The sequence below is a fragment of the Microtus pennsylvanicus genome, chromosome 17, assembly GCF_037038515.1.
Source record: "Microtus pennsylvanicus isolate mMicPen1 chromosome 17, mMicPen1.hap1, whole genome shotgun sequence".
Lineage (NCBI taxonomy): Eukaryota > Metazoa > Chordata > Mammalia > Rodentia > Cricetidae > Microtus > Microtus pennsylvanicus.
The window spans coordinates 20,362,476-20,650,833 of NC_134595.1; the positions used below are offsets into that span (position 1 = coordinate 20,362,476).

The 288,358-nt window shown below is 35.1% G+C and overlaps 1 pseudogene; it reads left to right on the plus strand.

Annotated features, from left to right (window-relative positions):
• Window positions 1-76,391: 76,391 nt before the first annotated feature.
• LOC142837191 (peptidyl-prolyl cis-trans isomerase D pseudogene) lies at window positions 76,392-220,954 on the plus strand (annotated as a pseudogene).
• Window positions 220,955-288,358: the final 67,404 nt, after the last annotated feature.

Below are 288,358 nucleotides of genomic sequence, written 5' to 3' on the forward strand. Positions count from 1 at the left end.
GAAGAACTTATATATAGTTACCTTATAAACTGCATATCACTCAGTAGAAGAAAATGCTTCCCTACAATGCATTACAAAGAAACAAAATTCTGAAATTTGCACAGAAGGATAGAGTCATTTTGGTTTAATTTAAATTATTTATTTTAAATGGTAACTGGTATTTGCTTTTATGGCTTATTAAACTTTTATATTTATAATAATTACCACATGCTATCTTCAAATTAGTTTTTTAAAGACAAGTGACATGCACGTTATATATGTGTATGTGTTCTTCATGTTAAGCTCTAGTACAAAATCAGAATACATTTTATTTCACTCCTAAGTTGTTAAAGAAGCAATGAATTCTACCTCTTAATTTGTAGACTCTTTCTTAGCTATAATACTTTCAATTCAAGTATTAAAATTGTTGTCTTCAGTTGGCAGCATGTAGGTGTCAGAATCAAGAAGACAGAACTGACAAATATATATATATATATATATATATATATATATATATATATATATATATATGAGATAGAGATTAGTAGAGGTAATGGCTTCGTTACAAAGACATTAGAAAAATACAGCCAGCATTAAGGAAACACAAACTTAGCATCATGAAGCAGTTCCCATGCTGTTGGGAATAGGCTAAAAGTGACCAACATTGAGAGAGGGTTGTCAGTCATTGGAAGTTGTGCCTAGCTACTGCTGGACTCTTTCTAATTCTTGGATGAGCCTGGTTGTTAAGTGGAGAAAACAGTATGGGGAAGTGGAACTAATGGCTACTCATGGAACTAAGAGTCACCAGTGTTTGAGACCACAGGACCACTGGGTGAATAAAAAGAAAGTATCAAATTACATACATTATTTTTTTTTTCCTGAATGTGTTTCTGGTGGAAGTCTATGGTTGGCTCTAGTAGGTCCAGAGGAATGTAATTCCGTGCTTCAATTGCGGCATTATAGATTTGAGGAAATTTTGGAGCTAAGAAAATAAAACCTAGTAGTCAATACCTGTAGTAGGAGGCCGTTTGTTTCTGGCTGCCTAGAATAGAATTAATCACACAGAAACTGGCTTGGCCGATTAGCTTATGCATATTTCTAGCTTACTCTTACATCTTAAATTAACCAATTTTTATTATTTTATATTTTACCACGAGCCTCATGGCCTACTGGAAAGGTTCTATCTGGAAGATGCGTCTTTCCCCTCTGGCAGCTCCACAGCATCTCCCTGACTCCGCCTACTCACTCCATCTGTCTTTTCCTGCCTGGCTCTGTTCTGCCAAGCCATTGGCCAAAAGCAACTTCTTTATTCTTTAACCAATAAAAGCAACACATATGCAGAAGGCCTTCCCACACCATTTTTGACGTTTCTTTCTCTCTGTATCTTTTCCAGCCTGGCTATACTCTTTAAGCCATTGGCCAAAAGCAACTTCTATATTATTTAAACAATAAAAGCAACACATATACAGAAGGATGTCCCATGCCAAATACCCTCTGTAAATTAATAATGCCATGACACTTAGGATATATTTTATTTTAGGTTAAAGTATAATGTTTTTACTCCTACAGAAAACTAGAGAAGGTTTGTATAAGTATGACCACCTTGTCGTCCTCTTTTACCAGTGGGACTTGATCATTTTAAACGTAAAAAAAAATACTTCATTTATTTTTTTTTGTTCATTTATTTTTAGTGCGTGTATGCATGGGTGAATGCATGTGTGCAAGCAAGCAGCTGTGTATATGTGTTATGTGTGTCTCTGGGTGTCTTATTTATTTATTTATTTATTTATTTATTTATTTATTTATTTATTTAAGATTTCTGTCTCCTCCCCGCCACCGCCTCCCATTTCCCTCCCCCTCCCTCAATCAACTCCCCCTCTCTCATCAGCCCAAAGAGCAATCAGGGTTCCCTGCTCTGTGGGAAGTCCAAGGACCGCCCACCTCCATCCAGGTCTAGTAAGGTGAACATCCAAACAGCCTAGGCTCCCACAAAGCCAGTACGTGCAGTCGGATCAAAAACTCGGTGCCATTGTTCTTGACTTCTCAGCAGTCCTTATCGCTATATTCAGTGAGTCCGGTTTTATCCCATGCTTTTTCAGACCCAGGCCAGCTGGTCTTGGTGAGTTCCCGATAGAACATCCCCATTGTCTCAGTGTGTGGGTGCACCCCTCGCCGTCCTGAGTTTTTTGCTCGTGCTCTCTCTTCTTCTGCTCCTGATTTGGACCTTGGGGTTTCAGTCCAGTGCTCCAATGTGGGTCTCTGTCTCTGTCTCCTTTCATCGCCTGATGAAGGTTAATATCCAGGAGGATGACTATATATTTTTCTTTGGGTTCACCTTCTTATTTAGCTTCTCTAGGATCACGAATTATAGGCTCAATGTCCTTTGTTTGTGGCTAGAAACCAATTATGAGTGAGTACATCCCATGTTCCTCTTTCTGTCTGTCTTTTGTATGTTTGTATTTTTGTACAGTTGAGTACATATGCCCAATTATGGACATGTGGAGTCATAGAACAACCTTCAGTAATCGATTCTCTCCTTCTATCATGTTTGTCTTTGAGATGGAATTTGGCTTCAGGCTTGTTAGCAAGTACCTTAATCATTTCACTGCCCTGGAATAACTTTTGGTAATTTGACCTTTACTGGTTCCTGGGCTAATACCTTCTGTGTTATTTGTTAGATTAGTTATAAACACCTCTATCTAGATAACTGCTTTTATAATTTAATTGATATATTTTAGCATCTATTACATTCTAAATGGTGCATGCAAATGCAGTTAAATTTTTAGAAGTCCTAAAATATATGAAAATACCCCTCTCTCATGATAAGTAATAAACATCAGTAAATAAGGTATTGCCTTTACTAATGTTTCTAAATCTAGAACAGGGCTTTATAAAGTCCATAAATAACCCTGACCATTTGTAAAACATTGGGTGTCCTTGTGAACTATAAATCTGTAGACAACCCAACACTATAGGTTATGGTAAGCTTAGTTTAGGAAAATTGTCTGTGTAAATGTTTCAGCATTTTATGAAGCATTTCCTTATGCCAGAGGAAAGATGATTCAAGACACATTTCCTCAGATTTCTAATGAATGATATTGGTTTCCATAACAGACTGCATTGTCTCATTTTGTTATGCTTTATTTTTTCTAAGAATCATGCTGATCAGATTCTATTGTAATTGTCTTAGAAGTAATCACTCATACATCCTGAAGGAGATTTATGATATGCACTACAAAGGTTCTGGAGTCTTCCTACATGCAAGTTGGAAGAACTGCTTAAGTAGATGATTCTCTGAGTTGCTAACACAGCCAATCTCCATAGGCGATAGCAGCTGAAGTAGGTTGAAGGCAAGGGTACTGTGTCAAGCTTCATAAGAAAACAGCCTAACCTGAACTTGAAGCTTGATGCAGCTTGTTTAAAAGAAAAGTCTCACTTCTTTTGATTCCTCATGTTTTGTTTTAAGACAAGGTCTAACTATCTAGTCCTGGCTGGCCTAAAACACACTGCATAACTAGGCAGACCTTAACCTCCCAAACATTTACTTGCTTCTTCTACCTCCCAGAATGGGGGATTAAAATTGTACTCACACATGGATTGTATGTTAAATATTGCTAACAGTCAAATCTGTTCTGATGTAGATGGTGTTGCTTCTTCGTAGCTCAGTGGCTACTACAACAGATAAAGATAAAGTTATAGTAACCTTTTCAGTGAATTTTTTTTTCATAGAAATAAGATCAACTTTCCTGGGTTAAAAAGGCAAATGAAGGAACAGTTAAATTCTGTTTTCAGTTTTACTATTTAGTTCCTAGTAAAAACAAATGGTTTTCTTTATTATAGAGTGAACAGGAGAACTCCTCTGGAAAAATGAATAAGCCAGTCATTGCCTAACAAAGAGTGGGTGGTGCTGTCTTCTCCAATGGCTCACCATTCCTCCTGATATACTGCAGAAGCACTGCAGGGAATTTGAGTCAGAAGAGCCCATGGTTTTCTTCCTGCTTTTCTTGTCTGAGAAATAATGTTCTCACAAGCTCATTGAAGATGAATCTAGTATTGGCTAATAAGTGGAATCCCAGAACTAAAGTTAGGGGTGGGGAAGACACAGGACTCCAGGTATTTCTATGAAACACTCAAAATAAATATCTTCCCTAGAAAATCTCATTCAGAACTCCCAGGAACTTCTAGGAACTCTTAGATTTTTATCTAATATTTTCAGAATGTTCTCATGTTATGGCTTTTGAGTTAAAAACTTTGAGATCCAGAGTAGTATATGAATGAATTGCAAGACCCCATAAGCTGAAAGGAAACTAAAAAGAATAAGAACCAGACATTCACTGAAAACCGTATTTTTTTTCATACCACCTCTCTCTCTCTCTCTCTCTCTCTCTCTCTCTCTCTCTCTCTCTCTCTCTCTCTCTCTTTCTCTCTCTCTCTCTCCCTTTCATTTTAATTCAGGTTCAGATTCATGAAGCAATGGCATATGTTTTTGTCTCTTATGGGGTTCAGTTTCCACCTCATAAGAGCAATTCAATTCAAAGCAGAAATTGTTTTTACTCCACGTAGTGATGAAAAGTAGGACAAGCTGCCCAAAACATTTTGGGCAATTTTCCTTGTGAGGTGAACTAAGATTTAAAACCAAAACTTGACAAGTTTACAAGGAGTGGCTATAAAGCTATAATAAGTTATGGACTATGACTACAGGGATAGCTTTCTTTCTGTTCTTTCTCTTTATTTCTTTTATTTCTTCCTTTATGTTTTCATGATAAGAGCCACCAGGCAAATGGAAAAGACATGTAACTCATATCTAGACATGAACTTCATCTGTATTCAGCAACTAGCTAACACTTAAGTTTTAGATTCTAGCTTTCTCTCATTCATAAGAAAAGTTTAATAACAGCATTTGTAAATGAGATATCTACATGAGAGGAATGAGATTGGACAAATGTTATTTTTATTATTGTTTTATGAAACATAAACTATTATGGAAGTAACATACTACCTTGTGCTTCTTTTCTAGTAATGAATAGTTATGCTATTTTAAATTACAAAATATCAAGAAAACAATAAGATAATGAGTAGCAGATATAAACAGATAATTAACAAGAAAAAAACATAATTAGAAGTTGACTAAGAACTTTAATTCAGGATTATGACTAATGATAATTTTTATCTGATGGTGTTTCATTTATTAACAATGACTAATAATTCTGGAGTTGTTAATTTCTATATAAGAAAGAATATTTCCAAAATTTCCTTAAAGAATAGTACATCTGGTAAGTATTGTAATTATCTCAAAAGATACAATATAATAATTCTAGTTTTTGTAATTCATTTTTAAGGAAAATTGAAAATAAGAAAGAATGTAAACATTTTTATTTAATCATTCAGGACATATTGGGCATCTTATATGTATCAGGCATTTTATTAGATATACGCATATTTCTAATCTATATTTAATATACAGTTGTGTGCATATGAAAATTCAAGCAAAGCCCTCGTAATGTGTTTACAAATAGGGAAAATGAGAAGTAACCCTACACGCAATTGCAAATGAAGCTCTAGTAGCAACAAGGAAATGCGGCACTTATGATATATCACTTCTTTACAAGACTAGTTTGACAGAAGTATTAACATTTAACCTGATGTTTGAAAGATAAATTAGAAATTTGGTTATCTGTGTAACAATAATAACTAAAATGATTATTATAAATATGGGAGGGGCCTGGGGAACAGGTGAGGAGTTGGAAGAAGGGAAGGATGGAGGGAGGAGAAATGGGAGTAGTATGGATGCAAGTGCTCATATATAAAGTCCTCAATAAAATTTAAAATAACAATGGATTAGGTAGAAAAAACTGAGAAAAGGAATATTGTGAGGGTGGTACAAGAATTTTAAAGACGTACCTTGAAGCATAAGTAATAGTTAACAAAGTCAGTTTTGTGCAGGCCCATTATGAGTAAGAGCAATTGCTGTAAGTATATGAAATTGTTTTGATGAACCTAGAGGGTGAATTTTATCCTGTAAGTTAGAAAAGTTAGATCGATGTACATAGGGAATATAGTGAAAATAGACAAAAATACCCTTTCAAGTTACATATGAATACATTATCTTGTGGCTGTACTGTAGGTCTGGTGAGAATAAGGAAGGAAGATTCATTAACTACAGCAATGTTTTGAAAGAAATAAAGGGTGAACAGTACTGACCAGTGTGTAAAAAGCATTCTATTTGAGAACAAGGGTTTTGCCTCATGTAGCAGAAGAGATCAAAACTGCTTCAAGGAGTTGATTCTGAAGCATCCAAGTGAACATGAATAATCATGAGCATTCGGGGTAAAGACCAGATGGGGTATTATTTAATTTCTTTGATATATTTGATATTTTATAAATATTGGAGTACTGAGATTAACAAAATTCTCAGAGTTTGGTGAAGAAGGAAGTAAGCATAAATTCTTAATTTCTTGTATTCTGTATTAGCAGTGAGAAGCAGTTCTATAGCAGAAGAATTTTTTCTTCAGTATCATGGCTTAAGGGAAATTTACACAATTGTGCTGAAAGATAAACTGAAGATCAAAGAGGAACATTCAAAGACAAGGAAGTAATCAATATTAATAATTGACCTTAAGCCAGATGAAGCCCAAGACTGCCTATAATCCACCACACACAACAATGGTGGTTTCTAACAGCAAGCATGTAAGAAAGGGAATCCATGTTGGGGAAACTGATGAATGAGCAAAGATATAAAAATGAAGTGAAAGTTCTCTAGGATTGTGGTTTGTAGGCTGATTTTGTTTGCTTTATGTTTAAAAACCACCTATGAGTGAGTACATGTGATAATTGTCTTCCTGTGTCTGAGTTACCTCACTCAAAATAATGTTTTCTAGCTCCATCCATTTTCCTGCAAAATTCAAAATGTCATTATTTTTTTCTGCTGTGTAGTACTCCATTGTGTAAATGTACCACATTTTTCTTATCCATTCTTCTAAGAGAGACATACATAGATCTAATCTATATGGGAAGTAGAAAAAAGACAAGATCTCTTGAGTAAATTGGGAGCATGGGAACCATGGGAGATGTTTGAAGAAGGGAGGAGAGAAGCACAGAGGGGAACAGAGAAAAATGTAGAGCTCAATAAGAATCATTAAAAAATTATCTACAAAAAATGAAGTCAATTATAATGCAAGCAGTAATGAAAGAGAAAAGAATGCTAGGAATATAACTCAGCATGTACAGTTCTATTTTAGTATACATGATATTCTGAGTTTTCTTTGTACAAATAGGATATTGAACCCTCAAGTGTAATCCTAGCATTTGAAACAGTTAGATCAGACAATCAAGTTCATTCTTACCTATATAGATTGTTTCAGGGCCACAAAGACTATATGAGATCCTCTATTAAAGAAAAAATGATAAAATGATTTTATAATCACTATGGTTTCTAGAGTATATGCTGAAAATAATATTTAGATCTAAAGAAAAGTTTAAAATCACCAGAAAGGTATAAGAAACACATAAACCATTCTAGAATATTGAACAAAGGGGGACTAATATGACACTCAAAAGTAACAAAGAGCCATGAAATTATTATGTTTCAATAATAATTCTTAGTATCAAGCCTCTCAACTCACCACTAAAGAGATATAGAATAACTGATTTGGATCAGAAATCAAAATCCAACATATTGCTGCCTCCAAGAAACACACCTGGTAACCAACACTAGAATCCACATAAAGGTAAAATGATGCAAAAAGGTACGCCAAGCAAATGGAACTTTGAGACTATCAGATGTTACCTTTTTAATATCTGGCAAAAAGCTTCAAACAAAAAACTATATAGATAAATATAAAGGCATATTTTATAACCATTAAAGAAAAATTCCAGCAATAAGATTTTACAATCCTAAACATATTTGAACAAAACACAGGAGACACACTTTATTAAAAGAAACATTGTTAAATATAAAACCATAGATAGATGCAAACACAGTGATGAAGGATAATTTCAATACCAACCACTCATCTATAGACAGGTAAACTGGAAAATAAAAGGAGAAATTCTGGCACTATATGATATCCTAAATCAGATGAGCTTGACAGAGTACTCACCAAACATTCAAAGCAGACTTTCTTCTCAGTGGCCCATGGATGTTTCTCCAAAATAGACCATATATTAGGACACAGCACACAAGAAATATAGGATTTACTTAAAAAAATCTGCATTCTTTCTGATCACCATAGATTAAGAGATATCGACAATACAAGAAAGCACAAAGTATGGAACTTAGACTGGGAGCAATAGTATACTCCTGAGGCAAAAGTGAGTCAAGAATGGGGTCAAGAAGAGATGAAAAATTCCTGAAACCTACCACAATTTTAGGACACCATAGAGTCATCCATTTGAGATAGTTCAAATGAATAACTCAATGATGAATTTAATATACTGGAGAAACAGTACAAGCCATCACCCAAAAACATATTAGTGTATGGTATGAAATTAACAAAATGGAAACAAAAACTATACAAAGAATCAGTGAAACAAAGAATTGGTTCTTTGAAAAGATTAACAAATTAGTGGTCTGAATAATGATGTGGGATGCCCCACTTTGTGCTGTGAATATGTTTTATCACCGTTGGTTAATAATGAAGTTCTTTTGACCTATGGCAAGGCTGAATATAGTTAGGTGGGAAATTCAAACAGAGATATGGGGAGAAAGAAGACAACGTCAGTGAGAAACTAGTAGCTGTAGGAAAGAAAAATGTGAGGTAACAAACCACAAGACTCATGCTAAAACATAGAATAATAAAATGGGTTAATTTAAGTTATAAGAGCTCATTAATAATAATCCTGAAGTAATAGATCAAATATTTTCTAATTAATATTAAGTCTCAGAGGGTTATTTAGAAACTGGCAGGTGGGAGAGAAACCTCCACTTAAATTATAATTCAAAGCAGATATGAGGTTTAAGAAAGAGATTGGACTGAGTGCCATTTTTAAGATGGAGAATAGTTGATATATAAACATGAAAAAATATGATCTAGTAAAACTTGTGGAATATGGTGGTTCTTATATCACCTGAGAAACATAAGAATTATAGATTCCCATATGTAATAGTATTGATTATAATTGACTCTTACAATTTTTTTTTTTTTTACCTAAGATACATTGAATTGAACCTTTTATATCTTGGAATAGCTAGTGGTTGGCCAAATACTGAATCAACATGAAATTGTTTAGATGGATTACTGTATAAATGTAAAATAACAATTGCCTATTACATTTTCTATAAAACACTGAAAATTTATTCACAGTAGGAGAATTGTCATTGTTTTTCTGAGTTTGTCTTATGTTACAACAGAATTTGTGCATATAATCAGTGTTGGATAGTAAACAAATAAAAATGTGTAGAAACACACTGAAAACAGGTGTTAAAGGAAATTTGATTGATGGACAAACTTAGCCTTTTTCTCTAATCAGCCTAATTTTTGCTATAAAATCCTATCACAAGGATTCTTGTCAAAAATTCTTTTTTGGGCGCGTGGCATTGGGAGCTGGGTCCCAGTCCTTGGGGCGGCCGGGCGGGCTGCACTTCCTTTGTTTCTGTGGCCTGCCTGCACCAAGGAGGGTAGGCGCTTTGTTTGCGAGCTGCCCAACCAGCACGGAGGCCTGATCTCTCGGCCCCAGGAGAACCAGCTTTGGGGTGAGTTTCTGGCCCGCGGCGCCAGCCAGGGACAGGGATCTCGGGGGTCCCTTGGCCTCCTGTCTTTCTTGGGCTTTCCGCAGGACCTCTATTCCCTGGTTACTGCCTCTTTCTTCCTGGCCCACCCAGCTTCCGTCCAGAGCCCTCCCCACTTGCCCCCCCCCCCCCCCCCCCCCCCCGCCCTCTTTTGGCGCGTGGCATTGGGAGCTGGGTCCCAGTCCTTGGGGCGGCCGGGCGGGCTGCACTTCCTTTGTTTCGGTGGCCTGCCTGCACCAAGGAGGGTAGGCGCTTTGTTTGCGAGCTGCCCAACCAGCACGGAGGCCTGATCTCTCGGCCCCAGGAGAACCAGCTTTGGGGTGAGTTTCTGGCCTGCGGCGCCAGCCAGGGACAGGGATCTCGGGGGTCCCTTGGCCTCCTGTCTTTCTTGGGCTCTCTGCAGGACCTCTATTCCCTGGGTACTGCCTCTTTCTTCCTGGCCCACCCAGCTTCCGTCCAGAGCCCCCCCCTTCACCCCCCCCCACCCCCGCCCTCTTTTGCGTCCAGGCGGGCTGCAGTTCCTTTGCTTCTGTGGCCTGCCTGCACCAAGGAGGGTAGGCGCTTTGTTTGCTAGCTGCCCAACCAGCACCGAGGCCTGATCTCTCGGCCCCAGGAGAACCAGCAGTGGGGAGAATCAGCATTGGGACGAGCCAGGGTTGGGCACGGAGACCTGATCCCTTGGTGCCAGGAGAGCCAACATTGGGGAGGCTGCGTTGGGTAGGCAAGGAGACCTGATCTGGTAAAAGAAGATCCATAAGGGAGTATTTGGAAGAAGAGATGGGCAGACACCAAGGCAAGAATTCGCCCAACAAACTGAAAAGCAACATGAAGCCACCAGAAACCAGCGACCTCACAACGGAAGCACATGAACACCTTAATCAAGAAGGAGAAAAGATTGACTTCATGAAAGTGATTGACGCCCTTAAACAGCATGTAAAAAACGCCCTTATAGAAATGGATGAGAAATATAACAGAAAGTTTGAAGAATTGAATAAATCAGTGAATGATACCCTAGAAAACCAAGGAAAAACAATCAAACAGATAATGGAAACAGTTCAAGACTTGAAAACTGAAATAGAGGCAAAGAAGAAAACACAAACAGAGGGCCGGCTGGACATGGAAAATCTAGGTAAACGAATAGAGAATACAGAAACAAGCATAACCAGCAGAATACAAGAGATAGAAGAAAGACTCTCAGATTCTGAAGATACCATAGAGAAAATAAACACACTGATCAAAGAAAACAGCAAGTCCAACAAACTCTCATCACAAAACATTCAGGAAATATGGGACACAATAAAAAGACCAAACCTAAGAATAATAGGAGTAGAAGAAGGAGAAGAAGTGCAGCTCAATGGTCCAGAAAATATATTTAATAAAATTATAGAAGAAAACTTTCCCAACCTAAAGAAAGATATACCTATGAAGGTGCAAGAAGCATACAGAACACCAAATAGGCTGGATCAAAAAAAAACATCCCCTCGCCATATAATTATCAAAACACAAAGCATTCAGAATAAGGAAAAAATATTAAGAGCGGCAAAGGAAAAAGGCCAAATTACTTACAAAGGTAAACCTATCAGACTTACACCTGACTTTTCCATGGAAACCATGAAAGCCAGAAGGTCCTGGATAGATGTACTGCAGAAACTGAGAGACCATGGATGCAAGCCCAGATTACTATACCCAGCCAAGCTTTCGTTCACTATAAATGGAGAAAATAAAATTTTCCAGGATAAAAACAAATTCAAACAATATGCAGCCACAAATCCAGCCTTACAGAAAGTAATAGAAGGAAAATCACTAACCAAGGAGTCCAATAATGACCACAATAACTCAGGCATCTAGAGACCCTTCATCAACACAAACCAAAGAAGGGATACACACAAACTCTACGACTAAAAAAAAAATGACCGGAGTTAACAACCACTGGTCATTAATATCACTTAATGTCAATGGTCTCAACTCACCTATAAAAAGGCACAGGCTAAGAGATTGGATAAGAAAACAGGATCCAACATTCTGCTGTTTACAAGAAACACACCTCAACAACAAAGACAGGCACCTACTCAGAGTAAAGGGTTGGGAAAAGGCCTATCAAGCAAATGGACCTAAGAAACAAGCAGGTGTGGCCATACTAATCTCTAACAAAGTTGACTTCAAACTTAAATCAATCAGAAGAGATGGAGAGGGGCATTTTATATTCATAACAGGAACAGTTCATCAGGATGAAGTCTCAATCCTGAACATCTATGCCCCTAATATAAAAGCACCCACGTACATAAAAGAAACATTGCTAAAATTCAAGGCAGCCATCAAACCGCACACACTAATAGTAGGAGACTTCAACACTCCTCTCTCACCAATGGACAGGTCAATCAGACAGAAACCTAGCAGAGAAATAAGACAATTAATGGAGGTAATGAAACAAATGGACTTAACAGACATCTATAGAACATTCCACCCAAATAGGAAAGAATACACCTTCTTCTCTGCAGCTCATGGAACCTTCTCGAAAATCGACCACATAGTCGGTAACAAAGCAAACATCCACAGTTACAAAAAAGTATTACTAACCACCTGTGTCTTATCAGATCACCATGGATTAAAGTTAGAATTCAACAACAAGGCTACCCCCGGAAAGCCCACAAAGTCATGGAAACTGAACAGCCAACTACTGAACCATACCTGGATTAAGGAAGAAATAAGGAAAGAAATTAAAGTCTTCCTGGAATTCAATGAAAATAAAGAAACAACATACTCAAATTTATGGGACACTATGAAATCAGTCCTAAGAGGAAAGTTCATAGCACTTAGTGCCCACTTAAAGAAAACAGAGAAAGCTCACATTGGAGACTTAACAGCCCACCTGAAAGCTCTAGAAAAAAAAGAAGCAGACTCACCAAGGAGGAGTAGGAGACTGGAAATAATCAAACTGAGGGCTGAAATCAATAAAATAGAAACACAGAGAACAATCCAAAGAATCAATGAAACAAAAAGCTGGTTCCTGGAGAAAATCAATAAGATTGACAAACCCCTATCCAAACTAATCAAACGGCAGAGAGAGAATTTGCAAATTAATAAGATCAGAAATGAAAAGGGGGACATAACCACAGACACAGAGGAAATTCAGAGAATCATTAGATCTTACTACAAAAGCCTATATGCCAGAAAACTGGAAAATGTAAAGGAAATGGATACTTTCTTAGATAAATATCATTTACCAAAGTTAAATCAGGACCAGGTGAACAATCTAAATAGACCTGTTAGTCGCGAAGAATTAGAAGAGGTTATCAAAAACCTCCCTACCAAAAAAAGCCCAGGACCAGATGGTTTCAACGCGGAATTCTACCAGAACTTCCAAGAAGACCTAATACCTATACTCCTTAATGTATTTCACAATATAGAAACAGAAGGGTCATTACCAAATTCCTTTTATGAAGCTACAGTTACTCTGATACCAAAACCACACAAAGACTCAACCAGGAAAGAGAATTACAGGCCGATCTCACTCATGAATATCGATGCAAAAATCCTCAACAAAATACTGGCAAACCGAATCCAAGAACACATCCGAAAAATTATCCATTATGATCAAGTAGGCTTCATTCCTGAGATGCAGGGCTGGTTCAACATACGAAAATCTATCAATGTAGTCCAGCATATAAATAAACTGAAAGAAAAAAACCATATGATCATTTCATTAGATGCTGAAAAAGCATTCGACAAAATTCAACATCCATTTATGTTAAAAGTCTTGGAGAGATTAGGGATACAAGGGTCAAACCTAAATATAATAAAAGCTATATACAGCAAGCCGACAGCTAACATCAAATTAAACGGAGAGAAACTCAAAGCCATCCCGCTTAACTCAGGAACACAACAAGGCTGTCCACTTTCGCCATACCTCTTCAATATAGTGCTGGAAGTTCTAGCAATAGCAATAAGACAACATAATGGGATCGAATTGGAAAGGAAGAAGTTAAACTTTCGTTATTCGCAGATGATATGGTAGTGTACATAAGCGACCCCCAAAACTCCACCAAAGAACTTTTACAGCTGATAAACAGCTTTAGTAATGTGGCAGGATACAAGATCAACTCCAAAAAATCAGTCGCCCTCTTATACACAAAGGATATGGAAGCAGAGAGGGAAATCAGAGAAGCTTCTCCATTCACGATAGCCACAAACAGCATAAAATATCTTGGGGTAAACCTAACCAAGGAAGTGAAAGATCTATTTGACAAGAACTTTAAGGCATTGAAGAAAGAAATTGATGAGGACACCAAAAAATGGATGGACATCCCTTGCTCTTGGATTGGGAGGATCAACATAGTAAAAATGGCAATTCTACCTAAGGCAATTTATAGATTCAATGCAATCCCCATCAAGATCCCATCAAAATTCTTTACAGATCTGGAGAGGACAATAATCAACTTTATATGGAAAAACAAAAAACCCAGGATAGCCAAAACAATCCTATACAATAAAGGATCTTCTGGAGGCATTACTATCCCTGACTTCCAACTCTATTACAGAGCTACAGTAATGAAAACAGGGTGGTACTGGCATAAAAACAGAGAAGTCGACCAATGGAATCGTATAGAAGACCCGGATTTTACCACACAAACCTATGAACACCTCATTTTCGATAAAGGAGCTAAAAGTATACAATGGAAGAAAGAAAGCATCTTCAACAAATGGTGCTGGCACAACTGGATGTCAACCTGTAGAAGAATGAAAATAGACCCATATCTATCACCGTGCACAAAACTCAAGTCCAAATGGATTAAAGACCTCAATATCAGCCCGAAAACACTGAACCTGATAGAAGAGAAAGTGGGAAATACCCTACAACAGATGGGCACAGGTGATCGCTTCTTAGGTATAACCCCAGAAGCACAGGCATTAAGGGCAACATTGAATAAATGGGACCTACTAAAACTGAGAAGCTTCTGTAAAGCAAAGGACACTGTCACTAAGACACAAAGGGAACCTACTGACTGGGAGAAGATCTTCACCAACCCCGCAACAGACAAAGGTCTGATCTCCAAAATATATAGAGAACTCAAGAAACTAGACTTTAAAATGCTAATTAACCCAATTAAAAAATGGGGCACTGAAATGAACAGAGAATTCTCAACAGAAGAACTTCAAATGGCCAAAAGATACTTAAGGTCGTGCTCAATTTCCTTAGCAATCAGGGAAATGCAAATCAAAACAACTTTGAGATACCATCTTACACCTGTCAGAATGGCTAAAGTCAAAAACAACAAGGATAGCCTTTGCTGGAGAGGCTGTGGAGGAAGGGGTACCCTCATCCATTGCTGGTGGGAATGCAATCTTGTGCAACCACTGTGGAAGTCAGTGTTTCGATTTCTCAGGAAATTCGGGATCAACCTACCCCTGGACCCAGCAATACCACTCTTGGGAATTTACCCAAGAGATGCTCTATCACATGTCAAAAGCATTTGTTCAACTATGTTCATAGCAGTATTATTTGTAATAGCCAGAACCTGGAAACAACCTAGATGCCCTTCAATGGAAGAATGGATGAAGAAAGTATGGAATATATACACACTAGAGTACTACGCTGCGGTAAAAAAAAAATGACTTCTCGAATTTTGCATGCAAATGGATGGAAATAGAAAACACTATCCTGAGTGAGGTATCCCAGACCCAAAAAGAAGAACATGGGATGTACTCACTCATAATTGGTTTCTAGCCATAAATAGGGGTCACAGAATCTACAATTGGTGATCCTAAAGAAGCTAAGTAAGAAGGTGAACACAAGGAAAAACATATCGTTATCCTCTTGGATAAGGGAAGTAGACAAAATTGCCGGGGAGAAAAGTGGGATCTTGGGGGTGGGGTGGGAAGGGGGTAAGGGGAGATGGGGAGAGAAAAGGTAGAAGGGAAGGAGGGGGGACTTGGGGAAATAGGAGGATCGGGATAAAGGAAGGTTGGATAGGGAAGCACGGAACCACAATCCTTAGTTAAGGGACCCACTTTAGGGTGGGCAGGAGAATTGACCCTAGAGGGGCTCCCAGGAGCCCAAGCTGAGGTCCCCAGTTAGTTCCTTGGGCAGCTGAGGATAGGGAACCTGAAATGACCCCATCCTAGCGCAATACTGACGAATATCTTGCATATCATCTTAGAACTTTCATCTGGCGAGGGATGGAGATAGAGACAGAGACCCACACTGGAGCACTGGACTGAGCTCCCAAGGTCCCAAGGAGGAGCAGAAGGAGGGAAAACATGAGCAAAGAAGTCGGGACCACGAGGGGTGCACCCACCCACTGAGACAGTGGAGCTGATCTACTGGGAGCTCACCAAGGCCAGCTGGACTATTACCAAAAAAAGCATGGGATAAAACTGAACTCTCTGAACATGACGAACAATGAGGGCTGATGAGACGCCAAGGACAATGGCACGCAGTTTTGATCCTAAGCAATCTGCTAGCTTGGTGGGAGCCTAGCCAGTCTGGATGTTCACCTTCCTAGATATGGACGGAGGGGGGAGGACCTAGGACGTACCACAGGGCAGGGAACCCTGACAGCCCTTTGGACTGGAGAGAGAGGGGGAGAGGAGTGGGGGGAAGGGGAGAGGGGTGGGAGGAGGGGGAGAAGAGTGGGAGGAGAGGGAGAAGAGTGGGAGGAGGGGGAGGGAAAGGGGAGGCTGGGAGGAGGTGGAAATTTGTTTTTTTTCTTTATTCTTCTTTTATCAATAAAAAAAATGTTAAAAAAAAATTCTTTTTTAAGTTCTTAGGTTGTTGTTTTGTTTCCCAAGGTTTGTAGTGGACTTTAGAATGTCTCTCTGCTCAGAGACAGTCCCTACTTAGAAATTGCGATGATAAATCCCCTGTGATACGTCACAGCTTGTATCTTTGACTTATTTGTACTACACTACTCTTGATCTAATGTACTAAGTATCATGTCAGACTTACTAGAGCATGAGGCATCCCTGCCTCCAGAGGATATCTTTATTCCATCAACATGTAGACACAAACTAGCCCAGATCCCTCTTGGCTTGTATGATTTAGGCTGCTATTTTTCTTTTTCTTTCTTTCTTTTTTTTTTTTGTGTGTGTTAGCAGTAATGTGCCATATTCACTGCAATCCTTCTTTGCAGATTAAACTTCACTGAATAAAGCCAGCTCTTCAGCAAAACTATTCGGAAACAAGGACATGTTACATGTGTTGCTTATGTTTTGTCATTGTTGTGATGAAATGACTCACAAGGAGCTTCCTAAAGGAGGGAGATATTTATTTTCACTCAGATCAGTGAACAGCGTCTGGCAATTACAAATCCATTATGATGCAGGTCAGTGTAGCACCTTTAAAATGTGCTAAGTTTCACTTGGCTCATTTTCTTTACTATAAAATGTTAAAAATTTCACATTAAGTATTTTATTTAATGAATGGTCACAGGAGTATTTTGTACCTATGTAAATTGGATTCTGGCGACAATGGGAGGAATGGAATATAGAGAGGTGAAGGCTGGTGTTCTGTGCTCATTTGGCATGAAATTTGTCATATAAGTCACGGCTCTTAGAAGCTAGGGCTTCAGTATTTAGCTTCATAGTCCAATGCCTGATTATCACACAGAAGAATTAGAGGTTGACTCCAAATAATACATGCATAAACCTCTTTCTGGCTATGACATTGGATAGTGTGGAACCTTTTAAAATACTTGGGGCTTTGCTTGAATCATTTTCTTTCCTGTAGTGTTTTTATAGCTTCTCATTTGGCATACTTTTAATGAAGTAAAATACTAGAGAAAGAAATTATAACTCCATACTTTGGAAATATAGTGTTTTTCCTATTCAAAAAGAGTGTTGCCCAGAGTTAGCACTTGGCATAGCTCACTGATACAATCAGCCTCTGAATAGCAGGGGACCCTGGGATGAGAAATTCAATGTTCCAGGCTAGCTTTGTAACCTTTTTGTAACTGTTGCCTTGGTGCCATACCATATTAATTATATGTTCTACTTTTTATATTTTCTCTTTGCTAAATTACTGTGTATATGTTACATGCGGAATATTTTCTTTCTTCAGTGGACCTTACCGTGCTTAACGTTTCTGTAGTTTTTGGATATATTATGAAAAGGTTTTCAATTACAGTTGGAGAACTGGGTCTAATAAATCACAGAGTTGGGAAATTTTATATGGGAAAAGTCATGCCCCATGTATTTGCCATTTCAAAAATATATCATTCACCCATAAAAATATTTGGGTTATAAAAAGGGGTTGGACATACTATATGATTATATTCTTGAACTGGCTGAGCCTTAGAAAATTGTGGCCTTATTCATATTCTGATTCCATCCATGTTACCTGATCTTCAAGGGTTTTCTTCCTTTTACTTTACTCTTTTAGCCATTTGAGATTGTAATGAGAATGCTGTGTTCTTCTTTTCCCCTTAAGTAATAATTCACTATGACTAAATTCCTCTCAGTTTTGCTGGCAAGCATGTCACCGACAAAAGAACATTCAATGCTTATTGCGTCTGACCCTGCTCTGCTGGACTTAGGGGCACACACCGGAGGAACATGGTCCTATCCTCTCCACAGAGAAACTCAAAGGGAAACATGAAATAATAGCATTCTAATGATATTCTGTTTCGATTCCAAGAATTTTACATGACCCCTTTTTAATCTTCACTTTGTAAGAAATTCCCCTTTCTCCTAAGGACAATGGGTTATGAGAACAGAAGCAAAGCAAAATCATAAAATATTCCAGGCTGAAAAGCCAGTCAAAACAAAATCTCTCCGTAATGAGTATTATATACTCATTTGAGAAGCATATCATTTTTTCCCCTGCTCCCTTTATAATTTCAGTTCTGCAAAGTAATGGTTACATTTAAAGCCAAACTGAACTTTTGTGGTTCTTTCAGGTCTGTGGGCATCACCTCTGGGACACAGCAGCAGAAATCTAGGACTGTATGTACCAACAAGTCACAGAAGCTGAGCAAGCGGGTTAAGATGTGAAAGTTCTGAAGGTATAAAAGTAGACTTTCAGAGACAAACTTGGAGATAGCAAAAGGAAGTGTTGCTGGGCAGGAAATGGGACAGTGTTCACAGTTCTTGGGAGATTGTTAGAGCAGAGCACCCCGAAATGTGGAGGCAAAATCAGTGAAAGGAAGAGAGACCATCTTAGACTTTTTATTTTTCCTCAAAGCCCCAATTCAATAAGAGAGAATTAACATGTGGTTATTTTATTCTCTATTTCAAGTCATCTCAAGTTAACCATCTCAATTAAAATTATTTAATTTATTTAATAATGCCACAGTACTTCATTATGGATCAGTAGATTTGGCCTTTGTCTCTAGGTATTAATAATGTATTTATTTAATTTTGTTTTGTAACATTTCCTATGAATGACAAGTGCTATTTTCAGTTAGTAGTATATACAGTTTCTTCTTAATACTTTATGAAATATATTTAAAGTAACCTTTTTAAGCAGCTATTTTAGGCAAAATAATTTTAATGGGAAAATATAGCAATAGAGAGAAAATCCTGAGGATGAAACTTATAACTGACATTGGGGAATGTTGTTTTGAGCACTAGAAGATATATATATATATATATATATATATATATATATATATATATACTTTTAATCATGTACACACATACTATCTTCCTTATCAATTTTAAGCTACGTTTATTTTCATATACATTTTCATATAGATTAATATTGTACATAAACACACAAACATGTTATTGCGAAAATGAGGAAGATGGTATCTACCTTAAACTTTACTATTTTTTTCCTGTCTGGTGACATACTTTTGCTTTAACATGATTGAATTTGGAGTTAGTAGTCACAAAGAGCAACAACAAGTTCATTTATATTCCCTTGGGACTCATAATTTGTCTGAATTCACTGAATTAACTTGTTTCCAGAAATGACTGATGTTGAGATGGCTATTCATGTTCATTCTGATGTTTGCCAATAGTATTGGTTAATTTCCATCTTTTGAGTGACAGAGGTAAAGAGAGAGAAAGAGTTTTCCATTCTTTCCATAAGGCAAAATGACAATATTATTTTAGAATACTGAAGCAAAAATTAACAAATTGCAATGATAGTCAAATCATGTAAATCAATCCATTTTCTAATAAATTTATCTCTTTTTCTCATTGAACAATATACTCAACTCTGTGCCTAGTTAGGATTACATTACTTAGACTACTTTTTAAAAATTTAAATAGATACATCAAATGCACATTATATTGATGGAGCTCAAGAAAGTTTTTCAGTTTACACATATTTATATTTATGTAACAATCAACTCAAGCTAGTAGTTCTTAGCATCTCAGAAACTGCCTTACTGTTGTAGCAATGTGACAAAGATAGCTTTCATCCTTATTGAGGTAAAGTCAATTTGTTGCAATACTTTTGGAAATTATTTAAGTAGAATAAATGCAAGATATACTGTTTTCAGCTAGATATATTATAATCAGAAGTACATTTTTGAGATTCATTCATAATAAAATTGTAGATCATTTTATGCTGCATGCTATTTGTGAAAAGACACCCAACCTCAATGGGAAAGGAAAATAAAAAGTTAAAACAGGTATTATTTCGATTTATAACACTGGTAAGATTACGACATAAACAATTCAGTATGTTCATAAGAATTCCTGGAAATTGGACCTTGGGAATAGTTGACAAAATTACAAACATTAAACGTTCATAAGTATGAATTTACATTGCAGCTACTACTAAACAGTTAAAGCTACAAAACACTATATTTTTAATGCTGTATATTTGTAACTAAAAGATATTAGATTTATGAAAAGTTCTCCAAAAATTTTTCAAACCTTATAACAGAGGAACATTCACATCCATGGCAATTGCTACTCTTTTCGTAACAGCTAGGAACTGGAATAAGCCTTGATGACCATCAACTGATGACTTGTTATATCCAACAGAATTCTACAGAACACTTAAGAAAAGAGAAATTATTAAATTCACAGGAAAACTGATAAAACTGAATGAGATAATCCAGTTCCACAAAGACAAACACTGAATGTTCTCTTTTATATGTAATAGTAGGATTGAAGTTTTAGGTGATTATTCATAACTTAGACATCTGTAGATGACAGAAAACAATACAAGAAACAATAAAAATTGAGTTTGGATGCAAAGGTTTGGGAAAAGAACAATACAATGAAGGTTGTACAAAAGTAGACTATTGAGATTAGTAAGACTGAAAACAATAAATAGAAATAGGTAAAGGTATAGAAGAATAAAGAGTCAACCAAAATCAGGATATATGGAAAAATCAAATAGAGTCCTTCAAATTTATGAGGTTGCTGTGGAATCCTCTATGTTGTCAATATGGGTTGTTCTCATTGTTTGATAAAGCTGCTTTGGCCAATGACAAAGCAAGATAGAGTCAGCAAGGAAATCTATGCAGAGATACAGGTGAAGAAGGGCAGAGTTTTAGAGGCATCAGTTAGCTGCCAAGGAAATAAGACATGTAGAAAATGAAGTAACTCCATGGTCACGTGACAGTGCATTGATTAATAGAAATGGGTTAAATTAAATGAAAGAGCTAGTAATATGTCTAGCTATCAGTCACACATTTATAATTAATATTAAGCCTCTGAATGATTATTTCATAAGCGTCTGTGAGGACCTGTGGGCAGAAGAGAAGCTGGTTCAGTAGGACAGACAGCACAGAGAAAAAAGCTTCTGGCTACATGTGGTAACTAAAGATTTAATTATTTAAAAAAAAATATTTTAATGAGGTAACTTTCATGAATAAGCGGTAACTTTCCAAATATCCATGATTTAAACCGAAGTCTCACACATATACATGTAATAGCAATTAAAGGAAAAGGGGCCATGTGTTTGTAAGATAGGGAGAGCAGGTTATATAAGAAAGTTTGGAAGTATGAAAAGTAGGGGAATACATAGAATATATATATATATATATATTTACATGCCACTATTCTTGATCAACCAATAAATTTACATGAAAATATTCATACCCAAAGCCACAAAAGAGGTCTCAACTGGCCAGATGTTGAGAAAAAGAACTGGAGATAAGAAATAAAAAAGACACATTGCTAGAACTGGGAGGTCTTGCATAAGCTGATGAAATAGGCCATGCGGGCTTATCAATCAGCACATTTCTTACATAGTATTAATAAGACAAAATTGCCAGCATCAACAGAGAGCTAAATCACACTATGTTTGCAACAAGACCACAAGCTATGTCAAACATAGCTGCCTTATAACTCATAACCATACAGCAGGGTGAAGGATGCATCCAGAAAAGAGGCAATGGCTTCAGTCCCAGGCTGAACCTTGCCAGGACCTCTCATGGAGAAGGACACAGAACTAAAATTCCCTTTGTCCCTTCTTCAGGACCTCTGAGAGAGTCTTGAGTCAATCTGACTCTCAACATCCCTTATTGCTGAACACACCACACAATAGGATGCTGCACATAAATAATTCTATCTGGAATTAAGTTAGAAACTTCAATCCTTGTGGCTAATGTTCATAGTGTCCTCACATTATGTGTTGTGTAAACTGTTGAAAGAGGAAATGTATTGATGGTTTATATAGCTGTAGATTCTGAATATTACAATAATGTTCTGCCTGGTAAGATATTGTAATTGGTACAATAGGAACACCGTTGTTTAGGATGGCAACCAACTACATGCTGATTGGAACTGAGACTTCATCCACAAGAAGGAATACATGCCTAGTATTACAAACCTGGTCAAATATTTATGAATAGAGATATAGCTCAGGCTCTAGGAAAATAACTGTTATTGGTACTAATCTAAAAGTATAGTATTTAGCTGCCTTCTAAATTTCTTTGTTTATATCTTTAAATAGCACTGTTATCTGCATTTTCTCAGAGAAACTTCACAGTAAGTGATAGTTAATATGGAGATTCATAACTGATGAAAGAATAGACAACTATTGAGTGGTTACTCCTAAACAAAACTCTCTCCAAAACTCCAGAGGTGTTTAAGAAAGAGGCTAGAAAGAATTAAAAAAAACTGCAATATGGGAAAAATGATGAAAATAACTCTTTTACATATAACATAATTCGTGCAATTGTAAATACATAAAAGCTATGGCTGCCTTCAAACTAGTTGCAAAAAACAAAACACCATGTGAACCAAGAGGGACTTGTTGGGAGGAAAAGGGGTATTGTAGAATTCACAGGAAGATAAGAGATTGTAATATATTCGCTCTTGGTAGAGCGCACAGATTATAACACAGCTTTGTAGTTGAAAAGTGAAGTGACTGTCAAAACCAAACTAAAAGTTTGACCAGCAAATATAATGCAAATGAGTTTTCTTAAATCAAAATAGAACAGGAATCACTAACGATGCTATTCAATGTTACTTTTGATCAGCCACTAAATAATAAATAAATAACCAACAAATGTATTTTAAGAGGTAAGATAGAGGCACTCTTCCCTGTAGTAGAAGGACAAATAATAAAAGCATAAAACCATCACATTATTTTGGCCACACTTTATACTTCACTCACAAGGTAGTAGCAATAGCAGTCCAAGTACATGAATAAACGCTTCACAATTAAGACTGTTGTAGGTCCTAGGTCCTCCCCCCTCCGTCCATATCTAGGAAGGTGAACATCCAAACTGGCTAGGCTCCCACCAAGCCAGCACATTAAGTAGGATCAAAACCGCGTGCCATTGTCCTTGGCGTCTCATCAGCCCTCATTGTTCGTCATGTTCAGAGAGTCCAGTTTTATCCCATTCTTTTTCGGTAACAGTCCAGCTGGCCTTGGTGAGCTCCCAGTAGATCAGCTCCACTGTCTCAGTGGGTGGGTGCACCCCTCGTGGTCCCGACTTACCACAGGGCAGGGAACCCTGACTGCTCTTTGGACTGGAGAGGGAGGGGGAGAAAAGTGGGGAGAAGGGGAGAGGGGTGGGAGGAGGGGGAGAAGAGTGGGAGGAGGGGAGGAGGGGGAGGGAAATGGGAGGCTGGGAGGAGGTGGAAATTTGTTTTTTTTTCTTTATTATTCTCCTTTTATCAATAAAAAAAGAAAAGGAAAAAAAAGACTGTTGTAGGTATTTCTAAAGCTATACGAAACATGGTATTAATTATAAATATAGAAATAATAAGTGTGTAATTTAGGAGTTATGAAATAAAATGTCCTTAGGTATGATGTGGGATTCTCCTCTGTATGCTGTGAATACAATGGCTAATAAAAGAACCGATTTGTGCCTACAGCAGAGCTATAGGGGAACAGAGGTAGGCAGGGAAAACTAAAGTGAATGCTGGGAGAAAGAAGGGCAGAGTCAAGGAGAATCCATGGAGCCTCCAGTAAAGACAAAAATGCTGAAACTTTGCTGGTAGACCACTACCTCTTGGTTATGAACAGATTAATGGAGATGGATTAAATTAAGATGTAAGAGTAAGCCAGAAATATGTTTAAGGTATTGGCCAAACAGTATTGCAAATAATATGGTTTCTATGTGATTATTTTCAGGTCTAAGCTGCCAGGCAGCTGGGAAACAAGTGGTCTCTTCCTAACCACATAAGAATATTCATGAACATTAATGTACCCTTTTTTCATTTTTTTCATTAATGTGCCCTTTTAAATAACATAATATATGCTGATAAAAAATAACAAATCCTAAACTATATTATTTTATAAAATGCATGACTTTCACTTGTCAGAGATACCTACACACACTACAGCAGTGGTATATGTTTGTTTCTCATTCAGAAAGTCTAAAGCAACTCGATGTTTGCATATGGCACAGCATGTATGACATTATTTTTGTACTAGAAACCTTGTAAGGAAGTAGGTGAGATTGAAATGAAGACTACCACTTGTATCAAATCAATTTAAACACTGAATGTTTAGACTAGCTTTGTTTGTATGTATTTAAAAAAAGCAACAGGGTACTGAAGAGATGGTTCAACCATTAAAAGCACTGGATGCTCTTCCAGAGGATGCTGGTTTAATTCCCAATAGCCACTTGGTGATTCACAAATATTTATAACTCAAGTTCTAGGACCCAGCAACATCCTATGAATTCTATGAGTACCAAGCATTTAAGTGGAGCACAGACATATATACAAGCAGAACACACATGTAGTAAATTAAAGTAGAATAATAGAACAGAGTTTGAAGAATGTAATTAGATGGAATAATGCAAATTATTGGCTAATCATTATGAGAAAGATAAATATCAAATATATAGAACATGCATTCTAAAACATCAACTTTGAATGAATGGCAAACAAAAAGTACACCCAAACATATATTTGAGTAACATACACTTATGCACATAAAAATTTAAGGCTTATTGGTAATAAACAATGATATCAGGATTATATATATATATATGTTTCTTATAAAGATCAGGTCCAGGACACTGTCTAATAACAGTGTCAGCCAATCAGGTGCCCCTGTTCAAAGAAAAAAGAATGAGAGACGGCAAGGTTGGGCATGTTGGAGGGAGAAAGAAGGGCATTTGTGGAAATGCTAGCACAATCAGGTTTTTTCCCCATGTAACAGTCTTACAAAAACTTTGAAGCCAATCCTGCACACCCGTGTTGAACTTCAATGTTTTGTGTTTTAAATTTGTGACTGGAAAGGGAAAATGAAGTCATTTTCTTTGAAAATGCTGGTGTCTGTGAAGCCTTACTTTTTTATTCTTCCCATTGCTTCTTGTGACTGCAATCTTGCATGTTGCTGGATATCATCCTTTACTTCCCATCCATATAATACTTATTGAGTCTTTCGATTTAAGACTCAATATAATAATGCAAGTGAATTTGGAAGGTTTGTATGATTACATATTATATTTCAAAAAGATAGACATATCTTCAATTTGTTTACATAACTAGTTGTTATTAGAATTTATATAATATATATGTTTAATAATTCAAAACACACATGATTTAATAAACAGGCATTTTAATTCTCCCTTTTTAGAAATTAAGCTCAATTGTGTCTTCTTTAAAAGTTATGCATGAGCTGATTATAGTAAGTCTGAATGAACTGGAATTTCTTTGAAATGTAACTTTTGATTTTATCATTTCATTGTTACCAATTGGAACTTATGCCTTATAAATGTATCTGAGCTTCTGCAAAGTTTAATTGTGCCATTTGGTATTATTCCATCTTACTATTTTTTGCGTGTGTGCAAAATAAACAGAAAGACAGCCTTAAACAGCCAAGATGACATTTAAATAAAAAAAAGAAATAAAATAAACAATATATGTGATTTTTATTCAACAGGTTTCAAAGAACCTTAAATTTACTAACAGGTACAAGAACAAAGTATGATTATAAATTTCTCATATACGGGTTTCCTCTCAGTCAACACAACACACATGGGTTCCACTTCCACATCCACTTATTAGTGCTGAGGTCAGTGGAAAGTGTTGGATCCTCTGAAGCTGGAGTTATAGGTGGTTAAGACCTACCTGCTGTGGGTGCAGGGAACTGAACTCATGTCCTCTGAAGGAGTAGCATGTGCTTTTATACACTGACCGGTCTCTCTAAGCCTGCTTCAGTTTTTCTTTCTTTTCTTTTTTTTTCTGTTTTCTTTTTCTTCACTTTGCTTCATCCAACTCTTTTTCAATTTTCTTTTTTTTAATCCAAGTTCCTACTACCCCCCCCATCTCCCATTCCCTCCACTTACCCCTCCACCAATCCCCATCCACTCCTCAGAGAGTGCACATTGCTTTGAGGAAGGTCCAAGGCCCTCCCTACTATATCTGGCTAAACAAGGTATCCATCCAAAAAGAATAGGTTCCCAAAATGTCCGTACAAGCAGTAAGGATAAATCTTGGTGTCACTGCCAGTGGCCCCTCAGTCGGCTCCAGCCATGCCACCATCAACCACAGTCAGATGGACCAGTTATGACCTATGTTTGTTCCTTCTAGGTGCACCTGTAGTTGGTAAGCTCCCATTAGCTCAAGTAGACTGTTTCATTGGGTTGACCCATCATGGTCTTGACCTCTTTGCATGTATTCTCACTTTTCCCACTCTTCAATGGCACTGTGGGTGCATAGCCTTGTGGCCTGTTGGGGGTCTCTGCCTCTGTCTTCATCAGTTGCTGTTCATCCCACTCTTGATTAGTATTTTATTTCATTTTGTTTTATTTATTTATTTTTTTTTGGAGAGAATATCACTCTGTATCTTGGCTGACCTGTACTCACTATATATATCAGATTGGGCTTGAACTCAAAAGAATACACCTGCTTTGGGGTCCCAGATGTTGGTACCAAAGGTTTCTTCATCACAAACACTCCTCTTCCAAATGTAATTCATTCAGTTTAATAAGCAGAGAGATGTCGAGGTTTAAATTACACTTATTCAATGGAATTGAAATGAAGATGTTATTTTTTCTGTATTTAATGATTTGAACGTGCAATTTTATTGTCTGGATATTAGCCTTACAATTTGACTTGTGTGTGTACTGGAATTGTTTTCTTCCTTAATTTTAACTAAAATAAAAGTCAGAAATTTAAAAATAATTTCATGAACATTTCCATAAAAGAAATGGATATAAAAATTGTGTGTAAGAACGATAAAATTTTGAATTTGTCTTTTCTGCATTAATAATGAATTGATATTTCATTTAACAGAAATTTCTGTGTAGGGGAAACTCCGTCCAATGGGGGGCGTGTTCGCCTCGGGCTAATGTTTACATATAAATCTGGCAGCATGAGCCCCGGTCTCTCTCTTTTGTATCTCCTGCTCATCTGTGGATCCCTGGTGTTGTAAGCTATACCTTCATTAAAATTTGCTGTTTCATATTAAGCTAGCCTGGTTTTTACGCCACCTACATTTCTGATTCACTTTAAAGCAACAATTTAAAAAATAAAATTATTTTATGACATTATTTGATAATATACTGGTATTTTATTTTATACTGCTTCAGTTCCACTTTTATGTAATATTATGTAATATTTTTGAAAAATAATAGTTGTGATATAATAAAATTAAAAATTTTAGAGCAAAATAGAAGGTAAAGATAACACTGAGTAAGAGCATGGTTTATGCTAATTTTGATGAGTAAGCAGGAAAGCTAAATGAATCGTTTTCTTTAAAGCCATTCTTTCAGAGCCCTAAGTGAAAGATCATTTTCTTTAATCCCCATGGTGAGCAGAGGATGCAGAAAGAAACAGAACCTCCCGTGGAAGGATGAAGGGGACTCCAACCTCTCTGACGCGGTCGAAGCACACTTTATATTGGTCTCTTCGCACAAATGTCATGTTCACTTCATTTTGCCTTTGGTTTCTCTTCATTTGAGACCATAGGAAACCTGAAACTTTAAAATAAAATAAAAGTTTCCACCCTTTGCTTAGCTCTGTGGGTTTGGAAACGTCTCTAGGAGCTAGTTCATTTCTTCATTCTTACCAACTGCCATTAGAGTTGGACAATGAACCCAAATGAAACCACAAAATTTGGTCTCAAAACAGCCGTCTATGAACAAAGCAAAATTTTAGGGTTATAGGTTCACTGAACAGCTGAGGGCTTGGAAGCTATTTGCTTTATATTTGATTCTTTCTTTCTTTTTCTTTCTTTCTTTCTTTTTTCTTTTGTTTTCTTTTTTTTTTTCTAAATCTCTATTTTCATTCCCAAAGTAACGAATCCCTAAGGATTCAACTTTAAGATAGAAGCTTGGATGGATAACTACTGAAAACTGTATGTCAATACTGACAAAAAGAGAAGTGGATGCATTTGAACCATGAGAAGATAACCTTTAAATATTCTAATATTATATTAAGAAGTCACAACTAAACTAGTACAAACTAATCACTGCGTGACCAAGTAACAGCCAATCACTGATTCACTAGATTATTTTCACCAGGACAGGTTGCCTACCATTTAGATATTTAAGTTTTAAATAGAGTGAAAGTTGTTATCTAATATCGGCCAAGTCAAATTGATTTATGGATTTTGGAATAATTGATACAAAAGTATAACTTCAAAATAAATAATAATTCTTCTGCACTTAGAATTGAAGCATAATAGTAAAAGGTGCAATCATATTTCATAGTATGAACTTGGCAAAGAGTCAACAAAGGTAACCAAGTCACATCTATTTTCTTTTTTATTACTTTGAAAACAATCTTGTATTTGTACTGGTTACAGAGTATGTAACTCAGGACCAACGTCTCTAGCCAAAGCAATGCTAGCCTCACTCATTGTGTAACACTGATGGACTAGTTTCTTCTAATTCAATCTGTGCTTTTATTTGTTGCAAAACTAATAAGCTTTCCTTTATCCATGTTTCTTTTACATATTAAATCTGGATTGGATTTATCAGTTAAAATCCTGAACACATGTTTGTAGACATTTTTGCAGGTTAAATAAAATGAGATTTACTTATTTTTCCAAAAGTAGATCATAAGAATTAGGAAATTAAGGATTAGATTTGTTAAAACACAAGTTATTTCATGTTTTAATTCCCTATTTTTCACTATATAACACTTACCATTTTCTCAGAAGAGATGGTTATGAGTCAAAACGAAAGCAAAGTTTTATTTTCTAAAATATTTTATATTATGTCAAGAAACAAAAAATACGAGTCAATCCATTTAATATTTTTAAGTTATATAGCCCAGAATGTTTGTTCTGGGTTAGCAGTTATATCTTTAAATGAGCTTCTTGGGTTTTCCCACATAAGTAATAGCCACTAATGTCATGCTTTCTGTAGAGAGCCCCTGATAACCAATATGTTTAAATAATTAGTTATGATTTACTATGGTAGAGTGGGGAATGAATTCTTTATGGGATAAAAGAAATAAGATTTCCTCTTTGCTTCTCTATGTCCAGGAATCAAGAAATGGACCTGGGAGGATGGATCACTCAGGAAATTTCGCAAGCAAATGGAAGGGCCTGGGGTCTGAAGCTCAGTGCTGGTGGAAAAGGCAAGCTCAGCAATTCACTCCTGTAACTTCCATGCTAGTGGGCCAAAGACACAACTATCTTTGGATTCTATTACCAAATCAAAATGCTCCAGGTCCAGTGAAAAATGTGACTCATAACATATGTTGGACAACAAGTACCAATCTCTCACCTTCATATACATGCACATGAATATGTGTTCACATTTTCACACAAACACATAGAAGTGTGTGTGCGTGCGTGCACACATGTGTGTGTATGTGTAAAACACAGAATATTCTGGAGATGAGCTATGTTATTAGTCATCTGGTAGTAGAAAATTACAGCATAATAAGTAATGATTAGCCCAAATTTAAAGTCTGTTCTGAATATTTTTTTAAATGGGAGGAAATGTGATATGGTAACCACGGAAACAGTACAGAATTCACAGAATATCTGTCCATGAGCATTAACTTTATTGAGATCACCATTTTCTATAACTCGAGTCCAAACAAGAATGAAATATCATTTATTTATGCTTGAACAAAGTGAATTTCAACCTGAAATCCTATTGTTCACTCATAAAGAAAAAATAGAGATAGATTTAAGAGAAATATTTTTTCTGCTGTATTGATTGGCAGTCTATATCAACCTTAGACAGACAACTAGTCTAACAAAGCATGCTGTTTCCTTCTACAGTGTATAAATGATTCTCAAACATGTTGGCAGAATATAGCCAAGCTCACATTGTAAAATCATAATCTTTCTAGTTGTATTCTATGGATTAGTGTGTATATATTATTAGGACATTTTTATATGTATTCACATGCTTTGAAGGTGTTTACACATCTATAACATCTACTGTCAAATCCCATTACCATTCCGTAATATACTTCTACTTTCATATTTTTTTGAAGCTTGCAGAGAAGTGAATGCAACTGGAGATCATGAGTCAAAATGAAATAAGCTGGACCAGGCAATACAGGATCCGTGTGTTCTCTCATATGTGAACTAAACAACGCCACTGGAGGTATTTTAAATTCTTTAAATAATAACCAATTAACAGAGTATGTGATGAGCTGTCAACAAAGTGGTTGGTCAATCTCTCTATCAGCTTTAGGTCCCACAGAGAGGGTTGGTTTTTTTGTTGTTGTTGTTTTGTTTTGAGTTTTTTTTGTTTGTTTTGTTTTTTTAGCTGTTCTGAGCCTTATTTTATGTTTTTTCCTTTTCTTTCTCCCTTTTAAGTTTAAATTTAAACTTATGATTTTGATTACAACTTTTTCCCTTCTCTTTACCCCCTCCAAACCTTTCTAGATGCCCTTTCCTGGGTCTGGGAGGATATTTCTGTTTGTTTATTTGTCAACAGGAAAAACTTCACCATATGCAAATGCAGATGAATTTTTTTCCTTTCTCTTTTCAAATTCAACTTAAAAGAAAACATACCCATTGTACTAATGACTACTAATCACTATAGTGTCACAACAAAAATATAAATATATAACCAAGCCCTTGGTAAAATAATTGACCCCTCTGAACAAAAGATTAAAACCTGCATTATCTTATATCATTCCCAATAGCATTGGCATGCCTTATACAGTATGATTTAAATATCTATATTTTCCTTTGCACTTGAAAATGTACATACTCATTTATTTTCAAGTAATAGAAGCCTCAGGAATAATAATTGCAAAGAAATATGATATTTCTGAGAACTTGAAGCTAAAATTACATGAACAAATTAGTACAGTTTAATTTTAAATTTTTAAAGGACTTATTCTACCGGAGAGTGAGAGTACTGGTCAGCCTTAGAGATGGCAGGGTATTTGCATGGTAAATAAACATAGACATAATCTTAAGAAAAGAAAAAGACAAATGTTGAAGATTTGGCTTTATGGGGGTATGTTTGAGTGAGATCTTGAATTTGACACCTAAAATAGTAATTATTATGATGATGGCAATGATGATGATGATAACAATGTCAAAAAGGGAAAAAAAAACAAATACAAAATCTCCCACACTAGACTATAAAGGACAATATTGATGTGATCAGTAGAATTAAAACAAGGAGACAAAAGTAGCAGAACAAATATGCATCAGAAGTAAGGAACCATCCAATTAAAATTATTTATTTTAAAATATTTAAATAATACAATATAGAAATTTTTAAGATGACAAAATATAAACCCAAAAAAATATTTGAAGTATAGAGAAATAAAAATATTCAACAAAAACATAAATATCAATGATAACAATTATATTTCTTTTCAGAATTCATACAAAAGTAACAAAAACACTGTATTTATATGATTTTTACCCCTCTTTTTCCAACTATTCTCCTGTCCTCTATACTCATAAAGTTTTCTTTATGAGTATAAGTTTTCTTTAACTCATAAAGTTTCTTCTTTAATTATTATTGTTATATACAAATACAAGCAACTTAGTCAATTTAGTGTTGCTCATATGTTTATTTGCTTAAGGCTGAGCATGGAAGATTTGTGCTATGAAAGAGAAAATAGGAAGAATGTGCAGAGGTATTTTTACTGGAGAAGGGCGAGTGAGAACCATACAGAAGGTAGAAGGAAATAATAATACTAAGCATTTTGAAAAGCTCTAAGTATTTATATTATCTTGTGTTTTCTTAGAAAGTCCCTGTGTGTTCTTAAATGAAATTATTATTCTCTGGGTCATAATGCTTCCATCAAAATCTGTAGTGTATCTAACACAGTCCCCAGTGCCAGGATGGGAGTCACTCTTCACTGTGTTAAGGACGTGCTGAAGTTATTACTGAAGAAGACATGTCTTTTCATGCAGGACTTGGAAGAATTGAGGTAGAATTATGTAGAACCACGCTCACTGAGTGCTAGCTCTCAAACATTGGAACGTATCAATCAAACTTTTAAGAGAGAAAACCAAATAACGTTCCTTCCAAATTGTAATACCCATGAACAAGGACCAGCATGGGAAAATACCAGCAAAGGCATAATGACTTATTTATATACTGACGGTAACTACCAATTACCTAACTGACTCAAGGCCCATGCTGTAAGAAAGAAGTACTTGGTTCATACCAAGTACTTTAATTCTACTCAAGGACCTGTGGCTGGTAAGGTCATGAAACCTACAGTAGAACGCGCAAATGCCACCTTCCTAAACAAGTACAGCTTGATCAACACAATGATAAAAACAGGTGACATGCCAAAGCCGATGGGGCAAATGTCACTAGGCCCCACTCCTGTAGAAACAAGGACTACGGAGAGAAGGAAAACTTCAGACTTCTCCAGGCAGAACCTTCCCGGTAGGTTCTAATATTTATATATTTTGAAGACTATTTACAGATATAGAAAGTCTTACTTTCCTCCATGCTTGTGTTATGTTAGTACTTCATGTAAATTGATAACTCTGTGTTAAATAGAATTATTTATTAATGATGCCAACAATTCAAATGTATCATTAAAAAATCTTATAAGAATACACATAAACTTTTGAGTATACATGGTATTGTGTTCCAATTTGTGTTATCTTATTTTGGGGGAAGGTAGACCTAGTGAACAGTAGAACTAGATTATTAACTGAGAAAAGCTCCAGTGTTGAAGAATTGCCTCAATTCTTTCAGGATACTTGTACTAAAGCAAGAACAAAAGAAACAAATTTAAAAATTTGTTAGACTTTGAGGGATAAGAATTTGAGAATGTGAAACATCCTCTTGACTGTATAAAATCTTATTATTAAGGGGCCGTTAAGACTCTTGAAATTAGTAAAACGAAACAAAAACAAAAAAAGGCAGGACAATCATACAGGCAGTAACATTTTCCATTTGAAATAAATGGGAAAAGGACTTGGTCACTAAAGAAATAAGAAATCCAGGCAGTCACTTAGAAGTGCCAGGTTTACATTTCAGGGCTTTATGTCTGCTCACATGGACTTTGAAGAAGGGAAATTTTCTTTAGGATCATCAGGTCCTTCTGTGCTCAACAGGTTTGGGTCCTTGTACCCCCTCATTCATAGTTTGAAATCTTAAGCTTCATGTGACATATTAGGAGCTGAGGGTTTTAGGAGGTGATTAAGTTATGAGACTGTTTTATGAGCTCTCAGAGAGTGAACTAGCTGCATTCATTATGTAGAGACTCAGAAGGCAGATAAACTTTGACAGGACACAGAGCCAACTGCAGCCTTCATGTTAGACTTCCTGACTTGTGCTATGGTAAGTAAACTCTGATTATCCAGAAGCCACCTTGTTTAACTTAGCATAGGATGGTAACCGTAATTAAATAAAATATTTCAGCTATGTCACAAAGCAAAATGGCCTTCACCCAAAATTTTTGAGGTTGAGCACTTCCAGGAGTCTTGCCAATCATTCCAACAACCCTCGATGGAAGAGTGTTGATGCAATTCATACCATTTTTGAGCTTTTCAACCTAAGAACATCCATCCTGCTGGGTTTTAAACTTGTTTTGGAATGTTAAACTGTCATTTTTGATGTATTTTGTATCTTTTAGAGTGGAAATACGCTATTCTTTTTGTAGTTTGTAAATATTTGCATGTCATAACCATATTATAGCCTGGAGAGAAATTTTGCCTACAATGAGTAGTACCTAGACTGCTGCTAACTGGTACATAATTAAAATGATATTCACTTGAAACTTGATTTTAGAATTTATAAACAATGTGTGAATGAGTTTAAACTTGAGGAGATAAGTACCTGCAAGAAATAAAGAACTTGAGGAAAACAAAGGTAGACATTTTTGGAATAGTATTTATAATTACACGAAAGTCATAAGTTAAATGCCAAACATCAATGGGTATTGAAACTAAAGTCCTCACCATGGGATTTCTGAATTCATCAGGAAGTACAGAAGTGGATTTCTCTCTCTATCTCACCACACCCTAATGATAGAAGACCACAAGAAGACATAGAAAGTAAATAATAGTGAACCAGTGGAAATCTTTCAGTAGATACTTAAACAATGGTTCATCATCTTGACATTATAATTGACAGTAAAAACATTATCATTAAAAATATCTACAGATTATTGTATGATCTTATTTATGTTCTGAAGTATATCACAGACAATAAAAACCCAGAGTCAGATATTGGGGTTCAACTTGAATCCCAGAGCAGTAAAGCATTCAAACCACTAGAGAAGTCTCACCTCTACCAAGCCTGAGCAACCACAAACTAAGCAAACTAAGCAGACTAAGCTGACTAAGCCAATGAAGCAGACTAAGCTTCTTGCTCCTCCCATTTTATATTTCCTTTATTGCTGGGATTAAAGGTGTGTGACTCCCTAGTACTGGGGTGAAAGCTGTGAGGTACCACCACCTGGATTTGTTTCTGCATTGATCTTGTGTAGCCCGTGGTAGCCTTGAACTCACAGAGATTCCTCTGCCTCTGTCTTCCAAATCCTGGGATTAAAGGTGTGTGCCACCACTGCCTGAATTCTAGCAACTTAGATTTGCTCTTCTGATCTTTAGGCAATTTTTATTTATTAAAGCATAGATAAAATATTACTACTCGGAAGCCTATCTGGTATTTAACAATAAAAAAATCCATGCTCTAACTTTACAGTGGAAAGTGTCACATTTTAGAATGGACAAATACAACCGCAGGTGAGAATGCATTCTATGCCAGCTGCTGAGCAGACTAAATGTACTGGTCATGACAATTCTCTTCCAAGCTTATCTTTTAGACTATTTTAGCTTAATTCAAATTTCTGATAGATTTTTATTTCATTAGAAAATCCAGGAATTGAGATGTGTGAATACAAACCCCAATATAGACTAGTAATTTTGAAGTAGAAAATTGGGTTTTTATGGACGAGAAAGGACTCATGAGGCCTGCCAGATATTGAGAGTTACTGTAGAGATTTCCTATCAGCAATCAAATGCTATTTGTAGAGGGATTCAAAAACTGAATAGATAGAGGGCTCAGGTGGCTGTCCAGATCAGATGGCAGCTTGCTGTATGAGAAAACTAACACTGATATAGTGAGAAATGGATAATATGGTCAGGACAGTAAATATTATTGGGGCCTTCGGCAGCCTGTACAAATACATTGCCTTCAATTCCCATACTATGCTATCACAAATGCAAATTAATTAAAGAAATGAATTTGAACAAGAAGGTAAATGTATAAACTCAACAAAGTAACCAGGCAAAAGTGATTATCCTGTAAAATAATTGCTCTACAATATGGAAAAACAGAAACAATATAATTAAGAGTCAGAAGTAATTAGTAACAAGTAGGAATCCAGGATGATTAGCAAGTACATGTATGTAGAACACTTTAGTTATTTACACAACTCCTTTGTGTTTAATTTTTTTTCCTATGTTATGTAGTCGCTGTTAAAACGAAGACAGCATTCTTACTAATATGAGTTGAAATATCTCAGCATACATATATAAGAACAATGGCCATTCTTGGTGATAGAGAAATAACTGTTCCATAAAACTAAGATTTGAGTAATAAAATTCTTCCATAACCACTTACTAAAATACTCTTCAACTATTTAAGCGAATAAATCAAACGAGAATACCAATAGGAATATCTTTTGAAAAGTTAACATTTATTTAAAAATAGATCAAGGAAATGTTTACAAATTGGCAGCCATGTACAAATGATAGCATGAAACTGGCTCAGTAAATTCTTGTGCATGATAATTTGCATATTATAAAATGCAAATGGAGAAAATGTACAGACCAAAATGTTACAGCTTCATCTAGAAAAACATTAAGCAAGGCAGATTAAGGGGGATATACTTTTTGTCTATTTCTTTCAATGTTAATTCTAAATACTCTATTTTTATAAAATAATAATATCTGATGATGAAAATTCAATATTAACTCTATGAAAATATTAGCATTTTAACTTTATATCGGAACTACATAGACATCCAGCACATTACCTTTATACAACATGTGATGTAATCCATAATTTAAAGTTTGAAAATGTAGCCAAATTAAGCACGATTAATAAAAACTTAGAGGGAGAAATTGAAGTTCAACTTAAAAGTAAGAAAAGCAAAACAGCCAGCCATTGGCTCTTACCTCTACCTCAGTCTAAAATGGCAATTCTGCCTCTAAGCATCTAAGAATGAGATTGAGAAGACAGTTGTCTCCTCCCATTTTATATTCCTCTCTAGAGCTGGGGTTAAAGACATGCACCACTTGGATTAAAGACATGCACTGCCCAGTTTCTATGGTAACTGGTGTGGCTCCTTGGATTAAAAGTGTATGTTACCTCTGCCTACTCTGTAAGGCTGACCAGTGGGGCTGTTTTACTCTCAAATATTCAGGCAAGCTTTATTTATTAAAACAAACAAACAAACAAATGAAATGCCATTGCAGCCAAATTGTCGGCTGCTATTTGTAGTATACGATCACAACAATTTCATGTATTTAATGGCATTTCCTTATATTTTTGTTTTTTCTGAGACAAGAATTGTCTCTGGCTTTGTAGCTTGTCCTCGAATTCGCTCTTTAGACCACCTGACCTTGGACTCACCTGTCTGCACCTCTTGAGGGCTGGGATTAAAGGCATGCACCACCACTGCCTGACTGGCACTCTCATCAAGTGAAAAGGAACTGAACACCCTTCCTGAATTAGAGCTGCAATGGTCCATTTTATTTACCAATTCAGCTACCATGCCACCCATTTATTCAAGCACATGTATTGCTTCACATGCTTTGGTGAGCAGTGTTGACATCTACCCTGGCTGGAAGTTGAGTAACATTGATGACGTGAGCTCTACCCATTTATTTTCAATGAACTTTTCCAAAACCTGGCAGCATTAGCTCCCGCATGAGATTTTTATGCTATCAAATTTCTACTGATTCTTTGAAATATTTTTTCATTGGTATTTGTGCATGTGCTGGGGGCTGCATGTGTATGTGCATGTGTGCATACGTGTGTGTGTGTGTGTGTGTGTGTGTGTGTGTGTTTGTCCTTGTCTTCTTTGTGTTGCTGTGATAAAACATTGCTGACAAAAACCAACCAAGGGAGTCACAAGGTAGACGTGACTTGCAAATTGCTGTCATCTTCAAAGAAAGTCATGGGAAGAAGGAACTCAGGGCAGAAATAAGAAACCCAGACCTGAAACAACTCCCATGGAGGAATGTTGCTTACTTGCTTGTTTTCAGGTATAACTACTTACTTAGATAGCCCATGGGTAGTACTTTCTATAATGAAATGGTACCACTTATCAATTAACATACAAGGAAGCCCTCCACAGACATGTATGTCAGGGTTTATTTCAATTTCACAATTCTAACTAGCACAGTTTGTTTCCTGTTTGTTCTGTGTTCCTGAGATTCATGACTGATGCCACCATAGATATACATAATATATATTTATCATATATATTTAATGGTTATTTATAATGCACGCATGTATGTAGCAGGTGTGTACGTCTGTGTCTCTCTGTGTGTATGGATGGATGGATTGGTTAGTTCCTACACAGATTTGTATTACGACATGACTGTTTTAACTTAGGATAATCATTAACTATTCTGTGTGAAGGAACACACACTTTCTTATGTGTCTGTGTGTGTGTTCACAATTCTGGGTTTACGTGCATTTTTTTATGTGGGATCTGGGGACTTTTGTTGATGCTTTTGGATGGCATCTTACTACTTCTACGTAAGAGGAAAATAGCAAGCTACTAAAGCAGCATCCCATGATCAATCCCCAACTTCTTTGAAGATAGAGCTACACTTTAGCCAAGGAAACACTTTTCAAGTCAAATGACACAGGGACCAAGTGAAAATGTATAAATCAGAGGTAATTGTGGTAATTTTGTTTCTCTTCAGTGATCAATTAACCACAGAGCAATAGCACAAAGGGAGAAATTTACTGAACAGTGTGCAGAGAAATGCCTGTTTATTTTAAGGCTGTGGCTGGGGAGTAGGAATATGTTCCTGTAACCATAGCACTTGAGAAGCTAAAGCAGAAAGGAAATATGCACAAGTAAGTTCGATCTCAGAAGTTATTTAAAAAATTAAAATAAAGAACAACAATGTGAATTTGGTGGATGGCTTGGACCCTTTCTCTCTGAATATTTTGCTGTGTAGATAAACTATCTGGCTCTACTAAAAATATTATGCTTTTTAAGAGGTAGCACAGACCAAGAACACTTATGTATGTATTTTGTGTCACTGTAGTGTAAAGTAATCTAGAAAAGACTGACCTATTACACACACACACACACACACACACACGCACGCACGCACGCACGCACGCATGCACGCACGCACGCACACCCACCCCCCCACACACACATACACATATATGCTATGGGACAATGGTCTTTTATCCTGTCACTTGTATTATTTTTAATAAAATCCTGATTGGCCAGTAGCCAGGCAGGAAGTATGGGTGGAGCCACCAGGAAGGAAGTAGAGGTGGAACAACAAGAAGGCTGGGAAAAGGGAAGCACAGTCTGCAGTTGTGATCCAGTCACAGAGAGCAAGTAAGATTTTACAGCTTCACTGAAAAAGGTAGAAAGCCAATTGGCTAAATTGACAAGAATAATGGGTTAATATAAGTTATAAGAGTTAATAAGTCTGAGCTAATAGACCAATCAGTTTATAGCTAATGTAGACCTCTGTGTGATTTCTTTGGGACTTATCATCATCATCATTTCTGCCCCAGCAATGCTTCAGCATGTTTGGGTAGCCCATTTATGGTGGTTCTCCAGTTGTTCCTACTCTGAGCAGTTCTAGATGCATTTGTTTATTGTCATACCAAGGTTCTACTGTCTTCCTTTATGCTCTCTATCCAGTGTTTTGGGGGCTTTCCTCTTTGTCTTATCCCATGCACTCCTCCAAGCAATGCTATCTTTGGGTATCTGCCATCATTCTCATAACATGGCCAAAGTATCTCAAGTGCCATTGCCATATCCTGTACTTCATATTTACACATAAATATAACGATTTATTTGTCACCTGCTAAATCCTACTAATTCCCTCTGTCACTCACCTGACTAATTTCAGACTTGACCATTGAATGGAGGAATATTTTAATTTACCTGCTGAAATCTATTATAACAGTGGATTTTAGAATATCACATATGAGGCAATTCAACTCATAACAATTAATTAAACTATTTTTATGGTACCAGTCAACTGAAAGTGCCGTTAATGTGGAGTGAAAATGAATATGGATTCAAAACGCATTTATCCTAATTTTATTTCTCATAGTGCTGTGAAAGTATAGACCAGTCTTATTCAAATACTTAAAATATTTCTCACCCATGTCTTAATTAATTGGGCAGAGTGATTTCAGTCTCTATTTATAGGCTATAATATCATCTCACTTTTGATTCTTTTGAAATACGAAGTATTTAAGAAAAATTACCTGAAAGGCTAAGCTACTAAATGGCCATTCATTACATAAGAAATAATGCCTGAAACAGCAGAATCAAATGTTGTTTGTATTTCTGAAAGAAAATCAGAGAGTCTGCATGTTTTCCTGCTGTGACTCTGACCTGAATTGTAAAGAAAAAATGCTGTAATAGCATTCTAACATCAGTGTATCTCAATGTTTTTTAAAGGCGTTGGATATAATACGAATCATATCAAATTTGCTCATAGTAGTTTATAGAATTTATGTACCTTTTGATCTATTATATTTTTAATGCTTATTGTGAAATCACAAAATTCATTTAATATATTCCATTCGTAGTTAGTGAGATACGTTTCTCAACTATATAATATAAAATTTTATGTAATCAACATTATAATTAAGTTATAATTAGTTAGTAAGCAAATACTTTCAAGTTCACTAATGCAGAACAAAAGGCATTTCTAACTTGTCACTACAACATCCTACTCTGGTAAAATATTTATGGCCAAAAATGCCTAAGAGTACATCAATATTTGAATTTTGTAATATTTTGCATTCTTTTGAGGTTCCCTTTTGTTATTGAACCCCGAGCAACTATATATATATATAATGCTTCTGTAAAATGTTGACATTATGTAATATTTGGTTCCAGTGTGTTTAAATTATTAAAACAGAACAGATGAGTAAAAAGTGCCACATGCACTTCCCTGCCATCTGCTTCTCATTTCCTAAATGATGAGGTCACTATTATTTTAAATTTCTTCTTCCTCAGTCTCATGAATCACATGAGTCAGGTTAGGGTAAGTTATGCAGTGATAACAAATGGCCGGTGTAAGTGGCTTATAACTCAAAAGGTTATTTCTCACACTGCAGATTAATCATGCGTGTGCTGGAGCCCTGTTGTATATTGTCGCTAAGTGTCAGCGTGCCATAGCCGCTGCTAGTTAAAAGCTGCCCTAGCTTATTCGGGAGAAGCAAAAGAAATCTACAAAGGGAAAAGAACTATTTCAGTTCCAGTGTTAATGAATCACGATGGAGACACTAGTTTTTCATTAGCTAAAAATAAATCACAGGGTAATTCCTAACACAAGATGGGAAGCGATACATTTTTCTCTTTTAGGGAAGCATTTGAGACAAAACTTTCAACATGACGGAAACAGACTAGGAATTGAATTTTAAATATGGCGATTCAAATGTCAGCAAGTAAATAAACACACAAATTACATAAAAAACTAACTCATTAATATTTTACTTGCATTCAAAATTTATCTAGCTATACCTATATTTGCATAATTTGTTCTTTTGCCGATGTATTTTTAACTATTTGCAATTTTATTGAAATAGAATATTGATGTGTTAATACTTTGCATTTGAGATTCTGAAAATAATTCCTTTTATTGTTGATGCCTATTTAATAAAATGATTGCAGTTTTACAAAAATGTCATTAAATTTTTATAGCTGGATATTTTGTATAAAAGTTGATTGGAGATAAACACATAGAAACGAAATCACTGAGCAGAATTAGAAGATTAAATGTTGCTATATATTTTTCTAAAGATTATAAGAACATTTCTTTTTCCTGCCAGTCATACATGAATAATTTCTTAGAGTTTATCACACATTATTCATGGTAATCTTGTATATGATGGATACTAATAATTTGATTTTTTGTTATGAGGTTGAATATTTTGCCTGTCTATTATACATACAAATGTAAAACAGATTTTGTTTTGTGAGTATTGCTTTCAAGCAAAATAGTGAACATCTTTATAGTTTTGATCTATAAAATTACATTATAAATTTGGTGTTTTAGTTTAGATAGCATGTAGCATATCATTTTTATTTGTTGTATCATTATTGTGTAAAGATATTTTTACTGCAGTACACTGTTATTGTAACAAAAATCTAAAATATGTGTGATTAGCTTTTGACTGGACAAATAAATTTATAGCAATATAAAAGGTTAGAAAACAAAAAAACTCCATGACATATATATTTAAAACATTGGTAAACTGTTACATATGGTAAATTAGAAAATAAAAATGTGCCTGAGAAGGAAATTATGATGTGAATTAAGAGATCAGCATGCATAATGATGAAGAGTTAGGGAGTCTTGTTTGCTGCAAATGATGCAATACAATGAATAAATAAACTCAGAGAGGAACCAGGAAATTAGATTTTAGACAAAATATAAAAAAAAATGGGGAAGTTCTGGCTTAGACACTAAAGCTCGTTCTGATTGCCAGATGGGTGACAAAGAAATGGGAACACAAGTGAAAAGGTCCTGGGAAGAACAGATATAAGTTATTATTTCTCATTATTAATAAAAATACCAACAAATAAAGTTTTGTTGAACAACTAGTATTCTTTAAATTAAGAGCTCATCGTCCTAGAAAACACACACAAATTGTAGAGCAAAACATGTTTTAATGGATGAGAAGTTGCTATCTAATAATGAGTGTTACAAAATCAAACTCATAGCAAAGGACAGGGAATAAAAAATACTCTATGAGTAAAGCAGTTTCTTACTCTTTTGTTCTGATAGCTGTGTATACTTGTCCACTGAGAAAGACAAGGCTGTTCTCAGAGGAGTTACTGGCAGTTGATGGATGCTAACAATGAGAGAAACACTTTTCTTTGGTGATATAGCCACTGGTAAGTTGTCCTTGCCCCAGTAAATTGGAAACAGTAATAACTGGACTCATTAGATTATTTCTCTAAAAAGAAAAAAAAATAAAAGTTAGGAAGTAGAGAGATAGACACCATGGAGTTCAAAAAAAAAAAAGGCAGCTTGTGGGAGCTGGTTTGCAGGGAGATAGTGATAGGTGAATATTAATAAAATTAATTGTTTATATTAATTAAATTATCAAAGAATTAAAAAATAAACAGACCTGAGTCTTAAGACAAAACAGAAAGACAGAAACGTGTGAAACAGGATGTTGGAACCTGGGGAGTTAGGTGTTTATAAGAGATTAGGGAGTTTGTAGAGTGAGTGAAGTCAGCATATATTGCATACCTGCAGGAAATTGTCAACTAACAGATTGATTATTAATTAATTGTGTTCCCTAAAAACAAAACAAAACAAAAAACAAGCAGAACAACAACAAACGGAAGGTGGATATAGAGTGAAGAGTCAATTCAGTTGCACAATAAATCTACCAAACCTTCCCACCCCTCTGACATACCAACTATTGGAAACACCTTTAAGACAACCATGCAGTATTATTTAGATTATAAAGCGTGGGTACTGAAATCTGTGATCTCACGATACCTCCCATTTGGACAAAGAAACTAAAAAGGCAAGTTATCTGCCAAACACACATTGCTCACCCCAAAATTCATAAGTGCACAACAAAGCCTGAATAATTATAATGAACTCTGCAATTGAAAAGGAGAATAAGTGGAACATGTAACTCAATGCTCGTTTGCATTTCTGCTCTCCTGCTGTGCAAATGTCAAATCCCTGCCTTGTGCAGATGTGCTATGTTCTTGATTAAGTCTTATTTATTTTCTCTGAGAGTGGTTTCCAGTTCATTATTTTCTTTGGACTCTCACTATCTGCAAACTTCTCAAGAAACAACTTTAATATACTGTTTTTTGAGAAATGTTCACAGCTCATTTTCACCTATGAAATTTTGGAGTTTTGAACCCATTTCAAACTTGAATTATGGCAAGAGTGTTTTAGCAATCAATCTTCATTAAAAGCTTTGCGGTGAATGCATCTGATCACATTACATAGATTATGTAGGCATATGCATATATTACATACACATGTATATTACATATTGCACTATATAGATGACAGATTACACCATATATAATGTATGCAAATGAATATACTACATGCATATGTAGTATGTACATATGCTTTTGATTATATTCCACCAACACTATTACTACCCCTCCACATGCAAGATCAAATCCACAATCATTTTTGAGATATCTGATTTCCACATCACTGTTAAACTTTGGAGCATTCACCTTTTGGATCATTCTAGAAGACTTTGGTCCAGCTATGTAAATGTATATACCTCCTTAACTCTACCAGAGGTCTAACAAACTTGTGATCAAGAGTCAGTAGCTCTTAAAGGTGGGAAAGACGAGATACAAGAGAGAAATAAACTCAGATCTGGGCCAGAAATTTAGTAGACTATAAAACATATAAAAGTTAGAATTTCCTGGCTAAGACAATAAAACACTTAGAATTTACAGTTAGGAGTGGAGCAACAGACTTTGAGAGATTTACCAATAATGCATATTTTTACAGTTTTACTCTTATTCTTTAATCTTGTTCATTCTAATTTTGCCTAAAATTGTTTTGGTTTCATTAGTTTTTCAAATTCATTGGCTTGAGGACATTCACAATAATCTTATAATAAAATGAAACAGTTACCTCTCTCTCTGTGTGTGTGTGTGTTTAAATAAGAATGGCCCCATAGGCATATGTTTGAATACTTGGTTCCCAGTTACATTGCTTAGGAAGAACTAGAATGTACAGCCATTTTGTAGAAAATGTATCACTGAGGGCAAGCTTTGAGGTTTCAAAGTCCATGTTATTTCAAGTGTCCTTTTGCTACTTCATGCTTTCATAATCTCTCAGCTGCTCCCCTACCGCCATGCTTGCTGGCTCCTGCCATGGTCCCCAACATTACGTTCACAGAGTGTAATCTCCACAACACTGAACTTCAAATTAAATATCTTCTTTCATAAGTCGTCTTGGTCATGGTATTTTGTCATGGCAATAGAAAAGTATATAAGAGAGTCTCTTCTACTTTTAGTCAGAAATGCTGACTTACGCAATTTATATTTACTTCAGATTATATTACATTTTGCTGTCCATCTTTGTGTTTTTCTATAATTAATTTTGACAACATATATTATAATATCTCAGTCTCCAACATCTTTGCTATATTTTCATATTCTCCTAATATCTTTTAATAAACAGTTTTTTTCTCCTGTTCTCTCTGGGTGTCCAAATAGAATATAAAACACGCCTGGTTTCTGTTGTTAATCAGGGTTTCTAGATTTTCAATTTTCATGCATTCTCTCATGAATTCACATATGCTACTACTATACATCCATTAAAAGATGTTATTACATTATAATAATTAATCATAGTAGCCCCACATTTTCTTTGGCTTTATCCACTACAATTTTAGTTATCTTTAGTAAACCAGATTCAAAAATTACAAATAATTATCTTGGATGTTTCAAATATCGGGATTCCCAATCACATAAATTGTATCCTGTTATCAATCTCATTTTATTATTGTTATCATTAAACTTTACTTTGCTGAGTTTATAAACTGATCTTCATTATAGCTATGCAAATATTTATCAGAAGTTTGTACCATGAATAGGGTTTGATAGTACCTCTGACCTTTCGTGGGTATGTAATAATGGAACTCCTGGGAAAAATGACAAACTACAGTTTAGATCTGGTTTTTGTTTGTGTCAATTAGTAATGATTATTTAGGGAAATTTTTCAACTTTGATTCATTTTCACCTATCAGATTTTTTCCTATTAAAAAAAGAATTAGTTTATTTATCTTTTTCTATTTCACTACTACGAGATTTAAGAGTTTTTGGAAATGGAAGGAGGAAAGGTATATGATTGAATAACGGAGGGTTGTTGATCTGTATCTTTCTTTCTATCTCTATCGAGATAGCTATCGATCGTTCATGTGTCTTGGTATCTATCATCTATCTATATCATCTATTATATATGTGTGTATATGTAGTAAACAAATAAATAAACGGAAATGAGAGAATTTTACAAGTCAGTGAAATTATTGTGATTTAACTTATTATATTATGTGCTTTAGAATTGAGGTTCATGATAATTAACTGAATTTTTATGGTATGTACTTTCTTGTTTTTGTTGTTGTTGTTTTTGTTGTTGTGGATTTGTTTTACTATTATGCCCTAGGTGCTGAGTTCATGACCTTATTTATTCATGCTCTCTCCACCAGGCCCCTTTCCCAGCTTCTTTGAACCCTTTCGAATGAGTGATTTTCCTGTCTGTTGACTAACAGATAGTCTTTTTTATCCTTCATAATAATTCTTACATTGCTACTGGGTCTGCTAAACAGACCTTATGAATAATGTTTGCATAAAACATTACTTAAATTTGAATATTAAGTGTGTTCTATTAAAATGGATATCTGCTTATTGGATTATACTTTATAAAATTGTATTTTATAATTTTGTTATCAATTTTTACTTCTTGGGTTTGCATCAGAATTTTTTTTCTACTGTCAGAAACCACTGAACTGTGAGTAGTCCATGAACACAATCCCTGAAGTTGGAAACTGCATACCTGTCATCATCAAAGTAGCCCATATTTTTTCCAACAGTGTTCTCTGTGTCTTGGCTTTTTGTTTGTTTGTTTGTTGTTGTTGGTTTTTTTTTTTTGAGACAAGGTTTCTTTTTTTTGTTTTGTTTTGTTTTTTCTTTTTTTTTATTGAGAAAAGGAAAAAAAAACAAGTTTCCACCTCCTCCCAGCCTCCCATTTCCCTCCCCCTCCTCCCACCCTTCTCCCCCTCCTCCCACACTTCTCCCCCTCCCCCCACTCCTCCTCCCCCTCCCCCCACTCCTCTCCCCCTCCCTCTCCAGTCCAAAGAGCTGTCAGGGTTCCCTGCCCTGTGGTAAGTCCTAGGTCCTCCCCCCTCTGTCCATATCTAGGAAGGTGAACATCCAAACTGGCTAGGCTCCCACAAAGCCAGCACATTACGTAGGATCAAAACCCCGTGCCATTGTCCTTGGCTTCTCATCAGCCCTCATTGTTCGCCATGTTCAGAGAGTCCAGTTTTATCCCATGCTTTTTCAGTCACAGTCCAGCTGGCCTTGGTGAGCTCCCAATAGATCAGCTCCACTGTCTCAGTGGGTGGGTGCACTCCTCGTGGTCCCGACTTCTTTGCTCATGTTCTCCCTCCTTCTGCTCCTCATTGGGACCTTGGGAGCTCAGTCCAGTGCTCCAGTGTGGGTGTCTGTCTCTATCTCCATCCATCACCAGATGAAGGTTCTATGATGATATGCAAGATATTCGTCAGTATTGCTCTAGGATAGGGTCATTTCAGGTTCCCTATCCTCAGCTGCCCAAGGAACTAACTGGGGACCTTGGCTTGGGCTCCTGGGAGCCACTCTAGGTTCAAGTCTCTTGCCAACCCTAAGGTGGCTCCCTTAACTAAGAATTGTGCTTCCGTGCTCCCCTATCCAACCTTCCTTGCGGCGGTAAAAAGCAATGACTTCTCGAATTTTGCATGCAAATGGATGGAAATAGAAAACACTATTCTGAGTGAGGTAACCCAGACCCAAAAAGATGAATATGGGATGTACTCACTCATAATTGCTTTCTAGCCATAAATAAGGGTCACGGAGTCTACAATTGGTGATCCTAAAGAAGCTAAGTAAGAAGGTGAACCCAAGGAAAAACATATAGTTATCCTCTTGGCTATGGGAAGTAGACAAAATTGCCGGGGAGAAAATTGGGATCTTGGGGGTGGGGTGGGATGGGGGTAAGGGGTGATGGGGAGAGAAAAGGGAGAAGGGGAGGATGGGGGGAACTTGGGGAACAAGGTTTCTTTATGTAGCTTTGGGGCCTGTCCTGGAACTTGCTCAGTAGAGCAGGCTGGTCTTGAATTCAGAGATATGTCTGCCTCTGCTTCCTGAGTCTTGGGATTAAGGTTGTTTGCCACCACTGTCAGGCTTCTCTCCACGTCTTTAAGATACATACCTGGATAATGGTTTGTTGTCTTTATTGTTCAAAATCTGCAGCTGTTAATAAGATACAGTTATTATCATATTTCTAGAAAGTTATGTTCAATTGAGTATACATTTTAATACTTGCCACATTTTAAGTCCATTCCTACCATCATTTGCAAATTGTAAAGACTGTTTAGTTATAAATCTCATTAATTTTAAGTACTAGATTCAGAATTATATTATAAGCAGACTTCAAATGTTGCCTTCAGATATTGCCTGTTGAATATCTGCTATAAAAAGCATTTTACAGGGACTAGTGACATGACTCGATAGGTAAACTAGATTTTATCCTGACCAGATGATGTGAATACAATCCCAGGCCCCACATAAAGGTATAAAGAGAAATATTTGCACAGAGCTGTCTTCTGATATCCGCAAGTGCAGCATGGCATGTACATACCATTTACACAAAGAGTCATAACAGATAAAAACCTTTTCATAGAAAGGACTTGGGGCAACTTATTCCATTATCTTCCAAATTATACACACTCACATTCTCTGTCTCTGTGTCTGTACCTGTTTCTCTCATGCACACACACAAATCACTTGGCTGCACACAACCCTGATGGTTAGAATATTGTTATTGTTTAAGTGTTAATGTTCCTTTACAGACTTCCAGTAGTGCTTTTTATTATGATTATTATTATTCTTTTAATTGAGCTCTACATTTTTTTCTCTGCTCCCCTCCTTACCCCTCCCCTCCCATTCAACCCTCTCCCAAGGTCCCCATGCTCCCAATTTACTCAGGAGATCTTGTCTTTTTTCTACTTCCCATGTAGATTAGATCTATGTATGTGTTAGGGTTCTCATTGTTGTCCAGGTTCTCTGGAATTTTGATTTGTGAGCTAGTTTTCTTTGCTTTATGTTGAAAAATGACTAATGAGTGAGTATATGTAATAATTGTCTTTCTGTATTTTTTACCTCACTCAAAATAATGTTTTCTAGCTCTATCCATTTGCCTGCAAAATTCAAGATGTCCTTATTTTTTATGCTGTGTAGTACTCCATTGCATAAATGTACCACATTTTTCTTATCCATTCTTTGGTTGAAGGGCATTTAGGTTGTTTCCAGTTTCTGGCTATGACGAACAATGCTGCTATGAACATTGTTGAGCATATGTATTTGTGGCACAATTGAGCATCCTTTGGATATATAACCCAAAGTGCTATTTCTGGGTCTTGAGGAAGGTTGTGAACACATTGGCACAGGAGATCACTTCCTAAATATAACCCCAGCAGCACTGACACTGAGAGAAACAATTAGTAAATGGTACCTCCTGAAACTGAAATCTTCTGTAAAGCAAAGGACATGGTCAAAAAGACAAAACCACAGCCTACAAATGGGAAAAGATCTTCACTAAACCCAAATCAGACAGAGGTCTGATCTCCAAAATATACAAAGAACTCAAGAAACTGGTCATCAAAAGAACACATAATCCAATTTAAAAAATGGAATACAGACCTAAACAGAACTCTCAACAGAGGAATCTAAAATGGCTGAAAGAGACTTAAGGAAATGTTCAACATCCTTAGTCATCAGAGAATTGCAAATCAAAACAACTCTGAGATTCCATCTTACATCTGTGAGAATGGCCAAGATCAAAAACACTGATGACAACTTTATGATGGAGAGGTTGTTGTGTAAAGGGAACACTCCTGCATTTGCTGGTGGGAATCCTAGCTGTTAAGGCCCTTTGAATGTCAGTGTGGCAATTTCTCAGAAAATTAGGAAACAACCTTCCAGGAGTACTTCTTAATGATGCTGGTAAGTTCTGGGTCTTATTAATCCTGTTCCACTAGCAATCTTTATTTATATTTTCTTTCTTTTGATTGTGTTTCATTTTCTGTTTTGATAGCAATTTTTGATTCTTTCAATATTTCTATTATTTTTGATTATATTTACAAGGTTTGCCCACTCATTTTTTCCATCAGTGGTTCTCACAACTCAGTGTATATTTTTATAAAATGTTCTAGAATTTTTTCCAGCTTCTACATTTGGGCATGCCCACTTTGATGAAATGAGAGAAGCAATTTTAATAAGTGCATAGACTTCGGAGAATGAACTTCTAATGTTAACTATCAACTTCTACATGTAACCTCTTCCAGAAAGTGTATACCCTCACCTTGCCTAAAACCAGAAGCTTCTAATTCTTAAGGATTTATGAAGTTCATGTTATAAAATATTTTATTTTGTATCAGAAATTCCTTGTCTTAATTTACCCTGCTTCTTCCAGGTGGGCTTAAAGGTTTTTGGGTTATTTTTCCCATTTCTGTGTCTAACTTGTAGTCAAAAGTGATCAAATATTTTGCTTTCATTATATTTGTTATTTTATAGCTTTTTTTTTTTGCTTAACCTCCTTTCAATGGGGTTTAATGGAGAAATAAACACAAACAGAGTATGTCCATGTCCCATGTTTATATCTTGATAAAGACAATGTGAGATCATCATATTCCCCACAACTGTTGCATTTAGAATGTAAATTCATGTTTCTGTTTTTAAAAATGATTTTTGAAAGGAGATGTAGGTAAGCTAAAAGTTTAAAAAATCAACAGAATTCGATTTGATGAAATTCTGATCGTATGTACATTTTACTACCTTGTTGTAAGGTTTATTTGTTCATGTGTTTTTAAAATGTGTGTTGGTATGTATTCACATTAAGATAATAATGTAACTGCAAACAGAAATTGGTACACGCAGTGGGCAGCATAATTAGAGGGTTTGCCACTATGTAATAAATCAGTTTAACAATTTTTTAAACACATTCAGGCCATGCATTTTGTTTTACCAGTTCTGTTTTGAAACTAAAATAACTACATTGAAAATAGTCTAGTCTTGTCTTCTCTGACATACTGAAGCTATTATGCTATTATGAGACATTGTAAATGCCAAAAACTCAAATATCCTGAAGTTAAAAAATATTCATAAATAAAAACTGTAATGAATCAGATAACAACATCAACAAAACCAACTTTGACCTATAATGCACCATAAAAATTGAGTTCCTTATGTTTTCTTTCATCTTCGCTTACAATAAAATGAACCAGTTAGAACAATTCAAATCATGCTTCTTTATTTCAAGATTCAAATTCTCAGCAATCTTTTCATTAAAATATCATTTTAATCTTCATGGCCTAAGTATGTCATAATAGGCTTTTTAGCTTCAACCTGTCTTAATAATTGAAGAGTATTTTCAGAGCTTTTTAGCAGGGGTAATTTTAGGATTATAATGTACAACATGAGGAGATGCGAGTAATATTGTGTGTGCTTATAATAGAACTTTTGACAGCTTAGCCAGTGGAAAATTGTGACTCAGGACTCTAAGTTTTTCATGACACACATACTTTGGAACCTTTTTAAATTTTATCATTCCGTGTTAATCAAGATTTCTTATTTAATTAATAACTGTCCTTAGGTACTTTTTATTCATATATCAAAATGTCTCATATTTAGTGTTACTCATCAGAGAGCATAGAAAATAATGTCCCTAATGTGTTTCACTGTGCTTTGGTATTGACATCAAAAACATTGACTTTGCAGAGGCGTATATGGATATATAACTGATTCTAAGTTAGAAAATCACATTGGTAGCTTTATTGGTGCTTATGGGCTACTATTTGTCACATAAGATGGAAATTGTCTAGTTCACAGATGCCAGATCAGATAATAAGAATTGAAGAAAAGAGTTTACTCTGTGTAAAGATCAGTTCATATTTTTGGTATGATAAAAAGAAGAAGTAGTCAATTGTTAGGCAGGAATTAATGGGCAGGACTTCCAGAAAGAGGGAATTCTGGGAAGAAGAGAGATCTGCAAATGCCCAAGAGACATGAAACAAGTAAGACAAACAGTGCAGAGAAGAAGTAACTGAACTATTTGATAAAAGGTAGATTAAACAAAGCAGTGAGTCTGAGTTATAAGCACTGCTTGGGTAAAAGCCTAAGCTAAGGCCAAGCTTTCTTAACTAATAATCAGTCTGTATTGTTATTTGGGAGCTGGTGATCCAAAGATAGTCTGACAAGAAAGTTTTTTATGTAAGTGTTCTGAACCATTTCACTTACAACATGCATACACCAACGAAGGATGACTTAAGCAGATCTTTCATGAATCTAGGTACAGACAGCTAAGCAGACTTATGTGTAATGTGTGTGTATGTGTATGTGGAGTACAACTGGAGAAATGTGGATCATTTTCTTGCAACTGCCTTTCAGGGGGACAACTCTCTTTTCCTTTAAAGGTCACTATATAAAGGGGTTATGCTTTTTATTTCTTGTATCTTTCTCTGACGAATATGGGATGAAGGATTTTCTCAATCTTGGAAGTAGGATCTCTCTGGAACATTCTGTAAGCTTTAAAGATTGTATAAATCAGCAATAACCTTAGAACCCAGAGGTCTTTTTACCTGCTTTATAAACATTTCACAGGTATATGTAAACATCAATCATCTAATTAAGTCGCCAATGATACACCCCCCTCAAAAAAAACCCATAAAACATATTGAAGTCCATGTTAATGAAAATAAGGGGGTTAAATTGGGTGACAGGATCATTGGCGATTGCTTACTTCCATGGGGTTGGACAATAATGGACAGAAACACTGAAAAAAAACCCACAGAGACTGAAAAAAATTCTCAAACATAATCATTAACTATTTACATATCTCTGGGGAAAGATGTAGCCTTGTGACCCTGAGCTTCTAGAAATAGCTAACTGCTTATAAATCCTGAGGAGACATGAGGCTATCTCCCCTAGTAACCTTTAACTGCCTATAAATCCTAGGAATACTCGTGACCCTGTGGAGCCTCTCTCTTAACAACTAACTGTCTATAAATCTTAGGCGAGATATGGGACTTCTTCACTTCCTCCCTTTCTCCATGGAGAAAAGTTAGTAACCCAACTGATATGGGCATCTCGAGGTTGGTCACGACTTTTGAGATTTTAAGAGGGCAATAATCATACTGCTCCACATCAGTCTTTGAAGAAAAAGGAAATTTTGATCACAGGCTTAGCAAATGACATACTCTCCATATCTAGTACCCTCTCATAGCTCTGTTGACTGCCTATCAGCCTAGGAGATGCCGAAAGAGCATCTGGTCACTTTTTCATTTCCTAGAGGAGTTTAAATTTTCAGATATCCAGAGAAGAAATGTTGATAAACTGATCAATATTATTTCTAGGCATGCAAATGTCTTCTTTATCCTGCCCCGGGTGTCTCATATCTTCTCCCACTGTTCATTTAAATTTACATAGATTAAATTGTTCAGTTCCACGATGGGTAAAATCTTAGAGCCAGTACACTACTACAGGATGAAGTATTTTCTTCAAACATAAATGCCACGTGACTGCCATCAAACTAATACACCTATCTTATCTTTGCTCTCAACTCACGCCTCTCAATTTCTTGTAAAACCATGGCATGCAGCTTGTCTATTCATGTTACATTCCCATTGTGGAAATATTGGAAATTTTCTTTTTTAATTATTATCATTTATTTTCCGGAGCTAGCATAATTACAAATGAAAAGAGAGTGTATATATTCACAAAATAGTATTGTATGAGTTGCATTTTTGTTGCTGTGACAAAATATCTAGATCCATATCAACTGAAGCAAAGGAAGATTATTATGACTTACAGTTATAGAGGGTTAGGGTCTATAATAGTAGGAATAATAGGCAGGCAAGGAGGCAGGAGCCGGAAGTTGAGAGATCACACCACTCTCCGTATGCACAGACTAAAAAAGGTGAACTAAAAGTGGTGTAAGACCATAAACTCCCATGTCCACCTCTTGGGCCACACTTTCTCTAGCAAGACTCCTTAAGTCCCATAAACTTTCTAACAAGACCAACAAAAACTGTGAAGTATTGTCCAAATACATATACCTAAGGCAAGGATTTCTAATTCAAATCACCACATTTGACAAAAATGTGAAAACTCAGAATTCATTTTTACAACATATTTGTTTTACTTTAAAACCCCTTACAGGAAAAATGTTTTTCTATCCATGTTGGCTCAGCAGAAAGTATTTGAATATGATGAACTACAGGCCAACCCCATTCCACTGTGATTTGTGTCAGTGCTGAAGTGTGCCAGCTGAAGTGTGCCATATCACAAGAATTCCATTCTGTTTTACATATCCTGATGGGGCGTCACACCAGCATGAAACCATCCTTTTTTTAATTGTTTTTATTGACCTATATATATATTTTTTCCTCTCCCTTCCTTTCCTGCCCCTCTCCTTCTACTCTTCTCCCATGATTCCCAAGCTTCCAATTTCCTCAGGAGATCCTCTCTGCCTGGTATTAAATCAGACAGGAAAATCAATGGAGTCAAATGGAAAACCTGGATATCTGTCCACACACCTATGAACAACTGCTTTTTACAAATAAGCGACAAATATCAAATGGAAAAAGAAAGTTTATCCAACAAATGGTGCTTACATAACTGGATATCAACATATGTAAGAATTGAAAATAAATCCATATCTATCACCATGCCCAAAAACGAAGGTCCAAATGGATCAAAGATTTCAACGTAGAAACCCATAGAGGAGAAAGCAGACAGTACACTTGAACACATTGATAAAGGAGATCACTTCCTAAATATAATCCCAGTATCATAGAGCAACAATTAACAAATGGGATCTACTGAAACTGAGAAGCTTCTGTAAAGCAAAGGATGTAGGCAACAAAACAAAATGCAGCCAAGAGAATGAGAAAAAGATCTTCAACCAACTGCCTTGGACAGAAGGCTGATCTCCAAAAATATATAAAGAACTCAAGATATTAATCATCAAAAGAACAAATGATCCAATAAAAAATGGAGTACAGACCTAAAAGAGAACTCTCAACAGAGAAATCAAAAAAAAATGACTAAAAGACACTTATGAAAATGCTCAACATCCTTAGCCATCAGAGAAGTGCTAATCAAAACAACTCTGCAATTCCATCTAACACCTGTCAGAATGACCAAGATCAAAAACACTGATGACAACATCTGCTAGAAGGATGTGGAGTAAGGGGAATATACCTCTGATGCTGGTAGGTGTGCAAACTGATAATAGTCCCTTTGCATATCAGTCTGGTGATTTCTCAGAAAATTAGGAAACAACCTTCCTCAAGACTCAGCAACATACTCAAAGGATACTCAATCATACCAATCTTTTTAAAGGTTCTAACAAATTCCAATGCATTTAAAAATCTGCTATTATATAACATGGCCCTAATTTGTTTACTAGCTCAAATATGAGGTTTAGGTCATATCCATAATTACTATTTCTATTTAGAAGGCAGAAAGGCTGGAAAATTCAAAACAAATCACTAACATCTCTTGGGGGTTAGAACATGGAACTGATATCCAACTCCAGATACTGAGAGACAGCAAACAAACTCATTTACATTCTAGTGTGAATTATTTTGGCATATGTGAAATGTTTTCTCAATCTGCATTTTAGAGGATAACACCATTCCTTTAAGATCTGCAGGCAAATCACATAAGGGAAACTAAATATGGTCACTTAGGAAGAATGAATTTAATGTCTTGCAGTATAGTTGGGTAGCATTGATGCTTTTATTTTTATAAAGAATTAAAAGAATTTAAAGTTCATCTATTTAAAAGTATAGTTTAGAGGTTTAGAAGACAAATAAAACTTATTGCTTATGACTTGGCCATTCAGTGTGTACCTGTACCAAGTAATTACATTGCCATATGACTATGTATAATTATGTGTCAGCAATGAAACAAATATTTTATTCATCTGTAATTTCATATAGAAAATTAGTGTGATAATTTTATATATACATATATATATATATGGTTTTTATAATAACAAAATTATGCATAGAATGAGTGTTAGCTTACTGATTAGTGGGAAAATGTTAGATTGTACTTCTGAAATTTTCAAATCATCTGAATTTCAGGGGATACATTGTGTGCTAAAGGAAGCTCAAGTATAGGAAAAGTTGCTTTCTTAGTTTACAATGATATATAACAGACCCAATACAACAATTTGTATTCACATTACTATATGAAAGGCATCATGGTTACCAGAGAAGAGGTATGTGTTTGTGTGTGTTGTGTGTATGTCCATATATAAAATATAAGTAACATGTAAATACACATAGTTGTACATCTCAAATTTCATTGTAATGCCATAGACATTCTATATTTACAAGCATATAATCAGTGTCAGAAAACTACACTTAGCCTGCTTAGTGGCTCTGATTCATGGTTAGATTTGAAATCACCCTTTCTGGTACCATGATCCTTCAAGTAGCATAATATTCACAGTTCACCCAGATGACAAGAAAAGATAAAATGATCCGAAAAAAGACTTGACACATTGACCAAGCCACAAGAAGTATGTGAGTAAGCATGTCCTCTGCTTATAGAAGACTCTGAACTACCCGATGACACAGTGAAACTTGTCTAGAAACTTACACACTTAAGCTGTAATTCTTTCTTATTAATTAATTAATTAATAATTATTAAATATTTCTTCCTCCTCCCTGCCACCGCCTCCCATTTCCCTCCCCCTCCCTCCGGTAAAGCCCCCCTCCCTCGTCAGCCCAAAGAGCAATCAGGGTTCCCTGCCCTGTGGGAAGTCCAAGGACCACCCACCTCCACCCAGGTCTAGTAAGGTGAGCATCCAAACTGCCTAGGCTCCCACAGAGCCAGTACGTGCAGTAGGATCAAAAACCCTGTTTGACTTTTTTCATTCCTTTTTCCCTTGAGATAGAATTTTTTGTGTAAACCTGGGTCTCATGGAACTGATGCTACCAGCAGACCTTCCTCAAACTCATAGAACTACCAATCCCTGCCACCTGAGTGCTGGAATTCAAGGCATGTGCTACTATAAACAGCTCTATTCCACAGCTTTTGATAATATGATGTCTTCTAGGCACAAATAAGCTGACATATAAAATTAGCTAGTAACTAATGAAAGATGAACCGAGACAATTTTGTTGCAATGGCCAGGTTCTTGCCTTTATCTGTGAAAAAAAAGAAAAAGAAAAGAAAAGAACCTGTAGTGGAGATCTGGTGGTGATGGTGTTATTCATAATGACAGCATAAGAGTAGATGTTAATGAGTGGCTGAATAATCACTTCTGCATTTGGCATCTACTAAAGAAGATGCTCTGGTATATATATTTATAAGGAAGTAACATATTTTTACCAATAAATATTTAACCGGACTCGCTGAACATAGCGATGAGGACTGCTGAGAAGTCAAGAACAATGGCAATAGGTTTTTGATCCTACTGCACGTACTGGCTTTGTGGGAGTCTAGGCTGTTTAGATGCTCACCTTACTAGACCTGGAAGGAGGTGGGAGGTCCTTGGACTTCCCACAGGGCAGGGAACCCTGATTGCTCTTTGGCCTGATGAGAGAGGGGGAGTTGTTTGGGGGAGGGGGAGGGAAATGGGAGGTGGTGGCGGGAGGAGACAGAAATCTTTAATAAATAAATAAATAAATAAATTTCATGAAAACCAGATTAGTGATAAGAAGCTATTGCCATTATGACTAAGATCCAGGCATTGAAAGTAAGCTGTAAAAGAAAGGAAGGGAAATAAACAGTTTCAAAACTTTCTTATGAAAAAAAATACTATTATGGAGACATTTAAAAAATTAACAATAATTTTCTAATTTGTTAATAATAAATAATTAACTGACAACAAACTAATAATTAATATTGGAATAGCGGATAGGTTGAAAAGAGGTCAAGCTAATAAATTCCTAAAGAAAAATCATGAAAACACATCAGAGAAATGAATAAACCGATGAGGACCTATTTGTTTACTCGGTATTTGCTAAGTTCTTGTGCACAGAATAATTTTCTCAACAACTTCAGTCACGCAATAAATCAAAATGCTCAATTATGTAACTCATAATAACAAATTCGCTTGAAATGAATCTTAAAATGTTTAGAAAAAAGCATTTTAGTTTAGAATTGATAATTTAATAAACTGTTAGGATTCATTCAAAAAATAAGCTGTAGGAATTATAAAATGAGCACTCAGTTCTCAAACTGTAAAGTTCTTTTATATTTAAGACACCTTAATCCTGAATCTAACATCTTTCTCAAACTCCTGAGTTAAACTTCATAGTAAAGTATCATTAGAAGTCATTTTACTATAGTGTTCCTTAGCAGAACAACAGTATTTAGTTTTCTCCAGGCCCATCCAGTCTCATTTTCTTACCCACTCAAGAATCATCATACATGAGTTCCATCAAGGAATGGGCCTCAACTCTAATCAGAAAGTCATTGGTTGCCTTCATAACATTTGAGCTACTGATGTTCCAGCCTATCTCATGGCAGGTTATCATTGTAGGCCACAGGATTTGTAGGGAACCTGATGATTATCTTTCTCTCTTGGTAGCATACACAGTACCTTCCAGAACCCGGAACACGAATCACTAGGGTAAAGCCTCTAGCTATGTACCAGCTTGACTTCTCTGTGTTCAATGAGCTATGCAAGTGGTTTTTTGTTTTTTGTTTTGTTGAGCAATACAGGTTTCCTATTTGTTTGTTTAAAGCAACCAATAGCCTTGACAATATTCTGAGATGTTTGGGAATGTTTATGGTGTACCTTTGGCCAAGGACTCAATTAAATGTAACCCATTTCTAGCACTGGATATTTCATCTAGGATTATAAAATGACTAGTTAGGAATTGTCACCCAATGATTTAGTGATTCCATTAAGATTCCTTTCATATAGACATATATTTTAGGAAGTTTCTTCAGAGACAGGTTTCCATATATCCTCATTGGCCCTTAGTGTTAGTTGTCCTTCCTCCTATGTTCACTTTTATTCCTCTCTTCCATTCCCTTCTCCATTTAATACTCCCAGGAAGTCTCCCCTGTCTGTAACAATCCATTCCATTTTAGTTTCGTAGGAAGATCCTTTCCTCCCTTATAGTCCCTAACTAGGTACCTAACCCCTGTGATTTTACAGATTGTAGCATACATATTGAAGACTGCAAAGTTAATGTATAGATATAAATCAGCCTATATTTGGTTTTGTAGGTCTGAGTTACTTCAATCAGGATGATGTTTTTCAAGTTATATACATTTATTTGAAAATTTCACAATTTTTCTTTTTTAGATAAGGACTCCCTTCAGTCATCAGTAAGAAGCCTCTTGGAGGAGATTGGAAATAACACATAGATCCTTAACCAGGCAATGAGCAGAGAGTAGGAGGTTGGAGGACTCAGTCCAAACTGGGATGTCTTCTTCAAACCTCTGCCTTTGGGGGTCAGGGATCTACGCAAAAGAGATGTCCAAGGGATTGTAAGAGTCAGAAGAAATGAATGACTCCAATAAAAGAGTGTTTTCCACACTCAACAGGATTGGTACATACATGAATTCAAAGCGACTATGGAATCACTCCTAGGGTCTACGTAGGATCAGTCCAGACAGGTGTAAGGGGTTAATGGACAACGGTCCCTAGAACCAATTAAGGAGATATCTGCAATTGATAAACACTTGCACAGGAAAAAACTAGCTTTCTCAAATGGACTTTCACTGGGTACATTAACCACATTTCAGGGCAGGAGTAGATGGTGTGGGAGGTCCTTCTATCTATGTGTTGCTTTTATTGGTTAATGAGTAAAGAACTGTCTTGGCCTATTGCATGGGAGGAGGAAGGCAGAATGAGAGAGACACCATAGACCACCACTGGAGATAGATGTGCTGAAATTTTGCTGGTAGGCCACGATCTCATGGTGATGTACAAATTAATGGAGATGGGTTTAATTAAGATGTAAAAGCTAGCCAATAAAAAGCTAGAGCTAATGGGTCAAGCAATGATTTAAAAATATAGTTTATGTGTGAATATTTCAGGTCTAAGCTTCTGGGAACAAACAAGTGACGTCCTTGCAACAGGTCAACACAAAAGTAACTCAGTCTTACATTTTTAGACCTTTGTTTCATGATATTTTTAATAATGTTGGTTTTTTTCTTATATGTGTTATATATTGGTTAACCATTTTATGTTTTCATATTTTTGTGTGTATGCAAATGTGCGCATACACATGGTCCCACACATGAATAGGGTTTCTTATTTTTCTGTTTTGTTTTGTGTTTTTTATTTGTTTTATTATTTTTTTAAGGAGAAAGAGAAAGAAATAAGTTGGTTGAAGTTGAATAGGTGAAGAGCTTGAAATAGAGGATCTGGGAGGAAATGAAAGATAGGAAATGTGTGATCTGAATATATTACAAGAAAACACCTTTTATGAGTGAAAGGAAGTATAATTTTACAAAAGTGCCTTCCCCCAAGAAAACACTACAGCCCAGATAGAATGATCAGATTAGATAAGTAAAATAAAGAACTGGAGCTGAGAACACAGGTTTTCTCTCGGATTTAAATTCCAGAGTGTTAATGGTGATACTGTTGAGTTACTGGTTCTTATTTCCCTTTCATTCAGCAGACTATGCCTATCAATTTTCCAATCAGTCACTTCACGTCATCCTGTACATGCAAGCCCAGATGACCATTTAGCTGGATAATTATACTAAAGCTTTTCAATGACTTCAAACCTTACAAATACCGTAGACAAAGGGAAGAAGAAAAATATTTTTTTCCTGATTTCCTAAGCCTTTCAAACTGTTAAGATGATTATCAGATAGTCAAAATTTTGACTGAGAATAAACATTAAATGATATACTCTGTTTGGGCTTTTGTCTTCCACCCTTTCTTACTATGTACATATGTACAGTGAGATTTTCACATGTTGATCAAATACTCAAAACATTCCCCTGGCTCAATTTCTAAAGTTAAGATTTTGTATTTGATAACAAGTATCAATGAAATTTAATTTTGAGTATTACATTGACTCTGACTTCACAGTATATTTCTCTATAAAAATGGATCAGAAAATTACTCGACTTGCAATTTTAGTCCTAATCTTGTTTCTGTGTCTGCATAAGTAACATGCTTTCTGAAACATGACTGATAATGTTTGACATTTTACTGTGACAATGCCCTCGTGATCTTCCATCCTAATAAAAAAATTCAAGCTGATATTCATATTAACACTGGTTATCGAAGAGACATGACACATCAGAACAATCTAATTCTGGAGTGAGACACTTTGACCTCATGTAGCTGGCAGGTTTCTCCATATCCCTTCTGAGAACAGATTTTAGACTTTCAGGTTTTGTTCTTTGCATTACTGGGGGAAAGTCCTGCAGTTACTGCAACTCAGTCAAGTTCTCTCCTACATCACCAGCACTCAAGTTTTCTTGCTAGAAATTGTGAGCAAGCTTCACCTGCTCCATTTCAAATTCAATTTCTTCTTGCTGGTTTATAATTTACATTTCAGTTAATAACTTGACAGTTTTGTTTTTGCTGTAAGACATTGAAAATATAAAGCGATTAGGTACTTTTAATCATATTGATCCAGTATTCTTCCCTATTTGTGTGGAATATATTCTGCTTAAATAAATTAAATATACTTTCTAACCGGCTGAATTGTTTTTGAGTGTTAAACCAATGTGCTCAATGATTTCCACCGCAGTAAACAAACACTGACCTGACTGAATGCAAAGATCCATATGTATCATTAAATGGCCATAGATTCATCACTGCAAAAGTGGTTTGAATCCTGCAGTCTGATTAAAAGGCATAGACTGACGTCTGCTTTCATCCACTCATTTGGAGTTCCTGTTTTGGCCTTGTCATTGACAGTGCTCTCATGCCTCCCTGCTGTTCATATGCTGGCCAGCGTTTATTGTCTTATTTTTCTGCTCAGTGTGGTCCTACAACCCAACCGTGGGATATACTTTCTTTTGCAATCCTAATGCACATATGTACCCTCAATTGAACATCTAGATGTGGTTTCTGTATTGTCTGATTAATAGGAAAGAAAGCTACAACCGAAAATCTCAAGACTGTCCAGGTGGGAGTGGAATGCTAATAAAATATACTTTATGTTTCTACTATGGTTTATTCTTCAAATTTACTCAAAATATAAAAACTTTGTTTGAAGATGATAACTATATATATTATCCTGTGAGCATGGGATGAAATTCTCACAGGGTATTCAAATCTATATTTGAATATTTCATTCTTATTCCCGAATCTTTATTTTATGTATATGCATTCTAAGAATCAGGGTGAATTGATTCCTTTCATAAATAGAGAATACATTCTTGCTATGCTAATGGGATAGGGCCTATCATTATATAATAAATAATAATGTATCATACTGAGTTAGTTATATATGTTTTTTAAAAGGAGAGGAAGTAGTACAGAAGTATATCTAAATAACTGTTAAATTGTTGCTTTCTAAACACACCAAAAAGTGATAAGGATACTCAGTGTAATGCATTTTTGTCATCTATATAACTCCTCTATTTCTTTTATATTAAGTGTTCATTCACTATGCGTTTGATCAGCATCAATAGTCAAAATGTAAAACTATGAACAACTCAGACTTTGCTTTTTTGACTTAATTATTTTAATATATTGCAAAAAATTGTATCATAAATCCAAACTATGAAAATGGGAAATGTAACAATTTAGAAATATTTTTAATTTTGAAAAATCAATTTTGGAATTTACAGCTGAGAAGTTAACATGAAAAAATGGTCAAACAAATTAGCAAAATCAATAATGGCTTTGAAAGTGTGAATGAAATAGTGAATGAAATATGAAATAGTGGTAAACTGCAATAGAAAGTATAAGATATTTGTTTTATTCTACACAAATATTTGCATATTTATTCCATTTTACATACATGTGTTACTAACTAGAATACTTGTACGACATACAATGCAAGAATACACTCTTCCTTTGAGTACATTGAGTTTTATTTTTACTTTCACTGTTTCTAGAGTCTAAACAAAAGCAACCCAGTAGTTTCAATACAATATAATAAAATGAACAATTTTCTTGATATTTCTGGATATTTTAGACACAACCAAACAGTACTAATTGTAAATTACATTTACATTGTAAAAGAAATAAAGTATTAAATTGGTACAGGTGCAAAAAAACATTGAATTGAGTATTATTACTTTACAAACACACTCAATGCACACAAGTAATTTACAGATTCTTATTTGCACACTCACATATACATGCACTCACATACTCACATAAACACAGACACACTCATTTTTCCCACGAGCTGTCCTTCATAGATCTGCTTGTAGGTTGATAATTTGTAATTGGATACAAGATAGAAAATAGTTGAACTCAGAAAAATACTTGCAGCATATTCCATGCACATAAAGACCGATAAATAAATTCATGCATTCTCGATACATTTTAATTGAAGCATTTCTTATCTTAGGAAAGATGCGTAGGTTAATTGCACTGCAGTGAATGGTCCCCATCAGAGAGCATATAGGTACAACAAACAGGACCTATAGTGTTAGAAGTAAGAATATGAAGTTTGTTACTAAAGAGGATATGAGAGGTGTTAAAAGGAAGCATGGGATGAATAAGATCAAAATAAAATACATGAAACTCTAAAAGAATTAATAATTATACTGTATTTTTAAAAGACTGACTCATGTTTCCTTAAGTTATAATTTGGAGAACAATGCTTTCAAGAAATAGCCAACAGGGAAGACATTACGGTCAGCCAGGTTTTAATGATTCTCTTCTTACTATGGTATTTTCTGATAATATCATATATTGATTTTACACTGGGGGCACTTCATTCATTCCAGTTGTGAATGTGAGCATTATGTCTAGAACCTCAAATAAAAATAGGGAACCCTGACTGCTCTTTGGACTGGAGAGGGAGGGGAAGGGGAGTGGGGAGAGGGGGAAGGAAATGGGAGGTGGGGAAGAGGCAGAAATTTTTAATAATAAAAAAAATTAAAAATAAATAAATTGTTAAATGTCCATCTGTAGTGTTGTTTTATAACTGATTCCAGCATGACTTGTTTTTTCTTATTATAATTTTCAATTGATTCTTTGGGAATTTTACACCATGCACCATTAGTTACCCAGTACATCTTTGTCTGCTCTCTACCCTGTGTCCTTCCCCCGCAAAAAGAAAATAAAAATAAAATAGAATAAGAATAATTAGCTCTCCCACTGAAGCAGCTAGCAAGGAGAGAGATCAGCTCTCTGGTGCCTAGCATGGACCATGGACACCAACACAAACCACCAGCAGAGGTAGGACCACAGACCCAGACCCAGTACTCAGCAGCAGCACAGCACCAGGCATCACATGGCCCAAGATGGCAGCCAGTCCGCTTACATCAGCCTCTTCCTCACCACCCGTGTGTCTTCAATTTAGCATTTCTCCACAGCACACGGTCTGTTCCACGGCTCCTCATTCTCTACCAGTTCTCCAACACGTGTCTGTTCATTGCAGTGGTACATGTCTGCCTGTCTGTGGGATGCCATATGAGCTAAAACTTTTATAATTATTTAAATATCATATAACACTCTATTTTATACTTTTTAATTTACTAAGATACCGTGTTTTTCTCCTTATGTTTGACTGTGATGAACACTAAGAATATGAGCATAGATTTATGATAGAAAAAATATAGATAATCAGAATAGAGAAAGCTGGAGGTATAAATAGTCAGTTTGTAAAATTTAGCTGCCCTGAATTGTAAAATAATTATCATACACTTACCAGTAAAAATGCTGAAAAAAATCTTTACATCAAAATATGTATTTTTAGGTCAAGATAAGTTTTCTGTCTGTTTTAGGTAACAGCTCTTTCCATAATATGTATGTGGTTATCATTTTTTCTTTCCATTTTTGCATTAGCAACAAAACTGTGCAGATGTTTTCATCTGTTTGGGTAGCATGCTATATGGTCAGACTTGAAGGAAATGCTTCAAGTTTAAACACTATACCTAAAGTTTTCTTGCAGATTACTTTTTCCCACTTTTTGATAAGTCTTTGGGAAGGATGGAAATGACTTCATCTCATTTCAGAAGAACATCTGGTAAAAATTACATAAGAAAGTATGTTTAAAGTTTGAGAAATTTATTTTATTTTCAGTACATGTATATGAGTGTGTATGTGTATATATGAGAACAGGTGCCTAAAGAAGCAAGACACTTCATATAACTTTGGACCAAAGTTGTAGGTGGTTGTGAACTTGGCCAATATGGTTGTCTGGAAATGAACTTGAGTCTTCTGAAAATTATATGGATCTTAACTGCTTTCTGTACCATCTCTCCAGCTCAGAAAAGTTCAATATTAATGTCATGTGTAGTCCTAAATAACACATATTCATATAACTGTGCTAACATTGAAGTATTGAAAAATTATTACTCTCTTGATATTTTTTCTGAGTCCAGTAGAATATTAAGATTTGCAATGAGAATACACTGAAAATAAAATAATAGCATAAAACAAAAGGTTATACCATTTTAAGCTGTTACCATAAATGATCAAAAACATTCTGAGCAATTTAAAGTTTGCAAAGGTGCATAAATCATTTATACCTACACTGTTTATTATCTGCTTCCTTATACATCTCATGCTATTTAGTTCTGTGCAGTATGGATGTATGTGTATGTGCCTGTGTGTACAACTACTTTGTGTGTATGTGGTATTCGTAAGAGCCAGAGGAGAGCATCACATCCCTAGAGCAAAGAGTGACAAGTGATTGTTAAGCTGCTAGACATATGCTCTTAGAACTAAACTCAAAGCCTCTGGAAGAATAGCAAATGGTCTTCATTACTTAAGCAATGTCTTCAAGCCCCACTTGATCTTCTTCTGTCTTTTCAGAATATCTGAGGTATGTTTAGAATGTTGTGGCCTACTAATTTTATTGTTACTAAGGAAACATATATCTGCATTTTTATACTTGCAAAACATCTTGACTTTTCTCATTAACTAGAAGATATCCCCCCCAAAAGAATAATGTATCAAACTTTTAATAAATGGTACCAAATAAAATATTGTGAAGTTATTGTTTTTATGTTTACTTAGCTAAAATCCTGGGATATGCTATCATGAAAGTAAATTTTAGAGGAAGAAAGTTATCTCATCTGCATTTCCAGCTAAAATTAAATGATAATACAATGTTAACTTTTAAATTTACAGACAACTAGAATTTACTGCATGAAAATAAAATAACACTCTCAATGTTGACTTGAATAATATTAGCACTACATAAGTTGTAACGTTAAAATGTCTGTATCCAAGATTAGCAATGAACGTCTAGCCTGAAAAGTGATCTTAAGCTTCCTTGTGATATCCATTTTTTTTAACGTCCAGCATCATTATTAGTGGGTAGTAAAGGTTATAAACGTGCACATAAAATTGTCTTCAGCTGTAAAGTTGAATCAGATGTAATATGAACCTACAAGAAATTTCATATTCTGCTAAAGGAACACCATCTCTTTTCTCTCTGGACTGCCACAAATGATTTCACCAAAGATGAGTCACAGCCTTAAGAAGAACTAGGTATTGAACTTTGTAAAGTGGAAGTGTGGACCTCGCTGACAGGCAGTTCATCATGCTTATACATTAAAGTATTAATTTCAATTTCAATCTCCCTGTAAAACAAAAAGGAAGAATTTGGGATTATGAAATAATGACTTTGCTGAAGTGACATAAATTATAGTTGAAGACATTACTGTAACACATGAAAGGTTGCTTCCTAGCCTTCTACAGAGTACTTTTAGATCCAGAAAAGTCTAGATAACTCCCAAAAAGAACATAGAATTTCACAAGCCAGGTGTTTTGTACATAGAGAACTCAATACTACTTTCTTATTAACCACATGTCATATGAAATTATTCTATGTGATCAATAATATTTCTAGCTAATTAATATGACATATTGCCTTATTTTGTGGTATGGTTGTTTCTTTTGTCATGTTTTTAAGACCTCTCATGCTGATGGTGATATTATTTTTATAGGAGCTAAAGCTTTCCATTAATATTCAACTACAAAATCAAAGTCATAGCATATACTATTTTACAGTCCTCTGTCTTTTCTAATCTAATTTATAATTAAAGTTCTTTAATGCACCTACATACTGCTCAGAAATACAACTGCACACATTATTGGTGAAATGAATCACTAAAATATATTTTCACAACTAGAGATACAGTTCTAAACGTAGCAATGCAGTATTTTAATGATGGTGGTAATTTTCTGGTATACACGAATTCAACAAGTACCCAATACTTTATTTATGGTCACCTGAGCTAGATATGGAAGACATTAATTGTGCCTAGGGTAAGTTTTCCAAAAGTCTACGCTTGGAAGATGAATTAGGGAATGGGAATTTCCTGGAAGTTATAATCTCAGAGTTAAAAGTGCAAAATATTCAAAAGCTTGTAATTGATAATAATATTGATATTCTAGGTATGGCATATATTTCATTTTTTCATAAATTGTACATTTAAATATAAAACTGAAAAATTATATTTCAGATTTTCAATATGCATAAATATAAATTCCATAGTACAAAATAGGAGGTCTGGAAAGTGTGCCTAACTGAATATATGTCATTAGTTTTTTGTATCACTGATAGGATTTATTAACCAACTAGAAATCCTCTCTAGGCAAGTACACATGAACATGTCTTACAAATAATTCTGAATTATAATTTTGTGAGAATATTGTGATTTCTTCTTCACATATGTTCACTTATCACAGTTCTAAAGATAAGATTTCTATAAAAGTATTTATTTGCATTTCAATATTACCATAAAATTGTGATAATCATTATCAATGCATAAATGTAGAAAAGAATTCACCAATATGCACAGATTTCATTGATGGTTATAGAATGTGAAAATATTTAAATTTTGATATATAATTTTACAGTTTTATTTATGATCTCCAAAATATTGTTTTTAATTTTGATGTTTCTATTTTTATGCTGTTTTATCATTAGGTATATTTAAGTTTAATTCTATCAAGCTGCAAATTAATAGATTATACACGATTACTGCCTATTTTATAATTTTAAATTAGTACTATGTTATTTTTAACTAAAATTCCAAGTGATGTATTGTGGAATTTTATAGTCAAATTAATTCTCTTTCAAGGCACTTGTACACTGAATATTTTTATAGAAGTTGCCGATTTTCTTAAAATTACATTCCCCATTTTAAATTTAGCTGTTGTTTTATAAAACATTGTGGTCAAATGTGTTACGTCTCCCCCTTTGCTTCATGGTGTTTTTTTTTTTTTTGAAGTGAAATTTTAATTTGTTCAACATATTTTGGACAAGACTGTTTTTTGAATTTTATTTCAAGTTTAGAAAAAAGTTTCTGCTCTAAATTTGTATATGAATTAATTATAGTCTTATAGTAGTTTACTTTTTCCTTCCTTAAAGTTAGAATGATAACACGTTTGAACCTGATTAATAGTATAATCTCTTTAATTTAGCACAGGGTAGAAAGTTATCACATCACCACTTAATTAGAAACAGAATTTTCTTAGCAATGCTGTCAATTGAAAGTTAAATATGTACATGTTTGCTTTTTTATTTTGTCATAGATTCACTTTGTAGCAGCCTTCACTGTCCTGGGATTGCTCTGTAAGCCAGGCTGACTCCGAACACACAATAATCACTTGACTTCCTCTGTCTTCTAGCACTTGGACAAAAGTGTGTGACTCCACAGCCTGGCTCATACTTGCAAATTTTATTCTACCTGGTGTTAAATTTACTTAACTGCTGTTCTATCTTGTGTTCCTCTAAATTATTTCAATAACTCTATATTTAATAATGATTTTTTAATTTTTGTATTAAATGATTCCTTTACAATATATCCTGGCAATATTTACATTACTTTTTTCTAATTTAATTCATTATTTATGCTATACATATTATTTTACCAAAAATATTCTTGGCTGAAAAATAAAAGTCATACTTTTTAATTTATGAAATTTTTGGTAGGTCTTTCATAAAATATTAAATATAACTCCACATCATATTACAAGTTCATTAAATTGTATATGTATATATGTGATAGATACAGACATATATACTATATTTGTGGTTGTGCATTTGTTAAAAACAAAAAACAATTATGATCACAGCAGCCACTGGTTTTAAAAAAGCCGCACTTACCTTTTAACATATTTTGAAGTTCCATTGTCAAAAACAGTTTGATCCTTTCTTCTTTTATAATAAAATCTCAATGTCTCCATTAATACACTTTACAGGTTTTTTTCCAGATATGAAAGTTAGCAAAAAGCAATGTTACTACTTTTCTTTCAGACAATTTCTTTATATACCAGAAAAGTATAGAATTTACCATCTTCTTGCTTCAACCTCCTGTGTTACAAGATTATACATGTGTGTCACCTTGTGTAGATTTCCTACATTGTTTAGTTTTACCTGGCTCACTTATATTGATATCCACTCAGTAAACTTGTACCATTTAATGGAAGAAATAGAGCTTCATTGATGAAGATATCAATACTTACTCATCTATGGCCTTTATATCCATTATTTATTTATGATATCTATAAAATATAATTTGATCATGGTCTCCCCTTGTCCAACTCAGCACAAATATACTGCACATCCTTCCTCATCCAAGTTGATATTCTCTCTTTAAATACAAAAACAAAAGCAAAAAACTGAAAAACAAAATCAACACCCCAAAAAATAAGACAAAAAAAGAAAAGAAAAGAAAATTCCATAAAACAACAGAAAACAAAACATGGAATATATTCTGTGTTGCTCAACTACTCCTAGGCATAGGGACTGCCCTGGAATGTGGTTGATGGTCCCAGTGAGACTCTATTGGACCACAGCGATTCTCCTTTTGAAGAAGGCATTAATTGTAAATAAAATTTTAGGATGGAATTTCCAATTCCTTTTCTCAGTGCTGGGATATTTGCTGTTTTGAACCTGTGTGGACTTGTTCATACTGCCACAGTCTCTGAGTTTATATGTGTGTTAATCCTATTGTGTCTTTTTTCCCCACAACTTTCTCTAAAAATCTTTCTTTCACATTCTTTGGCTTTACATTCTCTGCAGGTCTCTCAACTCTTTGATATGCTCTACCTTTATCCGGACCGGATTCATTCCGACAGGTCCTAAAAGGCAATTGTAATTCTTTCCATTTGAAGAATATGTATAATTACATAACAGAGAGGAAAGGCTGGAACTGGAAGCGTGGCTCTCCTTGCTGTTGCAGAGGACCCAGATTTCATTCCCCTGCCCTCCAAAATATGCATCTAGTGACTCGCAATAATTCATTACCACAGTTCCAGGGAATGCCAACAAGTAGGCATGTGGTACACATACTTGAATGCAAGCAAAAGATTCATACACATAATGTAGAACTAATCTTTAAAATCACTCACTTAAGAGGCTTTGATTAAGGGTAAAGACACATAAAATGATGCAAATATTCTTAAGTAAACTTTAGAAAAATAAGTTATATTTGCTTATGTTTATGAAATATTTCTAAAAGTCATGAAAGATATTCAGTGAAATGAAATGTGTTAATAGTTTCTTTTAAAGCTAACCCTATCTATTCTCTGTGGTTTTAGGATATACAGTAATATTCTTATTTAAACAGTACTAAATAGAAATGCCCTATAATTTGAAGACCAAAATTAGTTACTTTTAAAACAAATTGCCATTATAAGCTACATAACTATATTTAACTAAATTAAAGTAATAACTTTAAATAAAAAATTTAATAACTTCAAATTTTTAATTTCAGTTTATGGAGTTATAGTGATAAACAATAAATAATTAATTTATTGTAAATACATATTTGAGACATGACAGCAGTTGACATGTTTTCTGAAATGTGAATACATATTGTCCCATCACACAATGTGCTGAAGTACAATGTCATCACCTCAAAATGTTTCTCATAGCCCAGGTGTCACCTCTTTCTCTTGCCTCCAGACACCCTTGTCTCAAAATATGTAATACAAATTAGAGTGGTAAATTGCTCAGTGTTGTTTGTCTTGTTGAGAGCTGATTCTCAGAACAAATGACAGGTACCATTGTCTCAGATTCAACTGAGTTCATCTTAATATTCCTCCTAGACGTCTTGTCCTGGGGCAGGCCGACTCCTTGATCCTGTAACAGCAAACAAATTGAAATATCTGCCTTAAGGGTTTCACCACACTGCACCCCTGTGAGTAGCTGGAAAGTCAATCATTTCCAGCAGAGATTACTGTTGTTTACCACAAAGTATACAAATGCCTCAGTGGGAAACAGAGATAGAAGATTATTTTTGTGTAAGATATTCTCCATCCTGTCTGGAAATCTCTCAATTTGGAATATTCACTCTACTGTTCCAGCAGGGCTTCCCCAGGCATTTCTGATAGATGTTGTAGGCACCTAATTTAGTATTTCCTTCTTGCCTTCCTTCCTTCCTTCCTTCCTTCCTTCCTTCCTTCCTTCCTTCCTTCCTTCCTTCCTTCCTTCCTTCCTCCCTCCCTCCCTCCCTCCCTCCCTCCTTTCCTCCCTCCCTCCCTCCCTCCCTCCCTCCCTCCCTCCCTCCCTCCCTCCCTCCCTCCCTTCCTTCCTTCCTCTGCCTCCTGAGTGCTGGGATTAAAGGCATGTGCCACTAACTGCCCAGCTGATACTTTTCTTTCATATTGAAGCAATACTTTTACTTGAATGGAAACAATGCTCTGTTCAGATCTCTAACTCAGGAGCTCCAGCTGCTTATCCGGCTTCCACAGTTGATTTCTGCTGCATGATTGTTGTGATTTGAATATGTAACGTACACACAGGCTCAGGAAGGTAGAGAAGTCTGTCCCTGGTGTAAGCTTTGAGGTTTTATACTCAAGGTCCCACTTGCTAATTATCTGAGAAGGGTGTTTCCTATAAATGATGAGCAGGGCACAAATGAGGACAGCTGAATGTCAGTAACGTTTGCTCTCCAGATCTCTCGTAAGAATATGAAATTCCTTCAGTCACTCACTATGAGCTTTTTGCTTGGTAGAATCTGGTGTGTATGTGGACTGGGAGAAGTGAGTGTGTGTGTGCGCACGGGGTGGGGGGTGTTAAAATATCTTATAGATAGTCTTTCAAGGTTACCCTCCTTTCTTTGTAAGTTTATACATATACTTGATATCCTTTTAAATGGTTGTTGCTAGAATGATCTATGGTGGCAACTCTAGCAGTAACATCTTCTTGGTCTGCAACACAGTTTTATTAATTTCAGTGAACCTGTTCAGATGTTTTCATTTGTTTCTTTCCCGAGAAATATACTAAAGTGTTCTGTCTATGGTTTATCTTCTTTTATTGTAAAATTCACAGGCTTATTGCCCTCAATACTACTTTCAAATTTCAGCTTGGTTAGGAAAATATTATAGTTCATTAATATATAATTATAAAATACAATAGAAATGTTTTGTAAGTCTTTGCAAATTTTTCCTATATACAATTTTAAAGTAGAAATTTTTGTTCACTATGACAATTTTACTAAAAAATAACATCATCATTGCAAATATAATATATTTTCTTTGTTTTACTTAATTATGTTTCAAAAGGTTGTATGATACTTTTTGATGCTTATTTTGGGCAGAGTGAATTTCTTAAAGTTTCAGATTCTATTGACTATATTAAAACAATCAAACAGTAGTTTGTAGCCATCTTACTATGAATAAGAACATTTTTCTATTAATGTAGTCAATACATTAATGCCTATCAATTCACTTTAAATTCTGAACAAAAATTTGTAAGATCAAAATAAGTGAAATTAAGTTATAGAACTATTATTTGAATGCAATGATTTCTAGAATAAATGCATAAATAACAGAGTTTGGGAAAAAATGTGTCTCAAACCTACTCTTTTCAAAATAATTTTGAAGTTTTAACGTCAAACACAAAATACTTCCATACTTCCATGACAGTTTTGACATTCAGTGACGTCACTTTGGTCTCCCTTGCAGATAATAAATATTTACAGTTGTTTTATATGAGTAATCTAATCATTTCCAACTACTGTATGAAGTTGAAATTTATCTATTTTTCAAAAAATGCACACTCATTAACATTATTTTGTAGCTTATTGTTGCTGAAAGAAATTATCTGAGCAGCTAAAATGCAGTTTGCAGTGATCCAATGAGCACCTAGCTGCAAGGTTGTCGCACATTGACATTCATAAGACAAGACCATTGTTAGAATAATATTTAGGAAAAATCAGCAGTTTTGTTGAGGTACTATGATTCACATTATAAGAAATTTACTCCATTTTATTTTGTTCAGTTTCATCCAATTTACAAATTTTTGAAACCATCACAAAAGTTTATTTTCATAGTTTGATGATAGTTTGGCTGGCTTTATTCTTAAATTTGTATATTTTTTTCAACTAAAGAGTTGTGGATATTTCAGATATTATATGATCTAGAGAATTTTTGTTATAATGTATTTTCCCATTTCTCAAACTTCTGAGATTCCCCACCCCCATCTTCCCTTCTGTTTGAATTTACACATTTTTGTCTCTTGCTAGACAGAAACAGGCATCTTAAGATTACACAATAGTCTACTTTTGAAGCATTTCTACCACATTCTAAAAATAAACACCTCTCCCATTGGTGGTCATTTTCTATTCCTATGTCCAACCCCACTGCCCCCCACAAAACCAATTATTTATACTATGTGTTTTCAGATTTATTTTTTTCTGATTATTTCCTGTAAATGAGTACATTTAATATGCTTCCCACCAGCCCTGGCTTATTCTGCTAACAATGGGGTTTCTAGCTCTATCATTGGAATGTGCAGAAGTACTTTCTTCCTTTTTATTTTCCTCTCTGTTCATCGTTGGAAATTTTAAGTTGTTTTCCCACACATCTCTCACAAAATAAACTCTTTACTGTTATGGTTGGCCCGTATCTCTCAGAAGCAACTGACTAGATGCTCTGTGTATCTTTCCCTTTCCCACATCTCTAAAGCAACATATTTCAGTATCTGGCAAAGGCTCTCGTGTGTCATCTCCCTGATCTCTCCACATGAGCTGAAACGATGTCCAACAAAGCAAGGGACATTATCTTTGCTCTTCTTACAGATTCTACTGCATGCTAAAGGTAAATTGTTTTCACTAGGAAAATGCTACACGCATTCCTCCCTCAAATATATATGCTCTTCCACCTCTATTTCTCTCTATTCTCCTGGTATCCTAAGCAAGACATGTTTAAGAGTTAAAAAATGAAAATTTCCCACACAAACTGACACATGTGAACACAAGACACAGTTTGATATCTTAAGAGAATAACACATGTGCTTCATATAGTCATTAGTGTCATTAATAATATTTTTAATATTTGAGAATTGCATGCATGTATGCAATATAATTTTGGTATATCTGCCAATATTGCTTCTCCTCTAACTTCTACCAACACAATACAACCCATGTATTAAAATCCACTTAATGTTGCTCATATGTGTATATGTAAAGGATGATATTATCAGAATATATATCAGAAATATCAGAAATCTATCAGTAGCCACAACCACAAAGCAGAATAATTCTCTCTTCTCCAATAACATACAACTGCCAATCACTCCTTAGTAAGGAGTAGAGGCAAGAAACAGACTCCTTTATGTGTTATGATTTTTTTTTATTGAAAAAAAATTCCACCTCCTCCCAGCCTCCCGTTTCCCTCCCTCTCCTCTCCCCCTCCCCCAACTCCTCTTCCCCTCCCTCTCCAGTCTGAAGAGCAGTCAGGGTTCCCTGCCCTGTGGAAAGTCCAAAGTCCCCCCCCCCATCCTGGTCTAGGAAGGAGAACATCCAAACTGGCTAGGCTCCCACAAAGCCAGAACATGAAGTAGGATCAAAACCCAGTGCCATTGTCCTTGGCTTCTCAGCAGCCCTCATTCTCTGCCCTATTCAGAGAGTCTGGTTTTATCCCATGCTTTTTCAGTCACAGTCCAGCTGGCCTTGGTGAGCCTCACTGTCTCCGTGGGTGGGTGCACCCCTCGTGGTCCTGACTTCTTTGCTCATGTTCTCCCTCCTTCTGCTCCTCACTGGGACATTGGGAGCTCAGTCTGGTGTTCATTGTGAGTCTCTGTCTCTAACTCCATCCTTCGCCAGATGAAGGTTCTATGGTGATATACAAGATATTCATCAGTACGGCTATAGGATAGGGTCATTTCAGGTTCCCTAGTCTCAGCTGCCCCAGGAACTAACTGGGGACATCGCCCTGGGCACCTGGGAGCCCCTCTAGGTCCAAGTCACTTGCCAACCCTAAGATGGCTCTTTTACTTAAGATATGTACTTCCCTGCTCCCCTATCCAACCTTCCTTTATCCCAATCATCCCGTTTCCCCAAGTTCCCCCCCAAATGCTGCAAGTTCCCCAGCAGTAGTAGGCAGCAGAAATGCTATAGGTCCCCAAATGGTGGTAGCAGGCCATGTGGTGGCAGGCAGTGGGCCCTGGGAGCAGCCAGTCCCAGGCAGAGACGGCTGCCAGTCCCTGAGCATGGGCTGGTCCCAGCCAGGGAGACACATGGCTAGTGGGCAGGAGACAGAGACATGGATAAACACAACATGCAGAGTGAGGTTGAATATTTATTCAGTGGCTTATGGAGGGGGAAGAGAGAAGGGGGAGAGAGAGAGAGAGAGAGAGAGAGAGAGAGAGAGAGAGAGAGAGAGGAGAAGGAGAAGAGGACAAAGAAAGAAAGGGAACAGAGAGAAAAGCTAAGGTGGTGAGAGAGGGAGGGGCTGCATGGAGTGGGTGTGGCTTATCTCTTAAAGTGATGAACAATCATAACATTCCCAGATCTTTTTTATAATAAAATGCGTGAGATTAGACACCACAGGTTGTCAGAATTGGGGTGGTGGATTCTCAAGACTGCTTCCTGCTTATTTGTCGGTGTCATCTTCGGGGGTGGGGGAACCTGAGAAGGCTGGGTGCTGGCCACATTCTGGCATAGCTGGTCTCTTTGCTCCTGTCTGGTGTTTGTGGCATGGAAATGTCTGGTTTCTCTTATACCTGTTTAAGTATTGGCAGAACAAAGAACAAAGTTAAATTAAGGGGAAAAAAAAATTGGACCAGGGAATCGAGGGGGATGTATCTGACCTGTTTAAGGTGGATCCTTTAATTCGGCTCCCTGGAACTCACAAGAATTCTTTGGGTTTGTGAAAACAGAAGTTTTTGACACATATATTGTATAATGACTGTGACATATTTTTGTACAAGGAAAAGTATTTTTAAGACTATGGAAGGCAGTATAAGAGAGAAATTTGATTTAAAATTTGTTTGGTGAGGTTGTTTGTTTTTAACCTGGCAAAACTTCTCATCTATCAAACTGTATCAAAGATCTTTGAGAAGGATAAGATTTTACTTGAGTTACTGATTAAAAAATGACAGAGAACATACTTGGTCGGCACCCCAGAGCTACTCTTTTAGGGTCCTCCATTGTCACTGAAGGTCGCATTTGCCTTTTGCTGTTTAGCGTAGGGCGTTCCAGGCTCCAGAAGATCCTGTGGGCTAAGAAATCTGTAGGAAGACAGGCCTACCTTGACCTGAGCAGCTAGGCTGTCGATTCCAGCAATTCTGTCCATGTCAGGAGATCTTTAGCTTAGATGAAAGGCAGTTTTGGCCAGTGTAGATGGATGTTGTTGTGTGTCCATTTGTCTTCTATCTTCTTTGGAGGAAGTAGAGTACTGCTGCTAGGAGCCAACCTGTCTCTTTTTGTTATCTGGTGCCGACGACACCAGATAAAAATGTCCGGCGGAAATGAGAAGAAGAAACAAGACACAAACGAACCCACTTAAGAGTTTATTAAAAGAGATTATGCTCACAGGGCCCAAGGAAACAGTTCAGGGAGAGAGAGAGAGAGAGAGAGAGAGAGAGTAAAGATGGCGAGTTCAGCTTTTAAAGACTTCCTAGCTCATGCACACGAGGGGAAAGACGTGCCTACATCAGACGGTGATGATGGGAAATGCTATGACTTGCACCAGTGTACAGGGGCTTTGCGTGAGCATGTCAGACACTGATGACGCAGATGGCGGGCGACCCACGAATGTGCACATGGGGGTTTAGTTGAGTTGTGGGTGGAGGTAACCATGCATGCACGCACATGGGTCACGCAGGCCCTGTTCCCAAAGATCCACCTACATGCTCCTGCTTTAAAATGCAGAAGTGCAGCCTTAGGGTGGCTAAAAAAATTACATTATATACGCTGGAATAATTTCTGGCTTATTTTAGGTAGGCTATGTGAAGGTAACAATAGCAAATAAATTCGTGAGGCAAGAAAGACAATTTCAGAGTGCTCTTTCCAACCCTGCATTTCTTCTACTGTTCCTGACTATTTTATGATTTTTCCTGAATATACTGGGGATGAAGTATAATATGAAAATCACATTTATGCCTGAACCTTCACAGACTCTTATTCACAGAACCTTGATCACTAGAACACCACTGAGTTGACTGCAACATACTGCAAATAGGTGGCTTCTAGACCAAATATGAATATGAGGGCGGCCTGGGTCTACAAATAGAATTATAAATATTCAGAAGACAATTTGACAAAATGATGTGTGACATACTCAGTCATGGGCTTTTGCACAGACTTGTAGTAGAAGGCATGAAATTTTTTCCTGTAGAATTGCCTTCAGATCCAATCAGAAGATTGTGTTTACCCTATAACTGCCATGCTACTCTTTTAATAATGGGCAAATCTTAGTTGGCAGGTAGATATTGTAGCAGGAAGGATACAGTACTGGGAAATAGCATTAAAGCCCTTTTCTTTCCCCAGAAGTCTGAATGACAACTTCTGACACTATGATAGCAAGATAGTAGGATTTTTTTTTAGCCAGTTTCAAATATTTTAGGTTATACCCACAAAATATGTGATGTTTACATATATTGGCTTTTACCTTGCAGTTATGAAGGGTAGCCAAGGCCAATGAGAAAAGATTAAAAAAAATGTATACATGTCCTCAAATACTACTCAACAGCAAAGAAAAATGAAATTGAAGGTAAATTATTGAAACTTTAACAAACAATATTGAAAAAGGTAACTAATGCCCAGAAAGACAAGTATCATGTGTTCTCTCTCATATTCAGATCCCAGCTTCAAATCTCTGGTTTTATTTGCATAACTTTGAGCATATACCGATGCTAAGAAATTAGAAAGAAACCTTTGTGGGTATGTTAATGGAGGGACACAGTGAAGTATGGATATGAGGAAAGCCGAAAGAATACTTGGAATGGAAAGGGATAATCACAAAGAGGTGTTGGAGTATGAGAAAAATCAATGGTTTGGAGAAGGAGAAGGACTAACCTAAATGAAAGATATGAAAACTCTAGGAAATTATTTTGTGCTTAATCTTGGTTGTCAATTTGGACATTTGTAGTCAACTAGATCTCAAACAGCTGAACAAGCCCAAGGGGATTTTGTTGATTGGATCTTTTGAGTTGGGAACACCTACTCGAAATCTGGGTCACACCTAATAATGGCAACCTTCATAATGCAGAGATTCATAGCTAAGCACTGGGCTGATTGTCCAGAGACCAGTTTAAGAGAGGGAGAAAAGGAGCAAAGGGGTCATGAACTTAATGGGAATACCCACAGAAATAGCTGACCAGAGCTTATGGGAGTTCACGGACTCCAGATTAACAGTGGGGGTAGTTGTGTGGCTTAGGCAGTCTGTGGGGCTATTTGCAATGGGACCAGGATCAATAGATGTTGTAATAACTGGCTTTTTGGAGCCCTTCATTTTGGAGCAATACCTTGCTTAGCCTAGATATAGGGAAGGAGGGCGTCAGCCAGCCTCAAAAACTGACTTGCCAGAATTTGCTAAATACTCATGTGAAACCTTAACCTCTCAGAAAAGTGGATAGAGGTGGGAATGAAGGAAGGTAGAGGGAAAAGGAGGAGGGGAGAGTGTAAGATTTGGGATAGACTTGTAAAATGAGAAAAGACTGTTTAAAATAATTAAAAATAAAATGGAAAAATGAACATTGAAGAGGAAAGCTGCTTTTTATCTCTGTGTTCTCACACTTGGCTTGTGTAAGCATTCCTTAGCTAATATTAGAAACTATGTCAGGATTCCAACACAGACTTAATACCAGAAGCTCTTTTTATAATTTCCGGGGACTCCAGCACCAGGTTGGACCTGCCGGGATCCCCAATCTGGTGGACTAAAAACTACTGGATTTTTCTTCCTTCGGTAAGAAGGTGGCCTTAGTGGAACTATTTGGGTTACAGCTTGTAAGCCACTCTAGTCAATCATCATTTAACACATATATTTAGTCCATCAGTATATTCCTTGTGAGACCCACTATCTCACAATCTAATCAAGAGACTTTGAGGGATAGTAGGACACATGTGATATAAAGAATCTACAGGCTATAGCTGTTTCCTTTGCTAATGACATTTTATATTATTATAAGTTGTTCTATATTAACAGAAATTAATTTTTATTGTAATGCCACTATTTAACATGTTCTAATATAATACAATTTTAATACAATTAAATATTTGTTAGACTGTTTGTATTTTTCATACGAACAATTATAAGATAATTGTTTGGTTTTTTTGTTTTGTTTTGTTCTTTGTTTTTGTTTTTCGAGACAGGGTTTCTCTGTGGCTTTGGAGCCTGTCCTGGAACTAGCTCTGTAGACCAGGCTGGTCTCGAACTCACAGAGATCCGCCTGCCTCTTATATCTTATAATTATAAGATATAATAATACAGATAGCAATTCATGCATTCATCAGTTTAGGGTAGGTGGTGAAAGATCACATATATAACACTCTATTATTTTATGTAACACATTAGAAAATGAATTAGTGTGAAAATAAAAGAGGACATATGAGAAATATATGACAATTATGTTGACAAAAGCTTCTATTTTATTTCTCTGTAGTGAGATAGCAACATTTATACATTTCAACACTGTTCAGATTGGTTTATAGTGACGTGTGTGTGTGTGTGTTTGTATTGGATTTATAAACCAGCATATATACACATATATGTGTATTATGTATATGTATGTGTATATATGTATAAGTACCTACATATGAATATGCATACACAAATATAATTAAATAGCAATACAACAGTCCATATTACTGTATCTTTTTCTAGCTCATTCTCCAGAAAAAAGATGGGCATTGTTTTTGTGCCATACTTGACAACAGAAAGAAATTCAAGTAAGTTTATTGTGTGTAGAAAGCTTTCACCCAATAAGACAGGTTTAGCACAGCATTACATTCGAGGCCATGCAAATTATTTCTTACAATGCGCAAAGGGATGTTAACGAGTGTCATGCTGAGAATCTTCTACTGCTCACTGTGTGGCTTCAGAGTTAACATTAATCCAGAGGCTATGTGAATTTTGTTTCCTAAACACAAAAGCCTTTCTTTGCTTTCATTTTTGTCATTTGTTATTATATATTTAGAACAAAGAAACATTATATGCAGCTCTGCTGCCATACTCAGGGACAACCACAATCAAATATTGGACTGAGAGACAAGTAGAACTGTAAAAAGAGTTCAAAGATCGCCTGAACCAATTCAGATGTAGCTTGCCAACATGCAGCATAGTCTTCTGATTCTCAGTCTTCTAAGTTGTCAGAAGTCCAGTGAACTAGCAAAGACATGTCTCCATCCTTTTCGGAATATTAAAACATGAAGCAAAATAACAAAGGTTAGCCACTTGTTGGATTCCAATTCTGTTGTGCTAACATCTTTTCATATTCTCAGAATACTTGATCGAGTCCAATTTATAAAAGTTTAAGTTCCAGAAAAAAAAATAGTTTAAAAGAAGAGATTGAATTAAGGTCTCATAACAAGAAATTTAATTGCTTAGAATCACAAGACATTCCATGAACAAAAGAATAAATAAAATACAAAACAGAGAAATATCCTTGCTATCTGTGCCATTTCAATATACATTTGCAGGAGAATTTGACAGTCATGAGTGCTAATCTAACTCATTCATATGATTTAGACATGGCTTCAGATTATTCCTTGTGAGGACTTGATTTACAGGGCTCATTCTGAGGATTCATTCATCTGAGTTCAGGTCTTTAACAATCTACCATCATTGTGGCAGTTTTGAGGAAAAAATATGTATTTATATTTTTATATAAAATATATAATCAGGAATTATACATATACACACATACACCCATATATATATATACACATACATATACAAACATATATATACAAAGATAAATGGAATAAGGAGTAAGAAGCTAATATTAAGATAACATATATATAGAGAAAAATAGAATGCTAACCTCAACAACTGGACATCACTATGTTGTTTCTACTTCTAATTTTCAAAGTTGTTCCTTATACCTGAAATATTCTTAGCTTTTGTTAAGTGTTTTTTCAATCTTGCGTCAATAGCTGTCCTGTCCTCAGATAGTGAGTTATGTCATGATGCTGTAGGAGCAAGTTTGGTGGTTGGCACAAGTTGATGCTGTGACTATAGTAAAAGCATCTTGCCCCATCTCATCTTTCCACATTGTTTCTTAACCTAGAATTATAATGGCATGCTTTTCTTGCTGTTATCATTTGGTTAAAACAGACATGTTCCAAAGATGTAAATATTCCCAATCATTTCTCAGGAATTGGGGAAAAAACTACGTAAAATCTCAACAACAACAAGTATTTTTTTTTTTTACAAAGGCAGAAATCAACTGAAATGATTAAAAATACTTACTTAAATTATTTTGTATTTTCATTTACTTTTATTATGTGCTTTGAAAAAAATGACAGACTACAGATCAGCATTTAAATTTAAGATGAGGTATAGAGAAAGCCTTAAGAATTGGTTAAGGAAATTGCAAGGGGCTTAGTTGCTTAAGATAAGGAAGTGTATATTAATCTTTTACTTTCTGAAATCACAATTTTCTGTGTTAGATTATAACCATGGTGTTATGCCATACATTCTTCTGTGGCTTTATATTGGGACCACTGAATTATGGTGATCGCTATAGAATAATAACTTCTACCTGAAAAGAGATTGAACATACTAATTGTTGACAATAATGGCTTCCATCTTCATTATGACAATTTCTCCTCGGAAAAAATACTATATGAAATATTCAAGTAGTTTGGTCAAACTTTTAAAGTGACAAAGACTGGCTCTAATGAATACTTCCTCCCGTGAAACACTGCATCTTAACTAATTTACAGACCCTCCATTTGCTCACATTTTCACTTAGGAAAGGATAATGGTTGTATCCCCACAGAGAATTAGCTCATCTACTAACCACAAAATTGCCTTAGCATTAACTAAAATTGTGAACACCACACCCATTTCCACACTGATCTAGCTTTCTGAAACTTTGGGGTTGTCTAAAAGTTCTATTTTTATGTAAATAGAACAAACACAAATTTGTTCACCAATTATTATCCTTCTAAGTCTGAGTCTGGAGTTTTTCATTATGGTTGGAATCAACTTTTCTCATGCATTAATATTCAGGGTACTTAGGTCACAGTAAATGCTATTCTACCAGTGGCGTTAGGCAGACAGGGTTAAAACATAACAACAAATGGAGAAAAGCTAGAGTGGGAATTTCTCCTTTTTACAGACCTCTTGGTCTATGAGTTCACATTGTATTATACATTAACAGGCCTCCCCCCCCCATGCAGGGAAAGGTTTAACTGTTTAACACTATATAGTATAACAGTTCAGGTATCAGACACATGCACAGATTTATGTTACTAGCCTAAAATGATTTTATATATTGCAACATTTTTTTCCAAGACGGAAATGAAGCAGGCTTCTGCCTCAAAATTACAATCTCTTTTTCCTGAAGCTTTTATTTAAACAAGTATCTTCTATTGGAGAAAATGGAATATATGAAAATATTGATGAACACAATATTACAAGATGTTAAGGATGTACATATCCATAGACTGTATGGATCTGAAAAAATGTAAATGATTTGCAGTTGTATCTTTGTTGTAACATAGGAAATGTGCAATCTTTGATCAGTCTGATTACTGAGTTATATATGTTTATCAGTCTGCCTGTATGTCAGTTCCTGAGAGGTAGAAATGGCAACTCACTTGTCTTGCTACACTTCTTAATTGTTAGACTAACCACAAACCCATAATTTTCTGATAAATAAAGTTTTCTGAAAATTTTATCTAGTTCTTAATAAGTAATACCATTCTCAGTTCAATACCCCATAATTTATTTTTCTAAGATTTTGCTTGGGACAAATGCCAATGACAACCTTCAACACAGCTTCACTCTTCAAAGATGCCATGCTATATAATGACAGATGATCTAGGAATGCATCATATAATCATGCTAGTAACTTACCGTTCCCTAATAATCTTTACCTCTGGACATATCAGAAACACCCCAGAGCATTTAATGAACTGGGATTGCCTACAAAGATCAATCAATAATACTGATTCTTGGCACTAATCATTTATATTTGAATTGGATAATTTTTTGTCATTCGCAGCCACCAAGACACAAGTAGCATCCTGATCCATTTGGAATATATGAATGTCGTGACCTCCTGGACCAGCAAGGATGACGCGACATGGGAGCTCTTCTTGCAAGCAGTTTTATTCAGGACCTTTTTTACAATTGTATCTCTCTCTCTTCTCTCCCTGGGCAAGCCTCTCCCAGCCCTTAAGTAAGCCTGGGCTACCAACCCTGGATAGCCACGTGGGCACCGTCCATTGATCCACGCATAAGCAAACCGCTTGAGATCATGGGGTGATGATCACAAAAGTCCGGCCTTAGCCAAATAAGGAGTTGTTCGTCAGAGAGCACTCACTTTCGGGATCGTGGAGGGCAGAAGCCAGCGCCATCTTTAAGATACAGCTCCACGCAGCTCTCTACATATAAACTATTTCCTGACTTTCTCTAATTTACCTAAGGAAAAAATCACTGCTTTTGGTACAATCAACAGTATGAATGAAGTATTGCAGCTTTTATATTACATTTATGCGTGTGTGTGTATATATACTATTATACCAGAATATTATCACATCATTGCTCCATTCCCTTCCCTTCTGTAAAATCCTTTTATATATTCACCCTCTCTTTCAAATTCTATTTTTCTTTCATTCACTAAGCTTTATTATATGTCTAATATATATATGTGTATATATTCTTCAACACATTCCTACATCAAACTCATGGAAAATGTGTAGGAGAAGAGATGGAAAGATTGGTAACACTAAAGGAGCATGCTGTTTGTTTTGAAACTGAGTTTTCTAATAATGTCAGAAGTTACCTCCATAAATCTCACCAATGTGACAGAGTAGTCATGGAATAAAGAATGGCACCAACAATACATATGCTGAAGTAGATGGGAAAAAGAACAGGAAGCTTCAAGCCTATGCAAAGAATAAAGACAATAAAAGAAACCAGAGAGTAGGAGAAATAGTATTCTCCATGTAAGTGCACATGAGCTCATTACCCAATACATACATATATATATATATATATATATATATATATATATATATATATATATATATGAGTAGAATTATACAGAATGACTAGGTTATATATAGAAACATATATGCTTATGTAAATAATGCATTTTAATAAGAACTTAATTTATTTTTAATATAAAAATTGTGTAAAAGAAATGGCTCTTCATTATTGGAACCCTTATAGGAAGAGATTTGGGGTCAAGTACAGTTAAGTTTTTCAGCTACCAAAATTGACACCATGATAATTGGGACTATATTGAAATATTCCATGTTTTTTCCAAAGCCATTTATTTCTAGTTTGATGTGTATTTTAAATTCTCAAATGGTTATTTCTTTTTTTTGTCTTTTTTTTTAATTAAAAATTTCCGCCTCCTCCTAGCCTCCCTTTTCCCTCCCCCTCCCTCCACTCCCCGTCCCACTCCCCTCCTCCTCCCTTTCCAGTCCAAAGAGCAGTTAGGGTTCCCTGCCCTGTGGGCAGTCCAAGGTCCTCCCCCCTCCATCCAGGTCTAAGAAAGTGAACATTCAAACAGGCTAGGCTCCCACAAAGCTAGTACATGCAGTAGGATCAAAATTCAGTGCCATTGTCCTTGGCTTCTCAGCAGCCCTCATTGTTCACCATATTCAGAGAGTCCAGTTTTATCCCATGCTTTTTCAGTCCCAGTCCAGCTGGCCTTGGTGATCTCCTAATAGATCAGCCCCACTGTCTCAGTGGGTGGGTGCCCCCCTCGCAGTCTTGACTTCCTTGCTCATGTTCTCCCTCCTTCTGTTTCTCATTTGGACCTTGGGAGGTTAGTCCATTGATCCAATGTGGGTCTCTGTCTCTATCTCCATTTATCGCCAGATGAAGGTTCTATGGTGATATGCAAGATATTCATTAGTATGGCTATAGGATTGAGCCATTTCAGGCTCTCTCTCCTCAGTTGCCCAAGGACCTAGTTGGGGACATCTCCCCAGGACCCAGCAATACAACTCTTGGGAATATACCCAAAAGATGCCCTATCATACTACAAAAGTATTTGTTCAACTATGTTCATAGCAGCATTATTTGTAATAGCCAGAACCTGGAAACAACCTAGATGCCCTTCCATGGAAGAATGGATGAAGAAAGTGTGGAATATATACATATTAGAGTACTACTCAGCGGTAAAAAACAAGGACTTCTTGAATTTTGCATGCAAATGGATGGAAATAGAAAACACTATCCTGAGTGAGGTAACCCAGACCCAAAAAGATGTGCATGGGATGTACTCACTCATACTTGGGTTTTAGCCATAAATATAGGACATTGAGCCTATAATTTGCGATTCTAGAGAGTCTAAATAAGAAGGTGAACCCAAAGAAAAACATAGAGTTATCCTCCTGGATATTGAAAGTAGACAAGATTGCTGGGCAAAACTTGGGAATTGGGAGGTGGGGTGGGATGGGGAAAGGGGAGATAGGTAGAGACAAATGAGAAGGGGAGAATGGGGAGAGCTTGGGGTAATGGGATGGTTGGGATAATGGAAGGATGGATATGGGAGCAGGGAAGTATATATCTTAATTAAGGGAGCCATTTTAGGGTTGGCAAGAGCCTTGACTCTAGAGGGGTTTTCAATTGGTTATTTCTACACATATGATGCTGCTTACAAGAAAGAAAAAAAGGAAAGCAGGAAGGAAGAAAAAAAGAGGAAAGAAGGGAAAAAGAAAGAAGAAATTAAGAAAAAAAGAAAAAGGAGAAAGAAGGGAGGGAGGGAGAAAAGAAGAAAGGAATGTAAGTAAGTATTCTAGTACGTAATGTAAGTTTTTAAACTTTTGAGACAGAAAATTGATCTAAGAAGAACAAGTAAGGCTTGAGGCTTATTTTTTGCTTATTTCTTCTTTTCAGTTTATGGATATATTGCAATGCTTGCAGATTAACAGCTAAAAACTTGCATGTTGCCAAGACCATGCAATTTTCTATTACTTAAAATTATTTAAGAGAAAGGAAATATGTTGTTTCTTATAGAAACTGTTTTTTCACAAGGTTGGCTTTGTTTGTTTGTTTTCTATGCTTTCTCCTTAAATAGTACATACCTACTACAAATTCTAAAATGCTTCTATATTTTAAAATAAACTAGAAATGATTTGTGAGTGAAAAGAAACAGAGAGAGAGAGTAGGCAAATTCATAAACAGGATATTTTAGAATTTTTAAATTTGGAAACAGAAGCTGAAAGAAAAATACTATGTTTACTTCAACTATTTATTGGCAATAACTAGAACCAAAAAGCAGTTGCTGCTTTCCATACTCCATAAATTACACCACTGAAAATAAATTAGTACTTTCTTCTTTATTTTTGACTTTTAGTTTTGGGTTTTTCAAGACAAAGTTTTTGTGTAACTTCGGAGTCTGCACTGGAACTCACTTTGTAGACAAGCTTGGTCTTGAACTCACAAGATTCGCTCGCCTCTGCCTCCTTAGTTACTGGGATTAATCATGCACCACCTCTGCCTGGCTAGTCCTTTGCTCTTAATAATGCCCCAACACAGTCTTTCCTTTCCATCCAACTCAACTGAATAGATAGAGGAAAAGTTAGAAGTAATGAATCTGGATAGTTTGTAGCACCGCCAGATGGGGCAAGCACAGGTGACTACAGACAGCTGAAAGCATCGGCAGGTGCAACCGCAACTTATTCTGTATGAATCGTGTAGGTCTCTATTTACTTTGTGTGGAGGGATTGTGTGCTTTTCTACAGACTGGTGACTAAAGACCTTTCAACACCTCATAGCTGACATGTGACAGAAATGAAGTGCAGAAAAAGCCATGTCACCTCCTAGGTGACCAGCACAGTCTGCTATATTAGGCTCCATAAGACAAAGAAACTGAACAAATCACGTGAGCAACAGTTGAACACATACTTGTGTGAAAAGGAGCATGGATGAATATTTCTCTTCAGTCCTAGGACATCTCGGCATAACTGAGGTTTTTTTTTTTGTTTGTTTGTTTGTTTGGTTGGTTGGTTTTTGTATCTCATTTGGTGGAAATAGGGTACAATCAAGAGGAGCTTAAAATGTTACCTCAGAAGATACATCCCTGCAATCTGCCAGAAATTCTACTTGGCTCATATAAGGCACATGCAGTACAAACGAGGAAATGAGATTGTGTATGTAATATAGAAATCACTATAGAGATCCTGTTACACATTGTTCTTTTCTTCAATTGTTTTCTTTCTTCAATAAGAAGTTATTTTTTAAGAATCTAATATTTGGAGGGACTTCTAATACTAACATTTCAATACTGTTAAATTATTCTGCTTGTCTGATCCAATGCTAGTTTAGGGGTCAAAATGATTTGAAATTAAAGATGGACATTCTGAAATATGTTTGTCATTTGTATAACATCACTGATACTGATTGACTTCATTTCAATAGACCAAGGCAGATTCTTCTCTGCTGAAATTAAAGCAAGGTACTGTTTTCATTAGGCTTTTAGCTTAATGACACTCCTGCATGTCTAACGTCTGCAACTTTAACCTTTTAAATTATTCTCATCATAACGGCATGTCCTATGGAACTACTAAATACAAATTTGTTCCCTTTCATTTTTAAAGTGCTGCTCTATAAAATAAAGGCACAATAAGTCCATCGGATCTATGCGTTCATAATGCATTAGTTAAACTTTTCAATTTATTGTTTATATACATGAATGGAACATGTTCATTTTCAATTTGGAAGTGTGTGATATTGTAAAATTTATCTGGTATAAATTAATATGTTTAGAAAATTCATGCCCAGGAGTGTGGCACACGCCAATACTCTCAGAAGTCAAGAGACTGAAGGGCAACGACAGGAAGTTTTTGGGGAACTTAGGCATAATGAGTTTTGCTTCAAAAATGCATAAATAAACTGATTAAAAGCAATGTCTAGTCCTCCAGAGGACCTGAGCTCAATTTCCAGCATTCACCTTGAAGTTGGTAATTTTATATAGCTCTAGTTCCAGGGAATCTTATGCCATCTTCCGGCTTCCATTGGGTGCCAGACATGCACTTGGTGCACCATTGTAGATGCAGGCAAAAACCAGTTCATGTATAATTTCTAAAAAAATCAAAATAATAAAACTCTTTAGTAATGGCAAGACATACAAATAATTTTTTCTTTTATATATGTCTATATTTAAATACTTAGAAAAATATCTGCTTTTGTATAGAAAGCATATCCTTTGTAGAAAGTATTGCAACAAATCATTTGATTAGTGTAAATATATAATGTATCATCATGTTACAAAATGAGAAATCCTGGCACAGAAAAATATGAATATCTTTTTTTAACATCATACATTTAGTAAATTGGATAGGCTTGGTTACATGCAGATACCTTAATTCTCAGCTTGCTGTGCTTCTATTCCAGGTACATAGCCAATAGCTTTGGGGTTCTGGTTTCCTAATGAAAATGCGCCTCTGTAACACTCATAAGTTAATGTGTCATCTTTACTTGGGAGAAAACAACAGAAATATTCTGAATTATTAATCAGAAAAATCAGTAAAAGTGACTATGTAAAATTTCTCTGTTTTGTTAAAATATTGGGAAAATATCAGTCTGATACTTAAATACGAGGTTGGTTTTACATGCGTAGCCTCTTGTTACCTGGGAAGTCTAGCAATACAATATGTTCTTCTTGTCCCTTCTCTTACATTTCTCAGTCCTTCTCACAGTCATCCTTCAAAATGACGTGGACCCACTGCATCACTGTGCTGCAGTGTGTGTGTGTGTGTGTGTGTGTGTGTGTGTGTGTGTGTATACATTGAATATTCCTGAAAGCCAAAAATCTACATTTTCACTTGCTCCCATTTCTTCAGTCCTCTCCAACTACCATCATCCCCAAAAATTTGTTCCAAAAACCTTTTTGCTAAAATCACCAGAAGACACCTATGTTTAAAAAAAGAAATGTTCCTCAGCTCTTGCAGTTTCTTCAGCATCTCTCTACAACCATGAATTTCTCCTAGACTACTCTATTCAGAGGTTCCATGTGACAGTCTGGATTCATTCCTTTCTTTCTGCAGACCCTTTTCTTCTTTTTTTATAGATTTCTATTTTTTTCTTCTTTAATATGTTCAAAATGTGGAGCTGAGCACTGTTATTCTCTCGATCGATTTTTAGCAATTTAGATGATGGCAAGCATATATAAAGCTTCAATTAAGGTCTATCTACTGGTGAATTCAAAAGTTTTAATCAAAAGCATGACCTTTTCATTATGAGCTTCAGATCCATATTTTATGAGCTGCATGGGCCTATTTGATACGCTGTCTTAGAATTCTCAAAACAACCTAATTTCAGCATGCATCTACAACACAAACTTCTATTGTTTCTAGCAAATTGAGTTGAACAATTGTGTGAAGTTTTGAAAAAATGGGCTCTTTACTCAGCTGTTGCTCAGACTCCCTCTATTGAACCCATTAGGATGTTCTATCTGGTTTTCTCTCTCTCTTTTTTTTTTTCCTGCGAGCTCCTGGTTACCACCCCCCCCCCCCTGGTTTTCTCTTAAAGAAATTTCAAGTACAGAAGAGGTTTTCTCTGATACAGTCATCTTACTGAACAGAGCTCTCACTGCACACCTTAGCTACAATAACCTCCTAACATTGAGAGCAGGAGACAGAAGCTTGCCAGGCAGGATGAAGACCACACATCAGCAGGTCAAATAATATTCCTGCCAGGAATAAGGCTTGGAGAGAATCATGCTTCCTGGTTCCTTGCTATGTCTTCTAAATGAGCATCCCCAGCTCTAAGCTACACATGAAGATGTGACCTAAGCTGACAGGAAGCCCTTACAAACCTCATGAGTTGGCTGGCTGGACTAGCTATCTCTCCATGGATCATTCATCATCAGTTATATTAAATACTCCCGACTGCCAGCTCAGTCTCACACCCTTTCCGGGGAACTATCCTCTTGCTATAGGCTCTCTGTCTCCTATTCTTCTCTTAAGCTCATAGATAAGTATCTATAATAAAATTTCTTTCTAAAATGCACCCTCTGTGGTTAACATATTTCATAATTGATTTATTAAGATGAAATTTGTGGTTACTGACTCAATGGAAGTTCTGTATTTTCATGAGTATTTCGAAACATAACTCATGATTTGAAGCCCATCTGAGGGAAAAAGAAAAACCTCCATCAAACTCAGACGCAACACTTTCCACTTATCTGCATGGTCAAAAGTGTTTAAAACAGTTATCAATTCAATTTTTCCTGTTTCCCATTATAATTCTTGGTATACTCTGATTTTATTTGGCCCTTTAGATATCATCAAACATCACACAAGGTAAGACAAAAACCTATCTTATCTTTCACATGCAGTTTGAGATCCCGGCTGCACATGAATCAGTATCAGCTTGCCTTATTGATGAGACACTTGTAGCTGTGGATTTTCTTTGTATATGTTGAGGCAAGTAACTGACTGTATTCTGACAAGACATAAGTGAGACATCTTAGCTGAGTCCAGAATGTATTTCTGATTCACAGTATGATGAGAAATTTAAATGGTTTCTTTAAGTCATTATGAAGATGTTTTGATCAACAAATCCTGGTAAGTTCTTGTTTGCTATTCCTTGCCTACACATTAAGCTATATTTTTTGAAGAGCAGCCAGCATATGTCTACTTAATCTTCTGATGGCTGTCACTTGCCTTTGGAACAACATCACCAGTCAAGTACATAAAAATAAAAGACAGCATTTTATGCCATCTAAGAACATCTCAAATTTAATCTTTTGCTAGATATTCCCTTATCCCTACACAGTAATAGATACTGTTTATACATGTTTCTCTCTGTACAACCTAATGTTCCCCAAACTTATATGTTCACCTGTATTTTCTCTAAGTATTATTGATCCTTCCATTTTGTAGTCACGTCATCACTTTCATGGGAGAAATTAGATTGATCACTTGCAAAATCATACCACACTGTTATAGTATCTTCTAATACAATGTACCTGTCTTTACAGAAGCCATTTAAATTTTGGTTTTGCATGCATGTGTTTACTACTCTGATTTTTTTTTTGTGGACTCTTAACTTTAGCTCTTGTGTTTCCACTTTCTTGCTTGCAATGACTGGCACAGTGTCTGGAACACAGAAAATCCTTAATAAGTACTTGTACAAGGAATGAACGATCAGAAACTAAATTCACTGAGACATGTTCATAACATTTCAGAATCTATCATTTCTTAATTATTACACCAACTGACACATTTTAGTTGAGAAATTGATTCTGTATAATGGAGATGCACAGGTTATTGAAGTTTATTATGTTTAAGAATCCATTGAGATGCTGAGTTAATGTGCAAATCATCCAGCCCTTCTAACAGAGTGACGTCAGCAAAATCTCAGGTGCAAGCCACAGGTTTGCACTTGCGGGAAGCACTCAGCGTGATATAAACGTATACTGAAAAGGCTTCATAGAATTTACTTTGAGAAATATTTTCTGCTGAATTTTGCACTCTCATTTTAAATAAAACTGTGTTTTTTTCTACCCCATTTAGAATATTTCTAGTTACCTATAGAAAAATCACCTAGAAAATCAAAATGCTATCAGTACATATTTTTTAATTTCTCCCATCTACTTATGTCACTTTTATGCCTTTCATTCTGTGATGATTTTACATGATATGGCATAGAGTAGGAGATGAAAAAAGAAATGCATTGATAGTGGTTTGATAATAAATTGAGAGCTAGATTTTGATAATGCCCCTAAGTTCCTAAGGAGACATACATCACAAGCCAAGCACAGGCAGACAAAGAGTATACTTACCCAGTCTTTTAAAACCCAGACCTCAGAATACTCATTTCCTGAGAAGAACTTGGAATACATTGAAAGTCTTTCCATACCTCGGAGTTTACTTAAACAATTTGTCTTCTAATTGGCCAGATTTAGATCTTTATGCTGTAAGTGATTTCCTCCCTCCAGTCACTCAGGTTAACTTTCCTCTTCCAGTTTGGCTAAATGTAAAGGCAAAAATCCACAAACAATCACCACTTAATATGAACAAAAACTGATTATTTTAAAAAGTGCTGTTTTAAATTTTTCTATGAAAAATAGGACCAAGAATATGATTATAAGAGTAGACATCCTGTTTTGCAGTCTTAATTTTCTCCCTAAAAGCTCAACTTTGCTGAGTTAACTTGTCTTTAACAGAGTGAAATGTTAGAATAGACAGATCTTCTGGATGTTTAAATAAGGTTACAAGGTAATCTACTTCAACTGCATAACACATGATAATTTTCTATTATTATGCAATAATTTCTGTACAACTAGGATATTGTCATCTATACTGAGCACACCTTGTAACATTTTTCCACAATAGGTTGAAAACAACAGAGATTAGATAAAACTAGGAGATACACTTATCTTTTGAGGTAAACAACATTATTAGTTTAATTCAATGCTAAAAATAACCAGAAGCAGAAATAGAAGGAGACAAGATAAAACTAAAATTAATAGCATTAGGAATGTACAGGAAAGTGCATTTATTGGCTAACTTCGCTTAACTGAAATTTTAAGTTCCTTTTGAACATCAGACACATAGGCTGCTTAAAAGTTAGTAGTTCCTCTGTGTTTGAATGTGTATGCATGTCTTTCAGTGGACACACACGTTCTTGTGTGTGTGGGGGCAAAAATTTAGTTTTTGCACAGAATTTGTGAAATTATATGAATAATGTATTCCTTCTGTGTTCTTCCTCTTGAGTTTGTACCAGCACCAAGGCAGTAATAAGACATTAGAGATAGCTATTATTTCTATGATTACACAGAAGATATGTAAGATTGTAAAAGGAAAATGGCAGTGTTTCCCTTTTCTGTACTTTTCATTGAGTAAATGAGAGTTTTCCATCGTAATGCTTCAGTTATTTAGATTTTTTTAGTTCTTCAATGGTATAGCTTGCTCAGCAAATGTCGTAATCTGATATGGAACAATCAACACTCTTAAAATTATAAAACCACAAAACTCATACCTTTTAGACTCTTACAATATCCTTAAACAGGCTTGTCTACTAATCATTATATTCAATTTTAATCATATTTCATTAGGTAAAATTTACAAAGTAATTGCCTGGTATATTGTAAGCATTCCTTATGTGTTGAATTTGATTTTACATGCTGTCAAGATAGATAACATATCTTCATAAGGTTATCATGCATGTTGGTAGGAGATAGGACAATGACGGTGCAGTTATGATTGGACAGGAAAGCTTAACTGAGGTTGATGATTCCCCAGATAATTGGTTGAGTTATTGTGGTAAGGCATTGTTCCTTGAAAGGCTAGTTTTTGCTAATTGATAGTGAAAATGATAGCCCTTGGCTTTGAAGAGAGCTGTGTCCACAACTTTTCAATGCTGTTAGCTGTTGAAAGATAAATACAATGTAAATGATTCCTTTTCTCAGAAGACATGTGAGAAACACAAGATCCAAAAGAATAACTTCCTCACATTTATATTCTGTATTTGCTATAAGAGTCAGTGGATTTGTTATTTGGAAATTCTTAAATAGAACCTAACCCAGAAATCCCTGAATCCAAGTGTTGAAAAGTCTCTTGTTAAGTATGGTATGTTTGTGTTTGGGAAAATAAGACAAACAGCTGTATTGGAACAATTTTCAGGTTGTTAACATATGGAAGGCATAACAATAAAAATGCATCAGAACAAACCATTCTTAGAAGATTATAAATGTAAGCTCTTTGAAACAAGATACTGTTTATAAAAACAATTGCATCATGCTCCTCTTTTCAGAAAGTACACCAACTTCTGAGACGTGTTAAATACTCCTATGGGAAGAAGGAATAGTTTTTTAAGAGTTGCTAGTTAGCAGACAATCTAAAATTATTTTCCTGGGATATTGACTTGCAAACTTCTGTGTTCACTTAACAAATTTTCTCTACCAAGTTTTTAAAGCTAGCATATGCATAGTAATTAAATTCAGGCTTTGTTGTTGGATTTAGTGAACTTCGTTGGTAAGGTCTTGATGTGAAGATAATGTTTGAAATAAGACACTAGGACCTATCAGTGGGTCTAGATCTAGTCATTAACTGGATGAGTATCCTTTGAATATAAGATTCAGGACCTAGAGCCTATTATGGGATGGGCTAAGGAGATGTGTAGTCCTTTGCACACTAGAGAACAGCAAAAGAGGCAATCGTGTAAAAAATATTTAAAGCCAAATTATTTGTTCTTTAGTTATTGTGTTTTGCATTTGTGTTGCTTTTGGTGTAGAATGATACTACATACAATGAGGAAACTAATACTTCAATAGTTGTTACCTTTTAATTAGTACTTTGCTAAAAATACTGATATAATGTCAACTGTGGTATCTCATGTTTGTAATTCCAGTAATTCTTGGAAGCTTGACCCAGAACGATAATGAGTTTAACACAATACTGGTCTACACAACAATGTCCATGGCAGCTTGAGTTACATAGACAGGGTTCGTCTCAAGAAAACAGAACAAAGGCAGACCTACACAAAGCAACAATTCAACAAATCTAAACTCCATTTTCTTTGTTTCCTATAAAATACTGAAACAATTTACCAGAAAACATGAAGTCCCCATTGAAGGTTAATGATATAATTCTACACGTATATTTTACCAAATGCATGTTGAAGGAGACAGGTAAGAAGACAGCATTGTCCACTCTGCCCCAAGCCCTCCTAATACTACAACCTCAGAGGAGCTCTGAAATACAGGGTGCAAATTTACAGAGAGGACAATGAGGTAAGAGAGCTCACACCAGGCAGGACACCCCACTGTCTAGGCCCTCCATACTGGGGCAAAACCCCATGCCCCTCTCCCACCCTCCTCAGCTTCTCTAGCCAGCCAGCAGGCAAGCTTCCTACAGGTAGGCCATTCCAATATCCCCACCCCATCAATGGGAGAAGTTCCACTCCTCCCCCAAACCCTCCTATCCCCCCACAACCTCAGAGGAACTCTAAAACACAAGCTGTAACTGCACTTAGAGGACCAAGAGATGAACTCTGAAGCACAAGCTGTGACTGAATAGAGTGACCCAAAAGCGCAAACCAAGAGAGCAGGAAAAGAGAGACTTTAGTGACTCCCGGAGACAAAGAGAGCAATAGTGGAGAGCAGAGCGCAAACAGTTTCAAAGACACTGACAGCCACTGCAAGGATTGAAACAAGAAGCAAAGAAATTGCCACTACCAAGTGGAGAAAAAAATGGGTAGGCGCCAATACAAGAATTCATTCAATACCCTACAAAGCAACTCTACATGGTAACTCTTCTGGTAACACCAGATGGCAGTGGTCATACAACAGGAAGATTTGATCATCCTAACCCAAAAGAAGCAAAATAAATGATTTTAAATGTAACTTTATGATAATGATGGAGACATTTAAAGAGTAAGTGAAAAATCCCCTTCAAGAAATGGAGGAAATGACAACCAAAAAATTGGAAGAAATCTATAAATCTTTCAAAGAAATTCAAGAAAAAATCAACAGGTGACGCAAACAGTTCATGACTCGAAGATTAAATAGAAGTAATAAAGAAAACACAAACCAAGAGAATTCTGGATGTGGAAAATCTGGGTAAATGAATGGGAACTACAGAGGCAAAGATAACAAACAGTATATAAGAGATGGAAGAGAGAATCTCAGGTGTTGAAGATACTATAGAGAAAATAGGTTCATTGGTCAAAGGAAACATGAAATCCAACAAATCCTTAATATAAAACATTCAGGAAATCTGGGACACCATGGAAAGACCAAACCTAAGAATAATAGGGGTAGAAGAAGTAGAAGAACTCCATCTCAAAGGTACACCAAATATATTCTACAAAATTATAGAAGAAAACATTCCCAACCTAAAGAAGGATATCCCTATGAAGGTACAAGAAACTTACAGAACACCAAATAGACTGCACCAAAAGTCATATAATAATCACAATGTAAAACATTCAGAATAAAGAAAGAATATTAAAGGTTACAAAGGAAAAATATCAGGAAACATAAAAAGGTAGACCTAACAGAATTACACCCGACTTCTCAATAGAAAGCCTGAAAGCTAGAAGGACCTGGGCATATGTGCTACAGACACTAGAGACCACAGATGCAATCCGAGACTATAATATCTAGCAAAGCTTTCAATCACCATTGATGGAGAAAACACGATATTCTATGACAAAACTATATTTAAACACCATTTATTTACAAATCCAGCCCTATAAAAAGTACTAGAAGGAAAAGCCTAACCCAAGGAAACTAACTGCACAAATAAAAACACAGGCAACAGATAAACCCATACCAGCAAATCCTAAGAAGGGAAACACAAACTCTACCACCAAAAAATAATAGGTGTTAACACTCTCTGGTCATTAATATCTCTAAATATCAAAGCATTCAATCCACCTTTAAAAAGGCACAGGCTAAGAGAATGGATATAAAATCAGGATCCATCCTTCTGTTATATACAAGAAACACACCTTAACTTCAAAGACAGACATTACCTAAGAGTAAAAAGTTTGGAAAAGATTTTCCCATCAAATGGACCTAAGAATCAACCAGGGCTAGCTATCCTAACATATAACAAAATAGATTTTAAACTAAAATCAGTCAGAAGAGATGGAGAAAGATACTTTATACTCATAACAGTAACAATCCATCAAGACAAAGTCTCAATCGTGAACATTTATGCTCCAATACAAGAGCACCCACATATGTAAAAGAAACATTACTAAAGCTTAAATCACACATAAAACCACATACACTAATAGTAGGAGATTTAAGCACCCCACTCTGCTCAATGGACAGGTCAACCAGACAAAAACATAACAAAGAAAAAAGAGAACTAACAGATGTCACGACTCAAATGGACTTACCAGACATCTACAGAACATTCCACCCAAACACAAAAGAATATACCTTCTTCTCAGCAACTCATGATCCCTTCTCTAAAATTTACCACATGCTTGGTAACAAAACAAACCTCAACAGATACAAAAAAAAAATCGAAATAAACCCCTGTATCTTATCGGATCACCATGGTTCAAAGTTAGAATTTAGCAACAACAATACTTGCAGAAAGCCTACAAACTCATGGATATTTAAAGTACTCAACTGAACCAATCCCCGAGTCAAAGAATAAAGAAAAAAATTAAAGATTTTCTAGAATTCAATGAAGATGGAGGCAAAACATACCCAACCTATAAACACTATGAAAGTAGTGCTCAGAGAAAAGTTCATAGCACTAAATAACTACATAAAGAAAGTGAAGAAATCTTACACTAGTGAATTAATAGCACACCAAAAAGATCTATAAAAAAAGAAACAGACTCATACAGGAGAAGTTGACAACAGGAAATAATCAAATTGAGGCTGAAATCAATAAAATAGAAGCAAAGAAAACAATACAAAGAATCAATGAAACAAATAGCTGGTTCTTTGAGAAATCCAACAAGATAGACAAACCTTTATCCAAACTAATTAAAAGGCAGAAAGAGAACATCCAAAATAACAAATTCAGAAATGGAAGGAGGCAGATAACATCACACACTGAAAAAATCTAGAGAATCATTATGTCATACAACAAAAACCTGTACTCGACAAAATTGGAAAATGTAAAAGAAATGGGCAATTTTCTGGATTGGTACTGCATACTGAAATTAAATCAAGACCAGGTGAACAACTTAAATAGTCCTACAACCTGCAAGGAAATAGAAGAGTCATCATAAGACTGTCAACGCCCCCCCCCCCAAACAAAAGCCAAGTGCCAGATGGTTTCAGTGCAGAATTCTACCAAAACTTCAAAGCAAAGTTAATACCTATACTTCTCAAAGTGTTCCATATAATAGAACCCAAAGGAATGTTGCCAAACTCTATTTTTTTTCATTTTTATTGAACTCTATGTGTCTCTCTGCTCCCCTCCCTGCCTCTCCTCTTCCTTTCAACTCTCCCCCAAGGTCCCCATGCTCCCAATTTACTCAGGAGATCTCAGCTTTTTCTATTTGCTATATATGTCTATCTTCGTGTCCTCATTGTTGTCTAAGTTCTCTGGGACTGTGATTTGTGGGCTGGTTTTCCTTGCTCTATGTTTAAAACCACTTATGAGTGAGTGTATGTGAAGAAAGCCAAACACTTTTTGTGAGGCTACAGTTACCCTGATACTAAAACCACACAAAGACTCAACCAAGGAAGAGAATTACAGACCAATCTCACTCATGAACACAGACACAAAAAAATTCAATAAAACACTGACAAAATGAATCCAAGAACATATTAAAGATCCATCTACCATGATCAAGTTGGATTCGTCCCAGACATGCAAGGATGGTTCAACATATGAAAATCTATCAGTGTAATACACCATATAAATAAACTGAAAGAAAAAGAAATTATATGATCATCTCATTAGATGATTAAAAAGCATTCAGCAAAACACAACACCCCTTGGAGAATCAGGGATACAAGGAACATATCAGAACATAATAAAAGTTATTACAACAAGTCGACAGCTAAATGGTGTGAAATTCAAAGTGACTCCACTAAAATTGGGAACAAGAAAAGTCTGTCCATTCTCCACATCTATTCAACATAGTTCTTGAAGTTCTGGTGATAACAATAAGACAACAAAAGGAGATCAAGGGGATCAAATTGGAAAAAAAGATGTCAAACTTTTGTGATTTGCAAATGATATGATAGTATATATAAGTGACCCGAAAAACTCTACCAGGGAACTCCTACAGCTAATAAATACCTTTAGTAGTATGGCAGGATACAAGATCAACTCAAAAAAAATTCATAGCCCTCCTAAATACAAATGATAAAGAAGTTGAGAAAGAAATCAGGGAAACATCACTGTACCCAATAGCCACAATTAACACAAACTATCTTGGGGTAACACTAACCAAAGAAGTGAAAGACTCATTAAACAAAAACTTTAAGACTTTGAAGAAAGAAATTGAAGAAGATACCAGAAAATGGAAAGATCCCCTATGCTTTTGGATAGGAAGGATCAGCATAGTAAAAATGGCAATCCTACCAAAAGCAATTTATAGATTCAATGCAATCCCCAACAAAATCCCAACGCAATTCTTTACAGAACTTGAAAGAACAATTTAATGACATCTCAAATTTATTTTAATAGATAAATGCTTCCTCAATACCTCAGAATAAAACAGTCCCACTGCAGTTTTACAGACCAGATTATGGTAACACACACTTTTAATCCCAGTAACCACCCTAGTTGTCATAGAAATCAAGTGGTGCATGAATTTAATCCCAGTGGTGCAAGCATTTGATCTCAACCCTAGAGAGGAATATAAAATGGGGTGAGACAGCTATCAGACACAGTCTCATTCTGAGATTCTGGAGGCAAGGTGGCCAGTTCAGGCTGAGTTCGAGGTAAGAGCCATGTTTTGCTCATCAGATTGAGCCCCAATTTCTGACCCTGAGTTCTTATTAATCATGCTTCAGAACAATAATCAACTTTATATCAAAATCGGCAAGATAGCCCAAACAATATTGTACATCATTATCATCCCTGGAATCAAACTCTATTATAAAGGTACAGTAATGAAAACAGCTTGGTATTGGCAAAAAAAAAAAAAACAGATAGATTGAACAATGGAACTGAATCAAAGCCCCAGATATTAATCTACACACTATGAACACCTGATTTTTGACAAAGAAGCTAAAATTATAGAATAAAAAAAGAAAACATCTTCAAAATGGTGCTGGCATAACTGGATGTCAACACGAAGAAGAATGCAAATAGATCCATATCTATCCCCATGCACAAAACTCTAGTCCAAATTGATTAAAGACCTCAATAAAAATATGACCACACTAAATACAATACCAGTAGCACCGACACTGAGAGCAACAATAAATAAATGGGACCTCCTAAAACTGAGAAGCTTCTATAAAGCAAAGAACACAGTCAATAAGACAAATGGCAGCCTACTGAATGGGAAAAAGATCTTCACTAACCCCAAATCAGAAAGAGGACTGATCTCCAAAATATATAAAGAACTGAAGAAATAAGACATCAAAATTAAAAATAATCCAATTGAAAAATGGGGTACAGAACTAACAAGGAATTCTCAAAGGAATTGCAAATAGTCAAAAAATACTTACGGAAATGTACAATATTCTTAGCCATGAAGGAATTGTAAATAAAAATGAATTCTGAGATACCATCTTACACCATTATTCAGAATGTCTAAGATAAAAAATACCTATGACAGATAATGCTGGAGAAGATGTAGAATAAATGAAATACTCCTCCATTGCTGGTGAGAATGCAAACTAGTGCAACCACTCAAAATCAGTAGAGAGGTTGCTCAGAAAATTACAAATCAACCTAACTCAGGACCCAGCAATACCATTTTGGGGTATAATCTCAAATGATGCTCAATTGTTCTACAAGAACATCTGTTCAACTATGTTTATAGCAGCATTATTTGTAATAGCAAGAAACTGTAAACAACCTAGATGCCCCTCAATGAAAAAAATAGATAAAGAAAATTAGGTACATTTACACAATGGAATGTTACTCAGCAGGAAAAACAATGCCATCTTGGAATTTACATGCAAATGGATGGAACTAGAAAAAAAAACATCCTGAGTGAGGTAACCCAAACACAGAAAGATGAACATGGTATGTACTCACTCATAAGTGGATACTAGCTGTAAAGCAAAGAATAAGGAGCCTATGTAGTCAATGATCCAAGAGAAGCTAAGTGATAAGATGAACCCTAAGGGAAGCATATATAGATCCACCATAAAAGAGAAAATAGATAAGACCACCTGACACAATTTGGAGCATGGGGTGGGGGGGGGAGAAGAAGAGGAGGGATGAGAACTTGATGGAACTGGATAGTTGAGTGGAGGAAGGACAGAGATGATAGCAAAGATAAAGATATTTTGATTGAGGGATCCCTTATGGGGTTAGCAGGAAATTTGACACTAGAGAAATTCCTAGGAATCCACAAGGATGACTCCAGCTAAGACCCTAAGCAATAGAGGAGAGGGTACCCTGTTACAAGAAGAGAGGGCCGCTTGTTTATCCCTGCAGCCCAGCTAGATAACACCCAAAATGATCACATAGAAATTGTATTAATTAAAACACTGCTTGGCCATTAGCTCTAACTTCTTTTTGGCTAACTCTTATATATTAGTTTAACCATTTCCATTAATCTGTGTATTGCCACATGCCAGTGGTTTACCGGAGATTCTAGTTGGAGTCTTATGCAGAGGATCCATGATTTCTCCCACTCTTCCCTTCTTCCCAGCATTCAGTTCTGTCTTCTCTGCCTACCTAAGTTCTGCCCTATCAGGCCCAAAGCAATTTTTTTATTCTTTAACCAATGACAGCAATATATGAAAAGAAGAACCTCTTATACCAGTACCCAAACTGACCTTGCCCTCTCGTCAGATTGATGAATATCTTAAATGTCACCATAGAACCTTCATGACAGACAGACAGCAACTGACAGAAACAGAGGCAGAGACCCACAGTGGAGCACTGGGCTGAACTCCCAAAGTGCAGGTGAATAGTGGGAGGAATGAGAATATGAGCAAAAAGGTCAAAACCATGGTAGGAACACTCACTGAAAAAGTTTACCTGAGCTAATGGGAGCTCCCCAACTCCAGCCAGACAGGGAAGGAACCAGCATAGGACCAAGCTAGATTCTCTGAATGTGGGTAACAGTTGTATGGCTGGAGCTAACTGCAGTGACACTGGCAGTGGTACCAGGATTAAACCCTACTGCTTGTAGTGGCTTTTTTGGGAACACATTCTCTTTGAATGGACATCTTGCTCAGCCTAGATATAGTAGGAAGGGCCTTGGACCTTTCCCAAAGCCATGTGCCTTAACCTTTCTGAGGAATGGATGGGAGTTAGGTGAGGGGGAAGGTGGAGGGAATTGGAGAAGGGGAGGGAATGGGAACTGGGATTGGCATATAAAATGAAAAACATAGTTTGTTGTATTTTTGAAAAAATAAAAAAAAAGAAAGCCTTATCAGTAGATTTTTTTTAGCACATCCTATTAAGAACTTATTGTGTAGACCTGCTATGAGATGTACATGAGAAATATAAACACTGGGATTTTAAAACAAACAAACAAGCAAACAAACAAAACTTCAGTTTCTAAATCTGCAAACTAACTGAGGTCATTGTCTTGTCCTGGATCTCAAGGTCATCTTTCCTGAAGTGACTCACTTGGTTTCACTTTATTAGTCCAATTTTTAGATGCTTTTTATATACATTTATATTTCATTGAAATTTAAAGACTTGTAGATTTTTCTGTGTAATCAAAAACATAGTCATATTTTCTGTTCTTGTCTATCTTACTTTTGATGAAGTGACCAGAAATATTTTGGGGTCTAGTTGTCACATGATGAAGTGATTCGCTTTCTCACTTATATATTGAGTCACTTTGCCACAACCTATGCACATATAGAAACAGATTTTTGGAATATTTCACACAAAATATATAAACTACATAAAAGGAAGATTACTGTGATACCATGGGGCTTGTGGGTATACCTTAACGGTATATCATATGATTTGTATATGCTTAGACATGGCCACAATCAATAGAGTAATAGTAATAATAGAGTGAGAGTTATTCACTTAATATGAACATATTTTAAGGTATTGTTTTCATGTGATCAGTGATAGGTAAGCCTGTTTTGAAGTATATGGTTTCATTACGCATTCTATATAATTTTCAAATTTGTGATATTCTATTTGTCACTTTTTGCAAAATTTAAAGATCTTAAAATAACTTTACTAATATATTAATTATAGATCAACCTACATATGATATCACTAGGGTATTAATGGAGTTTTAAAGAGCAGCATGTCATGGTTTGCAACTCTGGATCTAAGAATTTAATAAACTGTAGAAATCAATAACATATTTACTTTTTATACATGAATCTAAGAGAGGCCATTGTAACAGTTGTTAGGTCTATAGTTACTGGTCGCATGCATTGAGATATGTTTCTTAAAAAGTTCATATGTCTTTTATGTATCATTTGGCTGAATGAGAAATCATTATTAAATACCCATACAAATTAACAGAACAAAATCATTTAAGATAATTGTTTGAGATAATCAAATAAATGCATAAAAAAACCTTTGTAGGGATACTTTTCTGTTGTAACTTGAATATTATTGAAGAATACAGTTGTTAATATTTTTTTTACTGTTTACTAGCTATAATGTAGCATTCAAGTGCTACCAAGATATGAAGGCTAACCACTTTCTGTGGAAGAAAAAAGAAGGAAAAACAATTGCTCCATTTCTTTCCTCTTTCCCCATAGGTTCTTCCCTTTGGCTTTATTATTTTTTTTTTTCAGTTTGCCTCTCCCCTGTTAGGATACAGTTAAGATAGAGGATTGTGCTTACTTTAAAAAAATTAATAAAATTATTTTATTTCAATATGTTCAACTTCCTGTATATATATATATATATACAGTCAAACACTAAATGTCTGCTATTTTGGCTGGCCCATGAATTTGTATTTTATACCATTGGTCACCCATGGTATTTTGTTGCTGCTGTTTTTATCTCTTTAAATTGTTGACACAATTTTGCACAAATTTAGATATCCTCACTTTTGCAGGATAAATTTTGTGTGAAATACATAACTTATTTTGTTTTATTCTGCTTTTTTGGTTTTGGGAAACAGTGTCACGGATGTCTTACTGTAGCTTAGGTGCCCTGAAAGTCACTATGTAGCTTACATTGACCTCAAACTCCCTAGAGTTTCTTGCCTCAGCCTTTCAAGAGCCTGGATTATAGGTATGTACTATCACTCCCGTGCCTGCTGCTGTTATTCTTATCTATTCTGAGTTCTCTGCCTAATAATTTTAATCATAGACAGTTTTAAATAACATAGGTCATTTACATATTAACTAATGGACTAGTTAGTAGCAGCTTACCTAGCGTTAAATGTGAGCTACTGTGGCTAATAGGTTACTTAGATAAAGCCTGCATTTTAGCAATGATGTGCAGTGCTGCGAGAATACCAAAAATAAAGTATTAAAAAATAAAAATGTTGTACTGATATGTGCTATAAATTCTACTACACAATTATGGTGGTGCTATGTAATATGGCACAATGGCTCTATAGAGCACCAAAGATGATCTAAGAAATCCTCCTTGGAAACCGGGAGCATAATGGATTAAGGAAACATTCAAGAAGAAGTCAATTCAGTCCTGGTAAATAGGCATGATATTGCTTAAGAAAAAAAAAAAGACCAGCAAAAGTGAATTACAGTGTTCCCATGGGACAGAAAAGTAAAAGCAGTAGAGAAGTGTCAGCCAGGAAGACTGGGAAGAGCACCATGGACAGTGGCCACGATCATACTTTGTTTTGATTTGCAATGGGAAATCACTAGAGAATTACCAGAAGCGGGGTGTGGAGTTCTCTGTTAGAATATCAGGAACCCTATGGGATTCCCCTTATTGAAGTCTCATCTGTCAAATTCTATTTATAACATTAATAAGCACTAATATTTTGAAGGCATTATGCATTCAGCAGTTACCTTGTAAATCATTGGGTTTTTATACCACTGTGAACATTTAGACTCGGAGGTACAGGTTTAGGGAATAAAGCTTTAGTGGAAGGATCAGCCTGCACATCTCTAATCAGGCCCTGCTTATAATGAGCTAGCATGGGTACCTTCATGTTGCATCTCTCTCTAGGTCTGCAGGCCTCAGAGGAAGCTTGTTGCATTTATTGAGTAATAAATTAACAGCCAAGTGTTTCCAGCTACAACATGCTCTTTAATTTCCTTACCATTGCTGCTAGGCCTGCCCTACTGCAGCTCTCAGACAATGGAAGAAATTTACAAACTGAATGCGCAAAGCATTTTGTCAGCTTAGTAAATCACGGGATGTTTTTACTCTTGCTTGCTAGACATGGAAAGCCCCCTTAAGCATAAAATACAATTAGAAGCACCACCAACAACAACAGATCAAAACCTTAATCCTAGAACATGTTATGTGGACAATCCTGGATCATGGCCTTTCATAACAAAATTGCTTTAAACATTCAAATTTCTTATAAGTTCTATTCAACAAACTTTCTGAGAAACATCAGTTGCAGTAGAAAGCGGTCTTTAAAAGGTAACGATGAGCTTTCAACAGATATCATTGCTCACTCCCTTGGATTCTAAATGAAGAAATTACTATTATAAAAGACAATACTGTACCTATCCCAACTAACTTGCCCTGAGACAGTTGCAGGATAAGCCCTGAAAGACAAAACAAGTGGCTACTCTGACTTAATTAAGGAAGGGAAACTGGCCAAAGAACACCTCTTGATAGGGCATAAAATGTATCAAAAATAAATTAATTAAAGTAGGGAACAAAGATGCTAAGTGGCTATTCAACTTTAAAAGCAAATGATGAGATCTATCATATTTTTTACTTTTTTATAATTTATTTTTTTAAAGAAAATAGACTTTTTTTTTCATTTTACATGCCAATCACAATTCCCACTTCCTTCCCTCTTCCCATTCCCTCCACCTTCCTTCTCATTCTACCTCCCATTCATTTCTCAGAGAGGGTAAAGCACATTTCTATGGGAAAGGCCCAAGGCCCTCCCTACTATATGTAGGCTGAGCATGGAGTCCAGCCAAAGAGAATAGATTCCACCATTCTGACAGATGAAAGACAGTATCGCAGAGTCATTTTTATTTACATTTTCCTGATGGCTAAGGATGTTGAACATAACCTTAAATCATCTATCTATCTATCTATCTATCTATCTATCTATCTATCTATCTATCTATCTATCTTACAGTATTCTGTCTGCTTGTATGCCTGCAGGCCAGAAGAGGACACCAGACCTCATTACAGATGGTTGTGAGCCACCATGTGGTTGCTGGGAATTGAACTCAGGACCTTTGGAACAGCAGGCAGTGCTCTTAACTGCTGAGCCATCTCTCCAGCCCCCATTTCCTTAAATCTTTCAGCCATTTTATATACTTCTGTTGAGAATTCTCTGTTACTTTTGTATTCCCTTTTTAAATTTGATTATTTGGAATTTTGATGTCTAATTTCTTGAGTTCTTTATCTATTCTGGAGATCAATCCTCTCTCTAATGTGGACTTAGATTGGGGAAATTTGGGAAAATGCATAAATTGTTCCTGATTATAAAACTTGGCAAAAGATGTATACTGAAACAGATAAGAACTTGGCTATTATGAATAATGTTTCTGAAGAATCTAGGACTTTAAGACTGAGTGCCTAATGCCTTATCAATCAAAGTTGGAATTGTGAGGAACAATGGGAAATGTACAATAGAGTGAAACCCACTGAGCTATGCTTCTGTAAACTGCAAGTAGTTAAGTCTGTGAGGAAAAAGCCTCAGAATTTGTTTTATGATTAACTAAACTAAGAATTAAGAATGTAGTGCCTGACACGGGGCTTGGGAACTAGGAAAATGTCATGATGAATGATAATGTTCTGATTTCAAAGATTCTTTATACTTCTTGTGAACTGCATTGCTCCTGTAATGATTAACCTATGACAAGACAAAAGAATCATTTTACTTGTGTAAAATTTACAATAAAAGACTGAGGTTTGAAGCTCAGAGAAGAAGAACCTGCCCCGCAGTTGATAGGCTGTCAGTTTGCATCAGAATCCTGTGTTCCTGTACTCACTTTGCCTGCCAGACACCCCAGATTCGTGACCCACTTCTCTGCTGAGGCTGGCCCCTGGCACTTGGTGAAGATATTTTCCCATTCAATAGGCTCCCTTTTTGTCTTATTGACCGTGTCTTTTGCTTTACAGAAGCTTCTCAGTTTCAGGAGGTCCCATGTATTTATTATTGTTCTCAGTGTCTGTGCTCCTGGGGTTACATTTAGGAAGTGGTCTCCTCTGCACATTCATGGAAGGTTACTTCCCATTTTCTCTTCTGTCAGGTTCAGTGTCGTTGGATTTATATTGAGATCTTTCGTCCACTTGGACTTGTATTTTGTTCATGAGGATAGATAGGAATCTATTTGGATTTTTTCTACATGTTGAAATCCAGTTATGTCAGCACCATTTGTTGAAGATATTTTCTTATTTCCATTGTATAATTTTTGATTCTTTGTCAAAAATCAGATGTTCATGGGTCTTTGATTAAATTCCATTGGTCAACCTGTCTGTTTTTATGCCAATACCAAGCTGTTTTCATTACTGTAGCTCTATGATAGAGCTTTATGTCAGGGGTGGTGATGCCTCCAGAAGTTCCTTTATTGTTCAGGATTGTTTTGGCTATCTCAGGTTTTTGTTTCTCCATAGGAATTGAATATTTTCTTTCAAGGTCTGTGATAAATTGTGTTGGGATTTTGATGTGGATTGCATTGAATCTATAGATTGCTTTTGGTAGGATTGCCGTTTTTATTATGTTGATCCTATCTATCTAAGAGCATGGGAGATCTTTCCATTTCCTGGTATCTTCAATTTCTTTCTTCAAAGACTTAAAGTTCTTGTTGAACAACTCTTTCACTTCTTGGCTTAGTGTTAGCCCAAAATATTTTATGTTATTTGTACCTATTGTGAAGGGTGATGTATCATTTTTTTTTTTAAACTAGCCAGTACTAACTCAATCTGAAAGGAAGTCAGGTAGTTTAGAAAGTAACAGTGGGGAAGATAATTGCCTTTGTTGCTTTTATATTGATTAGCAAATATTATGTCTTTTGGTGGGGAGGGGCAGGGGCAGGGTTGTACTTTGAAGCCTTTGCTGTCCTGGAACTGGCTTTGCACACAATGCAAAGATGGCTTTTACATCACAAAAAATTTGCCTATCTCTGCCTCCTTACCAAGTGCTGAGAGTAAAGATAAGGTCCACCACTGCCAGGCTCACATGTTATGTCTTTGATTTGCCTATGTGTGTATCATTGATGTTAAATTGATATGGAACTCTTGTATCTTCAGGAATATGTTTATTTTATCATCTGTAGGAATGTATTACATGTTGTCTTGGCTTTAATGGCATCTCTCTTATGAGGTCTGGATACAGGAACAATGACCTCATTTTCCTTAGTCCGTGTTTCTGCAAGGAAATCTCATTGAATAAGGTACCTTGAGAAGCTTTGGTTGAAGATGAATTATTGTGATTGTGACTTACAAAAGAATAATAAGATTGTGGCATAATGTTTACTAAAGTAAAATTTTATCAGACCTGAAGTATTTTTCTACAAGCCTAATTATTACTTTGTATTTATAATAGACATATAGAGAACAAATGCTCTTCCCAAAATTGATTAGCTCATAGTACAAATACGATGTATTCTTGGCCTGTATCTTTAAATTGTATTTTTTTCTGTAATTATGAAGAGACATTTTCCAGTTTTACTCATTCAGTGTTGTGATAGAAGAAATAAACATTAGTGGTGGCATTTATTTCTTTGATGGTGAGAATAAGACTTTGCAAAAATGAAAGAGTAATTATGTGTAGTGTTATTTAATTTATTATGTTTATTAATTATATCATATGACCGTGACATGCCTAATGAGCTAAACTTAGTTTTTAATTTTCTGCATAAAGCTTACTTAACACTGGTTTTATCAAGTATGTAATTTTTAAAATAATTAATTCATTTTGATTCTATTATGAGATATATTTATCTCAAATTAGCTTTATTATGCCTTAAAAATAATTTTCACAGTTAAAGACAGTGCTCCATGCTTCATGAGATGAGAAAGCTCACTAAAAATATTAGATGTATTTAAATCTTGATCTCTAATGTCCTCATTTTTTCTAGTCTAAAAAATTCAAAAGTGGTTGTACATTTCTTCTATAATTTTATGATGTTTAGGTATGACAGTGAGCACCTGCATGTACCTTTGTTGTTTGTATCTCACTATATATATGTATATGTGTATATATATATATATATATATATATATACTATTAACTAATTAAGTTACCTATTTTATTAATAATAGTATATCAATGAACTCTGAGAAACATTAAGATCTCTATGAGATGGGCAGTGCCACTCTAAGAACAAAATATATTGTTTGCAAGTCACAAGTCATAGTTTTGAAAAGTCAGTGTCTACCTGGTCACATATTACATACAAAACAAGAAAAACAAGAATTTTATAATGGTTCAGAGTATACAAACAGTGCAATGAACTATGCAGAGATATCTCCAGAGGTGACTATATGTACCAGAAATTAGATGAAAACATAAATATTTTTAATCAACATAAAAATGGCCTGAGAGCTGTTGAGAAAAGTGTAGAGCATTAAGATTCAGATTCTCTCTCTTTCCTCTCTCTTAACTATTTCCTCCCCCTTTTGTTGTTCTCTCTCTCTCTCTCTTTCTCTCTCTCTCTCTCTCCCTCCTTCTCTCCCTCTCTCTGTCTCTGTCTTTCTCTCTTTCTCTGTGTATGTGTCTGTGTGCTTGCATGTGTGTTTATGTGTTTGTCTGAAGTATAAGAATCAAAGCAAAATTTGGAATTAGAAATAAAAAAAGGGTTCAAATTATGGAAAAAAGATTTTGAAATATTTTTTAAAGACATGAAGAGATCAAAAATAAACATAAAAAGAAATCAAGGTTTGGCAACCTGTTTTGATGTATAAAGGAATTTAACTGATCCTATTTTCATTTGATTATGAATTCAATGCACTCAGAAATGATTAACAGACACACTTAGCTACTGGTTAGCTCAGGGATAAAAAGGAGATGTTCCAGAGATTATAAAAAATATTAATACTTTAATGATAATAAAAATCACATGGTATTAAAAAACTCAAACTTGATATAGAAAAAAAGTACATAAAATGGCTTCTGTGTCGATATTTATGTGGTGGCTATGCTAAAGCTTATTTGCTGGACATTTAAAGTCAACTTATTGTCTTGTTTATCATTAGCTCATGTTACTCCCATTAAGTTAATAAATCTAAAGCACATTTGTAATGTTGTATCCTGTTAAATTAAATAATGTTTTAATATAAGTCAGTTAATACAATTAATGTTTTCTCATATAAAATTTCATTTTCATGAAGTAGGGCTCTGTGTTAATTTTAAATTTTCATTTCTATTTGTAATCTCAGTACGAAAAACAAGAAACTCATGTGTAATTCCACACAGATTAATGTCTGTGATGGTTAACTAAGTTGATTCAATGTCCTTATTTAAAAAGCTCACATTAACTTGAAAGGAATTGTGAGTTGGAAGGGAATTGACATGGGAAGAGAGTGTAGAGGAGGGGAAAGGCGTGTAATTGATTAAATTACAGTATATGCATGTATGAAATCATTAAATAATGATAAGTGAAATGAATGTGATAAACTCAAAACACAAAATAATCATCTTCTGATGTGCAATTTCCCTCCGTATGGTGTGATTACCATTGATTAATAAACTGCTTTGAGCCTATGGTAGGGAAGAACAGAACCAGTCAGGGAAAGCCAGGCTGAATGCTGTGAGAAAGAGGATGGAGTCAGAGAGAAATCGTGTAGCTCTGCTCAAGACAGACACCAGAACTTTACCCGGTAAGCCACAGCCTCATGGCAATATACAGATTAATGGAGATGAGTTAATTTAAGATATGAGTTAGCCAGAAATACTCTTAAGTTTTTGACCAAACAGTATTGCAAATAGTATGGTATCTGTGTGATTATTTTGGGTCTGAGCTGCTGGGCAACTGGGAAGCAAATAAGCGGCCTCCTACAACAATCTAAATAAAATATTACAATGTTGTACTTTAGTTTGAGAATTTTTTGTTCTAATGTTATTGCATTTGTGTCAATATTCCATGTAAGTTTGGTTGTATATGTCTAAGAAGGATGATGGGTTTGTGGGAACAATTGGTCCCTGCATTTAGCTGGGTATACACTTCACTTATTCTAAAATCTGCAGAAAATGATTCAGATAATGCATAACCTCAAAAGAAAAAGTTCACCTGTTCACTAAACAGACAACATGATCTCAAGGCTATAGAAATATGGAAAATATGACTTTAATTTCAAAAGTGCAACAAAGGAGATAAAAAGATGAAAAGATAAAGTAGATTTTATTATTTTTTGTGTTTTTTATTATACACATTAAAAAATAGAAGAAAGATTAAATTATAGAACTAAATGAGTAAATTTGCATTTTTGCCAATAACAAATATTTAGGAGGCTGAAGACCTCCAAAATAAAATTTGAAAACACTTGGTTGAAATAGTAGAAGACTAGAAGATTGAATGATTGTCTTTGCTCTTATATTGAAAGACTAAATCTTGTAAAAAAAAAAGACTTTCTAGCTAAACATAATCAACAGGAAATTGTTTGAGTACTATGCTATTATTCATAGAATAAAATTATATTTATATATATATATGCATATATACATATATACACACATGTGTGTATGCAAACTTGGTATACATGTGTGATGCATATGATATATATATATATATATATATATATATATATATATATACTGCATATAATTAAATTCATTTGGAAGTATGCACAAATATATACATGAAACATAATCAAATAGTATATTTAACCTAATAAGTCCTGAATAAAACTAATAAGGTTGGATAAATCACCATATGAGATTTCAAGATGTGTTTTAAAAACAAGCCACTATAACAAAAACAACGCATTACTGACTGTATTGAAGGACTCTATCCTACTAGAGATGTACTTAAAATTCATCTTCCTTGTTACTCTTTTCATAATAGTAAGGAAATATTGTCAGACTATGTGCCTATCAACTGATAAATTGTCTCTTTTTATCTTTTGATAGATTTTTTTCATACAATATATTCTGACTATGGTTTCCCTTCCCCAACTCCTCCCAGATCCTCCCCACCTCCCCTTTCATGCAAATCCACACCCATTCGTTTTCTCTCTTATTATAACACAAACAACTATAAAAGATAATAAAAAGACAAAAATAAAGGAGGCAAAACAAACAACTGGATGGAAGAAAAAGAACCAAAGAAAAAACATAAGGAACACAAATGTAAGCAGACACTCATACAAACAGAAATCTCATAAAAACACAAAACCAGAAACTTTAAGGTATATGTAAAAAACATGACAAAGCATTGTGAGACAAAGAGCCTTCAAAAATTCCATTGAGCTCATTTTATGTTGGTCATCTACTGCTGGGCATGGATCTGTCCTTAAATGTGGTTTGTATACACATTGAAACTCTGTTGCACAAAGTTAATTTTATTCCTTTAAAATGTCATCTATTAGAGATGACTTCTGAGTACGTATGGAGACATATAAATTGAAAAAAAATTGTTGAAAATATAGCTCACATGTCACAATGGATTTTTGCTGCACTGTAGCGAATAGTTAAATCGGTAATTTTTCAGAATTTACAATAAATGGAATTGTAAAATATTAAGTGACATCAAAGTAGGTTAGAAACACAAAGAACACATGTGCCTCCTACACAAATCTGAGCTTCTCATTTTTACATAAGTACATTTTTCTGGAAATGGGTATATACAAAAAAAAAACAGGAAAATAGAGGCCCATGTGACAAGAAAAGGTACTTCAAGGAAGTCAGGGGCAAGCATAAAAGAACACAATGATGTAAAATGGATTCAAGGGTCAAAGAAGGGAGATAACTCAGGGAACCAGGAGTAATAAGAGTCAATGAGGCAAGTATGAAAGTACCGTAAGGAATCTGCCACTTTGTAAGATATTGTGTTGACTCTTTGGCAATATGTAGCTTTTAAATAAAATTATATCTCAGTCCTTTTTCAAATGTGTGAAACTAAAGGGATCTTCTAATTTTTAATATTTTCCCAATACAAAGAGTCTATCCATAAAGAGAGAGTATTTAACTATGCATATATATCTACCATATAGAATATAAGCTTTATATAATGCAGACACATTACTGTAATACTAATTAATATAATAATTTGAAGTGAAATTTTTGGTGTTTGTGATCCCAAATTATCTTGAAAATTATTTTAACCATTAAAAAGTGGCAAGACTGAGAAGTGTAACAAATTCAGATTTCTAAGATGAATTAACACAATATTTCTTTACACAAGAAATATTTTAAGGGCTGTTCTACTTGACTCAAGAACTATTAAAACCATATTTGATCAAAACATATATATATATATATATATATATATAGAGAGAGAGAGAGAGAGTATGTATAGATATGTGTTTATAACAATAATCATTGAAAACAGAGGCTGTGTCTTTAAAATAGAGAAAGGTGGAGTATACTGGTGTCATTTGGAGGTTAGGCAGAAATGGAAGAATTTTGTAAGTATAATATAAAATTTTAAAAAGCATTTAAAATTTCCCAATCTATTATCTTAAAGTATCAAGAGAATTTCTAATATTGATGTTTCTTTTGGAAGCTTTAGTGTCATTTTGTCAATCATGTATTGGACAGATATGATCATTCTGGTAACCAAATTTTCTCTAGAATATTTTCCCATAAAATTCTTCAGGAGCTGAAGCTTCTAAAGTTTCTTGTCTGTGTATGTCAGTTGTCACTTCAGACCTCAGGAGTTGTCCTGATTGAGTGCTGACAGGATTGGAGGCAGATCACCCCTATTTCTGTAAATATGTTTTGAACAGGATTGTTTTTCTTGAAAATGTGAGCCTGCCTATGTCAATAACCTTTTAGTTTTGTAAGACAAAATTTTACTTGGCTAGGTATATGGCAAACTAGCAATATGATAAGAGTCATGGATTTAAAAATGTTTCGATGTATAAGTAGAAAAAGACATATTTGAAATATTTGTTTTGGCCAGAGATTTTATTAGAGGGTGAGAAAAAATTGTTTGCTATTATGGAAAACCATGTTTGTCTTCGATAAGGATGATTGGAGCTATTCACGGCCAGCTACTTGTGTGAATCTCATTTGGTTGTCAGACAACTCATCTTCACTTTGATGCCTGGTGTGGAAAGTCCTTCTATATATGTGTTGCATTTATTGGTTAAAGAATAAAAAAATAATTGCCTGGCCTGTGATAGGGTAGAGTAGAGCTAAGCAAAGGAAACTAAGCTGAATGCTGGGAGAAAGAAGTTGGAGTCAGGGAGACACAATGGAATCTCCAGGGGAGAAAGACACAAGCTGCCATTTGGAACCTTGATGGTAGGCCATGAGTCTCGTGGTAAAATAAAAGATAATAGAAATGGGTTAATTTAGTATGTAAGAACTTGCTAGGAATATGCTTTAATGATTGGCCAATCAGTAATTTAATTAATACAGTTTCTCTGTGGTATTTCAGGAATCTGGGTGGCCTGGAAACCAAACTATATCCATGATGAGGTCTGACCTTGACACCATTCCTAACCCAGAAACTATCTCTAATTCATAATTACTTTCAAATGAAAACTGAGCTTTCTCCAAGAAAATCTGAATCTCAGTGAAGAAACAAACAACTCTTAACGGTAGACTCAGGGCCCATCAATAGATGGCTAGCAAAAAAAATTAACTTAATGCCAGCTTTGGAGATTCATTGCCTCATAATAACATGTCCAGGTGGTTCCTTGTTTTACTTTTTTAGAATTTTGTCCTTATGGATTTTTTATATTTTTCTCCTTTTTACCAATAATATATATTACCTGCATATGTAATATGGCTTTTGGTTTTGTGCTTTTAGCTGATCCTGGAGTATGAGAACAATTGGGTTATTGGTCCATATTTGTTTCTTGAGCATCTTCTTGAACTCTTTGCCTTCTGTTTGCTTGCTTAGTCCTATTCAGATGAATTTCTTATTGTTTGATTTTGTTATATTTTATTTTATTCTTATTGCTTAGATGCCTTTTTTAAAATGAGAGACAGTAAAAAGGAACTGGAAGGAGTAGAAGGTGGGAAATAGGATCTATTATGAGAGAAAACAATCTGTTTTCAATAAAAGAAAAGAAAGAATCAAAATATAAGATATCGAAAGTATTTCAAGTAAGTATGTCATTTTGGATCCCTGTATTATCAAAAAAATAAACCAAGGACATTGAGCCTATAATTAGTGATCCTAGAGAAGCTAAATAAGGAGAACCCAAAGAAAAACATATAGGCATCCTCCTGAATATTAACCTTCAGCAAGCGATGAAAGGAGACAGAGACAGAGACCCACATTGGAGCACAGGACTGAAATATCAAGGTCCAAATCAGAAGCAGAAGGAGAGAGAGCACGAGCAAGGAACTCAGAACCGCGAGGGGTGCACCCATACACTGAGACAATGGGAATGTTCTATCGGGAACTCACCAAGGCCAGCTGGACTGGGTCTGGAAAAGCCTGGGATAAAACCGGACTCTCTGAACATAGCGGACAATGAGGACTACTGAAAACTCAAGAACAATGGCAATGGGTTTCTGATCCTACTGCACGCACTGGCTTTGTGGGAGCCTAGGCAGTTTGGATGCTCAACTTACTAGACCTTGATGGAGGTGGGGGTTCCTTGGACTTCCCACAGGACAGGGAACCCTGATTGCTTTTAGGGCTGAGGGGGGGGAACTTAACTGGGGGAGGGGGAGGGAAATGGGAGGCGGTGGCGGGGAAGAGACAGAAATCTTTAATCAATAAATAAATTTAAAAAAAAGGAAAAAAGTAAATTGATAAAAGTAGAAATAATCTTTGATGTCTAAGACAGAATCAAATCAGTTTGAATTGTGTTATTTAAACCTCAAAAAAAAAAAAGAAATAGTAAACCCCCAAACATTCCTTGTCAAGGCAGTGGGAAGAGATAACATTATAGGTGATATATTGACGAGGTGACCTATTGATGAACGGATGCTTAAAAGAAATCCCACACTAGTTCAGAATTGAGAAATAGGTAGTTATTTATTTGGGGTAAACTCATAAATCAGATTTTTTTTTTTTTGCCTAAATGGTGGACAGAGGTTGATTCCAACAATCCAACTAAAAGGAGAAAGCAGGCTCTATATCCGTGTATAAGAGGCCATGCCCCAGTAGGCAGGTAATCACAAGCTGTAAGTCTTCCTACAGCACCTCCCCCTTTTGTTTAAATAAGAGAGTTCTAAGCCTAACAAAAAATTATATACAATAAGAACAAATATCCTATCCTAACTAGCTTAAGTCTTATATAATAAATAACTTGGCCAACTCATGAGAGGAAAATAACTACAATTATCTAGTCTTTAATCACATTGAAGATCCGAGAAGGGAAATAATATTACTTGAGTAAGCAGGAAGTGCAATCATGTAACTTCCAAAATGTGCAACAAATGACAGAGTCAACTGGCTACCTGGGCAATCACCCAAAATCTCATTTGCAACGTTGAAACAACCAATTTTGGCTAAGGCCTAGAATAACTGACAGACTATTTTTAAAAGCAAGAAGTTTTTCAAAATTGCCTTATCCTGTCTTGGCAAGACAGTCCTGCTTATCCATTTCCAGATACTATGTATTTTGTCAGTGGTTGAAGCATGGGCATTTATTTGCCCAAAGGTTAGTTTTTGGCAAGAAGACATATGCAGCAAACTCCCGTGTGACAGGGATTCTACAAAAAAACCACTTAGGCAAAAGCAAGCCTGTCTGGGCCCTAGAAGAACCAGGTCATGCACCCGGTGGGCAGGGAGTTTAAATCAATGTGGGCACCAAATGAAGAGCTGACCTAGTGATGAATGGATGCCTAAAAGAAATCCCACAGAATGCAAACTTGTGTAACCACTTTGGAAATCAGTGTGGCGGTTTCTCAGGAAACTGAGCGTCAACCTACCTCAGGACCCAGCTCTTCCACTCTTGGGAATATACCCAAGAGAGGGCCAATCATACTACAAAAGCATTTGTTCAACAATGTTCATAGCAACATTATTTGTAATAGCCAGAAACTGGAAACAACCTAGGTGCCTCTCAATAGAAGAATGGATAAAGAAGGTGTGGCACATATACACTTTAGAGTTCTACTCAGTGGTAAAAAATAATGACATTTTAAATTTTGCATGCAAATGGATGGAAATAGGAAACACTCTCCTGAGTGAGGTAACCCAGACCCAAAATAATGAATATGGTATGTACTCACTCATAAGTTGCTTCTAGCCATAAATAGAGGACACTGAGCCTACAATTCGTGATCCTAGATAAGCTAAATAAGAAGGTGAACCCAAAGAATGACATATAGTTATCTTCCTGGATATTGGAAGTGAACAAGATTGCCAGAAAGGAATTGGGAGCACGGGGGTAAGGGTGGGTTGGGGATAAGGGGAGATGGGGAGAGAGAAGGGAGAAGGGGAGGATGGGGAGAGTTTGAGGGAATGGGATGTTTGGGATGGAGGAGGGGTGGATGTGGGAGCAGAGAAGTAGATATCTTAATTAAGGGTTGGTAAGAGACTTGACTCTGGAGCTGTTCCCAGGTGTCCAAGGAGATGGCCCCAGCTTGTTCCTTGGGCAGCAGAGGTACCTGAACTGGCCTTATCCCATAGCCACACTGATGAATATCTTGCATATAACCATTGAACCTTCATCTGGCGATGGATGGAAATAGAGACAGAGACCCACATTGGAGAAGTGGACTGAGCTCCCAAAGTCCAAATGAAGAGCAGAAGGAGGGAGAACATGAGCAAGGAAGTCAGGACCGTGAGAGGTGCATCCACCCACGGAGACGGTGGGAATGATCTAATGGGAGCTCACCAAGGCCAGCTGGACTGGGATTGATGGAGCATGTGATCAAACAGGACTCTCTGAATGTGGCGGACAATGAGGGCTGATGAGAAGCCAAGGACAATGGCACTGGGTTCTGATCCTACTGCGTGGACTGGCTTTGTGGGAGCCTAGTCTGTTTGGATGCTCTCCTTCCTAGACCTGGATGGAGGGTGCAGGACCTTGGGCTTCCCACAGGGCAGGGAACCTGACTGCTCTTAGGACTGGAGAGGGAGGGGAGGGGGAGTGGCAGGAAAATGGGAGGAGTGGAGGAGGTGGAAATTTTTAATAAATAACAAAAATTAATCCCACACTAGCTCAGAATTGAGAAGTAGATATTGATTTGGGGGGTAAGCTCACAAATCAGATTTTTTTTTGCTTTTACGGTAGACAGAGGTTGAATTCAACAATCCGAACGAGCAGCCAACAAAAATGAGAAAGAAAAGGGGGGCAGATGCAGGTTCTGCATCCACATATGTGGTATAAGAGGCCACGCCCCAATAAGCGGGTAATCACAAGCTATACGTCTTCCTACAGCAATATATAAAAACTGTTTATCTTTATTCAAATTACAATTAATGCATTGCTTTGTTTCAAAATATGATATTCAACAAAATTAATGGTAATTATAAACCTTTCTGGAGTTAAATAAAAATGCTAATTTAAGGCAAGAATGTAAAATATATATCTGAATAAAAACAACAAAAATAGTATTATTAATAAGAGGATCGCTCCACAGGAGTGTGAAGTTCTAGGTTTCTAAGGCCAGCAGACTGTATCCCTCCCTTCTGCTTTGTCTTGATTGTTAAGGGTGGGTATCCTTTCTGTCTTCATACTTCCTCTAATCAGTCTTCTCCACACTCCCAGAATAGACACTTGGAAAACAGTAGTTTATTTCCCTTGATTATATGTATTTTAAAAGATTTTAAATTCTTTCCAGACATTTTATATATTTTGAAAATATCTAATTTTATTGGTTTTAAGGGGGCAATTTTATGTAATTTATGGTCTAAATGGAATGTTGCAAGGTTGCAGAGATTTTTGTGCATCTATCAACCAACTGAAAATGTGTCCCCAGAGCAATCAATTAAATTTTCAGACACAAAGCAGAAACAATACCGTGAGTTCTTAAAGCCCCTAATGGTAAATATTGGAAGATAATTTTACAAAATAGAATAATTAAATTATAATTTGGAAAGTATTTGTGAATTCAGAACTGAAAGAGATAAAAAATTTGGGGAAAATATATTAAACTTTACATTGTCTTAAAATTATGGCTGTCATGTGGAATAATAGTAGCAGGGCTCAGGGTTATGCATCTGTTGCATTCTATGCCCTCAGCTTTAAGTAAATTATTTATAACTGAGATTATATTCTTCAGCACTTTGCTTAGGGCTCTGCTTAGCCTTTAATTGCCTGCAAACTTTCATGTAATGAAATGGATGTTGATGCTGTTGGCCTGAGTTCAGCATCCCCAGAAAAAAAATATTAAGAAACCTCAACAAGAAACTGACGGTCCATGGATTCACAAGGACCAGTTAAAATCAGCACAGTTGTGGTGTGACCCTCATCATGGTCGTTACTGATATTGATACGGGTTCTTCTCTCTGAAAATGGCTATTCCTAAGCATGCTTCCTTCTTTAGAATGCCAGAGACAGCATTCTTCCCTGAGGCAATCACCATGTGTCCTGACTTAGCCCTTGCACATCTTGCCTTATTGTCTCACAAAATTCACACTTCTGTTATTAAAGACAGAGTATTCTCCTGTATACACATGACTGCCTTTATAAACGAACCATTTCAAACTAGCAAATTATTGATACCATTAAATTTCCTGAAGACTTTAAAAGATGGGTTTATTAAATTATATTTATAGGAGTTTCTCCATTTTAATCAGTTATTTATTTTTATGGAAAATCAATTTTTTTTCTGGGATAGTTTAAGTATTTTGGTATCTTCATTCCAGGTCCTAAATACTAGAAGATGACTGAATATACAAGTTTTTATTCTCTCGCACAAGAGCTTCTGTGTGTGTGTGTGTGTATATATATATATATATATATATATATATATATATAATATAGTCGATATATATACATATAGTCAATAGATATGTATATGATATATATACTATATGTATAATATAATGTGCTTTGGTGGGAGTGATTTGGAAGTGTCAATAAAAATAAAGGCAAAACTGCAAAAAGATACGAGTGTTTGCAACAGAGAATAATATGAGAAATTTATTAGAATTTCTCAAAAATGCAAAACTAAAAGAGTAAGAAAGACATACACAGTATCTAGTTAATCAGTTTATCTCTTCTTGGGGCTCTCCACATTAATGCCTGTCACTGGGCTCAGCACAAGTATGAGGAATGAAGGAGTTCAATTTCCAGAGGGTTCTGGAAAAAAAGAACCCTCTAATGTCACAGGAAAAACTTAGTGTTTCTCTAAAAGAAAACCTTCATCTGGGTTGATAAAGCATTGTGGGAGTTCACCTGTGTAAATATACAGAGATTAATTGTAACTTATAAATATGCTTACAATAACATATAGGCTTTTTTTACCAAATATTTGGTTACTATTTTATCATTTAGTAGCCATAAAATTGATAAAAATTATCCATTAAAATATGGCTACAAGAATCATAAAAAGGATGTCTGAGGTATGAATATAAAAAATATAAACATAATATCTCCTAAAATGAAAACTGGTACTATGACAAGGAAAATTTTTTTTACTTCAATATTATGCAGAAAATAAACTAACAAAAAACAAACAGGCAAAAAACATATATTTAAGCCATTATTTTTAAAAGCAATGTAAATTTAATAGTAAATTATGATTACTAATATCTGGTTTTTATTTCATGACTACAAACTCTAATCGATGAGTTTTATAGAATTTGGCCTTTTGTTCTTTTTCTCTCTCCCTGTACCACCCTCTACTTACACACACACACACACACACACACACACACACACACACACACACACGCATATAGACACATTTTTATACACCGGATATACACATATAAAAACACTGATAGGTATCCAGTGGTGGTCCCTGCTTGTAATCTCCGCATGAAGGAGATGGATGCAAGGCCATCTTGAAGTTTGAGGCAATTCAACCTGGGCTGCATTGCAAGTTGAGAATTAGACTTTTTTTTTTTATATATACTTTGTCTCTAAAGATATAGTGGATGAGACTGGAGACAGCTCCACAGGTTAGTTGTTTAAACATTTCTTCAGAGTCTACTTAAAAAGAGATGATATAGTGAGGAGGGGAAGACAGGAGAATCCCTAGGACTTAAAAAAGTGGGGCCAAGAGTAAACAGAATTGAGCACAAAGAGACCTCGCATCAAAGAAAGCAGAAGGCAGAGACTGACCTCCAAGATTATCATCGTACTGTCAAATCATGCATGCACACACACATTTTTTTGAAGTCTAAGCCATCATGACTCAAAAATTAATAATTTAACAACCCAAAGGTTCAATTGCTTAGTGATATTATATTGCATATTACATAATACTTCAACAAATAGTAGCATTCTATGCTTAATGAAATTACTTCCTTTGACATATTATATTAGGATTCTGATTTTTAAGTGAAATGCTTATATCTCTGTATCCGTGGCAATATAAGTCACTCCTTTATGGTTATTACAATGCTGAGCAATGAAAAAGTCTCATATACACAGAGTGAGTAGGAATGAAAGATAACACTTAGCTAAATAATGTGTGCCACATAGCTGTACGAAGCACTAATTTAGAAATTTGGAGCAACCAAAGGGAATATCAATGAGGAATAACCTAAAGCAAGAAGGACTCAGTTTGATGAATTGGGCTATATTAAAGAAGTTCTGAGACTTTTTTTCTATTTTCAACTATAGTAATAAAATAGACAAAACTTTCCTGTGCGAAAGTAATATTTTACTCTCGGAAAAATGAAAACTTCGAACCTTTTCCTTAAGGGAAGAATTTTGCATTTAAACCATTGGCTCTTTAGAGACTTTTCAGGATGAAAAAATATCAAAAGATTCATTTTACTTGGAGCATTAAAAAAGATGAAACACAAGGGGCTCTTGGTATTTCTCTCATTTGAGTTCAGTGTCACGATGGTTGATAGGTCTTGAACATTCATTTAAAAAGATATGCCAAGTAATTAAAAATATTGCAGGTAAGTTGAACATTTGACCTATTTGCTTATTTTAAGCTCTGCCTCGGGATCACTCCTATTCCATATTGTAGGCTATTCTGCAGAACTTATAGGCCACGCATATATTTAGCATGATGGATGCTGGTGCTCAAAGGCTACAGTGTGTCCCATCTGAGGCAGCATTTTATATAAGTGTGGAAACTTAGTGTGGGATTGAGGGTTTCCTGCAGCACACCAAGGAATTAAGAAAAGTTATATTCTAATATATGAATATTCAGGAGGAACAGCCCATAAATGTAAAGAGTTTCCATCACATCCCTGAAGCCAGATGATAAAATACAGCATTACATGAAAGGATTTTATTTTCATTGCTACATTGGCTCAACATTATGTCTTCATGTTCTCATTAATGTATTCATTTGTATTTTCATCTATGTATATTGAACATTGATTATGCTTCCAGAAGTTGTTCCTCAGTCATAGTACATAGTGTCGATTGAAAAAGTGAAAATAATTTCCAGTCTTTATTTTAGTATTGAAAAGAATAAGTGAAAAAAATTATCTATCTATCTATCATCTATCTATCTATCTATCTATCTATCTATCTATCTATCTATCTATCTATCTATCTATCTATCTATCTATCTATTATCTATATATCTACTAAATAAAAATCTTGAAAAACTACCGAGTGAAGATCAAATATTTATTTGGACCTTGGAGATGTTTTTTGTTTATTTGTTTTGTTTTGTTTGGGTGATGGAGAGCCTCCTTGTGTTGGTATTTGTGGTGAGTAAGCACAATGGAGTTGGTCCAGAAGTCAAACTAAAACCCCTCATAAAGAGGTCAGCAGATAAAAAAATAAAAAATAAATAAATAAAATGCAAGGGTGTTGGAATCTCTTTACAATCACCATTTCAATGACCTAATGGCCTTTTCTAAAGTCCCTACTCTGAAAGGCTCTCCCACACACAATGACAGCATCCTAGGGATGAAGCTCTTAACAATGGCAGCCTCTGAAGAACACTTGTTATCTATACCTTGGCAGGATTTTGTGTTTAATGGGCTAATGTTTGGTGTGTGATGTGTTTTCAGTGCGGTGAATAGGAAGGATGAGGTGCTGGATGTAGCCTATGCCCCAAGGCCTGTCTGAGCTGGTGCTATCAAGAAAGTCGCAAAGGATGGGGGAGAGAGCTATGTGTAGTTAGCTGGGAGACAGTCTTTAAGAAATAAATAGAGAAACAAAAGACAATAACCCTTAAAAGGAGATTGTCATTGACAGCTTTGGAAAAAAACAGAAATCTGTTTCTCTGGTAGAAACTAATTCAGAGAAAGAAACTTGAGGGGGTTTTAGAATTTTATTTTATTTTTTTGCTTGTACCTGAATGATATGGGATCTAATGGAAGATACCAATTGGGATAAGATGACATCATGTAGATTCAGTAGTAAAATCTGGCTTTGGGGCTGAGAATTGTTGGTATATGTCCTAGAGAGAAAGCAGTTGCCCCATTCATAATCTTTACTAATAACCCAGATAATAAATGATAGTGATGGATAAGGTACTGGACGCTGTCCCTCTGAGAGGTGTACTCTGATCCTACAGCAAATACAATAGTCACTGCTGCCCCTACATTTTGTAGAACAGATGTCTTTTGCTTTTTACTAGGGTTTCCAGTTACAAGACTCAGTTAAATTTGAATTTATGATATTCTTAGAATATATTTTAGCATGCTACAGGGAATTTAATTTTCTTGTGAATTAAATTATATTGCTATATAATATAACAAAAGAGCTATTTTTAAAAAGAAGTTTGTATTTGAAATACAAAGCTAACTGGGCTTTCTGTAATTTGATTTGACAAACATGGACATTTTAGTTTAACACTTTACATAACTACAATGAATATCTACTTCATTCTTTTGTTGGGAGTGGTCTTATCACTCTATGTATGCAGATGTCTTGATCTACATACTCTTACCTTCTGAAGCAATGAGTTTACCTATGAGGTCTCAGAATCTGGTGACTCTTTTTTCTTTCTCACCAGGAGCTACTGGTGTGGTTCTATACCAGTTTAAAAAATATTCTAAGGGACATGAGTATGAATATTTTATTCATTAATCTCTGCCACAGTGGCCAGTCATATTCAGTGTCCTGCATCCTGTGTCTTGCATCCTGCACCCTAACTCAGTAGAATAGGTAGGGACAATCTATGAGAAGTTGGGGTAAGGAAACTGTAATGAGAATATACTGTTTGAAAATAATCTGTTGCCAACTTAAAAAAAACCTATAAAATTAAAAAATAAAATGGAACATAAAAAATCAAAAATAGAAAGTTGTTAAAGACATGGCTACCAATTTTCTCTTGCTTTCTGATCTCTCTTTGGGAAGCCTCTGACAGGCATCCATGGAATGTCAACTCTCCTAGCTCTCACATCAACCCATCAATCTCTTACTTTAGCAAAGATTAATCCTCAATTTGAGATATGTTATAGTCCTCTGTGTCTTTTTTGGCACTCTTTAGTGTGTCTGTTCATCAACAATGAAATTGCCTTTTTATTCTATGGAAAGATGTCTTGTCCAGTTATTAAAGATGAAGCCTAATTGGAAAAGACTTCCCCAGGTTCATAAGCTCACAGAAATAATTTACATTTGTATTTTTATACACGACCTCCTATTTTCTGTTCTCTGCTGTTAATTCTTAAAAAAAAAAGACCCACATATTTTAGTTTTGAGAATACAAGTACAAATTTCTCTCCTTCCATTCCCATACTCCTACCCATTCCAAATATTCTTTTTTATTCTTTTCAAATTCAATGCCAAAATTATTATTGAGTTTTACAAAACTAGTATATTTATATGCTATTTCTCTACATATATTTGTGTGTGTATGTATTCCTAAAAATATTTCATATATATGTATATACATATGGAATAAGAATTAGGGATATATGTACATAAAAGAGTTAAAGATATATAAATATATATATATCCCTATTAATTATGCATTTAAATACAACTTGCACTGCTAAATCTTTATAACATGTTACTTGTATATGTTTTCAGGGCTGACCATTTGATACTGGTTAAGCAATTGGTCTACTTTCCCATGGAAATACTATATCTCCCAATGTGAGCATATCTTAATTGATTGTAGTTTTTGTGTATGATTGAGGCTTCCTGGGCTTTCACCCATCTGTTTTAATTAGAACTTCAATTGGTTCTTACAGCTCGTGCTTAAACAGTCACGTTGGTGAGACTTTATGGTGTAACTTCTTTTTTTTTGATTTTTTTAAATTTATTTATTTATTAAGGATTTCTGCCTCCTCCCCGCCACCGCCTCCCATTTCCCTCCCCCTCCCCCGATCAAGTCACCCTCCCTCATCTGCTCAAAGAGCAATCAGGGTTCCCTGACTTGTGGGAAGCCCAAGGACCACCCACCTCTATCCAGGCCTAGTAAGTTGAGCATCCAAACTGCCTAGGCTCCCCCAAAGCCAGTACGTGCAGTAGGATCAAAAACCCACTGCGATTGTTCTTGAGTTCCCATTCTTCCTCATTGTCCGCTATGTTCAGAGAGTCCAAATTTATCCCATGCTTTTTCAGACCCAGGCCATCTGGCCTTGGTGAGCTCCCAATAGATCAGTTCCACTGTCACAGTGGGTGGGTGCACCCCTCATAGTCCTGACTTCCTTGCTCATGTTCTCCCTCCTTCCATTAATTTATCAGCAAATTTCATGATTTTATTTTTCTTTAAAACCAGATATTATCCTCTAGTGTATATGTTCAAACTTTCATTTTTCATTGATCAGTTGAAGAACACTATGTAGCTATTATGAACAGATCAACTGTGAATATTGTAGGGAAAATATGCATGTAATAGGATGTAGAGGCCTTTAGACCTATGCAAAGAAGTGGTATAGTTCGGTCATGTGGTAGATTTACTTTCAACATTTTGATTATTGTCTGAGCTAATTTCCAGAATTGTTGTCCCAGTTAGTATCCAAATCAAGAATGAGCGAGACTTCCCTTTCCCTCAAATTCTTCAGTATTTCTTGTTCCTTGTTTGAATAATCGCTGACATTCAGACTAGGAGAAGATTATATCTCCAAGTTGTTTTATTTTTTATATTAATTACTAGGAATGAGTAAAGAAAAATAAAGTATTTCTTGCCATTTTTCTCCTTTTGAGACCTTTCTCTTCAAACCCCAGGATCATTTTTCAAATGATTTGATTGTTTTTTCACCACTTTGTTTTTGTGTTCTTTCCTTACTCTGTATATTAATCCATAGTCAGATGAGTAGCTGGTAAAGATCTTCCATTTTGTAAACTTTCTATTTTTTATCAATTAACTATTTAGCTGTGCAGAAGCTCTTTTGTTTCACGATGTTCCCCTTGTCAATTGCTAGTCTTACTTCTTGGGAAAAATAACTTCCTATTCAGAATGTCCTTTCCTACACCTATACCATGTAGAGTACTGCTTATATATATTTTCTGGTTGTTTCAGTGCATCGAATTTAGGTTTAGATTTTTGCTTTATTTTGAGTAATTTTTTGTGAAAGATGTTTGTATTTGTATGTTTATATGTTGATGTGTAAAAAAGCTATTTATTTATGCAAGTAAATTTGTTTATCATATCTAGAATTTTCTGACAAATATTTGGAGGACTCATGCCATCTGCAAGGAGTAACAATTTGACTGGTTGTCTTATTTATATCAATTTAATTTTCTTCCCTTGTCTTTTTGTTCCTTCAGTGCTTTGAGGAAAATATTAAAACTGGATATGGATAGTGGACACCCTTGTTGAGTTCTTTATTTCAGTGAAATGGCTTCATAATTTTTTTTTCACTTAGAAAGATTCAGGCAATGAGTTTTGGGATTCACATGTCTTCAATTTTCTAATCTTGCTTATTGGAAGAAAAATTGCTTCTCTGTTGCATTTTTCCTGCTTTACCACAGTTCTTTGAGCTTTTTAAAAAATATTCTCCATCTTAAATGTTTGTTTTCAATTTGTTAAATATTTAAGTTATTCTTCATTTATTTTATTTAAAACAAGTTATATATTGTTCATGCACACTTTTCCCTTTTCCAGAAAAATTTTAAATGTTTTACACTTATTATTCTCAATTGTGTCAGAGGTTTTCCTCAGCTTATTGGTGACCAATACCTCTGATACATCTTTGTTCTATTCTCTCTTTTAGTCTTAAAGCCTCTCCCCAACGTCTCTCTCTGGTTCTCCTATCCGTGCAAATGTTTTGTGTTTAGTTTAATGAAACAGCTACTTATTAGGTACATACTTTCTCATATTCATATTAAATAAAATATAACATTGTCAGATCTTAAAATTCATATCAAATTAAATATAACATTGTCAGATCTTACCAGATACATATCTCTAAATACCACTAATACCAAAGCTGAATCTATTTTTTTTAATAACACCTTATTTTATCCTTGTATATTTTGATAGGGAATATTTTGCCAGGTATGGAGCTCTAAATGTCCATATCAATTTTCAAACTTCATTTTATTATTTTCTCACAATTTTCAATGCTCATCTTTTTTTCTTTTAGTAGTGAATGCTTTATCAATTGATGTGATTTTATTTACTGGGCAGAGAATCTGTTGGAAAGTCATCTGCTAGCAAACACATTAAACTACTTCAGCTTAAATAAATCTGGTGCAACTGATAAATCTGATGGGAGCATAGGAGATGATCTTACAATGCTGCAAACACCATCATCATGATAAAGAACAACTATGTGCATAACACTGATTCAACAATGGAAAAATACTAAACAGGTCATTCAAAATTTTATTCTACTATCCGTTCTCAGAACTCTAGGAAGAAAAAGGTCACTTTTTAAAAACTCAATTACTGTTTACACCGATCCCTGATTTTATCTTTCTTTTATTTGCTTGACTATTTTTTCTCTTTCCCAAATCCTATTATCACATATTGGAATACTCCTGTAATTCCAAATTAAAGATCTAAACTTTAATTAGAACAGAAAAGGGATTGTTCATCCAATTATCTATTATGTTTTCTCAGTTTAGAAAGCTATTTTTATTTGCATCCATGAACTTTAGCATATTGAAGTTTTGATTACAACACTTCTCAACTGAAATGTTTTCTTATTCTCTTCCTTGCTTTGGACGTTTTATATCTTTTGAGAGACTTATTTTGAGCTCTTTCCTATCTGATCTCTCCGTAGATATTACTTTATTATACATTTGTAATTTTTAAAGCTTAGTGATTAAATGATCATTGAATATTGTATTGTCCACTTTTTAGTATATAAACTGGCTGATTTGCATATTTGTATTATAGTTGTATATATTCACAGTTAGGTTTTCTGCTTATAATTAACTATTCAATTTCTGTGTTGTCCGGCACAACTAATGTCAATCACTTTTAAGATCTTACCCAAATTCAGGGCTTTGACGTGATTATCTTTAATAATTTTGTATAAACCATCACAAATAAAAATGTGAGTTTTTAAGATGACCACTTTTTGCAACATAGCTCTATTAATATCAAATTTCTTTCATTTTTATTCATCTGAAAACACCTTATCTTTCACTTTGGAGTGTTATTTATCTAGGGGTAGAATACTTGATAATTATTATTACATGACTTTTTATCTAGAATTTTCACTTATTTTTTATTGCCATCATAGTCATGAAGTGAAAGATTAGTGTTTCTTAATCTTATTTCTCAATAGGTAAAGTAGTATTTTTCCTAACAAGTTACTGGAATACTAAATATTTGTCTTTGATTTTCTGTTCCTAAATATTAACTTTTAGCATTCATCTTGTATTGTATCCTCTGAGATTCTTAGATTTGATGTAGGCTTTGTTGCTAATTTTGAAACATTATTCCCTATTATCAGTTAAAGTATTTCTCCAGATCTCCAAGTATTTTGATATTGTTTTTTCTTTATCTTTTTTCTTTTCTTTTCTATCTTTCTTTTTATGCTCCGAGGATTTGGTTTTCAGGGCTTTGAGATTGTAGGCATATATTTGACTTCATTGGCTCTTTCATTAATTATGTTCATTCCAATAATAAAATTATTCCCATAAAGATGCTTTAATTCCTTTTATATTGTTTTTGATTTATTGTGTTTCCTTTGAGTTCTTCCTCATAGATTCTAAATATCTTCTTATGCTACTCATTACTGCTTGCATGTTTTTACTTTCGCTAACATCCTTGGCATCTTAACTGTAGTCACGTTCATTTTCTTGTTTGTTGATTACATAATCTTCATGTCTGATTCTAAATGTTGCTTTTAAAAAAAAATCTGACTGTACTTTTCATTACTTGTGAACATAGTTTGGAATTTTATTGTAGAAACTAAATATGATCTTCCAGCTAATGCTATGGTGTAAATATATCTGTTGTGTCCAAAACAACAGTTTAAATTTGACTGTCAATTAAACACCGTCAGTTGTGTAGGGCATTTAAGAAGTGTTTCCATCATAAATGTTCCATCTTCACAAGGGACTATCTGTCTCAGGAGACTGGGTCAATTCTTTATGGCTAATTTATGGAATTTGCATGGAAGAAAATAATTGCTCTTTTGAGGCAGGATTAGTTGCTCTAAAATAGGGGTTTTTGTCCTATTAAGCATATGCTCTCCTTGGTTTTTGTATTTGCATATATCTGATTTACATCATTGTTTTATCATATTATATCACAAAACTCTCAAGAACCCAAGCAGTGAATAATATCACATTCCTGGAATTCCAGGTTTATGAAGAATCAACATAAACTTCTTTTTCTTTTTGATATTCTATATTTGGCATTCAGTTATAGCAACAGAAAGTTGACCATGAGAATTATAATTCCAGGCCATTGCCTATCTATATTAGGTTTTACTTATCTGTACGGAAATATTTATTTTTACTTTTTCTAACTTTTTAAAAAGCATTTTAAAAATATTTTATTTGAATATAATAATTTCACATGATACTAGATTATATAAAGACATACACACAAATAAGATACTATGATCCTATTCCCTGCCATACATCTTTATATTTCTCTATTTTAACAATCTTGCTTTCCTTAGACTTCAACAATTTTGTTTATATTTTCATACCACATACTCACACATGATTTTATACATTTATAGAAAATCTTAGAACTGCAAATAAGAGAACACACATACACAAATGTCTTTCTGCAATTGACCTATTTCACTTAAACGGTTATCTTTAGTTACAGGTATTTTTCTGCAAATAATGCATTATCCACTATTGTAATCAAATGAACTATTTTAATGTGGTTACACCACCTCTAAATGTTCTTATCTGCTGGAAAAATATATAACATTTTCCAATCTTGCTATGGAGGAATTAGTGGGGCTCTTGGTGGCAAGACTGAGGAAAGTGTGAACGTCTACATTTGATTACTCAGAATTTTTAAACTCTCAAAGAATCCACTATTAGTCTTCAAAATATATCAATTACTGTTAAAATCTCTTACCTATTCATGCTGCTCCTAACTTCTGCAGTCCATCATGTGGATACTTTACCAGATTAGCCTGAGTTTTCCATTTCATTGTGGTGGTTTGCCTTATGTGGTTCAACATTTTGTCTCTCATAAACCTCTCTTTGTCCGTTTTTCCAGCTGTTTTAATTGTGAGAATGGGAAGGACGATTCCTAAGAATATAGACATCAAAATAGAAGACCCAAAATATCTTAGAATTGTTTTCTTTTTAAAGTTAAAATGGCCTTTCTGGATTCATTTTTAAATTGCTATTACCTAGAAAAATAAGTGTTTTGTTTGTATGTATGTATGTATGTATGTTTGTGTGTATATACCTATACCACACTTAGAATCACTTATGGTACTACATATATAGATTATTTATAATATATATGACAAAATCTTATTTCTTTTATGGACAGGTTCGAATGTTGACAACATAGAAACATGCACTTCTCTGTGAGTGCAACAGGAAATCTTCATATGAGACTATATCCAATCTTACATAAATATACAATGTTCAAGTAAGCACTTATTTGCAGTCTTAAATTTGATATTTTTCTGCATAATATAGTTCAATAAATGTATTTTGGGATATGTTTTTAAGCTAAAATGTTTCAAGTTATTATTTTTATGAAGATCATATTGATAAGCAATGTCTATTATGTGAAAATTTTTCTTTTGCTTAGCTTTATGTAAGGTTACCAGTGTTTTAATCCTTCACTACTTCCTCTGAGTTGATATTTGCTTCTTGAGTCAAATCTATCTTAACAGAGAGCATTTTACAACATTTCCTCTGGAGAGCTACTTCAGACTATTTAAGCCACCATCAGCTCCTGATTTAGCAATTTTAATAAACTTCCTAGGGCAAAGGATTAATTTCCCTGGGCCCTCTTTATTCTTGATGTAGAAGTAAAATATGCAATTGAGGATGGATCATTGTCTACCTGCTGCCCTTCCTGCATGTTATGAATAAGGTCAAGTTCAGGGAAGAAGTAAAGCCAGGACAGACAAACCTATTCACTCTCCTTAAAATTTATTGCTAAATAAAAATAGTAACTAACATTTATAAGTGTAAATACTCTTAAAACTTTTAAGTGAGATTAGTTTTTTTTTTTTTTAAAAAAAATGTCTACTGAGTAAGTTTATAGCCAAATATTTTAGGCTAAAATGTCCAGAGGCTTATTGATTTTTACCTAAAACTCAACCAGTAAAAGTGGTTGTACTGCTATAGCAAATAATAGTGGCCTGGAATATGTGAGCTTTGGCATTGTCAGGTCAACATGGGTTAGAAAACTAGCTCACAATAATTTCTGAATAATTTGAAAATAATACCAAAAAACATCCACTCTTCCATCATGCTTATATATGTGAATATTAAGAATATATATTTTTATCAAATATATGCATGTGGATCTCTATGTGTGAATGTGTGTGCATATAAAATTTTATGTGACTTCTTACTCTCAGGTTTAAGCTCACTTGGAAGTCTTTCAAAGAATAAAGACCTGTGGGGAGCTATATGACGAATAGTAGGTAGAAGACATAGTTGATTGACATTAGACATCTCATGTTGTCTGACATTTTCTGTTATTCTTTTATGACAAACATAGGCTGTGATCTATGTTCATACACAAAGCATCCTGCCAGAGAAGTACAAGTCAGAGCCATCACCAATCTCTTCATAGTGGTAATTAATATTAACTTTTGTTATTGTGACTGTATTTTCTTTACTGAGTAATATTTCTATAAGTACATAAGTGAATTTATTTAATTTCTCATAATGTGTCCACAGTGAGATGTGGAACTAAATATCAACATAAAACAAACATATTTATACACTTATTTAAACTCTATTTTTTCTGCTGCCTGTGTGACAACAACACTCTTCTTTTGCAGAAGACCCAGGTTTGGTTGCTAGTACCTACAAAGTGGCCCACGCCTTACTATGACCCTGTGGGATGACTCAACACTCTGATCTTGCAGAAGACCCAGGTTTGGTTCCTACTACCCACAAATTGGCCCACATCTTTCTATGACCATTTGGGATGACTCAACACTCTTCTCTTGCAGAAGACCCAGATTTTGTTGCTATACCCACAAAGCAGCGCACGCCTTACTATGACCCTGTAAGATGACTCAACACTCTGCTCTGGCAGAAGACCCAGGTTTGGTTGCAGTACTCACAAAGTGGCCCACGTCTTTCTATGACTATGTGGGATGACTCAACATTCTGCTGTTACAGAAGATCTAGGTTTGGTTGTTGTACCCACAACGCGGCCCACATCTTACTTATGACCCTGGCAAGAACATTTGTTTTCCAGAGTCTGGCTTATGTGATTGACAAGAAAATTTCAACTTCATCTATTCTCTTCATTGCCAGGATTTCATGTTTTAAAATTTATGATTGAATAAAAATACACTGTATGTGCACCTCATATTCCTTCTTAATTTGTTTGGACACACCTCATCTGACTCCATTTTTTAGCAAATAAAAATTATGAAGTAGTAAACATACGTGGCAATATTTCTGTAGCATTACTTATAGCTTTTGAATACAGCCAACAAAGCACAGAAATGGTTTAACCAGATCACATGATAGTTCTCTTCTAAGTATTTTGGGGTTTTTTTTGTTTGTTTTTTATATTTTAGCAGTCTCCATATTGATTTTTATAGTGGCTCCAGCTCTTTATATTTTCACCAACAGATAAAAGAAGATACATTCCTTTTACTAGTCCTCATGAGCACCTGTTTTTTATTGTTGACAATCAGTTGGAAGTTTCAGTTCCCTGATGGTGAAGGATTGACACACTTTTGAACATGTATTGGCCATATTTATATGTTCTTTTGTGAACTGTCTGTTAAATTTAGTAGCTCATTTATTGTTTGGGTGATCTGCACGATTTTATTATTTTTTTGGTAATTAATTTTACATTCATTATATATTCTAGATGTTATTCACCTGTTCAGCATATAAATGACATATGTAGTGTCCTTTTCATACTAGCAATTATTTGTTTTGATGTACAGAATCATTTTTGAATTTCATCTTCTGTTATTTTTTCTTTTGTTTTAACTTTTTGCAGATGTTTTCCTCTAATATTTATTTATTTTATATGTTATTAAACATCTTCAATGAATTTCAAATTTACTTTTTGCAGTGTCAGAAATATGGACCTAATTTCATTGTTCTGTGTATTGGTTTCAGGGCTCCTAGAACTTTTTTAAATAAGCTGTTTTTTTTTTCTCCCTAATTTATGTGTCTCATTATTTAGCCAATTTTTCTACTTCGGAGAAATTTTCGTTTAGCTTGCAGTCCAAATTTAATTTGGATTTCTTGTTTCCTTGTTTTTCAGTTATTTTCATTTTTTGAATTATCTACACTCTAATCTGTTGGATGGATAACTAGTAAAGAATCTCTGAGAATTACCTCTTCATAAAACTATTCTGTACTTTGAAGTTTTGAAGTCCACAAGGTTCATTTGTCAAGCATTGATCTTATTTTTTTTGTTACTACCCAGAAATGTATTATTAAAAATGCTGCAAGATCCCTGGCTGTGGCAGGCAGCAGAAACACTACAGATCCCCAAGCGGTGGTAGTGGGCCATGGGGTAGCAGGCAGCAGGCTCTGAGAACAGCTAGTCCCAGGCAGGGAGGGCTGCAGGCCCCCTAGTGGAGGCTGGTCCAGGGCAGGGAGACATGGGTGGCTGCATGTTAGAGACAGAGACATGGATAGGCACGCCATGCAGGGTAAGGATAGATATTTATTTAATGAGTTATGGAGGGGGAATGGAGAAGAGGAGAAGAGGAGAAGTGGGGGGGAGGGATGGAAGATGCCTCTCAGAGAGGGAGATGGAAAAGAGAAAGAGTAAGGCTGCAACCTGAAGATCAACCTGTCTCAGCAGATGAGGGGGAGGGTGGTGGGGACGTGGCTTGTCTCTTAAAGAGACAGAACAGATCAATACACTTCCTATATCTATGCATTAAAGAACAGCCCTGCTACTTTGCCTCTAGTGTTTCAGACTCTAGCTGAGGTTTGATCTTTTTACAGTTAAGATTATTTTAAATTATGACGTAAGTAAAACATTTCTCCCTTCCTTTCCTTCCTTCTAAATCTTCCCATATACTGTTCTCGGCTCTCATTCAAGTTTATGCCCTCTTCTTTCATTATCATTACATGTACATAATTTATATTCCTAAATATAGTGTGTAGAGTCCATATGTTTGCATATATGTTTACATGTTTTCCATATGTAAAAGCAAAGAGCCTTTATTTAAGCTCAAGCTTGGACTCTTTGTCCGAAGCAGTGGTTGAGAGCAGAGAGTACCCAGCCCAGTCGCGGTAGGGATTTTACTATTGTCGAGGTTGTGGGGGTGAGGGAATTTCCAGGGTTCATGATCTTGATTGGCTGGCATTTGTCTAGAGGTATTTTGGCAAAAGGGGAATAGATGAGTCCTGGGTTTAGGGACAGCTGATGATTTTATCTAATCTTAATCTACTGGCTGGAATGTCAGGCACTTCCTTTAGGTGCTGGCACTTGGGTGGTGTCTGCTTATGCTATTTCTGGAACTCTGAGCTGCCTACCAATAAACCCAGAAACTCAGGCCTACATTTTAGCTCTTCTCTATCAAGCCTATCATGGCAGCTGTGCGGACTGGAGCCATATTTGTAGTAAGGCTGCCCTCAGTCATGCATTCTTCCCTTTCACAAGTACTGATGATAGGACGCAACATGGGTCCTGACTGCCTAGGGGTTCATGAGGGTATTGGGACTCCAGTAATTACCATTAGCATACAGATTTTTGTTTTTAGGGCAGAGATATTTGCATCTATTGCTATTCTTAAGACTCTGTAGCTCTGATCTTTGGGTACAGCCAGATTTTAATCATGTTTGAATTATATTGAAATAATAACTTTTGCAGCAATATAATACCTCTTTGGTTCTGCATACAAAAGATCAGGTGTCTTATTTTACTGAAGAATCATTTCAGTTAATAAGTACATTAATTGACAACTCTGGGCCTATTTTCCTGGTAAAGGGCATTAGGACTACCTATGGGTAGACATTTTGTCACCAATGCCAGGGAGTCCCTCCTTGTCTCAGCCTTTCAACATATTTTGGGCAGGGATCACAGGAAAAAAATGTAACTACTTTGAGTTGATATTGGGGCACTTTTATCAGTTCCAAGAAAGCTAAATGACTAACCAAAGATAAAGAGGGAATTCAGGCAGTGGGGTATCCATGAGAAGCCTCTGCCACACTGACCTGCTGAAGAGATAAGGAGCATTCACATAGACGGTACTGGTACACATCAGCCTTCAGCAAGTTCAGAGCTCACAGTCATTTGGAGCAGGTTTTAGTCTGTAGTTGATGCTTGGGTGTTTCTGTCAGCCAAGTGGAAACCTGCTAAAACAAGTTTAAACTAGGAACTGAAGTTAAAATATATGAACTTAAAGGAAAATGTTATGTTTGAAACTTTAGAAAAAGCAGGTAATAGGTATAGAGAGACATACATGGACCTACATAGGAAGGAGAAAAATACAAGCTCTCCTGAATAAATTGGGAGCTGGTGGGTCATGGAGAAGGGTAGAAGGGGAGGGGGAGGGAAAAGGGGAAGAGGAGAGAGTATGTAACTCAATAAAAACATTATAAAACAAACAGAAACCTGAACATATATTTTCATCACTGACCATTTACCAGTGAAAAACTCATTGATGCATTCTTCTCTGAAGAAGACTACTTCTCCCATTCTCATTATTTCTCAGTTGCCTATGGTTGAGGCACCATGGGGTTTTTTTAAATTTATTTATTTATTAAAGATTTCTGTCTCTTCCCCGCCACTGCCTCTGATTTCCCTCCCCCTCCCCCAGTTATGCCCCCCCCCCCAGCCCGAAAAGCAATCAGGGTTCCCTGTCCTGGGTCTGGAAAAGCCTGGGATAAAACTGGACTCTCTGAACATAGCAGACAATGAGGACTACCGAGAACTCAAGAACAATGGCAATGGGTTTCTGATCCTACTGCACGCACTGGCTTTGTGGGAGCCTAGGCAGTTTGGATGCTCAACTTACTAGACCTGGATGGAGATGGGGGTTCCTTGGACCACCATGGGTTTCTAATGTCCACTTCGGCATGCACATTGTTGTTCTTGTTTATATTGTGCTCTCATGCTAGTGAGACTGTACAGGGTGTATCTTCTCACATTACCAGGAGACACACTTTTACAACAAACTACATGATCCTCTCCCTGGTTCTTAAAATCTTTCTGCCTCTTCTTTCTCAATGTTCCTTAAACCTTAGGTGAGGAGTTGTGTTGTACCTGTATCCTTTTGGACTGGGTTCCACCACTAACATTTTGATTGGTTATGGTTTTCTGCTGTGGTTGCTACCTATTGTAAAGAGAAATTTCTTTAATGAGGGATAGAGACTATACTCATCTGTGGTTATAAGGACACATATTTATAGGACATGGTTAGGTATTATACTGCTTTAATAAGTTAGTAGTTGTAGGTTCTCCTCCAATAACCAAGAAACTACTGGTACTAGTACTAAATTTTCTTCTTGTTGAGTTTTATAAAAGATGCACTATAATCTAGTTTTCTTCTTCTGCATGTTGATATCCAAGTTTGACAGCACTAAATATTTAAAAATGCTGTCTTTTCTTCAGTGTATTGTTCTTCCAACTTTCTCAAAAATGATTTATGTATAGTTGTATTAATATATCTGGTTCCTCTATACTATTTCATTTCTTTTTCTATTTTTGTGCTAGTAACATGTTGTTTTGTTAGTATGGCTTAATATAGAACCTGAAATTAAGTATGAATATAACTCCTGTCATATTACTTTTGTTCAGGATTACTTTTGCTACTTTGATCCTTTTTGATTTCATATAAATTTTAATCATTTTGTATTGTTTATGTATATGTGAATGACCCTAGCATTTTGATTGGTATAGCAATGCATCTGCAGACTCCTTTGGTTTCACATCTAAGGTTGTTGTCTTGACCTATAATGTTAAAATGGCATCTTATGCTTGATTTAGTTTGGTGTACAATTTTTTTGCTGTGATTTTATTTCACTAATTAATTGCTTATTTCCTTAACTTCTTCTTCTTCAAAGAGAAAACCCCAACAAGCTCTATTTCAATTTATTCAGTTCTTTATTTAATAAAAATGAGGTTTATTTACTTTTTCATCCTAATATTAATCTTATACTATGATTATACTATGATACTTATGAAACTTTTTGCATTCTATTATTTCCTTCAGAAGTTGTCATATTTTGTTTTAAAATCTTTATTTTATTTTTTTCATACAACGTATTTTGAAGCAATTTCCCCTCCCACAAATCCTTGCTTATTATCATATCTTAATGCAACCCAACTAATTTCATGTTTTATTCCTTCCCCTGTCTCTGTCTTTCTCTTTGTGTCTTTCTCTGACATAAGCACACACATGAATTGATAATTTCTAATTTGTTCTTTATTTTCTTTATTTTGAAGTACTTGTTTTTTTTATTTGAAGTTATTTTATTGAAGAAGCATGACATGTTATAGGCCAAAATGTCTAGGAATTTGTGTAAAACTTCATACTTAAACATAAATGATTGCATGCTTTGAACATGTTTTAGGAAAATCAAACTTCAATAAATTTGATCCCAGGGGAATCAAATGTTTTACAATGATTACATAGCATGTGAAACACATGTAATAACCTCTACTAACATACAAACCTTCCAAAATATTAATACTTTTTGTAGAAAATAATGAGAACATATCCATGAAATATTTAGAGATCAACATAAAATACATCTTTGTCAGTGGTCACGTGAGAGGAGCAGTAGGTGGCAATTTAAATTCAAGGTGTCATCACAGCAGTAGGCAAATTGATGAGTAATTCTCTGATATAGAAGACCCTGAGACCACAGATTCCAGAATATCTTTTGCTGCCATCTTTCTCTGGTATAAGACATGGTATGAATGGATGTTGGCAAATCCCCACTTTCTATAATGTGTTTATTTCATGGAAATATCCTGCTCTATTGGACATTTTTACCTGTGGATTATTATGAACATGATTTTTTTCCTAAACTGTGCTGTCTAAATGATAATAATGCTAGTTTAAAGACGATAAAATAATAAAATAAGGAAGTGTCATACATATAGAACATATGAGTTTGTATTAACAATCCACATAGACTGAGGCTTAGGTTAATAATTAAGAAAAACAATTGAGTTTCATTGTTTGGCTTAATCTTAAAAAAAGCTGCTCCGCCGACACAAATAACTCCAATTAAACCAGATTAGACCAAATTAAAATGCCTATGTGTATTAAATGCAGCATGCTTGGGTGGACCAAGACAGCATGGCAGGGCTCCCCAGTAGGAGCCTAAATAGCCTGTGGGAGTGGGGGTGGGATGGGGTCAGTGCTTGGCAAGCTGGGAGTTAGAGTCCATTCCAAGGCAACTCCCAGGCCAGGGGCTAGGGTGAGGCTTCTAAGCATTCATCCAGTAGCCAAACCAGCTTAAATTCTTTTAATCCTAATGTTGTGTGATGTATTCACTAGTTTCAGAGTAAATCACAGCAGAAACAAAGCTTTGAAAATGACTTAAATGTAAACGAAGATATTTTCGGTAAAGAACTTTGAGGTGAAAAACTCAAGGAGACTGTCTAAAGTTTTAGAAAGGCACACAATTGAGTGAGAAACTAGTTAAGGTCAGATAACAAGAAGAAAGCAGCCCAATTATCATTAGCGGATGTGCCTTGCTTGCTAGGACTGGTTGATGACCAAAGGAGATGATTAATTCCTTATACCGATTTTTGTCCTTCATTTTCTGATATGAAAAACTATTGATGAGTGAGCATGCACACTATAGATTTAAAGTGGGGTTGACTATTTTTCGTGTATAAAAGTTTAGGTTAGTGATTCCTTTAAGACTCCTTATAAGATTACTTTCCAAGATTAGTAATAATGTGATTGGTCCCATCTTTGTATCCAAAAAATGCAGCCTGTCAGTAAATGAACTGACTGAGAAAAAAATCTTGCTTGTACCCTCTCTGTTAATTTATAACAAGTAGCTTGGATATGAAAAAACATGATTTCTTAGAGATAATGTGCTTTTCGATTGTAATATATAAAATGTTTAATCATGTAGGGTATGGATAACATGCTGTTTTTTACTTGTATTAATTGTAATCATTCACTTGAAAAACACAGAATAACCACACTGTAATTTCTATATTGCCTAAAGAGTTTGCTGGGTACATAAATTATAGAGGGAAACAATGACAGAGAGTGAGAAAGAATGCCAATAGAATGAGAAGGAAAACATCAAGAATGAGAAAAGAAAATCACCAGGAAAATAACGACTAGGGAATACATAAGGAGAATAAAGAAGGAAACTATCAAAAGAGTTTGGGGGTGTCTTTTTCCTCATGCTGCTGGAGATTGGTCTTCCAGGCAGCCAGCATCTTCTAAATTGAAAGTGTTTGAAAAATAACACAAACTTATTTCTAATAAGTGTACTAAGTTAAAGCAAATAAAATGTATGGAAAATAATGAAGGATTAATTTTTTTGCATGCCACAGACCCTCATCAAGTCTTTTAAAAATTTGAAGCTTCTTTCTTGATTCTTTAAGAAGTTTCCAAAAAAGTACAGTCAACAAGTTGTAAAATTCAATATTTCTAAGTTTTTAAATGACTATAGTGCCAATGTTTGCCATACAGCAAAACCCATATTTTAATATCTTGACACTAAAGGCATCATGGAATTTAAATAAATAAAAATGATTGAAACATTTGATTGTTTTTAACCACAGCTGGTATTTCAGTAACATTTATAGTTCCCTTTTAACAGTAATTTTTACTAGTGGATTCTGGACTTAATGATTCAGCCCATGAAGTTTAGCTTTATAATGGTATGGTTACCATGCACACTCACCCACTAGATGTTAAAAAAATTAATTTTTCCCCTATAGGATAGAGAATAAGCAGCCAGCTACAATTTCCATCGGCTATCTGATTACAAGAGCAATCATTCTACACTGTAGAGCACATGTTACTCAGCAATGGTCTTGCGTAGATCATGTGTTATACACATGTGGGCTCATTTCCACTTGTCCCACTGTCAGAGAGTTTGGAGGTACTCAAATGATTGACAAGCATAGTTGCAGGTCCCCACCCAGGATGTGATTGCTTGGTTCTTTCAACATTAAAAGACACTTGACAGGTGGTCAGGATATGCAAATATTCTCCTCTGTCTCGTTCTTTTGTAACTATGAGGTCACCTGGGAAAGGCCATCTTCAGGATGCCCGCCTTAGAGCATCTTCACTACCTAGGCAACAGAATGTTAACGATTTGATGTATCAGAGTGCTAAAGCAACTGACTGTGTGAGTTATCCAGTCTATCATGTTAATAAAGTCTTTTGTTACCTTCTTCCTCCCCTCCCCCATTTTCATTGGGTATAAAAGCTGTGAAACAATAAAGTCAAGTGATTTGATTCAGTCACTGGAATGCCCTCCCAATACTTTTTATGATTTCTGTCCTGTTATTTTTTATGCATCTTCAATATATATATATATATATATATATATATATATATATATATATATATATATATATATATATTGGTTTTTCGAGACAGGGTTTCTCTGTGGCTTTGGAGCCTGTCCTGGAACTAGCTCTTGTAGACCATGCTGGTCTTGAACTCACAGAGATCCACCTGCCTCTGCCTCCCGAGTGCTGGGATTAAAGGCGTGCGCCACCATCGCCCGGCTTTACTTATATTTTTAAAATTCCAGTAACTCTACCCTGGTAAGAGGAAATTTTATTGACGCCAGTCATCGACACAAATGCAGTTTCAACTCACCATAATGTTGACTTACTCTGGGCTCATGGTATGGTTCAATGTAATTTCAGCATTTCTTTGCTGAATTGAATGATTAGTTTTAACAAAGTATTTTAAATATCCAACTTCATATAGCATCATTCCTTGATATTTTTCTCATGCTTTATTCATATAATGTTTGGAAAGTTTAGATTAATATGTTATTTTTTCCTCATAAAGTAAAACTTTAATAATAATGATGGTTTTTGAAACTTTTTGAGACTTATTTGAACTTCTGCTAGTCGCTTAACAGCTGCTGACTTATCATGCTTTAGAAATTAAATAGAAATATTGAGGATGGTAAATATATTTGGAACTACAGTGTTTCATTGATGGTTGAAGAAGGAGTCATATGAGGAACATGCATGAGAAAAGAGTATTGCTAACTCACCACAGTTCCTTCAAGAGCGTTGCAAAGCTGTCAGTAGCCGTTATTATCAATTATCAACCGTTTTTATAGGTTATTATGTCTAAAAACTGCAACAAAGCCTAAACTGAAGGACTGTTCTGACAGCAGGAAGTTAGAACGGATCCTGCTATCTTTTAGACTTGATGCTTCCAATGAGAATTCCCTGTTCCCAAGTCTATAATTCATACTCAGAACATATCTACCTCCTATCTACATGCACCACAGGCAGAATTTCAATATTTCCCTCCAACCAGTCTGCTTGCATGTGTGTCAAACAGGATGAGAGCTGAATAGTGTTGTCCAGAAAAACACCAAGCTTCCTAACAGAAGAAAATTCACATTGCTATTACCCATGAATGTTGTTTGTTTGTTATCTTGTTTCAAAATATTGAAGACTTCCATAAAGCTCTTTTTTCTTTCAAATGTATTATCAATAGAGATTTCATCAAAAAAATACTGAGATAGAAGTAAGACATCACAGCAAGATTTTTTTTTCTTAACTTTAACCATACTCTCACACCTGAAACTGACATTTTTTTTTTAATGAAAATAACCTTTTGTACTATTTTGTTAAAATTGCCCTCGCAATGGCATGCCAGCTTCCTGCAGCAATGTGTTTAAAGTATTCTGGTGCTTTGAAGAATATTTAATTATGTGATTATCTTTCATGAGGTGTGCAGTTAATTGTCTTTACATCAAATTTAAATGATTTTGAACAATAAATGTGAATGAATAATGTTCTGGCTGTGAGTAACAGATGTCATGTGGATTTGGATTTCTCAGTCATTTTAAAACATTTCTTTTCAAGTCTAGAAAAGCAATTAGTTAAGATTACAAACTAATAACCGTGAAAATCTGGGCTTAGCACTAAAAAGGGAATATTAAGGGTGGAATTTAAAAATGCTATCTTTGAAAAATTCAGTACATTTGTATTCTTCAGATACCAAAATATGATTTTAAGAAAATGTGCTTAGCTGGTTATGATTCTCTGAATGTAGCTTCTTATTGTAAATCTTTTAAAGATTTATGGCATCATTATATATGAAGCACAGCCTTCCTCTGACTCTGAGTATACCTCCTACTTTCTCCTTTATATAAAGGAGAAAGGGCATAAAAGTGTGAAAAGAGGTTCGATGTTAGTGGTATAGCAATGAGTGAAATAGACTTCAGACAGTGCGAGAACCATGCTTATTTAAATTTCACTTTTTGTTTTATCTACCTCTAAGGAATTATTCCCATTCCATCTGTCAACAAAAAAAAATGTTCATAATAATAGGTGCTTGAGCACCAGTGATGGTGACAAAGGTACAAAGAAATTATTAGTGTAGAGTTCTCATTGTATTAATCCTACTCTAACGAATACACTGTACAATAACATCAACTATTGCAACTGACTATGTTGGTCTAATTTGTGTTCAACCCTTCTGGTGGGTCATCCCTTTCTCAGAAATATTTTTATAACACATAAATTATTTCTGAAATAAGTCTGGTGGCCTATCTTCTGGCGATCATCAAGAGAAAATCAAGGAAAACTTCTCATTCGCTTTAATATTTAGTGTCCTGCGACCCTTTCTATTGGATGCCCTACAGAAGTGAGAAAAGCTTGCAATTCAGTTAAGCTCAGGGGACATCACGGCAAGTAACTTTGCTTAGGAGATAAAAATAAATGCAGATGGAAAGGGCTGGTGGACACAACCTTAGTTGATTACTTTTTAAAATTAATTTCTCTTTCTTAAGACAAAGGCTTACTCTGGATCATTTAACCAGACACACCTGAGCCCATTTAGATAGACCATGAATGCATTTTGTAAAAAGTGTTAGCCTCAAGGCTGCGTTAGAAGAATGATCATGGTTTCCTTCAAAATACACCCCTGAAGAACAATTTAAGATTGATAAAATACACTTACGTTCTATTTCTGTCAAACATGAAGGTGGGTCAATATCTGCTTGGCTATTGGAAGTGTAGGTTTTCACTTTTACATACACAATAGGTGAATTTTCCCTAACGTACAGAGCCCCTCAGGATGCCACTATCTAGACTTTAATTGTCTTTTTAAAGTTTCTGGTCATCTAAATAAAATTTTGCAATTCAGTTAAGCTCACTTGGGTTCCTTTCCTTATTCCAATAGTATGCTTCAGAGTAAATCTTGAATTTTTATTTATCATTTGTCACTGATTGATTAAATCCTTTCGTTGAGAATTGTATACATATATTGTTACTCTCTCCTCCAATCTCTTTTATCCCCTGCCTAGCCCTGTAGTATTTCCTTTGTGTAGGGTCAAGACCTTGTGGACTTGCCCCACACATTTGACATATCCACTGGTGTCATGTTTGTTCAGCTCATAGTAGAGCAGTCAGAATGGTGAGATTTTATTTGTATAAATTCTACCTTAAAGAGATCCTGTATTCTTTAAAAAAAAATCTATTTAAAACACTTAATAATTTTCATATTGACAAAAAACTATAAAGCCATGACCTTTTCAAATAAAGTTTTAAGGTTGCTTTAATAAATATTTATTTTCTAACATCAGGTGTCAAAAAGTTAATGTGAATACAGGTTTAATTTGCATGGTGAGTTGTAAGAAAAACCCAAATTATCCATAAGAAAGACCATGCTGTTTACTTCATAGACCTTAGTTATTAATATAATTAATAGAAATAAAGTTGTTGAGCCAGAAATTATATATTCTTTTACTTTGAATAACAACTTCAAGTTGTGTTACATAACTTAAACTAATTGACAGCTTTTCAACAAAAAATATGAGAATAATCCAGATGAAAATTTTGTGAGCATAAACATTGATATGAAGTAATTAATTTCACTTGCATTTTGGGTGTTTTAATAAGAGACTAATTTATAATGTTTTCAAAGTTTTCTAAATTATTAGTCTTTTGCCAATTTGTTGATTATGTTACAAATCTTTTTCAGGGTGTGTTCTTATCATATTTATTGGAGGCATAAGGCTTAAGTATTAGTAGTACTTGTGTGAGAGCAATCGTGCATGCTATGAACAAGTTTACCTCATTATTTGATTTTGGACTTCTTAGTGTTATTGGAAAGGTAAAATGCTTAAAATTCAAAATTAAAGACTTTTAATCATGTAAACTGCCTCATTCTTTTCTTATTTTGTTTAAAAGGCTTTCTTCTAAGAATATTTAAAAAAATTCCAGACTTTCAATTAATATTTTTTTGCAGTTTTTTTTAAAATTATTTTAGCTCTTTTTCATGGAACTAGTACATTGCACACACATTCCTAAAATAAAGAGTTGTATAATTGCAATTGAACTATGAGGAATGGGACCAGAATAGGTGTTGAGAATTAATAGTCCAGAAAAACATTAGCATAGTAACCAAGAATGATTTTAGTTTACCACATTTCAGGTCCAAATTACTAAATCTTCATTAAGGTGCATCCTTTATAAGTCTCTCACTCCAATGGAAATGCTTCAGTACTTTTCCATGTAGGATGTGTGTTTCTTGTGTAGAGATTTTATTGTGTTGACATAAGTTCTCTACAGTCCTACAGGTTCTAGGACTCACCATGAAATGGTGCTAGATTTTGCCAAAATCTTTTTCTACATTTATTGAGATGTAGATCATTATCTTCTTTTTTTAAAAAACTGATTTTTATTGAGCTCTACATTTTTCTCTGTTTCCCTCCCTGCCTTTCCCCTCCTCTTAAACCCTCCCCCAAGGTCCCCATGCTCCCAATTTACTCAGGAGATCTTGCCTTTTTCTACTTCCCATGTAGATTAGATCTATATATGTCTCTCTTAGTGTCTTCATTGTTGTCAAAGATCCCTGGGATTGTGATTTGTAGGCTGGTTTTCTTTGCTTTATTATTAAAAACCACTTATGAGTGAGTGCATGTGAGAATTGTCTTTCGGGGTTATCTCACTCAAAATGATGTTTTCTGGCTCCATCCATTTTCCTGCAAAATTCAAGATGTTATTTTTGACTCCTTTGTAGTATTCCATTGTGTAAATGTACCACATTTTTCTTATCCATTCTTCAGTTGAGGGGCATTTAGGTTGTTTCCAGGTTCTGAGTATGACAAACAATGCTGCTATGAACATAGTTGAGCACATGTTCTTGTGGCATGATTGAGTATCCTTTGGCTATATATCCAAAAGTGGTATTACTGGGTCTTGAGGAAGGTTGTTTTGTAATTTTCTGAGAAATCCACTGACATTAAAGGGGCTGTACCAGCTTGCATTCCCACCAGCAATGCAGTGAGGTTCCCTTTTCCCCACAACCTCTCCAGTAAAAGTTGCCATCAGTGTTTTTGATCTTGGCCATTCTTATAGGTGTAAGATGGAATCTCAGAGTTGTTTTAATTTGCGTTTCTCTAATGACTAAGGATGTTGAACATTTCCTTAAGTGTCTTTCAGCCATTTTAGATTCCTCTGTTGAGATCTGTACTCCATTTTTTTTATTGGATTATTTGTTCTTTCAATGACTTTTTCAAACTTTTCAATGATTTTTTTGAGTTCTTTGTATATTTTGGAGATCAGACCTCTGTCTGATGTGGGCTTTTAAACACTTTCATTTGTGAATTAAGACTATTAATATTGAAAGTTAGTAATGAACAATGTTTAATAATTGCTGTTATGTGTTGCTGCATTGTTTTCTTATACCTCAGTTAATTATAGGGCATTGCCTATTTATTCTGTATGCCATTCTGGGTGTATTTACTTTTCTGCTAAAGCTAAAGTATTTCTTCTAGTATTCTCCTCTGTAAAGCCAACATAATGGATATACCTTTCTTAAATTTGTTTGTATCAAGAAAAGTTTTCTTCTTTATTGATGCTATTGGTTTTGCTAGTATAATAGTTTGCGTAGTCATCTGTGGTTCTTTGAAATTTATAGAACATTACATCTGGATATTGTTACTTTTAGAGAAGCCAATGAGAGGTACAGGGTTGTTTTAATGTGGCATTGTTCTCCTTAGAGTTTTCAATAAATGTTCTTTGATCTTTAAATTTGGTGTTTTAATTATAATTTGACATGGGGAGTTTCTTTTATGGTTCTTTCTATTTGATATTCTGTATGTCTCTTGCACCTAGACCAGCATCTTTTCGTTTTTATTTGAGAAATTTTCTCCTGTAATTTCTTTGAATATATTTTCTGTCTTCTGATGACTTCAATGTCTTAATTCATGACTTAAAGTCTTTATTATACAAGTCTTTACCTTGCTTGGTTGTTTAAAAATATCTCAAGCTTTTTTTTTGACTGTAGTGAAGTATATTTTCCAAGATAGGAAAGACTATTGATTTTTGTATTTTTTGAATCCTGCTACTTTGCTGAAAGTATTTCTCAGTTTCTTTAGAGATTTATTATTGTATAAAATTATATCATCTTCAAATAATGATGCATTGACTTTTTCCTTTCCTATCTGTATCATCTTGATCTTTTACAGTTGCCTTATTTTTCTAACTAAGAATTAGAGTATGATATTTTAAGTAGACATGGAGAAAGTGGAGAGAGGACATCCTTGTCCATGGTTTTAAGGAAAAGCACTGAGATTTTCTTCAATTTGGCTTAATCTTGACTATAGTCTTCCTATGAACTGATTTTATTATGTTAAAATGTGCTCTTTGTAGTTCTAGTCTCCTCCAGACTTTTACAATAAAGAGATTTTGACTTTGGTGAAGGCCTTTTCCTCATCTAATGAGATGATCATGTTTCTTTTGTCTTTCAGTTTGCTTATGTGGCAGAATGCCTTTATTGATTTATGTATGATAAAATAGCTATGCATCTTTGGAACTGAGCCCACTTGATCATGTGAGAAATCATTTTTACGTGTTCTTGAATTCTGTTGGCAAATATTTTATTGAGAATTTTTACATGTATGTTCATTAGGAAAACTGATCTGTAATTTTATTTTAGGCCTGTCTTTAAATAGTTTAGTTATCAGAGAATAATTGTGGCACCATTAAAAATGGGAAAGCTTCCTTCTGTTTATATTTTGTGGACTAATTTGAAGGATATTGGTATTAATTCTTCCTTGAAGGTATGGTAGTTTTGTATGCTGAATTTACTGGCCCTGGAATTTTTGTTGGGGGGATTTAATTACTACTTCTAGTTCATGGTTCTTTATTTTATAATTATGGATCATATCTTCTGTTTCTTATACTGTTTTGGAGTGTGGTAGCCACTCTGAAGGACAAGGGATATTTGTTATGTAGTTCCACAGCTTCTTGGTAAGTAAGGTGAAAAAATGGCTCTGATAATCTCTACCTGATGCTTCAAGGCATAGGATGTCAAGTGTTCCAACCATAATTGGTTGGGTGATTGAGAGGGAGGCAGGGATTTTGTTTTCTCTGGATTGTCTGCCTGCATTATGCAGTGATGTGATTACTGAAAGTTGTGAACACTTTGGTGTTGTTGTCTTGTTTGTATATCTCTGAGTTGAATTCTTTGTTGCCACAAATTTCAAAGCTTGCTCCTTTTTCACTATTTTCCCACTATCTTTCATGGGAATATTTCTTTTGGTCCCATTCTGTGCAGTATGGTTCATTTCTTAATGAGGACTGGCATCACTGAGATTATAGTTTTGTTTTTTCTCCTCCAGAGTGTGAACTTCTGCTGGAATGATGGATGTTTACCTGGTATGCACGGATATATCTAGTCTGTATCCTAAGCACAAAGACAACTCGCTTTCCACTACTTCCCTCTTTTTGCTTTATCTTGTGCTTTGGCAGGCCCTGTTGTGCTCAGCAACTCACTAAATTGCAATTATTGTCTTCTGTTGTGTTGATATTCCCTTTCAGACATTTTCTGTTTGCGCTGCTTGCATGATTTCTTAAAATTTTGTATGTTTTGCATTCATAAATATGTTAAACATATTATAAAATCAGAAATATATTTGTGTACCCTTATCTATTATATGTTCCTTGGAAAAATGTAATTTTTAAATTTTCATCTGAATATTCATTAGACTTCTTAGATGATCCTTTCTTATTTTTCTTATTTCCCCTAAAGTTTAATCTTGCTTGAGAAATCTTTCCTGACAATATCACTAATATAGTCATTCCTAATCCCTTATCACTACGTATTATTAGACATTTTCACATTGTAACTTGTTGCAAATAAAATATCATGGTTAAATTACTAATTTTCTCTATTTTGTTTAATGCTGCACTTAAGGTATATTTTAATATGCACAATTAAATATACTTAGAAAGCAGCATAGATATCTAATGGATGAAAAGATGAAGGAATGGGAATGAGACATTTTGCATATTAAGGATTTTGACAACTGAAAATAAGTAAAGGAAGCACAGGTCATCATCATGAGCTGTGTTTGTTTGGTGTACCTATCACATATGCACAAAGTGGAACATAATAAAATATTAACTGTTTAAAAATAAAGTTCAATTCTCACTCCAAGTAGAATGTAAATATTACTAAACTATTTACTAAGAAATCTCATGTGCACCCAAGATGGTAGCTTATGTTTAGTTCATTTGCTCAGCGTTCCTAATTCTGCAATTACTTTTCAAGACATTACTGACATTCAATTAGTAAATATCATGCACCTTGGAAAGGTGTTCTCACCATCAGTATAATTTTTGTTATTGTTTTTAAGCAGCTAAGGGCAACACTGAAGCTCTGCTGTGTGGTCAGAAGCATAGTTATTTCTTAGATGACCTTTCTTCTTCTCTGTGGAAAAATCAATGCCTCCTCTTTTACTATTTGTGAAGCTTTATACATTATTGCATGTTTATGATTTAAAAAATGAAGGTCCCTCTAAGGACTAAAAGGAAAAATTGAAAGCTTTAAAATATCAAAGTGAAATGCATATTTCATGTCATGGTGGTAAGTGCTGCATTATATTAGCGATTTAGCTATAGGATCAGTGACTTTTCTGTCCGTTATTGAATCTCTAATATCATAAGAAAGTTACTAATGTGATAAAAGTCTTAAAGTATTACTGGCTTTCTATCATGCTCTTGAAGTGAATTTTTATAGTATTAGCAAAAACAGAGTTTCAGAATACCATATAAACTGACCAAAATGATAATAGAAGGAGCTTGAAAAATCAATACTACAGTTTATTCAGCTGCTCTGTTTGAAGCTTCTCATAGCTCATCTTCTGATCTTTCTGTTTTAGTGGTGTCTGCTCCTTGATGAGTGGAAAATCCCTGCTTCCTTTGAAACAGCAGCTAGCCTACTGTCGATTGTCTTGCTTAGAAGAGTCTTTAATTTTCCTCAATTAGAATTATTCACAAGAACGACTACTAACAAAGTATCTGTAATTCCATAACTGTTCCTGTCAGTTGTGATGAAAATAATGAACAAGCTCAGTAGATGCGTCAGCCTCTCAATGTCATCAGTTGTTTCTAAGGGATTTTTTTTCCTGCATTTATTTTTTTTTATATACACACAGAATATTGTACCTATCACAAGTATATCTGTTGGGCTTTAGGGGTGTTGCTCTCATTTTTAATTATACTTAAAATTAAATGGAGGCAAGAATCATTTTTCTACTTGAAATGTATACTTTTACAATTGTTTTTCATTATAATTGACCCATATCTGCAATGTGATAAAAGTTGAATACAAAAACGAGTTTTAAAAACATTCAAATACCAGTCAGCTTTCATGAGATGGCTTAAGTATCTCAGGATTTATATGCTACCTTTTGGAACAAATACTTTGGGTAACTTATAGTTCATCACATTATGTCTAAAATGATTTCCTTGTGTATTTGATGAGAAATTACAATTGGAAAACTAAATAAAAATGAATCCTCCTTACAAGATGTGATTACATATTTGAAACTTTCATAGTGTTTTCTTGAACCATGGAAGGTAGAACACATGCAGGAATCTATCAGAGTTGATTCAGGCAGAATACACTGAGTCATATACTTCCGCAATAGAGGTTGCCTTCAATCTCTGATAGGTGGTTAAAGGCACAAGTCATAGTCTATATGATTTTGAGAGTCAATTAAACTACCATAAGCAACCACTGAAATGGATATTTCTAGTGCCTGGTATTGGGTTTTAATTTATTTATGATTATCGTGGGCAGCATTGGTTCCCAGTGAATAACTTATTTTAATCATCTCTCTCTGTTCATGTGTGTGTGTTTATTTGTGTATTTATTTTATTTTATGATTTTAGATAAACGTAAAATACTAAGATTTTTTTGAAGTTTTCTGTCAAGCTCAATATGCCACAGAAAATTTATAGAACATTAAAAATACTACATAAAAGCAAATTGAATTAATCCAATAACATATTTACTAACATCTCAATTTTCCATGATGAAATATGTTTATTATTCCATGTTATTCTTAGTTTTAAAAATTTGATAAAAAAATATAGTTTACCAGGCATCTGGTTAAAATATGTAGTTTCAACTATATTATATCACTGGCTTTTAGTCAACAAAAATATCCTTATATTTTAATAAAGTTGAAGGGATGAACACAACAGGATCAAATGTAAGAATCTTTGCAATAGGCTACTTCATAATTTAAGAATTCTAAAAGGGAATAGCGTATTTCGCCTATGGATTTGTATATAACTAAAAATGAAATACATGTATAACTTTAAAAATTGTCTATTACTACTCACAATTAACTAGAAGTAAAAGAGACATGTTTAAAAAAAACAGTGACCATACATTAGTAAGAGAGTCACTTATTCTGTTGGTTGGCAGTGTTCATGTTTTCTACAGTTGATGTGACTGTGTAGTGCTCTATTTATTGCATTGATTCATCATGTTCAGGATGACTCTGTCAGATGATGATGAAAGGGTTAATGTTCAAGAAAAGAACTGTAAGTTGATAGTGTGAATTCTAGGTTAGTTCTCAGTAACAGCCACTCCTGTCTAATAGAACAGACATTACTAGTTGTCAGAGATGAGATTTCTCTTTCTCCATCTCTGACACATAATTTTAATCTATTTACTAGTAATCAAGAAATTCAATGATTTATTTTGAATTCGTATTATCTAACTGTTCCAAAAATCTTTTTTGGGAAAGTTCTTTTTTTTCATTTAAATTTAGATAGATAATACATCATACCAGATACAGAGATAGATATGTACCATTATGAATTTTTCATAGTATCATACTTGATCATGAGCCAATAGATTAATAGAGAGATTAAAGCGCACATGCACGCGCGCGCGCACACACACACACACACAGAGAGAGAGAGAGATTACTTAGTGCCACATGTGTAAAACTGATAACTTACTTAGAACTCTATTTTACTAATAATTCCTGTTTGTAACCATATTTGTAAAATAAATAAAACTCCTTTCCACATTCCATAATAACTGACTTTCAACTTTAATGTTGTTCAGCAAGTTGGTGCTATGTTCTTAGAACAACCTGGTATTTGGGATATTCCGATAACTGCCTGAGGAGAACCAGATTGGAAGGTCTTCAAAGTTTGGGTCACTGCTACCTCTCTCAGATGAAGTACATATCGTAGGCAGAGAAAACTCACTGTGAGCTTTATCTGCCTATTTTAATCTTATAGGCTGTGTTAACTATAAGTGATTGTGTGATAAACAGATTTAGACCAATATGAGTCTATATAAGTGTTCTTCTCCCAAGCCGTGCTTTGGAAAATAGATTAAAGTTTCACGAATGTAAAATTGAAAACCATACTGGTAGAACTCAGTCTACTCCTCCAGTTTATTTTGACTAGCATCTCTTCACTAATTTAATAAATTTGCTTCATTTGCAGGCAAAAAGAAATAAAATCTCAGAAACTGATAAGAGATTACCTAATAGCCCAAGCAAAGTCTAAACCATACTGAGACTGTCATTTTCACAAGTTTGCCTCACAACTGTATTGGATAGCCAATAGGAATTTTGTATGCTTTTTTAAATCTGTAAAAATAGCTGAACTATTATGCAGCATGGCAGAAATCTATTACTGTCCAGCCTGTCTGACTCCAACTCAGTCACAATTGGAGCTTCTCCGTCACTTTTGTTTTTCAACCTTCCTGCACTAGCCATTCCTGCAAAATACTGCCAAACTACTAGAGCAAAATGTTCAAAGAGAAAATACGATCTGTAGCTGATATCGAATAATCAAATATTAATTTACATTAGTGTTAATAATCTCCTCATTATTGATGACTTGATGTGCCTCTGAACATGATGATTTACCCTTATTATTGGTCACTCAGAAATAACAAAAATGTGGCAACAATTTGCCTCTCCATCTGCAGCAATCTGTTAAAATTTCCAATCTCTACTTTCCCTAATAAGACAGCAGTCAAATTACTAGAGGCGTAAGACTAGATTGTGAATAGCAAGGAAGATCATCAACAGTTGCCCAAAACAAAGCAACAAAACAAAGTTGTCTTATGAGTTTTGTTTATTTTTAAATGCCCTCAGTATCATTTTAGTGAAAAGATCCATGGAAAATATTTCTGAGACAAATGTAAAGTAATAAGAAAATTGTCCAACAATAGAATATTTTAAATAACTTGACATTTTAGACTCCTAATAAAAGTTTCAAAATAGAAGATAACATATGCATTCGAATTCCCTAGTCTTTGTTTATGTAACAACAAACAAATAAGAACAGAATCATGAGCCCTCATTGACGTTCAGACATGTTATTTAATTATAGTGCTCCAGGTCATTATTAGGAAAAAATAATTGAATGCTATTTTCTCAATTAATTAAGTGAATGTCTTATCAAATGACAAAGGAAGCAACCAATTTATATGATGAACATAACAATTAATGGAAAGCACCATCAATAATTCCATTTTATAGGAGAAACTGAGAATATGCTGTTCAACTACTTTTCATCAATTACTCAACTATTATTATTAAAATCCATGCTGATAATTTATTTTGCACCAATAAGAGTAGAATAAACTCCTTTCTCCTCCTCTTCTGCAGGATTTTTCAGAGTGCCATCTTGTGTTTGGTCATGAGTCTCTGTTTCTACTTCCATTAGTTGCAGGGTGAAGCCTCTCTGATGAAGCCAATCAATGAGTATAGCAAAATATCATTAGGAAGTTCTATCATAGTCAAAGGGGTCAAGGACTCCACAATAAAACCCATAGACCCAACTAACCTGGACCCATAGATGCTCACAGATACTGAATTGACAACCATGGAGACTGCATAAAACTGAACTAGGCCTTCTTCATGTGTGTTATAATTGTGTAGGTTTTTCCCTTGTAAGACTCCTACCAAGAGCAGAGACTGTGTCTGACCCTGATGCCTACTCCTGGGACCCATTCTTCCTACTAGATTATCTCATGCAGACCTAATAGAAGTGGAGGTGCCTAGTCTTACTCCAGCTTGATATAATTTGGCTGGCTGATATCCATGGGATAGCTGCCAGAGCTGAAGAGGAACAGAGGAAACGGAGCAAATGGAGCAGGTTGGAAAAGGGAAGAGAGGAGATCGGAGAGAGGAATTGAAGGGATTGAAATTAGGGAAATTTTGATCAGTATCCATACAAAAAGAAAGGAGAGAAGGAAGAAAAAAGTGAAGAAAGAAAAAAAGAAAGGAAGAAAGAAAATAACCCAAACCAAAAATTCCTATATCTAGGGAAAAAAAAAGAAATAACAAGTGTAGTCACTCAAATAACAAAGGATAACTGTATAACTAGTTTTCTCAATGAATCTATTTACTAATTATAAATGCTCAGCTGACAATAAGTAGTTACGTAGTTAGTATGAAGTGATATTTCATTTGTATTTTAACATACAAAGCTTGCCTGAAGACCTGAAGGCAAAACAGCCACACTAGTCAACCATGCAGGCCAGGCAGTAGTGATACACACTTTCAACGCCAGTAGTCACACTAGTTAGCCACAGAGGTCCTGCAGTCGTGGTGCACACCTTTAATCCCAGCACTTGAGAGGAATATGAACTGGAATGAGACAGGAACTCGCTCTCTTTCAGTCTGAAGATTCAAAGACAAAGCAAGAGTTCTCTAGTGGCTTGGCTGCTTTGCTTTCTGATCTTCAGGTTGAACCCCATTATCTGTCTATATTTTCATGCTACATTTGTATTACTAGGAAATGTTTAGGTGAAGCATGAATATCACAGTGATCACCATCATCATTGTATAATTTTATGTGTTTTCCAGAGAGTTTGAAGGGATGGTGATTAAAATTAATAGGTTGTTGTTGGATGGAGGTGTGAACTAAGAATAACATGAAAATAGTTTCCTGCCGGGCGGTGGTGGCGCACGCCTTTAATCCCAGCACTCGGGAGGCAGAGGCAGGTGGATCTCTGTGAGTTTGAGACCAGCCTGGGCTACAGAGCTAGTTCCAGGACAGGCTCCAAAGCCACAGAGAAACCCTGTCTCGAAAAACCAAAAAAAAAAAAAAAATAGTTTCCTATTCCTCTAGACTGTGAGGCAAGCTAAACAAAAGCTAATAGCTTAAGGATGTGTTTTAATATAATATTGTTGTTTTCTGGGTGTGAAAAACAAGTATAAGTAGTTAAATCAATTAAAATACCTACCTCGTATCCTTCCCGAAATCCTACAAAAATGAGCGTGTTTCTTCTAAAACCAAAATTGTCTGTATTGACCCTTTATTTTACAATAGAAATGACTGCTGAGGATGCTTGAACTTCACAATGTAAATAGTCTCATATGTTAGTGCACACGTGAGCATATTCATGCTGACATATGTATTATGAAATCACTTCTTTAAAATGCCTTAAGATTTTTAAGAGAAAATTCTTTAAGACTTATAAAAAGCAGTCATATTTATTCTCAATGAGAAAATTACATTCATTTGAAGCTTAAAAGTAAACATTATGTTACTTAGAAATTTTCTTGAAAATTTGATAGCTATACAAACAACTCTTGGAATACAAAGAACAATTAATAACAAGATTATCTACTTTCTCCTCTCAAAATCCTCAGTGATATTGCATGCACTTTCTATTTATTGTCAGATTTGTACATTTTTTTTAAAGAAAACTATTGCTTCAATGGTTAGCAAATGCTCGGTGAAGTCTTCTGTAAATTTGGGCTCAGTAATTTACAGTTGACATTTAAAGCTATCATTATAGTGTTCATCACTGATTTGTATCACAAATTCCACTGTTTTGCTTTCAGTAGTTTTATTCATATGAAAACATAGGATTAAGTCTGAAATATCAAGTTCACAGTTTACATCTCACTGGGTAAAGCAAATTCCTTGTCAGTAATGTGCATTAATAAATTTGATGAGATTATTTTCCTGTTAGGGTACTGAATAATTGAGTTTCAATTTAACACTTGAAAATATTTGCATTCTTTTCTAATATTCCAAATTTATTTAAGTGAAAATTGCAGCTTTACTTTGAACAAAGAGGCTTTTTAATTATTTGAAAATATGGAGGTGTGTTTTAAATGAAACAATGTTCTTCTAAGGTTAAAAGTATCTTATGTACATGATTATAGAAAAACAACAACTTTCTTGAGAATTACATATATGCTTTTGTACTACATAATTTCCACCACTCTCCTCCCCTGAACTGTTCATGTATCACTAGTATTCCTGCTCAAATCCATGACCTCTCATTCTTCAATAATGTCAATATACAATTGTAGATAATCTGTAGAGTCTTTAGTATTTCTCAAACATATTTGTGCTCTGTCTCATCACATAGTATTAGATGATTCTCCCTCTCTCAGTAATCATTAATTTCCTCTAGTTTTTCATCAAGGGATGATTTGATCATCCCTTGATCCACATTGGTATACCAACAGCTGTTGTCATTATCAAATTGTATTTAGCTACATATTGCATTACTTTTAGGATTTTATTGAATGGCTGATGTTTCCTGGGTGGGACATTCCAGCCAAATATCTATATCTAAGACACAACCTCTCTGCAGACATCCAGCTTCTCAGCTTCTATCCTCATCCTCCTTTGTGTTCCTTGAGCCTGAAGTGTAGGGTTTGTGAAAAAAGAAAAGGAAAGAAAAACAACTTTAATGACAGCTAAAAAAATAACAATAGTGTTCATTGTAAACACCTATGTGCCCTTTCTGATCTTCATATATATGGAAAAGCAAAAGTATTAAGTATATGATACATTATCTCTCACAGACCAATAGTTATATTTTAGATAGTTTATAGTAAATACTGAATAGTAACTATTTTAATATTACTTGAAGGTAAATCCTCTCTAAAAATGATGTGACTGAACTGAAGTTTGCAAAGAGGCAGGGCTTTGTAGCATATGCCTGTGATCCTCCTTACTCAGAAGGCTTATTCTAAAGGAGTAAACATCTAAAGCAAGTATGGGCAACTAAGTGAGACTCTGTCCATAATCAAATGATACCTATATAACTGTACCCTACAGTTACACTGTGATAAAAAACAGAATGGCAATGAACTAAAACCAGATATATAGATCTGTGGAACAGAAAAGAACATTAAATTGTAAACATATACCTCTGAATTTTTACAAAAATGCGAATAATTTTCATTGGAGAAAGATACCCTCTTAACAAATGGTGCTGAGAAAACATGTAGAAAAATGGAGGTATTTCCATGTCTGTTGCCCTGTACAATTCTCAACTCCAAATAGAGTTAATATAATATGTGAGATAGGAGCCCTGTGACTTTAAAGAAGATAATAGGTAAAATGTTTCAAGATATAATTGTATGCCAGTGCTTTCTTAATAAGGGTTACACAGGAAACAAATCAACTATGGTCAAAGGGAAACAAGTGAATACTATGGGGAGATACTTTCATATTGTACATCTAAGAAAGAAATAGTATCAAGAACATACAAACAGCTAAAACTCCAGAGAAATGGGGAAAAATACAATCATAAAATGAGCTAAGGAATTTACCATAGCACTTTTTAAAAGAAAAACACAAATAGCACTTTTTTCCTTGAGTGTTCAGTATTAGCATTCATGGAACTAATTGCACAGAGATTCTAGTTCACCTGAGTCATAAAATGATTAATTTCATGCAAGCAAATGTCAGGAAATACTACTTTATAACAGAGAAAGAACCAAAACTTATTGTTGATAGAGTGTAACTCTTGAAGGTATTGTAGAAATTAGTGTGGGTGTTTCTTAAAAAGCTAAAAATACAATTTCGATATGACCAAGGTATACCACTGATAAGTATATGTTAAAGGGAATTTATTTATTAACATGGAGATATGTGAACAGCCATGGTTATTGCTGCTTTCCTAACAGTAATAATGAAATAGAATCAGCTTAGAAACTCATCAGCTGATGAATGTATAATGAAAATATAGTATGTACGCAGACCTAATTATATTTATCCTTATAAAGTAAAAAAAAAAAATCTGCAATTTTGAGAAAATTTGATGGGAATGGGGAATGTTATATTAAGTGTAGTTTACAGCAACAGCTTTAACTCATTAATTTATCCATATTTTAATGCTATGAGTCAAAACCAGGATCTAGTGCATACTCTATTAATTCATACTCTATTAATGTTCTATATCCTCAAACATGTCATTTAAAAACTATAGATAAACAAAAGTAGAAACAATTAATTTAAATTTTTATGAAATATTTATTACCTAATCAAGAAAGTATAATGAAATTCATAGGTTTATTAATGAAACTAGTAAAGCATCATTTTGAGTGAAGAAACTGAGACCAAAAGAGATAGACATTGTATGTTTTCTCTTACAAGTGAATGTTAGATTTTAAGCCTTCAATATAAATGTTATGATCTATATAAGCACAAAGGTTATGTACCTAGTGAGGGTTTAGATGAAGATGAAGAGGGATTTATAGAAATAGAATATATTGTTATGAAGACACAGGTGGGGGACTGGAGTGGGAAGAATAAGTGCAGAGTGTAGTGAGCAGGACAGGATCGCCATTACAAGATGGCGCCGACATCCTGTCTTGTTGGAAATAAACAACTCCATATTTGGCTATGGCTTTGAGAGCTGCGTCCCCGCTTCCCGCATGCACGGTGGATGAGGATCCTTGAGCCTATCCCGATGCGGTCTGGTGTCAGCTGTTGGTGGCAGCCAATCACAGGGCGACCCGTGTGCCAATTCCCTATTTAAGCAGCTGCCCAAGTGCCCTTCACCCCTTCCCTTTATGCTCTCTCTCGCCCTGTCCCTTCGCTTCCTGCTGTCTCTCCCCTTCGCTCCCTGCCTCTCCGCTTCCTATCCCTCGTTTTCCTGCCCTCTCGTTCCCTGCTCCCCATCAATCAAGGGCACTCCAGTAAAGCGTGATCTGAGTGAAATCCTGGTGTGGTGGTCATTCTTCCTTTGCCGGTGGAGAAGTCCGCCACAGCAGAAAGGAAAAGAAGAGGGGGGAAGGGAGGGAATATGAGAAGGAAGAGTTATCACTAAAAGCCATTTGAAGGGTCATATAAAAACTTTCACTGTAGAATCTTTCTATAGTATGCAAGAAAACCCAAATGCAGTCACCAACCAATGGGAGAGTCCACACCCAAACTAGATATATAATGCCACCAAATGCCAGGAATGTGCTGCATCTAATTGCCATCCAAAAGTGCTCCAAGGAACCGCTAATCATCTCAGACTATTTTCAAGGTTATTAATTGCTCTCCACAAATCGATGGTAAGGCCCTTTTGCTGCAAACAATGCTTTTATTTCACTGAATGTGGAGAAGTCGATCTAATGGCTATCTCGAGTCTTCAGCACTACTGATTAGTACTTACATTCCTGGAAGGTACCCTGCGTGCTACCAGAGGAGAAAGGTAAACACTAACCTAGCTGCAAACCATTCAGTCTATAATGATGACCTGCCTCTAATACACACTGGTTCTATGGTGGTACAAAAGGTTGTTGCAGTAAACAACCACAATCTTATAGAACTTAAGTTCCTATCCATGAGATAGAAACAAATCCAACACTGCTAATGTGGCTCTGAACCTGAGACTCAATAGGCCAAAAAGTTCTAAATTCAGTTTCACTGCAAAATTTAGGACGAAGGACTTAATATCCTACCACGAAAAATATTCACTATGGTACTAATTGACAATATTTGTATCAGTTGAATTTGGGTAAATATATATGAAAATCGTTTGTCAGAACATATTAATATTTTTCACCTTAGAAACAAACCTTGTGGACATGAAGCTTTGACTGAAATTCAAGATTCAAATAAGAAATTAGAAGTTATGGAAATACCTGTTCATAATATGTTTGATATATCACCAGAGTCCGTAGAAAACATTCAAAGTACCTTGTGTCTGAAATTCCAGGGTGTGTTATATGAAGACAAGAGGTACCATGGATCTTTATAAGTGGCTAATTCTGTACAAGTCAGAGAGACTCCATTTCAGAAAACAATAATGGAAACTTGATGTTATCTTCTGGCCTCCACATGAATACTCACATATTTGTCCACATGTATACATATGCTTGTAAGCATATTGTGTGCTTGACTGCACACACACACACACACACACACACACACACAAGTCTAAATATTTTAAAAAGGAGTTTGCTTACTGTCAATAAACATATATTTACTACATGAAAAGTCTTTTTAATAACATCAATGAAAATTATATGCATTCACTAGGGGGTGGTAGCACATGCCTTTAATCCCAGCAATCAGGAGGTAGCGGCGGTCGCATCTCTGTGAGTTTGAGGCCAGTCTGGTTTACAAGAGCTAGTTCCAGGACAGGCACCAAAACTACAGAGAAAACGTGTCTCAAAAAAAAAAACAAAAAATTATATGCATTCAAGTTATAGATAATGGCACAAAATTAGTATTATTTAAGTTGGTATATGTTCAACTTATATGTATGCTATGTATACATGTGAACGTCAATGAAGGAATATGTTATGATTTTGCTTAGGAGCTGGTTGTAAAATATCAGTGTTTCCTCTTGAACAGAAAGTGTTTACTAATCATAAAAAAAAAGGCTTTAAAGGCCCAGAATTTCTTTGGCTTTAATGCCAGGATTTATGAATATAGGTACATTGAAAATTAATATTGCATTCAACTCCATTTCCAGAAAATATCCCATAAGAGATTGCTAAGGCATTTTTCTTCTATTTCATTTCATGTTAGAGAGGGTTATTTTTCTTTTTTTGTTATGTTTTGTGTTAAAGGATGCATTTCTTTTCTGTGTGGGGCCTTTTAAGTATTTTGTTATGTATTATTCATGGGTATGTGTTTATGCACATTCCATAGCACATACGTAGCTGTCAGAGGACTTCTGTTAGGAGTTGGTTCTTCCATCCACATTGCTGAGGCACATTCTGAGTTGTCTCTGACACATTCCATACTCCCTACTCGCTAGTCCACATGCCTGCATGCAATTCTCATGTGTCTACCGCCCCCTCACCTTAAGAATACTGGGGTTGCAGATGTGTGACACAGTGCACAGCTCATTTATGTGAGTTCAGGGGATCAAACTCAAGTTGTCAGGCTAGAGCAACTAGCCTGTCTGAGCCATCATATTGAGCAGCACACTTTTGATTTTAAGATTAATGATCTTGGTTCTTTGTCTATTATTTAACACCTTGGTGGCTTTGATAGTTTCATATATCAAATACATTGTATCATTCAAGTAAAGTATTTCAGTTTTTTATATAAGGTAATTTACTTTTCAAAAGAATTCTTCTCTCAGATATTATATCCTGGCTGCAATTTCTCTTCACTGCTCTTCCAGTTCCTCTAACCCAGATCTGTAGCAATATGGGTGGCGGGGCTGCGTTCCCAACACCCCAGCCGCCTGCCCGGCTAGCTTTACCCGAAATAATTACACAGACACTGTATTCATTTAAACACTGCTTTAGCCCATTCCTATCTAGCCTCTTCTAGGCTAACTCTCGCACCTGGACTATCCCATTTCTTATCATCTGTATAGCACCGGTCTTACCGGGAAGATTCTAGCCTAAGTCCATCCTGGGTCAGAGTGTCATAGCGTGTATCTTCCCTGGAGCGGGGAGCATGACGTCTCTCTGAAGTGTCTGCTCCGGAGAGCAGAGCTGTCGAGTCTGCCCTCACTTCCTCTTCCTCCCAGCGTTCTGTTCTGTTTACTCCACCCACCTAAGGGTGGGCCTATCCAATGGGCCTAGCAGTTTCTTTATTGCTTAGCCAATGAAATCAACAGATTGATATATGACACTCCCACATCACAGATCAACTCTACTTCTTTTTCCCTTAAGAATAGTGCAGGACTTCTTGGGATATTAACCAAATATGGAATACAAGTTACCAAAATACTAGGCACATACTGTCATATTCATGCTGGACAAGACAATTTAATAGAAGATAAAAGGTCCCCCAAAGCAGCAAAGGAGTCAGACAGCCACTACTCCCATAGTTAAGAGTCCCAGAAGAAGACCAGGCTAAAAAACTATAGTATGCCTGTAGAGAACCTAGGTCAGACCCATACAGGCTCACTGGCTTTTGGTCAGTCTCTATAAGTTCCAATGAAGAAGCCAGAGGAGTCAAGGGCACACACACACACACACACACACACACACACACACACACACACACCAAAAGCCCAGAGAATAAAATTATTTATTAATTAGGATAAACCTAACAAAAATTTCTTACATAAAAATGAAAACTAGCCTCCAACATTAAGTGATCAGAGAATTCCATAATTACTTTAAGACTGTAACAGATACGAAACTATAAACACATGAAAGACTTTTGTACAATGCATTACTATGTGTCAGTGACATATATATTAAAATAATGTGGTGGAAGGAATGAGACAGAAGGCATCTACCTATCAGTGATAGGTAGAGTCTGGGTTGAGGTGCTGTGAATGTTTTGTTGCAATTTACTTTCTACTTTACACTTTCAACAATAACTATCAGTCTCCTACAGGACCAACTCTACATTTCAATTTCTGATAAATATGCTATTCATTTAGATATGTATGCATAAAAGGACATAATAGTTATTTTGGCTCATTTTTGAATTGGGGAACATTCTTGTTCAAGGTCAACCTGATCTACAGAGTGATTTCGTGGACAGCCAGGGTTGCACTGAGAAACCCTGTCTCATAAAACCAAGAAAAAAAATTCACAATCCATTTTCTACTGTCTTCACATGGCCTTCATTATAATTTAAATATACTGATATTAGTGTAAAGTAATAGCTATACATCACTCATAAAACACTTATGAAAAAACCTCTAAATAAAACTTTTAAATTATCTAATTTTATTCTGTGTCACTTACATCTAAGAAAGACAATATAGTTTCAGGCTTCAGTATTTGTCTTAGTATTTTTTCATAAAGACATTCAATTTCTAGCAAGCAAGTGCGTGCCCTAGTTGTATCTGAACAAGTTCAGCATTAAAATACTAACTTCTGACAAGAAATATAGAACATGTCTCAAGTAGATCAAATGCATATTTTAATATACACTAATTACACTTAATTCATCATGCTTTCAAATAAAACACCATCAATTTCTACTTTCATTGTCATAAAAGTCACTCAGATTGCATATGCAATGAATACACGCTAGATAAACACTATTAAATACTTTATATACTCATTGTGTTAATATATTGCCTAGCCTACCTTATCAGGAAATGAACTGAGCTGAGAAATATTTTATATATTATCTTGAAATTTTTTTAGCTTAGTTAATTAAATGTGGCTATGGAACTCTTTTCCTAGAAGAAAATTTCAATGATTATAATGGAAATTAATGCCAAATTGGCTGTGTATTTTGTAGAAGCAAGGGGAAAGATGATGCATTGATTAAACTGACCAAGGTGGGCACAGACATGCCACGGTCACCACTTCTCACCACACTTCAAATCCAAACAGAGAAAGAGGAAACAATTACAGATTCCATCTCTTGGACAATTCTTCATTTATATCTTGTTCTTCAGCTAAAATATTATTTTCTTTCCCAATGATTTCTTTTTCTTCTCCTAGGTTTGAAGATCTTATACATTTTTACAAAATTCTCTAAATTTAGTAGTAAAGAAAGTGCACATTTCAGTCAGTATTTTGCATATTCCAGAACCACATGATGAACAGTAAAATAAGTAAATAATAAAAGTTGGCTATATAGAGTAGAGTTCTTTTCTAGAAAAGAAGGAACGTGGGCTACAGGTAGAAAGTTGGAGAAAAGGGCTCTCTACGCATTTTGGAAACAGAATGTTTCCATTTCAAGCCTCCTGTGCTAGCTCTGGATTTTCAGGCTTTGACACTTGCTTCCTAGATTTTTGATGCTGCTTTTCTATGCTCCATTCCTGTCTTTTGAGTCCGACCTTCGTTTATTCTGTGCCATTGTTATTGGTAATATGTAATTGATTTTATTAATCAGTCAGAGGTTCAGGATACAGACATTGCCTAAGTCTCAGAAAACATTCCCCTAGAAGTTTTGAGCAATGTTGAAGCTACTAATGACAAGGAAGTCTTTTGAAGGAAAACTGAATGCAATTTGATCTATGAGATGGAGATGTCTCGTCCATATAAACACGGGGTCTATTACTGTATCTGCTTGTCAACCTTCAAGATTACCTAGAACAAGAACATTCTGCTTTAAAAAGACCCAAGGTCTTTGGTAAACTGTTTCTACTGGGATTTTGTGTAGTACTTTCTTGAGCTGTTTTTTCTAACTATAGGGACTTAAATCTTTAGTGTTTCCTTCCTTAGGAAAAAATATATGCAATTTATCAGGCTCACTGTTTCAAAGAGATCTTCTTTCTCGTTATTTCACACTCATGAGCTAGGCTAAAAGTACTTGGAAAGATCATAAAATAATTAAGAAGTTGAAGTTTTTGGAGCTATCACATAGAAGGATTGTACATAGAAATGCAGAGGTCCACAAGACTCAGCAGAAATATTTAGATGACAAGAAAACATTTATTAATGTTCTTGCTGGTATTTAAGTATTGATGTATATAAACGTCTGTGATTAACTATTCTGTTAGTGGTTTGTAGGGACAAGTAAGGTTGTGGAATTCCTGTTAAACCATACAAATTAAATTACAGAGTTTCCTTAGCAGATCCAAGTGAGTCTCTCAGGATAGGCATGATGACGGGGTCAAGTGGCCAGATATTAATTATATTCAATTAAAATCACTCTTTCTGCCCAACATATTATTGATCCTTCTTCCCTTTTCTGAACTGTGAGAGCGGTGATGATTTTGACTGGGGAATGTCTTGAACTTATTGAAGGGGATGTTGATTTGGACACATATTTAACTTGAGTTTAAAGGGACAGATTTATGTGGTGCAAAACTTTTTTATATGTGACAAATTTACCATTAGGCTTCCAGTCTAGGGATGAGTTTTAGAAATTATTTGGCTTACAGTCTTGACATAGAGCATTTGTGCTGAACTGTGGTAAGAATGTCTCTTACGGTGCTTGCAGAGGCTGGGAGAAGAGGAAAGAAGAAATGAGTGGAACCAAAAACCAGTTGGATAAAAAGTCTTCCCAACTTCAAATATATAAAATACTTTCCTTATCCACACCTAGTCAAAACAGAAGTTCTTCCTGCAGTGCAAAGTATTACAGTTGCTCTGTGTGGTTTTGATGGAAATGGTTCACAAATACTCCCTATAGGACTTGTTCATGTGGCACAGATTTGAATCTGCCTGAAGACAGAAAGTAATGTTTGCATGTGGTTTAATGTATTTTAAAGATTCCAGCTATTGATAATTTTGTTTTATTAAAAAGTCTTGATTAAGTGCAAGAGGAAAGATTGAACTATCTGTTTAGTCCCGAAATAGATAAAAATTACTATCAAATTGTTATGTATTGATTCATATGAAGATTCATATGCAGTCCCCAAGTAGAAGAAATTATTAAAAAGGAACAAAAGGGGGTTCATGAAAACCTTATGGTTTATTTTTGAAAATTTTGTGTTCACTTTAATTCATTTCATTTATGTATTTGCTTGTTTGTTTAGGGAAGGGGTGCTATGACATAGACTAAATGTCAGATAACAATCAGAGGGAGTCTGTTCTCTCTTTGAAACTTATGTGTCCCAGAGACGGAATTCAGGTTATCAGGCTCAGCACCAAGCTTTTTCATGATTTGACTCATCTGGCCAGACATATGTATTTTCTTTTGAGAAACTGAAAAATGCCTGCCCCAAAACATATCTGAATTTCCATCAATGGACTGTGACTTTATTTGTTGAAAAGAAAGTTGCAATGTGATTACCCAAGGTTTTTGAGTAGATGAGAACATCCTACTGGATTGTCTAGCATTGTTTTATCTAAATCTACTTTATCAAGAGAGACTCAGAAGCCAGATGCTGGAGGGAAAGCCTGTTAGCTCAGAAAGGCAGAGAAAGCACCCAGCTGACCCCTTCTCTCCTGACTATGTCTCTGAAAATAATACTCTCTCTTCCAGAACCTCAAACAAACAAACAGACATACCAAAAAACAAACAAAAAAAAAAGACAAAAAAAAAACTTCTCAAATAAGATGTCTGTCCCTTCTACTTCCTGTGTGTCTATTTATCCTCCTGACTCCCTCCTACTCTCTATGGCTATTTTTCTTCACATCTTGTCAAATAGTTGCTTCTCTGCCACTTGACCTTTGATTGACTTTGTTTAATCCTGATTACATTATTGAAAAAGAAAACTTTTAGATTAAAGGTATGGACTAGGGCTGAGCCATACCAAAACTAGACCAGGTTTTTCCAGTAAAAAGCACAATCTTGGAGTTTACAGTGTGACTGATTATACTGCAACAATTTTCCTTGTTTGTTTAAATAATAAGGAAAGTTGTTAACTCTAACACAGTAAAACTATTTTGAATAATGAGGCTATTTCTACTAAGCTTTCAACAACGCCCAGCTTGTATTTGCAGTTTATAATTAAGTACTTTTGAGTTCAGAGTTTTGTAAAATATTCATAACAGTTTCACACAAACTCATCAATTTGAATGTACTGAGCAGTTTGTAGTCTGATCTTTGGGTAGTGTTTGTCAGCTTAGAGGTGATTCTAGCCAGGTCACACACAGCAGACAAACCAAACATGTCACTGTTTGCATAAAACCTATCAAGAGAAAAGACATGGGTGCCTATTCTAGTCTAGGACTTCAGGCTAAGATTTCTGGCTGGTCAACTGGAGCTGGGTGATACACATTGGTCAAATTATTCTTTTTCTTGGGACATTTCCTCTGATGATCTGTTCTTTTTCTTCAGATATTTCACTTTTTCTGTGGTATCCAGATTCCAAAGTTTGATTCTTTTATTCTACTGAAAAGATAAAAGCAAAATCCTGCCCCAACCCTAATTCAAGGAGTTCCCTTTTTAGGTATACTGTATTTTTCATACAATATAAAGGTGTTTTGGAAACAGAAAAGGTACAAGTTTTCAACTGAAAAAGATTCTTTGAAATTTTGAAGTTAAATATACCTTAGTCTGTGTGAATAAATATACCTTTATTCCCTCTTTATATATAAATATAAAACTCTAGTTTTGAATATATTTATTTTTAGATCATAAGGGACATTCATTTAAGTTTCAGTTTCCTTTTACTTGCAAATTTTAAATTTAAATTATTATAAGTCTAATGTGCTTGCCTCTGCCTCCCAAGAGGTGGGATTAAAGGTGTGTGCCTCCCAAGTGCTAGAGTTAAAGGTGTGAACCACTGGCTGGCTATGGATTTCTTATACTAGTTATTATCATAGGGTTTTGATGACTTAATTTAGTTCTCCATTTCACCTTATTTTTTAGTGTTAGATATAAACTTCCAAGTTTTTTTTAGTGCATAATCTATCGGGGTTTTTTTGATTCATTCTGGATTTGTTTGCTGGCAAATTTTAATATTCTAGTTTTAATTAAGCATGATGCCAATGTGTCCACTATTTCATTATTTTCAGATGCTTTGTCTGTCTTGCCTGTGTGAGCTACATAAAATTTGATGACTTTGCAAAGTTTTGCTACATTTTGCCATTTCTGTGCATGCTTCTCACGACTGGAGATCTGTGCCATTTATTGTCAGTTAGCAGTTTTCCATATTGACGACCATATTGCTATACCACTGAACACGCACCATGAATTAGAGAAGACAGAGATATTCCTTTTGCTTTTCTAGTTGTTTGTCTTACATCTAATTGTGCTGTGTTGAGTTTGTGGTTTCTTCCTCAGCATTGGCCATTCCATCTTCTGGTCTATAGGCTACCACATTCATTTTTGGTTAGTTCTTGTTCCACCAGTAACTGGTGAGCCATCAGTAAACCATACATTGATCAAATGTTGTGACCATCCTGACAGTCCCCACATTCCAATAAGTGCCTCTTTTGTGGGAGGGTTGAACAATTTAAGGATAGGGATTATGGGAAACTGAACTGTTTCATCAGTGCAAGGCAGCACAGATCTCTTTGGTACAATACCTAGTCACAAATGAATTCAGATAGGTACCAGTTCCACTATAATACCTTTCCTTTCATGGCCAAGTCTGTGAAAATCTTTGCCTTTGAATTCATCATTGTAAGGGGTGCCTTTATGACCATAGGTTGGTTGGCAATGACTGAGTTTAAGGTTCTCATGCTCTTAAAAGTTTGGATTAGTTTTTCAAAGAGAGAATATTTATTTTCTGTATGAAGAATGTGCTTGCAATAAAAGCTGACAAACAAATATTGGTGGACTTCTTTTTGATTTATAGAGTTGCCAGTGACCAATCCATGAATAAATATGACATCCATAATTAGGGATTCATCTGGTTCAATATTGGTAGGGTTGCATGCACAGAGAAGAGCTTATTGGAAGTTGCAAAAGTTGTTTTATTGTTTCTGTCCAAATTGCAAATTAGCTGTTTTTCTAATGACCCTTTAGAGGGTTTTTCTAACAATGTGTGAATGTGGGATGTGACTTCTCTCTTATGCAAGCATACCAATTAGGGGTTATATCTGAATTTTGTCCCTGGGGAGTGGAATGAGAGACATGTGCCACTATCACCTTGTTCACAGTAACTCAAAAATAACAACTAACTAACAGAAATCCACCTGTCTCTGCTAGAATTAAAGGCAAGGGTTTCTGTCACCCTGTTAAAATATTTTTTCTCAGCTCTAAATCACTCTGCCTCTTAGAGTTTTGGAAAACAATTTTGATCTCTAGCAACCCTTTGAATTTGATTAAAACATTTTAAATTTCTCAACTGTGTTTTTAATACCAAACAATCAAAGTGTCCATTTTATTTAAGAAGAAAATTCAAAAGCTGCTGTGCAAATGGCTTGGGCCATGGGACAATTTATAGTCTAATACTCTAACACAGAATTCAGACACATGGTTAAGGAAACCCATCTTTAATTTCAAGCTACAAGGACAACTGTGACTTCAGAAAATTATCATTCAAAAATATTATTATGTTTTCATGTCTCTTAGCCCTTAAAAGTCAGTTTGGAATGAATGACTAAACTCTCCGATGAACTATCCCTTCCCTTTATTCAGAAGGTCTCTCCTGTTCAAATTTAATACTGATGGCACCCACAGCTTTTCGACTTCAGTGAAAATAAAGGCAAACCTCTTCCCAAACATAACACATATCCCTGTTTCCATTCTGAGGTCAAAACATCTTTAAATTATACAAGCTGATTTAATTCAGCAGCTATTTATATGATACAATGTGTCTCCATAGCTGTTGTTCCTTTGTCATTAACATTTAAATGTTTTAAAATTAATAAAGCACCATGTAATCTATCTCTGGGAGTCTTCATAACCCATTTCAGTTTATTAAGCATATTTTAAAGTATGATTAGATTTTCATATAACTTCTCTTCCTATAGGATTGTGTGGTATTCCCTGTAATATGTTTTTTGTTGTAATATGCAAAAAGCTGTTTGATTTTACTAGAGACATTATCAGTTTTAATTTGTTAAGGTATTTCCATAATAGCTCTAACTTCTACTAAATGTGTAATTAGAGAACTTTTCAGAACTTAAAGCAGTTTCTCATTTAAATTCTGAATATATATTTATAGTACAGTACACATATTTTAAATTTCCAAATCCTCAAAAAGAAAAATATGTGTAAAATTTCCTTTCTTTGTATACTGTGTGTGTTACTTCCTCCAGATAATGTAGTCTGGTTATACAAACAACAAGTGGGCCATTTCCTTATAATTTTCTTGGCTTGTTGCTAAATGAAAGAAAAAAATCTTTCCTCAATCTTTTGCTATTAACATGTGTTTCTTGTGAAATTCCCAAGCTTCTAGCACATTTCCTATTAATAGTTGATCAATTTCATCATTACCCTGTGTCAGAGGGCCTGGTAGACCCATATGAAATCTGATATGTGTTATGTACAATAGATGGTTTCTTGTTGTAGTTGAATAAATAGCAAAGTTAATTCTGAATCATCCAGAATGTGTTCAGCAGTTTCAATATGTAAAATAACTCTTTCTGCATATTAAAGGTCTGTAGCTATATTAGGAGATTCAGGAAAATATAATAATAACATTAGAGTGCATACAGCTCTGATTTTAGAACTGAACCATAAGGACTTTGAAGCATTTACTTATTTTTTCCTGACTTATAACCCATCTTTCCTAATTTATTTGCATCAATATAGAATGTAGGGGCCCCAGGTATAGGTGTCCCTTTTACTATATGAGGAAGAATCTAATTAGTTCTTTTCATTAACTGAATTCTCTTTCTTTTGGAATATTTGTTGTTAATCTCTCCAAAAATATTACTGAAAATTTTTTGCCAAATGTTTATTTTATTCCAACAATTGGGCAATTTCAGCATTAGCAAAGTATATCACAATTTCTTCTGGGTCTATTTCTAATAACTGATGAAGTCTCATTTTTTTTCTTTCAGAATCAATTCAGAATTCTTTTCAATACATGTTTTTATTTTTTCTGTGTTTGTGTGCTAAAAGGATCCATTCTAAGATACAATATATTTTAAAATAGGAATTCCTGTGAGAAAATGAATCGAAGACAAAATAACTAAACTAAAATCAAGCTGTGGATCCAAGTAATGCACGTGTGCATCCTGCCATTTCTTTCCTAGCCCAGCCATTCTATCTCAGGCTCAACTGATGTTTTTCTTATACAATTTAAGTCTTATTACCTTCTAAGCTTTGAAATAAATTGTGTAGCTTCTAAGTAGTTAATCCAAGGGTGGACCATACATAAGCAGTTAATATTTCCCAGCAATTTTTGAAAATCATTAATAGTTTGTGATTGATCTCTCCTGAATGTACTTCCTAGGGTCAAATTTTCTGTAAACCTATCTTATATCCTAAATCCTTTATTGAATCTCCTCTTTGTATTTTTCCAGAAGTAATCTGTAATGCCCGGCAGTTTCCCTTTACTTCATCAATTTTTTTCGAAGTTATCCATATCTGAACCAGCCACTAAAATATCATCTATATAATGATAAGTTTTAGATTGAAAAAACTGTTTAAAAATTATTTCTTATGGCTGTTGTACAAAATATTGATATAGGTGGTGCCTTTTATGTTTCCATTGGATGTACTTTCCACGGACACCTTTTAACAATTTGAACACTGCTTTAAGTATGCACTATTTTCTTTATCATGTTTTTATAAAGGTACAGTAATAAAGCAGTGTTTTAATTCAATCACTCAAATATACCATCCTTCAGGTAATAAAGAAGGCAAGGGGATCCCAGACTGTAAAGAGCCCATTGACTGAATATCTTAATTATGGCCCTAAAATCTGTTAACATTCTCCATTTTCCAAATTTCTTTTTAATGACAAATATAGGAGAATTCCAAGGACTAGTTGATTATTCCTTATAGTGAGCATTTAGCTGCTCCTGAACCAGTTCTTCTAGTGCCTGTAATTTTTCTGATGTCAAGGGCCATTGTTCCACCTACACAGATTTGTCAGTTAATTATTTGAATGGTAGGGCAGAAAGATAAACAACTGCTGTGTCTTGCTTATGAACAACCCGAAAGTCTGTGACTGTTCTTGATAATATCTTTTAATATTTTTATCAGAAACATTCATTATTTTATGAGTTGTTCCTGAGATTGGAATAATATTAATCTGTGTTTTCCATTGCAGAAAGAAATCGCATCCCCATAAATGTGTGTTTATATTAGACATATATGGCTGTTTTTCCCTATCTGCCCTTTTGGTCCCATATGCTTGACCCACTTTGTACTTTGTTTTACTTGGGATAAAGTTCCATTACCTGGAATATGGATATTTATCCCCTGAAGAGGCCAACCTAGATGCCAAGATTTTGGTGAAATTATTTTTACAACTCATCCCGTGTCTACTAAACTTTTGATTTCAATACCATTTATCTATATTTTTAGCTTTGGTCTCTGATCATTTATAGCAGTTAGTCAAAATACTTGTTTCATGGTCTCTCATGAATTTTTACTATATCTACTGAAGTTGTTCTGTCCTTGATACATCTAAGCACTATTGCTTTTAACAACAGGCATTAAATCTTTGTTCTTAATTTTTTTCTTTTACTTTTCATACCAACCACTATTTCCCCTCTCTCCTTTCTTTCATTTCCCTCCCCCTATCTCCCATCTATGCCCCCATACACTCTTCCTTCATCTCTGTTCAGGTCTCCCATGGGAGTTAACAAAGCATGGTAGATCAAATTGAGGCAGGACCAAGCTCCTCCACCTAAATCAACTGGGCTAGTTAAGCCAGCATGAGGAATAGATTCCTAAAATCTAGCTCAAGTGCTAAGGACATGTCCTGATTTACCTGTTAGGAGACACACAAATGGACCAAGCTACATAACTGTCATACACATGTATAGGGCCTTTGTTGGTCCCATACAGGCTCCTTATTTATTGGTCCAGAGCCCATGTGCTCCCATGAGCTCAGTTAGCTGTGTCTGTGGAATTCCAATCACAACCTTGAACCTGGCTCTACAGTATCTCCTCCCTCTCTTTTGCCACATTCTTGGAGTTCAGCTCAATGCTAAATTAATACTCTCTGATGACAATCAAAGTAGTAATCACAATCTGATTACAGAAGCAGGCCAGTTAAGACACCCTCTCCACTATTCCTAGAAATCTTAGCTGTAATAATCTTTGTGTATTCCTGTAAGGTTCGCTAGAGTTTTCTTCCTATCATTAAAATGCCCCCCATCATGATATCTCTTTAATTATTCCTGCCCTCCATCCTGCTCTCCCTCAACTTGATCTCCCATGTTCCCATCCAGCTACTCATGCTTCCCTCAATTTTTCTGGGAGATCTCTAGTTCCCTTTCCCACGAAAATGCATGCATTCCTCTTTGGTTTCTCCTTGCTCCGTAATTTCTCTGGGGCTGTGAACTGCAGCCTGGTTATCCTTCATTTACAGCTAATATCACTTAGGAGTGAATATATATCATGCTTGTCTTTCTGGGTCTCCGTTACCTCATTCAGAAAGATTTTTTTTCTATTTCTGTCCATTTACCTGCAATTTTCATGCTGTCATTGTTTTTTTTTCTTGCTAAGTTATGAATCTTAAAGGTCCAGCCTCTAAGACATCTCTCAGGGTTCAAAAGAGAGAGGAAACAGTAAGTTAAAGAGACTAAAATCTGAGGGCTTAGAAGTATAACCACAACATGTACTTTCTATCCATGTCTTTTTCTGTTCTCTCTGTCCAGTCTATAATTTCTTAGCCCTAATTCTCTATTTCAATCTTAATTTGAATTCCAATTTTCTGCTATAATCTTTCTCTTCATTTTCCCATCTCTTCTAATTTCTGGGATACTTTTGTTTCTGTTCTCAATTCTGTTAACTCTCTATGTTCTTACCCAGCTATATAGACCCACAAAACCTTGCAGGCATAGGTAACCAGGAAACCTGTATGAACAGACAAGGGAGGTTTATGGTCTTTGGTCCATTAGCATTTTTGTCAAATGTTAGCAAGCTTCAACATTAATGAGATCTTATGTTTGATGCTTATCAAAGGCACCAGTGGAGAGGTGTCTTTCTCTGGGCAGTGGATAGATGACTAATTATTTTTCCTAAAATTAAGACACAAGCAGCAAATCTCCTGGACTAAAGTCATCAGTAGCCTGAGGTAAAGGTGAGGTGAGTAGTTAGTAATTTTTTAATGCAAGGTTAGTTTTAGGTCATCACTTCTTTTCATCTATAAGTGTGGTAAAAACTGAGGCTTGCTTATTTTTTTTTATCTAAGTGAGCAGCTATGAATCAACAGTTTTGGGCCTGTAGTAATTCTATGTCCTTGCTTGAATACCTGGAAATGTCTCATGTAGATGGAGCAGGGGGCTGCGTTCCCGGTGCCGGGCTGCCTGCCCGGCTAGCTTTACACCCAAAACAACCCATTTCTAGTAATATATGTAGCACCACGAGGTTGTGGCTTACCAGGAAGGATTCTAGCCTGCTTCCATCTCAGAGAGGAGAGCTATGGCGACTGACCTCAGTGCCTTCTTCCCAGCATCCTGTTCTGGTTACTCCGCCTACCTAATTTTTTGTCCTATTAAAGGGCCAAGGCAGTTTCTTTATGTAACCAATGAAATCAACACAAAACAGAAGACTCTCCCATATCATTTCCCCCTTTTCTGTTTAAACAAAAAAGAAAGCTTTAACTTTAACATAGCAAAATTACATATAACAAAACAGTTATCAAATAAGAATTACAGTTACAATATTTATATCTATTTTATCTTTATCATAACTAAGGAAAACTATAACTATCTATCCATTTTTCAACTCCATCAAAGACTCCAGAAGGATATACTATTACCTAAGCAAACAAGAAATAAGCAACTTCCAAACTCTAGAAATGACAGAGACATCCCACTGCCTGGACAGCCACCCAAAGTTCCTCTGTACTGTTGGGCCATCCATCTTCAGCCTACAGGCCCATAGTATCCAGCAGACTTTTCCATGAAGCAGGAAATTTCAAAGGCAGTTCAGTCATTATCTGCTGTGTCCTGCAGAATATCTTGCAGACACTTTCATGAGTCAGGAACCCCAAAGGATCATCTCACCTTTAGGCAAGTTCAGCAGTCCTCTCTCTGCCAGTTCTTTGTGTCCAGTTTATGCAACAGTCCAGGCAAGTGCAGTTTCTTGCCCAAATGGCTAACCAACTCCATAAGGAGCCTCTTCGATGCCCATTGTCTTCTTGAAGGAGATTGGTGCTGCCAGGAGCAGACATGACTCATTTTCATGAAAAGTCCTAAGTTATTAAAACATTTAAAATGCCATATTCTGTAGTCTTTGAAATATATGAAGAATGTCTATCTGAAATATATCTATGCGCATCTAGAAAATCTAACTATCATGACTACAAGCTTGACTATTACTAATGATTATCCATTAACAACCTATATACATTATATTTTTAAATGAACCACACAATCACAACACCTTAATCAAGAGCAGAAATACATATACATATAACAAAATTGATCTTAAAATAAATATCAATGCAAATTATTCACATACACACACACACACACACACACACACACATATATATATATATATGTATATATATATATATATATATATTATCCCCCTTTAAATGTAAAAGAACATTTATAAATAATATTTGGGAATATGGACGTAGTTATTTCTCCCCAAACTGCTTTGTGCTGAATGGGGGCTCTGATATTTAGGTCTTTCATGGTATAACCTGTCTGCTATGTTCATCTCAGTTGGCAGTTGAGCAAAGTAATTTCTTGAGGGTGTTCACAGCAACCTTTCAGGAGGGCATGGTCTATAATACCATATTGGGATAGAATCAATCCACAGGGTCTCATCCTCTGTGAAAACAAAAGAAGACCCTCTCCAAAGCATCATATCCTTAGACCCAAATTCTGAAATCATGATACCCTTATAATATCCATTCAGGTTTAGCTTGGCAGCCCATATAATGAAATGTCTCTCTGTACTTAGCTCCTTCACAGTCAAAAATTTTAAAGAAAACACAATGTACATAATCCAGACTTTCTGTGAATTTTCCATTTTTGTGTGGCTTATTTTTCTTTATTTTTTAATCTAAAACTATCTGTACTGTCTCTTTAAAGACTTTACCCTTTTTTAAAAGACATTAACGTTATTTCTATTTTTTTCTCCTCTCTCCCATGCCTATGTCTGAATCTGTCCTATTGTAAATCTGTAATTCTTTACTATCCAGGAGCACTTCTTAAGATGCTAAGCACTTCTTAAAAACTTAAGTTGCACCATGTAGAGGCAATACAGTACTGCCTGTTTACTGTCAGTCTAAACCTCAACTGTGCTGTTATTATGGTAATTACAATCGTTCCTGCATGAGGTCAGCACAGTTCAGCATGGAGGAGCCGCTTGTGCCTCTAAGCTGCAGAGAGGCGGGCTGCTCTGGATGTTGGCTCCACCTCTCTCCAATTTCAAAATGGAGGATGTACCATTTTGTGCTAGCTCTGGAGCCGCCAGGTAGGAGCTGCACTTAGCATTTTAACTCTGAGACTGAGCGTGCAGCACAGAAACTCTTTTCATCCATGTTACAGCCAAATCTGACACGCAGAGCACTGCGCAGCCTGGAAACATGTCTCTGTATGGCAGGAGGAATCTGCCATGCTCTTCTGCCTGCCTAAGCCTGATTCTGCCATCTGCCCATCTGCCCAGGTGCAGGCAGGGAGTACTGAGCCATTGGCATGGTCTCAGAGCACTTTTCTCCTGATCCCAAGTAGGAACACAAACATCCAGTCCTATAAAAGCCATTGAAATGCTTTAAGGCTGGAGTTCTCACAGGCAGGAACAATACAGGAAGCTGCGTTATAAAACCACAGCTTTTTTCCTGTTTAGGCTGCTGAGTCAGGAAATTTTCTTTGTGGCATGCCACCCACAAACAGCAAAAAGCTGCTTTAAACTGTTTTTTGTGTGTTTAAAATTAAGCTCTCTCTCAGGTTTTACGAGGAGTTCGTTATCAAGTTGGGCGCCACTCTGTAGATGGAGCAGCAGGCTGCATTCCCGGCGCCCTGCCGCCCACATGGCTAGCATTACACCCCAAATAACAATACGCAAATTGTATTCTTTTAAACACTGCTTGGCCCATTAGCGCTAGCCTCTTACTGGCTAACTCTCACATCTTGATTAACCCATTTCTATTAATTCATGTAGCACCACGAGGTTGTGGCTTTCCAGGAAGGATTCTAGCCTGCTTCCATCTTGGAGAGGAGAGCTATGGTGACTGACCTCACTGCTTTCTTCCTAGCATCCTGTTCTGGTTACTCCACCTCCCTAATTTTCTGTTCTATTAAGGTACCAAGGCAGTTTCTTTATTAACCAATAAAATCAACACAAAACAGAAGACTCCCCTACATCATTTCCCCTTTTCTGTTTAAACAAAAAAGAAAGGCTTTCACTTTATACAGAAGACTCTCCCATATCAGTCTCAAATGGAATGCTTTTGCCTGAACCCTAAATCCTGACCAAATACCTGTCAATAAATATAATTTTAAGAAGGCAGCTCTCTATGTTTACATAGGAGAAAGGAGAAAAGACCTGGCAATAGGAAGCTTTTCAAACATAGCTACAGAAATATAATCAGTAAACTCCAAAAGTATAGGAAAGATATCACTCAATAGATGATCAAATAGCTCTGAACTGTGGGAATTAATTCCTAAATTTTTAACAGTAAGGGAGTCAGCTACAGAGAAAATCTACAGCACAAAAGTCTCTTTCTTAATCAGGAAATAATTACAATATGCCTTGTATCTTGGTTTAAACAGCAAACAATGCTCTTGACTCTCATGAGTTGACCTTATGAAAAGATGGCTGAGTAATTACTGTATAATGCTGTGCCTTATAACACTGAGTAATACCACATTATGTAAATGTGCAATGTTTTCTTTATCCATTCTTCAGTTGAGTGGTGTCTAGGTTGTTTCCAGGTTCTAACTACCAAGAATGATGCTGCTTTGATCCTAGTTAAACAAGTGTCCTTATGGTATGATTGAAAACACATTGGTTACATGCCTAGATTGGTATAGCTGGGTCTTGAAGTAGATTGATTCCCAATTTTCAGAGAAACCACCATACCAATTTCCAAAGTGGTTGTACAAGTTTGCACTCCCACCAGCAGTGAAGAAGTGTTCCCCTTACTCTAAAGGAATATTCCTCTTACACCCATTAAGGCTCTTAATTGCTCTTGTATGAATTTTTCCAGTGATTATGGAAAATCATTAAATAAATTTTATATTGGAGCCTGTGAGAGGGATTTCCCAATGATAAAAGGATATCTTGCCCGCCTTTTTGTTTTGTTTTTTTTTAAATCTACATTTATCAATTTTGTGCTGGTATATACACCTCAATTTCTCCATACTCCAGAAGGCTGGGACCTTCTTTTTGGACTATCTCTACAAAGACATTGTTTATAGGAGTGTATTGCCTCCTATTCCTTTCCAAATGACCTTGTTTGCCACAATTAAAACATCTAAAATTTTAATTTTTTGAAAAACTGTTAGAAATTTCTTCTTATCATAATAACATCATAACCATGAGATCCATTATAGTCATATTTCTAAGCCATTCATCTATTGGTGCTAATCTTGCCTTTAAAAGCCTAATCAGGATTTTGCATTACAAATTAGTAATTCAAAATTTTTTAAAAAATGATTATTCTTTCTCCCAATTCTGAATATGGTACTACTCTATTTACAACTGAAGTCAATCTTAGTGAAAAATCAGTGAAAGTTTCTTTTGGGCCTTGCATAATTTTACTATATAGCTCAAGCCTTTTTCCTAATTTTTCAGTCCTGTCCAAAGCATTAAAGTTTCTAAACTACATAGTTACAAGGTGCAATCATCAAAATCAAGCTACCTTTGGACTGAGGATATTGACATCTGTCTCTGTCTTGGAGTATATTAACACCTCTAGTCCTATTTCATTTTTCTATGACCCTAGCTTTCTCTTGCCACCATTTTTGCCAATGTAACAGGGTACCACCTTCCAATACTACTATTTCCAGACCTTTCCAGTCTTGTGGGATAATTCTGTTCTCAGCTGTCCATGAATTTTAACATCTACTTCATATAGGATAAACACACAGTATATGACATGACTGTATCCTTAAATATCCTCAAATCTAATAATAAAGGATTTAATTTACGTTCTTAAGAACTTTGTAGATGCCTATGATCTCCTGGTAGTTTTTGTATAGTAACCAGATAAACTAATGTTGGTTTTCTAACAATCTTGGACTATTCCTCTTCTCTTTTATCATGCATGGTATATTCTTGTCTAAATTCCTCTGTGTCTGTTTTTCTTATTTTCATTTATAAGTCTTGCTATGTCTCGTATCTTATCAATTCACTTTCATAATTGACACAATTATCAAATCATTTTTCATATTTGGCATAATAACCACTACTGCTATTAAGGATAGATGTGAATTACCTGAATGATGGTAATTTTTATTGGTAGTATGTCAATATCAGTTAAGCCATATATCTTTTAATTTTTTACTTCTACTCATGGGAAAAATTTTAGCTTTTAATACTACTTAACTCTCTCCTTGAGGACTCTCAGGTGTCTTACTAAACCTGTTGGTCCCTCAGCTTGTCTTCAGTTGGAATGATTTATCTCTGTACGTGATTGTGCCCCACATTGAATGCCAAATGCTGTTTTGTCTAAATCTCAATAGTATGATTTTACCAATAAGTGTCTGAAGCCAAATGCAAGACAAAAACCTGGAGGACAATGACTGGGTGGAAGGTGTAGTGATCATTAGCATCTTGAACTCTAATTCCTGAGTTAAAATCATCTAAAGCACAAGGAAAGTTACATCTGTACTCAGAGAAGCCTGTATTAGTCAGGGTTCTCTAGAGTAACAGAACTAAATATCTCTCCATATATATATACATGTATATATATATATATATATATATATATATATATATATATATATATGTATACTTGGAATGACTTACAGACTATAGACCAGCCTATGAATGGTGTCTAAAATTCTAGTAACTGCTCAGTCTATCAGGATGGATGACTCAGCAGGTCTTTAGTATGTGCCAGAATTCCAAATAAGTATCTCTAATGTCAGTGAAGAATGCAGACTTGCCAGCAAAGCAAGAACAAGCAGGCTAAAAGTGTATTCTTCTTCCATGTCCTTCTTCACACAGTCTTCAAACAGAGGGTATGGTACACATAATAGGTAAATCTTCCCACTTCAAAAGAACTGGTTAAAGATATGTCTTCTCAACTTAAAAGATTTCAATCAGAACTCACTCTACCCTCTTCAAATTAAGCAAAATTCATCACAAGTGTGCCCCTCTATTTGGGAATTTATTTAATTCAAATGTAACCAAACTGACAACAAAGTATTGGAACTATTTCAATACAAAATCTTGAATAAGCTCCAATATTACTGTCATCTGTTATTTCCATGCCTTAGCATAGTCATAGTAACAGAATGAGTTTTGAAATTTTTATTCGGAAGATAATTTTTGTATATAGAAGCATTTATATAAGTTTTTTTATTCTCAAATATGTATTAAACATAACTCTTCCTCTTCAATGAAGATCAAATGATATATTTGCTAAATCTTATCCCTTCTGGTTTCCTAATGCTTGAAATAATATGAGATTACTATTATTTCTGAAATGTTATAGTTTCTAGGGCATTTGCAGAGAGATGTAGATGGTTTTCTTTGTAAATAGGAAAATAATTTAAAGAGATAAAGGATCATCTTAGTTAAGCATCTTATGAAGTTGTCAACATGTCATCATAAAATAGTTGAATCTATGTGTGGTGATAGATGCCTCTAATTCCAGGATTTGGAAAAGTGAAGCGGGAGGATGTGAAATCTGAGGCCAGCCTTGTGTTCACAGTGAAACTTTATCTTTAAAAGCTAAATATGTCAAGTATCTGTACATTAAATACAGATATATTAATTTAGTTTAAGTGGACAGTATGCTACACACCTGTAGTTTCCAGTGGTGTGGAAGTGGAGAGTTTAGGTGGGGGCATTACTTGAACTTTGAAGTTAGGAATAGTCTGAAAGACTTGGTAAGACCCCGTTCCCTCCTTCTCCTGTTCTGTGTGTGTGTGTGTGTGTGTGTGTGTGTGTGCACGCATGTGTGCACATGTGTGTAAAATGTTCTCTTAAGTATTGGTATAACTTAAATATTGTTAATGAATTCTAAATCAAATTAAATGGCAACTATAAAATAATGACATCAAAGTACATCCTTTTAAGTTAGGTAATATTTAGTAATAACACTTAGGCATCCATAATGTCCCTGGTATTCATTAACATAGACCTGAGACAGGGTATACTGTTTCTGATTTTCTGTTCTGAACACACACAAAATGCAAACCCAACCAGTAATAGCACATGTACACTAAGTAATAAGGTAAAATGGATAAAATGACAGTTCAATTAGAATATAAACATTATGTTTTAAAATTTGTAAATGTTTGCCTTTTTGTCCATTGTACATATTTCAAGTCTTTAAAATTATAATATCTAAAGATCCTTTTATCAGTATAGTTTAGTGGCATATTAAACTTAATATTGTTTTAAACAGGTCATAAAATGCTCCTAAAGAAGAAAGAAAATATAAATTGGGATATGGTACATATAAGAACTGATTTTTTTCAAAATTCTCTTATGAGAATAAAAAGGCCAATCATGTGTGAAAATAGGTTTTATATAAATTGACCAATTATATCAATCTAGATTAATCACAGAATAAAAACACAAAGGAAAAGAAAACTGTCATTAAACTTATCTTGATCAGATTTTTTTGTAAAAGAAACTTAATCACTCTATCCACTTTTTTTTTTTCACAATGTACCAAAGTGGTAGAAAGCACATCCTGAGTGTCTATTATCTTTCCACTTGTGGATTCTTGGAAAAGTTTGCTATCTCTGCTACGAATTCACCTTCTCTCCACTCCTTGATTGGGTGTTAAATGCTTGTGAAATGATTAATTACCTCCACGACACGTGTGCTTCTATTGCACCATGGACCATGTTTTTTTTTTTTATCAAGTAGTTATTGTATAGCACTAGATTCATTACTGGGTTGGCCTTTTGATAGTTTTTAATCGTCTGTTGTCATGCTTAACACCTTACACACTATGAAGATAACCATCAGGAAAGAGGTTCCCAAGTAAATACTATCTTGATTTCTTCATGTCCTCTTTTCTGAAGCATGTCGTATATTCTAAAGTAGGGACTTATTATCAAGTTCTGACTCAAAGCTAATAACAATAACATATTATCTGGGGAGTCTCAAGATGTCTCTGATCAACAACAAACTTGGAGGTGCCATAAATCTAGCATTGAAGATTTTATTTGCAAGATGAAGGCTCTTGGTGGAGCATTCTCCCTCCACCTAATGTGGTAAAAACACAATTAAACAATTGTAGATGTGTATTTTTATACAAAGAAAACAAATTTTATTTTATGTCCATATGGCTTTCTCTAACACCTATAATGTTATTTTTCTCACTTTTGCTATATGCTTCCATCTTCAGAAGTCTGCTGCTAAATAGTGTCTTCTGCACTTGACATGATTGTCATGTCAGTGATTTTTCAATAGCTATATCTGCACACTATCAAAACGGTCAATATTCTTAATTGAGTGAGCAAAGAATTCACAATACCCCTCTTTTAGCTAGGTTCACAGTAACTGGTGGCAGAAAATTCAATTTTTTACTGAAAAATGTTCATTAATATGTCGTTTATCCTTTAGTGGTCAGCTCTAAATACATGTACCTATAGAAAACAGAAGATAACATACTCTCGTAAAATACAATAAATTATGACCTCTTGCAGAGGAGAAGAGGGTATGTGTATGGGAAACCTGGAAGGAGTTCAAGGGAAGAAGTTAGGGATGAATATGTTCAAAATATATTTTTCTCATGTGTGAAATTATCAATGAACAAAAATTATATTCTATAGTCACCCCCAAAAATTATAACACACACCCCTCACGAATCAAAATCATTAATAAACTTAGAAAACAGTATTCAATTTGCATTTAGTCAGTAAGGAACAGGAATATGAAATCAACGAGGAGCCTGCCATAGTGTCCACATGCGTGTAAACACAGGATTTTAGGGTATCAGGCTGGCAGATCAAGACTTGAACCCCAGCATACATTATTATCTAAAACAAACTAGCAGAGAGGCAAGCACAGATGAAACAAGACAAAACAAAAGTAAATCCCGGTGTATGTATGCTCTAAAGCTTTGCTAATGAAAAATACATTGAAAGTACTTGATCTTTTTAAGAATATGGGAAAAGTTACAATGTGCACATTTCACATAGTGAATAAACTCAGTAATCTAAAAAGGTCTCTTATATGTTTAAACAAATGTACACACAAACATATGTGCACATGCACACATATTATACAACAATAAATCTTATAAGTATTCCAAGATGAACTTTACATAATCAAGAGTAAACTCAACCATAATATTTGTAGCAGCATTAATCACAATAGCAAAAGTCTTGTTCAATGCTGAGAATAATTAAAGAAAGAAAAAAATATGACGTCCTAGCCTTTTATACAAGAAGTTAGACACAAATAACTATCTTTCCATTGGTACAAAATACATAAGCATGGAAAACCAATTTGTGACGTTAACTCTCCTGTCAATTTGCCACAGAAGGAGGAAGGGAGTTAAAAAAAAGGATCCAGATGAGTTCTTAATTCATGTGCTGATTACAACTGGTAGATTTGATTGCAAAATCTCGTTATGATTTCACTTACAGGCCCTTTATGCTATTTCACTTGAAAGGAAGCTCTAACAATGTGTTTACATCACTCACGTAAATTCCTATTTACAAAGCACTGTAAGAAAATAAAAACAACTTAGATCAAACTGCATATTGTTTCTACCATCCCCTCCTATAATTCTTTTCATTATTCCTTGAATTTGGCTATAACTCAATAGAATCTATCCCACTAAATATCATAATGATACATACAGTCTAAAGCATTCAGTTCAAACCTTGGATTTCCATTTGAAGAGAGTAGACTTCTAAAGATATTGTTGAAGACTCTGTGCTTTCAGTTCTCAATTGAACTTTTTACAAGTCACCAAAAGATAAAGATTTCTTACATTTAATATAAGTTAAAAACTAATGATGGAGAATGGCAGGCCTCAAACAGAGTCATAGAATTGTCTGTATCAGATCATCAGTTTAAATATGTTTCCTGTGTTTGCTCTGTAATTTTCCTCTCATGCCAGGAGATATGTATTGTTGTGAAACAAATGCTGAGTGCAGTGCATCCCTTTATCAGCATCTCTCAGAGCTGTGTAAATGGTTTTGACAATGCTTTCTGGTCCAGTTATTCTGAGAAGACATAGCTATGCTTTAAATTGCTTACTATTTAAATTTTCAAAATAAAAAAAAATACATTATTCGGGCAGTGCACAGAGAAGGTCAAAGCATCCTGTTCAAATCCTGTGTTTAATCTTTCTTGTCTACATTCTGAAAGTTTTAAGTTTTTACAAGAGTTATACATCTCTTCTTGAAGAATACGAAGTAGAAAAATGTTTTTACTTGCTTTAGAGGAAGTTTTCATTCCTATTCAATCACAATAAGAATGTGTACTTAGCCATGCTTTAGCCATTTCCCAAGAAGACTAACACGATATATCCTGCACTCCCAGGTAGCTCTGTATCAGCTAGAGTTTGGCAAACAGCTATCTTCTAGTCAAGAACTTACAGTATGGTTTGGCTTTGTTTTTATACCTAAACCTTCATTGGACTCTGAAAAAAAACTAAGTTTTTGGTAGTAGCTTAAAATCTTTACAACAGTGATTCTCAAGCTTGTTAACACTGTGGGCCTTAAATATAGTTCCTCATATTGTAATGAGTCCCAAACATAAAATGATTTCTTCATAACTGCAAGTTTACTATTTTTATTAATTTTTATTAAGTATTTGACATGCAGAATATCTGATATGTGACTCCTGTGAAAAGGTCGATTGACCCCAAGGGATCGGGGCCAAGATTGAGCACCACTATTTCGGCAGCCAGTGCACCTGTATTAGCCAAGACTAGTGATGTACATCAAGCCTTATTACCACTTCTCCACCCTCGTCCGGATGGTCCTCATCTCTGTAGTTGACTGGCTAAATGGAAAATTTTCTAGAACTTTATTAAAGTCTATTTAAAAAATATTTGGACATCGTGGTTGTTTAACTACCTCTAAAGGTTTACTTTTTTAGTGATGCTTCTGGAAATCTCATATTATTCACTGTATTTTTTTTTATTTTACACCACTTTATGATCTAACGCATTCCTCTCTTAGTCAAAGGTATTAGGGTAGTTTGAAGTATGAGAGAGCTGCATTTTGTCTTTTTGCCATGGCTCCTTGCAGCTTCTAGGAGAGCTTTGTCTAAGCTTGTGGTGAACTTCAAATAACAAAGCAAAATAATTTGAAATTTGTACACTCCTTTATTCTAAGGCAATTCACCAGTCAGGCACAGAATGCAGTTTTGAGTCCGATGCTAGGAACATTAAAAAGAACATTACCAGGAAAACCCAACATCCAGAATTTCCTAACCTTAGAAGTGGCCTTTTTTTTTTAATTGAGAAAAGGAGAAAAAAAAACAAACAAGTTTCCACCTCCTCTCAGCCTCCCATTTCCCTCCCCCTCCTCCCACCTTTCTCCCTCGCCTCCCACCATTTCCCCCTTCCCCCCACTCCTTTCCTCCTCCAGCCTTTTTGAATTTATGCAAATTTCATATCTAGAAAATAAATCCCTTGGGAAATTCTTGTTTTTCATACATTTCCTTTAACACTACCTCTCTGGAGGTACTACCTCTCTGGAGGTAGTGTGATGGCTGAATTTGGTTATCAACTTGACACATTTTGGAAGAGAGAAGCTCATATAAGGAGAAATTATCTCCATCAGATTGATCTACTGGCATGAATTCATGGCATTTTTATGATTGCTAATTGATGTAGCAGGTCAAGCAGCTGTGGCCTATGCAATCCCTTAATCAGTGAGTTTGAGCCGTTGAAGAGTTCAGGCTGAAGAGGCAACAGGGGGCAAAGCAATAAGCAGAGTTTCCCATTATGATCTCTGCTTTAAGCTTCTTCCTGACTTCCCTGTGTGATGGACTATAACCCCTAACTCAATAAATCCATTCCTCCTCAAAATGGCTTTTGATCATGGTATTTACCATAGAAACAGAAAAACTGAAACAGTATTATATATTATGCCATTTTCTTTGTTCAGTCAAGTTTTTCTTCCTAATAACAGATTTATGTTTGCTTCACTAAAAACATTAAAACTTACAATTGCTTATAGCTACAACTGTCACCCCTTATCAAAGAGATGTGTCTTTGAAATAGACAGGGACCATTACACACAATGAATCAAAATGCAGAGAACAAGTGAATGTGTGCTATCTAGACCCAACTGATAGCTGCGCAAAGTAACTCCTGTACTCACAGTATCCGAAGAGGAGGATCGAAGCTTGTGAGACAGATTAACAGGAAGTCTGCTGTGAGATCACCTCTCCTGGAAGTGTTCGAGAAGCTTCCACCACGAAGTCTCTATAATGAGGATTTAAAAAAACCCTGTCTCGAAAAACCAATAAAAAAAAAAAGGAAAAAAATAAAACCCTGAATAAGTATGGTAGCAAAAAACATCCTAAAATGGAAGAGAGACATCTCACTTATAAGACCTCATCACTGCCTACAGGCAACTAAACAGCTGTGAGGGGAGGAGAAATAATCTTTTCCAGGGAATAACTTGCCAAATACCAGTGTCATTGCAAAATCATATACATGGAAATAATATTATACAAGTTTAGCAGGTCTGGTTCATTTATGTATTTAGAAATTTTCCCCAAAAGTGGTATTGCTGGGTCTTGAGGAAGGTTGTTTCCTAATTTTCTGAGAAATTGCCATACTGATATATAAAGGGGCTGAACCAGTTTGCACTCCCACCAGCAATGCAGGACTGTTTCTTTTACCCTACATCCTCTCCAGCTAAGTTGCCATCAGTGTTTTTTTGATCTTGGCCATTCTTACTGGTGTAAGATTGATTCTTAGAGTTGTTTTGATTTGCATTTCTCTGATGGCTAAGGATGTTGAGCATTTCCCTGAGTGTCTTTCAGCTATTTTAGGTTCCTCTGTCTTTGTTTATCATATACAATTGATTTAAAAATTTGTGGAGAAATCTGTGGGAATTTTGATTAGGATTGCAATGACTCTGTAGATTGTTTATGATGGAGGGCCGTTTTTCCAATGTTATTCCTAAAGGCCTGTGACCGCATGAGATCTTTCAATCACTGGTGTCTCCTCAACTTCTTTCTTTGAATATTTTTTTATACAAGTCTTTCCCTTGCTTGATTACAGTTTCTCAAAATATTTTATTATTTTTTAGGCTATTTCAAAAGGAATTGTCTTCTTATGTTTTCCTTCAATCTCTGTTATTTGCTTATAGGAAGGCTATCATTCTTATTTTGTGTGTTATTTTTTTTCCCGCTACTTACAAAATTTATCAAATGCAAAAGTTTCCTCACAGAGTCTTGGGTAATTTTTATATAAAATCACATATTCTGCAAATTAAAATAGTATTTTGATTTTTTTATTTTCTACTTGTAGATCTGGATCTCCTCCATTGAACTATATTGAACAAGTATGAAATGAGTGAAGAAGATAGATGATTTGTTTTTAATTTTAGTGTAAATGTTTTCAGTTTTTCTCCATTTAATCTTGTGCTGTGGATTTGATGTAAGAGGTTACTATCATTTTGGTGGATTTATTCATTATTCTTTGGATAGCTGATCTCTTCTAGCCTCTTATCATGGGGAGAAGTTGACTTTTGTACAAGGCCTTTTTGCCTTTATTGAGACGATACCTTCTATTTTGTCATTTAGAGTATTTTAGAGGTGAATCAAATATATTAATTTATTTATGTTGAATCATCCCTGCATCTCTGGCTTGCAGCCAAATTGATCATGGTGAATGATCTTTTTGATGTGTTCTTGGATTCAGTCTCCAAGTATTTTACTGAGGATCTTTCCATCTATGTTCATAAGGAATATTGGTCTATAACTTTCTTTCTGTGTTGAATCTTCTTATGGTTTTAGTATCAGATAAAGCGTCTTCATAAAAAGAAATAGAAAAAATATTCCTTCAGTTTTACTTTGCAAAATATTTTGAAGTACATTTGCATTAACTTTTATGAGAAAAGTCTAGTGGTATTCTGGCCTGAGTTTATGTGGCTCTGAGCTTTTTTCATAGTGGAATTTTTAATTAGGGCTTCTATTTCACTAGGGCTATAGGTCTGTTTAAATTGTTTATTTGATTTAACCTTGGTACATTGTATATATTAAGAATTTTCCCATTTTTTAATATTTTTCAGACTGGTATAATATTTTTTATAATTTTCTGAATTTCTTTACTGTCTTTTGTAATATACAGCTGTGTAACTCTAATTTCTTATTTTAGATGTTCTTGCTCCACCTTTTATTTAATTAGTCAAAATATCCAACCGTGTTAAATTTCTCAAGAACAACTCCTTTAATGGATTGTTCTTTTGCATTGTTTGCTGTTTCAGTTTTATTGATTTAGTACCCAAATTTGATTATTTCTTGCTATCTACTCTTTGGGAATATTATTTGTTTTCATTGTTCCTGAGCTTTCATGTGTGTTGCTAAGTTACAAATATGAAGTTTTTTTTTTTTATGTAGAGACTTATATCTTTGACCCTGCCCCTTAGAACCACCTTCATTGTGTCCCATAGGAGGTCTGGATATACTGTGTTTTCATTTTCATTCATTTCTAAAAACACTTTTGTTTCTTCTTGATTTTTGTTTTTGACTCATTTTTCATTCGATGGTGAGTTTCTACTAGATTGTATACTTTTATTTTTGATGCTTAGTTGTAATCCATAATGGTCAGAGAAGATGCAGGATGTTATTTTAGTTTTCTTACAGCTGCTGGTACTAGCTTTGTGTTATAGTATGTGACCAATTTTGGAGAAAGTTACATGATCTGCTGAGAAGAAACTTTGTTATTATTAGATTTACAGTGAGGTAGATATCTTCTATGTCTGTTAGATTTATTATAATTGTTAATTTCAGTTTTCCTTTGTTTAGTTTAGTCTGTATAATGTGTCTATTGGTGAAAGCTGTGTAATAAAGTCACCACTATCCAATGATCCATACATGATTTAGCTGTCATTTATGGTTTTTTTTGTTGTTGTTTTGTTTTGCTTTGCTTTGTTGAAGTTTTTCTTGCTGTTTTCTTTCCTTTTATTCAGTTGGGAGTCTTTTTGTTTGCTGAATATATGCTTAAAATTATAGTTTCTTCCTGGTAGACTTTTCCTTTAATAAGTATATGGTGTCTTTTTTATTTATTTAGATTTTATTTAAAGTTTATTTTGTCAGTTATCAAATATCTAAATTTACTTGCTTCTTGTATTAATTTGCTTGTTTTAATCTGTGGTGGCATCTATCCTTAGTGGCAAGGTATGTGGCTTTTTTTTTCCATAGCAGCTTTTTATTTTTCCTGTTATTTATTTATTTATTTTGCTTTAGTGTGAGTTTTCTTCCCCCATTTTAATTTACTCTTGTGGCATTATTTATTTCTTGTGTTTCTTTGGGTGTAGTTTATCTCTACAGGTTGACAGTTTTCATCAATCACCTTCTTTAGAGCTGGATTGGTGGATTAAAATTTAATCTGATCATGGAATATTTTTCTTTCTCTGTAGATTACAGATGATAATTCTGCTGGCTATAGTGGTTATAGTAATCTGTACTGGCATCTATAATCTCTCAGTGTAGAACAATTGTTCAGGCACTTTGGGTTTTCAGAATCTCCATTGAAAAGTATTATTGAAAAGAGTTATTGAAAAGTCAAGAGTTATTGTATTGGCCTTCACTTTGCAAGTGACCCGATATTTTTCACTCACAGCTTTTAATATTCTTTCCTTTTTTGTATATTAGTATCTTTATTATTATGTGTTATCGCAATTTCTTTTCTGTTCCTGTCTGTTTCGTGTTCTATAAGCTTCTTGTACTTTGATCAGCACCTGCTTCTTTAGATAGAGGAAATTTTCTTCTTTGATTTTGTTAAAAATATTTTCTGTGTCTTTGATCTGAATTTCTTTGCCTTCCTCTGTTCCTACTATTCTTAGATTTTTGTCTTTATATGATATTTCTGATTTCCTAGATGCTATATGCAATGATTTTAATTTTTTAGATTTAGTATATTGTTTGTCTGAGTTACTCATTTCCACTACCTTGTCTTCAGTAGCTGAGATTCTCTCTTCTCTCTTGTAATGTGTTCATTATGTTCAGTTTTGAAGTTTGTGATTAACACATAACATTTTTCATTTCTACTTTTACTTCAGTTTTGTTTTTCTTTGGAGATTATATTTCTAATTACATGTATTGAAGTGTTTTCATTATTTAATTATAATTATTTTTATTTGTTTTCATAGTTTTTATAAGGCATTTGATCATATCCTCTTTAAGATCCTTGAAGATGTCCATGGTTATTATTTTGAAAACCTTCTTTTATGCTTTATCTAAATTGCATTTCGCAAGTCTTTTAAAATATGGTTTCTGGCTTTTGGTGGAGAACATTTTATTGGCTGTTGGTATTAGTAGTTTTATTATTGTACTAGCTGGGATTTAGGCATGTGGAGGCGTGATGTTCAGGTTGTTAATTGGGGTATATATCTTTAAAATGAGACTGCTCATTCATTTCCTGGCCACATCAGGCTCGAATTATTACACAGAAACTATATTAATTATAACACTGTTTGGCCAATAGCTTAGGCATATACCTATCTAGCTCTTACATTAATAGAAATTAACCATTTCTATTAATCTGTGTATCTCCATGAGGCTGTGGCTTACCAGTTAGTTTCTGGCATCTGCTCCCCCCACCACAACTACATGGTTCCTCCTGACTCTGCCTTCTTTCTCCTTGCATTCAGTTTAGTCTTCCTTGTCTAGCTCTATTTTACCTGTCATAGACCAAAGCAGATTCTTTATTTACCAATGGTAATAATATGTATTCACAGGATACAGAAGGGAATCCCACATCAGATATCTGATGTTGTCTTTCTTGGTTGGGTGTTGCTTTCTTTGGTGACTATTTATCATTTTGAATACAAAGTGAATATCATGGCTGTGGGGTCCTAGACACTAAGCTTTTTATGGATTTGTAAATGAGAGAAAGAAATGGAGTTGGGCTAGAAAGAAAAACTGAGGGGAAGTGGGGAAAAGCTAGGGTATCTAGGGTCCTCATCCAAGTCAGAATACCCAGGGAGTGGAGGTAGGGTAGGAGGAGGTGCTACTTTCATGTAGACTGCTGAAAAACTACAATTAAATCTGGAAAGAGGCATTAGAGGAGAATGTCCTGGATTCTTATCAAGAGTTAAAATCTCCAGAGAAAGGCTATTGGATAGAAGGAGTTCATGTAAGCTGGATGCTGAGCGACTAACTCTAAAACTGAAGTTAACATGATGAAGGACAGAGAAGATAGGGGAAATTACCTTCCTATGCCACAGCCCACAGTGGCCTATGGGTAAGGGGGCGGTTCCCTGGTAGAAAGTTTTTGTGTGGTTGAGATTGGATATGCACCAGAAAGAATGTCTGACAGAATTCACAGGGAAGAGCTCAGTTAAGTTTACATCAAGAGGTGGTCTCCCTAAAGTAACAGCATTTTCTTTATGCTCAACCTATGTGACGAATTTCCTTACTTTTATTGTCTTGTATATTTTCAAAAGTGTGATGTGTCCTTCTTACTTTGATTATTTATGTGTCCTTTTTGTGTGTGATGCATTTTCTAGGGAAATATAAACAAACACCTCAACATCCTATGTAAGGTAACACTTATAGAAAAAACAAACGGTTCTAACTAAAACAGATGAGTGAGAAAACTGTGGTATTTACAAGAATGAGCATGAGAGATTTCTTACAGGAGCATGAAAGACTCAAAGGCAACTACATGCCTGAAAAGCTCACACCATATGAGAGATTACTCATAAATGCTGAATCTCTGGAGTTCTCTGTATAAATTGCATGCAGCTCAGCAATCTTATCAGAGTCTCTTTTTCATAGCAACCATTATGGCTTATTAAACCTTGGAGAGGAAACTTGTTTTGAGAGCTTCCTGAGATTTGTGAATTGTTTACTCTCTGAGCTTTTCAAGTGTTGTGAAATATTTCAACACTTTGCTTTTCCTCCTCCTTTTCTCAAAAACACAATGGTAGTCTCTTATTGTCTTATATGCCAGAAGATTTTCCTGAATGAATGAAGTAATTAATAGATGTAATAATTTACATGCATTAAATTATGCAAAGAATAATATTATGATACTTCAGTGTTTGAAACCATTTATGACAGGCATACCTCAAAAACTCACAGTATCTTTATAGACTCATCATTAATCCCAATAATTGTGAGCAAATATTATTTTGTACTCACTTGTTTCTCTCATTAAACAAAGATTGAAGTAGCTAGCATATTAACTCAACGGTAAAGCTTAGTCAGAGCTTTTTAAATGATTTTTAAATGATAAACTACAGTTTCAAAAAGATATTGTGTGAGATTTGATAATACTCTAAAATATGGGGTTTCATTCAGAAACCATATTATTCCCCCAAATGATTATTTTCTCATAAACAAGCAACTAAACCCTGGGCATCTCTTGAGAGGTAGTTGTGTGGTGAGAGTGTCTTCTAATTTGACAGTGGAAACTAAAAAGGAATTTGTGGACTATAGGTCTCCAATAAATGAATGTGAAAATATTTTATGTTCAATTTCAGGATTTAATACATCAATGCCACACAATTTTCTTTGACATAAAATTTAATGATGAATTGATATTTGATAAAACACTAATATTCACTAATGTATATCTGGGGAAATATCTGAGCAATTTATTAATACATAATATAATGAAAAATAAAATTTTATATCACAGGAAATTAAAGTGACAGATTTTAATAATGGCCCTAGACATAAAAAGGATTAACAATTTTAAAAGAGATATGCTTGCTAATATATTTATATTAGACAAATTATATTCATTGCATATAAATAGTAAACTTAGACAAAATAGTTTGCATATTGTCTAAACAAAAATAAATTCTAAGGTGTGCCCTGGCAAAATATCAAGTAAATGTTGAAAGAATTATTTTCTACCCCTATTTAATATGTCTGCAATGTTTGTTCCTTTGGTACCTTAGTTTGGTTTAACATGGGAATGCATTACATTACGTGACTGATACCCAAACAAGATAAGATATTTGAGAATGTAAGTCCTTGGCAACATATGTTTCATCATTCAGAGGTTATTTGTTCAGTATTAATTGCATGATTATATCTTATATTTCAGGCTTTGAAGATGAAGAAGATAAACTCCAGTTATGGTGAATATATCAGTAAGTAGTAGAGGTGGGTAAGCTCAAATGAATATTTTGAGTCCTAATTACATCTCAACATAAGACATATTTCAGATAATGATAATATAGTTTTGCAGAAATTTAGGTGCTTCAGGGTACATGAGTTAAATTCTCTTGAAACATATGATCATAATATTTTCACACGATCTTTGGGCCCAAATATCTTTGACAAGAAAGAGACTTGTCTAGAACGACCTATAGATAGATAAACTGTTAAATAATGGTAATCATAATCATGATAACCGGTAGTGTTATTTCACTTGTATTTTAATAAATAAAGCTTTCTTGAAGATCAGAGAGTAAAATAGTCCCATTGGTCTGTTATACAGACCAGGCAGTGGTGACATACACCTTTAATCCCAGTAGCCACACTAGTTTGCCATAGAAATTTGGTGGCGACAGCTCTCAGGCTCAGTCTCATTCTAAGATTCCTGGAGGCGGGATCACCATTTTAGACTAAGGTAGAGGTAAGAGCCAATGGCTGGCTGTTTTGATTTTCTGACTTTCAGGTTGACCCCCAACATCTATCTCCGGGTTTTTATTAATCATCATACAATAACCACTATCTCTGTTGTATATTTCTACTCTACAAATATTATGTCTACAAATATAAAATACGTATATACACATATACATATATATACATACATATACATATTTATAAAATCATACATATACATTTCATGGAAGATCATATGATTATACTTATACAAAATACATACAGTGTCTATATGATAGTGCAATAAAAATATTAGTAATAACACTAAATAAATGCTACATAGAGATACATAGTTATATCTGTTATATTACCTTGGTGTATTGGCTGTTCTTGGTTGTCAACTTGACTACATCTGGAATGAAATAAAAGTCAGGAAGCTGGGTATAAATGTGAGGAACATTATTTTAATTAAAACATTTGAAGTGAGAAGAGACCCTAAATCCTGACCTTTTGAGATGGTAAGGTCCTTTAATCTAGGTTACACTTTCTGCTGGTAGCCTATATAAGTGAAAAGGAAGGAGGAAGCTTTAGCTCTTTATCAGCTTGCTATTGTTGGCAATTCCATTCCTTCCATTAGAGCCTACTTCTTCAGGATTTCATAGCATACTGAATAACAGCTAAGACATCTAACTTCATGTACTGAACAACTACTTGGTTCTGGACTTTACCTTGGCAGACAGCCCATGGTTGAATAAGCTGGACTTCAGCATACTAACCATTCCTACAAATCTGAAGAGGTTCACAATAATGAGGAGGTAAGAATTTTTAACTAAGATATGCTTATTTGGTCTCCTAAAAAGGTAGGTAGACATTAAGGAGAGCTCACCTCCAAAGTTGTGCTATAGCCTGGAGATGAAATCTGAGATTTGGATCTGGAGAAATAGAGGGAGAGGAGAAGATCTATAGTTAGTCTACCCATTTCCCTGGATTGGCCTTTGAATTAACAGTGGGGAAAGGTGGGGGCAGGCAGCTGGAGTTGGGAGTTGTGATAAAAAATCAAGTTGGTGGAGGGAGGTTAGTAGGGCAAGATTTGAGAGACACACTGATGATATAGGAATGAGGAAAAGGGGCTGAGCAGGTGTTCCGTTACAGAGCTGGAGATGAGACTGGGTGATTAGATTTGAAGGAGTGGAAGTCTATCATTGACTTTCCTGTCTCCATGACCTGCTCAGTGTTGTTGACAGGCAATGCTTCTTGGTATTGTAGGCTAGGATAATGGATGAGTTTGGGGAAGGGAGTTTGGAGGAGGAAGAATTTGTGATTTGTTGGGGATGAGGTCACAGGATAAAGGGAGACCATATCAGGTGTCCCGCTACAGAGCTGGGAATGTTACTGATGGGGTTGGGACTGGAGAATAAGGAGGAGATGTTAGGAGCTGCAGTGAGTCTTCCTGTGTTTTCAGCATGCTAGATTTGGGGTTAGCAGAAACAAACAGATTTTCAATAAACAAAATAGAAGAAAATCTCCAATGCAGAAATATCAAGAAATACCAGTTCTATCAAGTTGCTGTAGTTCTGCAGAAGGTTATAGAAAAATATCAGAACACCCTATGACTTTATTGTTAAAATAAAACCGAAACCAAACAAAATAAAGTATGTTGAAAAAGAGATGGAACAAGTCACATATAAGGGGAGGCTCATCAGAATAATATCTGATTATTAAAAAGAATTCTTTAAAGCCAAAGTGAACCTAAAAATACAAATTCAAATTTGGAATAATGTTTTACCAATGCAGACCATTATCTATGATAATAGAACAGAAAAAAACTAAATTAATGTATGACCACCAAGGTATTTCTATAGAAAATACTTGAAGGAATATTTCAGTCTGAAGAGAAGGATAAATAGAAACAAAAGGCCATAGGGGAAAAAAAGAAAGCAATACAGAACTATTAGACAAAAGAATTCTAGTAGAGCAACACTAAATCAATAATCTAAGAAAAATCAATGCATATCTTTTAATATTAACTTTAAATGTTAACAGTCTGAATTTCCCACTAAGAAGGCACAGAAAAGCAGACTGGAGTAGAAAAGGGAGGCAGAGGCAAAGGCAGACTGGTCTCTATAAGTTCGAGGCCAGTCTGTTCTATAGAGGACATTCCAGAACAGATAGAGATAGAGAGAAAAAAAAAACTGTTTTAAAAAATAAAAAATAAAAAGTGATAATAATTTAAGAAAGGAAACAGGATCATCTATTTTGAACTCTAAGAAACACACCTTGCAATCAATGAAAGATACCACCTAAGGTAAAAGGATGGGAAAATGTATCCAAACATAGAAACAAGTAGGTATCACTAGTCTAATATCCAACGAAATAAAGCTCAGGCCAAAACTAGTCAGAAGAAATCAAAAACCACTTAAATTCACTAAGGGAACAGTGAAGAAGTTATTGCATTCCTAAACATATATGCTCCAAACAAAGGTGTAGCTAAATTTAATTATATATTTAATATTACTAGATGTAAAACCATAAAATAACCTCTACAGAGTTATAGTAGGTGATTTCAATACCCAACTCTCACAAATAGAGCAGTCATTCAGATAGAAACTAAAAAGAGATACTGTAGAGTTAAATGGCATCCTCAGTTAAATGGACCAAATAGGCAACTGTAGAAACTTGTGTCCAGATAATGAAAAATGCATATTCTCCTCAAAAGCACACATTTTTTTCTAAAATTGGTCACATATTAAGATGCAAATTAACCACACCAAATACAGGAAAATAAATAGATATGATCGTGTATTTTATTTTCCCATAATAAAATAATGCTAGGTCTCAGCAACAATAGAAATTATAAAAAGTGAACAAACTCATGACAGATAAAAACATACACTATTGGATTATGCATGAGTCACTGAAGAAATCAAGAAGAAATTTTAAAAACCTGAAATTGAATAAAAATTTAATTAACTTAAACTAATTATAAATTTAATCTAAGTCTTAAGATAAATAAACATTAAAAACACAAATTAATAATTTAATGTGAATCTAATGCCTTTATACTGCAATAAAAATAAAACTCAAAAATAGTAGACAATGGGAAATAATCAAATTGAGGAGAGAACTTTATTTAAATAAAAACAGTGCAAGGAGTAAATGAAATGAAGAGTTTATTCTTTGAAAAAATAAACAAGAATGACACACCTTTAGTCAAACTAACTCAATGAAAGAGAGAAGACACAAAGTACCAAAATTAGATATAAAATGAGAAACATAAAAGACATCAATGAAATTCAAGAAATCATTAGGACTACCCTTTAAAACTGTATTAACATAAATACATAAATTAGAAAATTCAAAAGGAAGGAATATATTTCTAGATATAATTTGTTACTGAAGTTAAACCAAAGAGATAGAAAGAAGGCTCACCAGTTAAGTTCGCTGCCTGCTCTTCTGGAAGACCTGATTTTGAAATCCAGCACCTACATGGTGTCTATCCACTCTCTGTAATTCCAGCTCCTGTGACCTCTTCTGGCCTCCTTAGGAAATGGGCTCACAAGTGATGCACAAATATGCATGCCAACAATACACGAACATGTATATTAATTAAAATAAATCCTTAAACCTGTAAATTTTTTGTGAAGTCTGTAAACAGTAACAAGATTGCAACACCCTAAGAAGTCTGTCAATTAAGACAAAATCCAGATCAGATAAATTCTTTGAAGAATTCTACCAAAAATTTAAAGTAACTAACAGTAGTAGTACTACTCAAATTCTTCCAGAAGAGATAAAACCCTTCTTTGAATCCCATACTATTCTGATACAGGAGCCAAATAAAAACAGAATAAAACAGAACATTGCATACCCATCTTCTTGAGGACCATCGATGTGAAAATTCTTGAAAATTAATTCTGGACCTATTGGAAAGATCATTCTTTATGACAAAGTTGGTGTAATTTCTGAGATACAGAGATGCCTTGATATAGAAACATCCCTTTTCTCTTATTTGATAAAATACCATGACCAAGGAAACTTACAGAAGAGGGAGTTTATTTGAGTTTTGGTTTAGAGAGGAACAGGAGTCCATCATTTCAGGGAAGCATGAGATCATACACTAGGCAGGGCAACCAGAGCAGGAAGTTGAGAGCTCATATCTTGAACCATAGGCACAAAGTAAAGGGAGAAAGATTATAGGCTAGTGTGAGGTGTTTTTTTTTTTTTTTTTTTTAATCTCAAAGCCTGACTCCAATGATATGTTTCTTCCCATTAGACCACACCTCTGTGATAGCCAGAAACAGCAACACTGACTGGTAACCATGTGTTTAAACACTTGAGCCTCTTGGGGACATTGTCCTTTCAACCATCATAAAACATGTACTAATCAATACATTGATCACAAAATTAGACTCAAACATGGAGATCACAAAATCTCTATATGGATATATGAATAGAATTTGATAAAATAAATTATCTCTTTATGATAGAAATCACCTAGACATGAGGCATGCAAGAACACACCTCAAATAATAAAGGCTACGTGTAACAACTCTATAGCCAGTATCTTGTTACATGCAGACAAACAAAATATTCCTACTAAAATTGGCAACAAGATATGTATGTGGCCTTTATTCCTCTTTTATCGATTATAATGTTTGAAGTCATCAGTAGAGAAATGAGGCCAGAGAGAACACAGAAGGGATGCAAAGAGGAAAAGAGTAAGAATCTAGAGTCTTCTTATTTTTAGAAGATCTGAGTCCATACGTAAGAGACTATAAATACTCCATCAGAAATTCCCAGAACTCATATTTTCAGCAAAGTGACAGATAACAAAACTAACACTGAGAATTCAGTAGCCTCACTATATACCAATGATACAAGTGCTGAAAATAAAATTGGGGAAAGAATACTATTCATAATACACACAGACACACACACACACACACACACACACACACACACACACACACACACACACACTTACTTCCTGGAAAGAAAAACCTAACTAAGGAAATAAAAGCGTCTGCAATTAATGTTTTAAAAAACAAAAGTAAGAAGATGAGGAACACTCTAGAAGATGGAAAAACCTCTTAATATCATGGATCAGAAGAATTAAAATTTTGAAAATATACATGCTACCTAAAGCAAACTATAGTCTCAGTAGAATTCCAACAAAAAATTCAGTCATTTTTCAAAAACAGAGAAGAAAAAATAATTGATATTGAGTTAACAAATTTTCCAATTTGGTAAAACAATCCTGAGAACACACAATTATTATGGGAAATATCATAATATCTGATTTCTAATTACATTACACATCATATTAATAAGGTCAGCATGCTACTGACATGAAACAGAAGGCATATGAGAGATTAGAAGGTAGAAGGTAGGTTAACAAAAGTAGTGAATTATAAAGTATCTTCTAGAAACACAATACTATGTAAGGTTATTTTTACAACATAATTATAGAAACAAATAAGTTTGAACAGAAGTACTGTACATGAATGGATAGCACTGTCCATCAGAAATGTCTCATAGGCCACTCAAACAACACAAACTGTTACTATTGCTTTTCGTTGCTCACTATAACTAGGTGACTAGAATCTGTTAACATAGATATCACATATTCTTTACACTATAGAACAATCATCCTCATACTGACTTTGAAACTTCCTCCTTGCCTTCTAATTCTAGCTAATCGGGAGAAAAGACATGTTAAACTCATTGTCTTTTATGGAAAATGCTATTTTCCAATGAATTGCTATTGTAAGACACACTGATTTGTGAGTAAATTCTTTTGCCCAAAACAACAGCAAACAGAAGTAAAAAATAGTAATTCCTGCTTGAACCATAACACACACTCTTTCTGAAAGCCTGTTTTAAGAATTATGCCTCTAAAAAGATTGTTAATGGAATTATGCATCACTTTATAATTAACCAAACCTACAACAAATTAAAGTGCTGGTTGTGAAGGCAAAATAACACTAATCTATAATTATAATCAAGAATAGCATTAACTGAAAACCTTAGCCAGCTCAACACAAATTTTTTATGGAAAGTAAATGCCACAGGAGAGTTAACTTGAATCTAAAGCAAACCAAACCATCTAAATGTACTCACAGGCTTGCTCAATTCAGATAGATTATTATTATTTATTTTGAATAATTTCTAACTGTTTTCACATAAGCCAAAATTATATGGTATTTGTTTTCATGTTTTGCACATGTCAAAAATAACTTGACCGTCGATATAGTTAACCACCATTTGCGAGAACCCTTATTCTCTTCCATAAAAACCACTTTTAAAGAATAAAAGAAATTCCTTAATGCCAGGTTTCCCACTAACCCTATAACAACTCCCTCTATCAAAATATCTCTTTCATTGCTCTCCCTCTTTCCTTCCTCCAGCTAGACCTTCTCAACCCCTCGTGTTCCCTTCCACTCTTCCCTTTTCTTTCCCCAATCCCCTTACACTCTCCTCATTCCCTCCATGCTCCCAATTTATCCAGGAGATCTTATCTATTTCCCCTTTCCAGGGGATCCATATATGCCTCTCTTAGGGTCCACCTTGTTTCCTGGCTTCTCTGGGGTTCACAAAGAGGACCCCAGCTATGATTCTAAGCAATTTTTGACAGGATGCTTTTACTGCCCATCCCCTGTAGTCAGATTGATGACTCCTTTAATTGTTATTATAGAACCTTAATCCAGCGACTGATGGAAGCATATGCAGAGATTCACAGCTAAGCATTGGGCCAAGCTCCTAGAGTCCATTTATAGTGAGGAAGGAGTATCAGAGGTGTCAAGATATAATGGGGAAAACCACAGAAATAGTTGACCTGAGCTAGTGCAAGTCCATTGACTCTGGACTCAACAGGCTCATACTAGGCCCTTTGAATGAGGATGACAGTTGTATAACTTAGGTAGTTTGTGAGGCCACTGGCAGTGGAACCAGTATTTATTGCCAGTGGATGAACTAGCTTCTTGGAGACCATTCCCTTTAGAGGGACAGCTTGTTCAGCCTAGATACACAGTGGGAGGATTCTTGGTTCTGCCTCAAAGTGATGTGTCAGACTTTGTTAACTCCCTATTGGAGGCCCCACCTTTCCTGAGGTGTACATGGGGGTGGAGTTGGGGAAGTGGGAGGAGTGGGAGGAGAGAATCATGCAAAAGAACTGGGATTAGTATGTAAAATAAAAAGGATTGTTTAAAAAACAAATAACAGAACAAATAAAGAAAAAAATCACTAGTATGTTCTAACATTCCCCACACACTCCTAAACAAATCAAGACATGTCCATAAAACCAAACAATATCCTTATAAAGCCACAATACCAAGAGATTTGGGTACTTTTGATGTGGGATTCCCTTCTGTATGCTGTGTATATATTTTACTACCATTGGTTAATAAAGAAACTGGTTTGCTTATGGCAGGGCAGAATAAATCAAGGCAGGAAATCTAAAGAGAGATATTTAGAGAGAGTAGGTGAAGTCAGAGAGATGCCATGTAGCTACAGAAGGAGGAGGAATGTTACTTGTAGACTACAGCTTTGTGGTGATACACAGATTAATAGAAATGAGTTAATTAAAAATATAAGAGCTAGCTAGGAATACACCTAAGCTATTGGACAAACAGTGTTGTAATTAATATAGGTTCTGTGTGATTATTCAAGTCTGGGAATCTAGAAAATCAATGAGCAGTATCCAATTGCAAAATGGCACCCATCATCAGGAATGAATGTACATAAGACCTAACAAAACTTTAAAAGAAATAAAGAGGACTTCTATATCCACAAGAATAGGAGTCAAGTGTAGCTTCTTGGTAGCTACACTTTTTTTTTTCTTCTTCAGATAGGCTCTGTTTGCTGACCAAAGCAGAGATGGAGGTTCTTTAAGAGATGACTTCCTGGTTCATGCTAACAGAACCAACTTTTTGGTAGTCTTGCTACTGAGAAGTTAAATGACATTTGTAGGCAGAGTCCTTCTAGTACATAGACCCCTGTGCCCCTGGAGCTTGGGTGGATAGCACTGACCATACCTCTACCATGTTGGACCGGCCAGAGTCAAAGGGCAAAGCAACCTTTTCTTAGCCATACCCCTTGACATTTTACAAAATGCTCCTGGTGAGAAAAGGATTACAGATACACAATGAAGACATATTCAGACAAAAATGAAAACTTCTAAATGGGTCACAGTGTTGGACAAATGTACATGAATTTAGGAGAGAGAGAAGAAAGAGTATAGACAGTCATAGATTATAGGGGCAAAGATAATCGAATAAATATTGAGTAAAAAATAAGCTGCATAATATGGGAAATACACAGAGAGTCTGGATTATGTATATTGTTGTGCTTTCTTTGAATTTTTTGACTGTGAATGAGCTAACTATAGAGACTTCACTGTACGAGCTGCTAAGCTAAACCAGCATAGATATTATAAAGTTATCTTGATTTCAAAATTTGCGTCTAAGGACATGTTACTTTGGAAAAGTGTTTCTGCTATTTTTTTACACAGAGGATGAGAACCTGTGGATTCCTACCAGGCAAATGTTTGATGAAACAACGCCCCCCCCCCCAAAGTCTCTGTGAAGCCTAAAATACTTTGCACAAAAATGGTGCCGGAGAATTGGCTGTATTCTGTCAATCATGTATTTTAATAAAACACTGATTGGCCAGGCAGGAAATATAGGCAGATCAACCAGACAGGAAGTAGACGCAGGGTGATGAGAACAGGAAAATGCTGGAAAGGAGGAAGCCCATTCCTCCCATTCCTGCCCAGACTTTGAAGAAGCAACATGTGATCTGCCCTGCTGTGAAAGGTACTGAGCCACATGGTAAACATAGATAAGGATAATGGATTAATATAAGTGATAAGAGCTAAAAAGAAGCCTGAGCTAATTGGACTATCAGTTTATAATTAATGCAGACTTTTTCTGTGATTTTCTTTGGGGCTTGCTGGCTGTGGGGTACTGGGCAGGATGGAAATCCCTACGAGCTGGCCCTCATGTTACAAACAAACAGCAAGAAGCAGTTGGGAGAAAACAATGCCCAAATTCCAAACATAATTGTTTATAAATATTTATTTTCATTTAAAGGGGAATATAATATAGAGATGGATACTTTGCTTGGATACAGAATTTGGTGTATTGATACAGATTTAAAGTTGATTATGTTACACTGTGTATATGTATTTCTGCTTTTGTTTAAGGTATTTACTTGAAAATGAGATAATTTTCGACAAAGGAGCTAAAATTATACAATGGAAGAAAAAAAAGCATCTTTAACAAATGGTGCTGGCATAACTATAAAAGAATGGAAATGGATCCATATCTATCACCATGCACAAAACTCAAGTCCAAATGGATTAAAGACCTCAATATAAATCTGATCACACTAAACCTGATAGAAGACAAAGTGGGAAGTAGCTTGAGGTACATGTGCACAGGAGATCACTTCCTACATATAACCTCAGTAGCACATTAATAAGAGCAACAATGAATAAATGGGACTTCCTGAAACTGAGAAGCTTCTGTAATGCAAAGGACACTGCCACTAAGACAAAAAGGCAACCTACTGAATGAGAGAAGATGTTCACCAACCCCGCATCAGACAAAGGGCTGATCTCCAAAATATATAAAGAACTCAAGAAACTAGTTAAAAACATTAAAACTCTAGTTAACCCAATTAAAAAGTAGGGTACTGAACTTAACAGAGAATTCTCAACAGAAGAAGTTCAAATGACCAAAAGACACTTAAGGTCATGCTCAACTTCCTTAGTGATCAGGGAAATGCAAATCAAAACAACTTTGAGATACCATCTTACACGTGTCGTAATGACTAAAATAAAAAAAAAACACTAATGAAAAGTTTTAAAAAGCATTTTACATACTTATAGTATATTTGGAGCAGCCATATGATATCTTTCATAACTGAAGAAATACTATTTATTCCCTCTATTTATGAAATGTTTGGTAGCAAACAAACATATTAAGGATGGTACCTTACTCCAGATAAGCCCAAATGATGTTCAAACATGATAAGTTGATTACAAAAGTGTTACTAGCCATCGACCCCACAAATGAGGATTAAAGAAAAGAAATATATTAACTTTCACACTGTTCTTCTTTTTAAAAAGTCAATATCTCTGAAATATTTAAGAAATCTGACACCTTCATGTTATTAAGAGACTTACTCAAGTTCACTAAAAATATAAGAGTGGTGTGGCATTCAAAAATAGTTCATAATTTTATTTTACCACCCAATAACTTACTTTTCTTGTATTTCTCTCCAAGTTAAATCTTTTCTTGTCTATCTATACACACATCTTCCTATCTATAAAACATTGCAAAGAAAATTAGAGATGACAAGAATGACTTTTATTCGTTTTATTATCTATAGTTTTGAAAGCAAAAGTTGTTTAATAAATCAATAAATAGATTTTTCCATTGAATCATATTGCAGTTTTAAAGATTACTGCAGGACTAAACTGTGTTGAACAATAACACATATTTAGAGTTGGAAGGTGAGAATATTAATGGTTTGATTGTTGTGGGAGAACTTTGGAATTAACTTCAGAGGCTGGATAGGTTTGAAAATCCCCAAGCAATTTTGTCAAATCTTAACTGAGCTAAGTTCCTTGACTATACTTGAAAAATCATTAATTTGAAAGCAAATGTTTGTTTTTGGTCTGATGTTAGAAGAGGCAATAGAAATAAAATTTTATATGCTCATTCGTTACATAAACCGAGCCCAATATGATTGCTATTTTACCATTTATTTCAGAAATTAAGTATGCCGTATTTATGGATCCTCCTCTTGGAAAGTTCCTACTCTTATTCTTGTAAGAAGTTTTAGTGTACTCCCAATAGATCAGCTCCACGGAGCTCACCAAGGCCAGCTGAACTGTGACTGAAAAAGCATGGGATAAAACTGGACTCTCTGAACATTGCGAACAATGAGAGCTGATGAGACGCCAAGGACAATGGCAAGGGGTTTTGATCCTACGTAATGTGCTGGCTTTGTGGGAGCCTAGCCAGTTTGGATGTTCACCTTCCTAGATATGGACGGAGGGGGGAGGACATAGGACTTTCCACAGGGCAGGGAACCCTGACTGCTCTTTGGACTGGAGAGGGAGGGGGAAAGGAGTGGGGGGAGGGTAGAAGGGTGGGAGGAGGGGAAGAAGGGTGGGAGGAGGGGGAGGGAAATGAGAGGCTGGGAGGAGGTGGAAACTTGTTTTTTTTCCTCATTTTCTCAATAAAAAAAAGATTATAAAAAAAAAGGAGTTTTAGTGTAAATTCTCTATAACCTAGAGATCTTGTATCTAATGACTGAAAATACTCTGTAGAGAATGCAAAGATACATTCAATGTTCTCTGTATATATTACTTAGACTTCTTAACTCATACTACCTCTCTTTTCCATGGAGACTATTTTTTCTGTTGTTACCTTTCCTCAGTAGCCTGTAGTACTTTCCCCAGTCCACTTTGGAAGATCTTTATGTTGTCCTGTTTGAGCCTGTATTTAGTCACGTAATGCTGTTGAGACTTTATGGGTGTAGCATCTGACCTCAGGAGATACACTGTTACAGAAAATGTCCTCATCCTCTGTCTTTCTGCTTCCTCTCCCACAATGTTTCCTGATTCTTAGGTGCTGGAGTCTTAGGAAATACAGCGATATGGCAGGGCTCCACAGCTTTTCAGTTTGATTGGTTGTGATTTTTTTCTGTAGTGGTTCTCTGACTGTTGCAAGGATGTATATCTTTGAAGAGAGGAGAAGACTATACCTTGGGTATAAGGACAAATATTTATATTGTTAGGAACAATGCTGGTTCATAAATTAATGGCTGTAGATGCTCCTTCAATAACCAAGATTTCACTAACACTGAGTAGTTAGTTACATAGATTTCCAGTACCAGCCATGATTTTCATATTGTTGGGCAGGTCTTAAGTTGATTGGAAAGCAGTTGGCTATATCCAAGGCGTGTGTGCTATTACTCATCTGAGAGTTGCCGTGCCTTAATGCTATTGATGTCAGTCATAAGTATCATAGTTGGGAGGGACTATTGGTTGCCTCCCTTCTTTGGAAATTTGCATGGTGCCTTCTGGTACAATATCTAGTCATCATGGGGGGCGGGGAATTTAGGTCAGTTCCAGTTCAGGGTCCTCTGGTCTCTGTTTTAGGGATTTAATGATAATGATTTACCTTCCACCCCCAAAGGACAATTAAGGACAATAGCAGTAGCTGCTTACATGGATTTCTTGGCAGCCTTTGCCAACAACTCCAAAGAGGAAGTTGTTATTTCAGACTTTTTGAGGTGATCTTTGGCTCCCAGAAGAGCTACTATCAGCTCAGTGAGAAAGGTTCATTTAAACTATATGTACGTATTTCTATATAGACTTATATGTATTATAGGCTTTTAAAAGCAAATGGTTAATATTATGTTTCCTTAAGACTTCTTCAGACATCTTTACTGGTATTCCGTTTTCTTCCTTTCTTCTTTTGTATTTACTTGTCTCCTACTCCAGAGAATCTCCATTTTTCATTTCTCTAAGCAAATCACTTGCAACTTGCTATTCTCCCACATATGGGTCCCCAAAGACTCTAGCCTGGAAACACCCAATTTTCTACTTTCCTAGTTTCTGCAGTTACTATAGACTATGTACTCATATTTGAAGATTTGAAGCTAGGAATCTCTAGTAAGTGAAATCATACTACGTTCATATTTTTTTATCTAGCTCTCCAATCAATATGACCCTTTCTAGTGCCACCATTTTTTGTAAATTTAATGATTTCATTTTCTTTACAGGTTAATACTACTATATATGTACCACATTTTTATTATCCATTCATCATCTGGTTTTAATTCCTAGGTATTGTGAATAGAGCAGCAATTAACATAGGTGAGCAAGTATCGGTGGAAAGGATGTCTCATTCTTTGAGCATATTCCAAGAAGCTGGGTAATGTGGTATAATTATATTAGCATTTCTAGAATTTCTAGAATTCTTTATCCTGTGTTTGTTAGTGACAGCACCAATTTGTAATCCCACAAAGAGTAAGCGTATATTTCTTTTTCTCTGCATCAATTCCTTCATTAGTTGTAGGTTTGTCTGTTTACCTTTGCACACTGACTTGGGTAAGATAAAATCTCAATGCCTGGTAGAATTATGATGTGAGTCCATTTACTTTGAACATTTTTTTAAGCTAGCAAGCTTTATAATTTTCTTTCAATCGTCTCTTTTATTATGCATCTGTTTAAGTTGTTTGCTTCATTTTGTACACCTGGCTTAATCTAGAAAACCCACCTTTTCTTTTAAGTTATAATTTACTGGAAATCAGTCCGAACACACTGAACCTGATAGAAGAGAAAGTGGGAAGAACACATGGGCACAGGAGATCACTTCCTACATATAACCCCAGCAGCACAGACATTAAGGACCTCATTGAATTAATGGGACCTCCTGAGACTGAGAAGCTTTTGTAAAGCAAAGGACACTGTCGCTAAGACACAAAGGCAACCCACTGACTGGGAGAAGATCTTCACCAACCCCGCAACTGACAAAGTTCTGATCTCCAAAATATAAAAAGATCTCAAGAAACTAGACCGTAAAAGGCTAATCAATCCAATTATAAAATGGGGCACTGAGCTGAACAGAGAATTCTCAACAGAAGAAGTTCAAATGGCCAAAAGACACTTAAGGTCATGCTCAACTTCCTTAGCGATCAGGGAAATGCAAATCAAGACAACTTTAAGATACCTTCTTACACCCGTCAGAATGGCTAAAATAAAAAACACCAATGATAGCCTTTGCTGGAGAGGTTGTGGAGTAAGAAGTACACTCATCCATTGCTGGTGGGAATGCAAACTTGTGCAACCACTTTGGAAAGCAGTGTGGCCGTTTCTCAGGAAATTCGGGATCAACTTACCCCTGGACCCAGCAATACCACTCTTGGGAATATACCCAAGAGAGGCCTTATCATACAACAAAAGTATGTTCATAGCAGCATTGTTTGTAATAGCCAGAACCTGGAAACAACCTAGATGCCCTTCAATGGAAGAATGGATGAAGAAAGTATGGAATATATACAAATTAGAGTACTACTCAGCAGTAAAAAACAAGGGCTTCTTGAATTTTGCATGCAAATGGATGGAAATAAAAAACACTATCCTGAGTGAGGTAAGCCAGACCCAAAAAGAGGAGCATGGGATGTACTCACTCATATTTGGTTTCTAGCCATAAACAAAGGACATTGAGCCTATAATTAGTGATCCTAGAGAAGCTAAATAAGGAGAACCCAAAGAAAAACATATAGGCATCCTCCTGAATATTAACCTTCATCAGGCGATGAAAGAGACAGAGACAGAGACCCACATTGGAGCACCAGACATACATCTCAAGGTCCAAATCAGGAGCAGAAGGAGAGAGAACACGAACAAGGAACTCAGGACCGCAAGGGGTGCACCCACACACTGAGACAATGGGGATGTTCTATTGGGAACTCACCAAGGCCAGCTGGATTGGGATTGATGGAGCATGTGATCAAACCGGACTCTCTGAATGTGGCGGACAATGAGGGCTGGTGAGAAGCCAAGGACAATGGCACTGGGTTCTGATCCTACTGCATGTACTGGCTTTGTGGGAGCCTAGGCAGTTTGGATGCTCAACTTACTAGACCTGGATGGAGGTGGGGGTTCCTTGGACTTCCCACAGGGCAGGGAACCCTGATTGCTCTTCGCGCTGAGGAGGAGGGGCGACTTAATTGGAGGAGGGGGAGGGAAATGCGAGGTGGTGGCGGGGAAGAGACAGAAATCTTTAATAAATAAATAAATTAAATGAAAAAAGAAAAAAAATTACTGGAATACAGGTTTTGGAAGTATTGCCTCAGATAATGTGAATTCCTTTGGTATCTATTATAATGTTTTCCTCTTTATTTATGATTCTGCTAATTGGTCTTTTTATATTGCTTAGTTGGGCCAAGAGTTTCTTACTCTTCTTTATTTTCTAAACAAACTAGCTCTTACATTTATCAATTCTTTGCATTGTATTTTTGTTTCTATTTTATTGATTTCTGTTTAGACTTTTTTTCATTGACTAATTTCAGAATTGGTAATTTCATGTTATCCAAGTTTTTGAGTTGCATCATTAAACCATTTATTTATGCTTTCTCTGATTTTTTTAAATATATGCACTTAGATCTATAAATTTCCCTTATAGGACTCTTTTCAATGTGCCGTAGATTTTTTTTTTATTAGTTTCAGGGAGATCGTTTTTAAATTTCTCGATGTTTTTTCATCCTTTCCTCACTCAGTAATTAGTTGTTGAATCTCCACGAGTTTGATTATTCCTTAGAAATGTTTTGTTGCCAATTTTAAATGTATCACACTGTGGTCATGTAAAATGTATGCAGTGGTTTCAACCTTTTTTTAATTTGTAAAAATTTATTTTCTTTCCCAATATGTGGTGTAATATATCTTCTAAAAACTGCTGAGTAGAACATATATTCTTTGGTGACAGGATAGAATATTCTGTAGAAATCTGTGGAGTGCATTTCAATTATAAATCAAATAATTCTCATGTTTCTCTATTTTTGTCTAGGTGATTTCTGTTTGTGATAATGAAATTATTTTCTGTTAGTAGATTGAAATAAATCTGTGTCTTTCAGTAGATGTTACCCTACTGTTTCCTCATATTATCTCTAAAATCATTGAATTCTTTAGTTTAAGATTGTCCTGTTATCTTGTGACCTGGAGTTAATATATGTAATTCTTATCAACACAGCAGTCTACAGGAATGGAAGCTTTTATAAGGGAAGATACTAGATTGTCTTTCACGTTGTTTTTATTTTTAATGAGATGTGGGCATTCAGACTTCTTTTAGTTCTGAGTTTGATGTGAACAGAGTAAAGATGTTGGTTAGAGCTAGGAAATAGCTTGGGGCAAGTGGTCCCAGGTGAACAGAAGAGACATCTAAAATGTACTTCCTGATCTAATCGTGGAGTTTGGATAAAGATTTGGCTTGTTGGAAAGATTAGATAAGGTATGGGAAAGTCCTTGAGAGATAGAAAAGGAACTTTCTGGCCCAAACTTAGTGTCATACAGGCAAGGAAATTCTTACTACTCTTTTGCACTAGTCCAGAACCCAGATTAGAACTGAAAGTTTACAGAAAGCATTTGGACCAGAGGTCACAGAAATTCACCTTATTGGCCCTGGAGGAGGATATAGGAACTTTGGGTACCAAGCGAGGTAGTTGGAAGCTACACAGAAGGGTCCTGTGAGTACTTAATGCTAGAGTGGATTCTTCTGGATGAATAGAGCTTGGCTTTGTGTAGGAGGAGGTTGTCAGACTTGACTGGGCATTGATTGTGAGACTCAGGGTGGATAAGGCAGGTTATGGTAAGAAGGGGTAGGTGGCCATGTGTACTTACTTAGTTAGATGCTGTAGACTGATGTTGGATGTCTGGGTACCTGGGGGATGGTTGAAAAGGACACATAAAAGAATTTTGGGTTTTGCAAGTAGGGCAGATTCTGGCAGAAGACTACAGGTGGACCGTGGCAAAAGTGTGGTGCTTGAAGTAGACCAGGATACAAGTTGTGGGACCTAGACTAGATACTAGAGGACTATGTTAGTGATCTGGGTACTAAGTCAGTCTCTTTCCTTTTGCTGTGTATATTTTCCCTTTGCAATCACAGAGACTCTTTTGCTTAAAATAAATAGCTGTAAGTCTAGATCCAATATTTAAAAAGTTACTTTAATTATTTCATGAAATAATACCAAATATGAGAGATGCAATAATGAGCATATATATATATATATATTCTCAGACATTTCTTTGTCAATTCACTTTAATATATTTTTCAAAAATAGTTTGAGGATCACTGACATTGGGATATGGACCTCACACTCATTGTCTTGCTATATTACATCAAAATCCAATGTACAACTTTTCTGACAGCATTGATAATGCTTATTCCCTTAGTAAATCAATAAACATATTAATGGTTGGATTTGCATATGATGAATCTTAAACTTCAAAATGAGTTATTGGATGGAGAGATGGTTCAGAGATTAAGAGCACTTGCTGCTCTTCCAGAGGTCCTTAGTTCAATTCACAGCAACCACATGGTGGCTCACAACCATCTATACTTAGCTCTGGTGCCCTCCTTTGTCATGCAGGCAGACATGCAGGCCAAACACTATGCACATAATGAATTCTTAGATGAAATACACATCTTGAAAAATAAAATTCATTAAATCCATCCTTTAATTTCAAGACTAAAACTGTTTTCAGTTAATATGCTTATTTCAAAGAATTCAAATTGAATTAAAGCAGAATAATACTTGTTACTGAAAATACCATTTGCAATATTTTTGATTTATTTTTTGTCACAATTTGGTTTTGTGATATTATGATAAAGCACCATAAACAATAAGCGACTTTGGGAAGAAAATGGTTTATCTCTGTTTAGTTTCATTTCAACGTACATCGTCAAAGGAAATAAAGTCAGTGACTCAAGCAGGGTATGAAATTAGAAGCAGAATGTGATGCTAAGGCCATGTAGAACTGTTTACTGCCTTCTCTAACTCGTTTCTTATATACCCTAGAGCCATATGCTCAAGAATGGCACTATCTACAGTATTCTGGGACCTCCTCCATCAATTACTAATTAAGAAAATTCCCTATATACTTTCCTATAGGCACATATTGTAGAGGCATAGTCTTAATTGAGAGTAACTTTCCCCAACTAATTCTAACTTGTGTCAAATTGACAATAAGGTAACATAGACTCCATTTTTGTTTTGCAAGTTCACTCATGGGAGCCTGGACCCCTTTTATGGGCAGACATGCATACTTTGTCTTCCAGATACTACCTCATGAAGCCCTTTAAATAAAAGACTTCTTTCTTACTGATATTCATTTGTCCCAGGTTTCTATCATGTCCTATTTGCATTTTTGATGTTTCTCCTTTTCTTTCTGCATTTGTCTTCTCCCCATCAATGTACAGATGAATACAGCCACATTATTGAAATGTCTCAATATTATTTGACATTTTTTTCTGATAAAATTTAATGTTAACTATCAGATTCTTCACAAATCCTACAATAACAATTTCTCTCTATCTCTTTTTCTCTAGTATATATACATATATATGTATATGTATAATTTGAGTGTTTTAGAATTCCAACTCTTCCCATTATATATTTTTTCTGACTGTTAGGGTTGAAAACATCTTTAATTGAGAATTACAAATAATAAATGTAAAAATATTTTATTTAATTACTAGAAATAGAATTATATTATACATGTTTCCATAAGTGTTGTATAATTTATAAAAGAAAGATACTTTTTAATATTAATTTAATAATAAGATAGTATATACTTTACAAATTCTTACTATTCATTAAAAAAGATTCTTGGATCCTTCCACATACTTCTAGAATTGATTTTTTTGGATATATTTTTCGGTTGTCATATATGACGGAAGCCTGAACACACAGAAATATAAAATAATGAAAAAAATAATAGTTTCAAATCATCTTAAAATCTATTTGGTATTAAGACAAATAATATATGTAATAGAATATCACAGGTTAAATATTATAAGAAGTCTAAAAAAATCTATTAAGTGATTTTTCACATGTTGTTATCTTAAAATTGGTAGACCTATCTTTAAGTAAGTTTTAATATTTTAATGCAAATTACACAATTTTTTAATATTGTAGCATTCTGTTATACATTTTTTCTGATTTTTTATATTTTATATAAATATAAAAGTAAATGACAGATAAATTCTTCTAAAAATTGCAGTAGTTTGTTGGTTAAGGCTACTTCACAAGTCAGGCCATGTCTTGCTACCTTAGTCCTCTTATCTGCATTAAAATGACACGGATATCTTTGTAACATTTTTGTCATGAAACTTCCTTCCTTTAAAGAAAGTTCCCTTAAAATACTAGATTTCCCACATGCCATCTGTCAAAATACAGTTGGCATCCTGTGAGAAAATGGAGGCTAAGTTTGAAAATCAATCCTGGGATTTCTCTTCGACATACGACCAAAACTCTGCAGTGACATATATGTAGGTAGGTCCTAGATATTTTTTTCATATAAAAATTTTCAAAACACATGATTGAACTCTAATGTCAGGAAGAAATTAAAAGCACAGCAAACCAACTTACAAAACTGGCACATTTCACTTTGCTGTTTCAACAAAATTTTCAGTTTTGCAAATCTCTGTTGCAAGGGACAATGACTGAACAATGTAAAACAAGGTACCTGAACACAGCCTCAAAGTAGGAGAGTATGTTGTCATGTCTGTGTCTGATCAAACAGAAAACAGTTTCTGGAAGCCTTTCTGTGTTCACAGTGAAGACCCTTCCCACAAGGACTTTCTGAATTTGGACTACAACAAAGACATTTGTGTCTCAGGTGACTAGACTTTTAAGCGCGACTTCTTGCTCATCATCACCAGAGTGAAGAATTTCTAATGTTTCCTAAGACTATCAACTCCTGGAAGTTAGGGATCACAGTTTTCCATCTCGAGATTTCCCCAAATCTTTAAATATCATGTTCTAAACTTAAATGTAATTAGGCTGAACTGACTGTAAAAACTGAAGTTTCATGAACATGGAAACTTTTCTATTTTCAATCCCTAAGGGAAATTATTATTTAATTAAGATATAAACTATTATTGTTGTAAGGAAAACTATAAAAATATATGAAATGTATTTTCTACTACATCTTATCTAAGATTAGAGTGGGTTTCATTGTTACACCAACGTTATATAGATATTAAGCATCCACAACTTAATATTCATTCAAGTGTCAACTTCAGGGATATACAGACATATTCTGTTGCTTTTTGAGAATCATTTTATTTGAGTTTAGTTTTAGAATAAATTAAATATTGTTTGTAGTGATGTCTTGTTATTTAGGTTTTTGTTATAGCCTGTAGGTTAGTTGTTAATACTTTAACCCAAGAAATCAAGAGAATAAATTGTCATGATTTCAGTCTCACTGTGTTCAATGTCTATCTGCATTACAATAGAAGAAACTGAATTAGGCCATATTTCCAGAGTTAGTAAAGAGACAATTTTTCCTTATTAATATGAGTGTAAAAGTTACTATGAATTATCATAGATGGTTAGATATGCAAAATTAATCATAAATAATATTATTACCAAAGTATAAATATCAAGTGACATTCTTGCATATTATACACATTTTTCTAGTATTTACTATAGTTAATTCACATGGGGCTTTATTCAAATTCATAGATAGTCAACCTTGAGGTCAAAATTGCTATAGATTGATTGAACAGGTTCAGATTCAGTCCTCCTGAGGTTGGTGTTTATAACAAAACTGTGTCTTTATTTTAGGAAAAGTGTTTGTTAATTTATTCCATCCAGTCAAGGTCAGGAAGTAACAAAGTTACACTTGTACAGAAAGAGAACAACTAAGGGATTCACATACAGGAAGTCCAGAGGACTGATAAACTCACATTTCATTTCATGGAGTTTTTATAGAGACTCACTGCATTGCTTGGAAAGGAAACTTCTTAAGTCTCACAACAGGATTTAGATTGTCAAGTTCCAACCCTAGCCGTGTTTAACTGACTTTCTGCTCTCATTGCTAAACTTTATGACAGTATATCAGATTAGAATGGATGGAAGCTTCCTTTTCAGCAGGATAAATGCAATCAGTTTAATGAAATATTCCAAGAAACAAGAAGGAGATATAAGAAATCATTTGCTCATTATGCTAATTTAAAAGGGTATTTAAGGCCTTTGAAAACAAAACTGATTAAAGCGTATCATTTGCCTACTTAAGGGTGTGGAGCACGGAATTCTACCTAGCATAATATATAAGCCATGTATGTTGACTGATGGTGAAACAAACATAATTTTTTGAATGTGGTAACCATGTTTCCTTTGTTTTTAACCTATGGTGATTTACAATGTTAACTTCATACAGAAAGTATCAATTGAAGGAGGGGCACTCACTTATCAAGACGGATAGAAGCTTTGCCTTTGTGACTTTCTGTTGTACAAACAAATGAGGATAATCTTAATGACTTCTTTTTAATGGACTGTATAAGTCCAATTGCAAAAATATGTATAATATAAAAATGCTGGCTGGATAACAGAGAAAACGGATCTTTTGTTGTTTTCTTTCCCCCCTACTTTTCCCAATTAGTCTCCCAGAAGGAGCTCACGGGATGTAAGAATTTCATCATTGTTCAGTAGTGCTTTGGGATCCATTCCTATCTGTGGGGAGAGTGGGCGCTGTCTGTTCTTCATGATCATGTGGGGTACATTCACAAAGATCCCATTGCACTGGAGAAGGTATGTGAAATTAAAACTGAAGATGCCAAAATAAAAATAAAGAGAACATTTAGTTATGATGGAGTTATAGAACAACACGTTTCCTAAGGATTGAGAGATCAAGTGGCCAAGAAAGGCAATCAATTTTCTGTGAAATATAATGTGTCATGATAAAATAAAAAGTTTATATTTCTACACACTTTATATGATGACCTATATTTAAATTATGAATATAGTTTTGTAGAAGCTGAAAGTTTCACAATCATTTTGAAATCATAATATGTTGTAAGTGATATGAATTTAAGTAATTTCTACTGGCATTGTGTCACATTTGTTTTATAGCTTAAAATGAAAATAAAATTGTGTAAGAGGAAAAAATTGTTAAAATGTTCCTATTTGAAGCTGCTCTGCTGTGTTTAGTACTTATGCATATATAAACATATGTGTGTATACGGTTTTTCATGTTTTGCAATACGAGGAAAGTGTGTGAATAGTTTAGTACAAAGGAAGAAATACATAGATTCTATACAATTTTCAATATTTCTGCTTTGCTGGTTATCAATTCAATTTTGGAAGAGATGATTTGTATCTTAAATTCCCATACACTGCAGCAAAATATTGATACTGATAAAAGTACCAATAACTAAAGAATAGCACATTTTTTATTGATTTTATTTATATCATTGGACATGTTGAGTGTTGTTTTCCTTTGTAATATTTAAAAAAATGTGTGTGAGAGAGAAAAAGTGTGTGTGTGAGAGAGACAGAGACAGAGAGACAGAGACAGAGAGAATGATTGCAGGTGACTGAGGAAATCAGACAAGAATGTCAAATCTCTTGGATTTAGAGTTACAAGGGACTGTGATCTCTCTCAAACAAACACCGCAAACTAAATTCAGTTCTTCTTCAAGAACATTAAGAACTCTTAACTGCTGAACCATTTCTCCTGCCCCTTCCTTTGAATTGGTAGGTCCCATGATGAGTCATCAAACTCATACGAGTGCAATTTCTATTTTAAATCAGTTGCCTGCCAAAATTAAAACTTTGGGCAACCTATTTATTGTCCACATTCCTTCTAGCAAAACTAACAGTTAACATGTATCTTTTTTATACACAGTGTTATTTGGGAACCATATGCACCACAGTACATTCAGGTAACTTTCTACACAGGACCCACTTGATTGCAAATCAAAGAAATTCTGCAGCCTAGAGGTGATCAACACATTTAGTATGTGAGAGTGGTACCAAGAAGCTGATGTTTTCAAATGTGAGTTGCATTATAATTTATAAAGAATAAGACTTTGTATAAATTCGTATTTCTATATATCAACTCTACCTTCTAAAAGAATAGAGAATTAACACTCTCCACATTATTACAATGTACTTTGCAATTGATTTCTGCTCTGAAATAATATCCATATTCCACAGTTTATTATTATGGTCATTCTACTAGTTTCTATATAGTTCCTTGCATGTATAAAAATACAGCATATAGTATGAGTCGTGAAAATCAAATATTTTAAGATTTGAACCTGATCACATCTTTGCTTCATACCTCTTCCAAATATAGGGGCAAGTCAGCAGTATTTGCACCACTTGGGAGCTTGTTAGAATCTGAATATCCAAGGTGGCTCTCGGTAAGCTGTTTTGTAAGCCCCAGAGATACTTGGGATGCATAGTTTTGGGGGATCCAGGGCTCTGGGATAATTGGACTGAGGATCAGTGCTGTAGAATAATTGGGCTAATACCTTAGGATATCTCCCACATTAAGGCTGGCAGATCTTCAGTGAGAAAATGAATGTGATGCTCCTTAGCCAGGCTTCACAGATTACACCCCTCTTTGCTTTACCCAGGCTAATTGTTATAAGGCCAATCTGTTCTTTTTTTTCCAGATTATCCAATTGTAGGGCCATTACATTTATGTATCCTCAAAGGCAACCTAGTGAGCTTGCTAATTCTTATGTTTCATGATAGACTTTAAAGCAACGAGATAACCTGTGAAGATAAATTTCCTGGCAGGAGGAATCTGATACTTTTCTGTACACCTAATTGCTCAGAAAGATTAGCCAGCTTTTTCTTCTATTGGAAATAAAGATAAGGAAACCGGAGTCTACTTGCAGCTAGAAGTCCACAGGGAAATGGAAGTTATGATAATATTATGCAAAGGATGCTATCCTGACACTGTTTTGAGATCTGCATCTAAAACATATATTTTAGGTTTCACGTTGTTAATTAGTCTCTTTCATTTATAATTTGAAAGTTAATATAACAAAATCATTTTTTTCTTTTACTGTCTTTTTTGTCAGACAATAATATAATCTATCTATGGTATCGTGAAAATTTGTGATCAACTGACTTTGTTTTTGAATGATAATATCAGCTGTTTTGGTCAATATAACTATGTGTTATGATAATACTAATGCAATTTGCTATGTTGATATATCCCCATTGATATATGCAGATGAGAAGTTGCATGCTATTTTTTTCCCTTGGCTTTTCATTTTTTTCATTTTCACGTTTCACTTCCTTTCCTTCTTGTTTGAATGTTCTGAATTATTCTTGCCTTTGCTGCCTCACTGCAGATAAATACTTGGCTATCACAAGACTATTCCATACTTTGGCTAATTCTACTGTGTTTGCTTAACTGGGTGCTCAGGGACTCTTTGAAATCCTGTACCATTCCATAGTACCACAACATCCTCTTTCAGAAAACATTTGACATAAGAAAACTCAACCGAACTAAATAGGATTCTTCTTTTAATGGAAAAGTCTAGTTGATACAGAACGAATGCATCATTTAGACCACTGGAAACGAGAAATAAAAATGAATGAGGCGATGCCAGCTTAGGAGATGAAATCAGTAGTGTCTTTCCGTGGGGGTTTGATTGAGAAATGTCTCCCATAGGCTCATGTATGAACACTCGGTACCTAGTTAGTGGCAGTGTTTGGGGAGGTTACATCATGGGGAACAGGTTTCGAGGGCATAGCCTCATCCCACTTTGGGTTAGTTACCGATGCTTCCTTTCTGTGTTTGAAGGTCTGATATCACAGCTGCCTGTTCCTACCCCAATGCGTGCAGGGTGCTGCTGTTCCTCACTTCCAGGATAGGCTCTTATTCTCGAGAACACTCAGTGCAAACAAACTCTTCTTTGTTCAGGATGTATTATTATTACAAAAGAAAAGTAGTAATTCATACAGAAGTTGGTATCAGAGAGCAACCTTTTGATATGAAAACTTGGCAATGCTGTTTTGGGGAGGAACATGGAGGACTTTGAAACTTTGGACTAGATAGGAACCTGAAAGCTCTAAGCAGAGTTTAAAGGACCACCATGGTAGTAACCTAAGACAGTAGTGCTGAGAGCAAAGCAGTTGGCAGAAACCCCACTCAAGAGGTTTCAGAGGAAAATAAGAACTTTTATAGCAGTTATAGGGCTAGAGACTATTCTTGTAATGATTTGGGAAAGAATATTGCTGTTTTCTTCCTTTGTCCAAAGAACTTGCCAGAGGCTAAATTAAAATATAAGGGGCTAATTTTTGGTGGAGGAAATATGAAGCTACTACAGTGTTGATTTGTTATGGATAATGCATATTAATGTCTACATAGATAATAAGGAAACAGGCAGAAAGACATACAAAAATATATTGAGAAAAAAAAGGAGCACTAAGACATTTGATGTTAGAGCCATGGCATATGTTTCAAGAGAAGATTTGAGTCATTAAGGAGCAACTGCCTCTGCACTGGGACAAAAAGATTGCCCAGACGACAAGGTTCCACCTAGCTAAACTTCCCACTTGTAAAAAGAAAATTCCTAAGCAATTTTATGCTCCTAGAAAACAACCGCAAACAAAATGCTTCTATTAATGTGATTCAAGGGGGCAGCAGCCATCCCACATTGGCAAATGAAATTGGCAATGCTATCTGCATGGTACTGGATTTAGAGGATGGAAGGTACCATTGTGAAAGGGCTCGTGTATTCTTTCTCTGCCATGTTCAATTGCTGTTGAGGACAGGAAGCACGTGCCAGTGGAGTATGTATTGAAGGCCCCGAAAAGGCCAGATGCCCTAAGAGACCAGCAAAAAAGGTGGGAAAGAAAACTCTGAATTTCATGACAACCAAAAGATGTTGGTGATAACAGTATTCTGATATATCTACTAGGTAGATTCACATAGAGGGTGTGGAATCAGCTCGACAGAGATATTCTGCTGCAGGCAGCAAACTCAGGAGTTGGACCTTCTAAGTCCTTTAAAAGTTACTCCCAGACACTGGACATGGACCTTCAGGATTTGGAGTTTGATCTGCTGGGTTTCAGTCTTGCTTTGGTTCAGTATTTCTTCACTATGGTCTCATTCCTTTGAAATGGTAATGTATACCCTGTGCCATTAGATGCTGTAAGTATGAGATTTGCTTTTTGATTTTGCAGAAGAATTACACTTAAAAGATTGCCTTGAGTCTCAGAAGAGACTCTAAAACTTTTAAAGTGTTAAGACTAAGACTTTGGAAACATTCAAAAATGAGGAAAATGATGTTTTTTATTTTAAAATGGCCATGGGCCTATAGGTTAAGGGAGAGTAATGTTCAGTTTTGAAATAAAACTGTACACTGTAATATCGAAAATTTAGCTTGGTTCTCCATAAGTGGTAGTGTTTGGGAAGTTTATGTGTGCAGCTTAGTAAAAAGAAGTATGTCACAGAGGGCGTATTTTAGATTACATAGATGCTAACTGATCCAGATCGTTGTCCGCATTACTCTTGCCATTGAATATGTCGCCTCTCGGCTTGCTGATTCTGCAGCCAAGCCTGTTGTTTGCAGTCGTACTTCCTTGTCATGATGGACACTTGCATCTTTGGAACTTCATTTTTCCACGAGTTGTTTTGGTCATAGTGTTTTATTAGAGTAACAGAGCATTAATTAGCATACTTCCAGTGCAAACAACTGTTTTTGCTGTTCAGTGACAAGAGAGGAAAATAAAAACAAAAATTCAATAAACCTTGGTATCTAGAGAGCTAAGAGGTTGGAGAGGGAGATCCAGTGTCATTTAATGAGTACTTAGGCCTCTTACATTTTAGTTGCATGCTAGAATCTGAGAAACATCACATGAGTGGGTTTTTCCTCTTTTAATAGAATCAGTGAGGTTCTGTTCCTTTCAATGAGCATATTAGAATCAACCCAATTCAAATATTTATTTTCTTTTTTAAAGCAGACAGTTGCATTGATTGTTATAAAGTAGACTGAAGCACCTACATCCCATGTCCACTTTTCTGTTACCAATGAATTTTGAGTTTAAAATATTAAGAGTAGTTTAGGAACTATAGCAATTCTTTGAGAAGGACAGTCTTTAATTTTTTTCCTTTACTATTTTTAAGGCATCTTTAATAATCACTTTCGTTGTTAGTTGTAATCATGTTCCTTTAGAAACAAATTAGTAGTAGGGTTTGAGTCCCACCCCCCTCACTCATTAGGTACTCAGGTCCTGGCTCATAGTGGAGATGTCCCTCTCATCCCACCTGCCAAGCCCTCCAACTTCAATAAGCTACAGATCTTCTTTGACATGGATGTCAGCTGGGAGGAGGTTGGTCAAATTGTTTTAGAATTGTTTGCAAATACTGTTCCTGAAACAACAGGAAAAAAATGTTCATTGTGTACAGGAGAGAAAGACACTGGATCCATAACTGGGAAGCCATTTAAAAGGATGTCCTTTCCACCTAGTTTATTAAGAAATTTATGATTCATGGTTGGAACTTCTCAACTCAGAATGGGACTGGATGAAAAAGTATTATTGTAAAACTTTCGATGATGAAAATTTTCACCAAAAGCACAATTCGGAAGGTTTGCTGAGCAAGCAAATACAGGTTTCAATCCATGTGGTCCTCAGTTCTTTATCACAATAGCTCCAACTCTTCACATGGGTGTGAAAAAAGGTATTTGTTCAAGCAATTAAAAGGTCAGGTGAGACAAGGATGCTTGAAAATGTAGACATGAATGATGAAAACCCTGCCAATTTGTTAATTCAGTATGTAAATAGTTGAAAAATGAGAATACTATGACTAGATGAAGCAGATATAGATTTAAAAGATGCAGACAAGATTTTAATAAAAAAACTGAATACTTAAAAAGTTTAAAATACATTTTTTTAAAATCTCAGAACTGGAGGATGGGTATTAAAGACATGCAAAATTATTAAGGTATGTGGATAATTCAAAGGCTTTTGCTGAGACAAGAGATACATTCAGACTGCAACCCATATCCTTATACTGTTTACTGAGTATTGGTGTTTGTAAATTGAAGATGTCAAACTGGCAGGGAACATTTGACAGTTGTTCGGAGGCTCCTGAAATGGATCCATCAAATATCAAAGCACTATACTGCAAAGTGCAAAGAGTGCAAGAATTAAAGGAACATGATCAAGTTTTGGATGATTTTAGGAAGGCATAGTAGATGGGCCTGGCAGATAAAGCTACTTAGGAAGAACTGCTTAAAGTCAAATAAGTAATAAAAGCATAGAAAAGTTTAGAGAAGTGCAGCGTATGCAAAAATGACTGTTTAATAAAGACTAAATTTTGCTTAAGTATTACAGATTGATTATATAATAGATAATGTAAGTTACTGTCTGCATATGATATCTGATGTGTTCCTCTTGATACTTTGTCATCGTTGTTTGTGTAGAAGTACTATCATAGGTTCCTTCTTAATAAAGTATTATGAAATAAAGTGGAAGTCATTAAAAAGTGTTCTGTCCTCATTTTAACCAAGAATGTTTTCTAGCTATTCGTTAAAACCTTAAAGTCTTACCTAATTTTAGAATTTGTTGTACAGCTAGCCAGTCACAACTCTTTGTATTATTACTAGTGGGCATGGCTATGTTTCAGTAAAACTTTAGAGGACCCAACTTTGGTTCTTTTCACTTAATTTTTTTTTTTTTTTGGTTTTTCGAGACAGGGTTTCTCTGTGGCTTTGGAGCCTGTCATGGAACTAGCTCTGTAGACCAGGCTGGTCTCGAACTCACAGAGATCCGCCTGCCTCTGCCTCCCAAGTGCTGGGATTAAAGGCGTGCACCACCACCGCCCGGCCTTATCACTTAATGTTTGATAATCACGATTGCCTGTAATTCTAGCTTTAGAGGACATGACACTCTCTTCTAGACTCTGCACCCTACACACACACACACACACACACACACACACACACACAGAGAGAGAGAGAGAGAGAGAGAGAGAGAGAGAGAGAGAGAGAGAGAGAGAGAGTTTAAAAATAGCTTAAGAAGTTTCATTTTAGTGTTGTTGACTGTGGTTTTAAATATTTTCTCGTGTTATTTTTCAGTAAATACACAATAGAAATAGGGAATATTGTTCTGATCTAAATATATTCACTACCCAATGTTTTATAAATTCTAATCCACAAGAACTGTAAAAATATTATGTGTGCATCATTCAACATTCTCAAATCAATACAAAACAGCATTATCAAAAAGAATCACCTATATTGTTGTTTTAGTCAGTCATAGTCTACTATGGTATGGGAGAATTGTCTGTACTCTGTCAATCATGATTTAAATAAATGCTGGTTGGCCAGGCAGGAAGTATAGGTGGGACAACCAGACAGGAACTAAAGGTGGGGTAATGAGAACAGAAGAATGCTGGGAAGGAGGAAGCCCTTTCCTCCCCAGTCCTGCCAGATCACAGAAGAAGCAGGATGTGACTTGCTCTGCTAAAAAAGGTACTGAGCCATGTGGCTAACATAGATAAAAATAATGGGTTAATATAAGCTTCAAGAGCTAATAAGAAGCCTGAGCTAATAAGCCAATCAGATTATATCTAATGTAGAAATTCTATGTGATTTTCTCTGGGACTAAAAGGCTGGGGGACTGGGCAGGACAGAAACCCCAATAAGCAGGCCCCCCATGTTACACTATTAGTGCGAAAAGACACCATGACCGTGGCAAACTCTTATAAAAGAAAGCATTTAATTGGGACTTGCTTGCAGTTCAAAGTTTTATTCCCTTAGCCTTATGGTGGAGAGCATGGTACCAGGAAAATAAAACAGGTATCTGAAAATTCTATATCCAGATCTGCAGGCAGAAGAAGAGAAAGAGGACTGGGACTGGTTTGGGCTTTTGAAACTCAAAGCCCACCCTTAGCAACACAATTTCCCTAACAGGGCCTTACCTACCCCAACAAGACCACACCTCCTTGAAAAAGGCAATACCTCCTAGGACTCCCTAGGCATTCAAATACAAGAACCTTTGGGGCCTATTCTTTTTGAAACTACCACAATTACTTTTTTATTGTCTTTTATTCTAAATTTAACATCTAGATTAGAAAAAAAATCTACCAAAATGATAATCAGGCAAAATATATTTTAACCTTGATATAACTATGGAATAAATAAGTTTTCTGTGAGTCCTATATTGTAGACATGTGAGTGGATGTTATATGTTGGCCCAGTTTGAGGAGATTCTTGTCCATCATAGTGTGAAGGATTGTCAGTGGGATGTTTTGTGCTGTGACAAAATAATTAAGATCATTTTCTACATGTCTTGCTGGATGAGGAGACAGAAATAGTAATTTTTGTACTAACAAGGCTTTACATTTTTTTCCTTTATGCATAGTATTTTATTTTATCTTATTTTGTTTTTATTAACTGCATTTGTACCTAGTTAAGACATAGCACTCCCATTGTATGACAACTCCATTTAATTTGTTGTTTATATGTGCATAATAGGAAGCTTCTATAGTATTAGCTTTCCATATGACTTTTTGAAGGCCTTTATTGATAGTTTCTCCTCCCCATATTACTTCCTCTCTTCTGTTCTCTCATATTTTTAAGATGTCAGGCTTGTGCACATATGGAACTCAATGTTTAGCAGTCATTACTCTTCTACCATGTGGGTTCCTGGCACCAAACTCAGGTTATGTAGCTGGGCAACAAATGAATTTAAGTGCTAAGCCTTGACCCTGGTTTTCATAAAGGACCCCAGACAACAAGATTATGTTTCCAACATCCATGCTGTGCTTTTTCCCCCTCTACTAAGAGTCTTTGGAAATACCTTCACAAACACACACAGAGATGAGATTCATTAATCATCGAATTCTTCTTAAAATCAACCTTTTTGACAATGTAGATTAACTATCACTCTGAAGCCCATGTTAATTTAGTCCCCATACAATTTAGTGTAATAAAACATAACATTCCACCACTACTACCCATGGGCTCATAACTAGTTCACAGTACAAAACATATACCATTCAACTTTTGTCAGAGACTAGCTTTGACAAAAATGCCACTTGCAAATATAGGGGCATGGGGATCAGAAAAAATAGTAAAGAGATACATGAGGGAAAATAATAAAACAGAAAACAGGATAGTATCAGGAGGAGGTTCCAGTGAATACTGAAATGTTCCACGTTTAATTTTTCCTACACTTTTATACACCAGTACCACAGAGGGAAGAAGACAAAAGACTGCTTTAACATGAAACAAATACAACTAGAACAGTTACTTGCTTTAATACTTTGAGATATCAAGTCATTAACATTCTGTTGTGGAGGCAGTGAACCCATTCTAGATCAATTATCCAGAAGGAACCACTTGTAAGATCAAACTTCCTATTTCAAAATAAGACACAAAAGTATGCTTGAATTTCCTGATCATTGGTCAGGGTGGAGAGGATCTAATTCTTAATGTCAAAAGTGACAAGTAGCCACACCCGAGGTCAGGATGTGTAGCCTTACTTGTCAACAATTTTGAGCAACCTCAAACTTTCTGACCTTCGGACAACGTGGAATTATGCTCACATTTTTGGGCCTCCACAAACTTTGTTTATCAGGTCTTTAACTGCCTCAACTCTGTTGAAAAGTTCAAGTTTTGTTCATAGAATCAAGGAACTCTCTTCACCTGTGGGGTCCTTCAAAGTTTGTTAACAACAGCAGCAACAACAACAATAATAACAACTTATGTACTGCAAATATGCAAGGGCATGCATGCAAAAATTTCATCTCATTCCCAAATGATGGAACTAATACTGAGTCACAGCAGTGCAAACACCAAATCCTGTAATTCCATATCCAGCACCTAGGGAAGGTAAGATTATCATACATCATTTTGAGAAGAAAAATTAATTTTATGAGCCCTGTTATGACAGGAAAGCTCCGCACTGTGTAACAATCTTTGTACACTATAAATGTATTGCTTTCCTTGTTAATAAAAAGCTGATAGCCTGAACCAGGTGGTGGTAGTACATGCTTTTAAACTCAGCACTCAGGAGGCAGAGGCAGACAAATCTCTGTAGGTTTGAGCCAGCCTGATCTACAAAGCAAGTTCCAGTACGGGCTCCAAAACTACATAGAGAAACCCAGTCTACAAAAACCAAAAAAAAAAAAAATGCTGATAGGCTGATAGCAGGACAGGAAGAGATTGGAAGAGACAATCTGAAACAGGGAGATTTTTGGGTTGAAGAAGCACAGAGTCAGAAGAGATTCCATCCAAATGCAGAATGAGCAGACTTGCTTTACAATATGCTAAAGAAGTAGGAAGTCTTTTAATGAGAAAATGTATTTTTTCTTCCCAGAATTTCTGCCCTCTAGTGCCGTTCATACAAACTATTATGAGGTTCTGCTAGGTCTACATGCCTTTGAGTCCTAACTCAGAAAAGTACAACTGTTTTTTATTATTATTATTATATTCTTTCTTTCTTATGCATGCTAGAACCTATGAATTGTTTTTTCTGATGCTTTGGGTGCTCTTGATTTTTCTCAAGATCTTGTACACCTTGTCGATGGCTACCACAGTCATTTCAGTAAGAGGAAATGGTCCAAAAGGCTCACTATCTTTGTAATTACTTGTGAGGGAGCATAACACACACACACACACACACACACACACACACACACACACACACACACACAAACACAGACACCTTTTGAGGACAAAGCAGTTTTTGAAGAGGAGGTGATGATCCTTATAGTGAAGTCTTTATAGTAAAGAAAAGAAACTTCTTTTCACTAGGACAGTAAGAGTACTGCTCAGAAAGCAAGACTCCACAAACCAAAGATGACAAATCATGAAAATGATAATTCATTTCAAAAGAGAAACTATACTGAGAAAGATATTGAAAGGAATCCATTCTTACCCAAAATAGCTGTAGAAGATGTTTCCCCAAGATCAGTACACAAATGCTAATACAGCTGTGGTATATTGTAGTCAGACTCCATCCAAACTTTATAGCAGAACTTGGTGGCATCATCTACACAGTTCATGCTTTGTATTGATAAACAATGTAAGATTGAGCAATTCATGTGTTTTGAGACTAAACAATGCAAGATTAAAGGAAACTTGGAGTATAGAATTTTGGTTCCAGAGAACTTCTGAGGCAAGTAGGTAGGTTTCTACAAGGAGACCCTGAGAGGGCAAAGTTGGAAGTTGTGAAGATACTGCCCAATTACCAAGAGAGACACCAAGATGTGGAAATTTCCAGATCCACCAGGCATCACTGAGGAACAGTGCATACAGAGTTGACCAGACATGATGGAGGGCTATTTTGTTTCATGTGACAGGTATGGAAGACAAATCTTCTTAAGCTGTTTGGAGCTCAAATGATTCCATCATGAGACCAACATGTTGGACATGAAGCTTCAGAATATTCTCTGTGGACTTCAGTCTTCTTATGGTGCAATTATTCCTTTCTGTGTTCCCATTATTCCCATGTGGAATGAGAATTTCATTCCATCATTGTCTATAGGGAGAAGGTAACTTGATTTTGTTCTAATTGAAGCTAGGTGGTAAGACACTGCAAGCTGTATCACACAAGACTTGGAATGATGTAATCTTTCAAAATGTTGGAATTTTTAAAGACAATAAGGACATTTTCCCAATTCCTTTCCTTGCCAAACTACATGTCTTATATAAGTTTCTGCTTTTCTTCTGAGTCACTTTGACTTCAAACCTAAGTAAAGGCAGTATATAAAAACTTTGCCACAATTGGAATATGGTATTGTCAGATATCTTGCGATTTCTTCCAACTATCACCTCAACCTACTATTTTTTAACCCATCTTGCTCAAATACAGTACACAGGCAGAATTCAGTTAGCTTTCTTTAAATGTCAGAATACATAATCAATGTGCTCCCATTCCTATAGAGCTCCTGTTATCCCCTAAAACTTACTATCAGAGTTTTATTTATTTAGACGTGGTATCATGTGAACCCACTCACTATACATGTCCCACCTTCCTCTGCCTGTCAAGTTCCAAGTCCACAGATGTATGCTAACATACCTCCTTCTTCATAAACACAGTCATTTTTGCTTCAAATTATAGTCTTTTGATTTACTATCAGAGTTGCCCATTAATGTGTGATTAAAATTTTCTAGGGTTGTTATTCCATGGCTTCAAATTCTTTGACATTAAACATGGATAGGTGTATATAAGCAATAGCTCTATTTCCAGTACTAATTTTCTGTATCATTCCTTTTTTGTTACTTCATCCAAATACCTGACAAGAAGTAACCTAATAAGTGGTGACTTATTTGAGCTTACAGTCTTAGGTGATCACTTCCATTTTAGGGTGGAATTCAAGATGACTCAGATCAGTACCAGCAGAAGCAGCATTCTCTGAAAGAAAGGGAAATTCTGGAGTTGAGCTAGCTCTAAACTTTTACTTTCTTTCCTTCCAACACCTTTGATGACAAGTTTTAGGATGAGTTTTTGTCTCTTAGTCAGTACACTTTGGGAATATTCTTACAGACATATACAGGGATTTGCTTTCCTATTGCTCCATACATTCACAGATGCATACACTTGTACACAAAAACATATGCAACACACATACATACTGCCTGTCTATTCTGCCATGTATACACATAACCATCATGCATATGGATGAAACAAGCATGTTTGTTCTGAAGATACTTATGTTCTGAAATTAAATATATGAATTTAGAACAAAATGACTGATAATACAAAGATTTGAGGGTGTGTAGATTTTAGAAATACTGTTTCCAAATCATTTTTGCTTTCATAGTTTTCTTTTGAAGAATTTTGATAAATAACAGTTCTTCCAAATTTCAGTATAATTGTTATTAGAGTAGGCATACAAATAGTTTGTATCTTCATTTCAATTGTCTAGGTGTTCTTGCTATCATATTATAATTTTTAGATGTGCCTTTAGAATATTATATTGCTTTAAATATATTTTTGTACTATCAACCTAAGAGAAATGGAGAACTACTGACATTTATTTGGTAGACTTTGCCAGTCAACTTGTTTATATTATTCAATTATGCTAGCCACACAACACATACTCACACATTTACATTTTGAGATTGAGAATTTTCCCTTAAGTACCCGAGGCTCAGAGCAATTGAAAAACTTGCTGAAGATCTCTGAGCTTTGAGAATTGGACGCAAGATTTCAATCACAAGCCTTGTGCTCTTTCTAATACATCTGTCACCCATCTCAAGTAAACACTAATGTGCTGAATACACAGAGCGGAATTTCACATCAAGGAAGGAATAGTTGATCACACACATTTCATTCATAGCATCAGACCTAACCTTATACTTTGAATCCCCTGTACTTTGATCATAGAAAAGTTTTAATACTTGTAGCCAAATAGAGTTATATGAAAGAAGAGCTATCACTGAGTTCTTAATACTACAAAATTAGCTTATAGTACTGGATTCCATGGCAAATTGTTCATGTAAACTTTGTATAGACTTAAGGCTATGTATTCGCTTTTGTTTCCTACCTGACCTGATTCAGATGTCTACATCATTATATGGGTACTATAAATAAGTTGCTTTTTGAAAACCATGTAGTGTCAGCATTAGAATATCAATAAATATAATCTTCACCTAGAAAAGACATGCCTTAATCTTCAGGTATATTTCAAATTATCTTAAATTCATATATTTGAGAAAATAAATTATTTTGAAGTAAAACCATAACTGTGTGAGATATGTAGCTGTAATATATAGAGTAATGTGCATTTTACATATTAAAAAGAGAAAAGAGAAATGTTCTATGAGTCAATAAATTCTCTAAGTAGAGGTATTTTACTTACAATAATGCATTGTTCCATAACAGTTACAAAAAAAAGATAGGAAAAAATGTATTGCACTGAGAATTCTATAGAAAACAAGGAAAAATAGGATATTTAGATACTCATGAAGGACTAGTTCTGTGTGTGTGTGTGTGTGTGTATGTACACTCATGCACGCCTTTGTGCTTTACAATGTTTGAGAGATATTTGTGTGATATCTTCATTTATGAAGGATTATTCCAAGGTCATGTCTCTTAAGCTTATAGATACAACTAGTGAACTCAAATGATTATTGTGGGCCATTTATTGATTTAAAAAGTCTTCAACAAACCAAATCAATCAATATTGTATGGTACCATGTTCTGTATTTCATCTTTCAGATAATTTTCATGGATTTAATATCTGGATCTTCCTTCATTTTATTTTCAGTGTCTGCTCTCTTTATATTCTTTATGTCCAACAATTCTGATAAAATTCAAGTTCATAGTATTACTACATGTTAGAATATTGATAATTAGATAAAAATGATAGTCGTCTTTCTTACCCACTGATGGTTCCGTTTTTAAGCAAGATTTCCTCATAGACTCATGTTAAGAATTTATTGGCTGGGCGCACTCCTCGCGGTCCTGACTTCCTTGCTCATGTCCTCCCTTCTTCTGCTCCTCATTTGGACCTTGGGAGCTTAGTACAGTGCTCCAATATGGGTATCTGTCTCTAGCTTCATCCATTGCCAGATGAAGATTCTATGGTGATATGCTAGATATTCATCAATATGGCTATAGGATAGGGCCATTTCAGGCTCCATGTCCTCAGCTGCCCTAGTATCTAGCTAGGGACATCTCCATGGACACCTGGGTACACCTCTAGAGTCAAGTCTCTTTCCAACCTTAAAAACCACGAGGGGTGTGCCCACCCACTGAGACGGTGGGCCTGATCTAATGGGAGCTCAACAAAGCAAGCTTGACTGGGACTGATGGAGCATGTGATCAAACCAGACTCTCTGAACGTGTCGGACAAGGAGGGTTGACTGAGAAGCCAAGGACAATAGCATGCTACTGCATATACTGACTTTGTGGGTGCCTAATCTGTTTGGATGCTCACCTTCCTAGACCTCCATGGAGGGGGAGGGCCTTGGACTTCTTACGGGGCAGGGAACCCTGACTGCTCTTTGGATTGGAGAGGGAGGGGGACGGGGATGGGGAGAGGGGGAGGGAAATGGGAGGACGGGAAAAGGTGGAAATTTTTAAGTATAAATAAATAAATAAATAAATAAAAGAATTTATTGGCACTGTTGGGTTCTTAAAATCAAATAAATAAAAGTTTTTGATAATATATAGTCAGGCAAGTTAGTGGATTTTGAAACAACATGACTGTTAAGAATAGGCATAACACCTAACATATGTGCTATGTCCTTTTTGTCATCTCTTAGAATTATTTAATAAAGGCATAGTTTCATTATTAGTGATATCCAGTGTTTTTCCCCAGTTTATGTGATAGAAAACATGCTAAAGTAAACACTACACAATAAGGACAAAGAGGCTCATAAAGTAATTTATGATTCTTTATCCTAATCACTGTGTTTAATGATTAGCACAGACTGAACTTCAAATTTAATTATTATTTTAAATATTATATAGAAATTTATTTACTGGTAGCTATATTTTGTGTGAAATTGATAAGTATGCAATTTCCATTATCGTTTACAGGAATTTATAAGGTAGGGTAGGGCTAAACTTAGGGTAAAGACATATAGGTGAAATAAACCAAACTCACAAAGATAAATGTCCAATGTTTTCCTTCACAAAAGGATCTCTGATTTTCTACTTATTTACAAGCAGGTGTATAAACACACACACACATATACACATACACAATATTTTGAGCTGAAATTGAAGGAAGATTAATGGGGAATTGTGGTTGTAAAATTGATTGATTCTGACACCACTAAAAAATAATTAATTGACATGATGGGTCTCTGGTGAAAGTTCTGGAAGGATTAGTTGAAGCTGGAAACATTGTCACAGAGAATGAGCTGTACCTTAGGAGGTCTAACAAGAAAAGTTGTGAGGGAAAACAGTGTTCTTTTGTGGCTGACTGGACTTCACTTCCTACTGGTGAAGGCCTCAAAGTGCCATTTTCAAAGCAGCTGCCATCAGATCCCTACTTTTCTCTTTTTCTATTCTATGGTATGTACTATGGGTTCTCCAGCCACCATCCCAATGTCAGCATATGACTGAGAGTGTTGAGGACTTCAGCCTAGTGGGGTGAGTAGCATATGTGTGTTTATGCATATCTATACACACATATATGTATATATGTCACATGCCTAAATATATAGCATATGTATATGACATATACATTATATTGCTGTCTCTATTCATTTAGAAAATCCTGATCAGTGTAGAGATTTTCTGTTCAAAGAAAGTGAACTAGTGGTTGGGGAGGAGATTGAAAGATAAAGGTATAGAGAATGAACATGATTAAAATTGGTGTCTTTATTGAATAAAAATATTGCTTTGAAACGCATAAGGAAGTACAATATGTATACACAAATGGTGACTCTGAATGAAAATGAATGTTTCTGTATTGATTTCAGTTAAATGGAAAAGAACTAAATGATTTAGGCTCACACCATACTCTTACAATCTTGCATTTTTCTCTATCTGGGTGTTCAATAATAACAGGTCAAAATACCTGGACTTACAGAAAAATTGGAGGATGTCTTCAATACAAACGGAGGATTTTCAGCTTTTGGTGAACCTAACTTGTGATGGGTAGTGACTCAGAAAGTCAGAAGTCAAATTATGGAATTCATGGACCAGAGAGAGGTCTTTTAGAAGGAAATTTCATTGCAATCGGCTTAAGAAAGAGAGAGACAGAGAGAGAGAGAGACAGAGAGAGAGAGAAAGACAGAGAGACAGAGAGAAACAGAGACAGAGAGACAGAGAGAGACAGAGAGACAGAGAGAGAGAGAGAGAGAGAGAGAGAGAGAAGACAGAACTCCTCTCTAGTTGTAGTTTTTCCCCGAGAATAGAATACCATTGAGTTACACTCATTTAGAGTTCTTAAGGTTTACTGGATGAAAGCATCAGGTGGGGCCTGAGTTGCTCAGTCCACTTATCATTCCAGGAGTCACTATAATTTTCAGAAAAGGGGAATAGCTTTAGGGGGAAAGAAATAAAAAAAAACTTGACCTCTTTTCTGGCATATGTGGCCTCTGGCCAGGGTGAAACCAAAGATATTTTGGCTTAAACACTTCTGACATTATGGCATTCAGCAGGGCTAAGATTGTCAGCAGGGTTCACGATATTTGCAGCTTTAAGCCAAGGAAAAATTACACCCTTTTTTTTGGTTCTCTATGCTCAACTGCCTAGCAAATTTCTAAGTCAGGCTCTCATTACCAGGGACAGGCAGCTCTGTTTATACATGAAAAATATCACACACACACACACACACACACACACACACACGTTTATATATAAGCATAACCAAATGAATATAATGTATATATTATATATTGATATATTTCTACATTAATATCATAAAATTACTAGTAATATAATATATCATTAATGCATTAATACAATAATTTATATTATGCATTTTATATTAATATAATATGATATAATGGGTTATTAATTTTGTTAATTTGCACCCAGAAGATTGCAGTCAAGACCTATGGTTCTTTTTACTTTTACCTATTTTTTGTTCTTGAAGTTACAACTAGAAAAAAATTGAAAAAGTGAACTTTTTACTGTTTATTGTGAAGGTTTAAAGAAATAAAGATGTATATTTATACACCACATAATTACAGATCCCCTCCCACAGCTTATCATGCACGCAGATCCATTACATGCAAAGCTTCCATTCCTTAATCAAACATCTATGATTATGCAAATTTGTGAGATAATAAGGTAACTCTATAAGATATAGTAAATTAGTGCCATTAAACAAGTTCTGAAAAATGAGAAAATTGACTCTTCTAGCCTTGAACATTTTTGCTTTCATAATTAGTAGATTAGTCACATAGTAGAAGTTGGCATATTTTCATATTGTATTAACATTTCCTTTGCATTTATTTGCTTGTTTCCCTAATTCATTTTCAGTGACTAAATATAATTAAGAAATTTGTGGACCATGGAAGCCACCAAAAAAGAAAGAGGCCAGTGAAGGTGATACCCTAAGGGAATGGATATAAGAACATAGTAAAACGAAAGAACAGAGGGAGGATGTTGAGAGTGAAGAAATTTAAGCAGGGTGGGGTGTTGGGTTTGAGCAAGACCAGGACATTCATAGGGTTAGCAATAAAGAAAGGTCTATGGAAAAGCCATCAGGAAACCTACTATTTTGTAACCCAATTCAAATACTTAAGTTAAAAAGCATAGCTATGCTTCATGACTACATACTGGTGATCTCAGAAGCTTTAAGTTTCTAAAAAGAAACAAAAAAACAAAAAAAAAAAAAAAAAACTAGTACCAGATGGGGCTTACCTCTTATGAGATGTTGGCAATGAAGTCCCAGAAGTCCCTGGACTCTTGTCCTTCCAGGTTTTTAAGCACCAGATCAGAAATTTTTGCTGAAGACATTGGCGGTGGTTAGCTCTCATAGTCAAACTGAAATAACCTTGAATTACAAGTGAACAGAGTCTCATGAGAGATTGCTGACATTGGTTTGTCCTGTAATCCTTTTATGGGTTTCAGAAAGGTAAGAATGTTCCCATCTAGTCTGATGTGGGATTCCCCTCTAGCTGTTGTGAATATATTGTATTACTATCAGTTAATAAAGAAGATACTTTGGCCTGTGGCAGGGCAGAGTAGAGCTACGTGGAAAAATTAAACAATGCTAGGAGAAAGAAGAGTCAAAAAGATGCCATGTAGCAGCTGCAGGAGACAGATACTAGACACTGGATGGAACCTTTCTGGTAGGCCACAACCACATGGAGTTACACAAATTAATAGATATGGGATAGTTTAAGATATAAGAGTTAACCAGTAAGAAGCATGCGCTAATAGGTCAGGCAGTGTTATAATAATACAGTTTCTGTGTGTTTATTTTGGGTCTGGGTAGCCGAGAAATGAACGAGTAATCAAAAAAAAAAAAAAAAAAGAGGTGGCCCTAATCAAGCTACCTCTTTTAACTTGGCTATTAAAAAAAACTCCTATAAGATGAGGTTAACTGAGCATCAAATACTGTTTTTTCCCTGTGATGGTATCACATACCTTTAATCCCAGCACTTATGAGGCAGATGTAGGTGGATCTCTGTGAGTCAAGGCCAGCCTGAACTACAGAATTAGAGCTGTTACATAGAGATACCCTGTCTTGAAAAAAACTGAAAACAAAATCAAAAACAAATAAACAAGCAGAAAATCTCAACATTTGAATTAATGTAAGTTTTCACTTGTTATATTAATATAAATAAATTCCCATGAGTCTAGCAGAGACTATTACAGATAATAAAATGCATAGATATTATGGAACATCTTATGAAGCATTTGAAATAATCCAGTGATTCAGTTAGTTATATGGGTCTTAGCCTCACACAGAGTAGAGAATAGGTCTAATTAGGATTCCATACCAGAAAATTAGGTGTTTGTGATGACTATTCTTAGTTTTCAACTTAAATACACCTGAGATTAGTTAAAACCCAAGTTGTGTATACCTATGAGGGATTTTTCTTACCTGAGTCATTTGAAGTGAGAAGACACATTCTAAATCCAGTTTTTTTGAGGTGAAAAGATTCACCTTAAATCCGGGTCATACCTTCTGATGAAAGTCTTTACAAGGACATGGAAGAAGGAAGTTCTTGCCCCTTGTCTGCTTGACTTGACTCTCACTTCACTGTTATTAGAATCTGCTTCTTCAAGATTCCAAAACATACTCATGATTAGTAGAGACTTCTAGCTTCATTAACTGATCAGTCACTGGGACTATTCACTGGGAGGCAATCTTTGTTGTACCAGCTGGACCACAACCTGTACACAACTCCAATAAAAACGATTTGTATACAGATTCATTCTATAAGCACTGTTCTGCCAGAAAACCCTATTACAATGTTTCTTAGAAAAGTGAAATCTGAAAACTGAATACATATTTAGAATTTAGAACTTGGCTATTTTGTCTCAGAATTTGTATAAACAGTTGAACCATGTGTGTGTTTCATAAAAATTTTGATTTTGATAGAGAATTTGACTTTCAATAAAAAGTATACAAAAGAAACACACATATGCATATACATAAACATGTTATTTCTAAACCAGCCCACAAATCACAATCCTAGAAAACCTAGACAACAATGAGGACACTAAGAGAGACTTAATTTATGTCTAATCTACATGGGAATTAGAAAAAGACAAGATCTCCTGAGTAAATTGGGAGCATGGGAACCTTGGGAGAGGGCTGAAGGGAAGGGGAGAGGAAGAGAAGAGAACGGAGAAAAATGTAGAACACAATAAAAATCAATAAAATATGTTATTTCTAACATATGACTTTGCTAATAATTATATTTTAAAGAAACAGTTATTATTGTATGAGTGTGTGTGTGTGTGTGTGTGTGTGTGTGTGTGTGTTGTGTACATGGTGAGGTCAAAGGACACTTATATGAAGGGAATCCTCTTCTTCTACCCTATGAGTTTTAGTGCCAAAATTATGGTCATCAAGAATTCATGGAAAGCGCTGATACCTGCTGAGCCATTTTGTGGACTCCAAAATTACATTTCAAATACAAATTTTTCATGACTCACGAGAGAATGAGCATTCTTTGCCCAGAGCTATTAACAAACGCTGCTGTGCTAAGACTTAAGGAAACCTGCCTATAGACAGAAGTAAAGAGCACTATAAAATGGATGGAAATATAGACAGGCAAAGAGAGTTTATTATTAAAGGCATATCTTTGCCAATAGATTCAGTGTTGGTGCTTCATTAGTGACAAATATGAACTGTTCTATTATACAGTAAATGTTCAATGTCCATTTTAAATGCACTAACAAGTGATGTCTCTGCATATAAACATATTCTGGTTTATGTCAGAATTAAATATTAAATATTGCATAGTTGTTTAGCAGCTACCCATTTTTTATTAGCTCCTTAACCGTGGAGAACTATAACTGGGCTTGTAGCACTCATTAGGAGCTAACATTAAACATGCTTGTTTATACAGTAACGAAGAAACAGGATGAGAAGTGCACAGAGAGTTTTGAGAGGAGGACAACAGCCACACATTCTTCTGTGTTGTAATTTTGCTTGGAATGTGATATACTTTCTAGTTGTAATTTATGGCTGTGGGAGAGCTCTGAACACTTCTATGGTTTCAAATTACCGTCTTGTGCCTTCTTGAAAGATTTAAGTTCTTTCGAATAGCTAAGTGACACAAAGTTTTCTTTACTATGGAATTATTCCAAAAATTCTAGTTCATACTTGGGTGAGTACTTATCACCTGCTGTCATTGTGTGTGATGCTTCTGTGAAAAAAGATCCATCTGCATGAAATAAGAACATGGGGGAGTGAAGACATTTAACAATGTCTTAGTACCTATTATTTTAGTTACTGGAATTACTTTATCTCCCTTATTTCTAAGGAAAAGTGACCACTGCTGCAAATTTTAGCATTGGTTTTCATCAATGAATGAGCCTGGTCATTAATGAAGAAAAGATAAATGTTTGTTCCAAGTGGTCATTATGTTTCCCCTGCATTTCTCCCAGTGGTTGAAGCTAGAGCAAGCTGTCCTTTTGTCTGTGAGAAAAAAAAAAGGAATCTAGGAAACAGGACAAAAATGCTTCATGAAATACAGAATGACTTCAGAAATTTAGAACAAAATCAGAGAATGGTTTCAAGATGCAGTATAATGAAAGGTATACATTATATTTATTTATAGATGATCATACATGAAAATAATGCAAAACTGATAACTAGTGATATAGCCAGGTAAGCTACTGCTCAATCAGTTCCCAGTTAGTATACTAGCCACAGATAATAAAAAATAATATCATATTCTGTGTTTGAAATACCTAAGGAAGGGAGTTTTACTTGGAAAGCTGTGAAGAGATTTGTATTACCAAACTTATGGGGAACACCTGTGTGCATCGCTAACTGTCATTACTCCTTTTACAAATAGAATTTTATTGTGTGTCTACTAATGTTAGGATGTGTTTTATTCCCAAGAGTTCCTGTGTTAGAAGTTCAGTCACTAACGTGACTAACATGGTAAAGCCTATGAGAGTTAGAAGTTGGAGGGGGAAAAATATCAGTCTTTCAGGACATTGCCATTTAAGGGAGTAAATGAAACTTCTCAGATTCTTGTTAGTTCTCACAAATACATGTTCTGGGTCTCTGTAATTGAGGTCTCAGGTTCATGTTCCATCCTGCCTGATGACATCAACATCTTATAACACCGAAGATCCCTTAAGAGAGCCAAGGCAATGATATCTCCAATTCTATGGGTTAACTAGACCTATGTTTTCAAAAGTATCTTGCTACAAGTATTTATAGAACGAGTCCAAAAATTAATAAAAAATGTCCTTCATTGCACTATATTAGTTTAAGATAGTTCAGCGATAATAACCCATACAATATGTAACAGGCTACAGTGATTTTTTAGAGATAGTGAAGACAAAAAGCAAAGATGATATCCAGCATTAGATAAACATGTACATATCATTAAATACAAAGTGTTGCTGATATTGTTATTATAATAATAATGAGCTCAATAGAGTTTTTATTGAGTTGATGTGAGAATTAAGGATGTTGAACATTTTGAACACTTGCACACATAATTAACTACTTGTGTTTCTGTTTTGAAAAATATAAGACCAATTGTTTTATCCATTTATTTTTTTTTTTGCATGTAGGGGTTAATTCCTTGAGTTTATGTATATGATCTAGACAGATATAAAGTTAGCAGAAGAGCATTTGGTAGCCTGTTTCTTCACTCTGCTGATTGCTCTCTTTGCTCCATAAGAACATTTTACTTTATTGCAATCTGACCTGTCAATTTTTGCTATTATGCCATAGTTGGTTGATTCTAGCTCAGAAAATCCTTTCTTACACCAGTAAATTTTCTTTTGTTTCATTCTGTGAGTTTCAGCATACGTGCTTTTGGCATCTTTGTCAAATCTAAGGTTATTATGATATTGCCATCACGCTTTGTTATAATAACTTTATACTATGACTTGTATTTTGTTCTTTGCGTTCAGAATTATTTAATGTCATTGGATTGATATTTTTGTTGTTGCTTTTTCCTTGATTTTTTTGTGTATGTTTGCATGTGTGTGTGTGTGTGTGATTTCACATAAAATTTAAGATAATTATCTTTCTTTTGTCCTGTGGAGGAAGAATGCCATTAAAATCATTTACATTAAGACATAGATCACCTCTCTTTTATAATACTGATTTGTCAGTCCATGAGAATGGGCTATCTTTTATCACCTGTATTCTCTTTCAATTCCACTTAGAGTGTACATGGATGACTTCTGTTTATAGACTAAAGTCTGCTAATTTTACTTATAATTTTATTTAATTTTTGAAAATATGGCAATGTAGCTTCCCTAAAACTAGTTATAAGTTACTAAAATATTCAAAAGAAGTTTTGCCTACCTCTAACGTATTAGAGTAATTTTTAGAGAGAAGAGTGCCTCTAACATGATTTCTACACATGTAGTTTGTGTTTCAGGAGAATAGATTATTACAGCACAGGGGAATTCCCTCTCTGTGGGAAGATATAGTTCACAACTCTATTAACTAGTTAAGAGATGGACAAGAAACTGAACAAGAAATCTGGGATGAGAATAATAAGGAACAAAGAGCAGAGCTCAAAAATAATAAAGGGAGCTGCTGGACAAATTTAAAAATAACAGTTGCAGTGTCCATTAAAAGGGGAAATTTGGTCTGTTTATGTAGGGAAAATATAGATATGAACTGCATATTTTTTTTAAATTCAATAATGACAAGCAGGAATCAAACACCTTAATCTATTTAATTATTTGAGTTTGAGATATGAACAAAGAAAACACCCTAACTACATATTTAAGTTTGAATTATTCAACTGCCATGTTTCTGGAAAGATTAGAGAATGGAATCAAAAGACTACGAAGAACAATAAGAAGCAAAAGAAATACACATTTTTACCTTTAGGGACTTGAATTAAAAACATTATTGTCTGGTAGTCTTCATCTGGCTGCCTGAAAGCATGAGCTTACAATTATTCTCTATGGCTAGAGAGCACTAGCTATAGATGGTAAAAGACAGCCATTGCAAGTAGAGGCATGGTAATGGGGAAACTGTAAGGAGTTTCAACCCAACTTTATTGCATGGAAGAATCAGGGAACAACAAGTTGCTAAAGAGTTAGGAGACAGGAAGTGGACATTGAAAAAGAGATAGGAGGAAACAAGCGCAAACACAGTACCTGGAGACTCAGGAGTAGAAGGAATTGGGTTTCAGGTGCTCCTCCAGGATGTTTAAGGTAATTAAACTGATTAATTGAACATTACCACAAAGTTAAGATTTCCTGACATATACATTATCCAAGTTTGTGACAAACAACGGATTCAGAAGGAAAATTGTGAAGCAGGGGTTATTGCTAGTACATATAAATACATCATGTAAAGGTGACCATAACAGATAGCGATGGGTAAGACTTTGAATGGTATAATCAAATCAGATGATATCCAATATGTGAGAAGTTTTTGTTCCGTTGCTTGTTTGGGAAGAGGGGTGCAAGTGGGAGTGGGCAGAAAGAACATGTCCTTGAATCCCACCAAACCGGGGTTGCTTAAGAGTGAAATATTATTTTAAAACATTTGAAAGAAAAGATGGGGTTTGTAGTAGGCATCAGAAAGAATTCCAGGGTCAGCTTCCTTTTAGTGTAAAGAAACAGGAAAAATTTTCCAATATTCAACATTCCTAATATGATTCCTCAAATACCATTTTTACAAAATTGGTAGAAATAAGCAGAAGCTAATGAGTCAGAAGCCTATAAAAGTCTCAGCAAATGCCAGCATGTGAAATCCATGGGAGAACCTTTTTCCCTTTATTCTATGCTTGTATTCATCTGTAGACAACATCTCCCTGTAACACTCCAAGCATAATTTATAAACTGTGTGCTTAGTGAGGAATTTATTCCTATAAAGGGGAACAGGGTCCATCCTGACCTGGAATTTACTCTCCTGTACTTTGCAGAGCAACTAGAGCTACAGAAACTTAATGGCAAAATTGAGGATAGTAATAAAAAGTATAAACAGGAATTGCTGAACAAGCAGAGAAACTGGATTATCAAATCCCTTCCTTTCTTTATATCCTGTCCCTTCCCTTAGGTCCAATTCAGAGCCAGTTACCTCCACTGGAGGCAATTAGACTCCCTTCCATGCCCACTCAAATACTTGTTTTAACATATGGCAATTTAGATGCAGTTGCTTTTCTCCTTAAATGCCTCTCTAAGACCATTTACTGTTTTTATGGCCAGTTTTAATGTGCTGCCATGTTTTCAGTACTTGGCTGCCAGACACTATTTTAATACTGGCATATCTCTTGCAAGGAAGCAACTGGATTCATTATTATTAAGTTATCTTTTTTGGCAGTGTATTCTGCCTGGCTCACAGATTATGTAGAAGAAGAATGTCCTTTCACAGTCTTGGGTACCGCCTTGACATTTCTCTGATAAACTTATTCTGTATTATCTCCTGTTTTCTCTCTAGAGCTTTTCTCCCGAGATTTCATTACAGCCAGGGTGACAAGGATTTTGGTGTTGTTGTTTAGGTAACTTGGCATGTGCTAAATTGCCTCTGATAGAAGGAGAACTCAATCAAAACTGACATTGTCTGTCTATCATTTCGCTAAGAGCCTGCAAGGTTGTGATGTTTTCATGTCGGGGCTTCAGTTATGCAATAAACATTAAATCCACAACACGGGCTCACATATCAATTCCGAAAATTAGCACACAACTTGGATAGTCCTGAAAATCAGGTGTGACCCTGCTGAAGATAATTCTGGCTTCAGGGCTTTGACAGAGGATATTTTAATTCATTAAATTATCCGGGCATGATGCATACAAATGCCGACATCTATTCAAAAGCTTGTTGTCTCCCATTAATCACTTTATTATTCATATCATTCCTTCACTAGAGGCATTATAGTATGTTTGATTAATATCTTATTTCCATTGTTTTTATGAGTCGTGTTTACTGTCTCTGCTGTAGAGAGCTTTGTCTTCTTGCAAGAGCATGTGAGCCTAACAATAGGAAATTACCAAATCTTGATTCTATCTCCTGTGATTGTACAGTGTTTCCAAGTAATCACAGACCTAGTGACTCAAATGGATGCTGGGGATTTCAACCCACTGTGAAATAAAGAGTCACTGAAGATCACATGTCTTAAAGAGAAAGCTTAACAACTGTGAGTACCCCAGACCACTCCACCACTAGCTCTTTTGGTGGTTGTCTTATTAGTGATCCTAGTGACGCTGGACAACCCTGCAGTGTATGGAAATGAAGTATAGGTCACCGTGCACCAGCTTTGCCCCACTGTACAATTATATCATCTCTTTGGAAGCGCTTTCCACACTCTGTTGTGGGTGTTACGTGGGAGGTAGAAACACATGAAAGGTAATGGTAGTCACAGTCAGCATGCAGTATAATGAAATATTCATATGCTATTAAATTCTTAGAGACCAAATTGCAAGCCTTGGCACTGCTACTTATGGTCCTGGGGAAGTTTCTATAATTTGAGTTTTATTTTCTTCATCTATTGAGTATGGGAAGTGTTACCTATTTTGGGCTTGTTTGTTTAAAGGACAGAGTATAGTGTAATGTGAAATTTTAACCCTTAGTAGAACCTCACTATTAGAAATTTGATAATTTAATATATCTGGCTTGATGCTTAAATAGGGCTTCTTTCTATTTTCAAAAACAGGAAAGGATGAATGTGCAACAAAAACATGATGTATAATTATGCAGTAGAGTGCATTCACAGTGCTCTCAGAAAATATTAGACTTTGGTTAAAATAAATTAACAATGACAGTGTTCTTTTAATGCTATGATTATAGCTCAAGAATAGAATGATGCATTTTTAAGTTCAAAGGCCTGTGCTCAACCCACAGAATCAGAAAGAAACAGAGAAAAGGGGAGGGGGAAGAGAAGGGGGATATCTAGTAAGACTTTTTATCTTGTTTCCCGCAGTTTAGAAATAAATGTAAAAATCAAAATAAATCTTTATTAGATACCCACAAATGGGTAAAAGCTACAGTGGTTGCAGCAGAAAATCTACGAACCAGTTGAATGTGCTCCACTCTGCCCCTCTCCCTGTTGCAGTTTCCGTCTGGTATGCCCACATTACAGAACAGATTGGCATTCTTATAGACGGATACTTGGGGATTTAATGGAAAGCTAAAATTACATCAAACTCATTCTGCTTTAGAATGCATGGATGTGTGTAATACATTTCAGAAATATTTCTACAAGAATGCTTCACGTTAGTGCTTGGAAAGTTAAGCTTCAGTTATCTGTAAAATTAACATATGTGTAGTGATCATTCCCCATCAACATCAGATTAATAGAATCTTTTTTTTCCCCCTGTTGCCATTACCAACCATTCTTTGGGTACTTTGTCATTTTTCTGCAACCAAAAAATGTTACAGTGAAAACTAGGTCCTCTACACGAGAATCTTTTGAGAAAAGCTGATGTTAATATCTATTTTTACAGTAGCAAAGCCCATCCCAAACCTGTTTCAGCTGATCCTTCTCACTTTGCTGCTTCACTGTAATGTCAATGAAATCCCAGACTGAGACTGGCGTCGAGGCTGCTGTAGATGCGTGACATCAGAGCCAGACATCTGTGAATCCACCAAACCAGCCTCAGGGCAAAAAGGCTGGCATCTTTCCACCTGCATGACTATTTAAGTAAAAGCAGCACGGGGAAGAAAGACAGGGTAGTCTGTTTTCTTTGTAATTGGTATTGGCTTGAGTGTATGTAATTCATAAACTGGCTCCAGGGCTGTTCATTTTCAAGATGATGTTTTCACACATTGGAGCACGAAGAGCTGGAAGACATAGTTAATTTCAGCTGCACGAATCTTCCAAACTTTTTCTTACAGATTTTCATAGCCTAGATCCCTCCTTCCCAAATAGACAACACACACACACACACACACACACACACACACACACACACACACACACACAATCACCTAAAGTATGTGACAATTTCTTGACTCAAAGCCCTATTTAACAAATGAGTTATAGTCTTACAAAAGTAATTTTCAAGTCTCCTTTGATGGATAATGGAGTGTAGAAATACATGGCTGGATTAGTAACTTACTGAAAAGCAAATTAAAAGTAGTTATAAAAATATACCATGATATGTTTTAACAATAGTATGTAAATTATACATTTACAATGTGTAAGAAAATAAAATGTGGTGAATATAGCTGAATGTAGAAAACAAATGGAAGCATAGCCTCCATAAGCATTTGGGAGAAAGAAAAACTAACACTTGGCTATCAAGAAGTTACCAGGTTATTTGCCAGAAGCTGGCACTATTCAGATGAAGGGTCATCTCATGGCAAGTTGTACAGGGGCAATGATTGCCTGTAGGATTATATCCTAGCAAAGCAACTTGCCTGGGCATAGCTGACACATTCTTGTCAATGTCCTCAGAGAGAAACCTTTTGTGCTCAAGTATGAATCAGCTGAGCTGATGTGCCAATTTTTAGGGGACTGCATGGAAACACCATCTGGCTAATACTTGCAGACATTTGGGGTCTTCAGTCCCACGTGCAGTGCAGTTTGAGCATGAACAAATCCTTCCTCAGAGTGAAGGGTAAATATCTGCTCTCATTGGGGTCCTGGAAGAGAACACACCAAATCACTGACCTTCCATTTGATTGCCTAATTGTTTTTCTCTGCAAAATTGTGATATAATTTTTACACAGTATATTTGAATGTGAGTTTTCATTCTCATTTATTTATTATTGTCTTCATTATACAGAATAATATATGATTTGATAGAATCATTTCAGAGTACATAAAATAAGAGGATAGTATAATTTTTATTGATTCCTTCCTCTTGCCTATGGATGAAAGTGAGTTTGACAGACTCAGTGGACTTCCTTACTTCCTTGTTTTTGTGCTGTGACTCTTTCTAAACAATCTTTTTAATATATAACTCATTTTAAATTATAAACTTTATCAAAAATACTCTAATATCCCATGGTTAGCTCTCCATTTTGTTCTAAGTTTTATACTCCTTTTTCTAGGGATTGTACTGTGAAGCATTCTTGCCATAGCTTTACTGACAAATTAGCTTCCATCCAAAGACCACACAGTTTGCAGAATGATTCCCAGTTCATGATCAGAAGTCAGCCTGTTAGTTCCTACATGAGACATCTTCCCTTTTGATTTTATATAAATTTGTTTTGCTAAAGTTTTCATATTCTCTTCATAATATATGAATTTGTAATTTTCCACCCCTGACTACCTCTGTACATAGATTGGACTCACGGAATTCCAAATGAGACGATACCAGTAAGTGCAAATGTTCCAGTAATTAGGCTACAAAATATTTTCTGTATTTAATGTAAAGGTTAAGAAAATGGCTTCTTACATTCCCTAAGCATCCCAAATCAATATTTAGGATATCTGATAATCAGTTTCTACTAGGCAAAAAAAATTACTTTTTGTATTTGGAGTTTTGTTTTATTTTCATTCTTCAGTCACCTCTGGTGATTATTTCACACTTCATATCAAAAGGGTCTGACTTTATAGACTCGAATTCTTCTTCAGAGCCTTAAGCCAATAATTCACATTGATAGCATAAATTTTCATTATGAAACATAAAACCTGTTTTTTCAGTTAAAAGCTATTTAAATTCAAGATTCTACCCTTTCATCACTTTTTAGGAGTCATGACTGTATGTATTTTCTCTCTATTTCTATCGCACTCCATAGCAAGATTGTCTCTCACTCTTGGCTTTTGAGTATATATTTTCTTTGTTATATTTCCATTGTAAATAATCATAATTAGTTGACAAAGTTTGATATTTTTGGTACATGAATACATTGTGGAAAAATTAAATCAGGCTATTTAATATATATAAAACCTTAAGAAGTTATTAAGTATTCATGGTCAGATAGTGTAAAATCCATGACCTTTATTATTTTGAAACAGATCATGCATCATAACTACTTTCAAAATGAGGTCTCACCTCATAACTGCCACATTTCAAAAACAGATGAAAGATAGCAATTATTATTGAGGGTGAGTAAATTAAAGGTCTATAGATTGTTGGCATAACTGTCAATTTAGGGCAGCAGTTTGGGGAATAGTGTGAAGCTTCTTTTAAAAATAGAATAGCACATTGTCCTAATGAGAATGAAGCACATAACTGGATTTGGCAGTTTTAGGATAAAATCCACCCCGAAAAAAGAAAAGTTTCTTAACTATAAGCCAGAAACCTTCTGGACTTACGGACAGATTTGTTATACCTGGATGACAGAGATGCCAGAAATATTTAAGCAAAAATGCCCCCTGGCCAGAGGTTGGAGATGCCTGGAAAGGTGCCTACTTTTTCCTTACCTCATTTCCTATAAAGTAATACATCTTCTCCGAGGACCATACTGAAATTTCAAGGTGTGTGGCTACCTGGAGTGGGCACATAACTGAGCAGTTCACCTTCTCCTGTCTTCTTCTATCCACTAATGCCCTATTAATGCTAATATAGTGCAACTCAGTAATACTTAATGTTTCAGAGGCCCCTCCCACCATACAGGAATTGTGTCTTCTTTTTCTCTCTTAATATTCCTATAACAAAAACATTTCTGTGAATTTCATTGTTTAAATTTATGACATAGAACCCAAACCACTAGCTTGAGAAGGCTCTTATGGCCTTTAGTCCTCCCATATTCTTTCTCTTACCTGACCTAAGCAGAGCAAGAGTCAAGAAAGGCTCTATGACTATCAATGGCACCTGTTGTGACCATCCAACAACCCAACTTCTGAACAGAGGGGAGATTTTGGTTGGGATGAAAGAACAAAAAACTAAAGAAACAAGCAAAAAAGTGAGATTCTGTCTAGGGAAAATAAAGCTTTTGTTATTTAATTAACTGATTACTTTTCTTCTTTGCTTTCTCGGGCTTTCATTAATTTACTTTCCGTAGACTCTATTGCTCAATTAATTATAGTTCATTACAGACTCCAGGTATTTCTCTGTAACTTCTCTTAATAAAAGGGAAACTTTTAGGCATCAATGCTTTATATAGCAAAATTTCGAGGGAAGAAAAAAGCACATGTAATATTTATTAAGAGCCTACCATGGGTTTGTTTTGACAACTACTCTTGAATTAAGCATATTGATTATAAAGCAGTTAAATACATTGCACATTACACCTGGAATTCAATTTTCTAAGTTCAGTAATCACAACTGTATTTTTTTTTATCTGTTACACCTTTAACAAAAAGAAGAGTGTCTAGTTGCTAATGGGCCTTCAATAAATAATTGAATGAAGAAATCAATGTCTCCGTTGAGAGGGCTCTGAATGACTGTTTTAGTACTCTACTGACATTTGGGATTTTTGATACATGTCCCTTGGGCTGTGTGGAAGAATTGTTACTCATTTTATGAGTAATTCACATATATATCTGAGTTTACTACTCTGGGCAACATTTAAGCTGCTCAGTTCAAATGCCTAAAGAATGGTGTTCTTTACTTATTGTGCTACTCGGAACACAAGAAAACCCATGCAGCCTGTAACTGTAGCAATATTCTCCAGAAAGTTTGTCCCGAAGTGTTCATGTTCTTGACTGTTTCATTTAGCAATTCCTACCAAATTTCACTCTTTTGTCTTTGGTAACTCTGTCCATTTAAAATCACTTTTCCTCTTCAGAACAAGGTTATTCAAATCGATTTATTCTTTTTTTCTAAATAATCTTTTTCCTTTTAAGGCATTTTGGTTTGCTTTCTTTTTGTCTGTTATATTACACTATTGAAAAATTCTAATATTTCTAAGCTAGAAGAAGGTAAGTCGGGAAAGATAGTGTTCTGTTCTAACTTTGAATAACTGAACGTTTCCTAATAATTCTAAAGGGGTCTGTGCAGGGCCTCTCTAGGGTCTGAATTCAAACCTTACTTATTTGCAGCCTGTTAATTCTCCTGGGCAAGCTCTCCAGCACAGCATGTGGCTCACGCTTGACACTGCATTTATCTTTCACTAGTTATTGGGGTCATTCTATGTGTTCAAAGGGAACTGGTACCTCAATACAGAAACCACCACCAACAACAACAACAGAAATGCGGAACAAATAAAAAAACAAAGCACCCTCATTTGTGGATCTGATTTTCACATTGAAGAATAAAAAATGAAAGCAAAGAAGGCCAACAATGAAAAGAAATGAATTGAGTTAGGCATGACAGCTAGCACAGGCAACCCTGGCATGTGGGAAGCTGAAGCAGAAGGATTGTTGATGGCAGTCTGGTTACATAGCGAGTTTTGGTCATCCTGAACTACAGAATGATACTTTTCTCAAAATGTCAAGAGTGAGAGGAAGCACATATCCAGTCCAGAGTTAGACAGAGGTTATTATCAGTGTTTGTGATACTTCTAAACCCTTACCACACTCCACAGAAGAAAAACCTACATCATTTCTGGGTCAGTTCTTCATCGGAGGCAAAGAAGATAAAATTGTATTCTCAAAGAATGGTAACATTTTTTTAAAAAAGTAGACTGTGGTGTCTCCCTTGAAAATGAAAAGGAACAATCAGTTTGGATTGAATAATTATATAGCCTTTTGAAGTTAGCGAAATGATAGAGACCTGAAACTTTATGGATATTTGCGACTTCATATTTGCTTGGTTGCACCTGTGGGTAGTTCCTTTCTGTAGGTGAGTGTTTGTGTAGAAGTAATAGTCCCTTTGATTGATTTCTGATGTTCATTCATGATAGAACGGTATAAGTATGAAATTTGGTTTATCAATGTGGAAAAAGTAAGGTTTTCAACATAACACTGATTTCGCAAATGCCTGCTTCTAAAGATGACAGAATGAGGAATGAGTAAACATTGTAGAAGAGTAGAAGTAATTATGTATCTCCTAATTAGTAACAGTCTTACATCCCATGTTTCAAGATGAACTTTGGGGAGATTTCCACTTTGAAAATGTGTGTGTGTGTGTGTGTGTGTGTGTGTGTGTGTGTGTGTGAGACTCTGTGTGTGTGTGTGTGTGTAAAGTACATTCAAGATTAACAATCACTTAATTTTAGTATTATTTTTTTAAAGAAAATAAAGCCCTCTGAACACCATTTTATTTATTTATTTTTGGATGAAATGATTTCAAACTGTCATTGGTTAGAGCTATATGTAGATAAAATCTTAACTACTAAACAAAGCATGACTTAGCTGACCGTCTGTATTATACCATTGTCTTACTCTCAGAATATATACTGTTCCCAACCTTATCAAACAGGCTTTTATATTGTTATTTTTACCCAAAAAGACAGAAGCAAAATTGCTACTTACTTTGAAATTGGTGAGAATAGCTTGAGGCTTTCATTGGCCTACATTTTCCACTGCCAACACATTGATCAAGACCAGCTTTTCTTTGTTTGACACAGAAAACCAGATAGAATGCTGTGGTTTCACAAATGTAGTAACTCCCATTAAGGAAGCTTAGCTGGTTAATTCATCTCTTCTCACAGCTTGGGTTGGGACAGGGTGGTTACATTTAGAAGTCCTTTAAAGTAAGGGTCTCATGCCGTCTTTTTGTCCATGCAATATGTTCCCTGTGATGAAAGAAGATCTCACACAAAGTGCATCTACCATCTGAGGAGAACATGCTCATTACATTTTTAGATCTCCATTTCAAAGCCATCATTTCCACTCTTCTGTCATAAAATAAGACCTCTCTAAAGCGCATCAATAAATGGGCTGTCACGCACTGGGTCATAAACTGTATATTGGTTGATTAGAACAAAATAAAAGGCAATGTTGGGATTCAGTCCCCTGGAAGTTGGTGTTCACGTGGTGGACTGTCTTTACTCTTATCTGAGCTTGGGGTCTCTCTCAGCACCCCACCTCATTCCTTTTAGATCATTCTGTTATAAAACACCCCTGCAGGTGGCTTTATTCTTATGGTAAAGCTTGTGAATTTTAAGTCCTTTGTTTCACAAAGGACAGCTTTCACTGGATCCCTGAGCCTATGTTCGCCAGCTAAACAGGAGCAGCAGGGCCCTGACAGCTGGCAGCCTTTTCATTGGTTTTGTCTACAGGTAGATTGTTTTCATATATTTGAGCAGAATTTTTTAATGAAAACTCAATTTATTTCCAACATTGCTTCTCTACTCAGAGGATGGGGAGAGTAAGGGACAGATGAGTTGAACTTGAGCAAAAAAAATTATTTCTATTCAGAAAAATTCCGTACAAAATGTTACAGCTCAGACCTCTGTTGACTTGCTGCAGAATTTAGTAAGATTAGGCATCTTTTGACAAAGAGCAGTCACTGTGTCTCTCATAGAGAAAGAGAGAAAGAAGGAAAGAAAGAAAGGAAAAAAGACAGAGAAAGAAAAAGAGAGAAAGGAGAAAGAGAGAAAGAAGTTGAGTTAGTGAGCAAAGGGGAGTGTATTCAAAGGAAAATATTGCAGATGTATGTTCAAAAATAATCTGAGTAAACTTATTAAAAATATTTTTTTTAAAAATTAACCCCATTTAAAACAGGGAAGCACAACAAATGAATACATATTATATACAAAGTGTTTGGGAAAGTTGATGCTTAAACATGTTGCTAATTGTGGCACATACGTGGAAGTTAAAGAACAGGTTTGATTTGGGAAATACACTTGAAATTTTCCATTATTTGGAAATACGTTTTACCAAGAGTAAAAATTATTTAAAAAGATACAGCACTTTAAATTTTATTCTGAGAATATATTTCTCATAAATCAGAACAAGTTGGAGATACATTTTACATATTTTACTATATTACACAGAGGTAGTAGGAAGAAGGATGGGGCTGGAGCAGGTGGTTGGAATATTAGGGAAAGAAGTTAATTCTGAAACAGCTGCTGACAATTTTCCTATAGTATTATTCATCATTTCTAACATTTAAATGATTATAATTATCCTTATATGTCACATCATATGCAACCAAAGGGAGGAAACCAGGATGGAGATTGTGAAAATGTCTAATCCCCAGAATAGAGGCCTGTGCTCTGGAAATGCCCGAGTGGAGAGTGTCAGGCTTCCACAGGGTGTTGTCCCAGTGGAAGAAGCTCAGGTGAGTAATAATACAGAGCAGAAGGCTTGCAAGTACCAGTGGCCACCTGATCAGAGCTCATTTAGTGATTGTCATCACTTTGTAGCAACCATGCAGTTAATACCCAGTGTATCTGACACCTGCTATGTTAAATTAGTGCTTCCAGAATTAACACCTGCTGTCAGACACCCAGCATGAAGGCTGCTTCCTTCAGAATAAATGGAAAATAAATTATTTCCCCAGAAACTGGAGCAAATTATTTGGTGAATGGAGCATCACTAAGAAAGGTTCGGAATTTGGCAATCAATTTTTTTTAACTTATTGTGTTTGTAATACTATTCATAACTTGGCTTCTTTCTTTCCCAACAGAAGTTTGAAAAATGAGGCAAATAATATTACTTTTAACATCAGATAGACACTGGAAGTAAGAGTATACATTTTGTAAACTATAAAAAAGTATGCAGTTGTGAAGCAGTATGCTAATTGACCATTAATGCCAATTAATAAATTTGTCAATTTAAATTTTCATTGACTTTTTGGAATGAAGAATATTTCTTGCTGTAGGGCAAGTTTTTATAGAATACTATTCTTTTCACACACACACACACACACACACACACACACACACACACATATACATCACTCCTTTAAAAACATTCTATATTGTGATACTAATTCTATAACATTCTATATATTGCTATAAATGAGCAATTTTACTACTTATAATAGTATTTAATGGTATATAATGTGTTATAACCATTGAACTTCAACCACATGTATCCTTATATATGGAAGAATGACAGAAGGATTGTTAGGATCAGCTGATAAAAAGCAAACAAAGAGAGAATGCCTACCATTGGAAAATAGCTCTGTCAGTAACAAGCAACATAGAAGACAAAACCAAATGAAAATATCATTATTTTATAATGAATTTTAGGAACCATATAAAATAGTAACTTTGTAAGGCTAGCTACAAGCATATTTGATATACTGCAGATTTTAAATTTAGTAAAATTTTGTAATAATAGGGCTTGGGAGATGGTCTATAATGTAGCGTTTGTTTCATGAGCATAATGACCTGGGTTTGGATCCCCATTGTTCACATAAAGACTGAGCTAGTCTGTAATTCCAGTACTGAAGGGTCATGTCAGATTAATCCTGGAGACCTGATATACAGTCAGGCTAGCTAAAATGAACCATTGAGCTCAAGATTCCCAGAGAGACCCTATCTCCAAATATAAATAATAATATAAATAATAATAATAATAATAGGAGAAACAATTGAGGAGTATGCCACAACAGCAAACTCTGACTTCCATATGCACTCATACAGATTAATACATTCACTTACATACACAAACATACATATTCCCCATATATGCATACACAAGTATTAAATACTGTGGAAAATATTGATGATATAAATTAATTTTGTATTTTAAGAAGCTTATAATATAATAAGGATAGAGTTTTTAACATGCCATATAATTTTAAGATGATTAAATGTAGATAATCTCACTGATAATAATGAAGAAATAGAAATCAGAAACAACACAGTGTACACATTAACATTTTTGAATTGAGGAAAAATCTTACACGAGCTTTAGTGAATAATTAATGTTCCTGGTCCTCAGTTTATTTATCTACAATGGGAGCATGGAACAGTATATAAAGATGAGTTTGATAGAATAATTATATTTGTAACAGTGACAAACACACAATTAATATACACAGATGTTTGTTAAACAGTTAAAAGGTAGAAAAGTACAAGAAAGATTTTATCAATTTTAGCCTGAACAGGGCCATTGGAAAATGATTTCAACAAACTAAAGGAGTAAATCTGTCTGTCTAAACAAAGCGACATAAATTAGCAAACTGCTTAGACATTCTTGCCGCCTGCAACCCTGCCAGTCACAGAAGAAGATGGAGCTGAAGGCAGAATGGGATTGACAGGAGTAGCCAATGAAGCAATAGTTACCATTCTTCTTATCCTTTTCAGCCACTGAAGGTGGTAACACAAGCTGTCTCTTTGGCCAAGAATGACCAGAAGGAAATGAAAATCTTGTGTAAAAATAAATGAATTTTAATAAGAATTTATTTTAGTAAAAAATATTAGAGTAGCTATGGCCACATGTATAAGACCTGTATAAGATCAAACCAATCAGGATTGTTCTAAGGTAGTAGGGAGCACTTAGGAGTCTGCATACCTAGCTAAGGAACCATAATAGACAGATGATTGCTTCTTAGGTAGGAACATCAGTTTTCTTTAAGAGACTGGTCTCTAGTAGGTTCACCATGTTCCTGTGGGTGGTCCTACACCCAGAAATATATGAGGGTTCTTTAACTTGCGCACTAAAGAGAAATGCCATTACCCCACATCACCCAATGTTCTACATCATTCTGCTCTGATGGAACATGTGCAGTAATCTATAAACCTAGAATTTGAATGTTGGCATGATATATGGATTTTCTGCAAAAAAAATTGAGAGAGGGAGAGAGAGAGAGAGAGAGAGAGAGAGAGAGAGAGAGAGAGAGAGAGAGAATAAGTTAAGTATGTTGTGCTTTCGGCTGAGTAATCAACACTGTGCTGAATATCCTAAGACACATCTGTGACATGTAAACAAAGCCATTCTATGAAAGAAACAGGAAGAATGTGACTCTAAGGGCTGAAAATGATCATTATTTTCTCTTCATCATTTCATGTGTACATTGAACTATTAACCACTTAAAAAGACATGAAAGGAATGGGAAGATTGGGAAAATTAGTTCATTTCTTTTCAATCTCTTATTCATTTGTAAATAGAATGGAAGGATACATATATATCAGGAAGTGGTGCTAACACAGGTGGAAGAGTTATGAATATGTCCTGTTTAATAGCATAATATACATGCACATGTAGATTTTAAAATAAAAACTTAGGAGTCCCATGATTCTGCATATGAGGCATTTGTCATATTTAAAATTCCTATTATAAAATATAATGGTTATTACGGTTAATAATACAGAAGTTTACTTTTTCTTTATTTAAAACCATCAGAAGGAAATTAAAAAGAACAACAAAGTCAAACAAAAGAAAAGCAATACAGAGTGCAGAAGCTATATTTGGTAGTCGTAATGACATGTGATCTTTCTTTAAAGAAAATGCTGCAGACAGTTAATTTTCCCTCGACTCAGAACATTATTCGTCAGCTCTGCCTTTCCCTCTCTCACGATGCCACTCTTAAACAGCTACAGGAGCTACATCGTTCCTCCTTGAACACGCCAAGCTCTGTCTATTTCATGGTCATTGTGTTGCCCTTCCCCTCCCTTCATGCTGTTCTCCACAGGTCCATATGCCAAGCTTGCTCATATCCCTCATGTTGTTTCTTCAACTGTATCTTTCCACGAAAGCTTTTCCTGACCACCATATTAATGATTCAATATCTATTAGAATTTTGTGTTGATTCTTCAATTATTTTTTTTTTGTTTTTAGAAATGTTTTGGTAGCTGTCTCTCTCCAACCTCTCATGTAGTTAATTTAGCTATATTGGCTCTACCTTATGAATAGTTGGAAAAATGAATGACAAACTATTCAGGAACAAAAGTCTCAGTAATATAGACTAGATCAGTCATTTAGTTTTCCCTACAGAAATAATCTTTACCAAATATAAAGCTTGTTGTTCTTTCGCTTCTGAGTTAATATCTAAAATGAGATTGAACTTGGTGACTAAACTGGATCTAACATTGAGTATTTTTTTAGCAAGAGAATGAATTCATGTTACTTCTGTAATAAAATATTATTAAAACAAATGTATGTTGCATCAAACTTTATTTTAAGTCCTCAACCACTACGAAGCCTTAGTTTAGCTTTCCAGATTTGGCTTGTAATTCATAAAAATTCTGAGTAGAGAATGGCAGGTGTTCATCCTAATTTAACAAAGCAGGTGTCAAATATTGTTTGTGGGGCAACTGCTTCTCCTTCTAGGGAGTTTTATACTTTGGTGTTTCTCCTAATTAAAAATATCTATCCATCTATCCATCACCTGTCTATGTTGTCTCCAAGGGAAAGCGAAACCCTCTGGGAATATGACTTGAGGACTTGTTTAAGTCAAAAAATAACAAAGAAAGAAAGAAAAATGAGGAATTACTGTTACTCATATGGAGATAATTTTTTCTCTACTGTCAAATTAAAGCTGAATAATATAATTCACCCCTTTGGCAAAATATTGTACAAATTATGAAACTAGTACAATTTGGTAGATAAATGAATTTCTAAAAATTTTATAAAGAAGCTACAACATGTTACATTATATGATATGTTTTATAACTTATCTGGTTCTCCAAAATTTAAATACTTACATACAATTAATATTTTCTAAAATATGAAAATAAACATAAAATGGTCAAGTATGTGATTATGACATTTTGTTCTTCCTAACCATAAATACCATTTAGCGTTCAAAGAAAATAATACATGTCTTCTAGTAACTACTGCAGTTTGGTTTTGTATTAACTAAAATATTGTGATATTTTAAAAATTATATACAAATATATATGATTTGTGTTACAAAACAGTACAAAATTTTATCATTGTACTATAAGCCTTTGCTATCTATACCATTTTTATACAGTATAATGTTAGTCATGAAGTAAAGATGGTTTTGTTTTTAGTGTCTGATAAACATATGTATAAGTTAGGTTTATGACTTAGAAGTAAGTCTTTGTCTTTATTAATTTTGACACAGATAAGTCTGAAATCTCTTTTGTATGTATCTTCATCATGAACTGCTAGCTTAAAGATAAAAATGTCATGTCCTGGGCTTTAGCAATATGAAAAAGCCAGATTGGTTACACAGAACTAATGAAATGAATATTGGCTATTTAATGCTCAAAATAGTGCATCTGTTGAGCAATTGGCTACAAGAAATATGTCTTCCTCTTTCTGTTGCTGGGTTGGGGAAGGGAAGCATGATTAAAGGTGATGGGAATGGATCTGAATGTCTGTCTTCAAAATGAATTCAAAACAACATTGTATTGAAATCAAGAAGAATATATATGAGTCATGGAAAATTACGCATTTTACCCTTCATTTTTACAGAATATCATATGTTTGACATTTAAGGGTTTTCTTTTGTTGTTGCTGCTGGACAAAAACATTATATGTACCCATAGCATATTTTGTAACAAATGTAGGAATTATACACAGAGCATCTATGCATGTATACAAATATAAAGTTCTAAATTTATTTCAACTCTAAATTAATAAAAACATCAATTTTTAGATTATGAGGTTGTAAAAGGTATTTAGCGTTGAAAATAGACTAAATTCAGTTTGAAAATATAGATTATGAAACATTATGTAAGGTATTTCATTGGCATCTTACACTCTTTTTTTTTTTAAATTCTAGATTCTCTCTCTTTTCTTTGTTGGATAGATAGTTGTTTTACAGTAGACATTGTCGGTTCCATAGTTCAGTAGTTACCTTTGAATTGACCCTACATTGTAAAAGCAGTAATGGTGTAGACTTCAAGTTACTCTGAAAAGCGCAGGCTCCAAGCAATTCAATTTTACCTTTATTAAAGTGTACAACATGGAAAGAAACAACAGAATTTGAATATCATTACTACAGTACATCTATCATGTGTATATGTGTATGTATATGTCATGCAGCTAGCATCATTGGTGTGGCAGATTGGTATTCATTTCATTGCTCTGCTCTTCTATGTTTCTGTCTCAATTTCATCCAGGGCATCTGTAAATGACAGCAGCAGTGAAGTATATCCTTGGTCATCTAAAACATTTTTGATTAAATGGTCATTCAATTTGGGGCTGAAGATATTCTACTAACCTTAAAGTTAAACTTAGAAGAATTGACAGGCTCATGTACAGATGTCTCTGAGATCACACCAAGGACCACCTGATTCAGCTTTTGTATTTTGAACTACATAGCAACTGTGTCTAGATCATCTGGGAATCAAATCAGGTTAATAATTCTTTTATATGGCATGCTGAGATTTAAAATAGATTAATGTTAGAAAAAAAGTGAAACTTTTCTTTCTCTAAAATTAAAATATTCAAATTCAAATAAAGATTTTACCTCATTTTCACTTATAAATAACTGATTGCCATTAGTCAATTTATGAAGAGTATAATAAGAATATATGATTATGTTTAATCCAATAGGCTTTTATTTAACATAGTGGGATTGTATTTGCATATTTACATAACAGAAGTCTTTTAATAAAGAAGTACATATGATTATGTAGACCTAGATGCTTCCCAGATATTTGCAGATAACTTTGTTCTCTGTTACAGTAAATATCTCATATAGCAAAAGTCATTGCAACAATTTTCTCAAAAAATATCCACTGCCTCATACTTACTACTTATTTCTAGCTGTCAGAATGAGTAGCTAAGAGGGCAGCATCAATTTCTTTAAATGAAGTGTTTTCACAATTTATATTGTTACACTAATTGTATTAATATAGATGTGGCAAGCATTTTCTTGTTTGACCTATTGGAATTTAATTGTTTCCAAGCTAGGAAATAAATTCCTGCTCCTATTAACTATTTTAATTGAGCAAGGAAGCTTCCACAAGATATCATGTTATAATTCTGGAAATGAACAAATTGAAGCCTTGATATTAGCTTATGAACAAATTGATTCAGCAAAGAATTTTACCCTTGAATATTGAGACAAGAAACAGATGTGGTTTTTACTGCATAATAAACAAACAATACTAATGTCCTGTTGTCACATAGGAAAATTATAATAACGTCTGAATTGCAGCAACTCTGCAAGACTAAGTCTTGCTAGAATGAGAATCTTATTTTCATGTTAGCTAGTTGTTTTCTTTGAGCCAGTTTATCAATCTTAATTATGTTTAACTAGTCACCTAATTTTTAAAGCAATATTATATCAAAAGTTTTAAGAACAAATTTAGGAAAATTTCAAAATTCATCATTTTCTTAAAGACAAATCCTGTAGACCATCTGAGTCTGCCCCTTTTAGGGAATTTGCAATATTTCCTAACACTGAAATTTGTTCTTTATAGTGTTATATAACAACTAAAATTTCAAAATGAAACAAATTTGTGCCTTTCAATAAAAGAGAAAAATGAATTATGTATCAATAAAAACAAATTTATAGCAGATTAAAGAAAATGACCAATAAACTTGGAACCTAAGAATCATATATTAACAAAGCTGTAGTAAAATTCATGAACACATTCAGAATGGGGTTAATATATGTTCATAGAAAATTCTTATAAGAGTAATTTTAAACCCAATATCCTGTTAAACACATACATGAATAATCATAAAATACTATTTCAAATAAAATTAGCATTCATTCATCATCTGTAAAATTGGTCCAATACTGAAGTTCACAAAGGTGTAATTTCACCAAATCTTATCTTCTCACTGTCCACAAGATTATCAAGTCATCTTACTCATTTAAATATTAGATCTATTCACTTGAATCCTCTGATTATAATAAGATTGAGTGCTTAGTGTTTGACGTTAAGCAGCAATTCATTTTATTATAAAGTCCCTGCTTTAGATTATCCTTATAGTGATTAAAATTTAACTACTCTTAGAATTTAGGCAGTGAGGAATCTGTTTAATCAGTTGTAATAATTTCAAGTGACAGTGTTTGACAAGCAGACCTTTTCTACTTTCAATTAGTCTATAATATGGATAGCCTAATCTGAGTATTCAACTGTGTGTGTGTGTGTGTGTGTGTGTGTGTGTGTGTGTGTGTGTGTGTGTGATATGGTTTGCTACATTGGCCAAGTTAATTGAAAAGTTGCCAGACATACAGTTCATGCTGTGCTGAGAATACAGAGCAATAATATGTTTTATACACTTGATGGTTTGATGGAAAACAAGAAGTGAATGGTATTCTTTAATGTGTTATGTATCTCTAGTCCTTCAAAGTAATACAACTGGAAAAATCCAGTATGTCAATTGATTATCATTGTGATTAATACCACTTTAATAATGAAATGGATATATTAATGATTTACAATTTTGATCTAGAAAAAATAGTTCATGAGTTTCATGAAAGAAGCATAGTACCTTAAATTGTATAATTAATGACTAATTCTCTATTTATTTAGATGAAAGTGTTTCTATCTTATAACCTCAAATTTGGATGACAACTACTTCCTCCAGATATCTCATCTAGTTTATAATTTCATCCTATACATTCAAATTTTATGGGTTCATTTGCATTATCATTCTAGGGTGCACAAAGCCCTTTCATGCAAATAGACATAGATTTTGAGCATCTCTACATCTTTACCCCCTTCTTCCCCTTACCATAGCCTACTTTGTGCCATGGGACACTTTGACTTCTTACATAGCTCCAGTACATTTATGATCTTTTGAATCTATAAACTCTTAGACTGAAAAATGAATTAAAACGTGAAACTGTTGTCTCCCAGAAACTGACTTGATTCGTTTAGTATAATTATATCTAGATGTAGATTTGGGCTTTATTATTTTCTCTGGTTGAATAAATTTACAATGTTTTAACATTTTATTTGTAAAGCATTTCAACTAATTTTTTAATTTTAGTTATAGGTCATTTTGTTTCCTTGTACATTTTTACAATCATGAATAGGATGAATTTTCAATTTTATTTCTCAGCATAACTTTTATTGGTACATAGGAAGGCTAGCAATTTTTTTTAGTAACTTTTTCTATCCCAATCCATTACTTGCTTAAAGGATGAGCTTTTTTACTGAGTTTATGTGTTTTCTTAAACAGAATCACAAATCTATCAATAAATATACTTTGAATTTTTCATTTTTTATATGTAGCCTTTTTATTTCCCTATTTTGCTTTTTGCTTTAGCTAATATGTCAAGTATTATAATGAATGAGAGTGGAGTAAAGGTATATTCTTGCTTTTTTCCTGATTTTACTGAAATATTCTTTTGCTTTCTCCTTACTTTGTGTAATATTGATTCTACCTTTATGAAAAATAGCCATATTTGGTTGAGATATGTTTTTGTATTTATTACTATTTTCCTCAGCGATTTTATATTAAGGAATAACAGAGTTTTTCCTTACCCATTTCTTTTATCTTTTGATATTTTTATGTTATTTTATCCTTGACTTTCTTTATATGTAGCATATTTGTTAATTTGCATATGTTGATACAACCATGCATCTCTGGAATTTCGCCAATTTGATCCTTTTAATAATTTTCATAGGTTAAAGAATTCTATACACAAGTGCTTTTTTGAGAATTGTACATCTATGTTCATCAGAAAGATTGTGGTTCCCCACCCCCCTCATGTCATGATCTGGCTTGAAATCAGTGGTATACTGGTCATTTGTAGAAATTTTCAGTGTTCTTTTTCTTTTCTATATTTTACAGTTTCAGAAGCATTGTGTTAGCTCTTCTTATTTCTTGCAAATTATATTGTGAATTTGTTGCATATAGATTTTGTTTTTAATTTAGAAGACAACCCAATCTCATGTTAGAAAATTGCTTCCTGTAAAATGACAATGGGGCCCCATTGACAAGGACAGCATCCACACAGCTCATTGAACATGGAGAAGGCAACCTGGTGCCTTCATGGAGCCTTCATCCCCACTTTGTGGTCTCTCTTTGGGGGAATATACCTCTGATGGCTACTGAAAGAGAAATATGGAGTCAAACCCAGCCACGACTGCCAAATATGCTAAGGCAAAGGTAGCACATAACTTGTGGAAGTGGCAACCAATTTCTGATTTGACTTAAGGCACACTACATGGGAACGAAGCCAAACCCGACACTACTTGGCTAAACAAGAAACAGAGACTAGACAGCCTTAGGACCTAGTGTAAAACCAAATTTGAGTAGTCTCAAAAATCAATAAATAATTACTAATAATATTATACTATACTCATAGAACAGTGCCATGTCAAGCATCATCAGAAGGACTTCCTCCTACAGCAAATGAAAACAGATGTAGAGACCCACCCCCAAACAAAATGTGGAGAGAGAGTCTAAATTTGAAGCCTACATCAAATCTTCCTCCTCAGTGCTCAGACAATCTTGTGGAGGAGGAGGTGGAAAGATTGTAAGAGTCAGAAGGGAAGAAGGACACCAGAGGAACGAGGCCTTCTGAATCAAATACACAAGGCACAGATGATCTCACAGAGACTGAAACAGCAATCACAGGGCCTCCATGAGACTTTACCAGCCCTGCTGTGTATATCTTATAGTTATCAGACTGGTTATTTTACAGAACTCCTGACCATAAGAACAAGTTAGTCTAGTCTCTGACTCCTGTGCCTGCTCTTGGGACTCATTTTCTTCTGTTGTGTTTCTGTGTTCAACTTAAATCTGAATGTTTTTGCTTCACTTTATTATACTTTATTTTATCCTGCTTGGTACTAATCTCTTAGAAACCTGTTTTTTTTTCTTCTAATGTGAGATAGATAGGGGGCATATCTGGAGGGGAAACAAAGAGTGGAGGAAGTGGGAGAAGTAAAGCTAGGAGAATCTATAATCAAGATACACTGTATGAGAAAAGACTATTTTTTAAAAGGTTCTCACAGAATATAACAAGTACAGGCTAGGTATCTACTATTGCTATGAGTCTTTGCTTGATGTGGGAGTGATTTCTTATTAATAAAGAAACTGCCTAGACCCATTTGATAGGCCAACCCTTAGGTAGGAGGAGTAAACAGAATGGAATGCTGGGAGAAAGAAGCTGAGTCAAGGAGTCGCCATGGTTCTCCCACTCCAGACAGACGCAGGTTAAGATCATTCCTGGTAAGCCAGCTTGTGGGCTACACAGATTAATAGAAATGGGTTAGATCAATATGTAAAAGCTAGCCAATAAGAAACTAAAACTAATGGGTCAGGCAGTGTTTAAAAGAATACAGTTTCCGTGTAATTATTTCGGGGAAAGCTAGCTGTTCAGGCGGCCGGGTGCGGGGACTCAGCCCGCCGCTCATACTACTACATTTGCTGGGGTCGTCTTGTAAATTCCCAAGAGATTCCCTTGCACCTGGTTTTTACCTTACCCCAAAATGTTCCCCCTTTCCAACAGTCTTATTATTCTTTCCCTCTGCCTCCCCCTAACTTGATGCTCATGTTCCCATTCCCACCTCCATTCCATTTGCTCACAAAATCTGCTCTATTTCTCCTTCCCAGGAAGATCCAGACAATCCTCCATGAATCATCCTTGTTATCTAGTCTTCCTGGGTCTGTGGATTGTAGCATAGTTGTCCTTAGAGTTTACAACTAATATCTCACGTAATACTTATGTGTGAGTATTTACCACCTTTGTGTTTCTCAGTCTGAGTTACGTGACTCAGGATGATTTTTTTTCTAGTTCTATCAAGTTGCCAACAAATTTCCTGGGGTCATTGTTTGTTTTTTTTTTTTTTTTTTTTTTTTGCAGCTGAGTAATACTCCACTGTATAGATGAGCCACATTTCTTTTATCTATTTCTAGTTTGCAGGGCATCTAGATGGATTTCAGGTTCTAGTTATGAATAAAGCTGATATGAATATAATTAAGCAAGTGTCCTTATGATTGGTATGACTGAGCATCCTTTAGATATATGCTCAAGAGTGGTATAGCTGGAACTTGTGGTTTCTGAGAAGCTTTCACATTGACTTCCAAATGGCTGGACACATTTGTACTCTCTTCAGAAACTGAAAAGTATTTCCCTTGTTCCACATTCTCTCCAGGATGAGATGTCCCTTGTGATTTTGATCTTAGCCATGTATAAGATGAAATCTTAAAGACATTCGTGTTTGCAGTATTTCTTTCTAATGGTAATATAATTTTAAATCATTTCTTTCCCTATGATTTCCCACATAGCACAGCATGATATTGTGGGAAGTACAATTATCAATTCCATTTCTTTTCTCTAAAATAAGATTTAGGGTATGTGATGCCCCAGTGGAATTTCAAGGAATTCCTTTTGTTTTGGATTTCTGGTATAGTTGCAAAGGTTGAATAATCTAGTTTTCAGGCCCCTTTCGTTTAGTTGTTGTGTTGTTGGTTTTTGCTACTTTGGTAAGAGATTCATTAAAACATTTACCAACACCATAGATAAACAAACAGACAACAACATGTCAGGGACCGTAGGAGAGTTCTTTCCCGCACAGCAGAGTCAGGGTCTAGTATTAAACCTTTTCAAGGAAGCAGGAGGTTCTATTGCACATCATTGGTGTCTAATCCAGAGTTTGTATTTGTGAACAGGCTAACTCTGATTCCTGACTGGCAAAGGAAGAAACAATTTTGTTAGCCAGGAGATTTAACAGTTCCATAACCATGTAGAAGTATCTACATAGGGGAGAGCAAGAAGCTAGAAAAATAGCCAGGAGCTGTGCAAACTGGTGAAGCCCTGACCCCGACTAACGTTTCTGATTTATTATTATTATTATTATTATTATTATTAGTAGTAGTAGTAGTAGTAGTAGTAGTAGTAGTAGTAGTAGTAGTATTTGCTGAAGAATGGGATGTAGCATTCTTCTTCCTAACTCTATTCTGCTAAACCAGAGAGGTGTCCTCTTAAGGTGATCTTATGGCTATCTCTGGTATCAGAAATCTTGGAAAAAGAAGATGTAGTGAGGGAGCCTTCTCCCTTAGTGGCCTACAAGTCTTCAATGTTTGCCTCACTACTCAATAATACCCCATCAAGATTTAAGGCCCTAAAGTCATTTATGAAACTGATGAGTCACTCTGACTATTTCTTGATGATTCTGGAGATTTAGAGAAATTTAGATTCTCCACTCTTGCTGATTTTCAGCCGTTTCCTTTTTGAAAATTTGAATATTTGATTTTTAATGATGTGTGTGTGTGTGTGTGTGTGTGCGTGCGTGCATGTGCATGTGTGCAATACATGATTATGCACACTTCTGAGTGTATGTGTCTGGAAAATGGCATCTGATCCCCTGAGCTGAAGTTGCAGGTGGTTGCAAGATGCCTGGCCTGAGTGCTGGATGCCAAACTTAAGTCTCTTTCTGTAAGAGCAGCAACAGTTCTAAGCACTCAGGCCTGTTTCTCCAGCCCCCATATGCCATTCCTGGTGCTCTTTCCACACAGAAGCACTGTGCATGGTGGGGAGGGGTGAGAAGAGGAGCTCTGGGGAACTTAGGGGGAGTGTGACAAAGGCACTGCCTGAGAATTGAACTCTAGCTCTGGCTTCTACAGATTGGATCTATCCTACACATCACTATGGGAACTTAGAACCATCTAGTTCCTGGTTATAATACAGCTCTTCTCTTGAGGAGTTCCACAGTGTGGATATTGGGAGAAAGAAGGATGGGAGGATTTGTTGAAGGTTCCTGTGAATCTTGTGTCAGCTTTCATAGGTAGGCTGCTTGAGATGCATCGATACAGATCCCCTACCTTAATATAGACATGTGCGGGGCATTAGGACTGGAGTAGCTTGGAACTCCCTGTCTCTATATACTACCATAACTTCCTTCTAGCTTTCCAGTGCTCATATATAGTCTATTATCTTGAAGTTCCTACTGATCCCAGCTCAGTCCTATGCTGACTAAGGCTTTTCATCAAATGAAGTCCATTTCCTAGACCTCACCATCCTGCTTTTCAGTCTGATTTTCCTGCCATGCTTGTATATTTGTGCAAGCATCACCTCAGCAGCATTCAACAGTTGACATTACTCTTGGTCATCTGGGCCCTGGCTCTAGACCCTCTTTTCTGCTTCCCTGTATAGAATTCAACAATTGTGGTAACTCTGTTTAGAGCTATAGTCGCTTAAAGGAGCAGAAATTATTGAATATTATCCTGATATCTTTTCCACCTGTCCCATCCAAGAAACTGCTAATCCACCATCTTGCCCAGAATTCTATGTGTTGTAGTACCATTTTTCATGTTTTAGATAATGTTTATGGAAATAGTGTTGGGTGTCTAGTAATTGCCTAATTCATATTATAATATACTGGTTCATGGTTTATTTTTTAATGAGGCTTCATAAATTAGGTTGCTTATTCTTCCATTTGTATTTTTATGAAACTTCTCTATGTCAGGTTCAATTTTAGTGAAATTCAAAAATTGTAAACATTTCTCTCCCAATCTCCCCTTACCCCCATCCCACCCCACCCCCAAGATCCCAATTTTCTCCCCGGCAATTTTGTCTACATCCCATAGCCAAGAGAATAACTATATGTTTTTTTTCTTGGGTTCACCTTATTTAGCTTCTTTAGATTCACCAATTGTAGACTCCGTGACCCTTATTTATGGGTAGAAACCAATTATGAGTGAGTACATCCCATGTTCATCTTTTTGGGTCTGGGTTACCTCACTCAGGATAGTGTTTTCTATTTCCATCCATTTGCTGGGGGAACTTGGGGAAACAGGATGATTGAGATATAGGAAGGTTGGATAGGGGAGCACGGAAGCACAATTCTTAGTTAAGGGAGCCACCTTAGGGTTGGCAAGAGACTTGAACCTAGAGTGGCTCCCAGGAGCCCAAGGCGATGTCCCCAGTTAGTTCCTTGGGCAGATGAAGATAGGGAACCTAAAATGACCCTATCCTATAGCAATACTGACGAATATCTTGCTTATCACCATAGAACCTTCATCTGATGATGGATGGAGATAGAGACAGAGACCCACACTGGAGCACTGGACTGAGCTCCCAGGGTCCCAATGAGGAGCGGAAGGAGGGAAAAGATGAGCAAGGACGTCAGGACTACGAGGGGTGCACCCATCCACTGAGACAGTAGGGCTGATCTATTGAAAGCTCACCAAGGCCAGCTGGACTATGACTGAAAAAGCATGGGATAAACCGAACTCTCTGAACATGGCGAGCAAGGAGGGCTGATGAGAAGCCAAGGACAATGGCATGGGGTTTTGATCCTACTTAATGTGCTGGCTTTGTGGGAGCCTAGCCAGTTTGGATGTTCACCTTCCTAGACATGGACGGAGGGTGGAAGACCTTGGACTTTCCACAGGGCAGGGAACCCTGACTGCTCTTTGGACTGGAGAGGGAGGGGGAAAGGAGTGGGGGGAGGGGAAGAAGGGTGGGAGGAGGGGGAGGGAAATGGGAGGCTGGGAGGAGGCTGAAACTTTTTTTTTCCTTTTCTCAATAAAAAAAAATTGTAAACATACTTTTTATTTCTTCAATACCTTAAGACGTAATCAAAATATTTGTCTAGTTAGGATTATCATAGGTTTCATGCATTTATAAGTCTTGAGGAAATGCTGTTTAGATTAATTGATAAATATTTTCCATTTATTTATTATTATTATATCTAGTAATAGTAAAACAAAAAGTAGAAAATTCCATAAAGATGACTACAAAGTTTATTCTGACACATTGCAGTTTTTTGGATTTTTCTGTTTTGGGTTTTTTTTTCCCCTACCATTCGATATTAAAAAGCAGCAAGGCAAATAGCAAGATAATCAGCAGAGCCTGTTTTTTCTTAATTCTTGAGCTAATCATAATGGCCATTGTTCAATTGAACCTTCTCTTTGACCCATGTAATCTAGGCTGGATCTTAAATCAACAACATCTCTTTTGATTTACCATGAAAGTGACTCATTAGCAACTTTTGCTCTATATCTTCTCTATCTAAGCCAAACTACAGCCTAATTTCCAGACTTAATGCATCAAGTTTCCTAAAGTTCTTAATATCAGACATTAAGTGGGGGTTCTCTTTGCTAAATAAAGGGATAAAGAGGAAACAAACTTAAGATTCATTTTAGCTTTTGCTAGTATAAAATTATCAATAAATAAACAGTTTGCCTCAAGTTCTCATTGTAGTTCTACTCTTAATGGCAACTGATAACCTAACTGAGTCTCAAACTTATTTATAAAAATTTCCAGTGTGACTTGTCACATGTGGCATTTCCTATCTAAATAGAAAAATTCCACTTTAATATTCTGTGTTTAATTTTGTTAATTTGTAAAATTAGAAACATAGTTTTTAAACATTCTACATGGAAGAAACTCTCTAGACTTGCTAGGATAATTAAGTGTGCTAATCTGTGTTTATAAGTATTACAATATATAGTAAAACATTTTAATTAGGCTTTCTTCATCTCCAAAGTTATTAATAAACATATGGTAAAATGAAAATTATGAAGTACCTGGAAAGGAAGATTAAACCAAATGCCTTTCAAAGCACTTGCTGTAAATAAGAAATCTGGAACCATATATTTCATTGCTATTCAGTGATTCATCTTTAGTATGGACATGTTACAGTATAGACTCATGTTACTTTGAGAAAGTTTATTTTCAAGAACTAACTCTTGTTTTTTCTTTTTTCTATTTCTAAAGGAAGAGGAAATTTTATAATTCCAAAGCCTGCTTCTTTAAGAAGATACAGTTCTTCCCAGCTGAGAAGGCACTATGGAGGCACTTTTGGCTTAACCCATAGCTCACGATTTGATGAATCTAGAGAAGGAGACTCAGGCTAGAGAGAAAAGTAAACTATAAGCCTCCAACCCTGTATCTACACCCCTGAATCTTCTCTTGATGAAATGAACAAACATTTCCATAATATTTCTCAAACATTAACATTGACTGGGGAACAGGCACAGAAAGACAAAAGCCTATGGCGGCATAGTATTTTTAAATTTTTAGCTAGTGTGTTCTACAAAATTTCAATTTTTTAAGACATGCATTTTTATGTAAAGCACTTATCATTATATTAGCTACCAGGTTTCCATTTAAGTTCTTTTTGTTTTATTTTCTAACATGTTATAAAGCAATATAGATTTGCATAAATTTCAGAACTGCTTTTCTTTCTTCCCAACCCTCCTAGCTACCTTTTCTCAAACAGTTCCTATGTCCCCATGTCCTCAACCTCATAGTTCTCTTTATTTGATTATTGTTGTTACATGCATGTATATACGTGTATTATATACTACATATGTTTAAATAAGTATATAGCTGCTGAAACATTTTGTTGTGTCTATGAGGTTAAAAGGTTAACCACTTTTCATTGGATAACCAACAACGGGGCTCATCTTTGGGTGAGGTTAAATATTCTCCTAGTAGTCACTATGTGCTTCTAGCTCTTTGTCTAGTGTGGTTGCCATTGTTTTGGTCTTGATAGTGCAGCCATACTCTAAGAGACACTGTCCAAAGACTTTTGTCAATCCTGGTTCCTAGCTCACTTTCAGAATGTTCCCCGATCTCTCAGTGCAGGAGCTATGATAGAGATGTGTTCTTCGAGAATGAGCTCTCCCCAGACTGTTGATCTCTGCATTGTATCCAGTTTTGGTTTTCTTTGATGGTATTCATTTTGTGCAAAGAGAAGATTCTGTGATGAGGAGTGGTAGCTATACTTATCTGTAAGTATAGAATATAATTTGGTTGGTGATTATACTGTTAGTTATATTATATGTATACATAAATAACAGTATAATAGCAAATGATATTAATAGATTGTTTTTGTTAAGTCCATGACCACACTAAGACCAATAAACTAGCTAGGGTTTCAACATTAGGAAGATCTTTCCTCTTGTTGAGTGGATCTATTTAAACAGTTGTTGGTTGCCACTGACACGTGAATGGCCCTTATTTCATTTTTATGGGTATCTTATCATGCTTTTAATTGTTATGGTTCATAGATGTTCAGTTAAGTAGGTCTGCTTAATTGCTTCCTTTTGCAGCTTATTTTCTGGAATCACGGAAACTAAATCACAGGGAAGAGGGTTTCAGGTCAGATCCAGCTCAAGCCATCTGAATCCTCTGTTCTAAGTGTAATATGTCTTTAGCAATTGTGGCCCATCCTCAACCATTGAGAGACAACCAAATGTTATATTTACAAACTGTACTGTTTTTTGAGTCACTTGGGCTACCATGATCAACCATTTGAAAGAAAGCTTTGCATTCTTTTAAATTTTCTTATAAACACATTTTCATTTAGATGGGTTTTGAATTGAGAGACATTTTAATGTACTATTTAAATATTCTTGCTGATTTTTAGATTTGTTTAAGTTATTTTTGTAGGTAATAATGTTTAATAAAATACAGTTTAAATATACATTTATTTCTTTTAGATTTTCAAGGAAATAGCTTTTAGGATACGTCTTAATAATCTATTTGCAATATTTCTGTTTTATTTATGATGGTTATGTTCTATAGCTGAAGATAGTGCTTAGGTATGTCATCAAATGTAGAGAAATCCAGCTGGTGCCAACTAAAGACTCCCACAAATACTGACTAGCATTCAGCGTACCTCCTAGTCCTCTCTCTAAATACCAGATGAGAAAGGCAATTATCAACCCAAATGCAACCTACAGTAGTGATCTGTAATAAGATAGGCTGGTGAAATAGTGGCACAAGTGTTATATTAGTAACCAATACTCTCCGAGTAGACATAAGGCACCAGTCTATGAGATGCAATCCTTGCCTGTCATTCCTTAGACCAAGAAATTAAGAATTAATAAACTAAAGACCTAGGGAAAAACCATATACTATTGATCTGAAGAAAATGCAGCAATGAAATGACTCCAAATGATATGCTATACTAGTGTATCAATTTATCATTTAACCATCTGGAAGGATTCATCAAAATCCTCCCCTCAGGGCTCATGGAGTTGTGTAGAAGAGGAGACAGTCAAATAGTAAGAACCAGAAATGACTGATGACCCCAAGAAAACATTGTCTTCAAACACAAGAGGACTAATGCACCCATGATTCAGAGCATGGCAGCATGCACAGGACCAGCACACATTTAAGCTAGATAACTACTCAGCACTGAGAGTGGAAAGTTGACATAGCTTCCAACCCCTAACCAAGAAGCTATCTACAATTGGTACCTGCTAGCAAAAGAAAAAAAAATAGTCTTCTCCAATGGAATCTCACTAATACTTTAATCACTATTGAAGGTAGGCCCTATGCTTTTAGCTGATGGTCAACATCAGACAAATTCAGTGGTATTTTTGTAGCTATTGGTCTTACATTAATTTTGAGTACTTTTTGGTCTGTGTTTTTTTTCTTTTATATTTTGGTTCTTAAGAATGTGTTATTTTGTGTGTGTGTGTGTGTGTGTGTGTGTGTGTGTGTGTGTTTTGTTGTTGTTGTTTGTTTAAAGAGAGAGAAAGAGCATGGAGTTGGATGAATTGATGAGTATCTGGGAAGAGCTGAGGAAGAGGGAAGTTTAATCAAAATATACTAAATAAAATTTTTTTTGGTTAAAAAATCAAATATATCTCTCTGTATACTTATTATGTATAATATTAGGTAAATATAAATAATATCGTGTTATGTAACTTTATCATGCAATATGGCTTTCTTTATTGTTTCTGTATTTCATTTTCTTTCTTTGTTGATGATCCTCCCACCTCTCAGAGCTCTAGGGGCTCTTACTGAGAAATTACCTATTTCCTACTCTATATCACCCATACAGTAATATTCTTTTTCAGAGCCTAATCATCACCAGTGGTTCCTTTATTCATCTTGGTGTCTGTGGCTACTACATGCTGTATACTTACACGTGACGATTTGAAATAAGGAACCACAGATATTTAGAATGTTCAGCATTTGTTTATGAATATTGATTACCTCATGTAATAGCTTCTTTTTTGGGTCCATTCATTTAATAGTAAACTTCCTTTTTTTTTCAACTGAATAGGATTTTATCTAAATCCATCTGTTGGCCTGCAAATTTCAATATGCCAATATTTTTTTTAACACTGAGTAGTACTTCACTGTGTAAATGTACCACATTTTTGTTATCTATTCCTTTGAGGGTAATGAGTCAAAGAAGGATATTTCATATTTGTAATAGGAAAAATCCATCAAGAGAAAATTTCAATTCTGGATATTTAAATCCCACTGCAATGGCACCCTCATATGCAAAGCAACATACTAAAGCTTAAATCACACATTAAGCCCCACATACTAATAATAGCAGGCTTCAACATCTCACTCTCACCAGTGGACAGGTTTACCAGACAGAAACTTAATAGAGAAATAAGAAAACTAACAGATGTTATGACTTAAATGGACTTAACAGACATATATAGAATATTTCATACAAACATAAAAGAATATACCTTCTTTTCAGCACCTCATGGAACTTTCTTAAATTTGACCACATACTCAGTAACAAAGCAAACCTCAACAGATACAAAACAAAACAAAAAAATAATCAAATAACTTCATGTATCTTATTGGATCAACATGACTTAAAGTTAGAATTCAATAGCAAAACTAATTTCAGAATGCCCAGAAATACATAGAAATCAACAATGTTCTCTGTCCTTCTAAAAGAAACGAACAGAAAAATAAATAAATAAATAGAAACAGACAGTAAAATAAAAAATCACAGTCAAGCAAAAATAAAACGAAATGAGCAAACTAGCAAAAATCTTAGAAAAAAGAGCCAAGATCACAAAAATCCTTAAACAGAAATGTATAAACACATACACATGCACATACACACCACCTTAAAATTATAATATACAGACAAAGAGCAGTAAAGTATAAAAAAACAAAAAAGAAATCCTGAAAAAAAATATTATGAGTAAAAAATAATCTAACATTACCCTTGAGTATATTTTGTATTGGCCATTACTTTTGGGTAACATCTCTGCCCTTAAATGTGGTTTGCATAAACAATGGGAGAAATTAAATTTTTTTTTGTAAAGCTTTATCAAGAGGGAATAACTTCCTGGTTACTGATGGGGACTCATGTCTACACTCTCGTGTCAGTTCTGGACCTTTGTCTACTTTAAATCTCTGTAGGCCTGTATATTCTGCCAATTTCTCTAAGTTCATACATATATCAGTCCTGTTGTGTCTAGAGGATGCTCTTTCTTTAGTATCATCTCTTCCTTCTGACTTTCACAATCTTCCTGCCTTTCAAGTAGCTTAATTCCCTGAGTTTTGAGAGGAGAGATTTGTTGAAGACAACCATTTAGGAGTGAGTTTAAAAAGTGTGCTGTGGAAGAGTCAATGTTTGTAAAAATGACCAAGATGAGTGGGACTGTTTGTGTTTATTTGTATTATTTTCTTAAAAGGCTCTATTCAAAAGAATTCCACACTGCAAATACCCTCAAATTTTGTGTTCAATTAAGTTAACAAATTTATCATCATCATCATCATCAATCATCATGATGATGATTATCATTTTAAACAGTTCATAATTAAGATCAATAACAAGTTGGGATTGTTGTGGTAATATAACATGTCGTATTATGATAAAAAGTCCTTATACCTTACAATACATTGAAGAGAATGCTTTCAAAGTTGAAGTGACACAGTGAAAACTAAATACTAGTTAGAAAAATATTTCCATAAATAAAACTACAACAATATTTCTTTCATTATAAAAATAAAATGAGACTTGATATCTTCATTGGTAGATCCCATAACTTATTATGAATATGTATAATCTGAGAAATTGCAATACTGATATCCAAAGGTGCTGAGTCAAATTGAAACAACCTTTCTCAAGACCCAGCAATACCAGTCTTGAGTATAACCCCCCAAGGATGTTTAATTGTACCAAAAGGACATGTGCTCACTTATGTTCATAATAGCATTGTTTGTCATAGCCAGAACCTGGAAACAACCTAAATGTCCCTTGACTGAAGAATGGATAAGGTAAATGTGGTACATTTATACAATGGAGTACTACAGAGAGAAAAAAAATAATGGCATCTTGAAATTTGCAGTCAAATGGATGGAGCTAGAAAACATCATATTGAGTGAGGTAACCCAGACCTAGAAAGACAATTATCATATGTACTCACTCATAAGTATTTTTTTTAACATAAAACAAAGAAAAACAGCATACAAATCACATTCCCAAAGAACCTAGACAAGAATGAGGACCCTAAGAGAGACATACATGGATCTAATCTACATGGGAAGTAGGAAAAGACAAGATCTCCTGAGTAAATTGAGAGCATGGAAACCATGGGAGAGGGTTGAAGGGGAGGGGAGAGAAAGAGAGGGAAGCAGAGAAAAATGTATAGCACAACAAAATCAATAAATATAAAATGAAAAAAGAAAATGTAATATCAATTTTATATAAAATCACATAGAAATAACAAAAATTGTAAATGCAGTCACAAGTTGAAAACAAGTATAAATAGCCTCAAAACTAAATCCATTACAATAAAAGTATAAATTAACTGACTAATGAATATGAAGCATGTCTATGTATTAGCTAAATTAATATAGAAACTAATTTATTAGTAAAAGTATAATTTATAAGAACTTAATTATGTTCAGGAAATGTATTTAAATACTGAAAATTAGTCAATGCACTTGACCACATTAGTAAAATAAAGGAGACAAACATAATTCAATGCAGAAAGACAAAGTATTTTATTAAATTTCACATATATTTATTATTCAAAAACCATGTTAAATAGTGATGATAATGATGATGATGATAGAGCTACTCAGTTCTGAAATGAGTCATCAATAAAGGATATAATAAACTAAACCCTAGTTTTGAATATGTTTTGACTGAGAATAGGAGCAAGAGAAAGATATTTCTAGAACCATTCTGCTCAATATTGCATTGGGTATTTAGTCAAAATGATAACAAGATTAAAAGAGATAGATGGAATCACAACTTGAAAGAAAGAAATTAAATTCTCATTATTCACAAAGTAAAACCGTGATCAAAGCAATTAGTGAGCAAAAATTCCAACTATTGATCACAAAGGAGAGAACACATAAGGCAATACAAAATCACATACTTGGGAATTTGGGGGTATAGTCCTTCAGTGTTGAAACAAAGATAAATTCATCATTAATATTGAACAACATAACTAATTATGACAAGCATGAGATATAGCTTGGTGATAGAACAATTATCTAGCAGGTACAAGGACATGAGTCTGAACTCCAGAACAGCAAAGAGTTTTTAGAAATCATTAAAATTAAATGATACAATTTGTTATAGTGAAGAGATCAGCATATTTTAGGGAGCTATACCAGAAAGGAAACATACAATACACCTCTTGCAACTACGGCTGTGTGTTGAGGGAGTACTTGACACACAAACAAATCATATTTAAAAAATAACATTTTCTTTATTTTATATTCTCCATGACCTCTCATTAATATAAATATTCCAATATAAAACATGTTCCAATGTTGAGGAATTTTATCATATTTAAAAGTCAAGTGATTCAAAAGTCAGTCTCTTTAAAAAATAATCTAATGTATCTTTCAAAGTTCAAAAGTCTCTCTTTCTAATATACAAAGTCTCTCTTCTATGGATTTCTATAAAATAAAAAAATAAGTGGCCCAGTTACCTTCAAGGTAGAGCAAAATCAAAGTCCTATAGTATAAGAAATTCAGATTATACTATTGGAAAATCAGGGTCATGGAAAATCAGGGTCATCTTTTGTTGAGGCTCAATGAGGGCAAAGGTCAGAGAGTTTGCTACTTGTTTTTAGTTCATTCAAGGTTATTGTGCAACTAACTCAAGCAAAGGTCCCACCTACAAGTAAACCAGAATTCTGCTCTCTCAAGACTATTGTCAACGGGTGTGGCTCCTAAAATAGGGAAGTAGTTGGTTTCTACCTAAAACAAAAGTCTAAGGATCTATCTAAGCTCCAGTTACCTTTATGAAAATAATTTTTGATTCCACCCAGGGAGTGGTTTGCCTACAGAGTGTCTGGTGGAGGGCATGGGTGATAAATGTAGCCTGTGGCTTTCAATTTGTATAATGTAGTCTTTTGTCTTACTCCTACCTTTTGAGGTCAGGGGTATATTAACCAGTTGAAAATTAAACACATGTGGATTTTCAATACTCACTGAATTTCCCTCCCGATACTATCCTATATATTTCTGTGTTTTATTATTTTTGTCTGCTTCTTCATATTCTTTACTGTATTTCTAAATTCTCACACCTCCACTCTGGAAGAAAGGTATTTTTGTCGAGGTTGGCCCCCAACAATCTTTGCTCCAAAGGGCTGAAACAGTCCTACACTACTGTTTCTATCATCATCAACAACACAGGTAGCTGAAACCTTTGCTTGAACTGGCCCCATTCCATACCTTTTATTTCATCCTTGCTGATTGTAATGATCTCTTCTGTCACTTTAAGAGACAAGCCCCACCCACCCCCTCCCTGTCCGCTGAGGCAGGCAGATATTTCTTCCTGCTTGCAGCCTGAGCCTCTTCCTTTTCCTTCTCTCCACCAAGAAGCAGCCCTGCCTTTCTCCATGCTCCCCACTTCTCCCCTTCCCCTTTCTGTTCTCTCTTCTCTTCTCTTGTCTTCTCTTCTCTTCTCTTCTCTTCTCTTCTCTTCTCTTCTCTTCTCTTCTCTTCTCTTCTCTTCTCTTGTCTTCTCTCTCCCTTTTGCCTTCCATAACCCACAAAATAAATATCCAACCTCACTCTGCATGGCATGCCTATCCATGTCTCTGTCTTCTGCCCTCTACCATATGTCCCCCTTCTGGGGACCAGCTGCCTTTGGAGACCTGCAGCATGGTCTAGTAGCGTGTCTATCTGTCTGTCCCTACTCATGGCCTGCTGAAGCCCACGGGAACTGTGTGATACTTGTCTGGGACTGGCTGCTCTAGGGACCTGCTGTAGCTCCCTGCTGTCACATGGCCCACTGCTGCTGGGGACCTGCAGTGGTTCCTGCCTAGGACTGGCTGCTCTTGGAACCACTGCTCACTGCCATCACTTGGGGACCTGCAGTGTTTCTGCTGCTGCAGCTGCTGGGGATCTGCAGCATTTTCTCTAATCCATTATAGCGATGGTCCCATGGTCCTTCCTATATTCAGTATTCTGGGATCTATATTGTTATTTGGTTGCACCTTTACCAATAGGCCTTTCTGGGCCCTGACAGCACCAATCCTCTGCTGCTCCTCATGACACTTTAATGCTTCTGAAGCCTCAGAATAACCTCAGAATCTCTCACACATCACATTTGGCTGTCAGCATTAGATACATCCCTGGACACCTACATATCACTATTTCTATGTGCTAACTCTGGAGAAACTGACGATAATTGTAAGTATTTATTTGAGAAATAATAGTATACATGTAAGTCATTGAGAAACGTCATCAAAATCTGTTCTAACTATACTAAAAGAAGCTATCATTCAACTATATCACCACAAAAAGAGAAGCCGGTATCTGACTATGTCACCTCAAACAGAAAGATTAAAATAAAATAAGTCAGGATATCAGAACTAATTCAGGATGAAAACAGACTGAAGACATTGTAAGAAAAGTAACAGAATTGGAACAAATTGCCATATAAATGGGAAAACGTGATTTTTAATGGATACAACAGTGTCCACAAATGTTGTGAATTTTATATAGAGTAAATCAACTAAAATAAAGCACATAAATTTGAAATTGCAGAAATTATGTGAGAATTTTGTAGGAAATTAAAATAATTATGTCAAAAATAGTAAATGTCCTCTCTAGATAGTACACATAGGATCATAATAACTCTTTGGATTTCCAAATTATGTAATGTGAATATTACAATCACATATTGAAGGAAACACACTCTGAGACTAGTGGACTGGCTCCTATATTGGTTTAGCACTTGGTAGCTTGGTTAAAAAACTGCTGAATTTGGGCTTAGCCTGGCTTATGTAGAAAGAAACCCTTTGTCAACAAACAAGCAAAAGACACACACACACAAAAAAAAAAAAAAAAAACAAGGAAGAAAGAAAAGGAGAAAATTATCTTAAGATAGAGATGTATATTTCAGGCAAAAAGGAGGAAATATTAGAGCCCTCTGAGTCCTTTGACATCAGAAATGTAGTTACAGAATTGGTACTTTTCTTTCTATGGTTCAGTCTTGCTTTGGCACAGCATTTTGCCACACAGCATCTATATCTTTCTTTTAGAATGGCAATGAATATTCTGGGATACTCTATATTGGAAATTATTGATTTGCTTTTGGATATTGCAGAGGTTTATAGTTAAGAGACCTACTTGAATCTCAGAAAAAAATGAACTTTAAAATTTATCTAACCAATGTTGAGATTGTAAAATAATATGGAGACTATAGTAGTTACTTTGACAAAAAACTATAACCATAAGCAATTTTTTTTATGGAATAAAAATTGCATTTGGTCTCATTTTCCAGAGGAGAAACCTATAATGGTATGGGGACTAGGGACCTGAGAAATCACATCCTAAAACAAACCATAAAGCATAGATAGCAAACTAGACATGGATCAAGGCCACCACTAACAACAACTCAGAGACTTCCTCCAGCAAGGCCACAACTCCCTACAATATCCCAAAAAGAGTGCCAACAACTGGACACCAAAACTTTAAATGCTTGAGCATAGGGGACCATTTCTAATTCAAACTAACATATGAAGAAATGTACATTTGGATTAATAAATTTGCATTATGCTATTACAATGAGCCTATGGGATCCGGGAATGTGAACATGTGGGTTTGAATGACAAATATGCTCTAAGTTCAGATATTTAAATCTGAGCCCTGTTTGGACAGGTGTTGGAGCCTTGTTAGACAAAATAGATCAATAGGGGTGGGCTTCAAGAATGTATAGACTAACTCCCATTGTATTTCATGATCTCTGTTTTCTGGTGTGCTACTTGATACCATCTTTTAGTCATGATAGACTTTTCTTTGTCCCTCTTGAACAGTAGGTTGCTTTTGATCCTGGTGTTCTTTTTCAACAGAAAATTAATTCATCATATTATAATAAATTTTTCGTTTGAAAAGCATTTAAGAACAAACTTAATATTTTGAACAGCAGAAGTATAAGATAAGACTTTAAAAGCACAGAGTTCATTTTGAACAAATTATTTCATTACAGAAAATATTTAATGAAAAAAGAAAAGGAACATTGTAAACAGCAGAGGTGATCCTGGACATAAGGATTTATCTTTGAATTAGCTCTTATCAGTGGAAGATACTGTGCCAAATTTCCCTTGTACTTGAACTATCAAAAGTCAAGCTTGTCCAGACTGCACACTGCAGTGTCAGATTGTTTTGTTTCCAACTAGTATGTTGGATCCCCTGTTTCTGGGGTTACAGGTCGCTGTGAGCTGCATCATCAGGTTCTGAAAATGGACTGTTTTGAAGAGTACTGATTCATTACTGAACTATGTCTTTATCCCTCAACTCTCCTTTTTTTTTTTTTGAGGCAAGGTTGAATGTAAACAACACTGGCCTAAATTGTGTTATAATTATTGTTAAATAAAATCAGTTTGGTATAAAATCCCATAAAGGAAGCATTAGAAAATTGTGAGTAAATACCAGCTATTCAGTATTGATATTTAGTCTAAATACAAATAAATCAATCTTCCTACCTCATTTTCATGTTAAAATAACACCAAAACATTGTTATGATTTCTTCAGAAAAGTTTAAATTAGTTTTAGAAAATATTTATCATGTTTTAGTTCATGAGCACTGCATAGAGAAGTCTGTTCTAGTTAGCCTTCATTGGCCCCTAGGTGGCCATTACATAACTCCATAAACTTATTTTTAAAACACAGCAGTCTCCCCAGTTGAGGAGCCAGGACAGAGAGAAATCAAAGTGTTTCTTGATTTAACTTCTTATTAAAACTTCACTTTTGACTCATTAATGTTTGTCTTCCTAGCGTCACCTCACACAGATTATAGAGAACAGTCCATGGTCTTCATTTTAAGGTCAGAAGTCCTACTCTATATGGCCATATGTATTCATGTTGATCTCATTACACCTTAGTTATTTTGTCCAAACTCATTAACAGGTAGTTACATCACTAGTTAGCTGGATATTCAAAATATAAATCACCCCAATGTATGTGACAGAACAATAAAAAAAGAAACTGGAAATCTATAATTCCAGTGCAGAAAACTTCATTACCCTTTTAATCCATTGCTCCACCAACATCCTTACTGTCTCACTGAAGACAGAAGGCATGAGAATAGAGTGACCAGTGATTGTAGTTCTTACTTTCAGCCTCATACATAGCATGTATGAAGACCTAATTTTTTAATACACAAAGAAAAATAAATGTACTAAACTTCATAGATTACTATGCACATGTTAAGATATAAAAACACATATCCCTTTATAGATTTTGTGATATATAATTAATTATATGTTAATATATGTATATATCCATGTGTCCTCAAATAGTCAACTTACCAACAATTGAAAGATGGGTTCTTCGAAGATACTATCATCTACCTTTCTGCAATATTGCACTATTTCAATAGATCAGGAGCCAGGTGGGGGGCTGAGGGTTCAGATATCATCCACTTTAATTGTCCTGTTAAGTTTTTTTCCAGTCTATTCTTGCCATTGTCAGGGACCTGAACAATCTAGATAAGAACTACGAACTGAACTACATCCTGTGCCTACCTGTCCAAAGGGCTTAGGCTGGCTTTGAGCATATACTACCTCTGCCACGGCTTCCACAATAGCTGAGACTGTAAATCTGACTCCAGAACCAGTTTTATTCAGCTATAAAAAGTGCCTGTAGGATCAAAAACTCATCGCCGTTGTTCTTGAGTTCTCAGTAGTCCTCATTGTCTGCTATGTTCAGCGAGTCTGGTTTTATCCCAGGCTTTTTCAGATCCAGGCCAGCTGGCCTTGGTGAGTTTTCGATAGAACATCCCCATTGTCTCAGTGTGTGTTTTGATCCTACTGCACTTACTGGCTTTGTGGGAGCCTAGGCAGTTTGGATGCTCACCTTACTAGACCTGGATGGAGGTGGGGGTTCCTTGGACTTCCCACAGGGCAGGGAACCCTGATTGCTCTTTGGGCTGACAAGGGAGGGGGGAGGGAAATGGGAGGAAGTGGCGGGGAAGAGACAGAAATCTTTAATAAATAAATAAATTTTAAAAAGTGCCTGTAGTACCTCTGCGAGACTGAGTAAAATTAAGAATATTTAAATTTTATTTTAACCATGAAATATTTTGGATGTCTTTATTCATAGTCTTTCTTATAGGGTCTGTAATTAAGTGTCTTAAAATTTTGATAAAATCTAACTCAGTTAATTTTCCTTTTGTGTATCATTCTTTTGATTAGATGTTAAAGAATGCTTCACCAAACCTTTAACCACAAACATTTCCCCTACATCCTCTAAATAAATTTCTTGTCTCTGCATTTGATTCTTTGCCATATTTTGAGTTAATATTATGTATGATATGGGAGATAGACATCTTACACTTGATATCAAGTTGGTAGTGTCTAAAAGCAGTTAGGAGACAAATCTCTAAGAAGGGGTATTCATATTGTGTCAGTGGAATTGGGAAATAGTCAATACATGCCATAACTTTTGTAAGCTGGAGGCCTGAGTTGAGGTGAGCTGAGTATATTCATTCATCCCTTCCTGTTCTTTGTATTTGCAGTGTGACAAATGGTATCTAAACCCTGCCACCATGGTTTCGCTTTTCTGGTAAATTGGATATCAAAACCATCAGGCAAAATAAAACCTTTCATCTTTAGATAGTTTTGTCATGTGTTTTATAAGGATTGGACAAGAAGCAAAAAAAAAAAAAAAAACAATGATTTTATTGTGATTCTGAGCATTGGACTCAGAGCCACATGAATATAGGACAACTGGTCTACCAGTAAGTTTCATTCCTATTTCCATAGTTGTTTTTTTTTTCTAAAATAACCAACCCTCAGAACCATTAGATGAAAAGCCTTTCTTCTTCATTGATTTGTTTTTGTCAAATGGTCTTCTTAAGACATTTTTCCTTCCATTGGTCTATTAAATTGCTTTTTGTTTTTATACAACCTACAACAGTAGTGATCATTGTGCCTATATTTAACTCTTGAACTGATATATTGATGTGCCTAGATACATTTGTATAGCAATTGGATTTTTCCTTATATAAAAACTCACAATTTTCAGACATGAGTAAGGAAAAGCCATACTTAAATGGACCTTGATGGATTGTTTAGTGTAAACTAATGGAAAGTATAGTAACTCTTTTAACCTTGATGGAAAACTGGGCCTCTTTATTGAGGAAGGCCATTCTCCTCTACTCAGCACGCCTTTTTTGTGGGGGTGGAATACACATGGACTAGTGAGGAGCAATGTGGAAACTCACCAAGACAGTGAAATCAGCAAATTCAGCCATGGTGATTAACACAGCCTGATCATCCTCATGTAAACTATATATTTAAATAAATAATCTAAATAATCATTATTTTATTTGCCTCATATATCCATATGACAATATTTCTTTGGATTAGGTCTCTATGTATTTAGCTTACATCTACATAAAATGGGTAAAATTGTATTTAGTCTTCTCTTTATCAATATATAATAAGTAAAGTTAAATATATATTTGGTATTGATAAATGTCTTCGAATAAATATCCTGTTATGTGCAGTGCTAACCAATAGCGTCAGAACAATGTAACACCAATAGCTTAATATATGTTATGATAAATGCACTCTTATACCAACTTAGAATACAGTTAACCATAAAGAAAATAATCATATGCATTGAGGAAGTTATAAAGCTGTGAGAAAACTTTTGAAGTGTGATAGGAATATAGTGCTGTAAGCGATAAATAAAAGTGAAAAGAGGCTTATCAACATTGATATGATTCAGCGATTCATTTAAGTATAAATCAAATCATTATGGAGATTTACTGGAAAAAAACATTATCTATTCTCTGGATAAGGGAAACTCAGAAACTCAGAAAGCAACTTTCTACTATTAGATAATGTATTTATAACAAGTTATTTCCTATAATGGTACAAAGAAATTGCCACTTTATGACTTCCATCAAATTCTTCTGATTCTTCTATATCAGCTGTTTGCAATAGGCACCAATATTTTTCACAGGTCAGTTATTATTGGCAAGAAAATTACAGTAACTCATTTTTTCTGTTTACACATTTTATGTATGTTAAAATCCTTCACTGAACAAACATATGTTACAGGAATATAAATATCTCCTTTTATGCAGCATCAGAAAACAGAAATCTACTTTGAATAAGAGTAGCATTGATACTGAAGCTCAGTAGAAAGATTGTCTTTGAAGATCTAGGCAATCTTGTCTCAATTGTACAAATACAGTCTTGTTTCCTGTCATTATAAATCATCACTGTTTTAAAATGAGTATTAATATTAAAAGGTATATGGAGATAAGCAACGTTTCATAATTAAATTTGTTTTAATATTTTTTAGTAACTCAAAAAGGAGAGTGACAAGTTTGACTTTGATCACACAGAAACATTCATGAAAACAGAAGTATCATCATGGAAAATGCAAACAGATCTTGAATTCTGTTTCGAATTTACATATGAGGACGATCAGATTGAAGAAGTTAAGTTCTGAAGATGACTTCAAGGTCATAAAAGTAGAGTTATAGTTTATTGGAAAAGATGAACATTTAGTGAGGGATAAAGAAATAAGAATTTCTTTAGGACCGAGTGACCATTAGAAAAGGTCACTGGAACATTATGCCACCATTTTGAGTGGTATGTTGAAATAACAATGATTTGACATTTTGTTGCAATGATTCTGAAGAAATTGGAATACTGAAGGGATGGTTGGGGACACATATAGTTTGACACAGAAAAATCAAATCTATATAGATATTCCTCATCCCCAATAGTATCTTATAGTTCATGACAAAAATCTAGAAATTGCATTACTTATTTATCTTTTTTTTCAATAACAATACTCTTCTCCATGTCACAAAGTGTGTCAGTGATCTGCAAGATGCAGTAACTCTACTTACCTGGTGAAAGTCTTTTCACTGTGATGACATTTGGAACCTCTCTGTGTCACCAGTATTTTAATATTTCCATTAGTTAACAGACACAGTTACAGTATTTCTATTGCAGGAACTCTCAGAAATTAAGATACCAATATTCAGTTGGTTACTTTACAAAAGAAACATGGTTTTAAAATGCACTAATTTATAGTAGCAGCAATGCAAGGCCATCAAATTTATTTTCAACTTAAATCAATGTTTAACATCATTGTTATGGCACTATATATAGAATTTTAACAAATTGGTTTTTTTTCCTGAAAAAATATAGTCAATATACTTAAAACTATACATATAAGAATAGTGCATTATATTTAGAATCTTCTATGCTTGTAAACAGCAAGATTCATTAAATTGTGAACTCCTAAATAGTAAAACACAAATGTAGTGGAAACAGAGTCCTTAAGTAGAATGTTTTGGAAAACATTGTAAAAATAAGGTCTTTTGTAACCATACTGCTTAAAACATTTATAATGGAGTTACAAAACTCAGGGGAAAATGTGGAACAGAGTATTTTATATTCAAGCCTTCTGTTCTAGGTAAAAATGAAGCCATATCTTTTTTAAATTTCTATCTGTTTTTTCAGTTATTGAAGACATTAAGTTTTTATAGGCCTATGCCTAAACTAAGCTGAATTGATATCATTTAACCAAATTTCTATTAGAAGTCCTCTCTTATCTAAATAGATATTTTTGTATCTAAAGAAACAAATGTTATAAATATATTATATTCCAGGAGCATTGGTTTTTCACCTTTAATTTTTTACTTCCTCTCTTGTATTATTAGTTGTGAGTCTATGGAGAACCCTTTTCTGATATTTATTGAGATTTGAAGAAATAAATTTTTGTGAAAGTCTATCTGGGGTCTCTCGTAGTTATTTAAAAGTTTCTCCCTATTACTATTCTTTAAAAACATTACATTAAGAAAACTGAAGATTCTGTTTTGGATTCTTAGTCATCAACCCAGGTCACCTTGACAAGACAGTGTTTAGTATCCACTCTGAGTTGAGGAACAAAATACAGTATTGCACCATCTGTTTTATGTTGTTTGCCACTTCTGTTCTCTTTGGGAAGAAGAATTCATCTCCTCTATGTCATTGTGTATATTGTTCTAGCTTCTTGAAGACACCTTCAATACAGACAACTAGCAGAGCAGTATGTCTCTATTCTTCACTTTGTCATTATCTAAGTTCAAAAGTGACCCGGTTAACAACTTGCCATCTTTCCGTGCTCTTTCATCTGTATCAGTGGGTTTTCTTCCCTCCAATTATACTTACAGGTAAATGAATCATGTGATACAAAGCATAAATCAACTTTGTGAAAGCAAAAATCAACCAATCAAACAAAAATCTCTTAAAAGAAAGTTATGTGTTTTTGTGATTTGCGTGTGCGTGTGTGCCTGTTTGTTTCCTGTGTTATTTATTTGTTTCATTGGTTTGTTTGACTGTTTTATTTTTAAAGTGGGAGAGAAGGAAAGAGTGTGGTTGGTTGTTAGATGGGAAGTATCTAGGAAGAGTTAGGGGAGGGTAAAAGTAAATCAGAATATACTCTATAAACTTTTTCCAGTGGGAAAAAAATAAACCTTAAAAAAGAAGAACTTAATAGATTTTTCTGAATCCTGATAACAGGTTTCTCCACCAATGCAGGACGCCAAATCAAGCTGCATTGAAAAAGTAAAAGATCTAATTTATTTGAGCAGAGCAACTCCTGGGTGAATTCTCTAGTCCCAGAAATTGAGGCTGGAGAAGTCAAGTATCCAAACTAAAGCAGGGAGTTTATATGCCCTGTAGGTGAGGGGTGATGATGTGTCCTCCACAAGGTGGGTTTGTGCCCTAGTATGGTCAAAAACTGAACACTTCAGGTAGGGACTTGGGCTGCTGGCAACTTAAGGGGAGGAGCTGCCACAACCACAAAGATTGTGGTCCTTGGCTTTTTGGTTGCTTTGTTGAAAATTCTCTGAGAGAGTGGGGTTTGGAGAGAGAGTGACATGGCTGGAGTGAACAGGAGGTTCGAAGTGAATAGGATTGCATAAAGAAAGCAGTTTAACATTTCTCAGACTCTTACCTTAGTCATCAGAGGGTTTGCATAGCATTTGTAGACGAGTCTCTCCATTAGCCTGAAATGAAAGAACTACTTCAGACTTCATAGGGAACTTACTTACATAATTATATAGCAAGTATTCAAAAATATGTGCTTTATTTTTGGCTATTATTTATATCCCATTAATCTGTTTTTATGTCACCCTGAAGTTATTGTATAAACTGTATATTGTCTTAAGAATTTTTTGAGTTAATCTTGTAACCTGCTACATTACTGAAAGTTTTATCAGTCGTAGAAGTTCCTTGGTAGAATTTTTGGATTCACTTCTGTAAACGATCATCTGCAAATAGTGGGAGTTTGACTTCTTCTTTTCCGATTTGTATCCCCTTGGTCTCCTTTTGCTTTTTTATTGCTTTAGCTAGAACCTCAAAGTCTATGTTGAATAGATATGGAGAGAGTGGACAGTCTTGTCTTGTTTCTGATTTCAGTTGGATCACAGTGAGTTTCTTTCCATTTAGTTTGATGTTGGCTTGCTGTATATTGCCTTTATTATGTCTAGGTATGTTCCATGTATCCCTGCTCTCTCCAAGACCTTTATCATGAAGGGATGTTGTATTTTGTCGACTTTTTAAAAATCATCTAATGAGATTATCACGTGATTTTTAATTTTCAGTTTGTTTATATGGTGGATTACATTGACAGATGTAATGTGAACCATCCTTGCATCTCTGGGAATAAGCTGATTTGATCATGGTCAATGATTTTTCTGATGTGTTCTTGGATTTGATTTGTCAGTATTTTATTGAGTATTTGTGCATCAATGTTAACGAGTGAAATTGGGCTGTAATTCTCTTTCTTGGTAATGTCTTTATGTGGTTTGGGTATCAGATGGATCTAGAAAACATCATATTGAGTGAGGTAACCCAGACTCAGAAAAACAAATATCATATATCCTCACTCATAAGTAGCTTTTAGACATAAAACATAGAAAACCAGCTTACAATTCATAATCCCAGAGAACCTAGACAACAATGAGGACCCCTAAGATCGAATCTGCATGAGAAGTAGAAAAAGACAAGATCTCCTGAGAAAATTGGGAATATGTGAATTATGGGATAGGGTAGAAGGGGAGGGGAGAGGAAAGGAAGGGAGCAGATAAAAACGTATAGCACAATAAAATCAATATTTTTTTTAAAAAAATCAGAATGGGATTTCAATGAAAAGTTCTGCCAGATAGAGTGGTGTACAATGAAATGTATTTAACAGTAAAAATAAAAGTTACAAAAGAAAAGCAGGCCAGCCTGGGCTACACATTAAAAAATGAATTTGACTTCATAATAAAATTTAAAGGATGTGTCTCTTCTGTGGAAGAGAAGTGGCAAAGTTAGTTTAACCACTTCATAAAGAACAACTATGTTCATGGAAAGTCATTCATTTTCAAATACACCCACAGCTCAATAAAACTCTCAATAATAGTTTTAGATATTACTGATGACGAGCATGTTGCTTTGCATCTGACTTTATTTTATGAATCTAAATTAACATTTAAGATGATGATTATTTTAACTATGGGAGCTGTAGTTAGGCACACAAAGAGAATGTGTCTTTATTAAGTTTGTGTTTTGTTTCTTTGCTCAGTATACTACTTATTATTTGGGAGTTGAATTGATTCAGCATCCCCATAAATGTATGAAATGTATTTCAGCAGATAAAAGGGAAACTACTCACAAGTTAACTCTGGCACTGTCAAATTTTAAAGCAATGGCTGTTTCTTATATTCACAGCATGCACGCTGGTGGCCTATTTGGTGTTTGATATCCTTACATTTGTATGACATTGGTTTTCCTGTAATTCCTGATAATGTACATATTCTTTAGTTCCAATATTAGTTATTTTTCTTTCAGTTTATTTATATGATGGATTACATTGATAGATTTTTGTATATTGAGCCAGCCCTGCGTCTCTGGTGATGCCTACTTGATTGTAATGGATAATTTTTTGATGTGTTCTTGGATTCGGTTTGCCAGAATTTTATTGAAAAATTTTTGCATCGATGTTCATGAGTGAGATTTGTCTGTAATTCTCTTTCTTCGTTGGGTTTTTGTGTGGTTTTGGAATCAGGGTGACTGTAGCTTCATAAAAAGAGATTGGCAGTGAATCATTAGGTCTTACTACAAAAGCTTATATGCTACAAAGTTGGAAAATGTAAAAGAAATGGACTTGTTTTTAGATAACTACCATTTACCAAAATTAAATCAAGACCAGGTGAACAATTTAAATAGACCTATAAGTTGTGAGGAAATAGAAGCTGTCATAAAAAAAAACCTCCCCACCAAAAAAGCCCAGGACCTGATGGTTTTAATGCAGAATTTTATCAGAACTTCCAAGAGGAGCTGATACCTATATGCTTTAATGTGTTTCACATAATAGAAACAGAAGAGTCATTGCCAATAATAGTTTTGAACACCAATTAATATCCTCATACTGAGTTTAATCTTATTTGATGAATGGAATTTTCAATATTTTTTCATATACTCTCTGAACTGCCTCATCCATTACAGAGTGTAAAATTTCAGCATATTTGAAATTTTATGCATGAAAATTATTTAAATATAAAGCCCTTTCTCCATAATTGTACTTGCTTCTTTTCTCTGTTCAGTTAATCATTGTTGCATATTTCATCATTTTTACTCTCTACAAATGTTGTACTCTGTATGCACTACATTTTACTTATATCCTTGGCCAAAATGTACTATAGTTTAACATTAAAACATTGGCAAAGTTGTTTTTTTTTTGTAAGATAAATATTTGTTCTTTTTTGAGTATTCACTCAGTACAAAAATCTATATATTTTATTTTGCTCGAAGAGTTAACAGTATTTCAGAGTTTTTTTTATTGAATTACGAAATTTTCCTCTGAAACCTACTGACTATGGAACCAAAGTTCTCATTGTGTGCACAGTAACAAAGCAACTGAACTTAAAATTGTCAATACCTTTCCCTTTTAAAGTTTCAGAATTTTGACGGAAAAAAAACATTGATACTAAAGCAAGTAATTTAAGATATAAATCAATGGGGGAAACTTAATTAAACAGTTCAGTAGAACAATTACTCTACAAAAAGAGCTAAAGGCATATCCTCCATCCAAAAATACTCAAGGATTATATTTGAAATTCAATGTCAGAAAACTGATCATTTCATGAGCATCACAATGCATAATAGACACCGATAGGAATTCTTAGAGAAATATTGGAAAAACAATTTTTAGGAAAGAGTCTCATCCTGTCAAGTAGCTATAAGTTTAATTCTATTTTTAATTTTTACTGTAAAGTTAATTTCTAATTTCTCATCAAGGATACTAATATTGTAAAATATACTTACTGGGCTTTTAAAGTACCATTTTATATTTAGTGTCACTTTTGATTGAAATGAATTATTTCCTCAGTGCTTTGTTGTTTAATCAAGTTATTCATTTCACATGTTGAAAAATACTTTGGGAAGCAAATATTTCCTTCAGACTTTTAGAAACATCTAACAAGTTCAGAAAGATTATATGTAGGGCCAGAAAACTTTTGTAAAAGTAGGAATTTTGTCTCATATAAATTTATGAAATTCTAATTTGGTATGCATAAGTAAAATTTCATTATAACATGGATATGTTCCACCTTTAATTGGAAATTGTTTTAGTTGTATGAGGGAAGAGTAGAGCCATAAAAATGGAGATCACATTGTCACTTATGATTTGACTTTGCAATCACAAAGGAAGGCAGAATTTTGATTTCCCTTAAAATTAGTACATGTTTTCATCCTTTGACATCATTCTTTTATTTGTCTAAAAGATCAACCAACTCTTTATTATTTTAATGTCATATTAGCCCTCATTATGGTTACTTTTGTGGCTATCATTTCTTTAACTGATAATTTAATGATAATTTAGTTGATATTTTTAATGATGCATAGAATGTAAATCCGTTTCTTATATTTAGCATAGCTAAAGTATACCAGCCATTAAAATTCTTAATTAACATAAAATCAATGAATTTTTTAAGTGATCAGATGTGAACACTCAGCTACTCCTTCAGTACTGTACACATTTTACCTGTTCCCATGTTCCCTACCATGGTGATAATAACTAATCTTCTGCAACTGTAAGCAAGCCCCAAATTAAATGCTTTATTTTATAAGATTTGCCTTGATCATGGTGTCTTTTTATATCAATAGAACAGTAACTAAGGAAATAAAGGTTTTTATAGTGCTGAAGACATTTGTTATCGTTATAGACTTAAAAAAAATCCCCAAATTGAAAGAGATAATAAGTTTCCTGTCCAGTTTCTTAGTTAATGCATAAATTTCCTTCTCCAATTAATGCTCATTAAAACAAATGAGTATAAAAATAACTTTGTGAGTATGCTAATGAGTGCTCTGAATCTGTAGTGTGCTCAATGAACTAGTGTGTGTGATTATTCTTTGATGACCTCTTTTGATTACTCTTTATTTTCTCCTTTAGCTGAAACAAAAAAAAATCATTCTCTCCAACACAGTTTTTCTTTTACCCTGAGCTGAAAAAAAAAAAAAATAAAGAGGTGAAAGTTTATGAGAAGCTCTTCATTCTGTGACTGACAGAGAAACTATGTTGTGGTCAGGAAACACAAGTAGGACAAACTTGCAATAGATTAACTGAAAAATTTCAGTTTTTTTTTACTCAGACTGATTAGCAAAATGATAAACAGTAAGGAGACTGAGATCCTCTCACAACTTAAGATACTCTAAAATGTGAAATGATTTGAATTCCAGACATTCATATTGCCTTTAAAAGAAATCAATGATGATCACAATCAAAATTTCTACATTGGATCTAAAGATCATTGTTTTTATTTCTGTACATCATTTTAAAAAACAAAATCATCTTTAGATTTGAAATTGATAATTGGTGCATCTAGATTCAAGTTACACATTGATATCAAAATTAAGACAGGATGA